The sequence below is a fragment of the Molossus molossus genome, unplaced genomic scaffold, assembly GCF_014108415.1.
Source record: "Molossus molossus isolate mMolMol1 unplaced genomic scaffold, mMolMol1.p scaffold_m16_p_1, whole genome shotgun sequence".
Classification (NCBI taxonomy): Eukaryota; Metazoa; Chordata; class Mammalia; order Chiroptera; family Molossidae; genus Molossus; species Molossus molossus.
The window spans coordinates 212,776,850-213,065,207 of record NW_023425344.1 but is presented as its reverse complement, the minus strand read 5'-3'; the positions used below and the strand labels follow the sequence as shown (position 1 = coordinate 213,065,207).

At 42.2% G+C, this 288,358-nt stretch overlaps 1 protein-coding gene across 2 annotated transcripts; it reads left to right on the top strand.

The window, feature by feature from the left end:
* Positions 1-70,969: 70,969 nt before the first annotated feature.
* SLC35F4 (solute carrier family 35 member F4) lies at positions 70,970-279,062 on the top strand. 2 transcript variants are annotated; one of them, XM_036275796.1, is made up of 8 exons: positions 70,970-71,343; positions 251,773-251,958; positions 257,708-258,005; positions 263,402-263,621; positions 272,301-272,426; positions 274,438-274,630; positions 276,411-276,500; positions 278,606-279,062. In XM_036275796.1, exons 1-8 carry the CDS (start codon positions 71,241-71,243, stop codon positions 278,845-278,847), a joined length of 1,458 nt encoding a protein of 485 aa, XP_036131689.1. In that variant the 5' UTR covers positions 70,970-71,240; the 3' UTR covers positions 278,848-279,062. The 2 variants fall into 2 exon arrangements, with proteins under 2 accessions (XP_036131689.1, XP_036131698.1); XM_036275805.1 differs by having other exon boundaries at positions 71,112-71,343; positions 272,305-272,426.
* The last annotated feature ends 9,296 nt before the right edge of the window (positions 279,063-288,358 follow it).

Below are 288,358 nucleotides of genomic sequence, written 5' to 3'. Positions count from 1 at the left end.
ATGGCTGGATGGGAGCCCTTTGTCATGCAGCCTCCGGGTGAGCCCCAAGGCTGCTGCTCCTCGGGCCCTGTGGTCGTGGCTGACCAGGGCCAGCTGTGCCACACAAACACCATGGAGGTCCTCTGGCACTGAGTCTTGGTCCAGTGCCAGTGTCTTTTACACGGACACCACTGCCACAAACACCAGCTTCCTCAGAAAGAAGGGGATGTAGTGAAAATAGCGTACACTTATAGAACCCTTATCATGTGTCATGTGTCATAATATATCTAGTCCTACGAAGTAACTTTGTTATTGCTCCCATTTCACAGATGCGGAAACTGAGGCACGGAGGTTAAATGACTCGTCCTAGGCAGACTGTCTCCTGGGCTTGGCCACGCTCTCCTGCCTCTGGGTCGTACCTGAAGTGTTCCCCGTCAGGTCCTGCTGTTCCCGGCCGCAGCCGGCAGGAGTCCCGGAGGCCCCCTTCCAGGGTGGAGTCTCAGCCCAGCTCATTGCCGAGCCTGGCCTGACCGGGAGTGTTCACAGTCTAAACCACTGGAAGAGTCTTATTAGTATTAGTAACACTAACCATCGTAATCGACATTTACGGAGCACTCTGTGTGCGCCAATCCCCACCACAGATGTGTCAGGTAGATAAGGAGAATGAGGCCTAGTACTTGTCCACGGGCAGGTGGGTGGTGGGGCGGACGGAAGCCGACGTGTCCTCACGCAGGGCTGCCGGTGGCCTGGGCCACGGAGGCGGTCACGTCCCCGTGCTGGCCGAGGTCCTGGGCGGCGGGGTCTCCGAACAAGGCCATCCGTTTTGCAGCTGCACAGGCCCGAGAGCAGATTCTGACTGGAGCAGTACCTGTGTGACTTGAGAGCGCCCCTTAACCTCTTGGAACCTCCGTGTTCTCTTTTGTAACCTGGGTCTAATCCCGCCTTTCTCACCCTGGGTTATTTTGAGGTCGAGAGAGATAATGCCGGACTTCCTCAATGCTAGCCATTCAGGCACTGCCTTTATGATTTTTGTGATAAGCATTCTTAAGTATATTTATTTAAGATTTTTCCATAAATTTGTTAATTTATAGGGATAAATGTAGTGGTCAAATGTAGCCAAATATTTGTTTTGGCTGCTCAGCCCATTCAAACTTTGGGAGAAGCCGTGCAGCAGTCCCGGTGAGCCTGCAATGGGCAAAGCACGTGGCTGGCTGTGCCGGCAGGTTGGCACAGCGGCTGTGCCCGGAGCCTGGGGGTGAGGCCCAGCTCTGTCGTTTATCAGCCCTGAACATCTGGATAATGGGCTTCACTTATCTGAGCCCTGGTCTTTTTATAAGGGCAGTGATGACAGCAGCTGCCTCTTAATCATTGTTTTGTGTCACAATGGGAATTCATTTCCACTTGGGCAGCAACTTCTTTTTTTGCTTAGCTCCAGGCAGAAATAGGAGCTTTAAGGCTCCGGGCGCTGGGCTGTCTGATAATTCACGGACTCGTGGTCTATTTGCAGACACACGCTTTCAGCAAATGGCCACCGCAGCCGGGTAGTGTGTCGCAGGGCCGCAGAAAGCACAATTGTGAGGAGCTATTAGTGAATATAGGTGAGAAGTGGGCAGCCCTGATCTAGAGAATGATGAGGAAAATGCAGGCAGTGGTGTGGGGGCGTGGGAAAAGGGTGGACACGCTTTAAAAATTTTTTTATTTTTCAAGTACAGTTTACATTCAACTCTATTTTGTGTTAGTTTCTGGTGTACGGCACAGTGGTTAGACGATCGTATACTTTACACGGTAATCCCCCCTATATATTTCAAGCACTCAGCTGGCACCAATCATGGTTACTACAATATTACCGACTATGCTCCCTCTGCTGTACTTTACATCCCCGGGGCTATTTTGTACCTACCGATTAGTACTTCTTAATCAAAGGGTGGATATTCTTAATCAGGAAACAAGAATATATAAAAGGTTATTTGTCACGTGGGGGAGAGCTCGGTAGGACTCTTCAGGAGGAAAAGCTATGTTTTCAACGTGGGAGAAATCATTCGGTTAACTCAATTGTAAGCGGAGGGTCACTTATAAGAGGTTTAGTCCGTGGTGACGGATACCTGGGAATATGCGTGTGTGGAAACTGTGAGTTGGGTCAGTAGACGAAGAGAGCCTGTTTCGGTCAGCCTGGTACTTGGTGATGCAGGGGTGACTTGGGAATTGCAAGAACAGCGTTGACTTCTCTGCAGCCACGGGAGGGAGACAGAAACTGGTGCAGGGCTTGGGGGCAGTGGCAAAGACAGTGCCTGCGCCGTCTTGGAGGGGTTGAGTTGTGGTGAAAGGGACATGTGCCGAGGGGTGTCCTGGAGACTTCCTGGGCATGGTGTCCTGCTGGCGTGGTCCAGGAGGGCAGAGACGAGCCAAGTGTTTGCACACCTGCTGGCTCTCTGCCCTGTCAGTTCTCTCCCAGCAGAAAGAAGGCCCAGAGGGAGAAAGCAAGGCACAGATGCCAAGTGACCCATGAAAGAACACCTTCTGGGGATGTTCACCAAATATCTCCAGTAGCCTTCACCAAATATGTCCAGTATCCTTCACCAAACGTGGGATCTCCTGAGATTTGGAATCGGAACCAGCACTGGCAGGTAAACAGATCATGTTAGGAAAGTCCAGCAGTGTCCATGTGTGATTCATCCGACGTCAGGGCTGGGGAGGTCCAGGCTGGGGCGGGCAGAGGCCTGGGGAAGCAGGAGGAGAGAGGGATCAGGATGGGGAAGGGCCCTGTGACCTCGTGGCCACCTGCAGTGACCCAGTGAGCCAGGCTATGCAGAGGAAACTCCCTGGAGGACACACTGCACCTTGCCAGGCAAAAGCCCCCTGTAGGGAAACGACCAGCGACAGGAGAGAAAGAGAATAAATCCAGGGGCTAGGAGCGTCCCAGCCAGCACAGCCAGCGAGTGCTCACAGCCATCAAGCCTCTCTGCTTCTGGAAAGGGTATGAACATGTGTAGAGGAGAAAGGTGCTTAATGAGAAGAGGTTGAGGACTAGCAGAAAATTACAAGTCACATCAGGAATAGGGTAAGAATCCCAGGCTCTCTGCCAGAGCCTTCCGTAAGCAGCCTCTGCGTAGATGATGGATGGATAACTCGAAAAAGGAATTTAGCTCTGACCCCTGCGTCTTTAACATCGCCAGTTACATGCAAAAACTGTTGGGGGCTGCAGCTAGACCTGGAGGCACAGGAGCTCTTTCTGGAAGACAAAAAGTGGCAATGCAAGCCAGCTTGCCGCAGCAAAACTCTGAAGTGTTTTGGTGGTTTAAGCCTGTTCGTGAGGGGCAGGGATTAGAAGCAGCGGTATAGAAGCAAGAGGCTCTAGTTCCGGCTTTCAATAGACTGGACCCACGCCTTGTCTGTGCTTTTACTAAATATGTGACCTGGAGCCACGATAGAGAACTGTCCCACCCATCTCATTGGTAGCTGGAAATATCAAATCAGATAAGGTATGTGGAATTGCTTGGCACACTGAAAAAAATCCTGTCTGCAATTTTATTGCAAGAGCGATAACCACGGTTATCAAGAGCCAGTGTAAGCAGTGGCTTCTGAGAGCTCAGTGACTGTCCTTGAGTATTTGTCTTGTTCAAATTCTGCTTCCAATAGCATATCTGGCTTTGGCAAACCGAGCTGTATTAGTTGGTTGGTAAACTTGCACTGAGATTCTGAAAATGCCACATCATTGAAACAAAAGGCGAAAACTCACTGGAGCTGAAACCAGTGTGAGCCTGACCGAAAGACCAAGCTTGTGCTCGTTGTGCCCCGGAAACCAGGTAGAGAGCAGGGAGTTCATCTACAAGCCTTATGGCAAAGGGACTGCATTCAGGAAGGTCCGGGGTGCAGGGGGAAACCTGGGGGGCCAGGTGTTGCTCATCTCTCAGCTGATGGTTCTCAATCAGGGGCTCTTTCATTTGCTGTTGCAGCTCCTCTGGGGTGACCGTGTCCAGCTTTGGGTGAGCCAGATTGGGGATCCATTGCTTGTAGTGTCAGTGGGGCTGTTCCCCTTCTTAGTCGGGCACCTCAGTGGCTGGTGGGGCATGGCAGCCGTGCCTGTGGAAAGTTACAAATTGAAAAATAGCTGTCCCCCCACTGAAAGGGGTCTCCACGAGTCCCCCAAATCCATTAGCAACTGCAAATAAGTATTCCAAGAGTTGCCTTCTTTCTCTTCAGTTATGTTTGAACATTTATGATTCTTCCTTTTAAACAAAAAGCTGTATCCTAACTTCAGTGTGTGTGTGTATGTCTGTGTGTATGGCTGTGTAGGGGGTGCGTGAGGTGCGGGGATATGGAGGAGGAACAGTGGGATGACATGATGACCAGGAATCCTAACATAAGTCATGCAAGAGGGTTTTCATCTATATATATTTGTAGACATGGGCAAAGTATCATTAAATTGATTTCCCCATGCAAATCTTTAAAGTCAAATCTCCATATTTTGGGTGAACTATATGGTGTCTAATTAGTATCTCAATTGAACTGTTCATAATCTCAAAACAACAACAAAATGCCTCATTGGAACCTGTCTTCACCCCATATTTGGTTTGGAGATGATGCTTACAATTATTATATAATACATCAAACTCAAAATGTGTTTGTAAGTTATCTCACGTTTAGACAGGTTGGGCAATAAAGAAAGCAACTCCAGGACTTGAGAAGCCAAATGAGTTACAAAACAAATTTAGGCCAGAATCAAGGCCTGAGATTTGACTTATCTGAGGAAATTCAACTCTGTTTCAGGGCTTGAGTGAGTTAGCCACCTGTATTGCAACCGAGTTCTCTCCCTCGCAGTTAGTTACAACCCTGCATTTTAAGGGGCTTAACACGAAATTGGAACACCCTCTGAAAGAACATGCAAGCTTTGCAGTGAGGAAAATTTTGATAATGAGATGCTGACATCACCCACTTTTGAGGCAGGATATTTCAGTCAGTGGCATCTCTCTAACCAGGATAGCAAAATGTGCAATTTTAAATCGAGAAGGAGAATGGCACAGATTCCTTAGTAAGTTTCAAAGTGTTGAGACACAGGAAAGCTTTCTCCAGCTCCCACTTGCCTTGCAGCCCCTCGATGGACTAATCACCTGCTGAGATGCAGAACCCGCAGCTGTCCTTGGGGGCTCGGATGGTCGCCATCTGCCACAAATACTTCACCCAGTACTAGAAATGCACTCGCCCATTCATTCATTCGACAATATTTATTAAGTACCTATATACCAGACACTTCACTAGCCTCTGTAAGGGACATAAATTTTTATGAGATATGAACTCTACTCTCGAGATATTTATGGGCCATGTATTCTAGCTCCAGGTTCCTTTTTCATAGTCTTAAGCAGACATAAATATTTTTAAAGAAACTGAGGTGAAATTTGCTACCATAAAGTGAACCATTTTAACATGAACAATTCAGTGACATTTAGTACATTCACAATAATGTGCAACCACTACCTCTGTCAAGTTCCAAAACATTTTTATCGCTCCCCAATAAATCCTCATACCTATTAAGCAGTTACTCCTCATCCCCACCTCCTCCCCGTCCTCGGCAAGCCCTGAGATGCTTTCTGAGTCTATTGATTTACCTGTCCTGAATGTCTCAGAGACATGGAATCATACAATACGTGACCTTTTATGTCTGGCTTCGTTAACTTAGCATAATGTTTTCAGGTTCATCCATGTTGTAGCATGTTTCAGAGCTTCATTCCTTTATGCAGCTCAACAATATTCCACTGTATGTATGTAACACAGTCTGTTTGTCCAGTCATTCATTGATGGGCATTTGGGTGTTTCTGCCTTTTGGCTCTCTTGAATCGTGTTACTATGACATCTGTGTACAAGAATTTGTTTGAGTACCTGTTTTCAGTTTGTTGGATATGTATCTAGGAGTGGAACAGCTGAATCTGTTAATTCTATGTTTAAAATTTTGAGGCACCACCGTTTTCATCAGCAGCATCCCCAGCAGCAATGACAAGGGTTCTAATTTTGTTTCTTTTTTAAATCTTTAATGTTGAAAGTATTACAGATGCCCCCCCCTACATCTTCCCCCATTGACTCCCTCCTTCCCTCTCCCACCCCCTCTTGCTTTCCCTAAACTATTGTCTGAGTCCAGTGGTTATGCATATATGCAGATAAGTTCTGTGGTTTATCTCTTCCCAAGCCCCTACCCCCTTCTCTCTGAGGTTTGTCAGTCTGTTCCCTAAGGGGTTCTAATTTCTTCACTTCCTCGCCAACACTTGTTATTCTTGTTATTTTCTACATTTTTTTTATTACAGTTAGCGGAGTGGGTGTGAGGTAGTATCTCACCGTGGTTTGATTTGCATTTCCCCAACAACCAATGAATGATGTTCAGCATCTTCTCATGTGGCATTAAGTATTTTTACCAGGTAACAGATACCTATAAGTAATGATGTCAGGTCACCTGAAAGACATTATCACCTTTGGCACTGGGAGGGAATGGAGCCTGAGATCCCAGAACAGAGGACTAGCAAACTTTGCTAGGAGGAGGTGGAGGAGGAGGGCGGTAAGGGCAGGCCTGGGCCACTGTAAGAGCACTGGGAGAGGAGACACCTCGGTAACCAGGGCGGGGACTGAGTGCTTTGTGTACCGTATTTGTGAGATTGGAAAGCTGGCCAAATTAGCTTTTGTGGTCCCAGAGAGAACGTGTGGATGGTCAGGACCAGCCTCCCTATTTGACAGTTTCTCTAAGAGGGACTACTCTGCTGATGAGTAAATGGTTACACTGCTCAGGGAGAAGAAGCAGAGCCGTGCGCTGGTCTCCACCTGGGAGCAGAGAGAAGCAGCCTTCACCTGAGACAAGAGAGGAGGTGGCGGCGTTGAGAACATCAGGGGTCCTCTCCAGGCTGAGACGGTGCAGGCCTCATCGTTAAAACCACGATTTCGAAGTGCATAGAACAAACTAATTGTTTAAGGATTGTTTTTAAATGAAGAATTCTTGACTATAACTTTGGAATGTATAATGTTTTTCATATTTATGTCCCATCTCACACTTAGCAAAAAAAACCCATCCTCATCAAGAGAATTGCTTCAGTCAAATTCCAGAAACAGTATTTAAACGCCTCTCAGGGATATTTCCATTCAATGGATGATAACACTGAGCCTTTGCTTGAGAGGTTCGGACCTCACCTGCACTCTCTTCACACCCCTTCCTGCCTCTACATAAAATGAGAGCCGTGCTGAGAATTATAGCACGTTGGTCTACAGTGACTTTCACAATTAGGCTGAACCTCCTTGGTGGCTAGTTTCCATCCCTATCATTTGCTGAAGGTGCTCTCCCTAAACAGAATGACATCTTCTTAATTGCTGAATCCAGTGGCCTTTTCTTGGTTCCCTCACCTATGTAACCTAGTTACCATGTATCAATCACTTTCTAGATGGCAGGCATGTTGCTAAGTACTTTATCGATTTGTTGTGTGATTGCAAATTTAACTTGCTGCGTAACTTGGATGTTTAGAGGAAAATGTAATATCTTCACTTCGTCTATAAAATATTTGACCTTCTTCTCAAGCCCCAACCCCAACTGGGGAAAATTATTGAACTGTCCAGTCCAATTCCAAATGCAGTCCTATCCCATAAATTAAATAGCTCCCTTAGGTAGCATTGAGTCTCTCTAAGATAAAAATGCTCAGCTTCTCAGAGATTCTCCCTCCCTCCCTCTGCTACTTCTTTTCTAGAATGTTGTTTAGGGCTATGCAGAGAGGGGGTGACTTTCCATAACCCTAGGGCAACATGGAAGAACCAGTCTCCTTAGGGCTGATGTCCTTTTCTCTTCTGGTCTCCTGGCCAATATCCCTTGTCTACCCGGGTGCTGCTTGCTTTGCCGACAAAGATGGCTGAGGTTGGTTCTGTTCTCTCTAGCCCTGAGCAGGCTGCGGCTGTGCCCCTGGGCAGCTTAGCCTCCCTTCCACTACAGCTGATGGAGGGACTTCTTCGAGATCTAGCTGTAACCCTCATCTGGCCCCAGCTCTGGAGGTCTGCTTTGGGGTCCTTCACCACTGCCACAGAGATTCTCTCTGAATAGCTTCCATGTCAGAAGCTCAGCTATTAGGGAAACCTACCAAACCCCATTCTTTCCCTAAGTCACTCTGAGTTACACTGGCCTTCTCTGTGTTCCTCGAACATTCCCACCTCATGGCCTTTGGAAACTCTGCCCCCAGCTCTTCTCATGACTGGCTTCTTCTGGTCACAAGGGTCTCAGCTCAAATGGCTGGGAAAGTAATGGTTTTAAAGTCAATTCCGAACATCAAAACTAGATTTAGAAACAAGTTGGTATTAAATTAGCAGTATGTGGCCCTGGCTGGTTTGGCTCAGCAGTTAGAGCATCGGTCTGCAGACCAATGAGTCTCGGGTTCGATTCCGGTCAAGGGCACGTACCTCGGTTGCGGTTCGTCCCCGGCCCTGGTTGGGTCATACAGGAGGCAACCAGTCAATGTGTCTCTCTCACATGGATGTTTCTCTCTCTCTCCCTCCCTCCCAGTCTATTTGATGATAAGTAGAAAAATATCCTTGGGTGAGGATTAAAACAAAATAGTAGTATGTGTGCTTGGAACAAATGTTGGGAACTATGAAAACATCTCTGCAAAGATCTATATATTAAGTTTCAGTTTTGTTCTTACACGGATTTCTGAATAACAGACATGCTGAATGCAGACCTAGATTTAAACGTTCTCATTTTTGTTTTTCAAAAATTCCGTACCAAGTAGATATTCTCCAAGGGATGCTCAGCATATGACTCTTTTCAAAAGGCGACCTTTGGGCAGCTTGAGCCACTTCATAGGCAGGTGCAAGAGCTGGGAATGCTGGGAGTTTGTGTCCACATGACCTCCTCCGGCCGGCCCTGCCCAGTGACGGACTCGCTCAGGAAGCCCGGATCCTTTGCAATGAGTCCAGACAAACTTCCAGTCCCAGTTGACTCCAGAGCTCCGGAGGGATCAAGCTGAGGCCGGACTCCGCCTCAATTCACACCACTGCTTGGCTTATTCTAAAGTCTCATGCCGGGTCCTTTACTCTCTTAAAATTTTTGCCAGGCGATGTGTCCTTAGTAAATCACCTGCCCGAGAATCCTCGTCTCAGGCTCATGTCCGGGAAACTTCACCCAAGAAGTAGAGATTGCTTGTTTAGTTTGGTGAGCAGGCCCTGGCCGGTTTGGCTCAGCGGTTAGAGCGTCGGCCTGCGGTCCGGAGAGAGCCGGGTTCGGTTCCCGCTAAGGGCATGTGCCTCGGTTGCGGTTTGTCCCCGGCCCTGGTTGGTCGTGTGGGTGGCAGCCACTCGATGTGTTCCTTTCATATCGATGTTTCTTTCTCTCTCTCTGTTCCTCTCTCTCCCTCTCACTCTACCTGAACAAAAAATAGAAAAATGTCCTCAGGTGAGGATAAAAAAAAAAAAAAAAGATTAGTTTGGTGAGCAGGAAAGGCTTCCTGAGAAGATGCCATTTGAGCTGATACCCATATGACCAGAAGAAGCCAGTCATGAGAAGATCTGGGGGCAGAGCAGGCCACGAGGTGGGAATGAGCTTCGGGTGTTCTCGGAACAGAAAGGAGGCCTGTGCACCTTCAGAGTGACTGAGGGAGAGATTGGGGGAAGAAAAACCCCGGCAGCTCCCCTTCGGTGCTGGAGGCCAGTCTGCAGTTTGCAGTCTTTTCACCTCCATGAGGCAGAGTCAAGTGTTAGAGGACATGTGGTAGCCTTTCCTCCCCCAATACTCTAGCACAATCTATGGAGGGAGGTCTATAAATGGGAAGTGCCCATCTGAAAGACTGCGGACCCTAAAGAAAATTGAGACTAGCTTGTGTTTTTCTGCTCTGGTGCTTGAACAGCATCTTTGTTGTGTAAGAGTCACTTGCAATGAGCAAATATATCCGACAATTAGAGTGCAATGGAAATCCTGGGAGAATGTGGCTCAGTTTCTGTGAGTACTTTGTACTTTCATCAAAGAAAGACCTCATTGCAGTGCCTGGTAAGAGATTGATACAATAATCATTTCCATGTCTTGGGAATCCTCTCATTTCAAGCGTAATCATGTGCCAAGATACTTCACAAGGTAAATGAATGTGACGCTGGCCAGGGCGGTAAAAGAGCAGGTGAGAGTCTGAATAGCCCTGTTAGGAACACCTTGCTGGGCAGGTGGACCAACCTGTAACATTGGGATTCAGACAACTCTACTACGTGTCTTGGATGGAAGAGAAAGGTCTTCCTAAATGAAAAGGAGGAAAGAAGGAGGCTCTTTTGCTTGAGGCTCACTGGGAATTTGTTAATAAAAACACTCATGGCACCCTGGCCGGTTTGGCTCAGTGGTTGGAGGATCGACCTGCGGAACAGAGAGTCCTGGGTTCAGTTCCTGCTAGGAGTATGTACAAAAAAAAAAAAGAACACTCATGGCATGGAACGCACCTCATTTGGCCATGGACTTGGCCATAAAGACCCTCACCTATTACATTCATCTTCTTTGTTGATTCTTTGCCATAATAAATCATTATGCAGTTGGACTTCAACTTAAATTTATACAAATAAAAAATGATGTAGATGGAGACTGAGGAGAAACCCCTAGTACAAATATCACGAATAGGAAAAAATCACGTTCTTTAAGGAAACCTATCCTGCTCAAATTGTTAAGGTGTTTTAATTATATCTTCATGCCAAGATTTTATTTCTTGCTTCAGGTGTATTCAATGAGCAATAATTGGTGCAATTTCTTCTTGATTCATGTTTTATGCTTTGTACTTAATGAAAATTTAAAAGGAAGATTTTAATAGAGTATTGATTATCTTGGCCTAAAACCCCTTAAGATTTTTTTCCCATTTGGTTCCATTTCGTTTTGTCAATATTTGTGTTAAGCAATTTGCATTGATTTTAATGAGGAGATGTTATCCAGTGACCTTTCATGGATAAATGGCCATGTGAGAGAGCAAAAAGGAATCTTTTGCCAAACTCTTCTTGGCTGACTCACCCACTCAACCAACCGACTGGCATCAGCGTTGTTCTCTTTTCAATAAGAGAAGCGGCAGCACACAGAGGGAAGGGACCTCGCTGATAAACCAGGGGACCAAGGAATTTGCTTTAGTCACCCCAGAGCCGAGGGGCTCTGTGTTGTAAGTAATGTGCTACCCAACAATTTGTGGGGTCTTTGGATGAGATACCCAATGTATGACGCTAAACCCCAGAAGTAAATGAAAGAACTTTGATACCCAATGTATGACGCTAAACCCCAGAAGTAAATGAAAGAACTTTGATTCATTGGCTGAGATTAATATCAGTAGAAAAATAGCAGAAGGTCATTTTCCCAAGGTAGAGAAGATAAAATAGATGTTGCATCTGAGGTGCAGAGTTTCTCTTTAATCTATACCCATGATTTTCAATGTAGCTGTGAGTTTCATACATTTTATTATGTGCTGCCCATAAGTGTAGCCAGAGGACAGTCAAGCTGTGTGTGTCTTGCGGGGTGAAGAAGGCAGGAAGAGAGGAGGAAGACGGGCCATGGTGGCTAGCTGGCAGAGGACCTACCCCAGTACCCTGAGGATGTTTGTTTCCCAGAAACCTGGCTCAACCCACCCCTGTCACCATTCTCTAGATTCACCAGTGAACTTTCTTCTCTTTCTTTTATCTCCCTTATTTTTCTCTCTTGCTCACATAAGAAGAGAAGAAAGAGGCCAAGAATGAGGGTCAGGGTGGGAAGAGGTAGTTCTGAATTACACATTTCGTGGTATTGGCTGCGGCTACATATTTTTTAGTCGTTGCTATTTTATTTATTTTTAATTTTAAATTTTTTTTTTAATCTTTACCCAAGTACATTTTTTGCATGTATCTTCAGATAGAGCAGGAGGGAGAGAGGGGGGAAGAGAGAGAGAGAAACATCAATGAGAGAGAGACACATCGACTGGCTGCCACCCACACGACCCCAACCAGGGCCGAGGACGAACTGCAACCGAGGTACGTGCCCTTAGCGGGAACTGAACCCGAGCCTCTCTGGTCCACGGGCCGACGCTCTAACCGCTGAGCCAAACCGGCCAGGGCAGTTATTGCTATTTTTAAGACATGTAAACAATAAATAATAACTGTGGTAATAAAACTTGGCAGCCCTTTTGTATCTTAGAAATTTTAAACCTTTAGTCCTATAGATCATGCTTTTATTATTATGAAATAAAATTATGCTAATTGTAAAAATATAAAATAGACTGACAAAGTAAAAACTACAACAAAAACATATCCTCCTTATCACCCCTTCCTCAACTGCCATTTCCTTAAAGTCATAGTTGCAAAGTTTCTTTCAGAAATTTTCTACATGCATATGTTCAAGCACACATATTTGAACTTTGAATAGACATGGGATTGTACTTTACACATGATTAATGACTTGATTTTTTTCATCATCATAGTTTTGACATCTTTCCACATTCATGTATACAAAAATATAGGTAGGATGACCATATACTTTATCCAGCAAAGACACTTGTTGAGTGACGGGGAGTGCTGTTACTAATTTAATGACACAACAGGTATGAACTGCAAGTGTTCTGGTGAATTGGAACATTTGGTCACACTATCTATAGATCATAGTTTGAAGCTGATGAAATCTCAGTTTCTTCGAGGGGATAGAGAGGTGGGGAATCCATCAGAGAACACGAACTAGAGATACACTTCCGGTCAAGATGGCGGGTAGGTAAACGCGGCATCGCCTCCTTCCACAATCACATCAGAATTACAACTGAACTACATCAAAACCATCATTCAGAACCGCCTGACATCGAGCTGAATGGAAGTCCTACAACTACGGAATTAAAGCAGCAGCCACATCTAGACTGGTAGGAGGGACGGAGGCGGATGGGCTGGTCCCACACCCATGTGTGGCGGATAAAAATCAGGAGGACACCTCAGCTGGGAAGGTCCTTCCTGAGGACTGAGGGGTCCCCGTCCCACACCAGGTGCCCTGCTCAGGGTTCCAGTGCCAGGAAGAGAATCCCCATAACTTCTGGCTGGAAAACCAGCGGGAACTGAGGCCGAGGGAGGCTGAGGCTTCTAGAGCCCCAGGCAGCTCCTCTTAAAGGGCCCGCACACAAACTTACTTGGACTTGCTCCCTTTAAGCTCGGAGGGGAGGCAGCTTGAAGGGCACCAGAGACATACAGGGAAGAGCTGAGCTGTTTGGCTTCAGGATGAGGGATGGAGAGGCGGCTTTCTCCTGGACAGACATGCTGGCAGAGGCTGATATTCCTTTGGTGAGCCCTTGCCTGGGGCGGCAGACAGCCATCATATCTGGGACTCCAGTAACCTGGCTCACACTGTTTGTCCCGCCCTGGTGATTCCCTAAGGCCCTGCCCCACCCAACTTTCAGGCCCACCCAAGCTGTTTCCAAAGGCTTTACCATAGGATTGGCCTGTCTTGGATCCTGCTTCAGAGTTTCCTAAAATCTCTTAAACAAGCAGCATCTAGTCTCAGTGAGCCACATACCTCTTGTTAAGTGGCCCCAGGCCTGGCACTGGAAGCAAGCAGCCTTGGTTCACATCCTGGCTTTTCCTGGGCATCTCCAAGCCCAGCACAAGAAACAGGCATCTACAGATCACTTTGTAGCTTATCCTGGGTGGCCCTGGGTAGAACACAGGCAGTGGCTGACCTTGCCCCAGAGCCAGCACACCCAGTGGACAGCTTCAGACCACATCGAAACACCACCACCCAACCACCTCCACAAGTGACACACTCAGTGAGTGGACTCAGTGGGTACCGGAGCCCTGATGAAGTAAGTCTTGCTCTGTGTGATGGGCCCCTACACAGCTGATCCTCCAAGGGAGTCAGAGGCCAGTGGTCAGTGGACATAGCCAGTCCTTGCAGCTGATCAACCTGAATAAATCCCTTCCATTAGTATGCTAAAAGCAATCAAGACTCAATTACAACAGAAGAGTATACAGTCCACACTAGGGGTGCATCTCGAGGGCCCAGTTGGGGTGATCAGGGAGGCTGTGCCACTGGATCCTACAACAATAGGCCACCTTGCAAAGCCTAGGAGACATAGCAACTCTACCTAATACATAGAAACAATCATAGGGAAACAGCCAAAATGGGGAGACAAAGAAACATGTCCCAAATGAAAGAAAAAAACAAAACTCCAGGAAAAGAATTAAACAAAATGGAGATAAGCAATCAATCAGATGCAGAGTTCAAAATAGTGGTTATAAGGTTGCTCAAGGAACTTGGTTAGACATTCAAGGACCTTAGTGAGACTTTCAAGGAACTTAAGGAGACCTCCAAGGAACTTAGTGAGAATATCAACAACATTAAAAAGGACCAGTCAGAAATGAAGGATGCACTAACTGAAATAAAGAATAATTTACAGGGAATCAATAGTAGAGTAGGTAAAGCCAGGAAGCACACCATTGATTTGGAACATAAGGAAACAAAAACACCCAATCAGAACAGCAAAGAGAAAATGGAATTAAAAAAAATGAGGATAATGTAAGAAGCCTCTGGGATGACTTCAAATGTGCCAACATTCACGTCATGGGGGTGCCAGATGGAGAAAAGGGAGAACAAGAAATTGAAAACCTATTTGAAACAATAATGACAGAAAACTTCCCTAACTTGGTGAAAAAACAGAAATACAAGTCCAGGAAGCACAAAGAGTCTCAAACAAGAGAAACCCAAAGAGGTCCACACCAAGACACATCATCATCAAAATGCCAAAGGTTAAATACAAAAAGAAAATCTTAAAAGCAGCAAGAGAAAAGCAGTTAGTTACCCACAAAGGAGCCCATAGACTGTTAGCTGATTTCTCAAAAGAAACTTTTCAGGTCAGAAAGGAGTGGCAAGAGATATTCAAGGTGATGAAAAGCAATGACATACAACCAAGATTACTCTGTCCTGCAAAGCTATCATTTAGAATCGGTGGACATATCAAGAGTTTCCCAGACAAGAAAAAGCTGAAGGAGTTCATCACCACCAAACCAATATTATATGAAATGTTGAAGGGTCTTCTTGAAGGAGAAGATGAACAAAAATATGAACAATAAAATGACAACTTATCTATCAAGAATTGAATTTACAAACAAAATGAGGAAGCAGAACAGGAACAGACTCATAGACAGAGAACTTTTTGTTGCTTGCCAGATGGGTGGGGGCTAGGGGGATGGGTGAAAAAGATGAAGGAATTAAGAAGTACAAATTTGTTAGACTGATGAACCTCAAAGGGAAGGGCGGGTAGGATGAGATAAACCAAATAATTTCTATGCATATATGCATAACCAATGGACACCAACAATAGTGTGGGGAAGGCAGGAGGGGGGCAGGATTGGGAAAGAGGGCTCAATGGGGAAAAAGGGGGGGAACATCTGTAATACATTCAACAATAAAGATGAGTTAAAAAAAAAAGAACTAGAGATATTCTCATTATAACAGACTGTGGAAAGCTTTGGCTAAACAAACAAATTAACACTGCTAAATCTAGCAAGTTGACATGACAGTCTTTATCTCTGAATTACCTGAATGGGAATTTGTTATAAAGAGGATACACTGACCATAAAAGATGCGAATGTTTTAACAATGTCAGATCCTTCGAGGACACAGGGGACTGGCAAGAGTAGATGAGTGGATGTGGGGCTTTGCTGATTCTATTCCTATGTCACTTTAAGTCTGTCCTGCAGATGATGGTTTACTTCCCATATTTCACATGAAGAGTTTTGCATACATTGTGGGGCTAGGGGCAGCCATTGGGAAGATTAATACTGGCTCTTTTACTCAAGCTTGAATGCTTTCCTTAGGCAAAATTTGGTTCTCTATTGAATTATGCTTTGTGGTTCATTTAAAGACACAGTGGGCTTGGGGTGTTTCCTTTGATAGAGAAGCAACTGGAGATAAGTGGTGACCAGAGGTCAGAGGAGCCACAGATCTCTAGCGGTTGGAGCTCCCACCGTCAGGACGACATGATATAATGTGCAAAGAGGAGGATGGGTGTGACCAATCTCTGTTTGATGCAGCAGATTGTCGTTCCCTCCCCCAACCCCCTGCTACGTCGTAGAAAGGACTAATTTCATTTTTATGTGACTTGTTATAGTTTCTCATTTCTAATGGGATATTTTTCAAATCCACATTAGCAAGCCAGCTGGCTGTCACATCTGCACATCCTTTTTATAGAATCTACCTAGCCCTGCGCTCTTTTTAGTTTGATCTTTGTCAGACAATAATTTGTCCACGTCTACTAGCGATCCTCTTTTAACTCTATAAATAGAAGGGATGCATTGAATTATAACAAATTCAAAATTTAAGCATGATGATGTAAGAAGTACAGATAAAAGCAGTGGAGAGTTATTTTCCTCATCTCTAGGTATCTAACCAGATACAGGTGTCAAGTGACTGTCCCTGAAGTTGGACACCACCAAGGAGGTGCACTAGCTAGAAGGAGCACTGGACTGGAAACACGTAGACCTAAATTCTGATTCTGGTTCTGATGCCGATTCACTGTGTCATCTGAAACAAGTCTCTGGGCTTCAGTTTCCTCCTTTGTAGAATGAGACAGGTGGAAACATTTGATTTCTAGGATTCCCTTTGGGTGTAACATTCTCTATGATTTGATACTTTGTTTTCTTACAAAGTAAAAAAATAATCACAAAAATTTTTCACATTTAATTTTTTCCCTACTTCCCCCCTCTAATTACCACTTCAGTTTCCCTGAAGGAGGTACCACTTTGGGTTCATTACTCTTCCTTTGTCATGGTTTTGCCAAGTAACTTTAGAGTTGGGGCACGAATCGATTAGGGGATTGCCTTTAAAATGTCAGTTGAAGGCTATATGTGAGTGTTTCTCACATCGGCCTGACTCTGAAATATGAAACTCCAACCTCAGGACTTTGTTTCCTGCAGATAGGGCACCTGCACTTGGTTAATATGCATACGCCCTGGGAGAGGCAAGGCATTGAGCTTGTTTCAGCTTAATTAGAATACATTTATCTCAGTTTTCCCAATGAGCTGGTTAACTGACCGCAGCAGCTTGGAGGAAGCGAGAGACAATGGGACATATTTTTTAGAGGGCAGAGGTGTGAGTGATACATAAAAAATCAGGACAATGGCTGGCTGTTGCTACCTGGTGGGAGTCAGAGTCAGAGACAGTGAGGAGCTGGGAGGGGAGTCGAAGGGGGGCTAGTGGACACTGGATTGCAGGAAGTCCGGAGCAGCAGTGAACAAGGAAGTCAGCCGACACAAGGACCCCGGTCCCAAGAATAAATTTGCCTTACGGTTTTCCTTAGCCTGGGTCTGTCCATGTTAATCTGTGTGATGCTCCGGCAGTTCCTCCTTGCTCAGTGAGCACTCAAGAACAAGAAGGCAGGGAAGGTAATCACACTATATTAACCTGTGACTCTACTCTTTCCCGTGGCTTCTCCAGAATCTCTTTGTTTTCATTCTGCCTGAATTTCAGATCTATAATTAGAGTTGAGAAGAAACTGTTCTGCACAGGGAGTTCTGTTAACACCACTGTTTTTTTTTTGGAGAGGAAGTTTTTTTTAGAGGTGAAGAATACCGTAAATCTTCCCTCATCCCTTTATAAAACACTCTCTCTTTTAAGAATCTCAGATCAGTAGATTGCTGCAGTTTGTTTCTAAAAGAACTCATTTCTCTTTAGGGAGTAAAAAAAACCCACTGAGACTCTCCATCAGTGTTGCTAGTGGCTACCCTGAAGCTTCCATGAGAGTTCAGGGTGGGAGGTGCATGCTGGGAAATTCACTTTTCTTTAGTGCTATGCTGGCTGGAGGGAGATTTCATTTATTTGAAGTGTGTCTTTGTTTCATGCTGTTCTGACATTTTATAATGTGGCTTTCTTCTGGCAAAGTAGATTATATAGTGTCTTCTCACTTCAATAATTCATGTTTTTAACCTTATAAGCAACTCTGGATGTTACAGTGATGGAGTGGTTAAGGAAGTTGGGTAAAGGTGTTATACATCAAGTCTGTGGGTCCTAAAGAAGCGGTAGCTGTGAGAGGATTTTGAAAAGGTCGATGCAAAAGTGAGGAACGCTCCTCAACAGTTCCAGATTTTAGAGTTAATATCTCCTACGTGCCAATGATTCTTTTCTTCTTGTCGATCCCAGCAAACTCAGAGGCCATATTCAAAATGAAAAGTTTCCATTTCTGCTCTATTTTGCTTTGTTCACCCCCATCTCATGAATTCTTTCACCTTGTCTACCGGACAAAGAGAGGCCAAGGGACTAGGCCAATCTGTTTGGCCAATCAGTGGGAGATCGTAGCAGACGGAGAGTATAAGCTCATCTTCTATACCTATAGTCACTAGATGGCCGTCAGTCCAGGCCCACTGCCCTCACAATCTCTTACACCTTAGATTTACTTACGTTTGGGTCCTTTTACCCCTTCAGGTTTGAAGCTGTTGATTTGTTCCCGCATCTTTTTTCTTCCTTATTGTTCAGATTTGTTTCTTTCTATTGCTCAATCTTTCAGTTCATTGAGTCTTTCCTCTGTCTCCTCCATTCTGCTGTTGAACCTGTCCAGTGAACTTTTTAATTCGGTTATTTATATTCAGTTATTCAATAACTGAAATAAGAAAGGAGAATGGAGGAGACAGAGGAAAGAATCAGTGAACTGGAAGATAGAACAATAGAAATTTTCAGTCCTAAATGTACATTTGGTTTTTCTACTTTTTTTTGCTGTGATTTTCCATTTTTTTCATTGTTTCAAGAGTATTCATAATTGCTCATTGAAGCTTTTTTTTTTTTTAGCTGCTTCAAAATCTTTGTCAGATAATCCTAAAACCTCAGTTGTCTTAGTGTTGGCATATTTTAATTGTTTTCTTTTTCATTCAGTTTGAGATCTTCCTAGTTCTCGATATGCTAAGTGATTTTCTGTTGAAACTGGGCACTTTAGATTATGTTATGAGACTCTGGATCTTAGCTAAACTTTCTGTTTTAACTGGATTTATCTGACACCACTCCAGCAGGGAAGGGAATGCCTTCCTTGTTACTGCCGACTACAGGCAGAGGTCCAGGTTTCCCACCCAGCCTCAGTTGACACCTGAGGGAGGGAGTGTCTCATTACTGTTGGATGGAAGTTCCAGCTCCCTATGTGGTCTCTACTGACACTGAATTGGGGGTGACCTTGTTACCACTGGTGATGGTGAAAATCCTGGCGCTACTCCAGGCCTCCTCTGACAACACCGCAGTGGGGAGGAGGAGGAGAGGTGCCTCCTTCCTGCCTGACGGAGGTAGAAGTACAGGCTCCCATATGGTACTTACTAACACAGTGAGGGTGGGTAGAGGAGACTCGTTACTGGCAAGGATAAATTTCCTGAAACCACTCTGGCAGGGGTATTGGGGTGTCTCATTAGAGCCTAGTGAGGATGGAAATTAAAGCTCCCCACTTAACTTTTGCTGGTATGGGTGAGGTGAGTACACAGTTTTTTCTGTTTTGTTTATGTTGGAGTAGACCAGTTATTATCTAAAAATCTTCTGTCTTAGATCATGAATTTAAATGTAAAACCTAAAATTTAGAAATCTTTTAGATAAAATGTAGGAGAACACTTTGGGTATACAGGGCTAGACAAAAAGTTCTTAGACTTGACACCATAATAAATGATCCATAATAAGAAAAGTTGATAAATTGGACTCCATAAAATTAAAAAACTTTGATCCGTGATTCTGTTAAGAGGATAAAAAGACAAGCTGTAGGCTGAAGGAAAATATTTGCAAAGCACGCATTCACCAAAGGAATAGTATCTGGAATACATTTTTAAAAGCTCTCAAAGTTCAACAGTAAAAGAAGCCCCAAGTGCCCTGGCCGGTTTGGCTCAGCGGTTGGAGCGTTGGCCTGTGGACCAGAGAGTCCTGGGTTCAGTTCCCGCTAGGGGCACATACCAAAAAAAACAAAAAAAACCCAAAACCCCAAGCAATTCAATTTGAAAGTGAGCAATAGACATGAGGAGACAATTTCACCAAACAATATATACAAATGACAGAGAAACACACAAAAAGATGTTCAACACAGTCATCAAGAAAATTAAAATTAAAACCTCAATAAAATAGCACTCATACCTACTTGAATTGCTAAAATAAAATAAAAAAAATACCAACAACACCAAATGCTGAGAAAGCTGAGTGGAAAAACTGAACCACTCATTGGTAGGAATATAAAATGGTACAACTACTCTGGAAAACAGTTTGGCAGTTTCTTAAGAAAAATAAAAACTCAACATGTAACAACCATCCAACCCAGCTGGGTACTTACCCGCGAGAACTGAAGAGTTATGCTCACACAAACAGCTTACACAGATGTTTACAGCAGCTTTGTTTTTTTTTGGTATGTGCCCCTAGTGGGAACCGAACCCGGGACTCTCTGGTCCGCAGGCCAACGCTCCAACCACTGAGCCAAACCGGCCAGGGCTACATCAGCTTTATTTATAATAACCCCAAACTGGAAACAACCCAGTCCTTCTAATACTTATAATAACCTGGTTATTAAATAACAGAAAAAGAGTAATGAAAAGACCAGACAATATAGGCATGCCATTTATACAGCTTTGCCAGGAAGTTGCAGTCAATACTCTCCTGGTTTACTCCCTGCAGATTGATGGGAGAAGGGACTAGACAAAGGTAGTTTAGATACATGCCCAGTAAGGTCTGGATGACATGGAACATGCTTGCCTGTTAATCACACCTGAAAACAGATAATGTTCAATAGGTCACTGCAAGGATACAAAATGTGACATATTTAAACTCCTGAACAAAGAAAGTTCTCTCTCTCTCTCTCGGTTCTCTCGCTTGTTTGCCCGTACTCCTGGCTCTCTTATTACAAGGGGAACATTACCCTGAATTCACACACACAATGGACTGATGGACTGAATCTAGCCTGATGCTACATCGAACCCAGCTCCACCGTAGACCAGAAACTGTGGACATTAGCCCTACTTCTAGCTCTGTTGAAACCCCAGCTGCATGTCTTCCAGGACTGGCTTAAGGGAACTGCGACTTTAGAACCCAAGGAATGTAACTCCAGGCGAATAAAGCTTTTTTACCGCATTCTCCCAGGGGGGGCTCCAGAAATGCTTATTCCAAGTGACACCTCAAGAACCCCACTCCCACTAGTGGTGGAGAAATTGGACCCACTCGATTCTCTGGCAACACTTTAGTGGGTGAATGATTAAACAAACTGTGGTATATCCATGTCACAGAATACAACTCAGCACCCCCTCCCCCCCAAAAGAAAAGACACTATTGCTACGTACAACTTGGAAATTTCTCTGGAGCATTATGATAAAAGCCAACCCCAACAGTGTACATGTAGTAAGATTCCATTTATATAACATTCTTGAAATGACAAAGTTATAGAAATGGAGACTAGATGAGTGGCTGTCAAGGGTTAAGGAGGACACAGAGGAGGGAAAAGTGCTGTAGGTATAAAAGGGCACCAAGTGAAAAATCCTTGGAGTAAGGAACTGTGAATATGAGAGTCTTTTTATAACTGCGGGCATTCTTATAATCAAGTGCTGATAGCTACCACTCCTCCAGGGCATTTGTGCATTTCAACATAAACAGGGCAGCTTGCAGAATGGCAAAGCCCCAGTCCACAGACAGGGCTCACTTAGCCAGACCTTCCGTGTCCTGCTGATGGGTGCCGCCTGGAAGGCCCACCTCTGGAGCGTGTAACGCTAGCTGCACCTTTCAGGGAGGTCAAAGCCAGTGGCTTTGGGGATGCTGCCTTCAGTCTCAAGTCTGGTCACTTGGTGGTATTGTTTTTATTCTGAGTTTGTGGCAAATTTCAGCATTGCTTCTTCTTTACTCAGCAGGACAACAGAGAGGCCAGAGGGCAGCTGCAGGATCTCAGCAGGACTTAAACAGTCTCTGCTGGAGGTGAGAGGAGGATGCAGATTGAACACATCTTTGCCCTCTTGTCTTCTCCTTCTCATCTCATCACTGTGCCTTTTGCTGCATATCTCCATCCCCCTCCCACTTCATTGTTATATTTCTTTTTCTTTCTCCCAAAGAAATGGTTAAGGATATCTTTTCTTTTAGAGATAAAGAGGGTTATTATTTAATTAAAATAAGTTATCAGGAAGCAATAATAATCCTGAATCATACACAACTAACAATATAGCCTCTCTCTCTCTCTCTCTCTCTCTATATATATATATATATATACACACACACACAATGTAAATGTAATTTCTACTTAAAAATTATACCAATCCTACTACTGTGTGACTGGCCGAAACCCTATTGCTACCTTGTCAAAATGGAATTAAGTGTTAGCACCACAAACACTCTAGTCTGAAGTAAGCTTTTACATTTTTTTCTGTTGTAAGTAAACTCTGTGATTGCAATATAAATACTTTTTTAAATCCTTACAAAAATAACATTTGGGCTGTTTCTAGATCTTAGCTATTGTAAATATGCTGCTATGAACATGGGGGTACATATATTCTTTCTGATTGGTGTTTCAGGCATCTTAGGGTATATTCCTAGAAGTGGGATCACTAGGTCAAATGGAAGTTCAATTTTTAATTTTTTGAGGTAACACCATATTGTTTTCAATAGTGGTTGCACCAGTCTGCATTCCCACCAGCTGTGAATTAGAGTCCCCTTTTCTCCACACATTCGCCAACACTTTTTTGATGATTTGTTGATGGTGGCCATTCTGACAGGTGTGAGGTAATACCTCATTGTCATTTTAATTTGCATCTCTCTGATGATTAGTGATGTTGAGCATGTCTTCATATGTCTCTTAGCCATTTGTATGTCCTGTTTGGAGAGGTGTCTATTTAGTTCCTCTGCCCATTTTTTAATTAGGTTCTTTGTCTTCCTTTTGTGGAGTTGTATGAGCACTCTATATGTATTGGAAATTAACCCCTTATCTGATATATCATTAGCAATTATGCTCTCCCATAGAGTGGGTTGCCTTTTCATTTTGGTGGTTGTTTCTTTTGCTGTGCAGAAGCTTTTTAGTTTGATGTAGTCCCATGTGTTCATTTTTTCCTTTGTTTCTGTTGCCTTAGGTGATGTGTCAGTGAAAGTTCTGCTGCATATGATGTCTGAAATTTTGTTGCCTACATTTTCTTCTAGGATTTTTATGGATTCACGAATCACATTTAAGTCCTTTATCCCTTTTGAGTTCATTCTTGTGTATGGTGTAAGTTGATGGTCTAGTTTCAGTTTTTTGCATGTAGGTGTCCAATTTTCCCAACACCATTTATTAAAGAGGCTGTCTTTACTCCATTGTATGCTCTTGCCACCTTTGTCAAATATTAATTGAGCATATTGCCTTGGGTCAATTTCTGGGTTCTCTGTTCTATTCCATTGATCTATGTGCCTGTTCTTGTGTCAGTACCAGGTTGTTTTGATTACAGTAGTTTTGTAGTATAACCTGATATCCAGTATTGTGATCCCTGCTACTTTGTTCTTCTTTTTCAAAATTGCTGTGGCTATTTGGGGTCTTTTTTGGTTCCATATGAACTTTTGAAGTGTTTTTTCTAGTTCTGTGAAGTATGTCGTTGGTATTTTAATGGGGAGTGCATTGAATCTATAGATTGCTTTGGGTAGTATGGACATTTTAATGATGTTAATTCTTCCAATCCATGAACAAGGTATGTGCTTCCACTTGTTTATATCTTCCTCTATTTCTTTTTTCAATGTCCTATAGTTTTCTGTGAACAGGTCCTTTATTTCTTTGGTTATGTTTATTCCTAGGCATCTTAATTTTTTTGCTGCGATAATAAATGGGATTGTTTTTTTTTTAGTTTCTCTTTCTGTGAGTTCATCATTGGTGTATAAGAATGCCGTCGGTTTCTTGATGTTAATTTTGTATTCTGCTACTTTGTCAAATTCACTATTAAGTCTAGTATATTTTTTATTAAGTCTAGTAGATTTTTGATGGTGTCTTTGGGGTTTTCTATGTATAATATCATGTCATCTGTGAATAATGACAGTTTCACTTCCTCTTTTCCAATTTGAGTCCCTTTTATTTTTTCTTTCTGTCTGATTGATGTGGCTAAGACTTCCAATACTATGTTAAATAAGAGTGGCGAAAGTGGGCATCCCTGTCTTGTTTCTGTTCTTAAGGGAAATGCTTTTAGTTTATGCCCATTGAGTGTGATGTTGGCTGTAGGTCTTTCATATATGGCCTTTACTATGTCGAGATATTATCCCTCTATTCCCAGATTGCTGAGCGTTTTTATCAGAAATGGGTGCTAGATTTTGTCGAATGCTTTTTCAGCGTCTATTGATATGATCATATGATTTTTATCTTTCATTTTGTTTATGTGGTGTATCACATTTATTGATTTTCAAATATTGTACCAGCCTTTCATCCCTGGGATGAATCTCACTTGGTCATGGTGAATAATTTTTTTGATGTATTGCTGGATCCGATTTGCTAGTATTTTGTTCAGATTTTTGGTGTCTATGTTCATCAGGGATATTGGCCTGTAGTTTTCTTTCTTTGTAGTTTCTTTTTCTATTTTGGAATTAGAATTTTGCTGGCCTCATAAAATGAGTTTGGAAGTCTTCCTTCTTCTTGAATATTCTGAAATAGTTTGAGGAGAATGGGTATTAGTTCTTCTTTGAATGACAGGTAAAACTCCCCTGTGAAGCCATCCGGGCCTGGGCTTTTGTTTGCTGGGAGAGTCTTGATTACCTCTTCAATTTCTTTTGTTGTTATTGGTCTATTCAAATTTTCTATTTCTTCTTGGTTCAGTTTTGGGAGACTATGTGTTTCTAGAAATTTGTGCATTTTGCTTAGATTGTCGAATTTATTGCCATATAATTGTTCATAATATTTATTCACAATCTGTTGTATTTCTGTGGTGTCAGTTATTATTTCTTATCTTTCATTTCTGATTTTGTGTATTTGGGTTCTCTCTCTTTGTTTCTTGGTGAGTCTTGCTAATGGTCCATCAATCTTGTTTAACTTTTCAAAAAAACAGCTCTTTGTTTCATTGATCCTTTGAATTATTTTCTTTTGTCTTCATGTCATTTATTTCTGCTCTGATCTTTACTATTTCCTTCCTTCTACTTGCGCTGGGGTTTTCTTTTTGTTTGCTTTCTAGTTCTTTGAGTTATGAGGTTAGATAGTCTATTAGAGATTTTTCTTGTTTCTTGAGGTAGGCTTGTAGTGTTATGAACTTCCCTCTCAGAACTGCTTTCGCTGCATCCCATAGATTTTGTGTTGTTATATGTTCATTTTCATTGGTTTTGAGGAAGTTTTTAACTTCTTCCTTGATCTCCATAGTAACCCATTCATTGTTCAATAACATGCTATTTAGCCTCCATGTTTTCAAATGTTTTTGCATGTTCTTGTTGCAATTGACTTTTAGTTTTATGCCATTGTGATCTGAGAAGATGCTTGATATAGTTTCAATCTTCTTGAACTTGTAGAGACTTAGTTTGTGCCCTAACATGTGGTCTATCTTTGAGAATGTCCCATATGCACTTGAGAAGAATGTGAATTCTGCAGTTTTGGAGTGTAATTCTCTGTAGATATCTATTAAATCCATTTGATCTAGTGCATCATTTAGAGTCTCTGTTTCCTTGTTAATTTCTTGTCTAGATGATCTATCCAGTGATGTCAGCGCGGTTTTGTAGTCCCCTGCTATGATTGTATTACTGTTGATTTCTCTTTGAAGTCCCCCAGAAGACTTTTAATATATGTTGGTGCTCCTATATTGGGTGAATATATGTTTACCAAGGTTATATCTTCCTGTTGGATAGATCCTTTCAATATTATGTAGAGGCCTTCTTTGTCTCTAGTTATGGCCTTCATTTTGAAATCTACTTTATCAGATATGAGTATTGCTACCCCAACTTTTTTTTTTGCTTTCTGTTTGCTTGAAAGATTTTTTTCCATCCCTTCACTTTCAACCTATGTGAGTCTTTTGTTGTGAGGTGGGTCTCTTGTAAACAACATATATGTGAGTCATGCTTTCTTATCCAATGAGCTACTCTGTGTCTTTTTATTGGAGCATTCAATCCATTTACATTTAAGGTGATTATTGATATGTACTTATTTATTGCCATTTTTATGTAGTGTGATTATATTTTTCTTCTTATTTCTTCTACTAATTACAGCAGTCCTTTTAGTATATCTTGCAGTGCTGGTTTGGTATTAATATATTCCCTTAGCCTTTTTTTTGGTCTGGGAAGCTCTTCATTTGACCTTCTATTTTCAATGATAGCCTTGCTCTATAGAGTAGTCTTGGATTCAGATCCTTGTTTTTCATGACCTTGATTACTTCATGCCACTCCCTTCTGGCCTGTAGTGTTTCTGTTGAGAAGTCAGTTGATAGCCTTATGGTGGTTCCTTTCTAGGTAATCTGTTGCTTATCTCTTGCTGCCTTTAGGATTCTCTCTTTGTCTTTAATTTTTGGCATTTTAATTACTATGTGTCTTGGTGTGGGCCTGTTTGGGTTCTTCTTACTTGGGGCTCTCTGTGCTTCTTGAACTTGAATGCCTTCTTCCTTCACCAAGTTAGGAAAGTTTTCTGTCACTACTTCTTCAAATATATTCTCTAACCCTTGCCCATTTCCTTCCTCTTCAGGGACTCCTATGATGCAAAAGTTATTACGTTTCCTGTTGTCCCACAGTTCCCTTAAACTGTCTTCCTGTTTGTTTGTTTGTTTGTTTTTTTTATTGTTTTTCCATTTGCTTTTCTGATTGGATTTTTTCTACCCTGTCTTTTAATTCCCTGATCTGGTCCTCAGCTTCCTCTACTCTGCTGGTTAGTCCTTCCAATGTGTTCTTAATTTCTGCTATGTCATTCTTCATTTCCATTTGGTTGGTTTTCATTGTTTCTATATCTTTACTCATGGTGCTGATGTCCTTCCTCATGCTGTTGAGGTTCCTCAAGATCATGGCTCTGAACTCTACCTGTGATAATTTGCTTAACTGCATTTCATTGATCTCATCTTTAATAGAGTTCTCTTGTTCTTTCATTTGGGATTTGTTTCTTTGTTTCACCATTATGGCTATCTCAGTGGGTTTTGGAGCTTTCCAAATTTTCCCTGTGGGTGTTGTGTCTCCCTCTACTGGGTTTGGATGAGCCTGGGTGGGCCCACGTTAAACACCACTGTCAAGTCTTACTTTCCTGGGTATATTTGCAAGGAAAGGTCCAGTTATCCTCCATCTTTTTCCTGGTGGCTAGTAGTCTCAGTTTCTCAGGGCCTTAGGATGTAGCCCTGGTGTTCTGCGTAAGAGGATTTCCAGCGGCTGGGACAGATGCTGGTTGTTAATGAGCCTCAATTTGCATTTCTTTGCCTCACCTGGAAAAGGCTGAATTTCCAAGGGAATGGGGGGCTGCTGCTTTTTGCCACATCTCTGGAAAGGAGCAAATTGGCCACTGTCTTTTGTGGTGGCGACTCAGCAAAAACTCTGAGTGCCTTCCAAATCCTGGGTGTCCCCACAGAGTTCCAGTCCAGTCTGTCCTCCCTCTGCCATAGCCCCAGGCAAGTGGCTGTAGCCAAACCAGTGCTCTGTTTCGGCCCTCTGTGCTGTGGAGCACGCTTAGAATTTTAACCTCGAGAGCACTGCTCACAGCTAAGACCACTGCTGTTCATGGGCTCCCAGCCCACCACCCTCTCACACTTCTACAGATTCTACCAGTGTTCCTGATTATATGATCCTGCCCTGCTGGTTTTCTGTTGCTTTTTTTCTATGAGTTGTCTTTATTTTAGTTGTAATTCCCGTTTGGTCATGGAAGATCGTCTGTGTAGCTTTCATTCACTCCCCTGCCATTTTCCTCTCCCTATCCTACCATTTTTATTAAAAAGAAATAAAAAGTCCTTCAAGCTTGTCTCAGAGCTTTCCACTTAAGAGAGTGTTTCTCTATTCTATTTATTCCAGGACACTCCTGCCTGTCTTCTGCGGTCCTTCCCATTTCCCAGGAGAATCTGTTCTTGCCCAACATTTGTCTTTGAAGTTAGCCAGTCCTCCAAAATGCAGAAATACATATTGAGTATGAAAATAAACTAATGATAAATCACTATTCAAGGAAACTCTTCTTTCTTTGAGACTTCAAATAGGCTCAGGAGAATGTATGAGAAAAACAAACAACAGACTGACCCGAGGCTTGTTTACAGAACAGAAATGATTAACATGGGAGTGTTCAAACAGCCCACCTCCTTCCAACTCTCTAAGACTCCTCCAGTTATGAGCTCAGGTCCTCTCTTCTCCCAGCTGAAGAGGGGTGATCCTTTCTTGCCTCCAGAGAAGAAAAGCCAACCAAGTAAATAAAAAAATGAGGCGCAGGGGAGAAGGGAGGGGAAAATAAAAGGGTCAGAGGGAAGCTGTGGAGAGGATGTGGAATGGGAAAGCAGAGAGGTTTGGTGGGATTACGTGCCTGGATCTTCGTCCACATTTTAAGTAAGCTGAGACAGGTGCTTTAGTAATTTTGTGATTACTTCAGGTTGTTGGTAGATAGACTTTCTGCATTCTCAGGGGCCAGAGCCACTTCTGAATGATGCATCAAACTCACTACATTTCAGGATTTAGAGACCAGCAAGGATCAGCTCACCTGGTGCTATGGTTGATTGGAGGGAGGTGGATGAGCAAAGTAAATCAACTCAAGAACAGGTAATGTACAAGGATTACCTGTGAGTAAACTAGTAGGTTAAACTTTTGAAACTGTCATATTTAGTAGAAAAAAATGTTGAATATTGTCAGTTTCATACAACTTAATCTCATTCTCCTCATCTTAAATCCATATCTAGAATATTTTAAAAGAAGTTTGACACTGAACATGTTGGAAGGAGTGGACTTTGATACCAAAAGATATTTGCATTCTAGAGCTTTTTCTTATTAGATGTATGATGTTGGGTGAGTTAGCTCAACCCCTGGGAGCCCCAGCTCAGATATAACAACACAGATATAACAACATACCCATGGAGATGAAATGAGAGATTATAAAGCACATAGAGCTTTAAGACACATCGTCAGCATTCAAATGTTAATTTTTCCTCTGCACGCACCTCATTGAAGTCTTGAGCTTTTATTTGCTTGACATTTGGATGACAGAGTTAATCTTCCTGGATTTTCACTAACCCCAGCACCCAGAATCAATTGTGTTAGAGGAATAAGGAACCTGATTGCTCATCCAGCCTAATGCTACATTTTACAAATGTGGAAATCAAAGCCTGGAGACATTTTCCTAAGTCACAATATTAGTCAGTGTCAAGATCGCTTCTGCCCAGGTCCACGATGCCAGTTTCAGAGTGTTAAGTTGCTCAAGGTAGTTGGTCTGACCTTACAGTTTCACTATCCTTTTATCCATCCAACAGAAACTCAGTATGGAGAGGAGAGGGACAAAGAGAACCCCAAATGTGCCCCAAGGTCAGCTTTCCTTTCAGGCTATATTTTTTAAAAAAAGAATTGAGATATAACTGACAGATAACATTATATTAGTTTCAGGTATACCACATAATGATTTCATATTTATATATCTATATCTGTATCTATATCTGTATCTGTATCTATATCTATATCTGTATTTATATCTATATCTGTATCTGTATCTGTATCTATGTCTATGTCTATGTCTATATCTATATCTGTATTTATATCTATATCTGTATCTGTATCTGTATCTATATCTATATCTATATCTGTCTATATCATCTATATCTATATCCAGAGAGAGAGTGCGTAACTCCCAGGAGGCTCAGTGCTGCCCTTAGTCTTAGGCAGGGATGGCAGGTTGAGCTCATCTCACAGTTAATTCTTAGTAGTTTCTAGGGAAGTTGTGTTGAGGATTCTGTGACCATTTTCAGATTTATCAAGAAGAGTTCTATGATTGATTAATGGTATCATCCTTGGGAGTGGAAGGGGAAAGTAGTAGCATGAATTCCTGGCTCAATGAGATGAATAATCTCCTGAAATAAACATAACAACTAAAGACATGAAAAAAGTACAAAGTATGCTATTAAGATGGTCTTTGCTTAAAATATTAGAACATGTGAAAATAAAATCACCTTTATTTTTTTCCTTTCAGTAATATCATTGCTTATATTACTATAAAAAAAAGAGTTTGTAATCCAGATAATTGTTGTAAAAAGGTTTACAGAGTCCTTAGCTACTGTTTCCCCCCCTCAAGTTTTCTTAATGTTGATGGGATCTTTCAAAGGCTCAAGTGATTTGAAGAGAAGGTGTCCCATAAGGGTTATAACCCTGATTATAATACAATGTTCTATTCATTTTTATCGACCCATGCATATTGCAATTGTTAGTATATGACCTAAGAGCCAAGACTGCTCCTTGGGGAGGGGAAATGGTGACTAGATTAATTGGACGTTGTCTTCCAAAGACTTCCAACCTCATGGGAAGTATGGTCTGATTTGTATACATATTCATTAGTGTTTTATATCTGATTCAGGAAATATAAAATCAGAAGAATTTATAAAAAAAGGCAAACGTAGAATGAGCCTGTTGGTAGTAATTCATTTAAGCTAACGGTTAAATAATATAATTGGCTTTTTGAAGACATACATTTTGTAGAGTAAGGAATGTGAATTTTTAATTGAAAGATAAGAAAACAACATGCAAGCATCATGCTTCTACTACAGATTTTACATGGCAGGCTGAACAGGGAGGCTCACTTCCCAGGGTGTGAGCAAACAGGACAAAAGCTGAGGACTGTGAAAGCAATCAAAGTGAGTGCAGCGGTTTATAGAGGCAAAGAATGGTCATTCGCAGAAGAATCACCATTTTCTCACCGGGCCTTTTTTTCACATGAAAACCATTTGTGAAATGATGCTCTGGCCTCAGAATGAATCCCAAATGCCTTCCTCTCCTCAGCCTTCCAGATCCTCCAAGGGGCTGCGACATCTTTCCCTTGGAGTCCCCCACTGGCCCTCACGGGACATCTGGCATCTCACTCCGCCCGGTATTGCAGTTACTTGGGCATGCTCTCTGATCAGTCTCGACACGCAGGTTCTGCAGGCGACAGCTCCTTGATCCAGTGGCCTTAGTTAGGGAATCTAAAGTCTGCTCCTCAGATTAGCCTGCAGAAGGGTCCAGTTTTCTCTTTGCTGCTCCCTGACCACACCTCGCCTACAGAACTCAAGCGTGATGGGAAACCAGGGGAGCAGAGGAGAACATTTACTAGGAGGCACGAGTCTGTTCACACTCACCCTGACATGTGTTAACTACTTGCTAAAATCTTTTCCCTAACTACTTTTCCCTTCTAGGTGTTGAGTTGGAAAACTTCCAAATGTTTTTTCCTTATAAGCAGAGTACAGGGAGTAGATTCTTACCTCTTATTCCGCAAGTGTAGTTCTCTCTATTAGGGTAAAACTAGCTGCTATAATACATAAACCTCAAAAATTTTAGTGGCTCCAAACAAGTAAATTTGTTTCTCTAGCATGTAGCATTCTGACTGTGTAATCCCACTCAGCACGGAGCTTTCTTACTTCTGGGCGTTCAGACATCCAGTTTCCTTCTATCTTGCAGACCTGCCTCTGCTCCCAGCTAATGACAAAGTCTGAAAATGGCACATACCATTTCTGCTCACCTCCCACTGGTGGAAACTGGTCATATGGTCGAACCTGGATGTGAGGCATACTGGGAGATACATCTATGGTTGGACATTTACCTCCTAGTAACACATTCACGCTACAGAATAGGGAGCATACATTTGGGGGTTAGCTAGAGTCTCTGCCACACTAGACTGTGCTAGTGTGGGTGAGAGTCATGGTGTGAACACCCCTATTCCCTTCCCAATTGCCTCACTCCAGCCCAGCAAGCAGCACTTCCAAAGCTGTCCTTGAGTTGGGCTGGACCCCAGGCCTGTTTAACCCCCACCCTAAGGCCAAGCCAAGCCCTCGGGTGCTTTGGCAGATTGGGGAATGGGCTGTTGAAGAGGGTCAGCAGCAAGTGTGGGCCAGGGTCCTGAACCACTGCTTGCAACTCTACTGGCCCTTCCCTATTCTGTAATTTTACTCCAGATAATTACAAGCTTAGACATGGATATACGTATTTCTTACCCTGTTGGCTTTACTAAATAAATGTATTTTTAAAGGACCATGTCTGGTCATGCTTGTCTCTCTTTCAGCACTTAGGACGGTTTCTACAGCAGCCCCGACACCGTGCCTTGCTCACACAGGTTCTCATAAATACGTGTTGAATGACTAGACAAATAATCGTTAATGGTTTAACAATGCCTAAGGGAAGTTGTATATCAGGGTCCAAAGCATTTTATACACCAACTAACCTATGTCCCCCCAATAAGAAGAATACAGCTTAGTGTTTACATAAAATGGGTACCACCCACATAAGGGAGCCACCTCAACTCATGTTCTCTGACTTCAGTGCTCATGAAATAATGCTTTGGATGGGTCTGTACTGGTCATTATTTGCCAAGAAGAGAATTCCCCCCCTTGGCCACTAAAGTGGATAGTTACTTAGGATTGCAACTAAGTATATTGATTTGGCAAATTGGGCTAGGGACAGTGTGAATCACTCTACAAAAATCTTAGTTACTCTGCCCCTGAGCACCTTGGCCAGCCAGACCCCTGTCCTGCAGCCAGCTCTCACCATTAAAGGTGGAGGGGTGGGGACATGCTTGTCAGCCAGGGAGCTAGCGGGCTGGGTTTGAGGGGAGGGAAATACGCAGTGGTTAAGAGGGAGACAAATGAATACTGAACGGGAGATTGAATGTCTACCTGGAATTCAGTTACCACAAGTTACGACCAGATAGAGAAATGAGTGAGCCAGAAGTACAGAAAGTATTTGTGAGAAGAAAGCAACACTGTGAGGAGCATTCCAATTATCCTGAAGATTGGCCTATAGGAAATGTGCACCTATTTACTAGTCCTCGGATCTGAGGAAAGTAGAGCCGCTTTTCATGTCTTTTAAGCCATGAAGGCAGCTGGGAGGTGACTTGCAGTGAAGTCCCTGGAGCATCAGTGCACCTAGAGAGCCGTTTCCATGGCTTCAGGAGGGGGTGTGGGTGGGACGGGCTGGGGCCCTGTAGCTCTGCTTCTCTGCCTGTGGTCAAGCCTAGAGAAGGGGCGGATGGAGGGGGCACAGCAAGGCAGGAAAAAGGAGGAGGTTGGCTGGTAGTAACTCTATTAGAGATCTACCAGGGAAATGGAACATATTTAATAATAGATGCCAAGTTGAAAATATTTAATAATAGATGCCAATCTACTGATTGGGACCACAAACTTATGCGACCGGACACAACCAAGAGTGAATAGCGACGCATCCATTCATTGACTAAAAGTAGTTTCTAGGCAAGTGTTGTCGTTCATGACTTTCATCTCTCTTTCTATTTGTTCAAATCTCCTTTAACACTTTCAACAGAAACACCACCATTATAAATTCATGTCTCTGCACTCAGTTCTAAAATGCAAATACTCCCTAGAAGGGTCACAAATAAGGGACGATACACACTACCATGACCCTGGCCCATTAGGTGCTTTTTCTTGACCAAGGCATTCCTGAAGAGTTTTGGGAATTGGGAAGTGGAGACGCTGTGGTTTCTGGACTGGAGCCATACAATAGCTGGGAAGCCTTTAATGCTCGAACCTGTGGAGACACGGACAGAATTATAATGGGTAAGTATAATGCCTGGTTCACCTGACATGTTTTACCCAACAACATCATGACTCTTTCCAAAGGCTTGGAATTCTCACCATAGCATACTGGGCTTAGAACTATTTGACAACATCTTATTGACATTATGAATAAACGGATAGCTTTTGAGTTGGCCTAGAAGTGAAGATAATCATAAATATCTTATGTAAAATACATGGAAGCAAATTGGTACAATCTTTGGGGGAGGCAGTAGCTATTAAATATTTGAATGTGTATAGTACTTGATCCAGCAACCCTGCTTCTGGGATTTTCTTCCACAGAAATGTTCCCACAGTTATGGAAAGAGATTACATAGAAGGATATAAAGCATGTTTATAGCAGTGAATAATTGGAAACAATTCAAACATCCTTTTGTAGGAGATTGGTTAAATAAGCCATGTAACAATCATAAAACCGAATACCAAGACATTTAAAAAGAATGAGGTGTTTCTGTAGTTACCGATACAGAAGGATGTCAAAGCTATGATATTGAATAACATGGGAAGCACACTACGGCACACACAGGGCGATCGTGTGTATTTCTCTAGAAGGCTGTACAGTCTCGAGAAAGGTCTGCAAGGACACACACCAAACTGTAAGCGGTAGACGTCTTTAGAAAATGGGAGAATTCTGCTTTCTGTTTTTATTATTTTTGTACTGTTGGAGTTGTCAACAATATGTATTACTTTTGCAATCCTATTTTTGGAAAAAACACCCTGCTGAGGTGTGAGCTTAGTTTTGGCCACAAGCCCTCCTTATCAGGGAATGCTCTCTTCTCGTGCCTGCGGTGCTGGTGTGTGTCCAGTTCTGCATCCTCTTTCTGATCTCTCGCCCTCGTGCCGTGTGGGTGCTCTGGGTACAAGGTCTCCTTCACTCTGACTCACTGTCAGTGCCTGGGTCTCTTGTAATTGGACACCTTTGCTTCAAATCCCTTTACATTTGCTTTCCTTTCATCGGGTGCCCTGTCCCTGCTCATCAAGTTTCATCGCCCCTCCTGTAGTTTCCAGTTCTCTATGTTCCATTCTCCACTGTCTTCTTCACATTGACTTTCTTTCCTTCTGAAAAGTCCATCTGGCGAAAGCCATCTTTCTCTAACTGCTGTGTTTACTGCCATCCACTCTGAACATCGTAGAAAACGTTCACCTACCGTAGCTGAGCTCACCCACTTGCAGCTGCTGGGATGCATCCCAGCAGTTTTGTAGCAATTTCCTAACTCTGCATGAGACCATTGACACACTGCCACCTGCGCAGTGTGATCTGCTAACTGCCAGAGGCACAGCAGGGGGACTGAGGTGATGAGCCTCCAAGGTGACCGCCAGGGATCCTCACCTCCTGGTAGTCACACACCCTGTGTACCCCCTCTTACAGTAAATCAAGGTTGACCTGTGTGGTTAACAGAGTACTGTGGAAGTCACCGTGGATGACTTCTGAGGACAAATTATAGACATTGCAGTTTCTCCCTTGGTTTCATGGATGGCTAGTTCTGGGGGAAGCCAGCCATCAAGCTGTGAGGACACTGAAGCAGCATCATGGAGAGGCCCACACGGGGAGAAACTGAGGCCTCCTCCAACAGTACCACCTTGGCAGCCTATGTGGGTGAGATGTCCTGGGAGGGAATCCTCCAACTCCAGTTAAGGATGCAGATGGCTGAAGTCAGAGCAGACATCTAACCATCCATGAGAGACTCAAGTCTGAACCATTCAGCCAGACCACTGCCAAGTTCTTGACCCACATATTATATGGAGTTATGAGATAACAAATACTTATTGTTATAAACTACTAATTTGGGGAGTGATTGGTTTCACAGTATTAGATGAATAATACAAGAACCAAGTCCCAAAGACACAAAATAGCTTTTCTCTCTATGGTCTTTCTATGTTTACTTTTTGTAAAGTCAAGGCTGTATCAAGAAGAAATTAAGAACATAGGCTTTGGTGAAATATCCAGTTCATACGTATTCCAGCATCATCACTTCCTAGTTTTGTGCCCTTGAAATACACTATTTAACCTCTCTGAGCCTCAGTTTCTTCACCTTTAAAATGGGGGAGAATGATGGTATCCACTTAACAGAGCTGCGGATTAAAGATGATATATGTAAAATAAAAACTCAGATGATGATTCAAAGAAAATGTTGAATAAATGTCATCTTTAAAAAAGGCAAAGAGATCTAACAACAAAGGCAGAACCCCACAGTGTTCTTCCGATTAACTCTTTTCTCCACAAATGTACATGAAGTTAACAATTTGAATTCAGTTCAACTTTGCTTTGCTATTAAATTCATTGTTCACTGTCTTGCTTTCGTGTGAGTGAAAATATCCTAAGCATAGAACATAATACTGGAGTCCATGAGGTTGCTTTGAACAGTCTATTAAATTAAGAGAACCTGAGAACAGTCTGTTTTCCTTTATGGACATAGCAACACTGTTCATATCTCTATCTCTATCTCTATCTCTATCTCTATCTCTATCTCTATCTCTATCTCTATCTCTATCTCTATCTCTATCTCTATCTCTATCATCTATATCTATATCTGGGTATGTGTGTGTGTATTTAATCCTCACCTGAGGAAACTCTTTCATGGATTTTTTTAGATAGAGTATATGGGAGGGAGGGCGAGAGAGAAAGAGGCACATTAACTGGCTAACTCCAGCACAACCCTGATGTGGGTGGGGGAGATCAAACCTGCAACCCAAGTATGTGTCCTTGACCAGGAAATGAACCCGTGACCCCTAGGTCTGAGGGCTGACATTCTAACTGCTGAACCAAATCAGCCAGGGCAACACTGTTCATATTTTAATTATGAAAATGAGCACTCTCTGTATAGACTTCAAATTTCTGATTCAGAACATGAGAGACACATTGTTTTGCCTATTCCTACAAATGCACATTAGTGGAACTTTATTGCCAACAGATACATCTTCCAGAGATGCTGCTAGATTTATGGTAGAATAAATAATTCAGAGCTTATGCAGACCCAAAATTCCAGGCTAAATTTTTAATGAATTTATCAGTGTGATAGATTGATACAGAGTTGCATCAGAATATAAAACTACTAAATATTTATAGTAATTCTTTATTCAAAAGCTGAGTGATTCCAATTTTTCAAGCTAATAACTTGAAGTGTAAAGGCAGCACTATTTTTTCTTTGCAAGAATGTTTTTCAATCTCCTAACCAGTTAAGCAAGTTGTTTAAGAGAACTTACAAAATTCATGTCAAATGGCAGAATCAAAGAGTTATTGAATAGGATGATATGCTCAGGAAAATCTATTACTGGGTCACAAAGAGGTCTGTGGGAATTAGTTTTAAACAACCCAGTTGGATAGATCTCCAGCATTACTGATTAAGCATTACTTTTATTCAGAGTAAATAATTTGAGAAGTTTCTACACAATTACCTTTCTTGTCAGGAATTCCTGTCATCACACTTTAGACTTTTGCCTGTAAACCTTGTCTTTTGGGAGTAGACTAATACTTAAACTGGGCGGGAATTAAATTATATTATGTTTTCATGATGTGCAGGCTTTTAATGTTTTATGGGTTTTTTGAGATATAAGTAACCCAAAAGTAGAATTTAGCAGGCAAGCTCTTGCATATCGATTTACTTTGTGTCAATCAGGGTTCAATTAGAAAAATAGAACCACTAGGATATAAATATCTCCATAATTTGTATATTTATGATTTTTAAAATGGGGATTTCGCCCTGGCCGGTTTGGTTCAGCGGTTAGAGCATTGGCCTGCGGTCTAGAGAGACCGGGGTTCGGTTCCCGCTAAGGGCATGTACTTCGGTTGCAGTTTGTCCCCAGCCCTGGCTGGGTTGTGTGGGTGGCAGCCACTCGATGTGTCCCTTTCACGTCGATGTTTCTCTCTCTCTCTCTCCTTCCCGCTCTATCTGAACAAAAAAATGGAAAAATGTCCTCGGGTGAGGATTAAAAAAAAATAAATAAAAAAAAATAAAATGGGGATTTCACAGGATCCAGTTGTGGGAGCTGGTCAAACAGCCTCTGTAAGGGTGTCATCTCATACCTGATATAGATCCTGAAGTCTGCAGGATGGGAAGATGGATAGAAATGAGGAGATGAATGACCAACTGGAATCCATGAGCATGAGCTAGAAACGAGGTCAGTTTTCACTGCCTCCCACCTTGATGCCATGGTTGTCTGCAGGTCGGTAGCCTTTGCCATAATAAAGCTTAACATGCACCTGATCCAGAAGTGGGAGAAGATGCAGAAGGATCCAGGGCAGATGGAGTTACCCTGGAATGACCTTATCCAAGGGTAAGTTGTAGGCCGAGTCACTGCCTCACATTGAGGTGAGCCTGCAGATACACCACAACACGTGTGAGCCATAAAAATCCTGCCTCCACCTTCTGAGCATAAAAAATAAAAATGGCCACTGCTCCACTTTCACCCTCCAAATCTTTCATGAAGTGTATTTGTTTGGCTTCCCAGACTGGAAACTTAGATGGATGGGAATTCTGAGTTGTACAGTTCAGTCTGGCCAAGTCACCACATTACAAAGCCACCACGTCCCTGGACCCTCTATGGCATTTGTCTTCATGCCTCGCCTCCCTCCCTGGTCTCAGAGGCTTCAGCCTCTATCAGCCGACACCTGCAGTTCTTCTTCTGGAGAGATGAGTGTGGGCACCCGGAGTTGCTTTCCCTGGCAATTCCTGGGAGTTTATTTCCCTGTAGGACAGACCTTGACTCATGACTGACCAGTGTCTCATCCTCAGTAACTGGGGTCTCTGCTTTGAATTTCAGTTGCTCAATAATAAAATTCTTCTCTGGCACCGCATATGGCCCAGTGGCTAAAATTTTTTTCCAGAAACTTAATCTTCCTATGGTAAGATCCCTGAAAATACACTCCTCTGTACCTCTCTGAGGCTGATGGACCTATACCTGATTTAATAGACCCCTAAGTCCTAGATTCCCCATCATTCTCCTCTGACCTGGTTATCCAGGTCTGGACTCACCATAGGATGTGTCCTTCTCACAAGTCCTTCCCAAGAACATCAACTCTGGACTGTGCTTGTACGTTCAGATCTTGGCCCTTTAATGCCCCAGCAGGCCTTCTGGATCTGCCTGGCAGAACCTCCCAGACCAATCCACCTTGCCTCTTCCAGAGCCCTGTTTCTGACCAAACAAGGAGTTTTCAAAATGAACATTTTTTTTCTTAAGTAATTTATTTATTTTTGTTACAGATATTTCTCCTTTCCCCCCCACTGATTCTTCCCTCCCCCTTCCTTTCCACCCTCTCCCCAGCTTTGTTGTCCTGTCCATTGTTCATGCATACATGCATATAAGTTCTGTAGTTTATCTCTCCTCCCCACCCCCTCTTCTAGGCCTAGTCAGTCTGTACCCCACTTCCACGTCTCTGGGACTACCCCATTCCTCAGACTGCTATGTTCATTATATTCCACTAATAAGTGAGATCATATGATACTTGTCTTTCTCTGTTTGGCTTGTTTTGCTTAGGATGACACTTTCCAGGTCCCACCATGTCTTCTCAAAGGATAAGAGATCTTTCTTTCTTACAGCTGCATAGTACTCCATTGTGTATATGTACCACCACTTTTTTATCCATTCGTCTACTGATGGACACTTGGGCTGTTTCCAGATCTTAGCTATTGTAAATAGTGCTGCTACAAACATGGGGGTACATATATTCTTTCTGATTGGTGTTTTAGGCTTCTTAGGGTATATTCCTAAAAGTGGGATCACTGGGTCAAATGGAAGTTCAATTTTAAATTTTTTGAGGTAACACCGTATTGTTTTCCACAGTGGCTGCACCAGTCTGCATTCCCACCAGCAGTGCACTAGAGTCCTCTTTTCTCCACACCCTCGCCAACACTTAGTGTTTGATGATTTGTTGATGGCGGCCATTCTGACAGGTGTGAGGTGATACCTCATTGTTGTTTGAATTTGCATCTCCCTGATGATTAGTGATGTTGAGCATGTCTTCATATGTCTCTTAGCCATTTATATGTCCTGTTTGGAGAGGTGTCTGTTTAGTTCCTCTGCCCATTTTTGAATTGGGTTTTTTGTCTTCCTTTTGTTGAGTTGTATGAGCACTCTATATATATTGAAAATTAGCCCCTTATCTGATATATCATTGGCAATTATGCTCTCCCATACAGTGGGTTGCCTTTCCATTTTGATGATTGTTTCTTTTGCTGTACAGAAGCTTTTGAGTTTGATGTAGTCCCATGTGTTCATTTTCTCCTTTGTTTCTGTTGCCTTAGATGATGTGTCAGTGAAAATTCTGCTGCGTACGATGTCTAAAATTTTGTTGCCTACATTTTCTTTTAGGATTTTTAGGATTCATGAGTCACATTTAAGTCTTTATCCATTTTGAGTTTATTTTTGTGTAGGGTGTAAGTTGATGGTCTTGTTTCATTTTTTTTTTTTTTGCATGTAGCTGTCCAATTTTCCCAACATCATTTATTAAAGAGGCTGTCTTTACTCCACTGTATGCTTTTGCCACCTTTGTCAAATATTAATTGAGCATATTGCCTTGGGTCCATTTCTGGGTTCTCTGTTCTGTTCCACTGGTCTATCTGCCTGTTCTTGTGCCAGTACCAGGCTGTTTGGATTACGGTGGCTTTGTAGTATTACCTGAAATCTGGTAATGTGATCCCTTCTACTTTGTTCTTCTTTTTCAAGATTGCTGTGGCTATTTGAGGTCTTTTTTGGTTCCATGTGAACTTTTGAAGTATTTGTTCTAGTTCTGTGAGGTATGTTGTTGGTATTTTTATGGGGAGTGCATTGAATCTATAGATTGCTTTGGGTAGTATGGACATTTTAATGATGTTAATTCTTCCAATCCATGAGCAAGGTATGTGCTTCCACTTGTTTATATCTTCCTCTATTTCTTTTTTCAATGGCTTGTAGTTTTCTGTGAATAGGTCTTTTATTTCTTTGGTTAAGTTTATTCCTAGGTGTCTTAATTTTTTTTGCTGTAATGGTAAATGGGATTGTTTTCTTAGTTTCTCTTTCTGTGAGTTCATCATTGGTGTACAAGGGTGCCATCAATTTCTTGACGTTAATTTTGTATCCTGCTACTTTTCCAAATTCATTTATTAAGTCTAGTAAACTTTTGATGGAGTCTTTGGGATTTTCTATGTATAGTATCATGTCATCTGCAAATGACAGTTTCACTTCCTCTTTTCCAATTTGGATCCCTTTTATTTTTTCTTCCTGTCTGATTGCTGTGGTTAAGACTTCCAATACTATGTTAAATAAGAGTGGTGAAAGTGGGCATCCCTGTCTTGTTCCTGTTCTTAAGGGAAATGCTTTTAGTTTCTGCCCATTGAGTATGATGTTGGCTGTAGGTCTTTCATATATGGCCTTTATTATGTCTAGATATGATCCCTCTATTCCCACACTACTGAGCATTTTTATCAGAAATGGATGCTGGATTTTGTCGAAGGCTTTTTCGGCACCTATTGATATGATCATGTGGTTTTTATTCTTCATTTTGTTTATGTGGTGTATCACATTTATTGATTTACAAATATTGTACCAGCCTTGCATCCCTGGGATGAATCTCACTTGGTCATGGTGAATAATTTTTTTGATGTGTTGCTGGATTCGATTTGCTAGTATTTTGTTCAGGATTTTGACATCTATGTTCATCAGGGATATTGTCCTGTAGTTTACTTTCTTTGTAAACTAGAATTAGAATTATGCTGGCCTCATAAAATGAGTTTGGAAGTCTTCCTTCTTCTTGAATTTTTTGAAATAGTTTGAGGAGAATGGGTGTTAGTTCTTTTTTGAATGTTCGGTAAAACTCCCCCGTGAAGCCATCCAGGCCCGGGCTTTTGTTTGCTGGGAGAGTCTTGATTGCATCTTCAATTTTTTCTGTTGTTATTGGTCTGTTCAAGTTTTCTATTTCTTCCCGGTCCAGTTTTGGGAGACTATGTGTTTCTAGAAAGTTGTCCATTTTGCTTAGATTGTCGAATTTGTACCATATAATTGTTCATAGTAGTTGTTGATGATCTTTTGTATTTTTGTGGTGTCAGTTGTTACTTCTCTTTCATTTCTATTTTTGTGTATTTGGGTTCTCTCTCTTTGTTTCTTGGTGAGTCTAGCTAATGGTCCATCAATCTTGTTTATCTTTTCGAAAAACCAGCTCTTTGTTTCATTGATCCTTTGAATTGTTTTTTTGGTCTTTATGTCATTTATTTCTGCTCTGATCTTTACTATTTCCTTCCTTCTACTTGCTCTAGGGTTTTCTTTTTGTTTGCTTTCTAGTTCTTTAAGTTGTGAGGTTAGGTAGTCTATTAGAGATTTTTTTTTGCTTCTTGAGGTAGGCCTGTAGTGCTATGACCTTCCCTCTCAGAACTGCTTTCGCTGTATTCCATAGGTTTTGTCAAAATAAAAATTTTTAATAAGTGAAAAAAATATGGAAGCCAAGGGTTGAGGAATAAAGACAGGAGAAATATTTATATTCAGCATTATTCCAGATATTGTTCTAGATGATGTACACATTACAATGAACTAATCAAAGTCCCCGCCTTCATGGAGCTTATCTTCTCAGGAGGAAGAGGAAGACAATAACAAAAACCAAATCAATACATAACATTTGAGATAGAAATAAGTACTAAAGGAAATAAAGCACAGTTATGAGATAAAACAAAGAATAGTGAGAATGTGCTATTTCAAGAGGGTGGTTTGGAAAGTCCTCTGTGGTAGGATCCCATTTGGGCAGACTTGACAGAAAGGAAGCAATGAGTCAAAGGTATCTGGGGAAAGCCGTCCATACAGATGAAACAAATGTGAAGGCCCATTAGCTTGAGAGAATAAGTGGGGATTTGTTGCAGCCTATGTTAATTGATTAGGAGGCATCATGTTAAGCACTTTACATATATTATCTCTGAATTCTTAAATGATGATGTTGTTATTAATACTGCTAGAATGTTTTTATACATATGCATTTTTATTCATCTATTTTGATCATTTTCACAGGATAAATTCCTAGGAGTAGACCTGGAAGTCAAAGGATATGGACATTTTTAAAGCTCTTTATATTTTATTACCAAATTGTCTTCCCAAAAGACTGGATCAACAACTTACATGACCACCAGGAATGTCCAATATAATAAAGAAGTGTTAGAATGGCATGCTTTGCAAATGTCCACACTCAAAGGACAGTTTAATGTTTCCCCAAAGTATAGGATGTTAAGGTGTTTTTCAAACTTTTTGTTGTTGGTAATCCTCTTTAAGACAATTGTGCTTCCAGGGCACAATTAATCCAAATCCACTGTATTACACCCACACCAGCTTCTCAGAGTAGAAAACTGGGACAAGAAGAGGTTCAAGTCTGGCACTGCCTCTTGTCTAGGTGGCTTTGGGTAAATCTCTTAACTATGCAAAGACTCAGTTTGCTCATTTGTAAAATGGTGATTGTACTTGGTAAGGAGATAGTGAGACTAGAATGATATATTGTGTATGGAAGCACTTTCTACTTCTGGAGCATTTTGCACATATCATTTAGCTAATATTATTTACTAGGCATTCTTTGTCATCGTTTTACAAACAAATAAGAAGCACAATGTTTGTAAGTAAAATATTCTAGTGGATGATTTTCCGTGTGGCTTTCTCTTCTGGTAAGAGAGCTGCAGTTTGCTTGGAGCATCCCCACTGGCAGCCCCACTCCCAGGCAGAGTCCACGTGGTATGTGGGAAGCTGATTTGGCTCTAGGCTCTTGGAGTGAACACATGACCCAGAGTTAAACCAATCAGTGTATCACTCCACCCATGACCCCAGTGATTTGTTGCGGGATGACAAAACGGAAGTAATCCTGGACTATTTGCTGCAGCACCTAGGACAGCGCCCTGCTCCTCCTGCCCTGAGAAGAGGTTGCGTGTTTTAACTTCACAGAGGAAGAGCCTGCATGATGATGCAGCCAATGCAGAAGAAAATCTAGACAGGAAATGCAAGGAGAAAATTCTGACAGCATTGTCTGAGATCCCAAGTTTAGTCCTGCTTATCTTGGATTTGCCAGTTAAATGGGCCAATATATTCTTTTTTTCTTACCCTCACCCGAGGACATTCTTCCATTCTTTGTTCAGATAGAGTGGGATGGAAAGAGAGGAAGAAAGAGAGAGAGAGAAACATTGATGTGAAAGGGACACATTGAGTGGCCGCCACCCGCACGACCAACCAGGGCCGGAGACAAACCGCAACTGAGGTACATGCCCTTAGCAGGAACCGAACCCAGGTCTCTCTGGACCGCAGGCCGACGCTCTAACCGCTGAGCCAAACTGGCCAGGGCCCAATATATTCTTTTTGCTTAATCCAGTTTCAGATGAGTGTTCTGCAATTTGAAGCCCAAAGATTAAGTATTATACAAGCTTATACATTTGTGTAGCACGCTTAATTTCTCAAAGTGTTCCACATATTATATGTTTACCACTGGTTTCTCCCAGCATCCTTGAGATGTAGCATGGAAAAAGCTATTATGCAATTTTTATTTTTATTAATTAATTAATAATTAATTAATTTTTTATCCTCACCTGAGGACATTTTTCCATTTTTTTGTTCGGATAGAGTGGGAGGGAGAGAGAGAGAGAGAGAAACATCGATGTGAAAGGGACACATTGAGTAGTTGCCACCCACACAACCCAACCATGGCCGGAGACAAACTGAAACCTAGGTACATGCCCTTAGCTGGAACCGAGCCCGGGTCTCTCTGGACCGCAGGCCAATACACTAACTGCTGAGCCAAACCAACCAGGGCCTGTTATGCAATTTTTAAATTGAAATACCTGGAGCAGTGTGTGCGGTGGTCATGAGCACCAGGTTTAGACCTGCTACTGCCTTCCTGTGGGACTTGAGGCAAGTTACCACCTTCTCTGAACCTCACATTTTTTGTCTTAAGAGCTGGGGAACTAATGCTGGCCACGGGGAGTTTTCAGTGGATTAGAATGAGATGGTGACATGAAGTGCTTGTGGTAGTACCTGTGGTCATCTAGTAAAAAAAATAAAATAAAATACTGGTATTATAATTTCTGCGAAACCTGAGAGCTGGTGAATATTAGTGCTGTGACCCAAACCAGACCACGGCCACCTGTTTCTCATACCTCACAGCACTCTCTTATCCTTTCATGTGCTGTGCACCCAGGAACCACCACAAACTTTTCTGAGTGCTTGATTTCGGGGGGCTTTGGAGTATAGAGAAGTGCTTTGATGGCTATTAGGAGCAAAAGAGGAACAAAATTCACCCAGGAGGCGTGGGCTTGTTCTTCTGGAGTCCTCTAGCCTTTTCCCAAAGCAGTTTTAAGCCATGAATTCTGACTTGTAGAAATTGAAGGATATTCCTAGAAAACCTATTAAGAAAATTCATAACAAAGATTAACTGAATCAATAAGGCAAGAGGGCAAAAAGCAGCAGGGCTCTTACTGAATTTGCTGACCTCATTTCTCGTTCCTTTAACATAATGCAAATGTTAACATGCAAATTGAGAAGTGGAACAACTGCCAGATATTTTAAGTGTGTGTTGCCTCATTTGAAATAGATAGACAGTCTGGCCGGTGTGGCTCAGTGGTTGAGCATCGACCCATGCACCAAGAGGTCACTGGTTCGATTCCCAGTCAGGACAAATGCCCAGGTTGGGGGGTATGCAGCCAATCGATGTTCTCTCTTATCAATGTTTCTGTCTCTCCCTCCCTCTCACTTTCTCTCTAACATCAATAAAAGAGCTTTTTAAAAATAAAATAGATGGGTAATTGCATCATATGCCTACATAGTAGAAGAGAAGGAGATGTTTTCATGGGTCTTTTTCCTGTATCTCTGTTTTATTCTGGTTTTGTTCAAGAAACTTATTAAGGTTTGTGGTTAATGATCTGATTGAAGCACCCATATACCCAACTGGTTAACTTAGTTATTAACTTTCCATTTCCAAGACAATAAAATACTCCAACCACATGTATTTTAAGCCCAGAAGAAAAATCACTGCATGTTCTAAACCTAAGGCATTCAATGAATAGTGTTTAGCTTGATGCATTCAAGCATTTTGATGTGGTGATCCAGCATATACACAGAAAATGCAGACAAGACAACATTATTATAAATCTGGTACACTTGGTCTTGTTATTGAGATCACTGCATTTTTACTCTGCCATTACTAATCTTGTTTTACTCGTTTTGGTTAAAGTATGAGGAAAACCCAAGATGATAAAAATGCTAATTGTTACTCGGTGTTTATAAATCTCCAGGAATGCTTCTGGCAACATTTTATGCATGGAGATTATTCACGATTCTGCTACCCTGGTCCCTTTGCTATTTGGAAAAGGCATATTCCAACCCACGTTAATCTCTTAGTACTTCAAGAGTCACTTCTTAGCATCCATAGAGTCAATATCACTTTTAATATTGACATTATTACTTGGTGACTTTAAATGAGACTCCTTGGAATTCATTCCAAAACCCGAATATTCAGAAACTGATTGCCTATGCTCCGTTTACAGAAGATGCCATTGGTGGGGTTAAATTTAGAAGTAGGGCTGCAATGCCCTGAGTGACTGCTCTCTTGAGATGATTTTTAATTGAAGAGAAGTAACCAAATTATTTTCCATTTCAGAGATTTTTTTCTTTCTTTTTCTTTCCTTCTCTCTCTCTCTCTCTTCCTTTTCTCATTCATTCATTCATTCATTCATTCATTCATTCATTCATGTAAGCAAAGGGGTCTCAGAGTAACCAGCTATCTAAATACTATCTCCTTGCACACAGTGGACAAGGTGTGGTTCAGTGAGCCCCAGGAGACCTGGTTGCAAGCAGAGATGAAACAGCTGAAGTGTGTATCACTGATCTGTGATCACACATCAGGGCTGATGGATGACCCATTGTTTTCCTGCCTTGGGTTTGGACCCAGGAGTTACAGTGCAGTCTCTTTGTTCCCTCCTTGCAAGTGAAAATTTTATTGTAAAGGATGGTTTGTGTACTTGCCCTACATCCTTTTGGGTTCTTCTTGTTTTATGACCACAGTGTTTCACTGTAGATTTTCTCTTGTTCTAATGCTTTCTCTTTGTCATTTATCATGCTGACAGTTTAATAGAATTGCAGGCCTGGCAGATGGTGCTGGGATGTCCTTTCCCACACAATGCTAAGGAGCTTTAACCCTATCAGGGAGTCTCTTGACACACTATTGCAAGAATGGCGCTAACAATCCCGATATGACAAAGCAGCAGCCAGGAGAGTGAAAACATACATGCATCAATTTCTCATGCTTTTATCTTCAGTGCTTCTCATGAAGGGCCAATATGTAGGCAGCTGTGGTAGTGCATTAAGTTAATAAAACCCAGGAGAGGAGATAAAGTGATTTTTGTGAAAATACCTTAGTAGGATTCAGGTTATCTTCCAGAAAATAGCAAGAAGAGCAGGGCTAGCAAGGCAGGAAGCATATGAAACCAGTTACAGCCTAATCAACTAAAGACAAAAAGTTGCCACTTGTTGAGAATTTACTATATCTCAGACAAGAATCTAAGTGCTTTACATACATTATTTAATTTAACAGCTCACAAAGCTTTTCAGGCAATTGTTATTACATAGACATTTGCTGATCTTGACTATATACCAGGCAGTGTGCTAAACACTACAGACATTGGCTTGTTTTTCTTCTCAATGGCTTTGCCTCTTAAGTATCTCTCCAATATCTATCTATTCATTCCTGAAATCTGTACTGCCATCACCCTAGGCCAGGCCACCAACAATATTTGAGAACTGTTTTTACATACAATAAAGAGTTTATGGGAAATATCACAATACAGTAGGAACCTGCGTTTCAGATACACATACATACACATCCGTAGGGAACCGCCCTGATGAAGATAGGGAATATTTCTAGTGGTTTCCTTCTTGACCTTCACAGTTATTACTCTCCCAAAGGAAACCATTATTCTGAGCACTGTCACCATAAACTGATTTTTCCTGTTCTTAAAGTTTATGTAAATGGGCTCATACTGTATGTATGGAGGGTCTGGCTTCTTTCATGCAACGTTATGTCTATGAGATTCATTTATGTTGTTGCATACATCAATAGTTTGTTCTTTTTCACTATTCTGTAGTTTTCCATTATATGAATGTACAACAATTACTTATCCATTCATAATTGTTTCTTGCCTAAATTACCTATTAGCTCTTTAATTGGTCTTCTGGCAATTCAACTTGCCTGCCATATTTTTCCCTACTCCCTAGCCAGAATGATTTACTCTGTAATTTCTAACGGATATATGCATATTGAATCTGGCAAATGCTAGTACTCTGACCAATCTGGGTTATATTTTTGGATAAAGAGAGTCCAATTTAATAATTTCAATAAAAAATATATTCATTGGGTAGCTAAGGCATGACTTCCCTTTAAGAGTACACAGGGAGTTCATAGGAAGACAAGTGCATAAATTAATACATTTCACTCAGTGTGATTGGTTGTACAATAGTGGTAGACTACCAGGTAGGGGGCTCACGAAGTGAAGAAACTCTTCTCAAATTCCCATCGTCGACTTCGAGTCCACACTCACTGAAAAACCTGCTGACAACTGATTGGCTTCCAAGATACCTGGGTATCGGCAGTAGGTCCTAAATAGAAAGCAGAAGCCATCAGTCAAGAATATCATTGTTAAAACAAACATTGGGCTCTGGTTCACAGATAGGTTGGCTTTACCGCCATGGCATGTGCTTGGCTAGTGCCACCCTTCCTTGAGAAACTGGGCAATTCCGTGTATATGTTTTGTTATTATTCTTGTTCTGCTCCCCCCCCCCCCCCCACTTAATGTTATTTTAGATATCTGGGCACTAATAGAGTCTAGATCTCTCTTTCAAAATGTATCTTGTTTTTATATATATGGACAGGAGTGAGTTTCTGTTCCGAAATGCTGAGAATCTGACACCACAAATGTGTTACTGCCAGGTGACAGAGCTTGGGTACCAGGTAAGCTCCTTTTTTGACACCTGCAGTTCTATAGCATTCACCTGTGTTCAGTTCAGTGCCCTGCACAACTTAGGCACGGAATGCATGATTTGCAGCTTGACGTGACAGTAAGTATAATAAAAGGCATATGTGCTTACATTAGAATAGATGCCAAAGAGAAGACGAATGGTCAGTTCCTTGTTTACATAATAATATATTTTTCTTTAGTTGATGATGACAGATAAGTCTATCTCTGAAACTCTCCAGTAGTTCCTTGTGAATTTTTAGGTTCTGTGAAGAAGTTGAGGCTCAACTTCATGATTAGATTCAGTTTTCCAAGTGGAACCATATAAAAATTGAAATGATTGGTTAGTTTTATTTATCATTCGTTTTGGGGCAGGAAAACGTCAATTTTTTTTTACTTCCATGAATGTAAATAGTGTTGCTCTGAATTTTAAAAATTCAACAATACATTTTAGAAGCTTGTTTGTTGAAGTATTTACAAAAAAATACACAAATTATATATAGCTCAACAAATCAGCGTAAGGAGAATGTGCCAGTGCAAAGTTGAGCAATTATTCATATTTGACATAACTTTTTGTTACTATTCTTGTTCTGCCTTTTTTCCCCCCACTTAATGTTATTTTAGATATCTGGGCACTAATAGAGTCTAGATCTCTCTTTCAAAATTTATCTTGTTTTTATATATAATAGCTTGCAGAGTATTTCTTCTCTTGTTTGCTACTTAAGTTTTTATCCATTTGCTGTTTAAATAGCACTTCTAAAGAGACTCTTTGTACAATTGACTTCTTTCTTTCTTCTGAGCTATTTTTCTGGAACATGAAATTACCTCTTAAAAGTCGTGAATTATTTTATATAACCCATAATTATAAATATTCATGGGATTTCCTTTTCTACAAGTCGAATTGTAGAAAGCCATGTTGTCCCCACGGCTTTGCAAGCCGCCAAAACCTTAAAGGCATGCCCACGGAGAAGTTTTTGCTGCCTGTGGAAAAAAGATGGCTTTCCACACGGTATTCACTGGATGGATGTGACTGGTTCTATGACTTTTGTGAAAAATACCAATTGTGGGTGCTACCTGTAACACCGAGGTGCTAAGCCACGTCATTTTGTGTTGCGGATATGAAGCAAAAATTGCAATTCATGCTTAATCCCTCACCAGAGGCAGGGTATTGGGTATTGATATAATCGGTGTTGAAACTTCAAACAAATTGTTCCTGTAACACCTGCCAGGCAGGTTTCGCTCCTGCCAAGCGGTTCTGGGAGCTACAGATGGCAGAGTGGAATTATTTTTGGCACACCTTTTAGCTGCCTGTAATGTGTTAATGGACTGGGTGGATAGGCAGCCTACCCTCTGCGTGCTGGGCTCGGCTGTGCAGCCAGAGTGCCACTCCTGGAGTCCCCGGAGAGACCTGTGGGGAGGGTGCGAAGATGCTCTTCTCAGGGGGCCAGAAGTGACACCTGACTAATGTGTCTAGACACAGACCTTCGCAGAAGAGTGGCCCGGATCCGGCCTGCAGTACGGCGAGTGGAGTGCCACAGGCTGCTCGGCCACCTTTCCCTGACCTCTCTCCTCACTGATTAGACGCAAAAAGAGGAAGGAAGATGCACCGAGACAAGGACACGAACGGCGCCTCCCCAATTAGCTCCATCTTAAAGTGTTAAAATGTGAATAACAAATGAACACGTGGATTTCTGGAAAAGGATCCTCGTATTCATATTCTCGTTTATTTAAACTCTTGGAGTTCTTTTCAGAACTCTGGGAATTATTTGTCTTTATTATAATATGTTAAGAAATCATACATTCATAGACCTTTCCTATAATAATCCAAGCACTATAGGTCCAGAAAGAGTCTTAAAGCATTCAGTCCAATTTACTTTATTTATGTTATTATTTCTACTCTAAATTAGCCTCACTTGTAATAGAATATAATCTCCATGAGGGCAGGCAATTTGTCTAGTGTACTGCAGTCTTTAAACTGCATAAAAACTGTCAGGCACACAGTGGATGCTTAATGGAATTTTGTTAAATGGATGAATGAATATCTATTTTTAAAATAAAAGATACCGTCTTAGTGGGGGCATGTCAGTTTTCCCATTAGATCCTTTGAGTTGTTGTTTTTTTTTAAAATCTTTTTTAATGCCCACAGGAGTCAATAGGGATGTGGTCTGTGGGGTTTTTCCACTATATCAAAAAGATCCACAATCTGGAAATATACTGGAGAAACTGATTGGATACATTCCCCTGATGCTGATCCGGCCCCAACATCCCTTGCTGTTTCCATGTTAAACAAATTCACCGGAGAAGCTGTCAAGCCTTCCCTAGAAAAGGGTTTCAATTGATATTCTGCTCTCCTGTTTCTAACCTAGAACAGTCCTGCTAAAAACAGCTTACTTGTTTTTGTGTTCTTTAGTGCAGGAGAAAAAAGAATTTGTCAATATATTTCACATTTCTATTTTTGAAAAAATCGTTCTCTTGTTCCTTCCATTTTTCTCTTCTAACATTAATTAATAACAGTTACAGAGTCTCTGTTACAAGCCTAGCACTCTGCTTCCACGCCTTGTTTACAGGACCTTTGATAACGTTTCTCATTCTTTTCTAAATCTCCAATTTGTTCACAACTTGCTTAGAATGTGACTCCGTTAAACTAGGCATCCAACGGTGAGTGCATTGGGAAAAGCAGCTTGCGTGTGGGTTTTTCAGGGAGACCGACTCGCTTTTATTCATATCCAGAAATGGGGATATTGATGAATGAAGCCCCTATACAGTTGTGGCAGGGGGAGGGGGTTACGACCATAGAGACAGGGTAAGAAACTTGATGTTTTCCAAAGTATCTCAGCTGGAATATATATTTTTTCATAGAAAATAAATAGCACCTTATAATCAAACTTTCAAAATTTGGGACATTTTCTTGCTTTTTTTTTTTTTGGCTCTGCATTAAAGAGTTACTGCCACAATGACATGTGTAACAAACTATCTCTAAACTCAGAAGCTTACAAAAACAAGCATTTACTCCCATGCTCGTGGGTCTGCAGGTCAACTACAGTCAGTTGACTCAGCTGATCTAAGCTGGCACCACCTAGGCAACCGGGCTATTGGTCCCTCCAGAGTGGGTGGGTTTCTGTCTATCCCTCCTGTCCTCTCGTCCTCCTCGGGCCAGTGGCCACCCAAAGCATGTTCTTAGGAAGAACAGGAGTGCAAGAGGCGAGTGTGCTGAAGGCTACTGTGTATCATCTGCTAATGTCCTTTTGGATAAAGTGAGTCACACGTCCAAGTCCATTATCAATGGGGGCAGAGAAGGATACTGCACCCATGATAAGAGGAGGAACGGATGAATATTTGCTGAACTGTAGTAATCTAAATAATCACCCAGCCCATTTGACTGTAAAATTTACCAAGGCAGGACTTCTATTTTGCTCGCTACTATATCCCCAGGGCCCTGCACATGTAGTGGATCCATGACCATTTGTCAAATGTATGAATGAATGAATGGATGAATGAATGAATTAATGAAGAAGTCAATAATACAGATTCAGCAATAGCAGACTAAGAATAGTATTAATGACAACAGAGTAGGATAGTCTCCTTAAGATATGTATTTTAATAAAATATATTTTGAAATGTGTGACACACTTTGTACTAAGGTAACTGTAATGTGCACCCAGATATACTCCTGTGTCCTTGGTATTTGTCCTACCACCACACAGTGTAAGAGGCACGATTCTGACCAGGATGCCCTTCCACGCTGGATAAGCATGAGGACCGCCTCCTGAGCCTGCCTGGAGCTGCCCTGCCCGGCCAGGATGCCTGCTGAACACGAATCAACCTGGAGATCACTGCAGGCCACTTCCCAGGTGACTGTGGCCCTGGCCAGCTGGCTCACAGGGTTTGAAGCTGTGTTGCAGGATTACTTCAAGTGTCCCTGCTGTCCCCAGTTGGAGTCAGCCAAGATAACTCATGCCCCCTGACCTCCCTGCTGTTGTTAACCCTGACACCTGGTAGGGAGAGTCAGCCCGACCACTGCTGCATCCCTGGGCAATGCTCGTGATCCTGCCTGGACCACACGGTGACTGTCGTTTCCCGCAGCCACCGATGAGCTGCCTGGGAAGCCCAAGAGTTTATCTAGGCAGATCCAAGTCTGGCTGCTCAATAAAAGTTTGAACCATCTTAAATTTGGTCTAGATTGAAACTTCATGCAGGGAAAAGGCAGGGTGACTGGCGATTTCAGACTTCTCAATGGAATGCAAATTTGGGGCAGGCAACTTGTCTGTCTTGTTCAGCATTATCATCCCAGTGACCAGCTCCAGGGCTGGCTCATGACATATACAGAGTGGGGGAAAAGTAGGTTTACAGTTGTTTGTATGAAAAATAATACAGTAATTAATGAAGAATAATACAAGAATAAAATGTGTTTTGCATACTCACAACTGTAAACCTACTTTTGCCCCACCTTGTTTTCAGTTACTGGTCTGTGGAGGTATGAAGCAAGAGCTATGCATTCTCCAAATGATTTGTATTTGGCTTTACAATAGAGTATGTAATATGATGTTATCAAATTAGTGATACTTTACCAAAAGAGATCCAGAATCATGGAAGTAGGGAACAGACTGACCAATCTCAGAGGGATGCTGGATAGGGGTGGGAGTGGAGATAAACCAAAGAATTTATATGCATATATCCACAACCAATCCCCATGGACACTAGGCTGGGGAAGGCAGGAGGGGGCTGGGAGCAGGAAGGAGGGGTCATTGGGGGAAAAGGGGGGACATCTGTAATACTTTCAAAAAAATAAATAAAATTAAATAAATTTTGATTCAAGAGTCCTAGGTTTAGAGCAGTAACTGCCACGTAGTAAGCACCTGCGACAAAGCAAAATAAGTTCAAAACAAGAAAAAAGTGACTTTCTTGTTTGTGTTTTTCCAATTTGGACAAAGTACAAAGAGTCTCACTTTGTGTCATGACTCCCTATTCTCCTCTCAGAGAGATCCTATCACTAATACGATGAAACTAATGATAGCAACAATAATGTGATAATGACAGCTAGTATTTATTGAGCATCTATTAAGCACCAGGCACTGTCCTAAGTGTGTTGCATGCATTATATCATTTAGTTCTTAAAACAGGTGAATGAGGTGGAGCATATTATTATTACCTTTTAGCAAAGGAACCCTTGGCTCTCTCAGATAGAAAATGATGAAAAAGTGTTTCAGATTTTACTGTCTGTACCTTTTAATGCTGTTTCCAACCTGGAAGGGGGTGGTAGGTGGAAGTACTCTTCGCGTCCCTGTTGAGGCTGTTGATATCAAGTGCTAGCAGGAAGAGGTGCATGGGTTTTATAAAGTGCCTCTGAAACTCATCTTGCCTCTCTTGAGGGAAAGTAATCGAGATCTATGGCTTTTAAGTATGTTTATTAGTAGTTTGGCCTAAACTCCAGAAAGAACCCAAATGTCCTTTCCTCTGAGATCCTGGCTCAGACTGTCTTAAGCAAGTATAAAGAGATTCTAATAATGTTCGCAGTGAAGTTGATTACCCAGAGTGGGTCTTCCACAACTAAGAATCCTCTGAAGGACTTTTCAGAGAGTTTTACTGAGATGCCAGAGGCTACCATGTCTCTTGGGTCAAGGAATCCACACCTTCAGCAGCTCTGTGGGGCAGTAGAAGACACTTGCCATGGTTCACTGCAGGGAAATGATCTTGAGCAGGGTGTGTGTGTTTGTGTGAGCGCGCGCGCATGTGCATGCCTGTGAGTGTGTGTTGCTGTCAGCTGACACCAAGAGGCAGGCAACTACAAACTTTGTGTGGTTAGCTGTGACTTTGTATTGCTCTGGGGCAGGGGTGTGTTGAGGTTCCCTCCCGAGACTAGTGCCCAGAAGAGGCCGTGCACAGGCTGGCAGGAGCTCCGTTAGTCCTCCCTTGCCTCGGACACTTCCCAGGATGGGTTCCGTTGCTGGGGCTCCGTAAGCAGCAGCTCCCTTGACAGCAGGAGAGAAAAAGGGGCCCGAGCTGATAGCTCTCTGATCTCTGTGTGACTCCTCATGAGGTGATGGGATGCTCATCCTTCAGCATGACACCTGTGAAAGGTACATTCGTCACTCACAGAGACTCTGTCCAGTCAGAGGGCAATGAGGGGCTCTGTTTTCCCTTTTCAGGCTCAGCAGACAGCACAGTTCCCAAGGTGATGTAACAGCACCCTGTTTATCATCTTCAATGGGGCAGTTGAGAGAACACTGTGTATCACCTGTCGAACAGTTGACCTGGCAAGACTCTACCACAGGAAGTGTGGGGAAAGCATCCTGGACCCAGAGAACCTGAATGCAGCCCCAAAGTCTTGCCTCCCTCCCTTCAAGGGTCACCTTCCTCGACTGTACTTGATGAAAGGCGTTGTCAGTTCTGCTGGGTGGCTACCTGGCCCGTAATCATCTTATCCAGCTCTACCCTGGTTTCTGCTCAAAACGACAGGCCTGTGTGCCTCCCTCCATGTGGCCCTGCTCTGCAGTGCTGGTCCCACAGGGAAATGATAATTTCCTTTACTACTTTATCCTTAAATTACCCACAGAGCTTCTAAGTGAAAGCTGCTCTGTGTACATGCTTTTAGCAATGGTTTTTGGGCAACAGAGGTTTTGTGTCCCACAGCACAGCATGAAACAGTAACGCTGGAAATGGAAAAACAGGCAGCTGCTGAAGAACACTGCTACTCTTAAGTGTCTTGACTGTTTATCACAGGGAATAATTTTCTGACTTCATCACCTTGTTAGGGGTCTGCTCTCCCGTCTTCTCTTCACTTCCAGATAAACCTGCAATACCCAGTTCACTCTGTCTTTATTGTGCCTACTAATTTAGCTTTCACATCTCCCTTCTTCACTCCAAAATAGTTCCTGACCTGCTTTGGTGTGATCAAAAGCTTAACAAGGAGCTTTGCTAGAAACAGGCCTCTACTCGGAGCTATATAAAGAATTAGCAGGAACTTGCAAATTACATTTTTTCCCTTAATAGGGAAAGGGTCAGATTCTTTGGGAGGACTCATTTATCAGTTTTGGTAAGAGAAAGAAAAATAATTTCCACTTTCTTTCTATGTCTTTCCTGCAATCTAGAACAAGGCCCCCAGGGATAAAATTGTTTCTCCTAACTCTGAGTTACATTAAGATGCTGACTTTTAAAAATCCCTACTCAAGCTTAGGGTAGAGATAAACCTTATTAAAATGTTTCCTACTCTAACTAGTTTTGGAAAGAAATGCCATCAACAGCAATACTGGCTATTGTGTAGCATTTACCTGTGCCTGGCACTGTTCTAAGCATCTTCCAAACTTATTTATACCACACAACAAACCATTATCAGTGTTACCTGTAATGCATTATCTGTGTTACCTGTAATGCATTGCCCACATTATCTGTGTTACCTGTAATGCATTGCCTGCATTATTTATCTGTGTTACCTGTAATGCTTTACCTGCATTACAAAGGTAGGGTGTGGTTCAGCTAACGTGTCCATGGTGACACAGCTGATGATTAGTTGAGTTGGGCAGCCTGGATCCAAAATCTGTGCTTTAACTTTAACTTCTGCATGATATTGATGTTCATACAAACAGAAAAGAATTGTAAGGTGTGTTTGGGACAGGGGACTCTTCAGTTCTCTTAGATCACTGTCCTTGTATATATTGTAGAAATGAAATACTTCCTGATGGAAAAGAAATATTGCAAAGTAACAAAAACCAATGTGCATATCGAATAGCTATTTTTGAGAAAACGTGATTATGCACAGTTGTATGCCTGGAAAATCTCCGGCATTCCTACTGTTTGTGATACCCTTACCAAAGCATAGAGGGAGAAGAGTTTTCCAACAGGGAAATTAATAGAGTCTTTGATTTGCTGTAACTTGATTGATCATTTAATAATTGTTTCCATGAACCTGGAGAGTCAATGGCACAGGGCACCGTATTATTTGTTGTCATATACTATTCACAACAACAAAGCTCTCTTTGTACAAAAACCTCAAAACTTGAAGAACTGCGTTCCCGATGTGCCCAGGTAAACAACAGGTGATGGTTAAGGAGGTTCTCTCTTTTCATCGACATGATGCACGTAATGCATTAGGATCTATGAAAAGAAGTGGTTCCTGTTATGAATGTTTTGAAACCTGTAACACTAAACTGTCCCCGTTGGAGATCTGGTTTAGTGTTAGTATCTCCTGAGTGAAAGGAAACCAAACATTAAGGAGATCCCAATCCATTTTGAGTATTTTCACTAAATTGCAAACTTGGTGGAGATTGGGAAATTATATCACCAGAGGGAGTGGGATCACATTTTTTAAAAATGTAATCCCATCACCAACCATACTTATTGATTTTGTACTACAGTTACAGGTGATTTTGTACAATGTTACAAGCCACAATCTGTTGAGGAAGAACAGATACTCGATTAACTTTTTACTTTGTATAATTGGATTCCTGAAAATAAGAAGTACCTGGAAGAGTTATTGTCAATGCCCTGATATGAAAGCGTTCAGGATCTGTCAATATTATCAAAATGTCAAGGAAGTACTATCGTGGGAGCTAAATTTAGAACACTAAGAACAGCAGCTTCATAGTAAAAGAAACTGGAACTATAATTGGGAAGTTATTTTTATCTACTTCTATTGTTAGCGCTATCACCTGACTTGTTAGATGGAGAAATTTCCTTTCTCCTTATATTTGTAATTTCAAAGTTCAAAATGAATTAGAGCTTGTAAATAACACAGACAACCAAATAAAATTCTTCCTAAAAATTCAGAAAGAAATATTGATTTAGAAAATAGATGATCCTAGATAGACTAAAAGGAAAATAATGGAAATGAAAGTATATTAGTTTATTCAGTGGGGTCTAGGAAAGAAAATGGTCAAATTAATATAAACCTGATCTTCATTTTTGCTGTCTCAACCCTAGTTACATTAAATCACTGGAGAAAAAATTTAAAATACCAATGATAAGCCCCCAACCAGGACAATTAAATAAAAATTGTGCGGATGGAGATTCAGTCAAAACAGAGAACCTATTGACAATTCATCTAAATTACTAAGTGTCCTTAAATTATGTGGCTGTTTGTGCCCTGTGCATGAGTTAGTTTACTTTTTTCTCTATTTTATTTCCAGACTTCAACTCATCCTTCTTCTCCTCAATTAGAAGTTCCTTCCCAATTCCAGAGGTTAAAAGCCTAAAATGATGATAATACTTCATTTATAGAGGTTAAATGCTACAATGACAATGGCATTTTAAGATTATGTTTTTTTATGGTGCTGTAACTTTCAAATGATCAGCCTACTGAAGAGTGGCCACACTACATGTAGTTAGTGATAAAGTCAGGATGGACTCTGGGTCTCCTGACTTACTCTACTGTTGCATGATGAGATGAGATTCTCAAATCAATATTTTCTTGAGAACTACAATGTCAAATACCTTGCAAAACTCCTTGGAATGTAAGCTTGGCAATACCTGCTTTAAAGATTTTCCTACACTAAAGTTATGATAATGTCTGAAGGGCATAAAGGTCAGGGTTTCAATTGCCCATATGTCCTTGTTTAGAAGAAAATCATGACTTGTTTAGTGAGGAAAATGTTGACCCTGCCTGGATGCAGGCAACAGAGACGGTAAGTTCTTCAATATTCATTAGACAATGTCAAAAATATCTTTACATTTATTACTCATTAAAGAAGGTAAATGGATCTTCCTTTCAGGAGTAACAGAATATTTGGCTCCAAGGACTTGTCTGTAATATCCAGTATCAATCAATTGATCAATTATGCAAATATTTATTGAACACTTACCCTGCGCCTAGCACGCTGCCATCCATTGGGAATACAACGGTGAGCAAAAGCAGAGCCGGGAGCTGTCCTTGCGAAGCTCACCATCTAGTGAGGGAGATAGACACAGGGCTCTCCTGAAGAAGCTGCTTCTGCCTTAAGATGTGAAGAAAAAGACCCAGACAAAAGCAGAGGGCAAAGAACTGAGAGATGAAAGGAACAATACAGCCCTGGCCGGTTTGGCTCAGCGGTTAGAGCGTCGGCCTGCGGTCTGGAGAGACCCGGGTTCGGTTCCCGCTAAGGGCACGTACCTCGGTTGCAGTTTGTCCCCGGCCCTGGTTGGTCGTGCGGGTGGCAGCCACTCGATGTGTTCCTTTCGCATCGATGTTTCTCTCTCTCTCTGTTCCTCTCTCTCCCTCCCACTCTACCTGAACAAAAAATGGAAAAATGTCCTCGGGTGAGGATTAAAAAAAAAAAAAAAAAAAAAAAGGAACAATACATTTAAAGATCCGGAGGGGAGAGAGAGCATGACTCTTTCAGCAATCTCCAAGTTCATTTGACACAACTGGAATGAAGGGAACAGAGTTGCTGGAGATGGAGATGGAGACCAAAGTCGGTATCAACAGTTAGGGGTCTGGAAGTGGAATTCACTGTGAGAACCCTGTGGAGCCAGGCTGGCATTTTTAAAACCTTTTTTTTCTTATTATTTATTTTTATTGTTTATTTTGTTTATACTGTTACAGATGTCCCCGTTTACCCCCCACTTGGCCCCCTTCCACCCAGCCCTTGCGCCAACTTCCCTCTGGCCAACAAATATCACACTGTGGTCTGTGTCTGCGGGTTATATGTGTTGGCCAATCCCTTCACCTTCTTTCATCCAGGCTCCTCTCCTACCTCCCCTTTGACAGCTGTCAATCTGTTCCAAGCCTCTGTTTCTGTTTTGTTCTTTAGATTTCACATAAAAGTGAGATCATGAAAAACAATTCAGGCATTTAAAGCAGAGCTTTGTTTTAGAGAAAGCAGACTGGCTGTGGTTTGGAGAATGGAGTGAAGCCGGTCAAATCAGTTAGAAGGCTGTGTGGTAATCCAGGCTATCAGGCGGGTGGCCCGACCCTGAATATTGGCCTTGAAGAATTAGAGAACAAGACCAACTGGGAGCTACTACCACAGGATTTGGTGATGTTTACCAGTTTCTCATCGGAGAGAAGAAATATTTACGGAAACTCCCCCGAAGGATGGGATAGCCTTTGGTCTGGGACTGGTTGAGGATTATCAGAGTGTGCTGTATTTGAAGTGTGTTTCAGTGTGATTCTACTCAGCAGGGCTTTAACCAGGTGCCACCAGGCTGTATGTTTCTGAATCTCCCTGTGGGTGTGTTTCAGGCTGTTGTTTAGAACATTACGTGGACTCCTCTTTAGGAACATCCCGAAAAAATGTACTTCCAAGGTGCACACCAAATGACTTGTGCTTCCCCTGGCTGTTTTGAGCTCCGACTGTGATAAGCAGTGTTAGTGACCAGAGGTTTCTTTTTGGTTGGTGTCTGGGAAACCCCAAGTCAAGTTATTGCTGCTTCTACAAAGTGTATTAGCCCTTGTAGCATTTATTGACCTCATTCTGGCTTCATTTTCTGGTTTCTATTTTTAATTCGACTTTCTCCCCACTTCTGTGCTTGCTTATTATTATTATTATTTTGCATCATGCAACGTAGTATCTTAATGAGCCACTTCAATTTCTTTTCGGAATGAGATTGAGTGTAACTAATTATAATAATATGAAAACTTCTTGGAACTTTGTGCCAATTAAGAAGTTAATATTGGAAATATACTTTTAAATGTTTAATTGTGAATTTGAAATTAGAATCCAGTTTCTGAAAATCTAACTTGCAGGGGTGGGCCTTTTGGATATTTAGAACATCATTTGAGGGCCAATTATCAACTTACAAATTAGCCCGCTATATTGTTCAGGCTAATTTGGTGAGGCGTGTGATGTTAGCTGGTACTGATCTCCAGGGCCTTATACAGCCCAGGGGCTGGACATTCTCCACCCCTGAAAGGTTTCTCTGCACTTATGAAGCAAAATTATGCATTTCTTGATCCTCTTTCCTCTGGATATAACTTGAGCAACTTTTCCTTCTGAGTGGAGCTGAATAGTAGTGTTTTCTGTATTTGTAGAGAGTAACTTATTTTCATTGGTACTTCTATAATTTTTCCTATGGGAGAATCTTTCAGTATTTGCAAATAGTCATTAAAAAATATTAATGTGGTTATATTAGGTTACTGTTTTTCAGAGTCACAGAAATAACTCCCTCTCTCCTTTTCTTCAACAGTCAGACTCTGAATTATATACTAGAAATATGGATTTAAAAGATGTATGCAGTCCCAGAGAAACTAGAAAGTAGTGTATGGGAGAGGTAGTCACGGTATCTTCCAATACAGTGTGATAAGTGCCCCTACACGGGGCAAGCACAGTGAGTGCCTTAACTTTCCAGGTCCCCACTTTTAGTCTTGGTTGTGAAAGCAGCCCTGCTGAGTCAAACTCACTGCCTTTCCTTGTTCTATGTCTCACTGTACCAGTGTTATGCAGTCCCAGCCTGTGTGTGTCTGACTTCTTACTCCTCATTTTGAAGTCAGAAGGTTTGGAATTATGTGTCATGCTGCAGCTTCTATTCAGACAAAATCTCATCAATGCAGACAACCTTTTAATGCCAGATTTTGCTTGATGAAGCAACTTCCACATGGCCTCTGTTAACCTATGGCTGGAAGATTGCATTGCTGATCTGGATTCAGGAGATTCTGTCAAAGGATACCTTCTGCAGAAAGGACTTTCTCATCCAGTCTCTGATAAATCTAGTTTGCAACACTAGCATTGATTTACATTGGTGGATGTGGTAGAATCCAAAAATGGCAACCGTTTTTTTTGCAGCAATCCCATCAAAAGGCAGATTCTATTTTTCCACCCCTTGAATCTTGTAATGTGTTTTGGCCAAGAAACTATGGCAGAAGCAATAGCATATCAGTTCTGAGTCTAGGCCTCAATAGGACTTGCAAGCTTGCCTCTCATTCTTGGGACTTTTCTTGGGACATCAGCCTGCTGGATGATGAGACATGTGACCCAGGCATCCCTGTCTCCCTATGCACTAGATATCTGAGAGAGACAATCTTAAACTATTCAGTACCCAGCTGATTTGTCTGTTGACCACAGTTGGATGAGCCCAGCCAAGATCAGCCAAGCCTGCATAGGTCAGTAGAAACACCCAGCTGACCAGAGGCCATGAAAAGCAATAAATGGTTATTTCTTTAAGCCACGAAGACTTGGGGGTACTTGGCATGCTGTAAAAGCTAGATAGTAAGGGGGCAATTTTGGCGTTACTGTAGTGGAACGCAGATGCCTGTGGACTGCAGAACAGAGTAGAATGAAGGAAGGAAGGGAGTTAAAGAAAGAGGAAAAAGAGTAACATGCACTCACCACCTTCCATATGCCCAGTTGATGATTCTTTTTACCAGAACCAATAAAAAAACGAGTAAACACATCTCTTGAACATTATAGTAGGAGATTACACATAAGAGAGGAGATTCAAACCTCCTAATTAATTATGATTCCTGAAAGATTTTCAAAATGAGCCCATGTTATTTATGGCAGTGAATTTTAAAAATATTAACCCCATAATAACAAAATATATAATTCTATTTATCTACTCATAGCTAAGGAGAATAGACACCATTTGTTTATTTATTGTCCCCTACTCCTTATCCAAAAGATGAAGGGTAATGTTTCAACTCAGCTGGATACCAAATTGGATAAGTTATTAGGTCCTAATTATACCAGAAATATAAGTCACATAATCTCCAGAAAACAGACATCTTTTTGGATTTCAATTTAACTTAACAGAGCCCTTGATGGGCATCCTTTCTGTCTGCTGAGCACAGGGTTCAGCTAGGGAAAGAGAAAGGGGAGGAAGAAGAAAGCGCATGATCTGATGGGGAACAGTGGGGTGAGGTATGGGGACACTGGATACATTTGATCTGATTTCAGAAAGCCATGCAGGAGCCGGTGGCATTGTACAGTGTCAGGGAAAGGGTGATGTACCGAGAATGTGAAGGGCTGCCACCAGCTCACCAAGGGACCTTTGAACCATTGACTTAGGCTCTCTTGCCTTAGTTTCCTAGTTTACACTGGGCAAGTTGTTACCTTTTTGTTCTAGGGACAAGACAGTCTATTCTGAGTGAGTGAGTGTGCCTCATCCCTTCAAAAAACTGGCCCCAGTTCCTGATGAAAGATTGTGTTTATTACAATGATTCCTTCAGCCCTTCACGTGGTTTGATTGCCTGGTGTGTCAGGCACTCTGACATGCACTGGTCACATGGTGATGAACAAAATGCCATCCCTGCCATTGAAGGCCCTAAGTATACAGTGCGGAAAAGACCACGCGGTGTGGAAAGATGGTGTAAATACCTGGCCCTCCAGGAAAGGGAGGGGGCTCAGAGAAGGGTACCTGGAGGAGAATTCCCTTCAGAAATAGCTTTAGGGTCAGCGGCATAGCCAGAAGAAGAGGCGTTTGTTGGTTTGCAAACTGCCCCCTTTACACGGATGGCGAGAAGAAACTGAAGAAACAGCGGAGAACTCCAGATCGGTAGGTGGCGCGTTTAACAAGCAAGGGAACTTTTTTTTATCCTCACCCGAGGACACTTTTGCATTCATCTTCAGATAGAGTGAGAGGGGGAGAGGGAGGGAGAAACAGAGATATGAGAAAGACACATCGACTGGCTGCCACTCACATGACCCCACCGGGCCGGGGACAAACCACAACTGAGGTGCGTGCCCTTAGCGGGAACCAAACCTGGGTCTCTCTGGTCTGCAGGCCGACGCTCTAACCGCTGAGCCAAACCGGCCAGGGCTAGGGAACTTTCTTAGTAGGCTTGATTTGGGTGACCACAGGACAAGTAGACCTGTGCACCCACCCGCCAGAATCTTAAAAGTTTATGTGGAGGCCGTAACTGGGTTTCGGCCATTTATATCCTACAGATGGTCTCAACAACACATTGTCCTCTCAAGACTATGTCCTTGCAGACGGCTCCAGTGGGCAGACCTACATTCCAAAGACAGGGGAAGGGGAGGGGCCTGTGATCGCCCAGGCCCAGCACTCAGGTCAACCAGCGGCCACCGCCTCCAACAGCCTTGTAACAACTACCACGGCTAGATGGTCTTCTCACTCCACTGCGTAGAGCCAAGTGCTCCTTATGCCCTGATACTGCGTACTCAGTACTTTATTAGCTTAAGAAGTTGAAGATTTTAGGACTACTTTGAAATGTTACAAAATATTTATGCATTTGTTGTCATGGAGACCTGCTTTATTATTTATGAGAACATGGAGAGCCAGAAGAGTTAGAAACCTTTAGTCAGACTTTGTCACAGTCACGCGAAAGGAGCTCGTTGGAATTACGGAAGAGACAGGTGCGAGCAGGCAGCCCTCTCCAGTACATCGCACATTAACCCTAACCTCACTGGAGAACAAAGAGCTAGAATAAGTTTCAGGGTTTGGGGTATGTGTGTGTGTATGTTCATCTTAAGATTAGTAAAACCGTATCTCAGGAAGTTTGGAAAGTGAAAAATTACTCATAATCCTATAACTCTAACAATTGGTTTTGAATTTTGAATATCTTAACAATCTTTTCCTTAACAATACAAAGGCATGTTACTGAGCTGACCACCCTTTGGCATCCAGACAGACTGAACCGAGCAACTGCTCCGTCTTGTGGGGGAGAGGCGGCACGAGTGGCAGCTTTTCAGGGTGGTCTGTTCAGCTCCTTTCTCCCGTGATCACATGTGTGCCTGCATTACGCCTGTCCCTTGCACATTCAGGTTGCACATGCTCGATCCAAGCAGATGTACTTTCATGTCTCAGCATCAAGAGGGAAGCCCTGGGGCAGGAGGCTGGAGGTGCATGGCTTTGGCAGGAGGAGAGTCGCTGCCAAGCTGTGTCTGTGGAGGTCGACGGGAAAGCACAGAGTTGGTCACTGCAAAGGGGGAACTAGAGGAAGTGAATTGGAGCATAAGAGGTATTTGCTACAATCTTTTAGCTTCTTTCTTGAGAGATGTACTTTTTTCTGATAATTTAGGAGCCTCCTCTAAATCACCTGGAGAGCCTGCCCAGCTGGTGTGGCTCAGTGGTTGAGCATCGACCCATGCACCAAGAGGTCGCTGGTTAGATTCCCAGTCAGGGCACATGCCCAGGTTGTGGGCCCGATCCTCAGTGAGGGGCATGTAGGAGGCGGCCAGTCAATGTTCTCTCTCATGGATGTTTCTATCTCTCCTTCTCCCTTCCTCTCTCTCTTAAATCAATAAAATAAAATAAAAGAAAAGGAAGAGAAATATCCACGTTAGTACTGATGGTCTGCATTATCTCAGGGTATTTGAAGAGCAAGTTCTATTAAAGGGTATCACTGACTGAAAATAATGATGAAATAAAACTATGTGAACATATTTCTTGCAAATTAATAGTTCTTGAGGCTAAAGGCAAAGTCATTCTTGAGATTGCTTTTGGAAATAGTTATTCAAGATGTAAATGTATTGAACATATATTCTAGGTTCTCTGTCTTACTGATGAGTTTTATATTTTCTCTCCTCTTTGATCCTATTTTATACCACCCATAATGGTTCTGTCCAACAATTTATTTTCTCTTTAGTGTTTTTTATTGATAAATTGCCTCAGGAACTGCTGAATGCATAGTATAGCCTTGGAAAACAAAGAATAAAGAGAATAAGATTTGAAAATTAAATGTAGGGCTTCTGAAAGAAATTCAAATTCCTTTTGATTTTTATTTTTCAGTAACTTCACTTTTTATGTGTCAAAGTCATCTTGCATATTAATGGTCACCCTACCAGAGGGAAAGAGAGAATTCTGAGTGGCATGTATTAGCTGGGGCCCGGATATGATCACGGTCCCTCTTGTTCAGCACTGGAATCAGTCACATAGCCCTCACCTCACCACAAGGGGGCAGGCAGTGCAACCCTGTGGTCTGCTTAAACAAGGGGAGATTCCTAAATGCAGGTAGCCCTGAGGGCAGGTTTAGCGGTTTTAACAGGTAATGTTACAGAAGCCTTGTATGATAATAATGAGCAGTAGGTTTGAGGTTGTGCATACAGGGCATTGTTAGATGTTTAAATTACAGAAAGTCTTATTTGTAAAATGAATATACAGCAGATTTGAATGTATAACCACCAACATAGCTGTTTAAAAAGGTTACAAAAATCTTTATTAGCTTTATATTACTATAAATCTTACTCTGAGTCCCCATCCCTCATAGGAATAGTGGAAAATTTTATTATCGGGACCCCCTGCTGCAGGGTTATGTAGTCAGGGGAGAGCTTTGGCTAAGCTCAAGCATCAGGGAGACACTCTGGTCTTCAGTCTTCTGGTCACCACTGAGATGTATGCTGGTCAAGCCCAGGTTCCATCCCTCTGGGGCTGGTGGCTCTGCTGCCTTTGGGCCAACCTGGAGGCACCAGAATCTCTGCTGAGGTTGGGAAGTCCAGGGCTAATGGCTCAGCCTCCCTCGGGCACCATGCTGTGATCACCCCCCCACCCCCAGGCCACTTCACTTCTCTGGGATGTTATCATCTAGCAGGACCTAAGTCCTTGCCATGCCTGGGGACCACCAACCTTTGTTCCATTCTCAGTTTGAAGCAATCTCTGTATGTCCTCAGGTCTCTGTGTCCTTTATGTCCTCAGGTCTCTATGTCCTCATGTCCTCAGGTCTCTATGCCCTCATGTCCTCAAGTCTCTATGTCCTCATGTCCTCAGGTCTGCTGACCCGGGGCGCCACTCTTCCCTCAAAGCACTTACATGCTGTGGCCCACTTGTCGCTCTGGCCAGCCCTTGAGGTTCCGAGATCTGCCTCACGTGATTATTGCCGTGGCTGAGAGGATGAACGGAGACTTGTGAGAGCAATTGCCACAGAGAAAGTCCCCCTGATGTGAATGAAGTGCTCACGTGTGGATTAACGTCAGTAGTAAGTGGTGGTCAGGGCAGGGGTGGAGTGGGAGAAGAAAATGAGTAGTATGTACCAGCTGTGTGCCAGACCTCGGTAAGATATTTTCATACGTTATCTCACTTAACTATCACAGCAACACTATTAAGAAGAGAGTATGAGTCCATTTTACAGAGGCAAAAACTAAGGCTAGAGGATTCTATGCATGCATGAAACAAAATAATAATGATGGCTAGCACTTGTGATACTTACCGTATGCCAACCAGGGTTATAAGCTCTTTATGCATATGAACTCATTTAGTCTTCTCAATAGCTATAATATTCTTATTTTGCAGATGAGAAAACTGAATCATAGAAAGTTTAAGAGACTTATCCAAGATCATACCACTAGAAAACGGTGAGATTTGACCCCAGACAGGCTGGCTCTAATGTTTATGAACTAAACCACTGTGTCTTATGACTGAGGGAGAGGGAGGAGGAGAGGAAATGGGAGGAAGAGAGATACAGAGGGAGGGAGGCAAGAATGGAGAGAGACAGAGAGAGAGGGTCAGTAGTGAGAGAGGGTCAGGGAAAGAGAGAGAGAGAGAGATTGATTGATTGAGGTTATAAACAAGTTTGATTTTATTTGTTGAAATTAAGACTTTCTCCAAAAACTTCAGTGCATTTCCAGAGTTGGGCCTCAGAAACAGTACTCTGATGAAGTCTGACTCCTGAGGTTAGTGAAGAGTGGACCCTGCCTTGACTTCTCAGATACTGAGGGCTGGGTTCCCAACCCCTTTCAGTCTTATCATGAGCTGAAAGGTAAATGAATAACAACACTTGCCATCGCCTAAGATTGGAATCAAAGGCAGTGTCAGCATTCCAGATGGGCAGCTGATTACTTGGGTTAAATACTCAAAATGGCTTTGCTGAAGATGGAATATGAAGACCATGTTTTTTTTTCTTCCAAGATGTCAGCACTTATCACCTGGTTGGCTAGAGGCCAGAAGCTTTCAAACACCAACTGTGCAAACGACGTGCGGTCAACTCTTTGTAAATGGTGCTGACTATTGTACAAGGCAACACTGGCCCTTTGATATTAAAGGTTAAACATTGCTGGCTTTCCAAACAGCCAAATCCTCTCGGTTCAAGGAGGAAGGTACATTATATTAGCTTCCCAGAGGGGGGAAAATGATGATATTCTCTTCTTTCAGTATCTTTCATTGGCCACTCCAAATAGGTGGTCAAAAAGATTAAATGACTTGTTTCTGCCATGAAAAAAGGCTTAATCTCCAGATTATTTTGCCCCTAGCTGCTAATCAAATTAAGGAAGACTAGATTACATGGATCTTATTTTAAAAACCATTCCAAAGTATAAAGGCTGATATGGTATTTTTAAACCATTTTATGACACACTATATATCTTTGAATAGAATTTATACCTAGTGATCACATTTAGTTTCTGATGCTATTACTTCGTATAGTTATTTCAGCATCAGACACAGACTATCCCATGAACTATTTTGCAAATGATATGGCACATTTTACAACACAAATAGCTAAATTCTGTATAGTCAATTACTATAAATATCTAATCTGACTAGAACAGATTATCCAAATAAATATGGTCCAGATATCAAAACTCCCTAACCAAAGAGCTTTTATGCATATATGCATAACACATGGACACAGACAATAGTGCTCTGGAGACCTGGGGGGATGGGAGCACGGAGGAGGGGGTATGTGTAATAATTTCAACAATAAAGATAAATTAAAAAACAAACAAACCTCCCTTGGAGTCATAGTCAGATGCCAGTGCTTAATGCATTAGAAATATTCCTGTAAAATTGCATACAAACTGAATTTTTGTAGGTCAAGTTATGATTTACTTGGAAAATTGATTTCGGGGGAAATTGGCTATGTGAATCTGGCTACCATGAGGAACCATTTTGTTAATCAAATAACTACCTTCAATCTTCATTTGTCTAATTATATCTTTCCTCATTTTTTTTTAGAATAGATTTGAGGCACACTGATAATTTACATTTTGTAAATTGGAATTTTTGTATTTGTGTTTGTCAAAATGGGTAGACTAAGCAGGCAAACATATAAAAATGTTTTAAAAAACTCTCCTTTCAAAACAGTTTCTATAATTTTTAATTGTCTAAAATGACATTTGAAAGGTTAAAAAAAATTTTATCAAAGGTTCCAAAGAGTGTTTATCACTAGCAGAAATTCACTTTCCAATGTATAATTGTAGAATTTCTATTTCATTATAAAAAAGAAGTGTGCCCTACATTTGTCAGAGGGGAGGGTGTCGGGGGCTAGGTGAGAAGGGTGAAGGGATTAAGCAAAGAAAAAAGACTCAGGGACATAGACAACAGTATGGTGATTGCCAGAGGGAAGGGGTGTGTGTGTGTGGGGGGTAAAGAGGGTAAGGGAGAGATAAGTGGTGATGGAAGGAGACTTGACTTGGGGTGGTAAACACACAACACAATATACAGATGATGTTTTATAGAATGATTTACCTGAAACCTATATAATTTTATTAACCAGTGTCACCCCAATAAATTCAATTAAAAATAAATAAATAAATATGAAAAAAAGTGTCCTAGATTATAGCGTCTGCTTGAATTTACTGTTTTAGTCACCCTCTTATAGAAGATAACAGTGACATTAGTAAATGCTCTGCCATTTTAAAATTAATTTCTAGGTCGGTCTGACAATTTTTATAATTTCTTTTAAAAACAGACTCTTGTGGGTAAAATATTTACATTACTTAAATATATGTCGAATTTGCTGTTTGTATGCCTGAGATCTAGTTAAATACATTTCTACCTACTTCTCTGGAAATTTCTGAAAACAAAGCAAAATTAGGAACCAGGCAACAACTTACACAATAAGTAAAACTTAGAATTTAAATACCTTAATTATGGAAAGATAAGCTACAACTATTAGGACAAAACAACGTATCTTTAAAGTCTGTGTATATTCATATTCCTGTTACATTCCAAGGATTTTGCTTGAGTTATTTTTTAATTTCTCTCTTATTAAATTTATATATTAACATGCTACTGATTATGATATTATTAAACACATATTAGATGTAATATAGCAAAATTTGTATTATAGAAACTAAATAAAAGGGACATCTTAAATGAATGAGATCAACCCATTTTACTATGTGCAATGCATGCATTTTATATAATGTTTGCCACAGAAATAAAAATAATAAAAGTTTGCTGAAAATTGCTTCAGGTGTGTGGGGGTGCGGGGGGCAGTGGAAATGCAGAAGCATTACCCTTTCATTTTTGCTTTAAATGTTCAGCTCTCCACCATTGCACAGAATTGCTTTTTCCTCAAGTTCATTTTGACCTTTTACTTCCTTCCACCCTTCCATCTTTTCCAGCCCAGAAAGCAGGTGTGGGAGGAAATTGGTTTCTTTATGAACTTTCTCCCGGGCACAGTCATCTCAGATTCACTCCACTCTCAAGATCCTGTGCTAGGCTTTGTGTCTGGATGAAAACCCTCAACACATTGTGAAATTTAATACTGAATTTTAATATGCTTAAACTTATTCACCTTTTTAAAAAGTTTGCATATTTCTTCCCTCTGAAGGACCCACACACAACATGGAAAATGCTTGAAGGCAGAACGGTGTGCTAGATTCATAGGAGGTTTCTGAGGGGGCACTGAAGTCCACCTGTTTTTGCCCCCCCCCCCACCATCGCCTTCTAAAATGTACAAATGTGAAATCAGGCAGGGATGTCTTAAACTGACTCTGGATAGAAAGTGGACATTGTGACCTCTAAGCTGATGAGCTGACACCCTACCCACACCCTCACATACCCTTCAGTTTCTGAGACGAAACTTTGAAAATTATTTCTCAGGAGGCTGTGTCTACAAACTATGAATACGGGAATCATCCCCTCTGCTCACTCACTAGCCAGGTGGGTCTCTTGCCAAAGCGGTCTTACCAGAGGAGAGGGAGTTCACTGAACACACAGCCTCAAGGACTTTCTAGACTCATCTTGACAGTAGCTAAAACTTTCACAGGTTCAAATATTTACAATTTGAAGGGCTTCCCCCTGGTTTTTCGGCAATAAGGAAGAAAATCGTTTCTCCTCAGGGCATTTGGAATGGCAAAATAAACATGCTGCGCGCAGCTGCGCCTCCCAAGCCTTTGATGTTTTCATTGGGAGCACGGAGGGCCGGTGACCTGGACTGTCAGACTTGGTGGCTTGATCTCTTCAAGTCTTTGTGTCCATAATACCTGGATAATCACTCCATGTGCCACCTGTTGGGGCGTCATTTTCTTAAAAAAAAAAAAAAAAAAAAGACTCTCTGTCTTTTAGGCAAGTTGCAAGAATGATTAACGCCTGGGGACAATTGCACAGCAGCCAAAGCCAAGGTGGTGTAGACGCCAAATGTGGCCCAAGTCCCGGGGGCGCCCCCCCGCCAGAGGTCATCTCCTTGAGCGGTAGTGTGCATCACTTGCATTAACAGCCCCTTTGCCACTTGGGTCTCTCTCGCGCCTGCGATCCCACTCCTCCTCCCCGCGGCCCTGCCACCGTGTCACCTTCTCTTCTCCCACGCCCCCGGACCAAACACCCCTTCAGTCAGGTGGGTCAGGGGATGTCTACTCTTCCCGGAAGGGACGCAAAGGGGTTAATGAAGAGAGTAGGCGGCCAGGTGGGGCGCCCACACCCGCCCCGGCCCTGGTGGGCGTCGGAGGTGAGGGGGCGCTGTGCGGGCAGCAGTGCGCCGGTGGCGGCGGGAGAGCTGCCAGGCTGACGGAGAGGCCGGCCCGAGTGGGGGCCGCTCCGCCGCCGCCGCCGCCGCCGCCGCCGCCGCTGTGATGCGGAGCCGGAGCTGCGCCGGGCGGTGGAGTCAGAGCCCGGGCGCGGGAGCACCAGCTGCAACATCAGCACCGGAGGCGGCGGCGGCACCAAAACCAGCTCCCGGGCCCCGCGCTGCCCTCTCCGCCCCGCCGCGCCCGGGGCGGCCGCCCGGCGCTCTCTATGGATGTCAAGGCGGCCCCCAACGGGGTGGCCACCATCGAGGACCGGATCTTGCGAATCACCGGCTACTATGGCTATTACCCCGGTTACTCCAGCCAGAAAAGTAAGATGCCGCGGGGCTGCCCTGCTCGAGGCTCCCGAGACGGGTGGGATGTGGGAGGGAGCGCCGTCCGGACACCTGCAGCCTTGCTCGTGCGGCTAATGCCACCCTCTGGCTCTGGGGCCACCGGGTGCAAAGTATGTATGCTGTCCTCGGTGCTGAACCCGGGGAGAGAAAAGGGGCCCCGGTAGTTAGCTCCTAGGAGTTTGGAAACCGTCGCAGCCTTCGGGACGGAGGCGCAGAGGGGACCCGGTGAGCACTCTAGACGGCGTGGGCCCCGCTCCCGCCTGGCTTATTTACGACCGAGGAGGTTAACATGGCTGTTTACTTAACGGAAAGTCAGCCCTTGGGGCTGCAGTCTCCGAAAGCCCCCACAGGTGCCGAGCTGCGGGCGGGGTGCTGGGGACGCCCGGATGGGCTCGGGTGGGGCCAGCCCGGGCGGCCGGTCCAGACTTGGGTCCCGGCTCCCGCTGGGCCAGCCCGCTCTGCCGGGCTGCGGAGACCTTGCCAGCGCGGGAATTACTCCTGTTACAACGTCTTTGGGAGGTTCTCTATCACAGGCAGAGAAAGAACCTGCTCAGGTCTCCGAATCCGAGTCCCGGAGCTTGGAGCTAGAGACCCTTGCACACGCCGGGGGTGGGGGTGGGGGTGGGGAGGTGGAACCGGACAGGGCCACCCGCCCGCGCTGCTCGCCGCACGTCGCGGCTTCCTCTGAGCCCCAGCAGGCTGTTCTGGTCTGTACCCGCTTTCTTCTGTCTAAATGAGGTCCTGCGGCACCGATGCTTTCACGGTTCCTGAGCGGTTCTAAGGGGAGGGAGATGAGGTGCGCTCTACTGTGGCCCCTCCCCCAACTCACAAACCCACTGGCCATATTTACTGGGATTAGTTCTGCCAAGTGACCCAAGCGGAGCTCTTTTTTCTGTTTCTATTGCGGGAGTAAGCTGCGGCTTAATTCCCATGCAGTGGGGTTTCACTTTTTCTCTATCAGTATATTTCTGTCGCAATGGATGAAGCTTAATTGATGTTCTTGCTGTTATTTTTAACCAGAAGGCTTGGAAGCTCCTAGAAGCATTTCTGATATGTCTTTTTCTGTGACATTTTGGGGTACAATCAACACTGCAGTTTCTCTGAAGCAGACAAACTCTGACACATAACCAGAAAACACTTCTTTTCCATGTAACTTTCTCCCCCACTATACACCATCTCTATTGAATAATAATTCAAGAGTTTCCTTACATGGGCTGTCTTTACACAGATATTTTCTATTTTAATATTTCATTTGGCTTCAGGAAAGGCCTACAGGATTTGGATGGTATCTGTCTAGCTGTTTTTAGCATTAGAGGCTTACATTATTCATTTTCCACACAAAAGTAATTATATAGTGTTAGAATTTTCTGGAAAGAAAATAACATGCTGTGGAGTGCCATTTGAAGTCTTTGTACTATAGACTCAAAAACTCCGTTTTTCCTCATGTGTTGGCAAAGGAATTCTTTTTAACCCTAGAAACTTAAGTGAAGGCACTAGCATACCATATGGAGGTTTCGTGGATTTCACCTATGAATATTTTAACTACGAACCATGCATTTTGGCTGCTTAGAGAATGTAGAAGCTGTCTGTGAAATTACAAGACTCTGGGTAGTATATTGTTATATTTTCATGCAACAGAACTTTGGTTAATGAAGAACAAACCAAAAAGAATACTGGAAACGTGACATTTTAAATAAAGCCATGTTCATATCACCTGTTCGTATTTGCTGAAATAGGTGCATGTTTCGTTTGCCCTACAGTAACAAGACAAAAAGAGGGATGAGCATTGGCCAAGACAGTAACTGAAGCTAAAAGGGACAAAGATGCATTTGGCATAGTTATTTGTGATGGGCACTTACCTAACTTCGGGCCATGGAGTTCAAACAGTGAAGGCAGAGAAACTCACAAGGACAGAGAATTACGTGACAGTCAAATAACTTGCAGGGTTCTTGTACTTTCAGAGGCAGAAAGAGATTGCCATTTTGCACAGTGGAACACTAGGAAAGAAGAGAGCTGGAAGGGAGCCAGGCAGCCTAGCACCATGAAATAATCCTGCCCTTAATTCAGGCTTCAACTAGTAAATAAACACATTGAAGCAAACCAGTACAATATGGTCAATTGATTTAGCTGTTACCAGGAATGAACAACAGCTTGGAGGAAGTCTGTAGGGATATATTTCTGAAAATGCTGTGGTGAGGAATATATAACATGTAAAGGCAAGGTGACTTTCCCATTTCTGACTGCTCATGTATGAGGCCTTAAAGATGGGATGATCTCTTGATATCTATGCTGTTTACCTTTTTAGAGGTAGGTGGGAACTCACCTAAGATTATGCATCAATGATAGGCCTCGTGTTAGTGCTTCCTGATACTCCTGCCAATCAGGAAAATGAGTAACTTGTCCAGAATAATATCCAGTAGTCAGGCTGATATAAAATACATATACTTTATTCTGATACATATATATGGCCCAGAGATGATTAAAGTCTTTGTCTAGCCTGGAATTAATTATCATCTCTTAGGGAAAATAGATCTATTCATTCAACAGGTGTTAATTGAACACCTCCTTATGTGTCAGAAATATATCAGTGAACAAAACAGATAAAAGTATTTTCCTTTTTTAAAGCTTAAGTTATAGTGGGAGGAGACTGACAAATAATAAAACAAATAAATTACGTGGTATATTTCAAGGTAGTAGCTGCTTTAAAAACATTCAACAGGGTAAAAAGGATAAAAAAATTCTGAAGGGGTAGTGATTGCGGCAATTTTATTTATTTATTTTTAATATGTTTTTATTGATTTTTTTTTAGAGAGTGGAAGGGAGAGAGAGAGAGACAGAAACATTGATGCGAGAGAGAAACATCGATCGGCTGCCTCCCGCACATCCCCCACTAGGGATGGAGCCTGTAGCCCACAACCTGGGCATGTGCCCTGATGGGGAATTGAACTGGGACCTCTCAGTCCATTGGACGATGCTCAAACCACTGAGCCACACCGGTGGGGTGATTGTGGCAATTTTAAATAAGGTATTAAGATAAGGTCCCATTGAGGAGTCACAACTGAGCAAGGACCTGAGGATGTGAGGGAGTTAGCCATGTGGGCATCAAGAGGATGACATTTTAGGCAGAGGGGATGGCCAGTGCAAAGCTCCAAGGTGGGTGGAGCATACCTGGAATGTTAGAGAAAGAGCCAGGAGGCCAGCATGGGCGAAATGGGGTGAACAATTGGGAGAGTGGTTGGAGATGGGTCACTGTGGATACAGAGACTCAGATGAAGTAGAACCTTATAAGCCATTGTAAGTCATTTGGCTTATATTGTGAATAAAATGGGGAGTCTATGCAGGTTTTTGACAGAAGAGTGATGTGACTTAACTTACCTTTCAAAAGAATCAATTTGACTGCGCTTTTGGGGCAAGGGTGGAAGCAGATTAGTTAGCATGTTATTGTAATGACCAGGGTGAAAGATGATGGTAGTTTGAATCAGAGTGGTAAGCAGCAGAGGTGGTGAAAAGTAGCCAGATTCTGGATGTATTAGAAATTAGAGCCCATAGCGTTTCCTGATGGATTGGGTATGGTATCTGCAAGAATGAGAAGAGTAAAAAGTGAACCCATCTTTTCTGATTGGACCAAGTTTGAGTTGCTAGTGGCTAAGTGTGGAAGGCTTCAAGGTAGAGGCATGTAGGGGGTCAGAGGATAATGATAGCACTTCGGAAAGGTTAAATGTGGTTGAGATGTTGAATAAGCCTGGAGATGTCTGATTGGAGATATAAAGTAGAGATTTCCCTGCATTTGGATGTTATCTAAAGCCTGAGACTGATGAGAGCTCCAAGAAATAAATGTATACAGAGAAGAGAAGAGAAACAAAGACTGATCTGTGGGGCACTCAGACATTGAGAGATTGGGAAGGAGAGGGGGCAACCATTAAAAGAGACCAAGAAGGAGCTCCCAGGGAGGTAGGAAGAAAACCAGGAGCTGTGATACCCTGAAAGCCAATCAAGAGTTTGAGGGAAGGGATTAGCTGAGTCCAGGGCTGCTGAAAGGTCAAGTAAAATGAAGAGTGATAACTGACCATGACTTTGGCAATGGGGTGTCATTGATGACCTTGCTAAGAGCAGGTAAGTAGCATAAAATGGATTATAATGTATTTTGAGAGAATTAGAGGAAGGATGGAGATGGGAGCATAGGATTTTTGTGCAAAGGGGAACAAGAAGACATGGGGATAGTAGTGCTAAGAATGTCTCTAGATGGCACTTCCATCTATGTCATAAAGACCATATTCATTGAATACAGTGCCAATGCCCCATTTTTATCCCCATGACTCAACAAAGGTCTTTCCAGTTTATAGAAGCAGTTTGGGATTTGTATTTACGACCTTTGATGGTTACCTGCACGTCCATTGCTGGCAACGGACTTTGTTATTAAAACCTGACTCCTAGGCTAAGGGAGCTACACTGTGGTTTATTCTTTACTTACTTGGATAAACTAACTTGTAATAGAAATATACTTTGGTAATTCTGAAATGTGTGCTTTTTAAACAAAATAATCTTAAAAGCAATACGGAAGTATGATTTATTAATTTTAAATTAAAATGTTTAGATCTTGTTGAAAGAAAAATGGGAGAAATAACAGCATGTTTGCATGCTCATGAGAAGGATTCAACAGAGAAAGAAAATTAGTGATGTTGGAGAGAGAGGTATCAAATTTAGTGCCCAAGGGAAGGGACATCGCTGTAGTCTAGACAGAAGCACGGATATAGTACAGACGTGTGGGTGCAGGTTCTAAAGGTGGATGATCGAGAGGGTGAGTGTCTGTTGAGGCTTTCTTCTGGTTGCTTTACTGTTCTTCAAATAGAAAGTAAGGTCATCTACTGAGAGTGAAGATTCGGGAAGAGGTGGTAGCGGTTGGAGGAGAGAAAACGTGTGAGTAGTTAAATAAGGGGTAAGCTTGTCTGGCTGCCTTGAAGAGCCCATTTAAAGTTTCTGGTCATACATTTAAAGTGAAACCAGCCACTAGGTTGTATTCATTGACACAATGGAGACATAGAGCAGGTGCAGAGAAAGATTTAACTAGAGTTGCAGATTATCCAATGGGTATAATAAATAGTAGGAGGAAGAGAGTGGTGAATGCATGCTATAAAGGTATTATTATAATGGTTGACCACAGAATTTTAAGCTGGTAAGTAGAGAAGAGAGGAAATCAAGATGATTGGGGGGAGTGAAAAGTAGTGGGATCAGTAGCTTGGAAATCTTTGGATTAAATTCTCGTGGAAGTGAGCTGAAAGATAAGGGGTGGTGGTCAAAAACATAAGCGGGTTATAGACTGTAAGAAGTCATTTCCAGCCCTGACAGGTTTGGCTCAGCGGTTAGAGGATCAGCCCATGGACCAAAGAGTCTTGGATTTGATCCCAGTCAAGGGCACGTTCCTCAGTTGCAGTTCAGTCTCCGGCCCTGGTGTGTGAGAGGCAACCAATCAGTGTGTCTCTCTTGCATCAATGTTTCTCTTTCTCTCTCCCTCCCACTCTACCTGAAGACAAATGGAAAAATATCCTCTGATGAGGATTTTTTAAAAAAGCCATTTTCATGACTCAGATCAAAGGATAAATCCATTTTATTTCATTGATTCCATTATTGATATTTTTTGGGGTGAGCCTTCTTTTTGTGTTTGTATAGGAGGTGGTATGTTGATGGGTAGTGAACTAAACCACAGTGGTTTGGAAGTTGATTCTAGTCTTAAACCTTTCAGCAGCTGGCTCTGAGACCTGGGACATTTCCCTGTGTAGATGTCAGTTTCCTTGCTTGTAAAAAAGAAGGTAGACGTCCCTGTCTCAGAACAGCCATGCAGTAGGCCAGCCTTCACAGCCTTCAAAACATCTCACCTTGTGGGGAAGAATCTCACTCAGTAAACTCTAGTAGTATGTTATCTCTGCTCATTTTATCTTCTATCTCAGATGGTAGCCTTCTGTTTTTTTTTTTCTATTCCCTGTAAGTGACGAGGTTCTGTGGTTGTTTTCTATGGATAGCTGCATAGTTGTGATAAAACTTTTCCCCCTTGCACTGACCCTATCTCTGACTATCCCATGTCCAAAGAGAACTCTACTAACTTCTGGCTCCTCTGGCTCTCTGATGTCTCCAGCTGCTGCTATGACTTAGCATTTCCCGAGGTACCAGCCTCAGCTATCTCTTCTCACTCTTGACTTTCCTTGAGTGAGCTCATTCAATCCCATGGCTGTACCATCTTCTGTGTGTCTGTGTTTCTAGGTCCATTTTTTCTGAACCCAGACCCATATTTCACACTTCCTACAATTCCTACCTGGATGTCCTCCAGGCATGTCACACATAAAACAAAATTCATCATCCTATCCTTAAACTTGCTTTTTACTTCTTATTATGTTTTTTAGCTTCTAATATCTGTATCTAAACAATTGTCCAGAAACCTGGAGTTATCCTCAAACTCTGCCCTTTCCCTGTACCCAATATTCAGTTCACTGTCCTATCTCTCCTACCCCAAATATATACTTTCCATCCCTACTGTGACTCCTTAGTTCTATCCATCACATCTTTCGCCCAACCTCAAATCCTTCTAATCCAGTATGCACACCTTAACAACATTTAATTCCCTAAAACACACACTTGCTCACCTCATTTCCCTGATCGATTGCCTGAAATAAATCTTCATTTTCTGTGGAATACAGTCCAAACTTTTTAGCATGCCACAATCTGAGCCCATCTTACATTGTTCTATTTTAGTACACAGCTCCCCACTAATTGCCAAAGGAATGCATGCTTAATGCAGAAAATCTGGAAGGCTGGGAAGCAAAAAGAGATTAAAACAAAATTACACATAATTTCACCACCCAGAGGTGATTAGTGTGAACATTTTCGTTAATGCTATCCTTTTGGTCTTTTTTATAACCATATGGACACATGCAAATGCCTTTTATTTCATACTGAACATTTAAAAAAATTATCTTTATTGCTGAAAGTATTACAGATGTCTCCCCCTTTTCCCCATTAACTTCTACTCCCTTCCCACTTCCACTCCCTTCCTGCCTTACCCACAGCATTGTCTGTGTCCATTGGTTATGCATATATGTATATAAGTTCTTTGGTTTATCTCTTCCTGCACACCCCCTTTCCTCTGAGGTTCATCTGTCTAACAATCAATTTGTACTTCTTAATACCTCACCTTTATTACTCATCCTCACCACCCCCAATCTGGCAACCAACAAAAATTCTCTGTATCCAGAGTCTGTTTCTGTTCTGCTTGTTCATTTGGTTTGTAGATTCAATTGTTGATAGACATGTATGTACTGCCATTTTATTGTTCATATATATATATATTTTTTTAATCCTCACCCGAGGACACCCTTCCATTTTTTGCACAGATAGAGTGGGAGGGAGGGAGAGAGAGAGAGAGAGAGAAACATCGACGTGAAAGGGACACATCGAGTGGCTGCCACCCAAACGACCAACCAGGGCCCGGGACAAACTGCAACCGAGGTACATGCCCTTAGCGGGAACCGAACCTGGGTCTCTCCAGACCGCAGGCCGATGCTCTAACCGCTGAGCCAAGCCGGCCAGGGCTATTGTTCATATTTTTTATCTTCCTTTTCTTCAAGAAGACTCTTCAACATTTTATGTAATACTGGTTTGGTGGTAATGAACTCCTTTAGCCTTTTCTTATCTGGGAAACTATTTATATGTCCATCATTTCTAAATGATAGCCTTGCAGGATAGAGTAATTTTGGTTGTAGCTCCTTGCTTTTCATCACTTTGAATATTTCTTGCCACTTGAAACTTTGAAACTTTCTAGCCTGCAAAGTTTCTTTTGAGAAATCAACTGACAGTCTTATGGGAGCTCCCTTGTAGGTAACTAACTGCTTTTCTCTTGCTGCTTTTAAGATTCTCTCTTTGTCTTTAACCTATTGCATTTTGATGGTAATGTGTCTTGGTTTGGGTCTCTTTGGGTTCCTTTTGTTTGGGACTCTCTGTGCTTCCTGGACTTGTATGTCTGTTTCCTTCTCCAAGTTACGGAAGTTTTCTGTCATTTTTTTAAAACAGGTTTTCAATTTCTTGTTCTCTTTCTGGCACCACCATGATGCAAATGTTGGCATGCTTGAAGTTGTCCCAGAGGCTCCTTACACTATCCTAATTTTCTTTTTTTGAATTCTTTCTTCTTTTTGCAATTCTGATTGGGTGTTTTTTGCTTCCTTATATTCCAAACCGATGGTCTGATTCTCAGCTTCACCTACTCTACTATTGATTTCCTGTAAATTATTCTTTATTTCAGTTAGTGCAGCCTTCATTTCTGATTAGTCCTTTTTTATGCTGTTGAGGTCCTCACTAAGTTCCTTGAGCATCCTTATAACCAGTGTTTTGAACTCTGCATCTGATTGATTGCTTATCTCCATTTTGTTTAGTTCTTTTCCTAGAGTTTTGTTCTGTTCTTTTATTTGAGACATATTTCTTTGACTCCTCATTTTGGCTGCCTCTTTGTGTTTGTTTCTATGTATTAGGTAGAATAGCTACATCTCTTAGGCTTGGTAGGGTGGTTTATTGTAGTAGATGTCCTGTAGGGTCCAATGGCATAGCCTCCCAGCTGGGCACTCGAGGTGCACCCCATGTGAACTATACACCCTTCAGTTGTATTTAAGTCTTGATTGCTGATGGCATGTCAATGGGAGGGATTTACTCAAGTTGATCAACTTCAAGGACTGGCTATGCTTACTGACCACTGACCTCTGACCACCTTGGAGGATCAGCTGTGCAGGAGCACACCACATAGAGCAAGACTTATTTCAGGAGGGCTCTGGTACACACTGAACCCACTCCTTAAGTGTGTTGCTTGTGGAGGTGGTTGGGTCATGGTGCTTTGGCATGGTCTGAATCTGTCCACTGGGTGTGCTGGCTCTGGGGCCTCTCAGGAGATTCAGGCCAAGGTCAGCCAATGCCTGTGTTCTATGTGGGGCCACCAGGCATAAGCTACACGTGTACTTCTTGTACTGGGCTTGGAGATGCCCAGGAGAGTCAAGCTGTGAAACAAGGCCAGCTGCAGCTAGTGCTGGGCCTGGGGCCACTTAGTGAGAGGTATGGGGCTTGCTGAGGCCAGATGCTGCCTGTTTGAGAGATTTTAGGAAAATCTGAAGAATGAGCACAGATAGGCTATTCCTATGGCAAAGTCATTGGAAACAACTTAGATGGGCCCAAAGTTGGGTCAGCAGGGCCTCAGGGAATCACCAGGGTTGGGCAAACAGTATGAGCCAGGTTGCTCGAGTCCCAGATATAGAGCCCATCTGCAGGCCCTGTGGGGGAAGGGCTCACTAAAAGAACAACTGCCTCCCACAGCATGACAGCAGGTCTGTTTGAGAGAAAGCTGCCCCTCCAGCTATTGCCCCTGATGCCAAACAATGCAATTCTTCCCCCTATGTCTCTGGTGCCTTTCAAGCTCCCTCCCCTGCACTGGAGCACAGAAGGAGCAAGTCCCGAGCATGGGCCCTTTAAGAGGAACTGCCTGGGGCTCCAGAAACCTTGGCCTCCTTCAGCCTCAGTTCCCACTGGTTTTATAGCCAGAAGTTATGAGACTGGAACCTGAGCTGGGCGCCTGGTGTGGGACAGGAACCCCTTGCTCCTCCAGGAGGCTCTTGACAACTGAGGTACCCCTCCTGATTTTTATTCGTCACAGTGGGTGTAGGACCAGCCAGTCCATGCCTCTGCCCCTCCTACTAGTCTCAATGTGGCTTCTTTAATTTCGTAGTTGTAGGACTTCCATTCAGCTGGATTTCAGAAGCTTCTGAATGATGGTTGTTCTCTAGTTTAGTTGCAATTTTGATGTGATTGTGGGAGGAGGTGAGTACCGTGTTTACCTGCTTCGTCATCTTGACTGGAAGTCCGGTATGTTATTCCTCATGCTGAGCATTTGTCTCACTGGTCTATATATTAGTAATAACTTAATGTGTGCCTAGTCTCCCATATCTTTAAGCACCTTAATCAACTTAAGTTGTTGGATTTTTAGTCCAATTTTTTTTAAATTTCACATCCCTACAAGGCCTCCGCAAACCCTGGTCATAGTCTCATTAAGCAGCTCAATGTTTTCAGACCCTCATTGTCCCCATTGCACTATGGCCCTGAATGGCTGCCTCTCCTGTCCCTTCATCATACTCTGGAAAGCTCCCATTTATCTTTAAAGGCTGAATTGAAACGCTCTGTCCTCTGTAAGGCTCCTGATTGCTTCGGGCTTATTCTCCCTCCATGCTTCTGTAATACTGTGTCCTCACCTGGCTCCAGCATTTAGCACATTATTCCGGACATGGGGAGGGCGGGGACTTATCTTTATTTACTTATTTTCCTCTTAGGCAAAATGACTAGTACATTTTGAGTGCTCAGTCAAGTTTACTGTACTAGTGCCTGAATGATTACAGTTGATTATTTTCACACAGAAAGAAAGAGTGCACGAAGGCGGTGACTGGAGGGAAATAAGGAAAATTTGCTAGCTATGACGGACTCAAGCAGATGTGCTTATTCAGAGAAGGAGACTACATCGAATGGTGTTTGATGATCACTTTACCTTTGTGGTGGTAACTTCTGCATTTGTGTCTTTCCTGTTTCCTTCATGATGTTTTCTGAACTTGAATGAGGGAAAAGGCGATATTAAAAAATACAGAGTAGTATAGAGTTACCAGAATTATACAAAGAAAATGAATCCCCTCCCGCCCTCGAAGTGGTTACTATTGGTCTTCATGGTACAGTATTGATATAACCCTTAAGCACTCTAACTGGGGTAAGTCATAAAGCTGTCTCTTAGGGTGAAATTAATGCACCGAACATTTCTCCCACCTCATATTCTGTTTACACTCTGATAATAAGCTTTATGCTTCTTTGTACATGATAAATAGTATTTTGTAAACAGTTATAATACCATTGGTATGTAGTATTGAGAAGTCTTTGTAACAAAGTTTTAAACTATGACATATAAGGACTATGTTAACCCTGAATATCATTGTACATGCTATTGATGTTGGATAATGTGGTAGTTTCTACACTGTTGATTTTGATGCATATTTTTCATTTAAAATGTAAATTTACATATAAACTGGATATCCACATTATAAAATACTACTTCTAGTAGCTAATAAGTGGGTTTAACATTAAGTTCAAATATACTTTCTTTAGAAAGCCTATATAAGACTTGTTTAAGGCCATACGGTCTGTTGCAAAGACCACCAGATCCTGCTCTGCCACTTGTTAGCCTTTTAAATTTGTGTAAGTTGACCTCCCAGATCAACAATTTTGTTCCTGGAAAATGGAAATAATAATAGTTGCTTCACAGGTCACTGGGAAGATTATGTAAGATAATGTACAGCTTAATATGGAAGCTATTATGATTATGGAAGAAACCAATAGAATCAGTTTCATAATTTCAGAGAGCCTAGCTCACTTCAAAAAAAAAAAATCCAATGTTGTTCTTGGAACTGCTGCTGAAAATTGTGTTACAATAGTGGTAAAGGTAGTTAACTAGTTATTCAAGTTTACAATGGCTTTTATTTTTTAACGTTGCCTTCCATTCCTTACTCTTTTCTGGCTTGCTTAATGCTGTAACCAGAAGGGTTAATCCAAAAGAGAGAGGATAAATCTAGGGCCTATGGATGACAGATGAGTCTGTATGTCTGGAGATGAATATATCCAGACATCAAAATAGAGGGGAGTGTGGGGGTGGGGAGGGTGGGGAAATGGGGGCGAAGTGGGGGAGTGAAAGAAGGGAAGGCTGGAATCCCAGCAGAAGATGGGCAGCATGGGACGGGGTGGGTGGGGTTAGATAGGATTAAGAGGACAAAAAAGGTGGAAAGTGAAGGCTGAGAATTCATTCCGGATCCTTCTGTTGGAAATTGCATTGTTCCTTTTATATGTAGAGTCTTAAAGGAGAAGTTCCTTTTTTGGCTATTTATATAGCAGGAGACATAAGATATTTTATGTTCTACTTTAAAAAATATATCATTGTGTCATAAATATATTTGCATATTTCTTCATAGTCTTAATTAAGTATAATAGTTATAATTTTTAAGTTATATTTTTCTAACAGATACAGAGGAATATAGATAAAAAGGAAAATAATCCTGTGATCTCAACACAGCTACTGTTACTTTAATTAATTTCCTTCTACTCTTCCTAATGCATATAGGGCTTCACTTCTTGATTTACTAACAAATATAAACTACAGTGTAGCCATAATTCTCATATGTATACCATTTTGTGCCCTGCTTTGTTTCCACTTAACATTTTAGGATAAGCCATTGTCATGTTTTTGCACTTATCTGCTCTGAGAGGTTGGAATTAGATTCTCTTTCCAGAGGTCCTGGCTTCAAAAATGTGGGCAAGCTGGTTCTCAGTTATTTGAGACTAAAAAAAAAAAAATGGAGAGACCTGGAGGGCTAGGGAGGACTTGTTTAGTTTCTAGTCACAGGATGGCACTTGAACTAGCTCCAGCAAACATGGCAGCCATTGGAAGGATAGGGGGGTGGGGGTGCGCTCCTGTGGATTCTAAGGGTTACAGATAAAGTGGGATGAACTCGCATAAGTTCCTGAAGGGCTGCGGTGAAAATGCGAAGCCCTCTTTCTGGCCTCTTATCTCTTTCTCGGGCACGTGCTCTCCATTCTTCTCTCTTGCTGCAGGCTGGCTTTCTGTTTCCTTGTCCAAGTGGTTGAAAATAGCCTCTGCCAGCAGCTCTAGTGCTTATATGTTCTGTATTAAAGAGAGCAGACAGATTGAACAAGAACCTCTTATTTCCAAATCCAGATTCCTGGGGATAGGAACCTGGTCCAGTTTGTGCCAAGTGAACACTCTTGATCCTACTGACTGGTGGTTTGGGGCCGGGTCACGTTATGCAATCGTGGCTGCCAAGGGCGCTCTCCTGTAACCCTACTGACGGTGGGGGAACAGGAAGTTTACAGAGAAGAAAAGCCATTGGCCGGATACAACAGTCAACTTAATAGCTCTTTGGCTCACAAAGTTTTGTGTGAAAAGTTTTCCATATCAAATTGTAGGTTTCATTCAAGATTGATCTTTTCTTTTTTCTGGTCCTGATAGCCCGTAGAGTGTATCTAATATGTATTTAAGTTATAGATAGTGTGTTCCTACAAACTGAGAAAATCCAAGTGTCTATTTAGGGTACACATCTCAAGGGAGTTCTGTCTAAAAATTACCCAGCCAGTACTGCTGACTGCTTATTAAGTTTTATTGAAGTGCTACTGGTTACATTAAGTTTGGAAGAAATATTTCTTTTACTAGGTCAGATAGGGCAACACATCCAGTTCTTCAGACTATTGAGGATGACATTTAACAATGTATATTTTAACTAGGGACTGAATGTACACTCCTCTGTAGTCTGAGATTTTCTATATTTTGTCCTGGCCTAATACCAAGATGGCACTAGTGAGGTGTCAATAATGGTTTTGTGATCCTGAAAACCAGACATACTAAGAATTCTTTATCCCCCGAGAAAGCTAAGATTCCTAAGGGTGCGAGAACCTGCACATTTTTGCTTCTGACACCTTGCTAAGCCCCAGGTCCTGTGATTTTGCTGTCTCTGTTATGCTCTTGTCCTTTCCCACATTTAATCGTAGCCATTCCAGAGGCAAGGTCCGGATTGAATGAGTTGGGAGCTATGTGGAGCACCGTCTGCCCTGCAGGAGTTATGGTGGCAATTCTAAAGATTCCGTAAAATATCCACATCCTAAGGGCTTTTCAGAACAAAAGTACTAGGAGTTGAGGACTTTTAATTTCTCCTTTTTTAATTTATTGATTTTTTTTTGAGAGAGAGAAACATGAATTTGCTGTTCCACCCATTCATGCATTCATTAGTTGCTTCTGGTACGTGCCTCAACCAGAGATTGAACCTGCAACCTTGGCGTATCAGAATGATGCTCTTACCAACTGACCTACCTGGCCTGGGTGAGAACTTCTCATTTCTCCTTCATTTTTATAAAAATTGTGAGCACCTGAAGTGGGAGCTTCTTGTCTTGCCCTTTCTAGTCCTCATCCATGTAGCAGCCTTTGTGATCTTTAAAAAGCATTAACTGAATCATGCCATTCCTCTTGGTTAAAGACCTTAGTGACTTCCTATATCTCTTTTAAAAAACCATAGCCCTGGCCAGTTTGGCTCAGCAGTTAGAGCGTTGGCCCACGGACCAGAGAGGCCTGGGTTTGATTCTGGCTAAGGGCATGTACCTCGGTTGCAGTTTGTCCCCAGCCCCGGTTAGGGTCATGGGGGTGGCAACCAGGTGATGTGTCTGTCACATCGATGTTTCTCTCTCTCTCTTCCCCCTCTCTCCCTCCCGCTCTATCTGAAGATAAATGCAAAAATGTCCTTGGGTGAGGATAAAAAACAACAACAACAACTCTAAAACCCTAAACCCAGCCTAAAAGGCCTAGTAGGGTGGGGTTCTCCAGGTGGTACCACTCTTCAGTGCCCTCATTATGCTTTTCTCATACTGGCAAGTGCTCCACTCCCTTTCCTTTCTCTGGGCTGGTGAACAAGCCCCCCTCGTCCTGGTGTTACCTGGCTGGTGCCAGCCATCTCGCAGGTCTCATATTAAGTGCCACTGCCTCAGAGAGGCCTTCCCGGCTTTACACCTCTCTCATCTCACGCACGTTTTCTTTATAGCACTTACAACAAACTGTAGTTACCGTTAATGTTGCTTTTTGTGACTGTTTAACATCTTTCCTGTTCATTGGTCTCTTAGCTCCCTAAATGAAGGGATGGATCTATTTTGTTCAGCACTATGTACCAAGAACACAGAACAGTGTCTATGCACTCCATCGATGTTTGTTGCATGACTAAACTTTGTTAAAGATTGAGTAGACTTTTTTTTGTTTAATCAACATTTTATTTGGAATATTTTTAGACTTACAGAAACTGCAAGGATAATAGAGAGTTCCTGTATACCTCTCACCCGGTTTCCCCCATTATTATCACTTTACATTTCCAATGTATGTCAGAACTAAGGAGCTAATATCGACACATTACCATTAAATAAAATCTAGGCTTTATTTGGATTTCACTCATTTTTCCATTAAGGTTCTCTTTCTGTTCCAGCATCCAGTCCAGGATTCTGTATTACACTTAGTTGTACTGTCTCTTAAATAGGCTTTTAACACATTAAACTTGAAAGAATAGTTTCAATTTATAGGAACTTCCTGGCCGACTTTTTAGGGCTTGGGTCAGATCACATTTGAAAATTTAACCACTAGTGTTCAAGGTGACGTTGGATTAAATTCATGTTTGAAATGACCTATGACTTAACATGGTAATTACATAGTAACTTAGAGGACTATTATATAGTATAGAACAATACTTTTTAGCATTTCTGCTTTTTTACATTTTGGGAGACACAGAAATCTTCTAAATCTAAATAAAAGTATAAATTACTGCCCCCCCCCCAAATGCACACATACACCAAACACTTTCATGCGGTTTATTTTATTATACTAGAAACGTATTACTTCACAGGAATAGGCTATAGAAATAAAAATTCCAACCAATTGTATGTGTTTATTTTATTTTATGAGAATGTGTGCAAAATTTAATGGCAATGCCTGAAAAAATGGGAACAACTCAACTTTGTTAACTACAATAAATATGAAACTTACAAGGATATGAGGTAGCAAATAAGGTTAGAGACCCCATAACTTACTTTGCAGGAAGAGGGTGAATTTGTATCAAGATACACCAGAATTCTCACAGATGCTTGAAGGTGAGTTAACGTCACATCCCTTCATTTGTACTCAAGCGAGGTGAGATCTACATCATCTATGCTGTCCTTGTCAGCAGAGAAAGGAAGATGAAATCATGCTTCGATGTTAAGGTTGTCTAAGCAGAATTAACCTTCAAATGTATCCTGTAGTGAGATCGTTTGTCTGCACAGATGTTTTATGACATGTTGTCATTCTGGATCCTTATTTTCCTGAAGATCTGTGTTTCCAAAAAACTCATGGTTTTCAGCTGCATAATAATAGTGACTTTAAAGCTTCCAGTGAGAAAAATGTATCATGTTATTATCTATAAAGTAAACAGAGTAAAGAATCAACTTCTCCTCGCTGAACTGACTGTTCTAAGGATGGGCTTCCCTTTTCTCTCTGTTAAAAATGCAAAATTCAGCTGAGTAAATTTGAAGATCTAATTGGCTTTATTTAGTGATTCATGAATCAGGCAACATCCCACATAGCAACTAGAAGGGTACACCGAGGGGTTGGACTCTATAGAAGGTTTTTATAGTAAGAAGGGTAGGACAAGGGTGCTACTCACAAAAGAAAATAGTTATTTTTAGACCAGGACATCTTTTAGGGAATGGCAAGGGTTTTTTTTTGTTTGTTTGTTTGTTTGTTTTTTTGGTATGTGCCCCTAGCGGGAACCGAACTCGGGACTCTCTGGTCCGCAGGCTGACACTCCAACTGCTGAGCCAAACTGGCCAGGGCGGCAAGGGTTATTATCATCTAGATTACCTCTTCTTTCTATGGAGGATGGAGAGGGCCCACATGACAGATCACTTTACTGGTGCCTGACCAGAAAATTTCAGACTGATTGATTAGGGTTACCTTTCTGGGAGAGGTTGAAACTGCAATCAGATCATATGCTAAATTTAGGTTTGGTGTCATGGGGTTTTAGCATGAGTGATGCTATTTTGGGCCTGCGATTTTCTCTTTAACACCTCAAAGGTAATACAAGTGTTTTCCCAAATGCCATTCAAAGGTTTCAAGTCATGGTTTCTGGAAAGATATTAGCTTCCAGGTAGTCAAAAAGAATGCCACATTCTCCTCACTGGCTCTGATGGAGTTGATTTATTAAGGCAATTGCAAACGTTTCTTGTAGGATCGTTGACAGTATTTTGGATGTTTCTACATACTAATGTACTAGGCAGCAGGTTACACTGATATGCAAAGCTATTTTCATCACTAAAGCAGCACAACATCCTTTTCTCTCCAGCTACAGCTTGTTAGACATTGCAACCTTTCATGCTTCTCATAAGAGAGCCCTTCTCTGTAGATGATATTCACCCACATGACAGAAAATCGGGAGTTGGAAGCAGCATGAGATATAGTTATTTGCTAACAGAAAATAGCAGAGTTACTGGAATCTCCAGTGCTTTTATCAAAATTATGGCAAATGAGCAAGTTTGGGGAAAGGACTTTATTTTATAAAGGCATTGATTCCATTTTTATCTCTTGCTGCAGACCACAATCCAGTTTATCCTTTTCTGAGGCATACTGGTTCCCAAAGTTTTTCCGGGATGAATCTGTCCTCAGGTAAAGAAGCCTGAACTTACATAGGCTTAAGCAATGAGGAAATCCATTCTCTTTTATAACAGGGAGTTGAGAGGTGGGGTGGCTGCCTTAAATGGCTTATGCTGTAACAAGTTACAGATTCTAATCTTTTCTTTCCTGTTTTTCATCTCTTTGTGCATTGTACTTTGTACGATATTTTCTCGACTTTATTTCCAAACTCTTCTATTAAGTTTTTCACTTAGAGTTTCATTTAAGATTGTAGTAGCTTTCTTGTTTTCTTAATATTTTTAAAAATTATGACATCTTGTTTTTGTTTTATGCATAGAATAGCTTCTTTTATTCCCTGAGAATATTACCAACATGATTTTTGGAGTTTTCTTCTTTTGAATGGGTTGTTTCTTCCCAATTACTTTTATACATTTTTTTTTTCAATTTTTAGAGATCAATATAGTTTTTTTTTAAATCTTTATTGTTGGATGTAAAATGTATTACAGATGTTCCACATTTTTCCCCCATTGTCCCCCTCCTCCCCACTCCCGCCCCCCTCCCACCTTTTCCCATACTATTGTCTGTGTCCATTGGTTATGCATATAAGTTCTTTTGTTATTTCTCCCCCCCCCCAACCCCTTTCCCTTTGAGGTTTGTCAGTCTAGCAATGATTTGTGCTTCTTTTTATTTATTTATTTATTTATTTTTTTATTAATTAATTTTTGTTACAGATGTTTCTCCTTTTCCCCCCACTGATTCACCCTTCCCTGCCTCCCTGCCCTTTCCCCAGTTTGTTGTCCATGTCCACTGTTCATGCATACATGCATATAAGTTCTGTGGTTTATCTCTTCCCCACCACCTCTCTATTTAGGGGATTGTAAGTCTGTATCCCACTTCCGCGTCTCTGGGACTACCCCCTTCCTCAGACTGTTATGTTCATTATATTCCACAAATAAGTGAGATCATATGAAACTTGTCTTTCTCTGTTTGGCTTGTTTCAGTTAGGATGATACTTTCCAGGTCCCTCCATGTAGTCTCAAAGGATAAGAGGTCTTTCTTTCTTATAGCTGCGTAGTACTCCATTGTGTATATGTACTACTGCTTTTTTATCCATTCATCTACTGATGGACACTTGGGCTGTTTCCAGATCTTAGCTATTGTAAATAGTGCTGCTACAAACATGGGGGTACATATATTTTTGCTGATTGGTGTTTTAGGCTTCTTAGGGTATATTCCTAGAAGTGGGATCACTGGGTCAAATGGAAGTTCAATTTTTAATTTTTTGAGGTGACACCATATTGTTTTCAATAGTGGCTACACCAGTCTGCATTCCCACCAGCAGTGTACTAGAGTCCCCTTTTCTCCACACCCTCGCCAACACTTGTTGTTTGATGATTTGTTGATGGCGGCCATTCTGACCGGTGTGAGGTGATACCTCATTGTTGTTTTAATTTGCATCTCTCTGATGATTAGTGATGATGAGCATTTCTTCATATGTTTCTTAGCCATTTGTATGTCCTGTTTGGAGAGGTGTCTATTCATCTCCTCTGCCCATATTTTCATTGGATTCTTTGTCTTCCTTTTGTGGAGTTGTATGAGCACTCTATATGTATTGGAAATTAACCCCTTATCTGATATATCATTGGCAATTATGCTCTCCCATACAGTGGGTAGCCTTTCCATTTTGATGATTGTATCTTTCGCTGTGCAGAAGCTTTTGAGTTTGATGTAGTCCCATGTGTTCATTTTCTCCTTTGTTTCTATTGCCTTAGGTGATGTGTCAGTAAAAATTCTGCTGCGTATGATGTCTGAAATTTTGTTGCCCAGTCTCTTCTAGGATTTTTATGGATTCATGAGTTACATTTAAGTCTTTTATCCATTTTGCGTTTATTCTCGTGTAGGGTGTAAGTTGCTGGTCTAGTTTCATTTTTCTCCAGTAGCTGTCCAATTTCCCCAGCACCATTTATTAAAGAGGCTGTCTTTACTCCACTGTATGCTCTTGCCACTTTTGTCAAATATTAATTGAGCATATTGCCTTGGGTCCATTTCTGTATTCTCTGTTCTGTTCCACTGGTCTATATGCCTGTTCTTGTGCCAGTACCAGGCTGTTTTGATTACAGTGGCTTTGTAGTATAACCTGAAATCTGGTATTGTGATCCCTCCAACTTTGTTCTTCCTTTTCAAGGTTGCTGTGGTTATTGGAGGCCTTTTTTGGTTCCATATGAACTTTTGAAATAATTGTTCTAATTCTGTAAAGTATGCCATTGGTATTTTGATGGGGATTGTGTTGAATCTATAGATTTGGATAATATGGACATTTTAATGATGTTAATTCTTCCAATCCATGAATAGGGTATGTGCTTCCACTTTTTTATATCTTCCTCTATTTCTTTTTTCAATGACCTGTAGTTTTCTGCAAATAGGTCCTTTATTTCTTTGGTTAAGTTTATTCCTAGGTATCTTAATTTTTTTGCCGCAATGGTAAATGGGATTTTTTGCTTAGTTTCTCTTTCAGTGAGTTCATCATTGGTGTATAAGAATGCCATCGAGCCCTGGCCGGTTTGGCTCAGCGGTTGGAGCCAACCGCTCAGCGGTTGGAGCGGTTGGAGACCGCCTGCGGTCTGGAGAGACCCGGGTTCGGTTCCCACTAAGGGCACGTACCTTGGTTGCAGTTTGTCCCCGGCCCTGGTTGGTCGTGCGGGTGGCAGCCACTCGATGTGTTCCTTTCACGTCGATGTTTCCCTCTCTCTCTCTTCCTTTCTCTCCCTCCCACTCTGTCTGTACAAAAAATGGAAAAATGTTCTCGGATGAGGATTAAAAAAAAAAGAATGCCATCGATTTTTTGACATTAATTTTGTATCCTGCTACTTTGCCAAATTCATTTATTAAGTCTAGTAAACTTTTGATGGAGTCTTTGGGGTTTTCTATGTATAGTATCATGTCATCTGCAAATAATGACAATTTCACTTCCTCCTTTCCGATTTGGATCCCTTTTATTTTTTCTTCATGTCTGATTGCTGTGGTTAAGACTTCCAGTACTATGTTAAATAGGAGTGGCGAAAGTGGGCATCCTTGCCTTGTTCCTGTTCTTAAAGGAAATGCTTTTAGTTTTTGCCCATTGAGTATGATGTTGGCTGTAGGTCTTTCATATATGGCCTTTATTATGTCTAGATATGATCCCTCTATTCCCACACTGCTGAGTGTTTTTATCAGAAATGGATGCTGGATTTTGTCGAAGGCTTTTTCAGCATCTATTGATATGATCGTGTGGTTTTTCATCTTCATTTTATTTATGTAGTGTATCACATTTATGGATTTGCGAATATTGTACCAGCCTTGCATCCCTGGGATGAATCCCACTTGGTCATAGTGGATAATTTTTTTGATGTATTGCTGGATCCGATTTGCTAGTATTTTGTTCAGGATTTTGGCATCTATGTTCATCAGGGATATTGGCCTGTAGTTTTCTTTCTTTGTTGTGTCTTTTTATGGTTTTGGAATTAGAATTATGCTGGCTTAATAAAATGAGTTTGGAAGGCTTCCTTCTTCTTGAATTTTTTGAAATAATTTGAGGAGAATGGGTATTAGTTCTTCTTTGAATGTTCGGTAAAACTCCCCTGTGAAGCCATCGGGCCTGGGCTTTTGTTTGCTAGGAGAGTCTTGATTACATCTTCAATTTCTTCTGTTGTTATTGGTCTGTTCAAGTTTTCTATCTCTTCCTGATCTAGTTTTGGGAGACTATGTGTTTCTAGAAATTTGAATTTGTGCTTCTTAGTCCCTTCACCTTTTTCACCCATTCCCCCAACCCTCCTCCCAACTGGCAACCAACAAAATGTTCTCTGTATCTATGAGAATGTTTTGTTCTACCTGTTCATTTTGTTTGTAGATTCCATTGTTGATAGATATGTATTCATTGCCATTTTGTTTGTTCATATATTTTATCTTTTTCTTCAGAAAGACCCTTCATCATTTCATATAATAACGGTTTGGTGGTGATGAACTCCTTTAACTTTTTCTTGTCTGGGAAAGTTTTTATATGTCCATTGATTCTAAATGACAGCTTTGTAGGATAGAGTAATTTTGGTTGTAGGTTCTTGCTTTTCATCACTCTGAATATTTCTTGCCACTCCCTCTGGCCTGCAAAGTTTCTTTTGAGAAATCAGCTGACAGCCTAATGGGAACTCCCTTGTAGGTAACTAGCTGCCTTTCTCTTGCTGCTTTTAAGATTCTCTCTTTGTCTTGAACCTTTTGCATTTTGATGATGATGTGTCTTGGTGTGGGGTTTTGGGGTTCATCTTGTTTGAGACTCTCTGTGCTTCCTGGACTTGTATGTCTGTTTCCTTCACCAAGTTAGGAAAGTTTTCTGCCATTATTGTTTCAAACAGGCTTTTGATTTCTTGTTCTCGCTCTTCTCCTTCTGGCACCCCCAAGATACGAATGTTGGCACGCTTGAAGTTGTCCCAGAGGCTCCTTACACTATCCTCATTTTTTTTGGATTCCTTTTTCTTTTTGCTGTTCTGATTGGGCATTTTTTGCTTCCTTATATTCCAAATCGATGGTTTGCTCCTTGGATTTACGTATTCTACTATTGAAGCTGTGTAAATTATTCTTTATTTCAGTTAATGCCTCCTTCAATTCTAACTGTGTATCCATGATTTCTAACTGGTCCTTTTTTATGCTCTTGAGGCCCTCTCTAAGTTCACTGAGGTTCTCACTAAGTTCATTGAGCATCGTTATAAGCAGTATTTTGAACTCAGTATCTGTTAGGTTGCTTATCTCCATTTCGCTTAGTTCTTTTATTGGGGTTTTGTTCTGTTCTTTCATTTGGGACCTGTTTCTTTGTCTCCTCATTTTGGCTGCCTCCCTGTGTTTGTTTCAGTGTATTTCTTAATGAGAGATATGGGGCTCGCTGAGGCCAGATGCTACTCATTTGAAAGAATTTAGGAAAACCCTGAAGCAGGATCCAAGACAGGCCAATCCTATGGTTAAGCAAGTGGCAACAGCTTGGGTGGGCTTGAAAGTTGTGTGGGGTGGGGCCTCAGGGAATTACCAGGGCGGGGCTACCAGTGTGAGCCATGTTGCTGGAGTCCCAGATATGGAGTCTGTCTGCCACCCCAGGGAAGGGCTCGCCAAAGGAACAAAGGCTCTGACAGCACATTTGTTATGGAGAAAGCCCCCTCTCCAGCCATCGCTCCAGTGCTAAACAGCTCAGTTCTTCCCTGTATGTCTCTGGTGCCCCTCGAGCTGCCTCCCCTCCAAGCTTAGAGGGAGAGAGTTCGATAAGTCCATGCACGGGCCCTTTAGGGAGCTGCCTGGGGCTCCAGCCGCTTCAGCCTCCCTGAGCCTCAGTTCCTGCTGGTTTTTCCAGCCAGAAGTTATGGGGATTCTCTGCCTGGCACTGAAACCCTGAGCGGCGCACCTGGTATGGGACGGGGACCCCTCAGTCCTCAGGAAGGACCTTCCCAGCTGGGGGAGCCTCCTGATTTTTATCCTCCACACTTGGGTGTGGGACCAGCCTGTCACACCGGCGCCACCGCTCCTCCTACCAGTCTGGACGTGGCTGCTGCTTTAATTCGGTAGTTGTAGGACTTCCATTCAGCTTGATTTCAGGTGGTTTTGAATGATGGTTGTTCTGTAGCTTAGTTGTAACTTTGATGTGGTTGTATGAGGACGCGATACCGCGTTTACCTACCTGCCATCTTGGCTGGAAATCCACTTTTATACATTTTTAAACTCTTGTTGGCCAATATTCTTGGATGATTTGTCATTTTTGTTTATCTGCTTATATTCTAGAGTATAGAACTCTAAAACTATTTGAAAGCGATCAAAATGGTTGAGGAGGTCAAGAACTATGAAGGGTCTTACCCCACTTTCAAGTCAGCCTGCTACAGTTCATGGATGCTGGCAGAAGACATGAGCTCCCTGGGTCAGATACAAAGGACTTGATTACTCACAGTTAAGCAAGTAGCATGAGCTTCATGCTTACATCACCCCCTTCCCACACACCCCCCCCCCTTGCTCCTCAGCTTCCACAGGGACTTCCTCACTATGTAATGGTTTTGAGTCACAGCTGAGGAACCCTGAGTTTAGGGAATCCCAATTATTTATAATGGCCTACAGCAAAACTACCCAACCTTTGTTCCAGACATTAGCAGAAAAACCTGCCTTCTGTTCTAGAGGGAGACATTATCTCTACCTTCCAAACTGTTCATTATACGAGGCCTTGAACGAGCAGTCCAGAAAGCAGCTCTCAGATCCTGCACAAGATGTTCAGAAAGGGAAGAGAGGCGAATTGTCTCCCAATAAGGGCTTGTCAAACAGCTGCGCTTGTTTCCTGGGGAACCTTCAAGATAATTATCTTAACATTTGGTTTCTAATATCTCCTGACTAGCTACTAAGCATTCTGGGAACCAAGTAGGAAAGAAGCCTGGGCACCTCAGTGAGCAGTGTGCATAGATTTCACGTAGCTCGTCTATAATTTGGTATGGTACCCCAGTATTCAACCATGCCTGGTGTCCCTGTAGACTCTTGCTTGGGTCTCTCCAGAGAATACGGCTCTGGCCTTTGCAGAGTGAAGGGAAGCACAGTTAAATGCTATACGGAGTGAGGCTGGAGATGAAGAAGCCTTTAGCCTCTTAAACAGACTCCACCAAGGCTACTGATTCTAGCTCCACTGCCCCCCTCTCATGGTGGTAGCTGGTGACTTTGGGAAATTCCATGTCGTAAATTGGACTAGTATTCATTCTCTCCACCCTTAGGTTTCAGTTCCCTTCGGCCTGGCAGGTCTTTTACTACTTTCCAGCTTCTAAACTTCTGTTGTCGTCTTCCCTCCCGATTCCTGTGGATTTACGCCTTTAAAAAACGCGCTAATTGTCATGTTAGTGGAATTTTCCCAATGAACGAATAAATATGTATGTGTTCAATCTGCCATCTTTACCAGGAGAATCACTGCACCTTTTATGTCCCTTGAAATCTTCCAACGCAAACTGGATCTACTATAAACCAAGACAAGTGTCTTATTCATAGTGACAGAGCAAGTTATCTGTATTTCCTCCCAGTGGGAAGCGATTTTAGACGTCATAACCTGGGGGCAAATAACACTGTGCATTCTCTGTTTTTTTTTTATCTGAATTCTGGTTTCACAGATGCATTTACAGTAGTTTACGAAGATATCAACCAGTGAACTTAATTATGATCTATGTACTTTTTCGTATGCATGTTATATTGCGATAAAAATTTCACATTAAAAATGATATATAGGGCGGAGTGAACGGAGCTACACAGACCATCTCCCAGAACCAAACTGGAATTACAACTATAACACAGACAAATCGATGGGAAAAACCAACAGAAAAGCAGCTTGGAGGACCATATAACGAGGGACACTGACTCGATCCTGGTAGGCTTGCGAAGGCGCGAGACAGGGGCCGGGAGCCCACGGTCCGCAGCTCGGCAGGGGCCTTAGCTGGGAGCGGCGCCCTCGGGTCACACTCCCAGGCGGCTCCACAGCGCAGAGTCGGAACAGAGGCTAAAACAGCCACAGCCACTCGCCTTGGGCTCCGGCAGAGGTAGGGCAGACTGGACTGGAGCTGTGTCAGGACACTCGGGATCTGGAGGGCGCTCAGAGCTTTGGCTGAGTGCAGCCACTCAGGACGGTGGCCACATTGCTCCTTCCCAGGGCTCTGAGGAGAGGCAGCAGCCCCTCCCTCGGAGATCCAACCCCACCCTGAGGGCCATTGAAGTGCTAATTGAGGCTCACTAACGACCAGCATCTGCCCCACCCTTGGGAAATCCCCTTGTGCTAAGCACCTGAGGGAGCTTTTCAATCAACTGACAACCCAAAAATCATCAAGTAACCTAGACTGCTAGCCTCCAGGCAAAAAGCTAGAGGATAACAGTACCTTTCCTGGGCTGGTAACTTTAACCAGGAAAGTAAGACTTGACAGTGGTGTTCAACGTGGGTCCTCCCTCGCTCATCTAAACACAGGAGAGGGAGCCACAAACAGCAGAACACCAACACCCACAGGGAAAACTTGACAGGCTCCAAAGCCCAGAGTGATAGCCAAAATGGCGAAACACAGAAACAGAAGCCAAATGAAAGAGCAAGAGACCTCCACCGAAGATGAGATCAATGGGGAGCAATTAGGCATGTTAACAGAGCTAGAATTCAGAGCCATGATCTTGAGGAAGCTGAACAGCATGAGTAAGGAAATAGAGACACTGAAAATAAGCCAATTGGAAATTAAAAACCAACAAGAAGAGATAAAAAATGACATATCAGAAATGAAAAACACATTGGAAGGTTTAAAAAGCAGAGTAGAGGAAGCTGAGGACCGGATCAGTGAATTAGAAGACAGGGTAGAAAAAATCAACCAATCAGAAAAACAAAAGGAAAAAACTATTAAAAAACAGGAAGACAGCTTAAGAGAACTATGGGACAACTGGAAACGTAATAATATTCGCATCATAGGAGTCCCCGAAGAAGAAGAAAATGAGCAAGGGATAGAGAATATATTCAAAAAAATAGTGAGAGAAAACTTCCCTAATTTGGTGAAGGAAGAAGGCATTCAAGTTCAAGAAGCACAGAGAGCCCCAAGTAAGAAAAACCCAAACAGGCCCACACCAAGACACATAGTAATTAAAATGCCACAAATTAAAGACAAAGAGAGAATCCTAAGAGCAGCAAGAGATAAGCAACAGGTTACCTACAAAGGGAACCCCATAAGGCTCTCAGCTGACTTCTCACAAGAAACACTACAGGCCAGAAGAGAATGGCATGAAGTAATCAAAGTCATGAAAAACAAGAATCTGAATCCAAGACTACTCTACCCAGCAAGGCTATCATTCAAAATAGAAGATCAAATAAAGAGCTTCCCAGACAAAAAAAAGGCTAAGGGAATACATTAGCACCAAACCAGCACTGCAAGAAATGTTAAAAGGACTGCTGTAATTAGCAGTAGAAATGGGAAGAAAAATAGAACCACACTAAACAAAAATGGCAATAAATAAGTACATATCAATAATCACCTTAAACGTAAATGGATTGAATGCTCCCATAAAAAGACACAGAGTAGCTGATTGGATAAGAAAGCATGACTCATCTATATGTTGTTTACAAGAGACCCACCTCTCAACAAAAGACTCACATAGGTTGAAAGTGAAGGGATGGAAAAAATTTTTCCAAGCAAATGGAAAGCAAAAAAAAGCTGGGGTAGCAATACTCATATCTGATAAAATAGATTTCAAAATGAAGACCATAACTAGAGACAAAGACGGCCACTACATAATATTGAAAGGATCTATCCAACAGGAAGATATAACCTTGATAAACATATATGCACCCAATATAGGAGCACCAAAATATATTAAAAATCTTCTGGAGGACTTCCAAGGAGAAATTGACAACAATACAGTCATAGCAGGGGACTTCAACACCCTGTTGACAGCACAGAATAGATCCTCTAGGCAAAAAATTAGCAAGGAAACAGAGACTCTAAATGAAGCACTAGACCAAATGGATTTAATAGATATCTACAGAGAATTACACCCCAAAACTACAGAATACACATTCTTCTCAAGTGCACATGGGACATTCTCAAAGATAGACCACTTGATATGACACAAACTAAATCTCTACAAGTTCAAGAAGATTAAAATCATATCAAGCGTCTTCTCAGATCACAATGGCATGAAACTAGAAATCAATTGCAACAAGAACATGCAAAGACATTTCAACACATGGAGGCTAAATAGCATGTTGTTAAACAATGAATGGGTCACCGAGGAGATCAAGGAAAAAATTAAAAACTTCCTGGAAACCAATGAAAATGAACACACAACAACACAAAATCTGTGGGATGCAGCGAAAGCAGTTCTGAGAGGGAAGTTCATAGCACTACAGGCCTACCTCAAAAAACAAGAAAAATTTCTAATTGACTGTCTAACCTCACAACTTAAAGAATTAGAAAGCAAACAAAAAGAAAACCCCAGAGCAAGTAGAAGGAAGGAAATAGTAAAGATCAGAGCAGAAATAAATGACATAGAGACCAAAAAAACAATTCAAAGGATCAATGAAACAAAGAGCTGGTTTTTCGAAAAGATAAACAAGACTGATGGACCCTTAGCTAGACTCACCAAGAAACAAAGAGAGAGAACCCAAATACACAAAATCAGAAATGAAAGAGGAGAAGTAACAACCAACACCACAGAGATACAAAAGATCATTAACAACTACTATGAACAACTATATGGCAACAAATTCGAAAATCTAAGCAAAATGGACAAATTTCTAGAAACACACAGTCTCCCAAAACTATTCCCGGAAGAGATAGAAAACTTGAACAGACCAATAACAACTAAGGAAATTGAAGAGGTAATCAAGACTCTCCCAGCAAACAAAAGCCCAGGCCCAGATGGCTTCACAGGGGAGTTTTACCGAACATTCAAAAAAGAACTAACACCCATTCTCCTCAAACTATTTAAAAAAATTCAAGAAGAAGGAAGACTTCCAAACACGTTCTATGAGGCCAGCATAATTCTAATTCCAAAACCAGAAAAAGACACTACGAAGAAAGAAAACTACAGGCCAATATCCCTGATGAATATAGAAGCCAAAATCCTGAACAAAATATTAGCAAATCGGATCCAGAAATACATCAAAAAAATTATTCACCATGACCAAGTGAGATTCATTCCAGGGATGCAAGTCTGGTACAATATTCGCAAATCAATAAACGTGATACACCACATAAACAAAATGAAGAATAAAAACCACATGATCATATCAATTGATGCTGAAAAAGCATTAGACAAAATCCAGCATCCATTTCTGATAAAAACGCTCAGCAATGTAGAAATAGAGGGATCATATCTCGACATAATAAAGGCCATATATGAAAGACCTACAGCCAACATCATACTCAATGGACAGAAACTAAAAACATTTCCATTAAGAACAGGAACAAGACAGGGATGTCCACTTTCGCCACTCTTATTTAACATTGTACTGGAAGTCTTAGCCACAGCAATCAGACAGGAAGAAAAAATAAAAGGGATCCAAATTGGAAAGGAGGAAGTGAAACTGTCATTATTTGCAGATGACATGATATTATACATAGAAAACCCTAAAGACTCCATCAAAAATCTAGTAGACTTAATAAATGAATTTGGCAAAGTAGCAGGATACAACATTAACATCAAGAAATCGACGGCATTCTTGTACACCAATGATGAACTCACAGAAAGAGAAACTGAAAAAACAATCCCATTTACCATCGCGCCAAAATAATTACGATACCTAGGAATAAACTTAACCAAAGAAATAGCAGGATACAACAGTAACGTCAAGAAATCGACGGCATTCTTGTACACCAATGATGAACTCACAGAAAGAGAAACTGAAAAAACAATCCCATTTACCATCGCGGCAAAAAAATTACGATACCTAGGAATAAACTTAACCAAAGAAATAAAGGACCTATTCGCAGAAAACTACAGGTCATTGAAAAAAGAAATAGAGGAAGATATAAAAAAGTGGAAGCACATACCCTGTTCATGAATTGGAAGAATTAACGTCATTAAAATGTCCATACTACCCAAAGCAATCTATAGATTCAATGCAATCCCCATCAAAATACCAATGACATATTTCACAGAACTAGAACAAATACTTCAAAAGTTCATATGGAACCAAAAAAGACCCCGAATAGCCACATCAATCTTGAAAAAAAAGAACAAAGTAGGTGGGATCACAATACCAGATATCAGGTTATACTACAAAGCGACTGTAACCAAAACAGCCTGGTACTGGCACAAGAACAGGCATATAGACCAGTGGAACAGAACTGAAAACCCAGAAATGGACCCAAGGCAATACACTCAATTAATATTTGACAAAGGTGGCAAGAGCATACAGTGGAGTAAAGACAGCCTCTTTAATAAATGGTGTTGGGAAAATTGGACAGCTACATGCAAAAAAATGAAACTAGACCATCAACTTACACCATACACAAAAATAAACTCAAAATGGATAAAAGACTTAAATGTGACCCGTCAATCCATAAAAATTCTAGACGAAAATGTAGGCAACAAAATTTCGGACATCATACGGAGCAGAATTTTCACTGATACATCACCTAAGGCAACAGAAATAAAGGAGAAAATGAACACATGGGACTACATCAAACTAAAAAGCTTCTGCACAGCAAAAGAAACAATCATCAAAATGGAAAGGCAACCCACTGTATGGGAGAACATCATTGCCAATGATGTATCAGATAAGGGGTTAATTTCCAATATATATAGAGTGCTCCTACAACTCAACAAAAGGAAGACAAAGAACCCAATTAAAAAATGGGCAGAGGAGCTGAATAGACACCTCTCCAAACAGGACATACAAATGGCCAAAAGACATATGAAGAAATGCTCAACATCACTAATCGTCAGAGAGATGCAAATTAAAACAACAATGAGGTATCACCACACACCTGTCAGAATGGCCGCCATCAACAAATCATCAAACAACAAGTGTTGGCGAGGGTGTGGAGAAAAGGGGACTCTAGTACACTGCTGGTGGGAATGCAGACTGGTGCAGCCACTATGGTAAACAATATGGTGCTACCTCAAAAAATTAAAAATTGACCTTCCATTGGACCCAGTGATCCCACTGCTGGGAATATACCCTAAGAAGCCTGAAACACCAATCAGAAAGAATATATGTACCCCCATGTTCATAGCAGCACTATTTACAATAGCTAAGATCTGGAAACAGCCCAAGTGTCCACCAGTAGACTGAATGGATAAAAAAGCTGTGGTACATATACACAATGGAGTACTATGCAGCGGTAAGAAAGAAAGATCTCTTATCCTTTGAGACGACATGACCTGGAAAGTATTATCCTAAGTGAAAGAAGCCAAGCAGAAAAAGACAAATACCACATGATCTCATTTATATACGGAATATAATGAACATAACAGTCTGAGGAATACAGTAGACCCAGAAACATGGAAGTAGGGCACAGACTGACATCCCTCAGAAGAGGGGGTGGGGGGGTGGGGGGTGGGAAGAGATAAACCACAGAACCTATATGCATGTATGCATGACCAATGGACATGGACAACTAAGCCGGGGCTGGGGCGGAGGTGGGGTGGGGTGGGGGGTGCCAATGGGGTAAAAAGGTAAAATATCTGTAAGAAAAAAATAAATAATTCATAAAAAAAAAGATATATAACATGACTACATAGTATAGCATTCAGTCAATTTACCCTTGATTTTAATAAAACACTGAATTATAACTTTAAAATATTTTTCAAAGTTTCAAAGTAACATCGAATAAATAATTACTTTTGTGTGTTCCCAGTTCACTGACTTCTAAGTGCATCCCCTAATCCCTTACCACTATGAGGAAAGTGGTTCTCAACTACTTTGCTGCATATTAGAAACTCTGGGGAGTTTTACAAAAAATACCCCAAAGCCTGGGCTGCATTCCATTCTAATTAAAACCAATTCTCTACGATTGAGACCCAGGCATCAGTACTTTTTTTTTCTTTTTGCATCAGTATGTTTTAAAGCTCCCCAAGAGTATCTAATGAAAAGCCAAGACTGTGGCCTTGGCCATTATGGCTCATCGGTTACAGCATTGTCCCTTGGGCCAGTCTCAGGTTTGATTTCAGTCAAGGGCATGTACCTTGGTTGCGGTTTGGTCCCTGGCCCTGGTTGGGGTCACGCAGGTGGCAACCAGTCGATGTGTCTCTCTCCCTCACACTCTATCTGAAGATAAATGGAAAAATATCCTTGGGTGAGGATTTAAAAAAAAGAGAAAAGAAAAGAAAAGCCAAGACTATGAACACAGGTCTAGGGCAATACTTCTCAAACCATCTGTGGTGAAGAACCAGTTTCTCTTTTAAAATTTTCCACTAGTTATAGATCAAAACTCTTGCAAAAATCAATACAAATGAACTGATAGAAAAAATAATCATGCTCTGAAATATCACAGCAATGCCAACTTGCTATAAAGCTTATTCCGAGCATGCTCTCAATTTCTGTATTTATCTTGCTACAGGTTGCTAGTAGTTCCTGGCCAGTACCAGTCTGCAGAGCACACTCTGAGTAGCACTGACTAGTCAAAACACTGGGAGACTCTGTTTCCTAGTACAGGCTGAATATCCCTATCTCCTGACTGTGGGAAGAATCTCTCTGGAGACTGAGGAGGACTTGGGCGGGGCCTGTTGTGTGGTTCCTACCCATTTTCTACAGCCCCACGGACACAGTGGGTCTACTCCGATGTGTTTCTGGGCCCTGAAAGCATGGGGTAAAACCATTGTTGTAACTCACGTGCTTGCTTGAGATTTTCCAACTACTGTTTTCCCTCAGCTATATTAATTCAGGAGAAACTCTTGACTGCTAAAATCTTAGCAAGTGATCTCATGTATATTTATAATGGATCTAATCTGTGAGTTGTAGGTACAAGTGAATTTCAGAGAAGAATCCACTAAAGACGCCCAGGAACAAAATATCACTTCACTCTCAGTGATTTTGTACCTTGGGATAGAATTCAATGAAAACTCCGTTACTTGGGCTGGAATCTCCCAAGGACAAGCGGAGCTTCACTCAGCCCGTGGGGGCTGCCTGTGGTGTTTGAGGGCCGAACGAGAGGAAGCGAGTGGCTGTAATCTGCTACCCCGGGACACTTGGCTCAATGGTCTGGCAACAGGGAAATTCACCCAGGTGGAAGGGCTCCCATTAGGGTTATGAAGCATGGAACGGAGCTCAGGGTTTGGAGTTGGTGGGACATTCGTCCCAGGGAGGAGTGCAGAGTGACTCAGGTGCATTTTCAGATGAGGACATCTTCTCCTCTTCTCTTTGGGAGATTATTTTGATGGTGACGTGATTGAATTCTAGTTGAAGCAGATTATCTGATTAAACATGTCTTTTCTCTCTCTCAATACTGGCTCACCTGTTTCAGAGAAGATGACACAATAATGTGTATTAGTAACCAAAGGCCACTCCATATGTGGTTAATGTCACTCTGTCTCTTGTGTGGTCTTTAATAAGCTGTCTTCAATGGCCTTCTTTCTCCTCTTGACTTCTGTTACTTTCCAGTTACATTTGCTGGGAGTGTAGAATTTCACAGCAGCTCCCCTAGGTGTGCCTCGGGTCTGTCTCCCAGAAAGGAAACAGAAAGGAGAGAGTGGATATACTCTGACTTTGGACTTGAAGCCTTTCCCAACTCAGGTTTGGTTAGTTGATAAGGGAGGAATAATGGAGGCCAAGTGTTTGACATACTTGTTTATGGAGTTCTTTACTCCTTTGAGTCTTACACTCCATATCAAGCTCGTGCATGTAAAACCCTGGGCACACATAACATCTGGCTCATGAAAACTTATTAGGGAAGAAAACCAGGAACGGGAATCTCAGTGTATGCTATTATTTAAGAAGAAGTTAGTTATCCTGTGGGTTTAATAGTAAATTATACCCAATTACGTATTCTGTTCAGCCTTGGCAGGACTGTAACAAACGTAAGGCTGAAGTATGTGCAGAATAATCTTTGAGGGTTGCGTAAAGATGACATATTTATGAGACTTAAACACTGGAGCCTTAGCTTATTATAGCACAAAGGATTCTGGCTGTGAATTCTGAATAATGCTCTACCACTGGTATACCACTCACATAGCATTAAAGTGTAGCATATAGCGTAGTATTTTTACACACTACAAGGCAATAGCTTACATGATTTCATGAAAACTCACAGCCTGTCTGTGAAGTGGGTATTATTATCATTGTGTTAAAGATGAGCGAATTGAGCCTGGCCAATGTGGCTCAGTGGTTGAGCATCGACCCATGCAGTAAGAGGTCGCGGGTTCAATTTCTGGTTCAAGCCCAAGTTGCAGGCTTGATCCCCAGTAGGGGGCGTGCAGGAGGCAGCCAATCAATGTTTCTCTCTCACACCGAGGTTTCTATCTCTCTTTCCCTGTCCCTTCTTCTCTAAAATCAATAAATAAAGAAAGAAAAAGATGAGTGAATTGAGGCTCAGAGAGATTACCTTGCTCAAGGGCACAGCTACCAGGTGTCAGGGCTAGAGTTTGAACCTAGAGCTGCCTGCGTCCCAAACCCATACTCTCCACTGAGAGTAACAAGAAGTCAAGACTGTGAAATCCAGATCCCCCCACAGTGCAGCTCCTCCGCCTCCTCCCGAAGCTGTGGAAGAAGATAAACTGCTGCTTCATTTTTAGCAGTGCCCTTAACTTGCAATGAACGTATGGCTCTGACCAAGGCTTAGCCTCAGGATCTCTGCAGGGCCTCTCGCTCTCTCCAAGTCTGAATTTTACCTCCGCGGACGCTGTGCCTGAAGGCTCTTTTCAGAACGAAGAAGAGAGATTGAACAAGATGGCCTTGAGAATCAGGCTCTGTGGTTGTGTGTGCATGCATGTGTGTGTGTGTGCGTGCATGCGGTGTGCGTGCGTGCGTGTGTGAAAGAGAGAGAGAACTAGAGCTGGAATCTCACCCCTGTTTTAGGGCAGGAAGAAGGAAGGGCAGTGAAGAGACAGGAAGAGACTGCCCCCGTCTTGAGCCCACCTGGCTCAAGATTTTACCTGCATAGATGAGGAGCTATCTTTTTGGTGCCACTGAGGAAGGCTTGCTTCTAGAAGGGAGCTTTTCCTCCTGAGAAGGATCCTCTGTTTTCTGCATCCATAGATTAAAAAGGAAATAAGCCCAATAAAGGGACATAAGGAAAAGAATGTGTCTCTTCCTGTGGTGAAGGACAAAAGTCTGTGGTTTTCAGTCCTTTGTACCTGGCATGGTACCTGATAACAGTATCTATGGACTTTCAATCATATATCATTCTTAGCTGTCAATGCTTGCTCCAATATCTAATAATATTTCCCTAGTTACAACTTAAATCATTGGCACGTTGACACTGGTGTTGCTGTTGTCCTTTTCAGAAAAAGTGTTCGATATCGTGTGAATATTGACTCTCTGGGTCTTATAGTCTCACCCTTCGTCATTACCGAGGTTTCTCCAAGACTCAATGCAGACCTCTGTCAGTGGCCTTGGAAATGCAAGTGTGGTTGTAGTGGCACCTCGTTCCAGCTGAGATCTGAGCATCGTTAGATGCACCTGTTGTAGGCAAACCATGCTTGTTTCCTACATTTCTGGATGAATGTCTTTAGATGGACCTTTCCGAGTTTCTCAGCTGTGGCATTAATAAGATCCATGGGTTTTTAAAATGTTCAATCAATCTTACTTATGCTTAATGGGTAACCATTTACCTTTTAAGATAAATTATTCCTACCTCTTCCTATCTTCAGTAAGAGTTGAACATAAAAATCTCTGACTACTTGAGTGTGTTGCAGGAATATCATATTCTAATTATCTTGAGAATCTGACAAGTGAAGAGTGCAAATTCAATTTTTAATTTTTTTTTATTACACAACTGAGAGAAATATTCTAAGTGCTTGAGAAAAAAGCCCAAATTGGGAGAAACCAAGCTTCAGACCCTTTCTACTGCAGCTTCCTCGATCTTCCTCTTGGTTGCTCTATTTTGAAGAGTTGCTGTTGGCTTAGGTAAGATGACTTTTGTTCCTCACAATACCCAGAAACCCAAACCTGTCGCCTCACTGAGCTGATTTAGGGAATGGTGAGATTTGACTCTGCCCTCAAGATGCTGGCCAGGTAGAAATAACAGACCCCCTTCCCTTACGCCCAGGACTGAAACTTTTTGACACTGACCCAAACAGCACTGCAGTGGAGGTCACATCCACTGGAGGGGTGACTGTGGAATGGCGGTATCCAGTCCAGGTACTGGCAGGAAACACACAGACACTCCTATTGGGTAATTAGAGGAGGGGTGGTCAGGGTGTAGGGAAACCAAAAGGTTTAGAAGCCTTATGGCTGGTAGAGTGGATTGTGAGAGTTCAAGGGCAGGGGACAATTTCTGAAACATGGGAAGCAGGGAGGGCTGTGTGGAGGGGACCGCCTGACAGGACCTGTGTTGCATGGAGTGACCCTGTAACCTGCGGTGGTGACCTTTCAGAGAGGGAGCTGGGGCACAAATATCTTGATATCATTCTCCCCCTCCCTCCCATCTCTTTCTGGTGGGTACTCTCCATTGGCTGAACATGATGGACTCCCAGGAGCAAGGGGTCTCACAGTGGGAGAGCACATAGCTCAGCCTCTGGGCCTCAGAGCAGGGTGGAGAGGCAACTTAGTATCTCCAGCCCTCCAGCAAGGGACATCTCTTGTCCTGCTCCTTTTAGTTGAGCTGGTAGACTCTGCTCTGTTTCAGAATGCCCTTCTGGAGGAGAAATTACAGTGTTCTCCATTCGACTGCTGTGAACTCATATATGGAAGGGATATGTGGACAAAAAAAAGTTTTGTGATTTTTTAAATGACACACCATCAGCCATGGTTTTGCTTGGTTATTTCCACACTCTCAGAATAAACAATATATAACCCAACATTTCTGTTATAGAGAAAGGAATGAGAGAAATACTACAAGACATAGAAGTACCTATTGTGGATAATTTGCTGTATCCAGAAAACAGATCATTATTACTGTCAATATCCAATAGGGGCACAAAAACAACTTGGTATTCCTAATATCTTCTTTATGGAATTTTTAAATATCAAGATGCCTAACATTCAGTAGTCAAAAATTTCTGAATAACTTTCTGAAATTTTTATGCTAATTTTCCATCCTTTTTGTTTTTGTAGAATCACATTCTAGAATTTTTTTTTTAATTCTTTTTTTCTTAATTGATTTTAGAGAGAGAGGAAATAAGAGGGAGAGATAGAAACATCGATGAGAGAGAACATCGATTGGCCGCCTCCTGCACGCCCCCCACTGGGGATCAAGCCCACAACCTGGGCATGTGCCTGGACCAGGAATCAAACCAGCGACCTCTTGGTGCATGGGTCGATGCTCAACCACTGAGCTGCACTGGCTAGACACATCCCAGAATTTCAAGATAATGAGAGGTACCTTGTGAAATATGGTTAGTACTTTTAATGCTCTTTTTGGCCCCTAGACCCTGTAGATTTATAACCCCACAGCTGAAATGAATCATTTTACCCTCTTCTGTCAATTTGCCTTCCCCATGGCCTCTGGCGCCAGTTCTCTATCTTTCGGAGATGGGACTGGATGGAGCGGGGAAGCAGTAGGCCAGCGGCTCCCACGTTCAGTGCCCGGTGAGTATCATGCTGATTTTGGGCCCATTCCAAGTATGAAATCTTGCCTGTTTTCATTTGAGCCAATCCCAGTGTGAGGGAGTGGGTTTGGGTCCCTAAGGCCCTGTTGCCTCAATCCCTGTTTTGATTTTCTGGACTCTAGAGACTGGTGCTTTGCTTTAAACCTTAACCAATGTGTTCTTAGAGACTAGAGGTCTGCCAGCTAAGCCAGCTTCTTTGCCTGCTTCCCACTACCTATTGCCAGATCTTCCAGACTACGAACTGCTAACCTTCTTGGATCACCTTCCATCGCCTAGAGGTTCAAACATCCCTTGATCTCCTGTTCAGCCCTGTGTTCAAATGGGTGTTGAGGTATTAGCCATACTGTACAGCTAGTCATTCATGTGCTACTGTTAATTGATAATATAGTTTCTTATATAATGGGTGCCCCCAAAATGTATACAGGGTGTCTGTACATTCTATTACATTTTTGTTGTCGTTGTTAATCCTCACTCGAGGATATTTTTCCATTGATTTTTTAGAGAGAATAGAAGAGAGAGAAACATCAGTGTGAGAGAGACACATCAATTAGTTGCCTCCCCCAGGACCCCAACAGGGGCCAGGGATTAAACCTGCAACTGAGGTACTTTATATGCCCTTGACCAGGGATCAAACCCATGATCCTTTGGTCCACGGGTGGATGCTCTAACTACTGAGCCAAACTGGCCATGGCTCTATTAGATTTTGAAAATGAAATGTATTTTAATAAACACTGACTTTATAATTATTCAAAGTATGTATACATTTTGGGGGGGACACCCTATATTTTGTTTTTCAAAACCTAGTAATAAATAAGATTGTTAGACTATAGATGAGTTCCACTGGGATAAGAAGCATTTCTCTCTCCTGTTTATTAAGGTACCCCCAGTGTCTGAAATAACACAACTTTTTAAATTAAATAGATTAAGAATATAAATGAGCCGATTTTGCTCAGTGGTTAGAGCATTGGCCTGTGGTCCAGAGAGACCAGGGTTCGGTTCCTGCTAAGGGCACGTACCTTGGTTGCAGTTTGTCCCTGGCCCTGGTTGGGGTTGTGCAGGAGGCAGCCACTCGATGTGTCCCTTTCACCTCGATGTTTCTCTCTCTTTCTCTCTTCCTCTCTCTCCCTCCTTCTCTATCTGAACAAAAATGGAAAAATGTCCTCGGGTGAAGATAAAAAAAAAGAATATAAATGAAATAGTTGCTTAAATGAGAGAATCTTAATCTAACGACATATATGTTTTTAAAAAGCCTTTATAAGATTTTTTAGCTACTCAGTGGTACTTGTGGCCCCCCAAATATTGAAATAATCACAGGCTTAAACTGTACAGGTAAGAAAAGGACACATAACTTACTCTTTTGAAAACATGCATTCTTTCAGGGCTACATTCTGTAGCAGCCTATTGATAAATAGCAACACCAAATGATGCTCGGGCCATCTTAAATAATGTGTATAGGATTAACCTTTAGCTCCTGAAAATGAATGAGGATAAGTAGAACTCAGATTTTGAGAGTCTAGACCCGTGGGAGTCAAAATCAAAGTCCATTTCCTCAAAGCCTCATTTATGTGTTTTCATAACCATAGCTTATATATTTTATCCTCCCTTCAGAAAAACCTTATTTTCTGATAGGAAAATCTTTACTTAATTAAGTTGCTAGGTAGCAAAGCTTGTTGCACATTCTATTTTCAGCCTATTTGCTAGAGTCTTCATGGCAAATTTTATCCATTGGAAATTGAGTAAATATACTGTTATTTTGGAGTGCGTGAGTATTGATTTATTCTGTATGTAACTGAAGACACAGTACTTAGCATTCAGATGGCACTTGATCAGATAGATATTCAGTGAACAAATGAATATCATTAGTTTTGGGGGGAAATGTAGCTAAGCGGCTAAAAAGAGCATTTATTTTACATCAATGCACTCTTGAGTATGAGTTCCAGCTCTCCCATCTAGCTTTATGACTTTGGAAATATGGAATATTAAAAGTTCTTTCCTCTATGGATTTTTTGAGAATTAAATCAGATAATATGTGTAAAAATAGTTAGCTCAGTGCCTAGGGGCAGAGTAAGCACTAAAAAAGGTAGCTGTTAATGTTATTATTATCATTGGCGTTATTAGATATTGTCTGGGTTGCTTATACGAGAACAGAATGAAGTGTACATGTGTGTACATGAAGTGTTCCTTTAGATCTTAAGTAATCAATTTTGGGGCATGTTTTAGATTACAGAGTATTTATCAAGGGCTGGCTGTGCATCAGTATCTCCTTGGAATGTTTAAAAAATACAGCCCTGGCCGGTTTGGCTCAGCGGTTGGAGCATTGGCCTGCGGTCCTGAGAGACCCGGGTTCAGTTCCCGCTAAGGGCACGTACCTTGGTTGCAGTTTGTCCCCGGCCCTGGTCGGTTGTGCGGGTGGCAGCCACTCAATGTGTCCCTTTCACATCGATGTTTCTCTCTCTCTCTTTGTTCCTCTCTCTCCCTCCCACTCTACCTGAACAAAAAATGGAAAAATGTCCTCGAGTGAGGATAAAAAAAAAAAAAAAAAAAATTACTGCAGAGATGTTGTGTACCTAGCTCAAAATAAACATTAAAAAAAAAAAAATACAGATGCCTGCCTTCAATTCAGGTCTTTGGGGCTGGGTCCAGGGCCTGCCCTTGGGAGTTCAGGTTATGAATTCAACTCATCTACTTAAGAGCTCTGAGGATGCTAGACTGTCAGCCCTGGAGGTCAGGAGCCACAGTTGTCTTTTACATCTGGATATTCCCAGACTGACCTTGAAGAAATGAAACTCCCTGTGCTCCTGTGTTCTTATCTGAGAGTTAATTTACATAACTTATGGATACCTGAATAGTCTATGAGTAATAGTTATTCGACAGATAGTTACTGTCCCGTGTATGTGTGTGTGTGTGTGTGTGTGTGTGTGTACACACTGCATTCTCAAAAGTGACCTCTTCTTGGAGGTCAACAAGAGGATATTTTACAGGTTGACCTGTAAGCTAAACCTGGGCAATTGGGCAACCAGAGGCTCCCTACCCCTTCCCTGTCCTTGAAATGCACATTCTGGCCACTGTCCCCACAGCCAGAGCCATTTTCAAGAAAGAGCATAGACTAGAGAGAGTAAGGTGTTGTTGAGACCATCTGGACTGAATATGTGACTGAACCCCATTAAGCTTTCTATGTAAACTTTTAACATTTGGTGGGTGGATACGGAGATCTACTCACCTTGTGGTCACACAAGCCTTGTAAGTCAATTCCCTTGTTTATTAAACCTGCCGGCTACCAATCTGGATGGTCTGCCTCTTTCTTCCGTCTCTTCCTGCCCTTCGTGTTTGGGGGCCAGTTTCAGATTTCACCACAGAAGCTCCTGGGTTTGTGAACCAAGACCCGTATTTATTTTTCTAGTTTCTTTATTTATGCTATTCTCCCACTCAAATTCTCTATTCCAGCCAGATTTATTTATAAATCCCCGAACTGGTCCTATATTTTTCTGCCTTTCACTTAGCACCTGCATAGACCTATATCTCCATAAAGTTCCCCCTGCCCCACATGATGTAAAGTGGTCACTCTTTACAAGAATTCTCATGGTTGCATTAATGTTGGCACCTGGTCATGTGTTAGTTGGGTCTTTTTTTTATTTTAATTTTTCTATTATTAGACTGAACTGTCAAGTTTTCGATTGTTGCTTAACTCTGCTTGCTTCTATAGATAGAACTCAGCTAGTCTGCATTTTAACAAGCATTGGACCTTGAAGGCAGGGACAGTATTAAATTATATTTCCACATAGCACGAGTTGAGTGATGATGCATTGGTTTGGGGAAAAAATGTTTGCCTTATTTTCTCCCGATTCCTTCATTTTCTTGTATGAGTTTTGATCAAGAATTTTCTGTTGAACCTCCCAGACATGCATATTGCTGGCCCCCAACTGGAAGATACTTTGAGCACTTAGAATGTGGGGGGAACAAGCTAAGTTTGGGGCATCCTAGGGGTATAAGAAGTAGGAGGCATTCTCCTTCTCCTCTGTTTGCTGCCTAGTGAATTCCCATGGGCGCCTGCAGCCTCACTCTGTCCTCTCCGCCTCCCGGAGCCCACCCGGGGAGATCAAGTTCTTCCTCCACCTGAACTCAGAGCACCTCCATCATGGATCATGGCTTCGTATCCCTTTGTTTATCATTTCTTTCTTCCATTGGCCTGTGAGTGACTGAGGACATAGGCTTTGGCTCAGTCATCTTGATATCACTGGCATTAAGCACAGTACTTCACCCCTACAATGAATTCATTAACTACTGAATCAGTAGTTATCACTGAAAACACAGACACTCATATTCAAGATGTAGAAATGGAATGTGGCAAAAAACGGTAGCTACCAAAGAAAAGCACAAATCTCCTTTCCAATGAGTGATCAAAACAATGAGCTGCACACATTGGGGAAGAGTGTTTGAGGAAACTTAGGGAAGAAACCCTGGACACGGCAGAACTTGCTGATGGGCAGATTTGGCCTCAGGTGGGCTGAGGAGGCCATTCCCAGCCAAGGAAATGAGCTAAGTTAAGGAACGGGCAGGGCACGTGCCTGACTGGGAAGCAAACTGCACTTTTCCGTGTATGGGATGACCCTCAACCCACTGAGCCACATCAGCCAGGGCAGTGATATACACTTTTAACATTCTGGACATTAGATGATATTTAGGAGCTATTGTTATTTATGTTGGGTGTGATGATGGTATTGTAGTTATGTTTTTAAAAAAGTCCTTATCATATACATATAAAAATGACATAGTATCTGTATCTGCTTATCCCAGATGAGATAATTCGGCTGTGTGTGTGCTGGGGCAGATGGTGGGGGAGGGGGACTGCAGAGGAACCGGATCAGACATGGGTTGATATTTGTTGTGTTGTGCATATGTAGGTTTATTTTACTATTGTCACTACTTTTGTGTATATTTGAAACATTTCCATAAAATGTTTTAAAGCAAAAAGAAAATCTCAATGTTAAGTAAATGGATTCATATAGAAAAACAAGTATTTATAGAAAAACTAAAGCAAATAATAACTATAAACAGGGCCTGCATAAGGCATTAATCCAATTCCTGAAGTCTACAGAATCCTCCCTGCCGGAAGGAGCTCAAGCTCTTCACCGGGGAGTCTGAAGTCCTTCTCCCTCAAGCCCTTCTCAGCTCCTTTCTTGCCACTGCAGACAGCACAGACGCGGGTCCCCAGGAGTGTCCTCGTGTGCCACGCTCTCACACTCCTCGTGTCGTGATGCAGACTGTTCTGTGTCTCGGAGTGTCTTCCAAACATGTTTGCTTGGAACATTCCTGCTCATTCTTTACCTCTCAGCCCAAACAAAGGAAATGAAAAGAAAGGAAGATTCTGAGCGATCCTAAGGAAGAGTTGAAATCACTTGGGGCTTTGGTTCCAGCATCGGAAAGAGCCGCGGGTAACCCCGAGGTTTGAACGGTGGAACGCTGCCGACTTCGACCGTGGAGGGGGACTGCGAGGCAGCCCCTGGCCGGTCGCTGGGGAACGAGGGTGCAGGCACGTTGAATTGGTGTGTCCTCCAGGACTGCAGGATGCTGATAGCAACAGACACCCGCAGAGGCCATTTCTCTCCAGCCAGCTTTTGAGTATTCAGTAGATAATTCCATAGCAGAAATATCTAGAATCTTTGTGCTCCCTCTCTCTTTCCTGTCAGTGGTGTGTTGAGTATTAGTCTGCTGACAGGTAATGAGGCAGAGCCAAAGAAAGGAGAGGGTGTGAAATGTAAATCAGTCACCTGTTGTTTTTAGGGGTGTTGAGAAAGGCTGGGGGGAAGGGAGAGTTAGAAACTATTGATTTATGTAAACTTTTTCATTAATGCTGCATCATGATTATATTCCCCATCTATTATTTGATCTGACGTCAGATTACTGAGGGAAGCTATAGTTAATGTGGCTTCACCATGGCTTGTGAGCTGTGGGGGTTAACTGGAGACATCCTACACGACCTGGGTGAAAGTATTTCCCTTTTGTTGGACTTTATGGCCTTTTAAATAACTTGGTCTTTAATGAGGAGCAACCAGGTGATTACAGCATCTGAGGGGAAATGGGGTGGGCCTTTACTCCACGCAGGGGTACCCCATGGGGATAGTGAATAACATTGGTTCTGTTTTCAAGTTTCTGCAGCAAAGAACATTTGTTTTGGTCTGTTAACACTTCCACAAATCTATTTTGGTTCTTTGATAGGCAGTTCGCTGTACTGACATGCTGGACGAGAAGGACTTGGTCCAATTTTAGCTGCAGTAAATACGATGTTGCCCTTCCGTTGTATGTGGACTTTCCATGAACAGAAGGATGGTTCGGTCACGCACTGTCCGACTCGTCGTCTCATTCCCCCCTTCACTGGTGGCAGAAACCAGGGATCCGCCCCCTGAGATGTTTCTGTGACTGTCATCATTTTACACTGTAGGCCAGAGTGTTTTTCTGTGTATTTAAAACTGAAAAATACACGATTGCCACTTTGGGCCTCTTTGTGGGCACAGGATTTGACACTATTTGCATTCTATAACTTATGACTTTTTGACAGCTCACTGTTGGGGCTTGCACAAAGCAGAGAGAGTGGATCTGTGGAGGAAGAGGAAAAAGGAAAACACAAATATACCTACGGGCCGCAGTTACGTAGTGAGGTGCAAAATCGTGTCATAGTTTGGTTGGAAACAGACTTTACTTCTCAGGACCCATTTGTTCTCAATTTTCACCAACTCAGTCCTTTTGGTGTTGACGTTTTATATTCTGAACATTTAAGATGTCATGGCTGGTGACTGGTTCTCTGGAAAAGTGTTTCTTAAAATGTCAGGTTGCTCTGGCCTTAGATGAATTTCGGAGTCCGTCTCGGATGTTATTTTAACTTATAAACGTTTAATGATCTGTGCTATTTTGTTGTTGTTGTTTTAAACCAGCACAAGATTTTATAAACAGGTTCAAATCTACTTTAACATATGAAAAGAGAGGGAATAAAACGATTCTTATAATAAAATTAAACACTTTTTCAAATTGAGGCTTTTGCTTGGTTTGTGTTCTTAATGGGCATTTTTATTATTTGGTGTGAAGCCAGTGCTCATAAAGGTGATTTGTGAATGTATGAAAACATACTAAGAAATGCCTCAGAGTTGTGCACGAAATCTCCATGGTGTATTTAAATACACTCAACAGCTGCCCTGAGGAGCACATTTAGCATTTATCCAAATTGGAAAGCCAGTGAGAGGTTAGCTGTGGGAATGGTAGAGTCTGTCTGTATCTGAATTTTCTTTTAACATAGATTGTTGCTCCAGTGTATCCTCATGGTGGTGTGGACAGATTTATGGCTGTAGGCGAAAGCATTTCCCCTTCCTTGGTATGCAGCAGGATCAACGTAGGGGAGCCTTTCACAATACAGGTCCCCCAGGCCTTGACCCTGGAGATTCTTAGTCAGTTTTTCTCGGACGGAGCCCAGGCACCTGTGTTTTGATTCGTCAGAATCACCTGGGGAGCTTTGACAGCACACTGGTGCCTGGGCTGCGTCCCAGAACACTGACTCAGAAGCTCTGGAGGTACAAGGCTTGGGAAATCGGTTTTGATGTTCACTAAAGAGTGAATGAAAAAAACCCTGACTTGTCTAGCAGGGATGAGCCTTGATAAATATCCTTCAGGGATAATGCTGAGTACTCATGAGAGACCATGAAAGAAGATGAGAATTCTGTGTCTCCAGTGAGGCTGGATGGTGATGATGATGATGATGATAACCAAGTTCAGTAAGTTTTGCATCAATCTTGCTTCTATTAGCTCTAAGTAGAGAACTTCTGTGCTTGTACTTTTTCATGCTTTTGTGATTTTTGTCTGCTTAATTAACATCATTCAATAGAGAACTTGCTCTCATGTTCTTAAAATATTTATCATTAACTAAATGAACAAATTCTCCAACAATTATGAGGACTTGGAAAAAAATAAAAATCCACTGGGTTTGTGTTGGCTATGCTGCTAGAAACCAGCACCTAACATTACATGATATTTTCCAAAGAATGAATTTGCTATGAAATGTGAAATTACCTTATTGATGGGTGCAATGTTATGGATTAATTGCAGTTTTAGTATGCTATTGTCAATGGCCTTAACAGTATGCTTATTACCATCAGAGATGTATAGAGAATGTGAGTTCCCTTTCCCCTCATTCCATTCATTTACAGAACCAGACCATATAAAAATTAAAGTTGGTAAAACATTGGGCTAAGAAGATCAGGACTTGAGTTCTGGTATTTTCTCTTTCTATTTATCAGTCCTGTGACCTTGGACAAGCCACTTGAAGTCTCTGGTTTCATGTTCCTCATGTATAAAATGATAATAATATGCCTGCAGGCAGGGGACTAGACCAGTTAAACTCCTGAGGACCATTCCAGCTTCAAATTCCTGTACTGAGTCTGCAGAGGAACGAGGAGTAGCCAAGGCAAGGTCAAGTCGAGTTGGGTGGGCTGGGAGGGGGCAGGCTTCCGATCAGACTCTGCGTCCCTTCTAGATTGTCCTTCAAACACTGGCTGCCTCCTTAGTCTTGTTGCTGGTTGCCATGGTTTTCTACTCTCCCGGATTTGTTGATTCATGGATTTACTAAATAATGTGTGATAAAGCCTCAGGGGAACTTTAAAGTAGTTTTGAGGGATTAAAGACAATCTTCCAGAATTGTTTGCTGGCTTGGAGAGTTGCAGTGCTAAAAACATGTACTTGTTAAGGCATGGATATACATTTATGATTAGGAGGAGTCTTAATGAAACATTCATGACTATTTGCTCCATTTCTCTGGAAAAATAAATTCAATCACAGTAGGGTTTTTTCACTCAATTGCTCATTAGAATGCATTCCTCTGCCTGGGGAATTTAAAGATATCATTAATGTTTCTTCTGCTTTGCAAGGATATTATTGGACCCACAAATATCCTCTGTTCTCTGGAGAAGAAAAAAGGTTTAGATTTTCACTCTTTAAATTACTAAAGTAAAGGAAAATGATTACATCATAATATTCCCACTTGCTGCTTAAGAATTCCACAGACAACACTAACAGTGGATGGGTTATTTACGTGGTGGTTTGTGAAACATAGGTTGCTACCACCCTGAAAATCTGCTCGTCTCTTACTAGCTGTTTGTGGATGGCTTCATGTTCGCCCCTCCAGACGCACTGTCCGCCCTCTCCACCCCACTCTGTGACCTCAAAGGCTGAGCTGTACCACTGCATCCACTAGTGGCTTAGTGTGCTCAGGCCGCTACAGCAAAACACCACAGACATTTCTCTGTTCTGGAGGCTGGACATCCAAGATCGAGGTACCAGCCACTTCTGTTTCTGGTGAGGAATCTTCCTCCTTGCAGACTCTGCCTCCTTGCTGTGTCCTCACTTGGTGGAGAGAGAGGACTCTGATTTCTTCCTCTTCTTTAAAGGCACTAATCTCATCATGGGGGCTCTACCCTCATGACCTCATCTAAACCTAAGTCCCTCCCAAAGGTCTCACCTTTTAATACCCTCATACTGAGGGTTAGGGCTTATAACATGAATTTTGGGGGGCACAAGCATTTAGTGCACAGTGACCAGGTTGCATTGCCCTGCCCTCTGGAACGAAGCTCTGTGGTTTAGTGGAAGACACTGGTAGGGAGGCCGGAGGAGAGCAAAGTCAGGGTACCTTCTGGTTCTCACCTCTTGGGCGGCACCTACTGTTAGGCGTCCTTTCCTCCCTCCAGTGGTTGGTCCTGCTCCGTCCCTTCCCCTTTAGACCTAAGGGTGGTCAAGCTCCTCTGTGCTGTCCCGCTGTCCTCCTGAAGTCTCCACTCTGCCTCACTCTTTTGTAAACACTCACTTATTAAATGCCCCTCAACTGCCCATCGTAGAATACAGTCTGCTTCCTGCTGGAACTTGACGAATTCACCATCTGAAGAGTTGATTACAAAAGATCACCTAAGTACCTGCTTGCAACATCAGTACTCTGTTCGTTGCACTTAGTGTTATTACAATATTTACTTCTTGATTTACTCAGGGGAATGGCTACTGGAGTGATTCAGCCGAGAAACCACAAACATCTTTGGTTCAAAAATACATCTTCCTCTATTTTCTTGTTTTAAAAATAGCAGTCACTGCATAGTGGGGGTCTGACAAGATGAACACATTGTATTTTGTGGTGGGATGATACATTGCTGTAAACTTGATGGAAAGAAATACGGCAGTTTATAATAAGGGACCTTGAAATATTTAACTTGATGACCTAGTAATCTTATTTCTGTCAGTCCCCCCAAAGGAAGTAACTGGAATTGTAGTGACATGTGCACAAATTATCACATAATATTGTTATTTATAATAATTCATAATAATATAAATAACAATTTGTTCAGCAATGTGAAGATGGTTTCATGAAGTAAAGTACCTCTATATAGTATACCATGCAGTCACTAAAATTAAGTTTATAAAGAATGTTACATAGCATGATTAAAAAATATCATACCATAAAATTTTAAACACAAAATGAAACCAACTATTATATGTATGTAAGATATAAATATATGTGTGTGTATAAATACACACACACACACACACACACACACGTAAGGTATATGATTGTCTAGCCACTTTGCCATATACCTGAAATGAAACAAAATAATATTGAATGTAAACTCTAAGTGAGAAAAGATTCTCCAGCAGTTTATTCATTGGAAAAAAATATGGATAACTTGAATTTTTCTTCATGTTATTTTCTATATTCTACAACTATACATTCCTTTATATTAAATATTACTTTTCTGTATTTAAACACATACATTATTATAAATGAGAAAGTATTTTTTTAAAACCTGATACATTCAAAAAAACAAAGGATATTTTTAGAGAGTGTAGTATAATCATGATGCTATTGGGGAACCTTCTTTGGTAGCTAAATGAAGGAACAGAGAGACCAAGTCCAAGCCCTCAGGACCAGGGAAGGGCTCTGACCCTGCTGATGTATTTCACACCCAGAGGAGTTCCTTTTTGGTGGCTGCCTTTCCCAGCCTTCTTTCTCTCCTTGGTTGGATGGACCTGGTTGTGTATTGCACTTGCCTACTTAATTTTATTCTACTTATTTTTAAAGAAGGAAATTTGGTCTGCTCTCACATCTATCCACCTGATATGTTAGTTTTACTTCTGCTTCTCTTTAGTGAATATTTTTTTCTAATGACACAATCTTTTTTTTTCTTGCCAGGCATGGGTTTTAAAATATTCTTTTAGATCAAGTTATGGAAAATTTATTTTACTGCTCATTTTCTCTCAAAATTATGCAAAGCCTGGTCTGACCTCTTGGTTTTCTGGGCCCTGTAGACTTTCAGACGTGGAGTTATAGAGCTGGATTTATCGGAGGCAGGGCCTTCCTTATGGTTTAGCATATAACTGGTGTGCCTGTGGGTCTCCTGTTAAGATGAAGGTATCTCAGTGAAGGGGAAAATAACACACTATCCAGTTTCAGCAGGCAATACTTGAGGAGACTAGTCCTTCAGGTAATTAGCTGTCACTTTGGGAAGCAGCGTGCAGTGTCCAAAGGGAGACACAGTTGACATTTAGGTGGAAAAGTCTTGGGTTACTTCCCCAAGCCTTACGTGAACATGAGGTTCCAACCAAGGAGGTGAAATCTGGGGGAGAGGCAGTTGAATGGGGGTGTGGTGGGATGTTGAAGACAAGTCCTGCTTATTTTGATACTGTCTAAGCACTGCCCAGTACCAGAAATCATGGTCAATGAGCCGCTAGAATTGGGTAATGTCTGGTTCAGTGAAAATGGCCCCAAATGGTGACAATCATCATAAGAACTTCCATGTACCGAGCATTTCCTACGTGCCAGGCACTGTGCTGAGCAGTTACTATGTACTATATCTTCTAATCTTCTAAACAACGCTGTGAAGTAGATTTTATCATTCTTATTTTACAGGTGAGGACATGGAGGGTTCGAGAAATAAAGAAACTTTCCCAGGGCATATGGTTAGTAAGTGGTCAAGCTGAGTGCTGAGCCCAGAGTGTGTCTTCTGCTGACTATAACATGGGCTTCCCTCGTAGCGGGGGTCCTGGGTCTGAGTTCTCGCTCTGACAGCCCAGTGTGATCAGATTTTTGTATCAGAATTCACAATTTTCATGTAATTTACATGGTCTTAGGTACATCAGGGTTTGCCAAGGGCTTTCTAACAAATCTTCTAATTTTATCCTCACATCAATTCTGAGCAATGTCAAACATAATACCTGTTCTATAAACTTGCTTTATTATTAGGCCTATAAAATTATTTTAATTTATGGGCTTTGTAACTGAGTTTCTAGTTACTTAACTCCCTAAGTATATTTTCATGCTAGACTGTAAGATTTCCTAGAGATATCTAGATATTTTTTAGGATTTCCATGGCATAACATGAAATTGGGTTGTAACCCTCATTTTGGGGGCATTTTGGAACTCATCCTTAGCCTGTAACAAATATTTTTCTTGCCCAAAGCCAAGGGGGGCCAAACCAAAAGTTTTTTTTTTTTTTCTAAGGAAGAGGTGATTTACTCCATTTTACAGATAATGAAACATGTTTACAGAGCTGAAATGTTATGAAGTTGGAATAAAGGGAAAATATATGAAGAAGACATTTTACTATGGATATATTTTGGGGCAATTTTTACTAGGTTTTACTTCCATTTCTTTCCTTTTTTTTTTTTTTTTTAGGTGGAAGAGAACGTATTCAAAATTTTGTTGCAAAGTAGAAAATTACATACCCTTTTCCTATCCTTTAGAAGAATGGGAATAAATTTTGTCCTTGCTTGTATGCTCTCTCCTCCCTGCATTCCAACTTGCATTTTAACAGCAAGATTATTCCTTCTACCATGTTCTTTGCAGGAAGTCACTCTCCTGTTAAAGCCAGGGGGCCACGATGCACAGCCTCTGATCCGCTTGCTTATTCTGAAGATTCTCAACTTTTTACTTTTCTTTTTTTTTTATCCTCACTCAAGGCCATTTTTGCATTTATCTTCAGATATAGCGGGAGGGAGAGAGGGGAGAAGAGAGAGAGAGAAACATGGATGTGAGGGACATATCGAGTGGCCGCCACCCACATGACCCCAATCGAGGCTGGGGACAAGCTGCAACTGAGGTACGTGCCCTTAGCGGGAACCGAACCCGGAACTCTCTGGTCTGCTCTAACCGCTGAGCCAAACCGGCCAGGGCCCAACTTTTTTCTTTTCTATATTCACCTCATTCTTTGAGATACTAGCATTATGTACTGTATGCCTGAAGAGATTAAAAGACTTAAAATCACACATCCAGCCAACATGACGACATCACACCCCGCAGCCCGTGATCTCGTGGTAGTTGTCAAGGCAGCCACGGGAAGCGTGCCATCCTGTCCCTCGGTCGTTCTTTGGTGCTGTGTGGAGGCCGAGCACAACGCCAGGGCCCCGCTTTCCTGCTTTAGACATAACGTTCCGTTGGGCTGCAGAGTCACACCCCCTGCCTTGCTTGCTGACTTGGTCTGCCCCCTTCTTAGCTGCATAGACCTGTACCACCCTCTCGGCTTGGATTCTGCCATGAAAAGACATTGCTGTCCATGGCTGTCTTCAGTGGTGGCACAGCTCTAGTTTTCACATTCATAACTTTCAGCCGCACTGCCAGCTGGTGCCTGCAGCACACCTGCTGAGTCACCTCCAGGGCGCCGGCCTCCGCCCTCACCTGGAGGCACTCTGCTCCCGCAGGCGCTCTGGGCAGTCCCCACTGGGTCATCTTCTCCTGAGCTGCAACTACATTTCACGATCGATCCCGTCTAACTTTCATTTCTGCCCAGAAGCTTTTCTAGTGACTCCCGCCCCCAGGGGTCTCCTGTTTTGACCTCTGTCCCAGCTTTCCTCTGTACACCTCACTCGGTGCCTGCACATCCTAGCCTGCGTGTACCTTCCTGTTTCAGCCAAATCGCCATCGCCTTGAGGGCCAGGCCCATGGCTTGTATGCCCTATCCATCACAGGGCCTGCCATACCGCGTTAGTGAATAATAGGTACCCAGAAATTTAAGTCTGACGGCATTTTAAATCTATTCAAGATTGTATAGAGATATTTCCCTATATGAGGCATTACCAGGGCAGCTGCTTAAAAATAACCAATTGTGTAATACAGCCACAAGTGTCCTGTGGGCCATGGGGAAATTGTTGTTACATAACATTGTTCCCTTTTCGAGATACTCTTGTGGATCTCTGCTCAGCTTTGTTTTCTGACATGGAATTGCCGAATGCTACCCCGTGGCACACCTGGTGTGGCCAGGACCTTCCGCTGGTTTCTGGAATAACAGTCCTCCGTCTCCTGCCCATTCTCTGGATCCACAGCCACGTGGGGAAGGAGCTCGTTTGGGACAACATTGTGACGTAATAGATTCCTTGTGCATATTTAAGAATCTGGTAGAGAGCACAGGCTGCTTCTATGGGATTTAAAAGAAAATTGCTTTAAAGGGCTTCAGGGGGAATCTAAGGGAAGGATAGGTCTGCTATTTCCATAAATGGCAATCTTTCTAGAATTTAAATATGCCCATTGCCTGCATTTTCTAACCCCCTACCCACCCATTTTCCTATCACATGACCCACTGTGTCTATTGGATTACCAAGTATTATTATTATTTAGAATACATTCTTTCTGTTGGTGTTGAAATTCAAACAGGCTGTGCTCATAGCTTTTTCTAGTGTGATGGTCTCAGTCCTGGGTATATGTTATAATGCGTAGGGAGCTTTAAAAATTTCTCTACTCTTGCCCTGGCTGGTCTGGCTCAGCAGTTAGAGGATTGGCCTGTGGACTGATGAGTCACAGGTTTGATTCCGGTCAAGGGCGCGTAGGTCGGTTGCAGTTTGTCCCTGGCTCTGGTCAGGGTCATGTGGGAGACAACCAGTCAATGTGTCTCTCTCACGTCAATGTTTCTCTCTCTTCCTCCCACCCTATCTCAACAAAAATGGAGAAATGTCCTCATGTGAGGTTTAAAAAAAAAAATTCTCTACCCTTTCCCAGACCAATTAAATCAGAATCTCTGGCTTTGAGTCTAGGGCATGGATATTGAAACCACACACACACACACACACACATACACACAAACACGCTCTCACAAGATTCAAATGTGCATCTCAGGTTGAAAACCGCTGATCTGGAGCCTCCCTGTGATCTCAGCTGGAGATCGTTGGAAAGGGCCCGCTTGGTGGTGAGCAGCTATATTGATTTGTGCCTGACTCGGTAATTACTTCTGTATTTTCTTTTATACAGAAATTACATGAGAAGAGACTTGGGAGAAGAGATAATTAGAGGGGTTTGGAATTCATCGTAGCACTCCTTCCCGATGAAAACAAATAGAGACGCAGGTTATTCGTTGAAAGCCCAATAATGTCTTAAGCTGAGCTCCATGCTTCCTAAAAGCTGTCCATGCATTCAGAGAGACAGTTTGTCCAAGTACCTGTTAAACAAGCTGTTTATTTGCTGTTTTCTCCAAAAATGTAAGGGGTGAGAGGAGGGACTGCCTCATCATTATGCTTTAGACAAGGCAGTTAACAGAAACTCACCGAAGTGTGGGCTCTGTGGGGAGCTCCCGTAGGACTTCTCTCTCTGTCACATCCATGGACACTGGACACTACTTGTTGCAGAATTCTGTGCTCTCTTGTCTTTAGTTTTAACGGACATCTGGAGGAATATCTGGTGAGGATAGAAAATAACTTCCTCCAGAGAAAAATCTGCAGTTACTTTCTTGTTACTGAACATGCTCTAAAGCTTATAGAATTATGTTTTATTTCCTGGTGAATTGACTCTATGAAGATATTCTATGGGGTACGTAGGGAGTGTCAAGTTCCTCTGGTAGCTGCTTAGAGTCTCTTTTCTAAACACATCCAGTATCAGAACAGACCTAACTTATCCTATTTATTAATTTTACTAGCACTTAAACCCTCACACTTCTCTTCATTTATTTTTTACCCTGCTTCCTGCTTTCTCCCTTTAATGTGGCCAAAAAATTATTCTTCATACATTTTTTTTTATTGTGGTAGAATTGGTATACAAGATTATATATATTTCAAATGTACAGCATTATAGTGTGATATCTGTGTACACTGCATACTGATCACCACTGTAAGTCTAGTTATCATCCATCACCACACAGCGGATCCTTCTCACCTACTTCCCCTCTGGTAACCACCCATATGATCTCTATCTATGAGTTTGTTTTAGTTTTGTTTGTTTGAAAATTCCTCATATAAGTAAAATCATATGGTGTTTGTCTTTCTTGGTCTGACATTTCATTTAGCATAATACCTTCAAGGTCAGTCCATGTTATTGCAAATGATCAGATTTCTTTATTCATCCACTGATGGACACTTAGGTTGCTTCCATATCTTGGCTATTGTAAATAATGATGCAATGAGCATAGCAGTGCATATATCTTTTCAAATTTGTTTTTATATTCTTTAGATAAATATCCAGAAGTGAAATAGAAGAGTCATGTGTTAGTTCTAGTATTAAATTTGTGTGTGTGTGTGTTTATATATTCTTTTATTTATTTATTTATTTTTATTAATTAACTTTTGTTACAGATGTTTCTCCTTTTCCCCCCATTGATTTCCCCCTCCCCCTCCCTCCCTGCCCTGTCCCCAGCTTTGTTGTCCATGTCCACTGTTCATGTATACATGCATATAAGTTCTGTGGTTTATCTCTCCCCCACCACCCCCTCTTCTGCGGATTGTTAATTTTTTTTTTTTTTTAGAAATCTATATACTGTTTTCCATAGTGCCTGTGTCAGTTTACATGCCCACCATCAGTGTATGTGGGTTCTCTTTCCTCTCCAACAATTGTTATTTCTTGTCCTTTTGATAGTAGCCACTCTAATAGGTGTGAGGTGATATCTCTTTGTGGTTTTGATTTGCATTTTCCTGATAATTAGTGATGTTGGGCATTATTTCATGTTCCTGTTGGTTATCTGTATGTCTTCTTTAAAAAAATGTCTATATAGATCTTCTGCCCATTAAATTTTTTTTTCTTTATTGTTTAGAGAGAGAGGAAGGGAGAGGGAGAAAGAGATAGAAACATTGATGAGAGAGAACAAGAATTGGCCACCTCCTGCATGCCCCTCATTGGGAATTTGGCCCACAACCTGGGCATGTGCCCTGACCGGGAATTGAAATGGCGACCTCTTGGTGCATGGGTCGATGCTCAACCACTGAGCCACACTGGCCAGGCTTCTGCCCATTTTAAAATCAGGTTGTTTGCCCTGGCCAGTGTGGCTCAGCGGTTAGAGCGTCGGCCTGCGGTCTGGAGAGACCCGGGTTCGGTTCCCGCTAAGGGCACGTACTTCGGTTGCAGTTTGTCCCCGGCCCTGGTTGGTCGTGCAGGTGGTGGCCACTCGATGTGTCCCTTCATGTCAATGTTTCTCTCTCTCTCTCTCCCTTCCTCTCTCTCCCTCCCACTCTATCTGTACAAAAAATGGAAAAATATCCTCGGGTGAGGATAAAAAAATAAAATAAAATAAAATAAAATCAGGTTGTTTGTTTTTATGTTGTTGACTTGTGTGAGTTCTTTATATATTTTGGATATTAACCCCTTATCAGATGTATGATTAGCAAATATCTTTTCTCATTCAGTATGTTGGCTTTTAGTTTTATTGATGGTTTCCTTTGCTGCGCAGAAACTTTTTAGTTTTATGTACTCACATTTGTTTAGTTTTGCTTATGTTTCCCTTGCCTTTGCAGTTATACCCCCCCCCCCCCCCCCCCGCGACACACACACACAGAATCACTAAGACCGATGTCAAGGAGCTTACTGCCTATGTAACTTCTCTGATTCCCCAAGAACTTGCTCTGGCTCTCCCTCTTTGCTCTAGGAAGTTGAGGAGAAATCATAGACACACTCAATCCAAAAAGAGAACATAAAATGGGCTCCACGGGGCTGAACGTCTCTGGCCTTGCGCTGGTGTATGACGACTTCCTAGATGGAAGATGCTTGGGAGCAGTGGGACAAAGATGGCCCAAAACTCTCTGACACTCTTCCCATCAAAACATGGGGTCTGTGGCCTTTCCCTTGAAACTGCATGGGCTCTGTGGCTGCATTGGCAAAAGACAGCAGATGTGTGGAAGTGGTGTTGGGCCAGATTCCAGTCCTGGCCTTGAGAGATTGGCACCTTCTGCTTCCTGGCTCTTAGAACACTTGCATTTGGAGCCCTGGATGGCCATGTAAGAAGTCTGACTACCCTGTAGGGGAGACCACATGGAGAGACCCTAAGACTACATAGAGGACAAGAGGAGCCCAGTGGAGCCCAGCGTTCTAGCCTGTGAATGAAACAATCTCATGTTCTTCGGACCAGTCCAGATGTTAGCGGAATACCATGGGATGACCCCATTTAATGTTCATGGGGCAGATTTCCTAACCGAGAAAATAAAAAGAGGCTTGTTGTTCTGAGCCACAGAATTTTAGGGTAGGTATTTATGCAGCAATATATATGTAGAACCCTAGGAGACCCCGTGGGCATTCAGCTCAATTGCCCTTGGCAGAACACAAGAACAACATGATTTCTTTGTTGGCATTTGAATTACCTATTTGTATTTGGAGCTAGAAACATGTTGACTTATTTTAGCATATAAGAGACCAAAAACAAAAATCCTTCAAGAAACTGTCAAATGGTTAATAAACAGAATTTTTAAGTGACTGTAGAGAATAGCCTAGTTTACCTGGTCTTCTTCCCATAGGTCTGCTATTGTCTGCTAACTCCTTACACCTGCAGTACAATCACAGCTGTTCATATGCTGACCTTGATTTCCTGGACTTTGATTTTGAATCTTATTTGAGTGTTAAGTGTTGCACAGGTGATACTGTAGGAGGGCAATGATGTAATTGATGGAAAAGTGCCAAGAAACGTGGTTAAAGGATGAAAAGCTTATTTAATTGCAAAGGACGCAAAAATGTATCTCAAGGCAGGTAACCACAAAAATCAGACAATGCAACATGCTTCTAGACAGAGGTGCAGGCCTTCCAGACCCCCAAGTTTCCCATGGGGACTTCAGTGTTAGAGAAAGTTCAATTTGGCCTGAGGACGTTACTGGGTTGACAGTTAGGTTTTTTTGTTTTTGTTTTGCCTCTTTATTTGTGTCCTCTAGCTCAGGGCTAGGAGTAGGGTGAGGGAATGAGGGGCCCCAGGGCACAAAATTTAAAGAGGCACTCACTCTCAGGGGTGTGCAAATGCAGAGATGATGCCTGAGCACTAGCACCTCCATAAATTTTGTACCAGGTCATTTCGCTCACCTCACCAAAATCAGGCGCCTAGTCCAGCCTTTCCCAACTCTCTGGATTTTTTTTTTTTTTTTTATCCTCACCTGAGGATATTTTTCCATTTTTTGTACAGATAGAGTGGGAGGGAGAGAGAGGAAGGGAGAGAGAGAGAGAAACATCGACGTGAAAGGACACATCGAGTGGCTGCCACCCGCACGACCAACCAGGGCCGGGGACAAACTGCAACCGAAGCACGTGCCCTTAGCGGGAACCGAACCTGGGTCTCTCCGGATCGCAGGTCGACGCTTTAACCGCTGAGCCAAACTGGCCAGGGCTCTGGATTTCTTGTATGACAGCCTCCTCATCAGGTTTGCTATCTGATGCAGAACAACTCTGGCATCTTTCTGGGTGGAATGGAAGTTGACTTTCCGAGCATACCTGGAGACTGAGAGCAGAATGAGGCTTTAGGTTTGCTGCAAGTCCATTGCTGCACATTCATTTTCTAATACAGTTGAAAATGTGATTTAATCAACCTTTTCCAACCATGGTGCAAGACAAAGAATTGACTATACTTGAGATGCTCGTGGTTGTTCACAGATCAACTTTACTTGAATGGACAAGTTATTAAGTTAACTTCCCTACTGAGTTTGTTGCTCCAAGGCCCTTGTAGTCTTGCTTTAGTTTTCAAAAATGCCCTGCCTGGCATCAGCAGTGTGGCTCAGTGGAATGAGTGTTGTCTCAGGGACTGAGAGGTCCTGGTTTGATTTTCTCTCAGGGCACATGCCTGGGGTTTCGGGATCAATCCTCAGTGAGGGGCATGCAGGAGGTAGCCGACTGATGTTTCTATCGCTCTCTCCCTTCCTCTCTCTCTAAAAAGTTCAATAAAAATATGTTTTAAAAAAATGCCCTTATTGCCATGGCCAGGTAGCTCAGTTGGTTGGAGTGTCATACCGTACACCAAAAGGTTGCAAGTTTATTCCTGGTCAGGGCACACACCTGGGTTGTGGGTCCAGTCTCTGGTCAGGGCGCATATAGGAGGCAAGTGATCAACGTTTCTCTCCCATATCCATGTTTCTCTCTCTCTCACTCTCTCCCTAAAATCAATGAACATGTTCTCAGCTGAGGATAAAAAAAAAAAAGCCCTTCTTACTGGCTGTTGCAGTTTATATGGTACATGGATACACCATCATCTTACCACTAGAAACCTATTGGTTAGTTAAAATTGGCTCTTTCCCAGTTGTAAAGTGACTTTTTCCCAGTTGTAAAAGACTATGCTGTAAAGTGAACTTCTATACTTCTATAAAATATGATCGCTGTTTGCTAGAAGAGCCACCTTTAGGGTCTGGAGTCTAGTATAATTCGATGTGCTAGCACAAAAATCTGAAATCCAGGGAAGATGTTGAATGTGTGACTTTAAAAATGTGGTGAAATAGCATTGTTGTAGCTCTGACTTGTTTTTATAAGGAGCAAACCAGGTGTATGACTGACCAGAAAACAATGGCAACTGAGTCCTAAAAAATGTGAAATAAAAGTATATGAAAAAATGAAATAGAATTAATACCTGACATAGTAAATCAAGCTGAAAATATGAGATCACATTAAAAATATGGTGTTTTGCCTAGCCGGCATGGCTGAGTGGATTGAGTGTTGTCCCATGGACCAAGAGGTCCCTGTTTGATTCCCTGTCTGGGAACATGCCCGGGTTGCAGGCTCCATCCCCACCCAGTAGGGGGCGTGCAGGAGGCAGCTGATCAATGTTTCTCTCTCACATGGATGTTTCTCTCTCTTTCCTTTCCTCTCTCTCTAAAATGTCAATAAAAAATATTTTTAAAAATGGTGTTTCATAAGCCTTATGGGAGAGCAAGCTTTCTCTTTTTGTTAGTCCTTTCTCTACTTTAGATTTACATCTTTACCAGTTTTTTTTATTACTTCAATCAATTTAAATTTGTGAGACTGATAATCCTTACAGAAGCCAGTGCCTTGTCATGAGATCTGACACTAACAATAACATCCTCAGGGGCTTACTCATTTCATATTCTAAAACTCAAGCAGTTTTATGTGCTACCAAAAAGGAAGTTTTCTCTCTTTTCTATTCATACTTACTTGGCAAATACTTTCAAAGGGGAAAAAAAATATGAAGTAATGTAGGCTGCTGGGTTGTAGATACTCTGAAGAGGGCAATTAATTTAAGTTCAGAATAAAACATTAATTATTGAGAAGTCTGTAGCCGTTGAGTCACCTCCTAGCGTTGGTGAGAAATACACCTTACGTTGGCTTGTAATTTGTCTCGTCTATGGCTTGCTTTCTGTGCCATAAAGAATGAATTAATTACAACTCCTACATAAGTATACCATTTTCCTCTCACCCACTATCACATTTTGCCTTCAAACCTACTCTGGGTTATCTGAATGTATTTACAATGAAGTGGCACGGACGATGTGAAGACCCGTGTAATCATGAGTAATGACGGCACGTATTGAAAGAAACGCCATGCTAGTCTTTTTCCTTTTATGGTCTTTTTGTGTATGTGAGTGGGGAGATTACAGAAATCATTTCCTAGCTAAAGGTTATAAAAATTCTGTATTTTCTTTTAAACGGTTCAAGTTTTGTTTTTCATATGTAGGTCATTAATATACCTGGAATTAATTTTATGGATGATGTGGTATAGGCATCCAGGTTTATTATTTTTTCCCCATAGATAACCAGTTGTCCCAGTATATTCACTGAATCATTCATCCATATATTTATTAAGTTATTTGAAGTTCACAGCACTCCTAGGTATCCATATAGACATTGGTCTATTTCTGAGTTCTCTATTCTGTTGGACAAGTTGGACAATTTATTTTTTATTAAAATTTTTTTTTTATTGGTTTTAAAGAGAGAGGGAGAGAAATAGAAACAGCAAAGCAAGAGAACATTGATTGGCCACCTCCTGCATGCCCCCCACTGAAGATTGGGCCCACATGTGGGCATGTGCCCTGACTGGGAAATGACCTATGACCTCTTGGTGCATGGGTCGACGCTCAACCACTGAGCCACACCAGCCGGGCCAAGTTGGACAATTTAGAATGTGGATCTTGTATTTCACAACTTGGCCAATCTTTTTATCAGTTCTCTATTCACAGATTTTCTCTACTGACAATCATATCATGTACAACAAAGGGCAACTTTATCTCTTCCTCTCCAGTTCTTCTTCCTGTCAATATTTTTCTTGACTTAATGTAACGCCTAGGATCTCTTCAGGATATTAATTAGCTGCCTTAAAAGCAGAGATCCTTGTCTTGAAATTGAATTTAAAGGGGATGTTTCTAAAGTTGTATCATTAAATGTGATGGTTGTCATAGGTTTTTGGTAAAAATATTATAGGTTACCAGCAAAATTGCTGCAGCCCTATGGAGGTGTAAGACAGTAGGGGCATTTCAACAAGCTCCAGTCCTCGTTCTGCAGCTACGGTGAGGTGTGACTGATGTTTATTAGCATATTCCTCTCTAACCCATTCTAACGTTCATTCATGCTTAGACAGTATTTAAGCAGGTCTAAGTTGCTTGCCTGGTCAATGACCCAGATCTTTATCCCTTAGAGATCCAAGCCTTTGTCTATTTTTATTTTTAACACCTGTGGGTCACAGTTGCTGAGATTTTAAAATTTAACATAGTCAAGGGGCACAGAGATACCCCCAGAGAATTCCCCAGTTTTTCTCTCCTCTCATCCCTATTATATAGCATCAATCCCAGACCTTTATTTATCATAATTAAGGTCAATAACTCCCACCTTAACAGTGATCCTTTTTTTTTTTTACTTTAAAATTTTTTATTTATTAATTTGTTTTTGTTACAGATGTTTCTCATTTTTCCCCCATTGACACCCCACTCCCATCCCCAGCTTTTTTGTCTATGTTCATTGGTCATACATACATTTATGCAAGTTCTGTGGTTTATCTTTTTCCCCACAAAGCCCCCTTCCTCTGAAGCTTGTCAGTCTATACCCTACCTCTATGTCTCTGGGTTAATTTTGTTAAGCAGTTTGTTTAGTTTATTATATTCCACAAATAAATGAGATTATGTGATATTTGTCTTTCTCTGCTTGGCTTGTTTCACTTAGCATAATACTCTCCAGGTCCTTCCATGCCATCTCAAAGGATAAGAGATCTTTCTTTCTTACCGCTGCATAGTATTCCATTGTGTACATGTACCACAGCTTTTTAATCCACTCATCTACTGATGGACACTTGGGCTGTTTCTAGATCTTAGCTATTGTAAATAGTGCTGCTATGAACATGGGGGTACATATATTCTTTCTGACTGGTGTTTCAGGCTTGTTAGGGTATATTCCTAGAAGTGGGAGTTCAATTTTTAACTTTTTGAAGTAACACCATAGTGTTTTCCACAGTGGTTGCACCAGTCTGCATTCCCACCAGCAGTGGATTAGAGTCCCCTTTTCTCCACACTCTCACCAACACTTGTTATTTAATGATTTGTTGATGGCGGCCATTCTGACATTCTGACAGGTGTGAGGTGATACCTCATAGTTGTTTTAATTTGCATCTTTCTGATGATTAGTGATGTTGAGCATTTCTTCATATGTCTCTTGGCCATTTGTATGTCCTTTATGGAGAGGTGTCTATTTAGAACAAAGTAGGAAGGATCACATTACCAAATTTCAGGTTATACTACAAAGCCACTGTAATCAAAACAGCCTGGTACTGGCACAAGAACAGGCAGAGAGATCAATGGAACAGAATAGAGGACCCAGAAATTGACCCAAGACAATATGCTCAATTAATATTTGACAGAGGTGGCAAGAGCATACAGTGAAGTCATGACAGTCTCTTCAATAAATGGTGTTGGAAAATTAGACAGCTACTTGCAAAAAAACAAAGCTAGAACATCAACTTACACCATACATGATAATAAACTAAAAATGGATAAAAGACTTAAATGTAACTCATGAATCCATAAAAATTCTAGAAGAAAATGTAGGCAACAAAATCTCAGACATCATATGCAGCAGAATTTTCACTGATACAACACCTAAGGCAACAGAAACAAAGGAAAAAATGAACACGTGGGACTACATCAAACTAAAAAGCTTCTGCACAGCAAAAGAAACAACCATTGAAACAAAAAGGGATCCCACTATATGGGAGACCATAATCACCAATGATGCATCAGATAAGGGGTTAATTTCCAAAATATATAGAGTGCTCATACATCTCAACAAAAGGAAGCAAAGAACCCAATTAAAAAGTGGGTAGAGGACAGTGATCTTTTTTTGGCTATTAGTCTACTGGAATGAGGAGCCCATATAACTACCTGGTTGTCATAGCTTCAGGTCCACACTGCTTCCTCTGATAGAAGCTTCCCCCTCTCTGTGAACCAGGAGGTTCACAAGCAGGTGCTAAGGTTGTGGAGAGAAAAAACACACATCGAGCTAGGTCACTGAGAGAACTGATAACAGAGCCCAATTCTACCTGTTGGTTCCACACCCATGAATTCTAATTATCGGTGACAAAGCCCCTGATTGCCACTCCAGCCTTGATGCCATGAGGGTAATTATTTCTGCATCATCTCTGATGATTAAGAGCCACCACTTGGCCTCTGCCATCCCCAAATCTTGACACCACAGATACAGTGATGTTAAAGTCAGGGGCACAGTTCCACGCAGTATCTCCTACTGTCCATTTGAAACTAGAGGACAGCCATTGCTGCTCTTTGAGGCTGACTTCTCATCTGAGCATTCTACCTTTGCACTTTTCTGGAGAACACATTCAGGTAGTGAATTCTCCAACTTAAATACATGCTAGTATTCTCTCCTTTCAGGGCCTTCTGACTCCAACTTCAATACTTCACTAGGACAAATTTATATTTCCACTTCATTACTGTAGGTCATTGTCATGTTCAATCTTCAAGGGGCTATTCCAGGCACATTTTTGGTCAAATCTCAGGTGATTTTGCCAAAATATTAAGCTTCTAAATAATAGGAAAATGTTAGTATATCAATAAATTCTTTTTTTTCTGTGGTCAGTTCATATTATTTTATATTCGAATTTATTTTATTTTATTGTCTTATTTATATTGGATTTATTGGGGTGACATTGATTCACAAAGCCATACAAGTTTCAAGTGTACAAGTCAATAAAACATCATCCGTACACTGCATCACGCACCCATTGCCCCAAGTAGTGTCTTTTGTCCCCATTTATCACCCTTTCCCCACCTCCTCCTACCCCTTCCCCCCTTTCCCTCTGGCTAACACCACAGTTGTCTGTGTCTATGTGTTATGTATACATGAGTGGTTTTTCTTTTGCTTAACCCCTTCACCTCTTTCATCCAGACCCCCACCCCCCGACAGCTGTCAGTCTGTTCCATGTAGCCTCTGTTTCTATTTTGTTCATCAGTTTACTTTGTTCTCCATTCCAGCTATATTTTGTGTCATCTAGTCCAAAACCTTGAAGATCCATTCTCCTATGTATTCTTCATTCTCCACATTGATAGGTCCTGTGAGTAGGTATCATTCCTACTGGATCAGGGACTTGATATTTCCCTGGAACTGTGGCTTTACCTAGTATGGAGACAGTAAGGGCAAGTGGGAGAGCTCTTGTCATGGAAGCACCTGTGTCAGGTGAGGTCTTTGCAGATCTCTAGGTGAGAGGAGACTGCTCTCTAGAAAGAGGGAGGGTGCTGCTTCTTTCTTTAATCTGAGATATCTTGGAAGATGCCTAGTGGCTCCATTTAAGTAGACCCTGAAAGGGAGGAGGGGGAGGGTACAGTTTGGGCTCCAGTGGGACCCCAGTTTTATCTGTACCGCAGATTTGTACTTGATTTGAATCTTGACATGTGAAAGGGTCCAGCAAACATTCCACCACAGAAGCTATATTTAGGAGGTTTTAATAGCACGGCTCCCTGTGTCCTAGGGCCCCACCAGGGAATACAGGTCAGTCTTAGCCAAGCTGAACACCACTGTGGCTCCCCTTGCCGGCGATTGGAACAGCAATACTTCTCTCTTCTCAAAAATTAATTTCTGGGTCAAGTTCACAATAGACTCAGATGCTTGACTTACTGTTCTTTTAATTTACTGCCCATTCAACTTGCTGTCAATTGCCTGTTTCGTGGAAGCCTCTGATAGTCCCATACCTCATCCCTGCGTTTGATGAGACAGCAGGCTTTGCTTTTGTTTTGCGGTGTCTTTCTGCATAGTTCCCTCTTTTATGTATTTCTTTTCTTTGCACCCCCCCCCCCCACTTCTTGTTCCAGGAAAGCGAAGTGCAAAAAGAGCTGTGAAGGTGCTTTAAAAGTTCAAGTGCTCGACAACCTCAGTTGCCTGCGGAGCCTCGGGCCTTCCATGTTTGTGCTGGTCCTCGATGCCAGGAGGGAAGACTTGCTCAGTGCCTGTTAAATGGCAGGCATTGCATGAGGCCTCTTGGTATATATTTATTTAATTCTCTTGGTGACCTTGCAGGCTTAATATTCTCATACTTATTCTAAAGATGAGACAGTTCAGTCTTTGTGTAACTTGCCCCAAGTCCCATGGCCAGTAAGGAGAGAATCCGAAAGTGAACCACACTTTGAAGTCTTTGTTCTTTCCACTTACTTTCGCCCACTTTCCCAAGCTGCGGTGCTCACTTATGGTGGGAAGCGAGGGAGAACTACCCCGTTCAAGTGATAAGTCACGCAAATTTGAATTTGGAGAGGCTGCTGCTTCTGTTGTAATTTCAGGTCCCCAAGCAAACTTCGCTGAGTTCTCTCTCCAGCTTAGCTCTGCCAGGGCCTCTGCTACCCACACTGCCCTGTACTTTGAAGTCAGGAGGTTTCTGGGAAATACTTGTTTTTGTTTATTGTCTCTAAAACTGGGATTTAGAACAGAGTTTCTCTTCATAAGTCAATTTATCACCTGACAGTATTAGTATTGCCTGATACTATGCAAATTTATGTAAAGCATCCATCTGCCTTCGAGGAGTTAAAAAGTAAGATGAGGTCACAACTTCCAGGGTAGTCTGAATGGTCACTTTTACTTCTTTATGGGGTATGATGAGCCCTTTTCATTGAGCCTTCCTGAGACTTGTGCATCTCAAATCTGAGGAGGATACTTCCACCAGACACACAGGAAGCTTAAATGTGACCCTGTAGGTAGAGGGGCTTGGTAGACTGGTGTCTGTCACCCAAACCCCTATCCCCGTGGAGACACCAAAGGGCCTGAGAGAGGGGATGGTAAGCTGTGCCACCTCTGAATGATCACACTGCCCTCTGATGGAATGTGGATCCTGGGTACCAGATGTGGAACCAATAGCCTGGAATAATTCTAATGGGGTTCAGCCAGTGTGAGGAGACCATGACCATCAGAGGCTGTGAGGTTACACTGGTGGTGGCCGGGGGTGGAGCATAGGGGACAGAAGCTGAGGGTGTTGGAAATGGGCAGCCCAATGAGAAGCATTGATGAGTCAAAAGGGTTGCAGTTTGAGGGACCCAGAAGGGAGTGTCCAGGGGACCCATAAAGACACATACAATAGAAAATGCCAGCTTAAAATGTCCACCAACACTAAAAGGAACAGCATTGTCTTACTATAGCACTCAAGTAGGAATTTTCCGGTCCTTTTACTTCTTTCCCCTCGAACTTCCCTCCTGGGTAGGACACAGGTCAGAAATAGCAGTGGGTAGGTCGGGGAGGAAGAATTTGATACAGAAGATATTAACCAGACCCAGGATCAGGGAGGGGGCATATGGAAGGGAGAAGCCTCTACTTTGAATAATGATTGGTTTGTTGATTACTATATCCAACTTAATGCTTTTATTTATTTATTTGAACTCATCTTTATTGTTGAATGTATTACAGATGTTCCCCCTTTTTTTCCCCATTGAACCCGTCCTCCTCAATCCCGCCCCTCTCCTTCCTTTCCCACAATATTGTTGGTGTTCATTGGTTATGCATATATGCATAGAAGTTCTTTGGTTTATCTCCTCTTGCCCTCCCTCCCCCCTTCCCTTTGAGGTTCAACAGTCTAACAACCAATTTGTACTTCTTAATTCCTTCATTTTTTTCACCCATCCTCCAGCCCCCGCCCATCTGGCAAGCAACAAAAAGTTCTCTGTATCTATGAGTCTGTTTCTGTTCTGTTGCTCATTTGTTTTGTAGATTCAATTGTTGATAGCTGTGTATTAATTGCCATTTTATTGTTCATATTTTTGTTCTTCTTCTCTTTCAAGAAGACCCTTCAACATTTCATATAATACTGGTTTGGTGGTGATGAACTCCTTTAGCTTTTTCTGATCTGGGAAATTCTCGATATGTCCATTGATTTTTAATGATAGCTTTGCAGAATAGAGTAATCTTGGTTTAGGTCGTTGCTTTTCATCACCTTAAATATCTCATTTTAAAAAATTAATTAATTTATTTTTGTTACAGATGTTTCTCCTTTTCCCTCCACTGATTCCCCCCTCTCCCTCCCTCCCTGCCCTGTCCCCAGCTTTGTTGTCCATGTCCATTGTTCATGCACACATGCATTTAAGTTCTGTGGTTTATCTCTCCCCCACCATCCCCTCTTCTGGGGATTGTCAGTTTGTACCCCACTTCCACGTCTCTGGGACTACCCCATTCCTCAGACTGTTATGTTCATTATATCCCACAAATAAGTGAGATCATATGATACTTGTCTTTCTCTGTTTGGCTTGTTTTGCTTAGCATAATACTCTCCAGGTCCTTCCATGCCATCTCAAAGGATAAGAGATCTTTCTTTCTTACAGCTGCATAGTATTCCATTGTGTACATGTACCACAGCTTTTTAATCCACTCATCTACTGATGGACACTTGGGCTGTTTCCAGATCTTAGCTACTGTAAATACTGCTGCTATGAACATGGGGGTACATATAGTCTTTCCGATTGGTGTTTCAGGCTTGTTAGGATATATTCCTAGAAGTGGGAGTTCAATTTTTAACTTTTTGAAGTAACACCATAGTGTTTTCCACAGTGGTTGCACCAGTCTGCATTCCCACCAGCAGTTCACTAGAGTCCCCTTTTCTCCACACTCTCACCAACACTTGTTGTTTGATGATTTGTTGATGGCGGCCATTCTGACAGGTGTGAGGTGATACCTCATAGTTGTTTTAATTTGCATCTCTCTGATGATTAGTGATGTTGAGCATTTCTTCATATGTCTCTTGGCCATTTGTATGTCCTTTATAGAGAGGTGTCTATTTAGTTCCTCTGCCCATTTTTTAATTGTGTTCTTTGTTTTCCTTTTGTTGAGTTGTATGAGCACTCTTTATATATTGGAAATTAACCCCTTATCTGACATATCATTGGCAGTTATGCTCTCCCATACAGTGGGTTGCCTTTCCATTTTGATGATTGTATCTTTTGCTGTGCAGAAGCTTTTGGGTTTGATGTAGTCCCATGTGTTCATTTTCTCCTTTGTTTCTGTTGCCTTAGGTGATGTCATTTGTTTTAAATTATTTTTCTTTATGGATATTAGAGAGAGAGAGGAAGGGAGAGGGAGAGAGAGTTAGAAACATTGATGGGAGAGAACATTGATTGGCTGCCTCCTACATGCCCCCCACTGGGGATTTGGCCCACAGCCTGGGCATGTGCCCTGACCAGGAATCGAACCAGCGATCTCTTGCTGCATGGGTCAATGCTCAACCACTGAGCCATACTGGCCAAGCTTGAATATTTCTTGCCACTCCTTTCTGGCCTGCAAAGTTTCTTTGAGAAATCAGCTAACAGTCTTATGGGAGCTCCTTTGTAGGTTACAAGCTGCTTTTCTCTTGCTGCTTTTAAGATTTTCTCTTTGTCTTTAACCTTTGGCATTTTGATGATGATGTGTCTTGGTGTGGACCTCTTCGGGTTCATCTTGTTTGGGATTCTCTGTGCTTCCTGGACTTGTATGTCTGTTTCCTACACCAAGTTAGGGAAGTTTTCTGTCATTATTGTTTCAAATAAATTTTCAATATCTTGTTCTCTTTTTTCTCCTTCTGGCACCCCATGATGCAAATTTTGGCACACTTGAAGTTGTCCCAGAGGCTCCTTACACTATCCTCATTTTTTGGATTCTTTTTTTCTTTTTGCTGTTCTGATTGGGTGTTTTTTGCTTCCTTATATTCCAAATCGATGGTCTGCTTCTTGGCTTTACCTACTCCACTATTAATTCCCTGTAAATTATTCTTTATTTCAATTAGTGCATCCTTCATTTCTGACTAGTCCTTTTTGATGTTGTTGATGTTATCACGAAGTTCCTTGAAGATCTTCTTAAGTTCCTTGAAGGTCTCACTAAGTCCCTTAAATGTCTCACCAAGTTCCTTGAGCAACCTTATAACCAGTGTTTTGAACACTGGTTGATTGCTTATCTCCATTTTGTTTAATTATTTTCCTGGAGTTTTGTTTTTTTCTTTCATTTGGCATATGTTTCTTTGTTTCCTCATTTAGTCTGCTTCCCTGTGATTATTTCTATGTATTAGGTAGAGTTGCTATGTCTCCTGGGCTTCGTAGGGTGGCCTATTGTTGTAGGCGTCCTGTAGGATCCAGTGGCACAGCCTCCCTGATCACCCCAGCTGGGCCATTGAGGTACACCCCTAGTGTGGACTGTACACCCTTATGTTGTAATTGAATCTTGATTGCTTTTAGCACACCAGTGGAAGGGATTTACTCAGGTTGATCAGTTGCAAGGACTGGCTGTGCCCACTGACCACTGGTTTCTGACTACATTGGAGGATCAGCTGTGCAGGGGCCCATACATAGCAAGACTTACTTTATCAGGGCTCTGGTATCCACTGAGTTCGCTCATTGAGTGTCTTGCTTGTGGAGGTGGTTGGGTATAGTGTTTCAATGTGGTCTGAAGCTGTCCACTGGGTGTGCTGGCTCTGGGGCAAGGTCAGCCACTGCCTGTGTTCTACCCAGGGGCACCTGGCATAAGCTACAATGTGATCTGCAGATGCTGCATCTTGTGCTGGGCTTGGAGGTGCCCAGGAAAAGCCAAATTGTGATCCAAGGCTGGTTGCTTCTAGTGCCAGGCCTGGGACCACTTAATGAGAGGTATGGGGCTCACTGAGACCAGATGCTGCTTGTTTGACAGATTTTAGGAAACTCTGAAACAGGATCCAAGATAGGCCAATCCTATGGTAAAGCCTTTGGAAACAGCTTGGGTGGGCTTGAAATCTGGGTGGGGTGGGGCCTTGGGGAATCACCAGGGCAGGATATACAGTGTGAGCCAGGTTATTGGAGTCCCAGATATGATGGCTGTCTGCCGCCCCAGGGAAGGGCTCACCAAAGGAATATCAGCCTCTGCTAGCATGTCTGTCCAGGAGAAAGCCACCTCTCCATCCCTCATCCTGAGGCCAAACAGCTCAGTTCTTCCTTGTATGTCTCTAGTGTCCCTCAAGCTGCCTAGCTTCCAAGTTCAGAGGGAGCAAGTCTGAGTAAGTCTCTGTGTGGGCTCTTTAAGAGGAGCTGCCTGGGGCTCTGGCAGCCTCAGCCTCCCTCAGCCTCAGTTCCCACTGGTTTTCCAGCCAGAAGTTATGGGGACTTCTCTTCCTGGCACTGGAACCCTGAGAAGGCGGGGTATCTGGTGTGGGACAGGGACCCCTCAGTCCTCAGGGGGGACCTTCCCAGCCAAGGTGTCGTCCTGATTTTATCCACCACACATGGGCGTGGGACCAGCCCCTTCGCCTCTGCCCCTCCTACCAGTCTCGATGTGGCTGCTGCTTTAATTCCGTAGTTGTAGGACTTCCATTCAGCTTGATGTCAGGTGGCTGGGAAGGATGGTTGTTCTGGAGTTTAGCTGTAACTTTAGTGTGGTTGTGGGAGGAGCCGATACTGCGTTTACCTGCGCCGCCATCTTGACCGGAAGTCCCCAACTTGATGCTTTTAAACAGTGAACTGGGATTGCAATTGTGATTTAAAATGACAGCAGATTTAAAAAAAACAACCCCAGTGTGACTATAAAAATCAGGGTTAACAGAAGGAGCTGACCAGTTTTAAAAAGACAATGCAAAAATACAAGATTCTGTGATTAAAATGCACGAGTCCTAGTTACTCACTGTGCCGGTTACAGTGAGAGGTCATCCGAAAGAGAAACTCCAACAAGTCTAGAGCAGGGTTAGCCAGATGATGACTGGGTATGATGAACCTTTGATTATGTTTGTCAGAGTCTGGAAGCACGTTTTCTAGAAAATGACCCGGCTGTGTGGGTAGAGGCAGTGTCACATCGTTTGCCGAAGAGTGGTTGTTCTACAGGATACACAAAAAACCAATTTTCAAATACTAGTAAGTGGTAAGTGGTAAGCATTTGTTTTGTTTTTCTTTTTTGATATGAGAAAGAGAGAGGAAGGGAGAGGGAGAGAGAGTTAGAAATATCGATGAGAGAGAACATCGATTGACCGCCTCCTGCACGCCCCCACTGGGGATCAGGCCCACAGCCTGGGCATGTGCCCTGACCAGGAATCAACCGGTGACCTCTTGGTACATGGGTCGAAGCTCAATCACTGAGCCACACCAGCTGGGCACATTTGTTTTAATGTATTGTATTAATCAGGATAAACTAACTGCTGTCATAAATGATTTCAAGATCAAAGAGAGTCCAGCCAGCAAACCAACGTCGGCTTTGGTGGGGGTGGGTCCTCTGTTCCAGAGCCATTCAGGGACTATGAAAGCACATGCCTTCTATTCTGGGGCTTTCGGTTCTTCTGGGTCTTTTTGTTAGCTCCTCCCCACTGCAGACAGACAAAGAGAGGGCAACTCAGGATGACTGAAGATGCCAAGAGTCACTTCTACTCACATTCTATTGGCTGGAGTCAGTCATGTGCCCTCTATCTAACTGCAAGGGAGGCTGGGAAATGCAGAGTAACTGGGTGTCCTGCAGGAGAAGGGAAAAATGGGTGGGGGAGACTTAGCAGTGCCTCTCTTTGTGCATACTTTATAAAACCATAGCCCATCACATCCTTGACTTCACAGACACACTATTATTGCTTGGGTGAAGCTAACTTAGCAGAGACAAGAATTGTAATGTGCTTCCTGCCAACCCATGAGTCATTCAAGGCAGGTTCCTGTGGGGAAAGAGGAGGTGGGGAGCAGGAATGACTACTGAGAAGGACATTGAAAAACGTGGTGGGGAAAACGCCATTATGTAAACTCAGAGTGATTCAGAGCTATTCAGCCTCTATAGATTTCTGCTTAGGACATAGCAAAAGAGAAGCAGAAACAAATTAAAACACTCTTTCCCTTCAGGGCATTTCACTCTAATCTAAAAGTGAAGCCACTTAAAATGAAGCTTTTATTATTGAACTTATCATCAACAGTTATTTCTTGCACGAGAAAAATGTAATGTTGCGGATTGGACTTTTATAAGTCAATCAGTTATTATTCTTTGTATTTCCTTCTTATTTTAAAATAGAAAATGTTATTATCAACTGATTATTAACAGTTATTTCTAGGGCAAGAAAATTATAATTTTCAGGTGTGAATGTTTGCTAATCATTGGTTATTGTTGTTTTGTGTTTCATTTTCCTACTTATACTGTGAGATCATTGATTTCTTTTCACTGCCTTTGTAGTTACGGTCACTTCCTCTATTTGGGGTGGGCCAGAGCTGACCTTAGAGCCAGGACACCTGACACAGGTCCCCATCTGCCTCTCACTGGCTGCCTCAGTTGGAGCCTCAGTTTTTTCACTTAAAAATGTCAGCAATACTAGTACCTACTTTATAGGATTATTGTCAGAATTCTATGAGTTAATATTTATAAAGCATTAAAATGGCACAGACTAAGTGCTATGTATGTTTTTGGTGTTAATCTTTGATAAGTGGTGTTTACTTCCCTTTCACAGTGCTGATGTAGGTTCCTCTTGGCATTATGCTTTAACAAACACATTAATCCTTTTTAAAAGAGAAACATTAGCCCTGGACAGCTTGGCTCAGTGGTTAGAGCATCAGCCCGTGGACCAGAGAGGCCTGGGTTTGGTTCCCGCTAAAGGCACGTACCTCGTTTGCAGTTTGTCCTTGGCCCCTGTTGGGGTTGTGTGGGTGGCAGCCGCTCGATGTGTCTCTCTTACATCAATGTTTCTCTCTCTCTTCCTCCCTCTCTCCCTCTTGCTCTATCTCAAGATAAAAGCAAAAATGTCCTTTGGTGAGGATAAAAAATAATGAAAAATAAAAGAGAAACATTAGTAAAGAAGAGCACAAGTCATAGGGCCGGGATTGTGATATTGGAAAGCAGCTTCTTCTAGTATGGACTCACTGTCCCATGCGAAGGTGGATGCTTCTTTATAAGTCAGGCTATAGATCTGCCTTATTGTAGATCAGTCAACAATGAATGAATGCCCTTTTCTGAGAGTAAGTATAGTATTTTGCTAAGACACTATTGGAACAAAACCTGCCTAAAACTGGTACTCAAAGAAGCTTGGTTTCTGAAAAGGTTGAGATAAAAGCGTGGACCAAACATCACCTGTTGACTGCCAGAAGCCAGGAGGAAGGCGACGGCTTTGGATCTGCCAGCCATGTGGGCTGCTAACAGTCAAGCCTCTGTGTTGGGCAGAACTGCCCTACCACCCAGGTGCCCAGCTGGGGCAGAATTCCCGCAGAGGAGGCCTGCCACGGGAGGCTCTGGGCTGGGGGAGCAGAGCAACGTGTCTGTGTGAATAGGCGCCCTCTCTAGGGGAAGGAGGGTGAGCTGAGCAGGACACGTTCTTCCCATTCACCCCACTGTGGAGGCAGAAAAGCTGTTTCTCCCTAAGGAGGCTGCAAACGGACAGACTACTCATTGTTTGGCCTCCTTTGCAATCTTATGACTTATGATGTCTGCATTGCTCTTTCTAGTGTTAATTAGCTACATGCAAGCGAGCTCACTGCCGTGTGCTCCACAGGTTTGTCATCCTTCCGAGAGTCCTGGTGTAATTCTCCTTCTCCACCCAGACAACCAGGGGAAAGGGTAAGGCATTTTCTTGTGAGGAAGAAACAAATGTAGTGAAGCCCTTACTTAAAAAAAAATCAATTCATGGGTGATCTTAGTTGCTATGATGTAGTGTGTGTGTGTGTGTATGTGTGTGTGCAGATAGGAGGTAAATTTTGTATATCTTGGCCCTTACAAATCATAAGAGAAATCATACAGTAAGCAAACTCCCAAAATTGTTTCTGAGCCTTTCTAGAAATGTAGGTACATCTTTGAAGTGGGACATAGTAGTCATTCATTGTTATTTTATAAAGTGCCAATAATCAATCTTCCACGTCTTTTAAAGATATGCTTGTATTATTTATTATATAAGGCTATTAATTTTTAATGAATGTTTCTAGTTCTTAAGTGCACAAAATTATGAACTAGTAAAACATGTGTAATTTTCTGAAGCTGAAAAACAATAACATAGAGTTATTCATTATGCTTTGTTTGGCTAAACTTATTATTATTAGGCAATGAAATAACATGTCATATTTTTGCAAACTGTTTAACAATAATTATTAGTAGTAATTCCCCACAGAGCCAAGTGGAAAATAATTTTATTTTTTTCAAATATTTGCTTTGGAAATGAAAACACTAAATATTGCTATGCAAAATTACTTTTGCAACATTGAAATTTTTATTTAAAAAACACATTTTCTCTATGTAGCCCAGTGGTAACATATATTTTCAAGATTCTAAGGACACACTTATAATCAGTAAGTATCTAGCATAATAATATTTTACTCTGTGTGGCCTTTCTTTCTTCCTTTTTTTAAAAAGATTTTTTACTAATTTTTTTTTTTTAGAGAGAAACATAAATGATTGGCTACCTCCTCCATGTCCCCTATCAGGGATTGAGCCCGCAACCTGGGCATGTGCCCTGACCAGGAATCAAACTGGCAAATTTTGGGTGCATAGGACGACACCCGACCGACTGAGCCACACCAGCCAGGGCCGTATTTCTATTTTCTACTTGTCTTTGAAGAAATAGAAATCATGATATTTTTTTTTTTTTTTAAGTAGTGAAATCTTGCTTTATTTTAATTTTTTTTTTTTTTTTTTTTTTTTTATGAATTTTTATTTATTTTTTGTTACAGATATTTTACCTTTTTACCCCATTGGCACCCCCGACCCCACCCCACCCCACCACCGCCCCGTCCCCGGCTTAGTTGTCTATGTCCATTGGTCATGCATACATGCATATAAGTTCTGTGGTTTATCTCTTTCCACCCCCCCACCCCCCATCCCCTCTTCTGAGGGATGTCAGTCTGTGCCCTACTTCCATGTGTCTGGGTCTACTGTATTCCTCAGACTGTTATGTTCATTATATTCCGTATATAAGTGAGATCATGTGGTATTTGTCTTTTTCTGCTTGGCTTCTTTCACGTAGGATAATACTTTCCAGTCCCTCCATGTCATCTCAAAGGATAAGAGATCTTTCTTTCTTACAGCTGCATAGTACTCCATTGTGTATATGTACCACTGCTTTTTTATCCATTCGTCTACTGGTGGACACTTGGGCTGTTTCCAGATCTTAGCTATTGTAAATAGTGCTGCTATGAACATGGGGGTACATATATTCTTCCTGATTGGTGTTTCAGGCTTCTTAGGGTATATTCCCAGCAGTGGGATCACTGGGTCAAATGGAAGTTCAAGTTTTAATTTTTTGAGGTAGCACCATATTGTTTTCCATAGCGGCTGCACTAGTCTGCATTCCCACCAGCAGTGTATTAGAGTCCCCTTTTCTCCACAGCCTCGCCAACACTTGTTGTTTGATGATTTGTTGATGGCGGCCATTCTGACAGGTGTGAGGTGATACCTCATTGTTGTTTTGATTTGCATCTCTCTGATGATTAGTGATGTTGAGCATTTCTTCATATGTCTTTTGGCCATTTGTATGTCCTGTTTGGAGAGGTGTCTATTCAGCTCCTCTGCCCATTTTTTAATTGGGTTCTTTGTCTTCCTTTTGTGGAGTTGTAGGAGCACTCTATATATATTGAAAATTAACCCCTTATCTGATACATCATTGGCAATGATGTTCTCCCATACAGTGGGTTGCCTTTCCATTTTGATGATTGTTTCTTTTGCTGTGCAGAAGCTTTTTAGTTTGATGTAGTCCCAGGTGTTCATTTTCTCCTTTATTTCTGTTGCCTTAGGTGATGTATCAGTGAAAATTCTGCTCCGTATGATGTCCGAAATTTTGTTGCCTACATTTTCTTCTAGAATTTTTATGGATTCACGGGTCACATTTAAGTCTTTTATCCATTTTGAGTTTATTTTTGTGTATGGTGTAAGTTGATGGTCTAGTTTCATTTTTTTGCATGTAGCTGTCCAATTTTCCCAACACCATTTATTAAAGAGGCTGTCTTTACTCCACTGTATGCTCTTGCCAACTTTGTCAAATATTAATTGAGCGTATTGCCTTGGGTCCATTTCTGGGTTTTCAGTTCTGTTCCACTGGTCTATATGCCTGTTCTTGTGCCAGTACCAGGCTGTTTTGATTACAGTCGCTTTGTAGTATAACCTGATATCTGGTATTGTGATCCCACCTACTTTGTCCTTCTTTTTCAAGATTGCTGTGGCTATTCGGGGTCTTTTTTGGTTCCATATGAACTTTTGAAGTATTTGTTCTAGTTCTATGAAATATGCCGTTGGTATTTTGATGGGGATTGCATTGAATCTATAGATTGCTTTGGGTAGTATGGACATTTTAATGATGTTAATTCTTCCAATCCATGAACAGGGTATGTGCTTCCACTTTTTTATATCTTCCTCTATTTCTTTTTTCAATGACCTGTAGTTTTCTGCAAATAGGTCCTTTACTTCTTTGGTTAAGTTAATTCCTAGGTATCGTAATTTTTTTGGCGCGATGGTAAATGGGATTGTTTTTTCAGTTTCTCTTTCTGTGAGTTCATCATTGATGTAGAAGAATGCCGTCGATTTCTTGACGTTAATTTTGTATCCTGCTACTTTGCCAAATTCATTTATTAAGTCTAATAGATTTTTGATGGAGTCTTTAGGGTTTTCTATGTACAATATCATGTCATCTGCAAATAATGACAGTTTCACTTCCTCCTTTCCAATTTGGATCACTTTTATTTTTTCTTCATGTCTGATTGCTGTGGCTAAGACTTCCAGTACAGTGTTAAATAAAAGTGGCGAAAGTGGACATCCCTGTCTTGTTCCTGTTCTTAATGGAAATGTTTTTAGTTTCTGTCCATTGAGAATGATGTTGGCTGTAGGTCTTTCATATATGGCCTTTATTATGTCAAGATATGATCCCTCTATTCCTACATTGCTGAGCATTTTTATCAGAAATGGGTGCTGGATTTTGTTGAATGCTTTTTCAGCATCTATTGATATGATCATGTGGTTTTTATTCTTCATTTTGTTTATGTGGTGTATCACGTTTATTGATTTGCGAATATTGTACCAGCCTTGCATCCCTGGAATGAATCCCACTTGGTCATGGTGAATAATTTTTTTGATGTATTTCTGGATCCGATTTGCTAATATTTTGTTCAGGATTTTGGCGTCTATGTTCATCAGAGATATTGGCCTGTAGTTTTCTTTCTTCGTAGTGTCTTTATCTGGTTTTGGAATTAGAATTATGCTGGCCTCATAGAACGTGTTTGGAAGTCTTCCTTCTTCTTGAATTTTTTGAAATAGTTTGAGGAGAATGGGTGTTAGTTCTTTTTTGAATGTTCGGTAGAACTCCCCCATGAAGCCATCTGGGCCTGGGCTTTTGTTTGCTGGGAGAGCCTTGATTACCTCTTCAATTTCCTTAGTTGTTATTGGTCTGTTCAAGTTTTCTATCTCTTCCGGGAATAGTTTTGGGAGACTGTGTGTTTCTAGAAATTTGTCCATTTCGCTTAGAGTGTCGAATTTGTTGCCATATAGTTGTTCATAGTAGTTGTTAACTACCTTTTGTATTTCCATGGTTTGAAAAACCAGCTCTTTGTTTCATTGATCCTTTGAATTGTTTTTGTTTTTTTTTTTGTCTCTATGTCATTTATTTCTGCTCTGATCTTTACTATTTCCTTCCTTCTACTTGCTCTGGGGTTTTCTTTTTGTTTGCTTTCTAATTCTTTAAGTTGTGAGGTTAGACAGTCAATTAGAAATTTTTCTTGTTTTTTGAGGTAGGCCTGTAGTGCTATGAACTTCCCTCTCAGAACTGCTTTCGCATCCCATAGATTTTGTGTTGTTGTGTGTTCATTTTCATTGGTTTCCAGGAAGTTTTTAATTTTCTCCTTGATCTCTTCGGTGACCCATTCATTGTTTAATAACATGCTATTTTGCCTCCATGTGTTGAAATGTCTTTGCATGTTCTTGTTGCAATTGATTTCTAGTTTCATGCCATTGTGATCTGAGAAGATGCTTGATATGATTTCAATCTTCTTGAACTTGTAGAGGTTTAGTTTGTGTCCTATCACGTGGTCTATCTTTGAGAATGTCCCATGTGCACTTGAGAAGAATGTGTATTCTGTAGTTTTGGGGTGTAATTCTCTGTAGATATCTATTAAATCCATTTGGTCTAGTGCTTCATTTAGAGTCTCTGTTTCCTTGCTAATTTTTTGCCTAGAGGATCTATCCAGTGCTGTCAAGTGTTGAAGTCCCCTGCTATGATTGTATTGTTGTCGAATTCTCCTTGGAAGTCCTCCAGAAGATTTTTAATATATTTTGGTGCTCCTATATTGGGTGCATATATATTTATCAAGGTTATATCTTCCTGTTGGATAGATCCTTTCAATATTATATAGTGGCCTTCTTTGTCTCTAGTTATGGTCTTCATTTTGAAATCTATTTTATCAGATATGAGAATTGCTACCCCAGCTTTTTTTTGCTTTCCATTTGCTTGGAAGATTTTTTTCCATCCCTTCACTTTCAACCTATGTGAGTCTTTGTTGAGAGGTGGGTCTCTTGTAAACAACATATAGATGAGTCATGCTTTCTTATCCAATCAGCTACTCTGTGTCTCTTTATGGGAGGATTCAATCCATTTACGTTTAAGGTGATTATTGATATGTACTTATTTATTGCCATTTTTGTTTAGTGTGGTTCTATTTTTCTTCCCATTTCTACTGCTAATTACAGCAGTCCTTTTAACATTTCTTGCAGTGCTGGTTTGGTGCTAATGTATTCCCTTAGCCTTTTTTTTGTCTGGGAAGCTCTTTATTTGATCTTCTACTTTGAATGATAGCCTTGCTGGGTAGAGTAGTCTTGGATTCAGATTCTTGTTTTTCATGACTTTGATTACTTCATGCCATTCTCTTCTGGCCTGTAGTGTTTCTTGTGAGAAGTCAGCTGAGAGCCTTATGGGGTTCCCTTTGTAGGTAACCTGTTGCTTATCTCTTGCTGCTCTTAGGATTCTCTCTTTGTCTTTAATTTGTGGTATTTTAATTACTATGTGTCTTGGTGTGGGCCTGTTTGGGTTCTTTTTACTTGGGACTCTCTGTGCTTCTTGAACTTGAATGCCTTGTTCCTTCATCAAATTAGGGAAGTTTTCTCTCACTATTTTTTTGAATATATTCTCTATCCCTTGCTCATTTTCTTCTTCTTCGGGGACTCCTATGATGCGAATATTATTATGTTTCCAGTTGTCCCATAGTTCTCTTAAGCTGTCTTCCTGTTTTTTAATAGTTTTTTTGTTTTGTTTTTCTGATTGGTTGATTTTTTCTACCCTGTCTTCTAATTCACTGATCCGGTCCTCAGCTTCCTCTACTCTGCGTTTTAAACCTTCCAATGTGTTTTTCATTTCGGATATGTCATTTTTTATCTCTTCTTGTTGGTTTTTAATTTCCAATTGGCTTATTTTCAGTGTCTCTATGTCCTTACTCATGCTGTTCAGCTTCCTCAAGATCATGGCTCTGAATTCTAGCTCTGTTAACATGCCTAATTGCTCCACATTGATCTCATCTTCGGTGGAGGTCTCTTGCTCTTTCATTTGGCTTCTGTTTCTGTGTTTCACCATTTTGGCTATCTCTGTGGGCTTTGGAGCCTGTCAAGTTCTCCCTGTGGGTGTTGGTGTTCTGCTGTTTGTGGCTCCTTCTCCTGTGTTTAGATGAGTGAGGGAGGACCTACGTTGAACACCACTGTCAAGTCTTACTTTCCTGGTTAAAGTTGCCAGCCCAGGAAAGGTACTGTTATCTTCTAGCTTTTTGCCTCGAGGCTAGCAGTCTAGGTTACTTGATGATTTTTGGGTTGTCAGTTGATTGAAAAACTCCCTCTGGTGCTCAGCCAAGGGGCTTTCACGAGGGTGGGGCAGATGCTGGTCGTTAGTGAGCCTCAATTAACAGTTCAATGGCCCACAGGGTGGGGTTGGATCTCTGAGGGAGGGGCTGCTGCCTCTCCCCAGAGCCCTGGGAAGGAGCAATGTGGCCACCGTCCTGAGTGGCTGCACTCAGCCAAAGCTCTGAGCGCCCTCCAAACCCCGAGTGTCCCCACACAGTTCCAGTCCAGTCCGCCCTCCCTCTGCCGGAGCCCAAGGTGAGTGGCTGTGGCTGTTTCAGCCTCTGTCCCGGCTGCGCTGTGGGGCCGCCTGGGAGTGTGACCCGAGGGCGCCGCTCCCAGCTGAGGCCGCTGCCGAGCTGCCGACCATGGGCTCCCAGCCCCGTCTCGCACCTTCGCAAGCCTACAGGGATGGAGTCAGTGTCCCTCGTTGTATGGTCCTTGCTAGCTGCTTTTCTGTTGGTTTTTCCCGTCGATTTGTCTGTGTTATAGTTGTAATTCCAGTTTGGCTCTGGGAGACGGTCTGTGTAGCTCCGTTCACTCCGCCGCCATTTTTTTCTCCAAATCAGGATATTTTATTAAATATAATCTTGGAAGCTCTTTGGGATGAAAATTATGCTACTTGTTTATTGTTTTGTGATTATAATATCTGTAATTTATTAAATATAATTTTTGAGTTAGGCTAGTCCATTATGTAGAAATAATTAGAAATTTGGAGATATGATTGGTGTGTCTTTGGGACACAATATTTCATGTTCTTTGTAATGTCAAAATTTCCCTGATCTTGCAATAATAGGAGGGCATTTTTAATGACCAGGCTGTAAGGCTGTCAGCTCTTTTTCAGAGTTTATGTCATTACATTGTTCTTCTTAACATTCGGCTTTAAAAAATGCAGCTTAATTTTAGCTGTGAGACCAAACATTTGTGGTGTTGGTAATTAACAAAACTTTTGAAGATCAGATAGAAATACATAAATTCTATTGTAATATTAATTTGCTTTTCCATTTTTTTTGGTAAGATTGTGGAAAAAGACAGAACAAAGTATACCAAAGAAAAAAGCGACATTTTGAAAAAAATAAAGTTGTAATTTAGGAGAAGTAATTTTAAATATTTTATTAGAGTAATGCATAGTCGATATGGAAAATATGGATAATGCCAAAAAATAGAAAGAAAAATGTAATCACTGAATTGTTTTACCACTCAAAGACAATGTGTTAACAATTCTATAAATATTTCAAACCTTATTTTCCAGAGCCCTTTCTTTTTACATTGTTGTGATATTACTCTAATACTATCTGGCTGATTTTTTTCTTTCCATTTGATAACAGCATATGCAATTTAAAGAATATCACAACCTTTCCCCCTGCCATTGGCTACATCATCTATCATTAAGTAGTAAAATAACAGATATTTTATTGTTATAAGTGTGACTGATACTCTGATATTGATTGAGTCTTGAGAGTTTATTCTCTCTGTCTAGTTTATTCTCTGATCTCTGCTTAACCTGTTAAACAAAACTAAGACATTGGTACATTAACTATAAAATCTTCAAGTTGGCTGAGTAGGATTCCTCACTCCAATAGACAGGGCAGCATAAAAATCAAATGGTAACATGCTAATTATGTATTTAATTATGGGACAAATATGTGCACATTTCTCTGTAAAGTTGATTTGTTCAGATTCAGTAGTTTCTGGATCCTAGGAGAAACTGAAACATTGTCTCTTAAGAAGGTGTGTGCTTCAGGCAACAAAAACTAAAATCAATGAAATGAAACTATATTAAACCCAAGGGCAAAGGAAACAATCAATAAATTAAAAAGGCAGCCCACAGAATGGGAGAAAATTTTCACAAACTATATATCTAATAAACGGTTATTATACAAAATATATAAAGAACTCATATTACTCAATAGCAAAACAAACAAAAACCTACCAAAAATCACACCCAAGCAACCCAATTAAAAAATGGGCAGAGCACCTCAATAGACGTTTTTCCAGAGAAGATACACAGATGGCCAACAGCTATGTGAAAAGATGCCCATCTTCACTGTCATCAGGGAAACAGAGTCAAAACAATAAATAATAAGATACCACTTGACGTCTGTTAGGATGGCTATTATATAAAAGATGAGACAACAAATGCTGGTGAGGATGTGGAGAAAGGAACTGAGACACTGTTGGTGGGAATGTGAAGTGGTACAGCCATTGTATAACAGTTTCTCAAAAAATTAAAAATAGAATCATTATATGATCCAGCAATCCTACTACTGGGTATATATCTAAAGGAATCGAAATCAGTATCTTGAAGAGATATCTACATCCCATGTTTATTGTAGCATTATTCACAATAGGCAAGATACAGAAACAACCTAAGTGTGTGTTAACAGGTAAATGAATAAGATGTGAGATGTGTGTGTGTGTGTGTGTGTGTGTATAATATTATATTGTATTAGCCATGCGAAAGAAGGAAATCCTGCCATTTGTGACAACATGGATGAACGCTGAGGGCATTAAGTGAGATAAATCAGGCAGAGAAAGACAAATAGTGTATGATATCACTTAAATATGGACCAGTAGAAAGCTGGACTCATAAAAACAGAATAGAATGGTGATCATCAGGGTGAAGGAATTGAGGAGATGTTGTTTAAGGTACAAACTTGCAACTAGTAGATAAATACGTCCTGGAGAGTTAATGCACAGCATATTGATTATAGTCAACATTGTACTATAAACTTCAGAGTTGCTAAGAGGCTAGATCTTCATTGTTCCCACCACAAAAAAGTAATGCTAATTATGTGATATGATAGAGGTGTTAGCTAATACTTTGGTGGTAATCATATTGCAACATATAAATGTATCAAACCAACTGTATTGCATACTTTAAACTTACACAATGGTATATGTCTATTATATCTCAATTTAAAAAAATTAAAAAATAAAAGTTCATCTGCAAAGAATAGAAAAGGTATGTGTGTGCCAGCCCTGTGGCTTGTGGTGGCAAGCATCTGCAGTGTCCCTAGGCTGAGCACAATGTAAAAAGACAGTATATGGCCCTGGCCAGTTTGGCTCAGCGGTTGAGCGTCAGCCTGTGGACCAGAGAGTCCGGGGTTTGGTTCCTGCTAGGGGCACGTACCACAGGGAAAAAAAAAAAAAAAAGAAAGCATATGGTAGTTTGTGAAAACCGATGTTCTAAATGAAATTTCAGGAACTTTAGGCTTTAACCTCTTTCTCAATAAAGATCTAATGTTGTTGTCAAGCTAATCACTTATGGTCATTAATTACGTTAATTTTAAATTGAATGTATAAGTACCTGTTGTAATCTGTGTGCAGTTTTCAAATCAATGTCACTGTCATTTTGACACATTTGTGACCATGTTGAGTACGCTTCATTCTAAGTTGTGTGATACCTACATAAATAGTTAGGTGTTCCTTGCAGAGTTTATCAGGAGCTTTTCTTGTAATGTTGCTCTGTAACAACCTTAAGATTTCAGTGGCTACAACAAACATACTGTTTTCCTTGCTCATGGGCTGGTGGTGTTTACCTGCACTTGGCTGGCCTTCAGGATGTAGTCCCGAGTCAGGACTGCTCCATCGGTCTCTCCTATGACAATGGCAGAAGTTCAAGAGGACAACTCAAAGGCACAAACACATCTTAAGTCTCTGCATGTATGACTTCCCACTGACCAATAAATCACATGGCCAAGTCACAAGGTTGATGGGTGGGGCAGTACATTGCACACACTATCCGAACATGCCAAGGACGTATAATACTGGTACAGGGAAGTGACAACATGAGATCAGCACTTCTATTTACCCAACAGCACTTCACATGTTATGTTTGGGGCTTAGATATTTTGTCTCTCTTGGTTTCCATTTTTATAAAACAACTCGTCTTTTCTGTGCATTTAAAAATGTATTTTCATCACTCACTCTTTTTAAAAATAGCTTTACATAAGTTTTATGGATGTGGAATGCTTCACAACTAGGCCTCAGAGAATGTTTGAGTTGGAAGGTACCGTCGAGTTCCAGTTCTGTCGTTTTGCAGATACACAAACCAATGTCTACAGAGGCTCTGGCCAGTGCAAGAGCACAGCTGGTCTGAAACAGCACATTTTAATGTGCACGGTGGGGAGCAGGACTTTCCAGAGTTCTTTTCCCCTTTTGTCCTAAGAGTCCTACCTCATTCCACGCCAGTTCCCAATGCACTTCCCAGGAGGTCTCCCTGCCGGCCTACACTGGAAATTCTACAAACAGAAGAACAGGCCACCTGGGGCCGAGGGAGCATGAATGAGTCCCACCTGCAGGCAGCGAGTGTCTGTCCTCTGCTGGCACACGTGACGGAGCACAGGACTGCTGGGCTCTGGGTCAGAATCCCAGATCTTCTGAACGTCAGGTTACAACGTCATACTGAGGGTGCCTTTTACAAACAGTCCCACAGATCCTTACAGTCTGGGAGATTGAAGCAAGGTACTTTATGTGGAAATGTAGGCATGGCTCCGACAACCTTTCTGTGCGGGAAAGCGTCATGAAGTTAGAAAGAATGAGGCGATTGCACACGTGTGCATGCAAATGAATTAATTCCATATTTTAACTGAGCACGTTCGCCTTGTCAGTGTTTATGAAGGTGTTAATAATATCACTCATGTCACCTGTCATCTGAGACTCCCTATGGAGCTGAGTATTTCATCAACATCAGACAATATTTCTCGAGTCATGTGTGCACGTGTGTGAGCCCCTCAGCTTGATGTTTAATGGCTTCGTTGGTCTCCTTCCGTCTGCTGTGGCCAGGAGCCAGCTGCGTCTGCTCGTTTTATTCTGCACACATGGTGCTCGAGAATGACACTATTTAGATACATCTGATAAGGAGTAAAAATCCAAAATTTATGAAGAACTCATATTTTGAATAAACAAACAACCTGATTAAAAATGGGCAGAGGACCTGAATATACACTTCTCCAAAGAGGACATACAGATGGTAAATAGACATATGAAAAGATGCTCAATGTCAATAAATGTCAAAAAATGCAAATTAAAACCACGATGAGATATTGCCTCATACCTGTCAGAATGGCTATCAACCATAAATCCACAAACAACAAGTGTGGCGAAGATGTGGAGAAAAGGGAACCCTGGTGCACTCTTAGTGGGAATGCAGATTGGTGCAGCCACTGTGGAAAACAGTATGGAAGGTCCTCAAAAACTGAAAAATGAAACTGCCTCATGACCCAGCAATTCCACTTCTGTATATATATCTGAAGAACCCAAAACACCGATGTGAAAGAATACATGCACCCCTATGTTCATTTACAGTGTTGTTTACAATAGCCAATATATGGAAGCACCCAAGTCTCCGTCAGTAGACAAGTGGATACAAATGTGGTGGTACATGTGTACAATGGAATATTACTGGGCCATTAAAAAAATGAAATCTTACCATTGTGACAACATGAATGGACCTAGAGGGTGTTATGCTCAGTGAAATAAGTCTGTCAGAGGAAGACAAATACCACATGATTTTACTTATATTTTGAACCTAAAGAACAAAATAAAGGAAAAAACAAAATTGAAACAGACTCATAGACCCAGAGAACAGACTGATGGTTGCCAGAGAGGTGGGGGATTGAGGGACTGGGTAAAAAAAGTGAAGAGATTGAGAAGTACAGATTGGTAGTTACAAAAATAGTCACAGGATGAAAAGTACAGCATAGGGAATATAGTCAGTAATATTGTAATAATTATGTATGGTGCCAGGTGGGTATTGGATATAATGGAGGAGCATTTTGTAATACTTATGATTGTCCAACCACTATGCTGCACACCTGAAACCAATATAAAAAATATTGAATCTAAACTGATCGAAAAATAAAATTTAAATAAATAAAAATAATAAAACCAATTAAAAAACAATGACGCTCTTAACATAAAAATTTGAAAAGTAATTTTTGGAGGAAGAATCAAAATTCAGTTTTGTTTTGTTTTTTGCTGCCTGAGAAGTTTCTTCCATTACCTACTCTGTTGCTAATGCTTTTATTTATGAGGTTTACTATGTTCCATTGATGTCAATTTGAAAAAAGTTGTATAGATAGAAATGCATTGTCTTCACTTTACCTGATAATACTTTGGATTGTTTCTAACTTTGTAACAAAGTGGTATAAAAGTTAAAAATTTATAGATCAGAATTAGCGGTTTATTCTGTAGCTGAGGTGATCAAGGGAAATTTTTGAATCTGATGGAAATAACAAGCAATGGCTTATTTATCAGAAATGACAACCTACAGAGGGGGAGAGTTCTTACTCTGTAGAAAAGAAAATTAAAGGTTTTGATTATGAATTTTATATTACTAAATTTCATGGCAGAACTATTTTAATGCTATTATTTATGTGTCACTTTCATCCATTTAATTCTATTTAGAAATCCACAATGTTAAAAAATATTGAACAATTTTTTAGAGTGACAACCTATAACTTCAGGAAAACAATGGTGGCAGACTTATATGTATGGAACTGACTTCAGCCATCGTTTCCATGCTGAGAGGAAACGCCACCCCACCGGTTTCTCCACGCAGGTGCCCCCAGTATCTGTGCGGCTCCAGTGCAGCCTCATGGCACCCCTGGTCTGACGTGACGTGGGAGCGAGGAGGTGGATTTCCAGCCACTTATGGAAGGCAGAGGAATTTGGGACTGCACATTGTAAATCAGTTTCCAGGCTTATTAAGTGGAACCGTGGGGCATGAACACAAATGGAGGCCAAAGCAGGCGAAGTGAAATCTCCAGTCAGGTACATGTACAATGAATAAGTGCGGAGCCGGGGCGGGGTCTGACTGAGTAGACGGGGAGGTATTAAAACTAGGAGAAAAGCCGTTAGAAACATAGGAGGTCACATTATGCTCTCCGAAAGGATGCATCTCTGCTGGGAAAGTAGCCGGAGGCCATGCAGTAACACCAGAGTGGGCTGGGGGGCTCGGAGGCGACCGCGGGGCATCCGCCGGGGAAAGAGAGCCTGTTGGAAATGTGAAACTGGCCAGTGAAGTTGGGATCAGGTGACATGTTGAGCAAGCCTGTTTTTCACATTAAGAAATTTGACGTGAAGAAATGCTATAGGACAAAAGAAAGAGTTCAGGGTATCAGGCCTTCCCATGGTTTTAAATGCACCAAGAAAGACAAAACTGGCATCCGATGCTGTGACTTACGGGATAATAAATGACCCTGAAGGTTCCAAGCTTTTACTGAATCTCAGAACATACCAGAATGGAGAAAGGCACCTATAAGTTCACTTGCTGGTCCTTGCAAGACACACTGTGTGCGAATCCCCACCCCTCTGGCTCTGCCGTGCAGCCGAGCCCCGCCCACTGCTCCGGGCGCTTGCCCGTTCACAGGGGAGGAGGAAGTCAGGAGGGTGGGAAAATAACCCGAGAGGCTATGCCCTGCTCTTGATATGCCCTGCCCTTGCCATTCCCCACCCCTCAGAATGTTTGATTTTACACTTCGTTTTCCTGGGAACCTTGATCATTGGTTACGAGAAGGCCCTTGTCTCAATGATAACAACTAAATAGGAACCACAATGTCCCTGCTTCTTAATTGCAAAAGTGAAACAAGTCATGCCCAACGTCCCCACCCTCACCTCCACCGCACGCCTCCGACCCCTAAATGCTGCCAGTTGGCCCACGAGCAGGTCGCATAGCAATCTCACACACAGCTGTCCTGCCATTTAGCCTCTGCATTGCCACCAGTTCTCAGCTGGGAAGAGCCACCTGACCCCAGGGCCCTTCCCTTGAATGGCTCTCTGAAGTACCCTTCTGAGCCACCGACGAGAGGCCCTTTAACAGGCTGCTCGCTCGTAGTGCTGGCTTCCATCTCGTTGCTCCAAATGCATCACCTGGGACCTCACTCCGGTGTCTCCAGAATGTATCTCTGGGTTGGTGTTTTAACAGTTTAATTTTTGTTTCTGTGGGTTTTTGTTGTTGTTCTTGTTGTACTTTCTCTTCTAAATTCAGAACTGGGGCCCTTGATAAAGGAGGCAGATGGTGTTTTTAAATGATTAGGCAAAATATCAGTACAATATTGAAAATATGACTGCTCTTTTCCAAAAAAAGTCTCGCCCTCAGGCTATGGGAAATTGTTGTCAAAATCCATTTAAAACTTGTATTACGATGGTCTCATAAAGAAAGTGGCAGAAGCCCTGGACGGTTTGGCTCAGCGGTTTGAGCGTCGGCCTGCGGACCAGAGAGTCCCAGGTTCGGTTCCTGCTAAGGGCACATGCCTCGGTTGCAGTTTGTTCCTGGCCCTGGTTGGGGTCGTGTGGGTGGCAACCACTCGATGTGTCCCTCTCACATAGATGTTTCTCTCTCTCTTCCCCCCTCCCCCTCCCTCTCTATCTGAGATAAATGCAAAAATGTCCTTAGGTGAGATTAAAAAGGGGGGGGGCAGAAAACTTACCTTTAGCCCCCGAGCAGGTGATGGCGCAGCCCGTCCAGCGCCGACGTCATTTTTCTGGTTGGATGCCTGCCTTTGTGGTTCTGTGCAGCCTCGTTCAGAGATGGCATTTCTTACTAGAATCCACAAAATCCCCTTCCCCAATGAGAAAGGCAGGTTGCCATTCACTGCATGTTAAAAGTAAGAGGTCAGGTGGATTTGTGACACCGACATTATGGAGTTATTCTATGAAGTTTGGGCTGATTGCATCTGCACAGGTTCAGAGCCCAACCTTGCATTTCCGTGGAGCAGTGTTTCACATTCTGGCGTGGACTGCTCTGTGCCTTGCCTGCGGCTCCCTCTACTTGGAAGGTCATCTTTTTCTAAAGCACCTTGTGAATTTGGAGTGGCCCTGGGGGCCCCTTGTTTTTACTCCTCCCTGCTTAACAGCTGGCCTGCTTCAATATGGCTAGGAAAGCACTTACCCTGTATCCAGAGGGCTCTGGGCAGCCAGACCTCGGTTCAGCATTTAAGACCTTTGTTGGCTATAAATCCTCAAACTTTTAGAAACTATATTCAGCTTCCTGTCAAACACATTGGCACATACCCACATCCCACATCAATTTAATATTCACTGTATGAAAGGTTTTTTTTTTTAAGTTTAAGTTTTACATTTGGAAATTGCTTGACAACTCATTTAATTCATGATTGCGAATGACTTCTCAGCAATCATACATATTTGAGAATTCTTACAAAATGAGATAATCTGACCAGTTATTTCCAAATGTAAGGACATGTTAATGAATCTTAATTTTAACAATTAGTGCTGTTGACACAATGTTGCATTTTATAGACATTTAATTAAACATCTATTAATATTGATGTATCAGTTTTCTTATTTGGAAGCTAATAAATGCCCTGCACACCCAATTTTCAAACATTTTTACAGGCTGTTAAAATTCTTGTGTCTGTGGCTCCCGGTGCAGAATGGGCTTCGTGGGCAACGGGCTCAGAGCCCAGCTGGAGCAGGACCAGGCGAGGGTGCTCCTCACCTCCCCTGTGAGGCCTGCTTCTGAGTCCCTGTTTCCTGCCCCCGTTCAGCCCTTTTCTAGGACAACTGACAGCATGAACATCAGCTCCCTTCCAGGGCACCTGCACCCTTATCCACACGTATGTCTCGCCCTTTAGCCTTCCAAAGACATGATTACAATAGTGCAACATCCGTGCATTTCCCCAATTCTGGACTTTTCTGTCTTGAGTAAGACCAAAATAAGTGGCCTGGTCCGCTTCTAATTATAGTTCCACCGCATTACAAACTCCCTGAGGCCAAGGACACAGTCCATCACCAATGCGTGGAATAGTGCCCAGCACACAGTAGGCACTCGATACATATTTGTACATATTAAAATAATTTTATAATAAAAATAATTTAAAAGAGTACTGAGGATTTCTAATCACTTTTTTCCTCTGCAAATGGATTCAAGTTTGAGAATCACTGCTTTAAAGGTAATACCTACGCAGTTATGTAGCTCTGCACCCTGAGACAAACCTCTGCGTGGCTGAGCAGAGCGCTCAGCTCCCGGAACTGGCAGCCTCACCCCCTCCTGCGTTTAGAAAGGGGTCTTTGCAATCCTCTTGCATAACTGAAGGTCCTGTGGCTTTCCTTGCTCTGAATCAAAGGTTCAGCCCGGCCAGTGTGGCTCAGTGGTTGAGCATTGACCCATGCACTAAGAGGTTGCTGGTTCAGTTCCCGGTCAGGGCACATGCCCAGGTTGTGGGCCCGATCCCCAGTCGGGGGCATGCAGGAAGCGGCTGTTCGATGTTCTCTCTCATTGATGTTTCTCTCTCTCTCCCTCTCCCTTTCTCTCTCTCTAAAATCAACCAAGAAAAATAAATAAATTAATTAAATAAAATAAACCAAAGTTTCACCTGCCTCAAAGAAAAATCAAATGTGTACACTTTCCTAAAGTGGCATAAAAAATACCTGCTACTTTTAAATGGTATGTTTCCCAGCTTTTACCCATCCAGGGTTTTAAAAATTCGGGAACTCAGTAGCAGCCAGGGTTACTTTGATCAAACAGCAATTCCTGAAGGGAGGGAAGAGCTTATGTTAGGAAGGGCCTGGAAGACTTTGCATTACTTTCAAATACTTATGCTGGGAAGGACTGTTCTGTGAATAAGCTGTGGATGGGCAGCTTCTCCACATCACGTTCAAGAGAACTGCTGTTTGAAACAGCTAGAACTTTAGTTTGCTTTTGCGTGGAACACAGCACTTTAGGTAAATCAGCAGACAGATCACCCAAGATGGCACGTGTTCTCAGAACCCCAGGGTGGGGAGACAAAAGTGTGTGTCTTAGTTGTCCATTGCTCATGACAAAACATCCCCAACAGCATTCAAATCGAAGACCGCAGCTTTCATCTTTAAGCTAGCAGAAAAGAGAAAACGAGATCAAAATAAGCACAAAGAAGGAAAAAATAAAATCAGAGCAGAAATTGATGACAGAAGACAGAGCAGCTGCGCAGGAAAGTCGCCTACCCGTTGCGGGAGGAGGGTAAGCGGAGGGAGAAGGAGGAAGGCACCCACTGCGTTCACCACTTCTCCGCAGCCTGGTTGGAAGGTGCTGAGCAGGCGCGAACGGCGTGGGAGAAGGAGCTCTGGACACAGCGTCTGGCCTGGCTTCTGAGTCTGGTTCTGCCTCTGTGGCCCTATGACTTTGGACAAGTTGCTTGGCATCACGTCCCCTGTAAAGGACGGACAGTGGTATCTCTTCTACCTGCCTGCGGGTTATTGTGAGGTCAAATTAGGCAACACGTGTGAAAGCAACTGACATAAAACTGCTGAAGAAAATGTGAAGTATCGGCTGGGTAAGGAGAAATTTGGAATGACTAGACTGAAGCTTGGGGATTAATAGGTGGGTTTCATTTACACATGTCATCTGTGTTCTTTTAGAATGGAGAATTAAAGTTTTAATGTAGCACCTGCTACAACATAAAATGCAGTGGGGTTACGAGCTTACACGTGCAGAGGAAATGTAGCTCCATTATTTTTGTTTATAGTCATTCTGGTCTTCCTTTTCACTTGCAAGGGAGTGGAAAAAAATAATTGTGGACCCCACATTAAACTGATTGGACTGTCATTTAAAATAGGCCCTGTAGATCATGCCTGCCTCTCCTATTTCTGCCCCTTCTCTCTGACAAGCTCTCTGGGTTGTGGTGGGAGGGGCTTATAGGACCTGTCATGACAGGCTCAGGGTGGATTGGATGGTTGCTGAACTGGGGTCCACCGGAGGCTTTTCATTCTGCCCCTGGGGGGTGAGGGAACATCTGGTTTCACTCCACAGGGCACTGGAGCCAGACTGGCCAGGAGAGCTAAGCATGGAGGCCCCCTGCCCACCTTCACCATAGCACCAAGTTGACCTGGCTGGGCCAGCCTCTCTGGTAAGGCACAGGCTGAGTCTCCGGCCAGACCTCTGATCAGCACTGGGAGTTGAAGCCCCTTCCCTCTGGCTCCCCCACACTGCGAACACTCCTCTGGGCTTTGGTCCAGAGAAGGGGTCAAGGGGAGATCAAGATACACTGCTGACCACTTTGCTTCCCTATGTCCCCTGCCTCCTGCTTTTCCCTCTCATGGTTCGTCTGCAAACATTGGCTTTCCTTTTCTTCCATCGCTTCTGATCTTCAGGAGACTTGGAGGCCAGGGGTACGTGGGCTATGCTGATGCCAGCAGGATGGCCACAGAGTTTGCGTGGCCCATTGCCAGATGAAACCGCAGGGCCCCGTGTCCAAAGCTTATTAAGAATTTCAGGACGGCAACAGCGGAACATGAGGCCGACAAGCACGGGGCTCTGTGACCTCGCTGGTCCTAAGCCCAGGAAGCTGGCCCCGAGTGGGAGACGGAGGAACTCAGTTCATCTGGTTCCTCTGCCCTGCCTGGCGAATCATTAATGAAGCCCTGAATGTGAACTCTCTTCCTCCCTTGGGTGATAAACCACACAGCAGGAAGGGTGCAGGGGACTGAATCTACGTTAGGAACAATTAAAATGCATTGTTTTAATAATTGCCAAGCATCTTGTCTCTATGTAGAGGGTGTTTAGAGGGACTTTTCTAGTGTCCTGGACATCTCCCAAACCTGAGAGAGAAGGGAAGTCTTTGTTGCATACGTTCTATCGGTAGAGCTGCTCATGAGCTTGCCCTATTTGGGGACAGCTTCTTGCCAAGACCACCCTGAGATACCAATTACAGTGGACCGGGCACAGGCACTTCTGACCCCAGGCAATATAAGAACAGGGCCAAATGGAGGGAGTCTAACCTGGAGAGAGGCCTGTGTTCACAGGAAATAAAAGCTCTTCTCTCCCCTCCACCTAAGAGCAAGGGACAGCAGGCTAGCTGGCCAGACAATCACTGAGCTTAACGTCATTGTCCCTTCCTGGTGCTGCCCTCAGGGTGGTGTGTGTGGCACAGTTCTTTGGGCGGAAGTTGAGCCTGGTCTCCCTGAAGTCCGAGGGCATGTGGGGCAAGAGCGACGGGAGCCTGCACTTGGTCCGGAGATGATGAAGGCCCAGTGGCACAGCCATGCCCACGGGGTTTGAAAAGACCATGGCAGGAGGTATCTGGGGAAAAGAAGGGGCAAACCCCACCCCATATCCATCTCTTCAGCCCTCAGAGCGTGTGGAAGATGACCTCCGAGGCACCCGCAGTTTTCTGTAAGGTCATGGAAGTGGCGGAGAGTTGGGAACCCTTGGCTGGCCACATGCTGCTGGGCCAAGTGTTGGGGAGACCCAACCAGGAGAAAGAGGCCGTGGTTGTCCTGCAGGGGGAGCCCTCGGTGATAGCAGGGAAGGGGGCTTGGGTGTGGCTGTCCCGAGATGGTTGTACACACCACCTTGCAGACACCACCTCTCCATCAGGGGCTGCCAGTGCTCATCAGAAATAGTCCCAATCAGAGCGAGGCCACCGGCACGCAGCCCCACCGTGAACATGTGGCTCTGTCATAGAAGCACAATCTTTTTCTCCCCTGCTGTCCTCAATGGTAAAGCAAAACCCCTTAGGGTCCCAAAGTCTGAGGGAGTAGTGAATGTACAGTGCCCGATAGAGAGCCACGGGTTTATGACCACCCCTCGCCATGGGGCTTTACCTGCTTCTCAAGGTCGTGCACCGCTGCTCTCCTGCTTCTGCTATAGCTGCAGTAGGATCATAGGAACCTTCCTGCGGCATCAGGGTTTCTTCTTCTTTTTAAAGAGAGGGAGAGAGAGATAGAAACATCGATGAGAGAGAACATTGATTGGCCGCCTCCTGCATGCCCCCCACTGGGGATCAGGCTCACAACCTGGGCATGTGCCCTGACTAGTGCAGGGGTCAATGCTCAGCCACACCGCCGGACCATCAGTAATTCTTAAAATAGAAAATGGGTGTTTTGGATCCTGACAGGTAAAGGCCATGTTGGCTGAGTGTCCACCTGGTTGGAGCTGACGGCTGGACTCCAGGCACCTGTACCGTCTTCCACACAGCTGCAGCTGGAGCTGCAGCTGGAGCTAGGGGTGGTGGATGGGATTGTTAATAAGGTTGGGGACTCCTTTCTTGGTAGAGCAAGTTTGAGTTACACTTTTAGGCAAAGTCTTAAGTTAGCAAATTGTCATGAAAAAGGATTAGTTAGGGATTAGTCCATTAAAACCAAAACCATTAAAATGTAAGAAATTCTCTTAAGAATCCTCCACCTCCACCCGTCCCCAACAAACTTTCTCTCTCTTCCAAGAGTTGCTCTTTAGGGGTTGCACGGAGTGCTTGGGCCCCATCAGAAAAGCGGACGTGATTGAGGAGTGACGAGCTGTCCTGGGGCCGGAGCAGGGGCTGGCTAGCAATCTTACTGCCCTACCCTAGGAGCTGGCAAAAGCAATGGATTGCCTGGTGTGAAGGAAAAGATACGCCTGCACACAAACTCTGAGACAATGTTTTTAAGGGCTTATTTCTAGAATCTCAGTGTGTGGATTCAGTGCTCCATAACGACATATTAAAATTTTAATGAAGGCCAAATTCTATGCCTCAAATAAACCACCAATACCCACTTAAATGCTATATGATATTTTCATCGTGAGCATAGAATTTTTAATACGTCTTCCATCATTTTTGAGAACTAACATCCTTCTATTTTTATCCTATTCCTTGTAATTTAGGAATACCTCGGACATCTGTCTTTGCATTACAGCCTCATTCTGTATGCACCTGCAAGGAGCCCGGATTAAATATTAACCAAAATAAAAACACAGGCCAGCGCTCTAGGCATTCATAACGTTATTTTAAGTGAAGTGATTTGTTTTGCTGTTGCCTTTCTGAGATATTCAGCTCAAGTAAATCTCCATTTAGACAATACAAATGATGACTTTCAAACAGCAGAGGGGGACGTTTATGGACAGTAGTCACAAAAGGAAAAGCATGGTCTCCGGGTGAGCACTAGTCTGACGGTCATCGCTCTGAGCCACCAGAACTTACCTGCCTTGTCGCTGGGTATCTGACCCTCTGTGCGCCTCAGTTTTCTCATCTGTAAAGTGGAGGCATTTACTGCCAACTACCTGTAGATGTTAATAATGTTGAATAGTTATTTATCTACAGTGGTTAAGAACATTGAGTTTGAAATGAAATCTTTGCCCTGCCTCTTCTTAGCCATGCTACCCAGAGAAAATAATGTCAAGCTTTAGTTCTTTCTAAAAGAAAACATGGGGATAATTACATGTGCTGTATGTAGTTTTTATGAGCTAAATAAAATAATTGACATAAATCCTCTTGCACCATGCTTGACATTTAACATTTTAGTATATTATAGCTGCTGTAATCATGATGGTGTTGATTTTCTAAATCATGTATAATATGTAAAAGGAGACAGAGGGCAGCAGAGCAGGTGAGAAAAGGGCTGTCAGATTCCAAATCAAAAGGCTTCTGGACTAATCAGGAAAGCCGGCCAAAGGAGGGACCAACAGAACGACAGAAACTGCTCATCAACGAACCTCTGAGCCCCTGCACAACGGCACTGCATGTCGCACGTGGGGGACCTGGGATGAATGCTGTGTTCTGAGTCCTCCTCCTCTGGGTTCTCCAAGCAAACATGCTAAACACTGACGTTCCGAGAGAATGTGCCGTGAACTATAGTGGGTGTTGTGGTCAGGGTGGTCGGGGGAGACCTTGGTGTGTCAGCAAAGGAGACAGCTGCAGACTCTGTAAGGCTGGGGAGTTTCCGAGAGGCAGGTCAGCTTGTGTCCACCTTGTACCCTGGGAAAATGGGAGGCCAAGCGCATCTATTAGACCTTCAAATATTTCAATGCAAAAGCCAGTGCTTTCCAAGGACCAGTTCTTTGTTCCCAATCCATCATAAACCGGTACGTGGTCCTGTCGAATATGACCAGCAGGTGGCTTGAGTCACATGAGACTCATTATGTGAGTTTGGCATTCCGAACCGGCCTATATTCTCTTCAAGGATGCAAAATTCATGGATCACTTACTTGGGTGTCACAGCAATGTCAAATTGCTATGAAAGTTTCTAAATACTTACTTTCAATTCCTATACTGTACTTACTTTGTTGCAATCTGGTAACAGATACTTTTCATTGGTGCTGCCCTATCCTATCATAATCTTACTTCCAAACAGAAACAATAACCACAGCAGCAAAATTTAATGAAAATAAAATTTCAATCACAAAATAGGAAATTTAGAGGGTGTTCATATTAATCTAACTCAACTGCCCTCTGCTTTATATCTGACTCCTCTTGGCACTATGGAGAGTATGAATATTGATATTAGACTTAACCTGCATTTTAATCCCAGCTCAGCCGAGTACTAGCTGTGTAACTGGTGGACAAGTTATTTCTCTGAGCCTTTGTTTCATCTGTAAAATGCGGACCTCAGACCCACAGCATAGAATTAAGGTGAGGATTGAAGACCTCGTGTTGGTAAAGTACCCAGCACAATGCCCAGGTAGGAGCAAGCAAAGAGGTATGGTTTGTATTGCATATTTGAGACTGAATTTATAAGCTGAACTTTGCAACTTTTGTTTACTCTAGATCAGTTACATAAAGTACAGGCATTGCGTTTCTCCTCAAAATCTGGAATAACCTTTCCATGTGAGCTTGAGCTAGGTTCATTACATTTAGATGCAACAATTCTGATTGCACCTGGATTTAAAAGTTCTAGATTTCTTCAGGCTTAGTTTTAGGTAAAATATGTATATACTATAGCCAGAATACTGCAATATAAAAAAAATTCTCAAAATTTAATATAAATAAAAATTCCTATGGCAGCTTGTTACAATGCACACTCCCAGACCCAACCTGCAGCACTTCTGACTCAGCTGTTCTTGAGTGAGGCCCTGGAATTTATAAGCCACCCCTGGCCCCACCCCAAGGTGATTTTGATACAGGTGATTGCTGAATCACACTTTAAAGAACAATCAACACTGTATCACTGTATCTATAAAATGAAGGATCTTTATAATGAAACAATCCTATATCTCCACTGTGGTAGTGGTCATACAAGTCTACATGAGATAAAATGGTATAAAACTAACACACACACACACGATCTAGATTGTTAATGTACTGTAGAAGCAACCTCAACATTCAGGAGTATTTAGTAATTTGGGCTTCACTAGTTCACATTCCTGATCTTTCCAACCTACCAGTGAAAAACCTGACAGTTTTTCCCTAAAAAATCCAACAAGTTAGCCAAGTGCTGGTTCAGTCAAGCTGGCTTCATTAGATTTCTATATTTTTAAGAGTTCTACAACTTGAACCTAAAAATATCATGCTTTCACTTTTCCGTGTGCAGGCATTCCATCACTTTGAGTTTAGTGGGTGGATTCAACCTACTGTTTAAGTTCACTGGGGAAAGCAAATGCTCCTAAAAGTGGATCAATTTTCTTCGCTGAAATAGACTTTTTTCTCGAAGCTTATGCTAGACACAGGTCGCTATCAACAATCTAATTGTAACGAAGATTGTTCAGAGATGTGGGGTCTCCATGGCAGCTGTCATTTTCCTGTGGGTACTTTGACTTGTGTGTAATTAACTTGTGTATAATTATGCAAAGGGTAGTCAGAGTTGTATATTTACTATACATGTTATGTAGTAACTGTACATGTTTTTCAATGGCCTAATAGTATTGTGGTTAGGTATAAGAATAGAATTGTATTCGTTTAAAAATGCATGCTGAGATATGTATGGATGAAGTGGGATCATGATGTGGGATTTACTTCAAAATATTCCAGGGACAGGGGAAACACATAGGGGTGTAGTCAGAACAAGATTGGCCATAGATTGCTACTTGTTGAAACTGGGCGATGGGTACCTGAGGGTTCTTTATACTGTTTTCTTTAAATAGGTTTTTGTTTTGTTTTGTTTTGTTTTGTTTTCTTAGAGAGAGTAAGGGAGAGAGAGAGAAACATCTATCGGCTGCCTCCTGAACGCCCCCTACTGGGGATCGAGCCTGCAACCTGGGCATGTGCTCTGACAGGGAATTGAACCGGGACCTCTCAGTCCATGGGACGATGCTCAGTCCACTGGGCCACACCGGCCAGACTTCTTTACTTTTGTATCAATCTGAAATATGTGAAAGAAAAAGGTAGTCAAAATTAGAAGCAGCTTTAGTACCACATGTAAGACAAAGCCCAACCCTTTGGAGTGCTTGTTGGAAACGTGGGCTAAACCTGTGAGCACTTCACATTTTCCAGCCATATGACACTGCCAGGTTTCTCAGCGAGGAAGACTACACGGACCTCAGCAGGTCCCTGACGGTGCGGCGTCCGGCACGTCCTCGTGCGGTGCATTCGTCCTCTAAAGTTCTTGGCTTTACATCTTTAGTCTTTTGATTTAAGTACACCATAAAAGCAGGCTTTTGATCCGAGACAAACTTCAAGAGAGGAAGACATGTATTTTAGGGGGCATTTTTGCTCATGTGTTTATTTCCTTCTTGCTTGATTTTTAATTCCCCAGGACTCTAACTATCCCAATGGAATGGCTAAGTATTTAGTAAAGTGGATTATTTCAAATTCTTCCACACTGAGGATTTCCTCCAGGTTCCCATCCCTGTGGGGCAGGAGATGGTAAGAGGGCAGCCAGAGTGCCCATAACTGAGCTGCTGCAAAGCCTTTAGGAACAGGCTTGAGCTTAGACACTCCAGACTCTGCCCTTCACCCCTTCATAATAACCTTCCTACATTTTTGAAGCACATTTTCTCTATCCTTGCATTTCGGGATAATAAATGGTATTTGCATAATATCTGTGCCTTGAGTTATTCTGAAATGACACAAAACTTTGCAAGACAATACCCCACAAAACAAACAAACAGAACACTAGACTCTCTAAATCTTATTCTTCCAGCAACCATTCCTTGTGGATCTCCTGTGGATAGAATTTAGGCAGCTTAAGGGTTTCAGAATATTTGGAGACAAAATATGTATGCTATTGGAAAAAGGGAAAAACAGCAGTTAAGTGACTTACTCACAAGTCCTGAAATACATGGCCCAAATTATGTCAGTAAGTACTTGGAAAATGCAATAGGTAACTAATAATCATAGTGTTTGTTTGTTTGTTTTTTTACTTTTAAAAAAGAGTTTTGTGGCTTTTTATAAATTATTCCAAATAGGTATGAAAGTCTCACAGGAGATAGGTTATCATTGCCTTGCTTTTTACACGAACAATAACAAGAGCTACCAATTGCGAGAGCCTGCTCTGTGCTAGGAACCCCGCTTCGGTGATTTTTTTCCTGTTGCACTGGACCTGTCGGGTAGGAATTACTACCTCTGATTTTAGATGCGGAACTTTGGCCAGGTTGAGGAGATGATAAACGGCATAGGCACACTTCAAGCCTGGGGTTGGGCTGAGACTCCACACTGCTGCCCACCGAGTCTCACCCCTCAACCAGCCCTGCCAGCCCCATCGGCAACACCACCCCCAGGGGGCAGTTTGATCCAGAAAGGGAGCATCTTTGAATTCTGGTTTTTAGCCCAAAGTTGCTTGTAAATACATGTCCTTCCCAATCAGACCTAGGAATTGTGTGGTTAAAAACAAGTATCGCTCCAAGCCAATGCTGCATTATTTTCACTTCTACCACACAAGCAAGCCTTCCAATAGCAAAGGAAGGGAGAGAGGAAGTCACAGCAAAGTGCTAAACCTTGATGTGCTGTGGTCCTCTTTCTGCCTGGGTCCCTACGAGCTCTTGGCTGGAGCTTCTCAAATGCAGGACCCTCTGAGGGTGGTGGAATGTACTTGGAGATTTTCCAACACCTAGAAGTCTAGGTGGTTGCTAAATACCTGGAGGCACTCCGAGAGGTCTGCCCCGAAGGTGTCTGCGCCCCAGAAGCAGAAGCCCCACCTCCCACAGGGTGCAGAAGCCGTGAATGTCCCCAGAACAGTCTTTACATAAGAAGAGACACAATGTCACACACACAAAGCCTGGCCACCATCTGTGGACTGATTACAAAAGAAGCGTTGATTGTATTATTCTTATAAGTTGCAAAGTAAGAGCAAAAGTTGTTTCTTTGAGTTTCGCCTGGAGGAAAGCTGTCCAGAACACAGCTGAGATTTCTCCTGAATTACAGCATTGCCAGGAACTTTAAAAGAAAATTGGAAATGTAACATTTATGAAACTAAGCCTATGTACGTATACTAATGAATTTGGCATGGTAAATCTAGTGGAATTAGGCAGACTTCCAATAATATTGTTAAATAAACAAAACAACAGTTAATTTAGCTAAAAAGAAGATTAATTAAACCTGCCTGTTTTGTGGTTTTTTTTTTAAACATCTTTTCATGTAATGATCTACACTGGAATACAGGCAGCCACAAGGACACCAAAACAGTATGTGGCAGGACACAGCTGGGGAGGCAGATCAATCAGGTCCTGGGCTGACAACAATCCTCCTCTGGGAGGGAAATAGAATCAAAGGAAGAATCGAATGGAGGCCTAGGTTCGGGCTGTCAGGGTCCCAGAGGTCCAAGAGGGTGGGGGGTGGGGGGTAGCCAGGTAGACTTGCTTGGAGGAAAGGCTGTCTCAGCAGCAGTTGTATTGGTGACTTCTCTTCCTAGGGCAGAGGTCATTTACTTTCCGTCCAGATTTACACTCCCTGTGATATTGAGGTGAATATGGGTCGTGTCAATAGGTCAACAAGAAACGCGTGGAATCAGTAAGTTACTGCAGGTGAGGCAGTACCTACCCCTTAGGAGTCTAGTAGATCCAATGTCCTCCAAGATAGGGAGAGACTGTGGCATTTCTGAACTGGGACATTAACTTCATGGATTACTGAACCTTCACTTGCAGACATAGGTAGAGCACCTCAGAATTTTTTATGTGCAAATGAGTTATCTATGTTTTTCCCTTGCTCAAAGTTTCATTCAGTGTATGTAAATCTTGGCCCCAATAGAATTTCTTTCTTCTAGCCATTCTTAGTACTTGCTGATCTTTTCCCACTTAATGAGCATTGTGATCTAATAAACCTTATCTCTATTTCCTTTGGACTGGGAGTTTCAATTTGTTGCATTTGGGAAAGATGAATTCAACGGCTCTCTCCTTGCAGGAAGTGAGTGCCAAGCTTCTGCTCATCTGTGCTTTTGTTTCCATTGTTCCGCTACGTTCTGCCAAGCTGTTATCATTTCGCCACTCTTTGAGAAAGCCAAATGTAGCAGGGTTTACAGCAATGAAATGTGCATTGTAACAGTTCAGAGAGAGGATAATATGTCAGAATCAGAGGTCTGTACTTGAATATTCCCGAACCGGGAGCCTTCGGTCAGGTACTGTCATCTACACCACATGCATTTAACCCCTGGCAGCTAACTGGCAGCTCATTTTACCACGGCTGCAGCCTTGCTGTTTGCTCCTTTCCAGTGATCTGCTCACAGTTTTGGACGTTGCACATCCTTTAAGTGCCATAACTCACAGTCTAGAGTCAAGAGATAATGGCAGAATTTATGACCTTTCAAAATAATAAAATATGTCAACAGTTAACCCCAGTGAGGGAGAAAAAAAAGAAACTGAGGAATTGGTGCGGGTGCAGAATAGGAAATAAGTTGTAGGAACAGAGGTCTACAGTTATGATATATCATCCCGGGTATTTCTGATTACTGACTGTAACCAATTTTGAAGATCAATAACCAGTCATTATAAAAACCACCAAGCAAGCATTTGACACCTTGAAATAACTTTCATATACTCTGTTAAGAAGGAAAATATGAATCATTGGTTTATAGAAAAAATATGTGTAGTGTTTCTCACTATAATTTAGTATGATGCATATGGAACCAAATTTTGGCTGTCAAAGCTCTGTAACAACTTCATGATTCAATTTTTTCCAAATGAAATATTTTAAAACTTAAGGCAAGTTTATATTTGCATTGCAATCTCTTAAAATGTCCCACTGATTAGCAATAGTCAAAATTTGGGGGGGAAATCATACTCTGGCATTTTATCTATTTTTTTTTTATTTATCCGAAACATCTAAAATGCTTTCTGAATACCCTGTGGGCAAAGACACATAAGAGCCAGGCTCACAGTCAGATAACTCAAAAAAGTGGCAGTTGGAGAGGTCAGAGCTTCCGGTTTCTACACACCAGTCCAGGCATGATCCACCCACTTGTTGCTTTTGTTTGGGTGTGTTGAGTGTGGGAGCGGCTGCTGTGTAGTCATGACAGCATCATGAGGGTGCCATGATGGTCACTCTGCCACCTCAGTTACATTCTCCACCTGTGGACCTCAAAGATTTTCCTGTGTGGATCCTCCAAGCATGGCGATTGCTGGTATTGTACGTGATTGACTTTCTTCTACATTATTCTTTTTTTTGGGGAGGGGGAGAAATATATATATATATATATATATATATATAGAGAGAGAGAGAGAGAGAGAGAGAAAGAGAGAGAGAGAGAGAGAGAGAGTTACTGTGAACAAATAAACTATTTTTTCTTCCTTAAATTTCTACTTGCAGGTGAGGTTTTATTCTTTTATGGATTATTAATGCCGTCAGCACACTGAAAGGTGTGTTGCGATTCTAAGCAAAGGCTTAGATTTTGACTCTTAAGGAGAGCCCAGCCAGAGGCAGTGTACTGGGCTCGGGCTTTGGAGAAGCAAGCTTACTGCTGACAAAGGCAAGACACTTAATTTGGTAGCATTGTTTAGAACCCTCTATGGCTGATGTTAACGTTTCCTCCCCTACTTTTTTGCAATGTCACTTTGCTGTTTCTCTCATTAGGAGTTGGACTCTGATTGCCTATCTTTGAACATGGGCTGGTCTTTTGACATCAACAGAATGCAATGGCAATAATGTCATACAACTTCAAGGCCTTAAGAGGCCTTGTACTTTTTGCTTTAGACCGGTTCGGACCAGAACACTGCCCGGAGACAATCATGAAGGAACGCCAGTCTGGCCTACTGGAGAATAAGAGACAAAACGGAGAACCAAGGCATCCCGGCCAACAGGCGGTCCTGAACCTCTGCCCCCCACCTCTGCAGCTCAGTGCAGCTGTGAGTGAGCTCAGGTGAAACCAGCAGGGGGCCTGCCCCGCCACCCTGCAGAATCCCGAAACAAACAGAAAGCCCCCCGAGCAAAAACTAACAAATGAAGGAAAAATGTTGTTCGAGGCCAACAACTTTTGGGCTGCTTTGTTATGAGGTGTAGGCTGACTGAAACACTTTCAATAAATAATTTTAGGCTTCAAAACCAGAATGATTTTTTCCCCTTTGATGGCTATAGGACATAAAGAGGAAAAGCAGAGCATAATATTTGAGAAGAAAAAATCTGCAGCAAAGTCATCAAGCCCTAAGCACCCTGGATGAGAAATCAAATCCAGAGAGACTCTCAAATGCTCCAGCATGTTGTGCTGTATATTCACAGATGTCAGTACTTGTCATATGGCAGGTGCTTTTGGAAATGAGTCTGTGTTTTTTTTTGTTTTTAAGCAAACCTAAACAAAACATTGGTTTCATATAGAATAATAACAATACCTCATGTAGCTGTTAGAACTTTTCCACATCGGAAATGAGTATTGGAAGGTAGAGAGCGCCAGCCGTTCCTCGGAGAGATGCTGATTATGGGCACAAGGCTACATGAGAACTTATCTTATCCTGAAGGTTCACGGGCAGTGAAAGCGCCTGGGAGTCACTAGTTTGAAATATTATCCCACTGGCGCCGGGTGTTAAGCTAGTGAGAGAAAGGGTAATTAAGGATTTCTGTATTTTAGATTTTTCCCCATTTCCTTTTAATGGGGTTCTCTTCCTTGCTAGCAAAAACTTTTCTTTTTCCAAATCTGTTATTTTCTCTATAGCATAAGAATGTGACCAAAGAAAGAAAACTGATTTAGTTCTTATTGTATACATCTCCGGAGTGATTTTCCCTGTGTTGTTCCAGCTTAATATTCTGATATGAGAGCACTATATTCTCTGATCCTTTTTGCACATGGATTGTCTAGGGAGAAGTCTGGCCATGGGAAAAACTCTACTAATTTAATATTTCAGTAAATGTTATCCCATAATAAGACAGTGACTGAAAATTATATATGTATGTGACTTCATTTAGTAAAATATTTTTTATATCTGTGTGTGTTTTCTGTCATTATGTGCAGCTTGTTTTGGGAGTAAAGGGAATTGAAAGAAAGAGGTGTCTATTTAGTATCTCCTGTGTGCTAGACATTTTATTTACATTACCTCATCGGATCCTAATAGCAACCTTGTGAAGGAAGGGTTGAGACTCAGAGAGGAAGCACCACTACCAACTGGCAAAGCCAGGATTCAAACCCGGGTCTGTGTTTCCCCAGCACACTCTCCTCCCACTATTCCATGATACAGGCATACCTTGTTTTACTGTGCTCTGCTTTATTGCACTTTGAAGATATTGCAATTTTTACAAATCAAAAGCTTGCGGTAACCTGGTGTTGAGCACATCTATGCGTACAATTTTTTCAGCAGCATTTACTCACTTCATGTCTCTATGTTACATTTTGGTAATTCTCGCAAAATTTCCAACTTTTTCATTATTATATTTGTTAAGGTGATTTGTGATCAGTGCTCTTTGATGTTACTATTGTAATTACAACTTGCTGAAGGCTCACATGACGGTTAACATTTTTTAGCAATAAGTATTTTTAATTAAGGTATGCACATTGTTTTTTATTTTATTTTTAATTTTCTTTTCTTTATTGGTTTTAGAGAGAGGAAGGGAGAGGGAGAGAGAGAGAGAAACATTGATGAGAGAAAACATCAATTGGCTGCCTTCTGCATGCCCCCCACTGGGGATTGGGCCCACAACCTGGGAATCAAACTGGCGACCTCTTGGTGCGTGGGTTGATGCTCAATCACTGAGCCACACCAGCCAGGCCACATTGTTCTTTTAACAGACACAATGCTATTGCACACTTAGTAAAATATAGTATAGTGTAAATATAACTTTTATCTGCACTGGGAAACAAAACATTTTCACATGACTCACTTCGTTGAGATACTTGCTTTAATTGCAGTGGGCTGGAACTGAACGCGCAATATGCGCGAGGAATGCGTGTATCCGGTGTTTGCAGGACTCCAGCCTATGTCGCAGCCTTTCCAGGGATGGGTACCCACTGCTTCATAAGGCAGATTTCCTGAATTTTAAATAATTCCTATTGTTTCTAGGAAGACTTTCCTTACACTGTATGAGGATGTTAGGTAAGGTGATCTTGAACTAAATGGGGATATTGTTGATTAGATAATGATGTCTAAGTTCCTTCAAACTATTTTTTTAAATTATTTTTATTAATTTGTTTTTGTAACAGATGTTTCTCCTTTTCCCCCCATTAATATTCTCCTCTCCATCCCCCCACCCCTTCCCCAGCTCTGTTGTCCATGTCCATTGGTTATGCATACATGCATATAAGTTCTGTGGTTTATTTCCCCCCCCCCAAAACACTCCCTCTTCTGGGGTTTGTCAGTCTGTACCCTACCTCTATGTCTCTGGGTCAATTTTGTTCATCAATTTGTTTAGTTCATTATATTCCACAAATAAGTGAGATCGTGTGATATTTGTCTTTCTCTGCTTGGCTTGTTTCGCATAGCATACTACTCTCCAGGTCCCTCCATGTCGTCTTAAAGGATAAGAGATCTTTCTTTCTTACAACTGCATAGTACTCCATTGTGTCCATAATATTCCATTTATCCACTCATCTACTTATGGACACTTGGGTTGTTTCCAGATCTTAGCTATTGTAAATAGTGCTGCTATGAACATGGGGGTACATATATTCTTTCTGATTGGTGTTTCAGGCTTCTTAAGGTATATTCCTAGAAGTGGATTCAACTGTTTTTTGATTCTTAAAATGGCTAGTTTAAAAATTTGGTTGGTAGTCATGCAATAGAGTGAAACTAAACAATTCTGTTGGAAAATAAATTAATAATATTGTCCTTTATAATATACTGAGATTGCTGTCCACGCCTAGGCCCTGAATTGATAATCACTGAAGCTGGTCGAAGGGTACTTGGAACTTCATGATACTATCCTCTCTACTTTTATATATGCTTAAAAGTTCCCATAATTAAAAGGCTAAAAATGTTTAAAATTCAGTGTTTGTATTATAATATGTTACTAATATATCAATGGAAAAGTGTTTTAGTATTTTTTTTTTATTATCCTCACCCGAGGATACTTGCATTCATCTTCAGATAGAGAGGGAGAGAGGGAGGAAGAGAGAGAGAGAAACATTGATGTGAGAGACACATCAAGTGGCTGCCACCTGCAACCCCAACTGGGACCGGGGACAAACTGCAGCCGAGGTACGTGCCCTTAGTGGGAACCGAACCCGGGTCTCTCTGGACCATGGGCCGATGCTCTAACCTCTGAGCCAAACTGGCCAGGGCTGTTTTAGTATTTTTAAACACACATCTGTCTTGAAAATGTTAAGATGGTCGTTTTTTCCATCAACATATACCTTTAAGTTCAGTCTTGTTCCCTTTGTGTCTGCTGGACTACCCCAAAAGTTATTTGGATATTTCTAAATAAATGGGTTGATTGAAAAACCTCTCTACTTATCTTGACCATATTAGCTGATTTTAGTAGTCATGGATTATTGGGAAAAAAAAGGAAAATTGACACTCCCTTAAAAACTATAGTCCTATTTCTGTCTTGAGTTCTGAATAGAAAACTTTCCTTTTTAAAGTACGTAGTTTCCAAATCAGCCAGCTGAGAAGCTGGGGTGTTTGACATCACCTACAAACCTAGGGGATGGCTGGTGGCCCGAGGCCCGCCTGAACTGTAGCAAAGCCAGCAGCCCAGGTCCTGACGTTAGTGGTTCCTAGCGATAAGTCCCTTGTGTTCTTCGCATTGCAGGCTGGATTTTTTTCATACTTACATACTTACACATGAATCAGTGCCCTTCCTGTCACCTTTGGTCCTGAAGCTCACTTCATATGCTTTTCTTCAAGACCTTGATCACTTTTCCTACAAACAACAGATGGCTTGTTTTCAAAATACACTGTGAGTTTTAAAATAATTAAAAATTTTGCAGTCTGTGAAAATGATTGGTCTGTGCCAGAAATGCACATTGGCTTTTATTTGTGCACATGAATGTTCTGATGTATGATGTTCTGGGGGACTCTTTTTGCAGATAGATTTTCCTTTCAATACAGACAGAGGATCCTTATTGCATTCCCATAACCCAGTTTGACTCGATGGGTTTTCTTCTTCCCGACTTATAAAACCTACTGCTCTGAATGAAGCTCCTTAACTCTATTTGTAGGGCCATCTGCCTGGTTACTGCATTTGGAAGGCTCAGCTTCTGGTGCCCAAAGACTTGTTGGCTCAACATACTGACTTATAAATTTTAGGATGAAGAGCAATATGTGTGAATATTTAGCATATCTTAATTACCACCAACTATAATTTTTCACTTATACAACACTTGGAACTAAAAATTTTTTCCTATCAGATGAGTAAGTGTGTTTCTAGTTCAGATATAAAGCATGACTTTACTGCCTTTGTTTATTATACTTCAGGTTGTAAGTTCAGTCCGTCAAAGGGCTCATGAATCAGAGAAACGGAGTCTGCAGTTCGGGTCTGCCACCACGCAGCATCTCGCGTCACGGCCACACTAAGGGCAAAGCAGAGATAGAGATGATTTTATTTTATTTATTTATTTTTTTGCCCAAGGTAGATTTTTCTTCCCCCTTATTTTACCAGTTAGTCCACCCACTGTTGTTTTTCAAAAAATAAAACTCAACACCCTGGCCAGTTTGGCTCAGCGGTTAGAGCGTCGGCCTGCGGTCCGGAGAGACCCGGGTTCGGTTCCCGCTAAGGGCACGTACTTCGGTTGCAGTTTGTCCCCGGCCCTGGTTGGTCGTGCAGGTGGCAGCCACTCGATGTGTCCCTTCACGTCGATGTTTCTCTCTCTCTCTCCCTTCCTCTCTCTCCCTCCCACTCTATCTGTAAAAGAAAAAAAAAAAAGAAAACTCAAAACTGAAAAATTTAATGTTATGAAATTACCAAACACTGGATTTAAGTAAATATAAAGAAAGATTTTAAAAATGAACATCTAGACATAGACAATGCCTTTCACACTTACCTTGCTGCTGTCTCTCACATTTTAATCTAATCCTGCCTTTAGCCTCAGACCTGTGTGTGCTGGTTCTTTATAACTCACCTTGAATTTTATCTTGGAATGGAAACTTTCCCTATTCATTTAAAAGGCTCTACGCTCAATACTTTTAACCCCAAGATAATACCAGGTTGACATCAAAACTTCATCAGCTGCTTATGCCCAGACCTCAGCAGGCTCGTCGCTTTTGCCTGCTGTTACCACGTGTGGGGTAGTCCCTGTGCAGTGACTTGCGGAGATGTAGGAAGGCCCTGGGTAGAAGGCAGTGCTCCAAGCACAAACTTCGGAGAGAGGTATTAAGTCTCAGGAGCGGGAACTGACCACCTGTCGGTCTTGGCTGGGTCAACCGCTGGAATCCCTGGACCCGACCGTGCCTGCCCCTGGCTGCCGTAGGGTGGCAGCTAATGCCCCTGGCAAGAGACACTCCAGTCAGCTTTAGCTTCCAAGTGCAGGGACGGGTGCTTGGAGTGCCCTCCCACCAGGCCCGTCCTAGGAGGAGAGAGGTGATTCCACAAAGGAATCAGGGGCTTTAGGAAATAACGCTTGGTGGTCAAAAGGCAACAAGCGTTCATGAGAGTCAAGAAGTATTTAATGGAAACCCCGATGTGTCATCTCCAAACGATGAAGGCTTGGTACCCACTTCTTTTTCTATTTTTTATCCTCACCCAAGGACATTTTCCCATTTATCTTCAGATAGAGAGGGAGGGAAAGAGGGAGGAAGAGAGAGAAAGAAACATCGATGTCAGAGAGACACATCGACTGGTCGCCGCCAACATGACCCCAACCCAGGCCGGGGACAAACTGCAACTGAGGCACGCGCCCTTAGCAGGAATTGAACCCGGGACTCTCTGGTCCGGGGGTGACGCTCTAACCGCTGAGCCAAACCGGCCAGGGCGGTACCCTCTTCTTAAAGAAGAGGCTGTGAGAGGTGGAGCAGGGACCCCTGTTTTGAGGATTCTGGTTCACACCTGGGATCTGCCGGGGGTCTCTGAACAGACCCAAAGCCCTGGGCTGTCGCCCTTCCCTGAGTAAAATGAAGTTTTCTATGAATGACCTCCTCTGTCTTGTCAGTCTCTCCTATGAATCCAAGAGAGAAAATGGCCCCTTCCCAAGAGGCATCTCTCACTACTACTTTAATTTAAATATCATACTTTCCCTTAGGAACTCCACCCCTAACTGTCACCACTGCCCCTAACTTTTGACATTTTGATTCAAAAATCCTTTTGAAAGGGTACCGGTGTCTTATTTGTATCTCTTGGCTAAAGTCACAGTTGCAGCCGCAGGGATTTTTGACAGATATATGAGATAAATTTAGATACCTACTGCTGCAGAAGTGTGTGGATGTAAATAATGAAACAGGAAGAAATAAATAATGTACACCCATATTGCTACCATTTTTCACAGATCCCCTCGCTCAGACAGTGATATTTTGATTGTTGAGATTATTCACACAGAAGAGCTCCTCATAACCGAAATAAAAGTCACCTCCCATACTTCTGTACAACTGATGACCTCAGTTACAATTTTTCCATTATCTTGTTTGATATTTAGTCTGGGGTGAAAACACAGTAGACAGCGAATGCAATGAGCCTCCGGAGGCCTGGAACTGAGACCACAGTCCTAGTCTGCCCTTGAGAAGACAGAAGTACTTCAGTCGATACTGGATGGACAGGACATTTCTAGTCGAGAAACTGCCATGCGCTCAAGGACGTGTCTCAGGCCCACTGGAACTGGGACAGGGGTGGAAACGGGATCCGGGCGGGACCTCTTTCACCAGAATAGGTTTTGGGATGAACCTTTCTCCAACTCCTTGTCCAATCTCCCCTTTCCCTCCTGAGTCAGTAGGCCCAGAATTCTTCTTTGTTTGCTCTTTCCCCACCCCAAACTATGGTTTGAGGGCAGAAGAACCCAGACATTTTCAAATTACTCTACAACTATTGAATTCATGGAAATTCTTTTTGTTGAGTTGAACAATTGGAGTTTTACCTTCTTTGTATTCAGTTACGATAATTTAATTTGCAAGTTTAATGGGTAGTTTGAGACTATGTAACACATTTTCAGGGACTTCAAAACAACTTGTGGGTGGTGGTTCATTGAGGTCTGCCCCTGTTCTCCACACAAATGGGAAGAAACAAGTCGGGACCAGCTACCGTTCTCTCCCCAAACGACAGGAAAATTGCTGTTCCAGACACGTGTGGGAAGCGGAAGTGACTTAGTCGCCAGCCTTTTTCCTTAGCAACTGTTAAGTAATAACATCATTGACACACGAGCCCAGAGCGGGCTAACGCAGTGAACCGCCTTTGTTTCATTACACCATCTCTTCAAGGCACAGGATAGAATACAAGAAAACAATAAAGCTACATGAACAATTGTCTGGTACGCTCAAAATTCCTATTAAGGTTGGAGTTTGGTTTCTGCACCTTTTTTGACCTCAATGGGATTCACTTACCTAGAGATGAAGACCATGGCCTCTACCCTAATGGGACCTTTGTGCCCTCCTCAGATGGCTTGGAAACACTTGCACAGTGATGTTCTCCATTCCTCTCCTGGGGATACCCTTCTTCTGTAGCTCACAGTATAGTCTTTTCATTCTCCCATACCCCACGGACTACTGGCTCGCCCCTGACTGCTATCTGATTGTTACTCTTCCTCTTTTAAAAGCACATTTTTATATTGCATCACAGGCACACATCCATGCCATCTTGAGCCCGTCTTTACCTCTGTCTCTCCTCTTCTGGCCAACCCCCTACTGTCTGTAACACAGGAGCCTGATTTATAGCCTCTCTTCCCACTCCAACTCTGTCACATCCTCAAACACTTATTGAACATCTACTAAGTGCTAATGTCAGTGGCCATGAGAAAGACCCATCCGACCAATTAGCTTCATATTTCCGGGGCTACCTTAACTCTTAAGACTGTCATCTTTGCACCATCTTAGACACTCACTCCCAGGACCACACACACTCTCTTCTCATTATTAGAAACCCTTCCCTCCTTAAATCGTAATTGCTTCATCCCATTTTTTGGCCCTATCCCTTTAGCCTTATAGCTATTCATTAATTTCCTTATTATTTATTCCAGGCCATCATCAGGGGGACCATACAATTTATTGTCTCAAAGGGATCTTTTGCAGGTAAAAGCGGACACTGCAGTAATTGGCCCTGGGCAAGCAGGGATGTATGGTCACACTGATCATCACACGTGGCTGAGTAACCTTTCTTTCCTGTCCAACCTGTGGTGAGCCATCTGAACAGGTTTCTCACCAGGCCCTTCACTTCTTGTATTCTTCTGCCCTCTGGGTCTGTAACACCTATGTGTTCCTGTTTGCCCGACCTTCTCCTACATCCCTGCTGACCAGATGCAGGCCCCTAACTGAGCCCTCAGAGCCCCTCTTTAACAGTGACCTTCAGTCACCTCCCTTTCCTATTTCTCTCCAAAATGATCCCACACTTTCACGGCTCTTAGAAGAGATCCACTGAATCCTTGCGAATGAGCTAGAATCCTCTGCTAATGAGAGAACTGAGGTCAGTAGCTACAAATGCCCTCATTTCCCCATCTCTCACATCTCACTGCAGATTTGCTCCGAACTTGCTATTCTTGGTCCCTTAAGTCTCAAAAATGTGCGGCTGTTGTTCTGCTCAGCCTCCTGGGGGTTAGAGTCTCCTCTTTGGGGCCTACACCAAACCCTGTGTATGTTTCTATCACCAGTATCTCACATGGTTTCATAGTTACCTGATTAGGTGTCACATCCCCACGGGGCTGACAACCTTGAAGGATAGAACTGTGAATTGTTCATCTCGGGGGCCGCAGGGCCTCGCAAGGGCTTTCAGAGGTCACTGGTGTTTGATGAATGAGTGAATGAATACAGGACGGCAGTATCTTTTGTATTCTTTTTCGGTGGTCTCATTTATAAAGAGCAAGAAAAACAAACACTTCAGGGTAATTTGTAGCCATCATTAATTAAAGTAAATGGAGGCTGTATGCTTTCACTTGTAGGCAAAGTCAACAAATAAAATGGTTGAGAGGTGGGAAACTTTTTTTTTTTGGTACGTGCCCCTAGCGGACACCAAACCCGGGACTCTCTGGTCCACAGGCCAACGCTCCAACACCTGAGCCAAAGCGGCCAGGGCAGGAAACCTTTTTTCTGCCAAGGGCTATTTGGATATTTATAACATCATTCTCAAGCCATACGAAATTATCAACTTAAAAATTAGCCTGCTATATTTGGTCAGGCTAATTTGGTGAGGTGTGTGATGTGAGCTGGTATCGATTTCATGGGCTTCATACGGCCCGAGGCCGGACGCTCCCCACCCCTGCCAGGGGCTAAATCACAGAGTGCCTAAGTTTAAAGTTCAAGCACATTTCAGCTGGTCTGGCTGAACGTCTCAAAACAATGAATAATACATTAAAGCATTACTCAGGCCCTGGGTTTTTAATTTTCTGTTGTGTTTTTGATGTAAAACTCTTTTAATTTCTGGTTTAATTTGTGGATGCATTTTTGTCAGCTCTCTGACCTGAACAATTTCAGGGGAACCCCTTCTTTTGGGATAAGCCAAAGAATAATGAAGTTTTTAAAAATAATCTGATTTTGGTATACAAAAATGTTGTCAAGTTGCTTCTTAACTCTGAGTAGGCAATTCTTCTCTTAAACCTTAAATTTATATCCATAAATGCCATGCCTTATACATAAAGAGGTGGCTACTGTCCTTCAGTTAGGCGCATTATGTAAATTTTTTCCCTCTCTGGTGATACATATGTGCCTAGTCACCATTTGTAGACATATTTGTATGATTGGGATTCTGACATTGTCTATGGCTTTTGAGCCAAGAGAAGCAGACCCGTTGTGGGTAGGGGTGGGATGGGGCTAGGACAAAAAGTCAGTGAGTGTTGGACAACATTTTACAACTTATGTATTTGAAGAGTTTTTCTATGTTCATTTTTCTATGTTCAAAATAATGTTCATTAATTCAATTTTTTAAAAATTAAGCAAATGCTACTTAACACCATATCCATCCATTCATTGAGCATATATCATGGGTCAGATATCATGCTAGACATTGTCCGAGGTAGAATGAACAAGAAAATGCCCTGCCTTCCCTGTGCTCTACAAAGGAAGGCAGCCATGCAAACAGAATTATTGCACAGTGTGATCAACGCAAAAATAGAGATATCCACCAGTTTGGTGCTGACACAAAAGAGAAAACAATTACTTTGGCAGGAAAAGGTCCCATGTAGAGAGAATAAAACGTGTGATGGTATAATGATATGAGTGAGGATAGAGCATCTTCAGGAACCTACAAGTGATTGGTCATGACTGGTGCCGAGGGGGGGGGGGGGCAAGGAAGGGAAAACGAGGCTGGGAGAAGGCTTCGGCAGTTGTCCGAGTTACATATTACAAGGCTTCAATCAAGGTAGCAGCTTTGGAGATGGAGCAGATTAATGAAAGTAGAAAGATACTTAAGGGGGCGAACAGGCAGAATTTGGTGACTTGATTAAAACTGGGAAGAGAACTGGATGAAGGGAAAGAGAGAATTCAGGATATTTTGGGGGCTTCTGGCCCAGATAGTTGATGTGAAGATGTGTTTATGCCGTCCCTGAGAAGGCGGACATGGTAGGAAATACAAAATCAAACCCAAACCAGCAAAGTATAGAAAATCCCCAAAGGTGGTTAATTACTGCTTTAACCAGCTGCAACCAACTAGCCACAGACATATCTATAAAATTTTTTAAATCACCCAATAAGGGGATCATAAATAATATCCTATTTGACAGGCATTTTAGAAGCTCTTTTAAAATTATGAAATATAAATATGCAATTGTGTTCTTGAGAGAAACTAACAAATGTCATAGAAATTCAAAATAACCCCTTTGAACTTGAAAAAGTTAATCTAGTTGGTAAAGCAGTTCAGAAATAAAATAAGCAAAGAAGATAATAAAATATGTGATTAAATTCCCCTCTCTCCCTGCCCTGGAGTCTGGGGGAATAAAGAAAACAGGCAGGCACCATTACAAACCTCGTAATGAGACTTCACATGAAAATATTGTGTCTAAGAAATGATCTTGTCATCAATACCTTTAAAAACTCTTGGCTAATATTGCCTTAAGCTAGTAGCTAATGTATTAGATTTGAGTCTTTGAAATGTGCAATTTTGCCTTTTGTAGCAGTATATTTCTTGGATCCCTATTTAAGTATGGGTAATATACTAACACCAGATAAAAGTAAAGTGAACCCTAATTTGAAGTGACCTGCAGGATAAAGCTGTGCTCAGTGAAAACAATCTCATACTGTGTAGACACTTGATCCCGCCCCGTTAACAGTTGTGATTTTGCTTTAAGAGAAATACGCTCAGACCCTTGGAATGTAGAGTAGCAGAGGACACAGCCTGCAGAGGAGGCGTAGTCCTCTCAGGAATTGCAACGAGAAATGCTAGACCCTGGTTGACACCGCTTATTGTCCCTTATGGGCCTTTTTGCATGTGAGATGTTCAACATTCAATAGAGATAGACCATTGATGGTGATCTAAGAACTAGGATGGAACCTCCATAGGCTGTGCTGTGTACCTGTGTCTCTAACTGATCTCCAGAGCAAGAAACCTGGATTCTTGTTTAAAATTAGAAAACAAACACAGTACGTTTCTTGTCGGCTTTTCCCAGTATATGGTGAATAAGCATGAACCGGGTTTTAAACTCTGACAGTCCAATACTGACGATTTACTATGATTCCACCTGTCGTATAAGTCAGGGACTCTGAGCCACGTTTTCTTCCTCTCACCCAGTGGGCGGCGCTCTCACGCCCGCCCTGTCTTCAGCCCCTGCCTCAGGAATCAGCAGCAGCATCCATCCGCCGACACTAGCCAGACAACTGGGAGTCATCACAGCTTGACCTTTCCCTTCACTCTCCCCCTTCCACAAGTTCCCACGTCTTACTGACTCTTTTTCTCAATACCTTTTGAATTCATGATCATCATTCTCTTGGTTCAAACCAGTGTCATCCTTGGCCTGGACTGAGCGCACCAGCCTTCAAACCAATCCCCCCACATCCATTTCTGCCCTCATGGATAGAGCTTTTCTACTGCAGCTAGAGGGAGCTTTTTCGAATCTGAACATGACTGTCTCCTTCTTAGAGCCCTTCAGTAGCTTCCCACTGGCCTTAAGATAAAACCCACATTCTTTTTTTTTTTTTTATCCTCACCCGAGGACATTTTTCCATTTTTTGTTCAGGTAGAGTGGGAGGGAGAGAGAGGAACAGAGAGAGAGAGAGAAACATCAATGTGAAAGGGACACATCGAGTGGCTGCCACCTGCACAACCAACCAGGGCCGGGGACAAACTGCAACCGAGGTACATGCCCTTAGCGGGAACCAAACCCGGGTCTCTCAGGACCGCAGGCCGACGCTCCAACCGCTGAGCCAAACTGGCCAGGGCAAAACCCACATTCTTGATCTGGTTGTGAAGTCCTGAATTACCCGGCCCAATTCTACACTCATCTTTGCCCTTTCTATTAGCGCCACACTGGCCTATTTCAGCTTCTTGAACATGTGAGCTTCTTTCCCATCTCTTGGCCTTTGCACATTTTGTTCCATCTTTCTCACCCCTCCTCATCGAGCCGATGCCAATCTTCCAGGCCTCGGCTTAAACTTTGCTTCTTCCGAGAAGGCTTCCTTGATTACCCAGGGTAAATTGGGTTTCTTATCATATGCTCAACTAGCATCTGAATCTCTTTTTCATGACCTTCATTATTCTTATGAAATTCATCAGAATTGTTCTTACCAACACACTATAACTCTTTGAAAATAGAGGCCATTACTGATGTATTTACAGCGGTACCCTCTGTGCCTGGGACAGGGCCTGCCATGTGGCAGACTTCAACAAACGTGTACTAAATGAACACTTTCAGCTTTTGAAACAAGGTTGTTAGCTTTTCCCTATTAAATTCCCATTGCCTTATTGGCAATTCTGTCCCTTTTTCTCTCACTTTAAAGAAAAGACTAGAATTTAAGCTAGGACAGTGTTATTTTAGATAAAACTTGGATCTTTCCTAATTTTATTATAGCTAGACATAGACATAATATCTATAGCAGGCATATATAGTTGTTATTAGTAACTGATTATTGTGAAGAATTCACAGTTGATTCAGTGCTGTTGAGTCTGACACTAACACTGAGAAATATTGGTCTGATCTATCTGGAACAGACTCACTCAGCAGGCACGGCGAGTTTAGTTCATTTTGGGGACACATGGGATCTCTGGGGCACTAGGCACGTTGACCCTATGTTTGCGCCTTGAGCACTCTGCTTTTGCATTTCAGGTGGAAGAGGGGGGTGAGGTGGAAAAGAGGAAACATGAAAGAAACTGAAGGCAACTCTGCTAACTTCTAGTCGGGGAGAAAAGACTGATTTCAAGGAAACATCTAGATAAGAAAATAACAGTGTTTCAGTTAGTGTCCCAGTAGGAAAGAGATGCCGCAGTCAGAAGGATTTAACCAAAGGAAACGTAATAGACTATTTTCCGAAGTGTGGACAATGTTAGGGGACCAGCAAGGGATGGTGAGATTTCCAGTCTAGTCACAGTGGAAAACTGTTATAACCCCTTGGCCTGCGGGGGAAAAGAGGGAAGAGGTGTTACCCAAACCCTGAGAGAGCTGGGATCATGAGAGTGGGGCCACCCACTCAACAGGAGCGGTGGCTGCGGAGGGACGGGGACCTGGGGGACACAGGGACGGGGACCTGGGGAACACAGGGACGGGGACCTGGGGACACAGGGACGGGGAACTGGGGACACAGGGACGGGGACCTGGGGACACAGGGACGGGGAACTGGGGGACACAGGGATGCCTCTGCTTGTCTCCTGCCAGAGCTTCCCGTTGTCCAGATGCAGTGAGGATCAGTGAGGGAAGGAGCCCACGTGACAGAGGTCAGCTTTCTGGGGTACTGAGCAGATCAGAGAAAGGCAGCAAATGGATTTGTGGGGTCAGAGGGCCTCACAGGCAATATATAACTTAACTCGTGTTAGGTTTTATGAGAATAACTGTGAATGCATTAAATGAGCACTTCCTATTGTGCTAAATAAATGAATCAGGACTTACCATATCTTCTAGTTCCTGGCCTCCTTATCCAATTATTGGGTAAAAAAGATCTTTTGGATTCTATATGTAGTCCATACACATGTTGAATTGAATTCCAGTACTTTTTTCTTTTCTTTGTAAATTAATTATCATTATTATTATTATTATTTTGCACCAATAGCTAACATTTATCCGTGCTATCTCAGTGCCCGGCACTGTCCTTTACCGTTATTAATTCATTTACTTCTTAGAACAATTGTATGAGCTAGGTATAATATCGCCTGATTAGGAGGCAGTGCAGAACTATGCCTTACTTACCCTCTATGTGTATTCTATGTGCTGCAGAGGTGACTTTCTATTGCTGCTGCAGAGGTCACTGCTGCCTAGTCCACACTGGGACAAGGCTCTGGCCAAGGACTTTTCACTTCCATTCTGCTGCAAGAAGCCCTGCTGGGCAATTTGTATGCAGAGCGAGCTTCTGCTGTACTGTTTCTAGGTAGGACATGACTACAGGGCAGGTGTGCTCGCTCTCGCTCTCTTTCTCTCTCTCTCTCTCTCTCTCTCTCTCTCTCTCTGTCTCTGCCATGCATGTAACAGCAACAATAAATTAGACATTTTGGCTGACTTCCCATGTAAATGCACACAGTACCACAGCAGTGAGCTCTTTCTTTGCACAGAGATCTAAGTTTATGTTAAGGAGAGTATATCTAGCTAATGATCTAGTCATCACTTGTCACCTTGGCATTCTTATGCTTCTTTCTCCTTAATCCATCCTTGTCTCTTGCAACAAGAGAAACAGGAGCCAGTGAGGAGGAGACACCCCTTCTTGTCAGGATAATGAGAACAGTGGCCGTAGCGTCCTGGAGCGGGGAGGCCCATCCAGTGCTGTGGGCCAGGGCACCTCCTGGTATTTTGTACCAATCCTTGTGATTTTTTCCCATTTTTCTGGGACAACAGTCCAGCTTTCATCAGAATGACTTTTTTTTTTTTTAATAAATGGTAGAAGCTGAAGTTGTAGAAGTCAAGGTCCCACACAAATGTTATCAGAACTTGGGCGAGAACCAGGTCTCTCAACTCCTGTTTCAGAGGTTTCCATGCGCCAGACTGTCTTTCCTCACATGCAGCCAGGACTGGTGGTCAAGACACCAAACTTGCTACCAGCCCCGTGTAGTCTGGGAAGTCAGAACACTTGTTTAAGGTCATGTAACAAAATTTTAGATCATTACATATCTTCACATACAAGACATGGCTTTTACCTCTCTAGTTCACAGCCCTGTGTGCTGGAGAAAAGGTGAGGAGGAATACTTGGGATCCAGGTCCTGAAGTTTGGGCCTCTGACGACAGCAACGGAAAGTTCCAGCAGGAAACCCCCAAGGGCCCCTGGGCATCTGTGGTTCACTCCATCAGCCCCGCTGCCTCTCCCAGAAAACAACACAACCTGTGCTGCTGAGGAAGAAAATGGTCCCTTTGGGGCACTTGCTTTCCAACTGGCAAAGTATGACAATAAAGAGTTTTGAAACAGTATGAAAATGGTTTGAAAACTATCTTGCTAGTTTCAGCTTTTTAGAGTGATTCCCTTTGCCCTGGCCAGTTTGGCTCAGCAGTTAGAGCGTCAGCCTGTTGTCCAGAGAGACCCGGGTTCGGTTCCCGCTAAGGGCACGTACCTCGGTTGCAGTTTGTCCCCGGCCCTGGTTGGGTCGTGCGGGTGGCAGCCACTCGATGTGTCCCTTTCACATCGACATTTCTCTCTCTCTCCCTCCCACTCTATCTGAACAAAAAATGGAAAAATGTCCTGAAGTAAGGATAAAAAAAAAATAGAGGGATTCCCTTTAAAATGAATGGCCAAGAACTTCCTGAGTAGTCGTGGGGGCCAGTGCTGGTAAAGGAGAATGACAGCAGCTTTCCTGTGCTAAGTCTGACGTCTGTGGGACAGAGACGAGTTTACCGAGGGAGTTGTGCACAAAGTCAACACGTAGTTACGTAGAGAGGAGTCACCTGGTGCTGGATTAGTCCTGTCCCCAACAGCTCGCCTCTCCCGCTGCTGCTGTCAGCAGTGGCCACCACGATGAGCCCCGTGGACGGAGTCCGTAGTGACAGGCAAGGGGATTGCTCCATCTGTCTGTTTAGCTCCTTGTGAGCAGCTGATCTGAGGGCTGTGCGCATCCAACCTAGCCTTGTCCTGTGCTGTGTGCTGTTTCCGCTCGCAAACTTGCAAATTGTCACTTGTTCAGGGTAAGTAGTAAAGGACAAATGATTTAACTTAATTTGCCACCTACTGTATTCTCTAATAAGAAGGGAGCACACAGTGGAGCATCTACTACGTACCAATTACTATGCTCGCATTTGCTCTGTTATCTCATTACCTCTCTGTGAAGATGATGCTGTTAGCCCCACTTCATCAACGAGGAAAGGGGCGCTCCGAGAGGGTTAGATAGCTGGTAGGTGGCAAAGCCAAGATTTGAATTGACTTGACTCCAAAGTTCGTTTTTCTTTTACTCTGCTGTGCCACCTGCCTCCACACAATGGCTGGTGGTTGGCTTTATACCTATGTGTGCAAAGTCAATATAAACTGTATTTTTTTATATCAATATAAATTGATATAAAAGTGTGTGTGTGTGTGTGTGTGTGTGTGTGTGTGTGTTTAAAAAGTAAAGACAGTGTATCCCTAACAATCCACAGAAAAAGTAGGACCAGGTCTCAGAAAATCCTCTTCCTCATTGGTTGTGGTCAGTGTCCACTGCCTTCATTTTATAGCCACAACAGATTATTGTGGTCTCGTGGGCCCAAAGGTACTCATCCATAAAATGGGGACTAGACCGAACCAGCTCATGACCACTGCAGATAAAGTGATTAATAAGAGAAAAGCACTATAAAAATAGGAAGTGTTCTGTTGTCACTGTTCTTTGCTGGCCTGAAACTAATTAGTTTTGAAATCTGTCTTGGTCTTAAGATGTTTAAACTAGATGAGACATTGACACTTTTTTTTTTTTTTTGTGGCTATGAGTTTTTTTTTATTTTTTTAAAATTTATTTTATTAATTAATTTTTGTTACAGATGTTTCTCCTTTTCCCCCCACTGATTCCCCCCTCCCCCTCCCTCCCTGCCCTTTCCCCAGATTGTTGTCCATGTCCACTGTTCATGCATACATGCATATAAGTTCTGTGGTTTATCTCTCCCCCACCCCACCCCCTCTGTAGGGGATTGTCAGTCTGTACCCCACTTCCGCGTCTCTGGGACTACCCCATTCCTCAGACTGTTATGTTCATTATATTCCACAAATAAGTGAGATCATATGATACTTGTCTTTCTCTGTTTGGCTTGCTTCTCTTAGGATGATACTTTCAAGGTCCCTCCATGTAGTCTTAAAGGATAAGAGGTCTTTCTTTCTTACCGCTGCGTAGTACTCCATTGTGTATATGTACCACAGATTTTTGATCCATTCGTCTACTGATGGACACTTGGGCTGTTTCCAGATCTTAGCGATTGTAAATAGTGCTGCTACAAACATGGGGGTACATATATTCTTTCTGATTGGTGTTTCAGGCTTCTTAGGGTACATTCCTAGAAGTGGAATCACTGGGTCAAATGGAAGTTCAATTTTTAATTTTTTGAGGTAACACCATATTGTTTTCCATAGTGGCTGCACCAGTCTGCATTCCCACCAGCAGTGTACTAGAGTCCCCTTTTCTCCACACCCTCACCAACACTTGTTGTTTGATGGTTTGTTGATGGCGGCCATTCTGACAGGTGTGAGGTGATACCTCATAGTTGTTTTAATTTAATCTCTCTGATGATTAGTGATGATGAGCATTTCTTCATATGTTTCTTAGCCATTTGTATGTCCTGTCTGGAGAGGTGACAGGTTTTTTTTTACTGTTTCTGTTAATGCGCACTATTATGAAAGAGTCACAGAGCAAACATTTTGATAAATGATCATTACCAACTTGTGTTAATGAGATCTTTTATTCAGCTAAATTGAAGATGTCAAAAAGTTACATGGATTTTTCACATGAAGACCTGTCGTGTGGGAAGACATAAATAGTCAAGACTGGAAGCAGAACATGATTTAAAATAGAAGGAAGTAAAATGAATAGAAAAGGCTCAGGTTTGATACCAGTTTTCTGCTGAGCATCCCGGTTTCCAAACAGACCACTCTCTAGTGAAGCCCGTAGTTTGTCTGTCCTAGAGAGCAGTTCTCCTTCGCTTCCCGGGCATACTTGAGGTACAGCAAATTAGTTCATCTGTGCAACTGAACCTTAATTTTACAGACTGGAGCTACAGAAAAGTGAACCTTGGGGTATATATTACATTTTAGAAGATTTGTAATTCTTTTTAAAGAGAGCTTTTTTTTTTTTTAATGAAAAAACTTTGTGCTCCTCCTTTTCCTAGTTCTCTGGGTCTATGTGTCCTCAAAGTAGATCAGCTCGTTCTCTCTCAGCTGGTTTGTTTACTGCACAAAAATAGAGTTTCTTCAATTCTTTCCCCCTAATAGCGCGGCCCTTTTGTTCTGCTTGTGTTGCTGAGGCAAGATAGCTTTCCTGGAGTGGCCTCTCCTCTAGTGTGATTACATCTAGCCTCCGGCAAATCTTCCTTTGTGAGAAGGGCCCAGCTGTTTACCTTTAAGGCCTGGTTAAATCTGTAAGAATGTTTGGCCTGGTTTCACCAGCCACACTTTCTAGCTGAGATTACGGGAGTCTTGGATTTGGTCTTACTTACTTGCTGACAGAGTTTTCTCAAACACTTGCTATTCTCATTGGGAAGTGGAATCTGATGTAGAAGTTTGTTAAGATGAAACTTTGAGGGCCCCTTCGGGCCATATTCCTCACTTCTCTAAACACTACCCTTTAGGATTTCAGCGCTAAAACATAAAAGAACGTGTCCCCAAATCTTCCATTTATTGTTCTTGTAAAACAAGTGTATTTTTCATCAATTCAGGAAGCTAAGTATTCATGGTTACAAGCATCCCTCTTTATGTATTTATATGACAGGAACACCTCTCAATTCATTATATATTGTATATTTAGATATCTTATGGTATCTATATATTTTATAAATTATATGTATATTACATGTACATTTACGTAGAGAAATTTCTATTTCAAGGCACTCTACATGCTGTTAAACATTTTCCTTTCCTAAAAGGTCTATACTCTATACTTACAGAAGGTGAATTTGCATCTGACTTAAAAAAGCTATAAATGCCTAAAAGAAAAATTTTCTCAATCAGCTCATTGATGTTTCCAGGTTTAATTAATACAGTTTAAAAACTTGTCCAATGAAGCAGCACATTCTCCTTTGTATATTTGGTTGGCATCTGCCGCCATCCTTCTGGGACTCATTTATAAAAGTAATGTTCGTGCTCTGAGCCCCTGGAATGAAATGCTTTCTTTGGGGAGCTCTTTGAAGCCTAACCTAGTGAGTTGTGTTCTAATGCTGTTATCTACTGAAGCCTCAACAAGAATTACTTTAGAAGAGTTTGGAAAATACTTCCTAAAATGACACATTTGCACACTTTGTTACATAACGATGGGTTTGTAAATAAATCAAAGCAAACCATTAACAAAAATAAACCTTGGGACTTGGGCAAAAGCATTGAAAACTTTAAAAAATATGTTCATCCTTCAAAATAGCAAATGTACTTCTGTGAATTCATCTTAAGAAAAAAAATAATCATGAATATGCCCTACCTGTGAACTTTATCACAGTAAGTTTGTACTGTTGAATATTGAAAATATCCAAATGCCTGTTACTAAGGTACGAGCTAAATAAACCATCGTGCATCCTTACACTAAAACCATGACAGAGAGAAGCAATAATAGAAAACAGTAAGTACTTACATAATGTTGAAAAGATGCCAATGTTATTAGTGGGCAGAGGTCCTCGTCCCCGCCAGTTGCTCGAGGGAGTGGGCTTCTTGCGATACCCCAGGAAAAGGAATTTTCTGAGACTCACATGGGAAAACAAATGATTTTTATTTGTGTGGAATTAAACCCTGCATTTCCAAGATCCCATTTCTCTTTGTCCTGCCAAGGAAGAAGTCCCATTTTGCCTTTAGCAGGGCTAATATCAGAGCCAGTGCCCAAAGTTTCCATTCCATGTTAGGGCATAGTCCAATCCAGCATTAGGCTGGCTTACTTTGTGTTTTACGCTGTAGTCCATTAGTCTATTGATGTGGGGTCCACCTGGGTGTAGACCATTTGGCTATGGAGGGAATATGGGCAAATACAAAGAAGCAGGAGCAAAACCAAAGGATCCAGGGAGCCAAAAGAGTCAGGCGTCAAGAGAGAGAATTCCTTTGTTTGCAGGATTATGTATCCTCAAATTTTCACAAGCTTTCATTGGCTCCACTTCTCTGGCTAATAATCTCTGTTCCCAGTTTTGACTGACAGACACCTTCCCTAGTCACCCCAACTTCACTGAGCACGCATTTATCTCCCCTTTGTTGGACCCCTTCCCCCAGTGTTTTACAGGAAATGAGCCGGAGCTTTTCTGGGGAGAGTAAAGTTGCAGTTTCATGGTGAAGCTGCCCAAATGACATGCCTATAATGTCTGGCCTTTCCTTTGTTCCTTTTCTATTATTAATAACTAGCTAATTACAATGGTGTCAAAAGGTACTATTCTATGTAGTTAATTTGTATTAATTCAAATACTTAACAATCCCTATGAGGTTAATGCTATTATTATCATCCCCATTTTACATGTAAAGAACTAAAGCACAGAGAATCTAAGGACCTCACCAAAGGTCACATAGCTAGTGAATGTGAAACCTGGATTTGGATTCAAGCATATGGTTTAAGAGCTCCTGTCTTAACCATTATTTATGCTGCTTTACATAGATAAAGTATCTATATGTCATAATTCTACATTTATAAATGTGTGTATGTCTATATATAACACACATACATACATATAACATATACACATGCATATATATACATATACATGTATATGTATATATATGTGTGTGTGTATATATATATATGTGGTATAATAAAAGAAATTAAACAATACATATCAAACTGTTAACTATCTCTACACAGTAAATTTTTTAAATGTTATTTTTGTTCATATAAATTTTCTAAATGTTCTATAATGATCATGGTCTGGGCCAGTAAACAAACCTTAAGAACACTTTTAAAAAAAATTGAAATCATGCTAAGCATATTCTTTGAACATAAACTAATTAAGAAATATATTTGAAAAATACCTAAATATTTGGAATTAAACAACACACTTCTAAATGATCAATGGGTCAAAGAGAAAGTCACAAGGGGAATTAGAAATATTTTGAATTGAATGAAAATAAAATCACAACATATCAAAATTGGTGGGATGAATCTATAATGATGTTTGTGGCCATTGATATTAAATACCTGTACTAGAAAATAATAAAAGTCTCAAATCAGTGATCTAAGTTTCTACCTTAACAAACTTTAAAAAAAGACAAAAAGCAAATTAAACTCAAACAAGCATTAACAAGTAATAATAAAAATAAGAAATGGGCTTGAAAACAACAAAACAGTAGAGGAAATCAATGAAACCAAAAGCTGGTTCTCTGGAAAGATCAATAAAACTGATAAACTTCTAGCCAGACTTACCAAGAAAAAAGAAAGAAAACACAAATTATCAGTTTCAGTAATGGAAAAGGAGATATTGGTATCGACCTATGAGATGTTAAATAAGTAATAAAGGAATATTATAAACATGTTTATGCCCATAAATCTGATTTGATGAAATGGACACGTTCTTGGAAAGACACAGAATATCAAAGCTCACAGAGAAAGAAATAGAAAATGTGAATTGCCTTATATATAGTAAAGAAATTAAATTTTTAGTTAAAAACTTTCAAGGCCCACATGGCTTCACTGGTGAAATCTATCAATCATCTAAGGAATAAACAGTACTAATCATACATAATTTATTCCAGAAAACAGAAGAGGAAGGAACATTTCCCAATTCTTTCTATAAAGCCAGCATCATACTGGCACCAAAATAAAAACCATTAAAAGAAAAGAAAACTATAAACCAATATCATTAGTCATTAAGGAAATACAAATTAAAACAACAATGAAGTATCACTATATACCTATTAAAGTGGTTTAAGAAAAAAGAAATGACAATACCAAATATTGAGGAGGATATGGAGCAACTGGAATTCTCATATATTGTTTATAGGAATACAAATGATGCACTCACTTTTGAAAATATGTTGTCAGCTGTCCCACCTCTAAATTTATCTAAGAGATATGAAAATTATGTTTACTCAAAAACTTGTATCTGAATGCTTATAACAGCTTTAGTCATAACTGCAAAAATCTAGAAACGTTCTAGGGTCATCATATAGTACCTCATACAGTGGAATACTACTTAGTAATAAAAATAAATGAACTACTAACTCATGCAACAACATGGACGAGTTTTAAATACATTATGTTAAGTGAAAGAAGTGAGAATCAAAAGAATAAATACTATGTGATTTTATTTGTATGACTTTTTGAAAAATGCAAAAATTATAGGGACAGAAAACAACTCAATGGTTTCTAAGAACTAAGAGTAAGAGGAGGAGTTAACTACAAAGGGGCACAAGAAAATTTTGGAGGGTCATGGAATTATTCTATATTTTTATTGTGTCAGAATGGCATTAGATTTTATACTTTAATCATGTAACAAGACACTTTACTTAATTCTCATTAATTTTAATTGTTTGTAGATTCTTTGGGACATTTTATGGCACTCACAAATAAGGGCATTTTATTTTTTTATTTCCAATTCTTGTTCTTCTCATTTATTTTCTTTATCTTATTTCATTGGATAGATCTGACAGCATAATGTTAAAGAGTAAGAATAATAGACACCATCCTTCATTTCTGACTTTAATGGGAATGCTTCTAAAGTTTCCCGATTAACAGATCCAGAAATACATCAAAAAAATTATTCACCACGACCAAGTGGGATTCATTCCAGGGATGCAAGGCTGGTACAATATTCTCAAATCAATAAATGTGATACACCACATAAACAAAATGAAGAATAAAAACCACATGATCATATCAATAGATGCTGAAAAAGCATTCGACAAAAACCAGCATCCATTTCTGATAAAAACGCTCAGCAGTGTGGGAATAGAGGGATCATATCTCGACATAATAAAGGCCATATATGAAAGACCTACAGCCAACATCATACTCAATGGACAGAAACTAAAAACATTTCCATTAAGAACAGGAACAAGACAGGGATGTCCACTTTCGTCACTCTTATTTAACATTGTACTGGAAGTCTTAGCCACAGCAATCAGACATGAAGAAAAAATAAAAGGGATCCAAATTGGAAAGGAGGAAGTGAAACTGTCATTATTTGCAGATGACATGATATTATACATAGAAAACCCTAAAGACTCCATCAAAAATCTACTAGACTTAATAAATGAATTTGGCAAAGTAGCAGGATACAAAATTAACGTCAAGAAATCGACGGCATTCTTGTACACCAATGATGAACTCACAGAAAGAGAAACTGAAAAAACAATCCCATTTACCATTGCACCAAAAAAATTAAGATACCTAGGAATAAACCTAACCAAAGAAGTAAAAGACCTATTTGCAGAAAACTACAGGTCATTGAAAAAAGAATAGAGGAAGATATAAAAAAGTGGAAGCACATACCCTGTTCATGGATTGGAAGAATTAACATCATTAAAATGTCTATATTATCCAAATCTATAGATTCAACGCAATCCCCATCAAAATACCAACGGCATATTTCATAGAACTAGAACAAATACTTCAAAAGTTCATATGGAACCAAAAAAGACCCCGAATAGCCACAGCAATCTTGAAAAAGAAGGACAAAGTAGGTGGGATCACAATACCAGATATCAGGTTATACTACAAAGCGACTGTAATCAAAACAGCCTGGTACTGGCACAAGAACAGGCATATAGACCAGTGGAACAGAACTGAAAACCCAGAAATGGACCCAAGGCAATACGCTCAATTAATATTTGACAAAGGTGGCAAGAGCATACAGTGGAGTAAAGACAGCCTCTTTAATAAATGGTGTTGGGAAAATTGGACAGCTACATGCAAAAAAATGAAACTAGACCATAAACTTACACCATACACAAGAATAAACTCAAAATGGATAAAAGACTTAAATGTGACCCGTGAATCCATAAAAATCCTAGAAGAAAATGTAGGCAACAAAGTTTCGGACATCATACGGAGCAGAATTTTCACTGATACATCACCTAAGGCAACAGAAACAAAGGAAAAAATGAACACATGGGACTACATCAAACTAAAAAGCTTCTGCACAGCAAAAGAAACAATCATCAAAATGGAAAGGCAACCCACTGTATGGGAGAACATCATTGCCAATGATGTATCAGATAAGGGGTTAATTTCCAATATATATAGAGTGCTCCTACAACTCCACAAAAGGAAGACAAAGAACCCAATTAAAAAATGGGCAGAGGAGCTGAATAGACACCTCTCCAAACAGGACATACAAATGGCCAAGAGACATATGAAGACATGCTCAACGTCACTAATCATCAGAGAGATGCAAATTAAAACAACAACGAGGTATCACCTCACACCTGTCAGAATGGCCGCCATCAACAAATCATCAAACAACAAGTGTTGGCGAGGGTGTGGAGAAAAGGGGACTCTAATACACTGCTGGTGGGAATGCAGACTGGTGCAGCGACTATGGAAAACAATATGGTGTTACCTCAAAAAATTAAAAATTGAACTTCCATTTGACCCAGTGATACCACTTCTAGGAATATACCCTAAGAAGCCTGAAACACCAATCAGGAAGAATATATGTACCCCCATGTTCATAGCAGCACTATTTACAATAGCTAAGATCTGGAAACAGCCCAAGTGTCCATCAGTAGACGAATGGATAAGAAAGCTGTGGTACATATACACAATGGAGTACTATGCAGCGGTAAGAAAGAAAGATCTCTTATCCTTTGAGACGACATGGAGGGACCTGGAATGTATTATCCTGAGTGAAATAAGCCAAGCAGAAAAAGACAAATACCACATGATCTCACTTATATATGGAATATAATGAACATAACAGTCTGAGGAATACGGTAGACCCAGAAACATGGAAGTAGGGCACAGACTGACATCCCTCGGAAGAGGGGGTTGGGGGGGGTGGGAAGAGATAAACCACAGAACCTATATGCATGTATGCATGACCAATAGACATGGACAACTAAGCCAGGGACGGGGCGGGGGTGGGGTGGGGGGGTGCCAGTGGGGTAAAAAAGGAGAAACATCTGTAACAAAAAAATAAATAAAAAATTTAAAAAATAATAATAATAAAAATAAATAAATAAATAAATAAAGTTTCCCGATTAAGCTTGTAATTGTTATTAGTTTTTGATACATACCCTTATGAAATTAAACAAGTTCCTTTTGTTCCTTGTTGGTTAAGAATTTCTAATAAATATTACAAATGAGAAATTAATTTTAATGAATAATTTTTCTGTGTCTATTGAGAAGATCATTATTACATAGATTATAAATTCAATTCTTTAAGTAATGAATTGTCGAGATTATATTCAGAATTTTTTCATACACATTTAAAAGTGATATTGGGAGATATAACAAGAAAAGAAACAAAGAAAATAACTGCAAGAAATCATCAAATAACAAAAGAATACAGCAAAAGACAAAGAGAGGAACAAAACAACAGCAAAACATAAAAACAATTAATAAAGTGGAAATAGTGAGTCCTCACCTATCAATAATTACTTTTAAATATATGGATTGAACTCCTCAATCAAGAGGCATAAACTGGTTGAATGCATAAATAAACAAGATCCACCTATATGCTGTCTATTAAAGACTCACTTTAAATGTAAGGACACATATAGGCTAAAAGTGAAGGGATAAACGAATATATTCCATGCAAATAATAACCAAAAGAAACCATGGGTGGTTATACTTTTGTCAGAAAAAGTAGAGTTTACGTGAAAAACTGTCTCTAGAGACAAAAAATGTTATTACATAATAATAAGAGAGTCAATCCAACAGAAAGATATAACAGTTATAAATAGATATACACCAAATATCAGAACACCTAAATATATAAAGCAAATATTGAAAGATCCAAAGGGAGAAATATATAGCAATAAATACATAATAGTAAGAAACTTCAATACTCCACTTTAAATAATGGATAGACCATCTACCCAAAAAATCAATTAGGAAACACAAGAAATCAATTAGGAAACACATCAACCATATAGACAAATGGACCTAACAGACACATTAAGAACATCCTACCAAACAGCAGAAGAATACATAATCTTCTCAGGTGCACATGGAACATTTTCTAGCATAGATCACATATTAAGTCACAAAACAAATCTTAACAAATTTAAGAAGATCAAAATCACCCCAAGTATCTTTTCTGACCACAAATCAATCACTAGAAATCAATAGCTGTAAGAAAATGGGAAAACTGACAAACATGTGGAAACCAAACAACACACTCTTGAACAATCATTAAATGAGAGGAAATCAAATGGGAATTTCAAAAAGTATCTCGAGACAAATAAAAATAAAAGCATGACGTATAAAACTATAGGATGCGGCAAAAGCAGTACTAGGAGGAATGTTTATAGTAATAAATGTCTCCATTAAAAAAAAGAGTAAAAATCTCAAATGAACAACCTAGTTTAGACTTCAAAGAATGAGAAAAAGAAGAACAGACCTACGCCCAAATTTAGCAGAAGGCAGTGAAAAAAAATAAATATTACAGCTGAAATAAGTTAGAGCATAGGAAAGTCAAAACTAAGACTTTTTTGCAAAAAAAAATTAATCTTTCACTAGACTATCTATGAAAAAATAGAGATGATTAATAAATAGAATCAGAAATAAAAGAGAAGACATTACAATAAATACCGCAAAAATAAAAAGAACCATAAGGGACCATTATGAACAATTATATGCTGAACAATTGGATAACCTAGTAGAAATAGACAGATTCCTAGAAAAATACAATGTACCAAAATGGTCTCAAGAAGAAATGGAAAGCCTCAACCAATAAAAATTAAGAGATTGAATCAGGAATAAAAGACTTGCCTACAAAGAAAAGCCCAGGACCAGATGGCTTCTGGGTAAATGTCACCATTTATAGAAGAATAAATACCAATTCTTCTTAAACTCTTTCAAAAATAGAATAAGAAGGAACATTTCCAAATATATTTTATATACTCAGTAGTGTAAAGATGTCAGTTTTTCCCAAACTGATGGATAGATTCTCTGCAATTTCTTTTTTTTTATTATTATTTTTTCTTTATTGGTTTTTAAAGAGAGAGGAAAAGAGAAGGGGAGAGAGAGAGAAACATCAATGAGAGAGAACATTGAATGGCTACCTACTGCATGACCCCCACTGGGGATTTGGCCTACAACCTGGACGTGTGCCCTGACCGGGAATTGAACCAGTGACCTCTTGGTGCATGGGTCAACACTCAACCACTGAGCCACACTGGCCAGGTGATTCTCTGCAATTTCTATTAAACTGCTACCGTTATTTGTAATAGTTCCAAATGAGAAGAAACTAAATGTCTATTAATATTAGAATGGATAATTAGCTGTGGTATATTCATGCAATGGAATGCTATTCTGTGATGAAAATGAATACACTACAGTTTTACAAAATGTTTGTATGAATCTCACAAACATTGCATAAGATGAAAGACGCAAGACCAAAAATACCCAAAACGCTGCCTGATCACATTTATATAAAGTTTAAAAAACAATGAGGCAAAACTAAACAATAAAATGTAGAGGTGCATACTTAAGTAGCCAAACTACGAAGAAAACCAAGGGTGTGGTTTGGAGTGTGAAGATAGTGTGTGGGCGGGGATATGAAGGTGCTCTCACTGTCCTTTTCCTGACCTTAGAAGTGACTATATGATGTTTACTTGGTTATAAATTATTGAGTTTTACATCTTTAGTTTATGCACTTTTGTAAATCTATATTATAGTCCATAGTTTTTGTAAAGAAATTTTTAAAAATAAAGGAGTTCAACTGGATACATTTTTTTATTTCTAAAATTTGACTCTGGTTCCTAGCATCATAAATACATCAAATTTAAAGTATGATCCATGCTCAGATCCTGATTGAGATTGTAACCAACTCTACTAAGTGGCCATAACATTTTTACAGATTGAAAAAAAAAAAGTCAGGGAACAATATTGTTGGAAAACACTTCCCTTACTTAAACCTGGTCTTAATGCCCAACTCATTTGATAAGTTCAGCTCTTTGCAGAGAATTATACATATTTTTTAATAGAGTCAAACACAAAGAGAAAACATTGTGGAATTGCCTGTGTTTATTTCCCCTGCATGGTCTGGTCTTTGAGAATCAAAACCAGCTATTGTACACATTGCTGAAAAGCTTTTAAACTCGTAAAGAAGCCTTTGGAATAATAAAACATATAGTACTTTCTTATTTTATAATGTTTGGAAAACTGCTATAGGTAGTTAGCAAAAATCGTGTGATGTAGTTGTGTAGATGATAGGTCTTTCTGGAAGCATTTGCCTCAAGTCCTGTGGACATTTCCAGTGACTTCCTGGAACACTGGCTCCACCTGGAGGTGGAGATTTGCACACACGTAATATGAAAAATGAGTCTGCAGTCTACTACTGCAGGCCAGTTTGGGGTTATAGGTGGAGGTTTTACAGTTAGGTTGCGTCTCCTTGTTCATGTCCAGGTATGAGGAAAGAGAAACCCTGATCCTTCTCCAGCAGTCAGGGCCAGGGAAGCTCTTGAAATAGGGAGTAAATGTAACTTAACACCCCAGAGTAGGGAAATTTGCCAGTAAGTGGTGAATCAAGATGGATTATTGACAGACAAACCATATTTTTCAAACAATAAGTGAGAAGCTGTGTCAAAATCTTTCTTAGAAGATATAAACTAAAAATTGAAAAACAACCAGATATAGGCAATAAATGTATGGGAATTTTTAAGTGGTTCTACCATCCATATATAGCACAATTGATGGCAATTTAATCTTGAGACTAAAGCCCTGGATGGCAGTTACTCAGGAAAAACTAACCACATATGAGCCGGACTTTAGGAATCCTTTCGTGTTGGGACTTTGTTGGACTGGGGGCTTTGGTTGGAACTAAGAAGACCTAGTAGACACAGTATAGAGAATTCCAAATGCAACTCTTCTGGAAATTGATAAGGAAGTGGACAAAATGTAAACTTCTACTTGGCCATCATGGTCCCATCTCAATCCACTTTTCCATTCTTACCTCCTATTCCACCCCTTTACATACCTTCCTTTTCTGTCAGACTGGAGTCTTCGTAGTTTCCTGGACACACCACGAAGTCCCACTTCTGCACTTTGTTCACGTTAGAATACCCTTTACTCCATGTTTTCTTTTATTATTGTATAAGATTTTCATTTTCCAGATTTACTGAGATATAATTAACATATAATATTGTACAAGTTTAAGATGTAAATATGATGATTTAATATACATGCTGTGAAATGATTACCACAATAAAGTTGGATAATACATCCATTACCTCCATAGTTACCTCTGAGTGTGTGTGTGTGTGTGTGTGTGTGTGTGTGGTGAGAACATTTACGATGAACTCTCTTAGCAACTTTCAAGTATACAGTGCAGCATTGTTAACTATAGTCACCATGCTGTACATTAGTTCTCCAGAACTTATTCATCTTGCAAAACTGAAATTTTGTACCCTTTAACCAATATCTGCCCATCGCCTCTGTGCCCAACTCCTGGCAACCATTCTACTCTGTGAAATCAGGAAGTGTGATACTTCTAGGTTTATTATTGTTCAAGATTATTGGCTAGTCAGGGTCTTTTGTGGTTTCATGCAAATTTTAGAATTGTTTTTTCTGTTTCTGTGAAAAATTACACTGGAATTTTGGTAAGGATTGAATCTATAATGGCTTTGAGTAACATGGACATTTTAACAACATTAACTTTTTTGATGAGTGAACATGGAATATCTTTCCATTAATTTGCATCTTATTTAATGTCTTTCATCAATGTCTTGTAGTTTTTGGTGTATAAATCTTTTACCTTCTCAGTTAAATTTATTTCTAAGTATTTTATTGCTGTTGATGCTAATGAAATGGAGTTGTTTTGTTTCTTTGTCAGGTAGTTCATTGTTAGTGGGTAGAAACAAAACCGATTTTTGTATGTTGATTTTGTATCCTGCAACTTGACTAAATTTGTTGGTTACTTATAATGTGTTTTTTTTAAATAGAGTTTTTAGGATATTCTCAATATAAGATTGTGTCACCTGCAAAGAAATACAGTTTTTACTTCTCCCATTATCTCCATCTGACCAAATCCTACCACATCCTTCAAGACTAATCTCTGATGGGACCTCCTTTGTATGGCCTGCCACCCCTGTAGCACCGACTATCTCTTGTAAAGAATCTGTCACAGCCCAGCTGGTGTGGCTCAGTGGTTGAGCATCGACCTATGCACCAAGAGGTTTCTGGTTTGGTTCCTGGTCAGGGCTCATGCCCAGGTTGTGGGCCAAATCCCCAGTGGGGGCATGCAGGAGGTGACCAATCGATGCTCTCGCTCATTGATGTTTCTATCTCTCTCTCTCTCCCTCTTTCTTGAATCAATCAATCAATCAATCAATCAATCAATCAATCTGTCACATTTGACATCATATTTCTCCCCTATTTTACTGTAACTCCTTAAGGGAAGGGCCCTGTTCTCTAAACTTTTGAATATTCCCTAAAAGAGCCCAGCTAAATGTCTTTAATATGGCAGGCACTAGATCGATATTCATTTGATAAGGTAGTAAACAAAGGTAATCTTAAAAATGTAATCTTTTGTGAGTGAAAATTATCATTGTGCTGCCAGATAAACATAAATGGTCAGTAGATCACATAAATGACTACAATTAATGTTACCTTTACAGAGCCAACATAAGCTTCTGCTTTTCTGTTGATTTGTCATGCTCTAGTGTTATAATTAACACCCATGTTCTCAGTTTTCCTAAATAGCATGTCTATTATTATACATGCCCCCATTCTAGCTCTGAGCGCTCACACCATGCCATCTATAACATCCTTTGCTGCCTCTCAACTCCCACCCTGGCTGTGGACGGCTGTTCCCTCTGACCTTCAAGGTGTAAGAAGAAGTCAGGTCTCAGTCCATCACAGAGTGCATGGTCTGCTAGCTTCAGCATTTAGGCTTTCTGCCTTCAGTTTGGATGCTAACTAAGAGCTGGTGTGGCAGAAACCCAGTGTGAGGTTTCATCTTCGTGTTCTCTTTCTTTTCTTCTTCCTTCCTCCCTTCTTTTTTTGTCCAAGATGTATTGATTGCTTATTACAAACCAGACACTCTGCTGTGACCTCATTTACATCAATAAATAAGATGCCACTGCTCTTCTGTGGGTCACAGGCTAGAGAACAAGGGAGACATGCAAATAAATAAAATCCAAAAATGTGCTAAGTTGTCTCTACTTTCTCATCTCCTATTCTGTCCTCAATCTGTCCCAGTTAGACTTTTGTCCCTATGTCACTAAAGATACTGTGCTTTTTGTTTAAAAAAAAAAAAAAAAAAAGCGCATCTGTCTCTCCCCAGTAGAATACTAGTTACATGAGAACTAGTATTTCTTTTTTGCTCCTGTGTGCCTAGCATCTAGCACACAGTAGGTGCTTAGTGGTTATTGTCCAATGAATAACTTACAGTGAGAATTTGTATAGTGTTTGGGCTGTTGATAGGATCAACTAATTCATTCTAAGAGATGCTGGCTTGGCTAGGTGTAACATTTCATTTTAAGTTTAAAAGCTGAGATAGAGAAGAAGTTTAGGATTAGTGAGCGAGAGGGCTAAAGGATATTCTAGAAGGAGGGAGTGGATTGAGAGATGGAGAGGTGGGGGACAGCATGGCTTATCTAAGTAAATAGAACATCAGTGTGGGCAGGGATGAAGTGGTCAAAATGCTAAGAAATTTGACTATATCTTTAAAGTATTGAAAGGTCTTAAGCAAAGAAATAATATACCCAATTTTTATTTTCAAAGATACCTTTGGGAGCAGTAGGGAAAACGGCTTGGCGGGGGTTGGCTGGGAGGTGGGCAGAGCTGAGGAAGTGAGACCAGGCACAGGGAGTGTTTTGTTGTATTAATAGCTACATGATTCCTAAAAGTATGTGAGCATTTGAGATGGCTTAGCGCTCCTCCAGGCAAGTAGTGATGTAGATCCAGCAGTAGTGGACTAACGAATGGGGGCATAGACTCTGGAAATTATTAGAACATAGAACTGGGTACTGTGAATGAGGGAGAGGGAGAGAGAGGAGGTGATCATAGTGTGGAGGTTACAAATTTGATTGGAGGGTGCTGTTAACTGAGGTCAAGAATTTAGAAAGTGAGCCCAGCTGGTGTGGCTCAGTGGTTGAGCGTCGACCCATGCACCAAGAGGTCACCTGTTCGATTCCCGGTCAGGACACATGCCTGGGTTGTGGGCCCAATTTCCAGTGGGGGGCATGCAGGAGGTGGCCAATCGATGTTCTCTCTCGTCGATGTTTCTATCTCTCTCCCTCTCCCTTTCTCTCTCTCTAAAATAAATTAAGAAAAAAAAAGAATTTAGGAAGTGAGAGGAAATTAGTTCATTTTGAAGGGTGCTGAATTTGAAACACAGCTTATGCAGATGAAGAAAGAGGAGACACAGAAAAAAATAGTTTTCCAATAATTCAAAAAATATATACACCCCTATATTCACTGCAGCATTATTTACAATAGTCAATATATGGAAGCAACTCAAGTGCCCATTAATAGACAAGTGGATAAAAAAGCTGTGGTATAATGAAATATTACTTGCTCATAAAAAAGAATGAAATCTTATTATTTGCTATAGCATGGATGGACAAAGAGGGTATTATGCCATGTGAAATTAATCATACAGAGAAAGACAAATACCATATGATTACACTTATCTGTGAAATTTAAAGAGCAAAATAAATAAACAAAATAGAAACAAACTCAATAGACACAGAGGTTGCTAGAGGGGAGTGGGACTGGGTGAACATGGTGAAAGGATCAATAAGTACAAATTGGTAGTCACAAATAGTCGCAGGGATATAAAGTACAGCATAAGGAATATAGTCAATAATATTGTAATAACTATGTATGGTGTCTGGTGGGTACTTGAAATATTGAGGGGACCACTTTGTAAAGTATATGGCTGTCTAACCACTATTTTGTACACCTGAAACTAATACAAAATAATATTGAAAGCAAAATAACTAAAAAATAAAATGTCTCAAGTAAATGGTAAATAATCATTTTCTTAATGCTGTGTTTTTATTTAGTATCTTTATAAAATATTCTTTAAAGTAATTAGCTAACAAATAAAATGTACATAGTAACTTTGACTTCATCTCAGCCAACTTCACTATGTGTGGTTACTTTCCCTGGTACTAAACATCATATTGCCATAGAACTATTAGAACCAGATTTTAAACTTGTTGTCTATTAGATTTGAGAGTGAGAAAAAATTTAAATATTACCCAGTAGGAGAATAGCAGGAAAACAGGGTTGCAGTTAGATAGCTGATCACTGATTACATCTAGATGGAATCTTGACCACCTTGACATCTAAATATGGTTGCTCAGATTAAGAGGTGATACCAACTTCATTATAAAGAAAACACACCTTGGAGAGACAATCATCATTAATTTCACCCTGGTCATCTTTAAGGACTTTTTCAATAGAAACTGTAAACATGGTTGTATTCTGCTATTATCCCTGTCTGAGTAAGCAAAATAAAGAACCCACATTCTCATCAAAATAGTGTGCTGTGCCCTGTAATTTATAAAGCTGTCTCACGGTGATGCCACAGTTAAAGATAACATCCATTCTGCAATACAACAATTTGAGTTGTTTCTCTAGGTCTTAATATGATGCACTTAGCTGCAATGAAACCGAATTTATCCTGAATCTTGCTTGCAAAGGAAACCCTGGGCCCTGCATAGTAGTTGGACCAGAAAATAAACCAATCCCTTTCCTCATATACTTCTCAATCTCCCTCTTTCTCATTATTTTTGTCTCCTTTTTACTATCTTTCCTCTCTTTCTACCTCTCTCTCTCTTTCCTTCATTAATTATCCTTCCTTGAAATTCCTGATATATTTTTGAAATACTGATGAATGGGCCCTACCCCAGACCAGTTAAGTCAGGATCTCTGTGAATGAGACCTATGAGAATTTCCTAAACTTTCCTCAGGAAAACCAGCCGTCCCTAGGAGCAAGTCCTATGGATGACTCCACAGACTTCAGTGTGGCAATTCATTTCATCTCTGCAATTTTCATCTAAATGCACACTACTTCAGCCTTCATATATTACCAAAATATTATTTTTGGTCTCAAGTTATGTTTAAGTTCTTCAGAAATAATATTCTAGTACATTGATTTGGGGGAGGAGCAAGTAAAGATGGACTCTATTACTAATTGCTGATTAATTTCTGGAGACGTAGTTAAGGCCAGTAAGGGAGGTAACTACAAGGTCTTGAAAATCAGCACCTGCCTATGAGTGTGTCTCGTAGGAGGGTCTCCCCTTCTGGTTGGAGAAGAAAGGGATACAGGAGATGGTGGGAGAGAGGTCAACTAACAGTGGGAAGGGAGGGCATTAGCTCAGCTGACACACAAACCCTAGAGGAGGGACAGAGGCACAGAGCTCTAGAGGATGAGACAAGTGTTTAGAGTGAGGACCATCTTTCATGTTTGGAATAGGACAAAGAACACCTTTGTTCAAAGTAACTATTTCCTGAGGACTGATCATGGGTGGTGCCAATTCTGTCCATAACTGATGTCTAAACAAGGCCCCTTAGAGCAAAAGGTACTTAAATTGTAACTCAAATGCTATCCTTGGTACCGCTGCTACTATATGTGGTTATGAGCTTTCTTGTACATTTTTGGTTTATGGTGTAGATTTTTAACCAGTGAAGCCTTGTACTAGTTTGCTAGGGCTACCATAACAAAGACTGTCTTAAATGACAGAAATTTATTTTCCCACCGTTCTGAATGTTGGAAGTCCAAGATCAAGGTGTCAGCAGAATTGGCTCCTTCTGAGGCCTCTCTCCTTGACTTGTAGATGGCAGTGTTCTTCCTGTCCTCCCTCTGTGTCTTTCCTAATCTCTTCTATACGAAAACGAGTCATACTGGATTAGGGTCCATGTTAATGACCTCATTTTAACATAATTACCCATTTGAAGTCCCTATCCCTAAGTACAGACACGTTCTGAGATACTGGCGTTAGGACTTCAACATATAAATTTCGAGGTGGGGTGTACAATTCAATCCACAGCAAACCTAGACAGAAAATAATTCTTACTATATCTGAAAATGTAATTGATAAAGACTTTAGGGCTCACTTTTTATTATCCAGGGGCCCACGTTTTAACATTAATAGGAGGTTATCAAAGGCCCTGAAAAATGAGTGAATATCCTTGACACAGGTCAGAGCAGAACGGGTCTAGTGCCAAAATGGAACTCTCCCTTTGACTTTGGGAGTCAAGATCAACATCGTCACACAGTTTTGATCCTGAGTGAGCTTCTAACTGCACACTTGCCCGCCCGCAGCTGGTGTCAAAAGCAATTTAGTGAAAAAGGCTCCCGCACTGAACACCCGTGGTTCCGAGGCAGGAAGAGTGCAGGCGAGTGGGGAGCTGTTAAAGAGGCAACCAGAGTCTTCTAATGGCTTTTGGTAATCGCCCAATCTACTAATTTGATTTTTTTTGAACTGAAAACCCCAGGATACTGCCCTGAATGAGTGAGCTCATGCTGGAAATAGCATCCTTTAAAGTGTGGCTGCAAGGGACAGTCTGCGTATTATAAATAGCTTTAGGAATTAATTTCAAGATACGGGCCAGGTAAGTAAGAAACTGACTCCTTGGTAACATTAAGACATTTTCACAGATGCACTGACTGTCTTCATCTCTTGATAGATTTTTAATTGAAATAATGGCCCAGTGATAGAAGAATTAATGCTTCCTCACGATGCATAATTTCTATCTAGAAACTATGGTTCAACATTACTTATTTGAAACTCAGGTATCTGGTAACCTCATCCAGCCCAAACACAGCCAAGAACCAAGAAATAACCACAAATGGTCCCTGAACAGCAAACCTGTGTCACATGGAGAGAAGATAATGCACTTTGTTTCTTGGGGGGTCTGCTCAGATCCACTCTTATCACTTCCTTGCTTTTGGGTTTCTCAAATGGCCACGGTTGTCTAGCTTCCAAGCCCCCAGATCAGGCCCCTCAGACGGTAAGGACTTCTAATGTGCAGTGTGCAGCCGTTAGAAGTCATTGGACTGATCATAGGGAAATTTTCAGAAAAATCTGTAATGAACAAATAACTCAAAAAGCAGTGAGTTGGGGGGTGTTCAGTGTATGAGGCAAAGAGCCTACTCACATCAAAGGGCTTTTGTATTATACCCTAGGACACCACCTGCGATTTGTAATAATGACCTCGGATAAGTAAGGAGAGAGTGATGTGATCAATATACTCTGTTTAGAACTGTAAAGCAATATACGAGGGCTTTAGAAAGACTCCATCCAAATAAAGTAAAGTAAAAGAGCTACTATTAATGCTGGAAAAGGTAATACATTTGCTGCTTGAGGAAAGTTACCCATTTGCCAAAGATGCTTGAAGTGAAAGACTTACTACGATTATTCATTTCTAACCAAAGGACATTCTCTGCTCTCTTCTTCAAATCTCCTCAGAGTCACCAAAATCAGTTTGGGCCTAATGTCTAGAAGATGGTCAGGTCAAGTGAGGGCTTTAGTCTTTCTCAAAGGCCATGCCGGTCTGTACTTGATTTCTCATATGATGGTGAGAAATCCATCGATAGATGCTACCGGAGACCCACCAGTGGGAGGCCTAGGGGTCTCATTCAATGTCTTTGTCTTTGCTCAAAGTGAGTAACACTACTGCTTATCCTTACTTGCAATTACAATATAACCCACCTTGTTTATAGCATTTTTAAAGTCTGGTACTTGTTGCATGGATAATCCATACTTATTTATTTATTTATTCATTTTTATTTATTATCTTCACCTGAGAACTTTTTTGCATTTATCCTCAGATAGAGCAGGAGGAAAAGGAGGAAGAGAGAGAGAGAAATATTGATGCGAGAGAGACACATCGTTGCCACCCACACGACCCCTGCCAGTGCCAGGGACAAACTGCAATCGAGGTACGTGCCCCTAGTGGCAACTGAACCTGGGTCTCTCTGGTCCGCAGGCCGACGCTCTAACCACTGAGCCAAACCAGCCAGGGCTATCCTGAGTCCTTTATACACATCTAAATTCTTACAAGAAATAGACATGTCACAGTAATATCAAGTGGGCATTTTCACATTGTTCTTATTTACAGTTCAGTCCTGAAGCTCAAAACTAAAGGTGCTAAGTGTCCCATGGGCCACCACGACGGGGCTGGACATTCCCAGTGCCACCCCATCCACACCCCCCCCCCAATCAGCCCACTAAGGAGCCACAGAATCTGCCCACAGGCCCCGAGGAGATCCCTGAGAGAGAACAGAGAGGGTGTTCTCTTCAAGTGAGTCAGGCAAGGTGAGGGCTCCCAGAGAAGAAAGCCCCCGCAGAGCCTGAGTGCCTTCCAGAAGGGGGACTGGCATGTGCTTTGGCGCCCAACTCGCACACCCACCCTGGTGTCTCTGCCAGGACAGTGGCTGGGAAGAGCTCTTCAGGTCCAGCTTGGGGATGGGGACTCGGGGGAGTGAGGCAGGGGGTGTAAGCTCAGAGACTGTCTTGCATCTGTTCTGGAGGGGCTCACCGAACAGCCTGTGCCAGCAGGGGTGTGAGCTGCCAAGGAGAAGATGGTGCCAGCCACCCCTTACCCCATCCATCTCCACGACTCTGGGAGGCTGTGGAAGAGAGATGCCGGGATTTTCCCGGCGGCCCTAGGAGTGCAAGAAACCATAGAGGGGGGAGTTGTAGGGACACGCAGGTACCCCTTGAAGCGGAGAGGCTTCTCTGCTGAAGGAACCTGGGGAGAACATGAACGCCATCCAGAGAAAACCACGTCCATCCAAACCCAGATCCTCCAGGGTCGGGGTAGGAAGTGAACGGATGGGGCAGAAATCTTAGAAAGGGCCGGTGGTTGACACGGGGAGTTGTCTCTGGTCTCTGTTCTGGTTCACTTGGGTGCCATCAGATGCTGGTGGGAGGAGAGGAATCTCGGAGGCAGGCCGTCCCCCTCCCTGCACGAATCCCCGTGAGCCAGTCTAGGGAGTTTAGTCTCTGAGCGGGGAGGGCTGTAGAATCAAACTTAGACTGACATTTCTTAACTGGAGTGGACTGATTTTAAAAATCCAAAGTGACAAAAACTTATTTCATTAGGTTGTAGGAAAAAGGGCAAGTGTAGTCAAAAGCAACCTAGACATTTGCGGGGAAGGTAGACGATGTCTGTCATTCTAACCGGGAGCTGGGGTTTCCAGCCAGGTCTGTACGGAGCCCTGAGACCCGCAGGGAGAGGCAGCCTTCCGGGCCCAGGCATTGCGTGCCCAGAGCTGCATGACCACAAAGGGAAGGCTGATCCTGGAAATGGTCCCAGACTGCTCCAGGTCTCAGAGGTTGCTAAAAATTCTAAACCTGGCTTTTTTTTTTTTTTAATCCTGAGGACATTTTGCATTTATATTCAGACAGAGCAGAAGGGAGAGAGGGAGGAAGAGAGAGAGAGAAACATCAACATGAGAGAGATGCATCCAGTGGTTGCCACCCACATGACCCCAAATAGGGTCAGGGACAAACTGCAACCAATGTACATGCCCTTAGTGGGAACTGAACCCGGGACTCTCTGGTCCACGGGCTGACACTGTAACTGCTGAGCCAAACCGGCAAGGGCTTAAACCTGGCTTTTAAAGTGTCTTCTTATATTTCATTGTATTTTTTAAAACTTGCCACAATGATAGAAAATTCTTTTGCTGAAATGATTTTAATGATATTTGTTCTATGATGTTTACAAAAGGAAAAAAATTTTAAATGGGACTATGTGAAGATTTTCTAAAGATGCACATTCCTTCTGCTAGCTCCAGGAGATGTTTTACTTCTGGGAAAAGTAATAATGCAACAGTGTTACACTTGACCTCCTCAAACAAGTTAGCCATATATTTATCTGAAGAGTACCTGAGATATTTTTTCACCATATAACAGAATTCCTTCCACAGTGATTGAGTCCACTATTGGAACCCTGTTAGTCCTGTGCTCCGACCTTTCCAAAAATCTACATGCTGTTTTTTTTTTTTTGTTTTTTTTTTGTTTCAGATTTTTACCATATTCTCCATGCTCAGATACACTGTTGAAACACAATGTATTAACTTAATAGATACTATTATTTTTCCAACCTTATGGATGAAGACATTGGGACAGTGAGGTTAAGTACCTTGCCCAAGGTCACTCAGCTTGTTCCGTGGAGGAGCTGAGGGTCAAGCTCATGCAGTCTGGCCTGTTAGATCAGCCTCAAATCTGCACCAATACTATGTATGATCATTTAAAAGTTCTTTGCCAATTAATAGGCAAAAATAGCATCCTATTGATATTATAGTTTGCATCTCTTTGGTTACATTAAAAGAAAAGTGTGGTTTTCATTCTGAGTTCAATTAATCCATGATTCAGAGCTGGACTGTCCATCTTCTCAGCTCCATGCTACCTGTTGAATGGATGTCTCCACTGTTCCAGTGACTAAAGGGGAATGACACCCTGGGCCACAGTCATTCCTTAGCAATTATTAAGTCATAAATACAGACAGTCCTTGACTTACGATAGTTCAACTTACAACTTTTCAGCTTTACAAAGGTGCAAAAACGATATGTAGAAACTGTACGCGAATTTTGATCTTTTCCCTGGCCAGTGATATGCAGGACGTGATACTCTCTCGTGATGTTCGCAGTGGCCGGGACCACAGCTCCCAGCCCCCCACGCGGTCATGACGGTAAATACCCTACACTCTCCAGTGTGCTGTGTAGCCAGCATTTTCAGACATTGTGCTCTGAGCATGTTTAAGGTAGGTAGGGCTAAGCTATGATGTTCTCTAGGTTAGGTGTATTAAATGTACTTTCGACTTATGATATTTTCAGCTTATGATCGGGGTATCAGGATGTAACCCTATCAAAAGTCAAGGAGCATCTGTAACGTGCTTGCTAACCTAAATATATGCAGCAGCCCCCCCCCCCCCCATCTACGGTTCCCTTTCCACAGTTTCAGTTACCTGTGCTCAATCATGGTCCAAAATAGTAAATGTAAAATTCCAGAAATAAACAATGTACACGTTTTAAATTGCATTCCGTTCTGAGTAGTGTGATGGAAGTTCGCACCATCCCTCTCAGCCCCACCCAGGACACGACCCATCCCTTGGTCCAGTGTACCCGCCTGCCCTCGAGTCCATGAACAACCGCTCAGTTCTCAGGTCACTGTTGCGGTATCGCAGTGCTTGCGTTCAGGTGACCCTTGTTTGACTTGGCAATGTCCCCAAAGCGCAAAAGGAGTGAGTCTGGAACTTCAGACATGCCAAAGAGAAGCCATAAAGTGCTTCCTTGAAGTGAAAAGATTAACATGTGCAGGAAAAACAGTGCGGTTGACCCTTGAACGACACAGGTTTAAACTGTGTGGGTTCATTTATACATGGGTTTTTTCAATACATGCTCTACATGTATTTTTTCTTCCTTATGATTTTCCTAATAATATTTTCTTTTCTCTAGCTTACTTTATTGTAAGAATATAGTATATAGTACATATAACATACAAAATGTATGTTAACCAACTGTTTACGTTATCGGTAAGGCTTCCAGTCAGCAGTAGGCTATTTGCCGATTAGTTTTAGGGGAGTCAAAGAATATATGTGGATTTTTGACTGCATGGAGTGGGGGTGGGGGTTCCACACGCCTAACCCTGCCTTGCCCAAGGGCAGCTGTATATATAGGGTTGGTACTCTGTGGTTTCGGGCATGCACTGGGGGTCTTGGAAAGTATCCCCCACAGATAGTGGGCACTACTGTGTCCTCCGTCCATCTGTCTCCGAGCTGCCTTGCCATCTACAGATCCTGGATTATCAGTCTCTCCAAGGTCAGTGTTGGGCACTGAACCATCCCTGTTCTCTGATTAGTTTAGAGCCATTAATATTTCCATCAAGTTTTATCAAGTATGTATAGCATCATACAGCTGAGAACTTTTTTCAATAAAAACTAAAAATCCAAATTTTTATATGAAATCTCCCAAATGTTATACGTTGGCAGCACACTGGGAAAGACAAAGCGCTGTTCAGGCCACCGAAAGACGCCTGTGGACTGCGCAACGCCCGGCCGCCCACCTGCAGCCTCTCGCCTTGGCTTTGCCTCGTGGCCCAGGACACTTCCTTGCTTCTTGTCGTGGAGAAGCGATGCTGACCTGCCACTCCTGACGAGGGCCCGGCAGCCTGCTTTTACCAGCAGACCAATTTGTGGCAATTGTCAAGTTCTGTTTTTAGTTCCTGGTGGCACTTTCGTTGCTGAAACCCCATGGAACTGAAGGGTTGACGTTTGTCCCAAATGTGTCACTGACACACTGGAGAAATCAGAGCAATTGTGTTGAGACATTGGGTGCGTGCCGCTGTGCCCTGGTTCTGTGGTCTCTGCCCTGTAACGACAGTCACAGATACTGAATCAGAAGCTTTAGAGCGGGGCCAAGCAAACTGGTGTAACCAGCTCTCCGGGGCATTCTGATGCTCACAGAAGTTTGAGACTCGCTGCTCCAGAGTGAAGGGCCCTTACTGTCCTGTCACCCAGGAACAGTCACCTCTGGGGCCATAGCCTTCATATTCATTCACACACAGTGGCTACAAGCTGGATGTCCTGACTGAAGTCCTTTAGGAAGCTGACCTCTATTATCAGTAGTACTGGGACTGATTTTTACTGATTTATTACTGATTGGCTTAAGATCATGGCATTGCCAAGACCATGTTGAAAGGTCCTACCTTAAGTCTAAACTAAACCATAACCCAAAACTTAACCCTATTCCTAACCCTAGCCTTACCCTAATGGTAACTTGTGCCCTATTTTGAACCCAAACCCTAACCTCAAAGCTAACTCTAACCCTAAATTAACCCTTACTTGAGCCTCATGATTAGTTGTTTGTCCCCAGAGGCTCCTGATGAATTTGGAGGTGCCTAAAAGGGCAATGACATTATGACATTGACTGGGTGACCACGGACAAGTCATTTCACTTCTGTGGACCTGGATCTGTAAAAATAAAAATCCTGAAAAGGCCACTCCAATGTTCTGTAACTACGTACATGGTGACAGAATTGCTCTGCCCAGTTTAGCTGTCTGTGGAACTGCTGCCTGCGACCACCTACAGTGCAGAAGAAGCTGAGCCATTCAAACTGGCACATGTTGGCCAAGTGGATGCATTAGCTCTCCACGGCTGCATCACAACTAATCCCACAATGCACAGCAACAGGTATTTATTGTTTCGCACAGTCTCTTTGAGTCAGGAGTCTGGGAACTGGGCATGGCTTAACTGGGTGGTTCTGGTTCAGGTCTCTCATGAGCTTTCATGATACTGGATGAAACATTCGATGTCTGATCGAGCTGGCAGATCAGCTTCCAGACTGGCGTGGGCAGGAGGCTTCAGGGTCTCACTGTATGGGCCTCTTCCCAAAGCTGCTCTCAAAACGGCAGCTGCTTTCCCCCGGAGAGAACGATCCGATGCAGAGAAGGAGCAGTAAGGACGGTACCCCTTATCACCTCATCTCGAAAGTGACATGCCACCATTTCTGTCATATTCTGGTCACACAGACCAACCGTAGTTCACCGTGGGAGGGGACTGTGTGAGGGTGTGCACACCGGGAGACAGGACCACGGGGAACCACCTGAGAGGCTAGTTTCCACCGCGGCCCATGGTGCCACAGCCGGCCACGTGCTGTTGATGGATTGCTTCACTAGTAAGGAAGCAGCTGTGAACCGTCAAGGTAGACCCAGCAGGAACTGGTCAAGAGCCAAGCTGTTTTGCTAATTGTGATGCCTTTGGATCTAGTCCAGATACTGCTTTTGACGTTCTGTTTACAAACCCCTGCACCAGCACGGATCAGTTATGTGTGCACATACGTTTGCTGAGGGTGGTGGCCTGCAGACGTTCCTCCGCCGACACAGACGGTGCAAAGCGTGTTTCGTCAATGTTTTTTGGCCATGCTTGTGCCCTCTAATTGAGCCCCATTTTTCTAGGATGCTCGAACATATTTGTTTATCCCTCACAAACAGATATGCAAACCAAACCAAAAAATCTCTCCTGAGCATGTACATGTTAGCAAAGCTGAGTGGAGACACAGCTCCCTCACTGCCGGCCGGCCTGACGCTGGTGATTCGGGCTTGAGTCAGCAGGTACTAAATTTTGTAGCTGTGCTCACAACTAACTAGATCACCACATCATGCTTCTTCAGCAGGCTTCTTGGAATCACTTTTTTATTTTTATGGCACATCTACTCCATCATGAAAGTAATTTTTCATGATTATATTACCAAGACACTTTACTCTTATTTTGAGGAGAAAAAGTTCATTAAACTAAGACAAGAATTTTAATGCATCATTGCATTGTTTTTTTTCTCAGATTTAAGTAAATAATGAGGTTGAAGCTGAGGTCCATACCCTCAGCTATACACTCCTTAATTCACAGAGGAAGAATTCATGCGGTGGTTAACTGCCTGGGCTCCAGGAACAGATCACCCAGGATCGAATCCTGACTCTACCATTTACCAACAGTGAGACCATGGACAAGATACTTGACTCCTCTGTGCCTCAGTCTCCTCTTCTGTAAAATGGGGATAATAATAGTGCCTATTTCATAGATAGTGTGCGGTACCTAGGTTGTTACTTAATGCTGCTGCTCTCTTTAAGAATTCTGGTAGCAGGGGCAGCTCATTGTAGGAAAGTACACCCCTGGACTGCTGAGACCCAGGGACACTTACCTGGGTAGGGGGAGGCTTCCAATCCCAATCCCTTTGCTGTCCTGGAAGCCAGGGGCACTATTCCTCCTCATCTACGGGTTTCCAGGGAACCAGTCACATACATGGGAAAGGTAGACAGACAAAGACATCTCTCTGAATTCTTGTGACCGAAGATTCTGCTTCATAGGCTCTTGGTTTCCCTGATGATGGTATCCAGGAACTTTGTGGTCTCATCTTCTCTTTCTTAAGGATGAATGTTGAACCCTCTCCTCCTCATCTCCTCTTCTTTTTCTCTGGGTCTCGCTGACCCCTTCCTGCTTGAAGGCTCTCCTTCTACATCTACAGTCCTAAGATGTTCAAATAGGGAACAAAGGGTGGAGATTAACTCATTTGTTCACTAGAAACATATATTGCGTGTCCGTTGTGTGGTAGGCAATGTCCTGGAGTTTGTTTGCTTGTCTTTGCATTTGAGGTGACAGGAACAGGTGACATCCAGTTGCCTGTGAGTCCAGCTTTGTGACACGTAGCGTTACTCCAGAGAATCTTGGCAACCAGAGCCACATCGAGCTTTAACTGGATCTCAGTTTAGGAACTGGTGTTGGAACTGGAAATGCAAGATGTGTCCTCGAACAAAAGAATAAAAGGCAAACATGTTAGAAAGTCCCTTGGAACCTGACGGATAAGGGCTCCTCTTTTTCTCTCTGCTATTTTATTTTTACTAGAGGAGCTTCTTCCTCTCTGACTGTTGAGCATCTCAAATATATGCAGATGTGCAAAGAAATGTATTGCAAACCTGACAAATACCATTGTAACTGGGACAAGCACAGAATCAAAGTTGTTTCAACACAGATGTTTCTATTGGATTAAAAGGCACTTAAAATAATGAACTGGAACATTTAGAAGGCTTACATATTTGGCATCAGTTTTATTAATAAAGTATTAGGAGAGCAAATATTTCATATGAAATCATAGCTAACTGCTTCTCTGAAAAATAGGATAAATTATTCCTTTCATAGAGAGGCTTTCATCTGAGACTCTTGGTGCATTTAATGGATATTAAGTTATAGAACACTCTTGTCAGATGATTCTAAGTGACAACTACGATCTTTATTTTGAGGAGGGAAGAATGGAGGCACCAAGGAGGAAAGCAACTTGCCTGAGTTTTTATAATCATAATTGCTGCTTCTCATCTTGCCTTTACTATGTGTCAGGAATGCTGTTGACAAGCATTATGTTCATTCCCATTTGATTCTCACTCTGTGTGAATAGATATAATAATTAAGACTCAGAGAAGTTAAGTAACTCCCTTAAAGTGATATAGTCATTAACCCAAGTTCATACCATTGTGCTGTGTGTAGTAAACTAGTGGTAAACACAGAACTGAAACCTTTCTCTTTTGGTACCTCTCTAACCCTGTGTTCCTTTAGCTACCACTTTAGAATGTTTAAAAACCTTGAATTCCCCAGAACAATGGTTGCCTACCAGTTATTATGTTAAAGAAATCGCAGAGAGGGCGTGATTTCTGAGTCGAGGCTGCAGCCCAGGTGGAGAAGATCTATCCAGCCCCAGCTGGTGGTATGAACTTTCCACAGCTGCACAGACCCTCATGTGTAATGCTACTCGCGGCCCAGATGAGAAGAGCAAGAACCAGCACAAATCCCATGTTTTGGGGGAAATGATGTACGTGTGATATGGTGACAGTCTAGCCACCCTTAGCCTGAGGAGCAGAGTGCATTATATCACACCCCAAAGGCCCTCAGAAATCACTCATGGCAATATGTTGGGTTAATATAGAAAGTTCATGGAAAGAATTAACAGACCCATATAGCACAAGATGGCCCTCAGTTCCGACTTAGGGCTTCAGTCGCTAGATCAGAAGGATCAGTGCTGCAAAGTTGTGCTCAATGCATTCTACCAAAGATGGCATCCTAATCAGATCAAAGCCCAGGGAAGAACTAGCAAGCCAGTGCTGGGTCTTATAGCCCTCCCCCTCCACTACCCAAAAGGGCAAAGGCAGAGGGAAGAATACATACTTGGCAACCTGTTCTGGTGGAAAAGACCCAGGCAGAGGGGAAATCAAGGAAAGCAAGCCAAAGCCACTGGAGTCAAAGACCCAGATGATGCTTAAATTTGTGCCTTTTGATTCATCAATGGCTTTGAAATGAAACTTTGACTCAGCACCTGCCATGGAAGTCTCTGTGCTCAGTGCTTTGAGGAAACAGGCAGGTATATCCATTATAGAGCATGCTATCTAATGGCCAAGACAAGATGCACAAATAATGAAGCCATGATGCACTGTGGGAATTGTGTGAGTCATTCGCACTAGGAATGCCACAGAAGCACAGAACGGAGGGAAGATAAATGTTTATTGGGGAATTGCATGGGATCTGACATGTCATTGGGACAAGGAACATCAAGCAGAAAGAAGAGAAAATGAAGGCACAAACATGAAAAACGTGTTTAAATAGTTAAAAGAAACCAGCAGCCCATTTTGGCTAGAATGCAAATGTGAAGGGAGAGTAGTAGTGATGAAGCTGAGAAGGCAGGTAGGGAAGAGATGGAGCGGAGCCTGGGGTAACCTGTGCAGAAACATGATGCATTTATTCTGGAGGCAGGGAGGCTCTCGAAGACCCTTGAACAGGAGAGCGACAGGCTGCGCCCTGCGCCTTAGGAACGTGATCCTGGCAGCAGTGTGGAGCGATGCCCTCCTCCTTTATTCCTCGGGGATGCTCTTCGTGGGTGAGAGGACTAGGGGTCACATGCATTAGGAGTGACATTAAAGACATGACCACACTAATCTATGAAAATGATCATGTTTAAACCTTAGCAGATTATTACAGGTGGTAAATGAGAGGGGGCGCGTTGACAGCTGGCCATGACACACAGCACGAGGGAGCACTGTTGGTGTGGAGGGCAAATCTCCAGGTGTTGGCAAGTCTACAGGAACTGAGAACGGGTCACAGAAGCCTGTGGTGTGGGCATAGGCAGGAATACAGTGGCCCTGGTCCTTTCGATGGCTATGACAGAGTATCATAGACTATGTGGTTTACAAATGACAAAAATACTGTTTTTCTCATAGTTCTGGAGGCTGTAAATACAGTATCATGACACCGGCAGATTCAATGTTTGGTAAGGGCCCACATTCTTGTACATATGTGTTCTTGCTGTGTTCTCACATGGTAAAGGAGTGAAGGAGCTCTCTGGGATCTCTTCTAAGAGCACTAATCCATTGATGAGGGCTCTACCCTCAGGTCCTAATTACCTTCCAAAGGCCTCACCTTCACATACCGTCACACTGGGCATTAGGCTTTAACATATGCATTTGGGGGAGACATAAACATTTGGTCTATAGCAACCACTTGGGAGACGGTGGTAATACAAGGACTCAGAAAGTGGAGAGGAGAGGATGGGAGGCCAGGGACGCACATACGGGTGCACGTGGCCCAAGCTTTACAGGGTACCCTCAGAGTGGTACCTCACACACTCTACTGCAGCCCTAAGTGCCCACCCTCCTCACCACTGTGGGTCCCCAACACTTCTGGATCTAGAAGCCTAATTTAGTACCTGAGATCACTTTGATATAAAAATAGCCTGAGGTCTTGTTATGTTTCAGCCGTCTGCCCCACAGTGCACTCGATGAGGACAGACTCCTGCCTCTCGTATTTTCTTCCACAGCTCTTGGCCATGCTCCCAACCTCCCCAAACAGAGCAGGCAGTCAGCTATTGGTGCAGTGACATACATTTCTAGAAAGGGATTATATATAATTGTTTCTTTATCATTTATTTTATCTTTGTATAATAGGAGAATTAGAGAAGGGGGGTGGTTTGGTGTCAGCTCAACCTTTCTGACACAACCCTTTCTTACATCCCTCAAATATGCATATGTTGAAGTCCTAGCCCTCAGGACCCCAGAAGGTGACCATATTTGGAAACAGGGTCATTGCAGCTGTAATTAGTTAAGATGAGTTCAGACTGGAGGAGGGTGGGCCCTTAATCCAATATGACTGGTATCCTTGAGGAAGGGGACATTTGGACACAGACACACACACACAGGGAGAACGTTACGTGAAGACGAAAGCAGACATCAGGGTGATGCCTCTACGATTCAAAGAATGTCAGAGAAGCTCACAGACTCCCAGAGCTAGGGAGGAAGAGCGGAACCGATTCTTCCTCGCCATCCTCAGAAGGAACCGATTGTCGACACTGTGATCTCAGACTGTAGCCTCCAGAACCGTGAGACAATACATTTCAGCTGTTTAAGCCCCTCAGTGTGTGGCACTTTGTTCCAGCAGCCCTAGTAAACGCACACACCAGGCAAGCACGTCCCCAGCGCTGGCAAGGTGGTTGCCCCGAGAGGGGTCTCTGGCAGCAACCACCACCTGCTCCTTGACGTATACTACTTCGGAGCACCATTGGCAGGATGTAGCCATAGTCTTGGTTAGGAAGCAGATAAGGAAGCTAAATAAATTTGTGTTTCTAGCCATTCTGTTTTGTATCTAAATCTGTGGTGATGAAATTGAATCAAAGTCCCAGAGCTGAAATGCTCTCACTACAAGTTTGGACACGGAACCAGCAGCTCGGCCAGTGGTCCCTGGTGGCCTCGCTTGTGCTGACCAGCGATTCTGTCCACATTTGCCTCAGGTCCAAAGTGACTGGTGCTGGGCCCGCCTTGCTCTCTGTCACTCGACTCTTCAGCAGAGAGAATAGCCTTGGTTTTGCTGGGTCCTCTCTTTGAAAGTCTCCCTTGGGTATTTTTTTTTTCCCAGTGAGACTTGACTATTCTTGTAACAGTGAAATCAATGAAATACTCTTTCATGCCTTATTTTATTTGGCCTGGCAGGATATTGCAAACACTTCAAGGCAGGGATTCTACTTTTATCTCTTCTCTAAAGCTCCAGATTACTGACCATGTAATTTATTTAATAGTAGCCATAAAAAGCCTTTGAAAGTAATTCTTGTAAATGGCCTTGTGACTTCCGTGATATTGAACTTCCAAAGGAATATGTACTTGAGGATTTTTGATATCTCGAAGGCGAACACTTCTAATAGTCTGAAGGGATTGCCTACAATTTAAAGAAGTTACTCAGCGGAGGGGAAAATGCCTGGATAAGAGTCAAGCAGAATCTTCCATGAGGTAGCAAGAGTAAATAAGAAAGGAAATCAGTGCTTTAACTGTTCTGGATTCGAATTGTTTGCAAGATGGACTATCAGCTCTGGTTCAATATCACAAATAATTTTCCCTCTTCTCACACTCGTAATTATAGAACCCCAGCAGACAACAGATTTCAGTACATTTAGTGTAAATCGGACTCTCAAACTCTCAAAATGAGGTATTCAGAGTAGTCAGTTCTGTGTGATAAACTGGTTGGGAATTTTGTTATTTGCTTTCAAGTAGGGCAACAAAAAGGTATATTCATTCATTTCACTGACTTATTTTGAAGGGTATTTTTTGCTGTCTGGGATCATCCAGTCCAACAGGCTCATCTTACAATGAAGAAACAGGCCCCTATCTAGAGGTTAGGTTCACTTGGCAGTCCAGGTCCCTAGCATCTTGTTCTGTGGCCATCTCCGTTGACTTTGGTAAGATTTTCAGTAATATTGGGTGTATTGTTTATCACTATCTTATTTAAAGTATAATCTCTATTTTTAAACTGAGCATGTCCATCATCATCTTTCTTCTGAGTTAGTAATTAAGACAAAATAAGTGCTTCTGATATTAAACAGAAAAAGGCTTACATTACATAACTAATTACCATTGCTTCCTCTCTAAGCGTAGTTAATACTTTTTTATAGGACCTCTGTTTTTCAATAAAACTGTATTTGTTTTTACTTTAATGATAATGCCTTCTAGCAAGAAAAAATGGATTTTTTAAAAGGCCAGAAAACTATTATATTGGTGTATGGAATCAGCCCCCATTAACCAGTTAAGTCATAGCTCAAATAAACTTCTATTTTCTTTTTTTTTTTCTTTTTACAGATTTTATTTATTTTTTTGTTACAGATATTTTACCTTTTTTACCCCATTGGCACCCCCCTCCCAACCCCACCCCCACCCCGTCCCCGGCTTAGTTGTCCATGTCCATTGGTCATGCATACATGCATATATAAACTTCTATTTTCTATCATTTCATAAGTTCCACAGTGTATCAACTGTCTGTCTTCAGTTGAGTCTATGTAAGTCCTTTTTTATTTTTTTTTATTTATTTTATTTTTTTACATTTATCTTCAGATAGAGCAGGAAGGAGGTGGGGGGGGAGAGAGAGAAAGAAACATTAATGTGAGAGAGACACATTGAGTGGCTGCCACCCACACGACCTCAACCGGGGCCGGGACAAACTGCAACCAAGGTACATGTCCTTAGCAGGAACCGAACCCAGGACTCCAGTCCACGGGCCGATGCTCTAACTGCTGAGCCAAACCGCCAGGGCAGTAAGTCCTATTTTTATGTTACTATCATTTGTAAAACTTTACCCGATTCCTCTTGAGTCTCAAATGGATTTTTTAAGGACAGAACATAAAAATATGTATCTTTTTCTAAGTACTATTTTGAAAAAGGTAATCTATGTGAACCAAACTTATGAGAAATATTGTATCTAAAATGATATGTCAGGGCTCTGTGTGGTCATACTTTCTGGATAACCTTAGTTATTTTACTTGACTTCTCCGAGGCTCAATTTTTCCATCCATAAAATAGGGATAATGCCTCACTGAAAAAGAAGCCAATAAAATATCCTTTTAATGCTCTGAAACAGTATTTGTCACAGTCAAAAGAAGGTGTTATTGAAATTTGTTGGGTGTGAAGGACTAGTACCCAAATGAAACAAGAGCATCTACTCAGAGCCAGAATTTAAGAGGCAGAAAACACTCAGCTCTGTAATTGGTTCAAGCCCCATGTGTCCACAGTGTTCTCTTGGCTTGAAGCTTTTTGACATTTCTTAGCGCTCTTTAAGGTCTGGAGTCACTCTGTACTTCTTTTTGCTTAATGCTTTTTGTTACTAGGGTTTCAGTGGGAAGAGATAGATTTTTTCTTTCCCATATTTACTCAGTGGGATTCATGGAATTTGAATTGCCAAAATTTTGGGAACACCACGAAGTCAAGATATTGAAAACACATACTCCATCTGGAACATTTACAGTGCAAATCAGAAGATAAGGAGACCAGATTGGACTGTCGGAGTAACTTGAACCTTCCCTCCCCTCTTGTGCCTGCCTTTCCTGACTGGGGACTTGGTGATTTATTACAGGATGTGACTTGTCATTGTCAAAGGAAGGGTTGTATTGAGAGGAAAGGAAAAATAGTTTTAATATAGTAAAAGGGGCTGGACTTTGTCAGCTTTAGGGGAAAGTTTGTTCTTCAAGTTGGAGTTGAGATGATGCCTCATACAACCATGATGTCAGTAGTCACCATGAGTTGAAGAGAGTTTCTTAAGGTTCTTCTGGACAGATCGGCCTGTTTTTTCCCCTCATTACTGCAGAACATGTGGGAGGCCAAGTTTTCTAAGGCGGGAAGTTTGCTGGTAGAAAGAGTAGCAGTTGTACATACTGGTAGGTTCATGATGAGTAGACCTCGTAGACTAGTAGATTTAGACCATTGTTATTCATGCAATAATTTGGGGTCAGTGCCTTGTCCTCTGCTGCATCTCCTAATAAATCATCAGGCCTCTCACCAAGAAGGCAATAATGTTCCTGGAATTATTTTAATATGGAATTGCGAGAACCTCTATATGAGATCATATTTTAAGTTTTGTCTGACACTAATGATACAAATAAATATGTCCTTTATTTGGCTTGGGTTTTGGTGACGAGTAAATCAAACATAATCATGAACCAATATAAGATTTTATAGATCCAAGCAAATCTCAAGGAGAGGATACTATATTAACATGGGGGTAGAGAGATGGCGATTTCTCAATTAATCTTCTGTCTTTTTAATTTATACACATAGATAAAAGAAGATGAAAAAATGGTTTCATAAGAGAAAAATGAGGAATAGTATAGCTTGTGTCATTAATGAAGCAGAATACATCTTGGGTAGGAAACAGGCAGTGTGGTGATTCAGGGGCATCTCTCATTATCTCCTGTCAGGTCAAACTCTGAAACTGACTTGATCTTCAATGTAGCTAATGATGTTGTATTTCAAATTGTTTTCTAAGTACTGGCAGTAAGCTATTAGGTCAAATGTCATCAATGTTCCTTGCTTAAGGCCATTGAAATGATCCTGACCCTTTCACAAGTGACAGGTCCCTAACTCAAACTGTATTAAGAAAAAACAACAACAGAATTTATTGGCTTATGAAACTGAAAAGTCCAGGGTTGTATCAAGTTCAGGTGAATCCTGATTCAAATGCCAAAACAGTGATGACCCTGTCCCTCTACACTTTTTAATTTTTTATGGAAAAGATAATCCCAACAATTCTGGACTCACATTCTACCAATTTAAACAATTTCAACAATTAAAAGGTCTTGCCAGACCTTATGGGAAAGGTCTGGCAAGAATCCTGGGCCAGCCCTCATTGGTTTACCTTGAGTCTTGTGCAGCTGAGTTATGGAACAGATGCTTCGTCAGCAATGGGTCATGTGCCCATCCTTGACTCAGGAGTATGGGAGGGAGATCTAGCTTCACCTAAACTACACAGACCTAGAGTGGGACAGATGTAGTTCCTCGGGGAAGATCATAGGTGTCTCAGCCACCTGCCTTTCCTTGCAGCAACTTTTCTCATACTAGGATGGCTGACTCTTGCTTTTATCCCACTTGGCTCTGTAAAGCACTAAACCAGCTGGCTCCATGCCCTAGTCTCCTTGGGAAATATTTGTGATAATGTTTTTATTAAATTCTATTAAAATAGTAATTTAATATGTGTAAAATGGTATAGTCTAATGATGATAATTCCCTTTAGAGGTGTCTTTTAGCACTTCCATCATTTAGCTTGGAAGACTGAGTCTGCTTTTAGTACAGTAGTCCTGGCTGGAACCTTCTTTGGAAGGATCTCATTGTATATATTCATACATTTGCATGTGTTTCCATATAAAACTGCAGGCTTTTTTATGGATTAAAATTTTTATTATACCAAAACCCACTCCACCATTTATTTAACACTATTTCTGTAAATGATGACTGTTAACTAATATGTGACTGCAGATAAACAGCCTGTTTGCCTAAGAAATCTAGAAACTACCTTCAAAGGAAGCAGACACCAACCTTCAGACAGTCTGGCTCCAGGATATTTGCTGACCTTCAACCAGTTGTCTGGAGAGACTGTTGACTTGCATGTGGTCCCCTCAATAAGGAATTCTCAACCCACTCCTATTGATTCCTTTGTTCTGTTTTTTGTTTTTTTGTTTTTCCTTCCTTCTCCCTTCTTACAAAAACTCCTGCCTTTGTCCAGTTGTTACAATGGCCTTTGCAATACGGGTCCCCCATCTTCTCATGCTGCCGGCTCTTGAATTAAACCTGCTTCCCTTCCACCAGCCCTTATGTCTCAGTTATTGGCTTTTGAGCAGCAGGTAGCCAAACCTGGGTTCAGTATCAATACCAGTTAGGTCAGAATTCTACATTTCTTACTACCTATCTACTAACTGTGACAGAATAGCAGAAGCTTATAGCCAGAGATGGCACAGAAAGTTCAACATTTTTATGGCTCACTTTGTATTATTTTGTTTTCCATCATTTCTGCTATTTGTCAAATGAGCTCCAGAGCCTTTGGAAGCAGAAAATAGAAAGTATTGATTAAATGATTCCATAACTTGAAGTAAACATATATATCACGTCTTTTCTTTAGCATGTGGTGGTACTAAATCAAGAAAAGGAAAAGTTAGTTTTTTGATTCTCTATGACAATATCAGTCATTTCAGAAAAGCTTTCATTTCGTATCCTATTGACCCTAGCTGAATATAATCATAGAGCAATGATGGGGTTGTTTGAGAATTAAATTAAATAAGGACCTAAAAGAATCAGTAGAACTTAGCAGCCTATCTCTGGAATTAAGCTTCCTCAGTTTATAGTCCATCTTTATCACCTCAAGTGCCTCAGTATCACCTGTATGAACTTGAGTTGATAATTCAGCTACATATGCACTTGAGTTTTCTTATCTATAAGATGGGATAATAACAATACTTAGTTCATATAATTGTGATGACAATTAACAAGAATGAATGTATATAAATAAACTCAAAGTTCTAAGAAATTGCCTTTCCCACAAAAACTGGTTAATTAATAATGCCCCAACCCTTAGTTCTTGGGCTTCCCTTACTCTCACTCTGTCGGGGTCATATCACCTCTCTGGACAGTTATCTTGGACAGGTTCCGGTCTAAGACCACCAAGCCAGCTCCCTCGCTGGTCCCAGCACATGTCATTTTTTGCGGTGTTGGAAGAAGGACTACTTGCTCCCAGTGCTCTTCCACCTTTGAACTTCTCTTGGGGAGACTCAAGCTGCAGTGCTGATGAACCCCAGATCCCAGTGGACACAGCTCAAGTGCCTCAGTGATCTCCATGGTACCCCTTGGCCTAGAGTGAGGGAGAAGCTCCCCTCCACCATCACAGGGCCAGGGGGCAAGGCGGCCGCAGCACAGGCCTTCGGCAACTTTCTCCAGAGCATCTTTCATAGGTGGGCTTAGGTAAAGTGCGCTGGCTTTAGGATCTGGGGACACTTGACAGGTTTTTCTTATTGTTTTCTGCCTTGTGGCCTCATCCAAAACTGAAGAAGGAGAGTTCAATTTTAGAATTTTATTTCAGCAGTTACTATTTTCCTCAGTACCCAGAATCCTATAGAAAAGAAGCCCTTGAGCTGGACAGTCATTGACTGGTTTCAGAGCACCATGACTTACTATCCACTCAAGCAAGTCACGTGGCTTCTCTAAGCCTTGGTTTCCTCATCTGTAAATTGGCCTTAACATCACTTGCTCTGTGTAAGGTCCAATAAGATAATATGCAAAACTCTTTGTAAGCTAAAAAGAACTTTTATATATAATGAATTAAGGTATAAAATTTTCCTTGGCCAGAAAAATAATTTGTAGTTATTTGTGGTAATACCCCAAATTATCATTTTTGTCTGGTTATACTGTAGTTAATAAACATCTGCATTTTTTCATTTTGTTGGCAGATACAATTTTTCTGGAAACGAAAACATTTAGCATTACTTTGTATAATGTAAAAGCAATGAGGGCTCCTGTTGGCTTCACTGGTTATTAAAAAGTTTCTAATAACGTGTGGCATTGCCAGATTTTGCACATAAAAATATAGAACACCCAGTTAAATGTGAATCAGATAAACAATAATTTTAGTATAAGTCTATCCCACATATTATATAAGATTTTATCTGTTAACCCCACTAATAATGGACTACGAGTCATTACCTAATTCATTTTCATATTTCCAGATCCTAGCACAACGCCCGACTCATGGCAAGTGCTTAATACCTGATTCTAGAATAAAACAACCACTAGAATATTTATCTGGACAACTGTTGGCCATGTGATAAATCACTTTTAGCAACTGTTTTGAGCTTTGGTTTTCACATGGGTTAAGCAAAGATAATAGTAAGTGCCTCGCAGATTAATGGAAGGTAACATGAAATGGGATATACGAGCCATCTTTACAAGTTGCTAAAGCAATCTACAAATGTGCTCACAGCTGTTATAAATAGCATAAGGAGTAGAGCTGCTGAGAATGTTATTTTTTGTATAGCCTCTGCAATAAAGAGTAGAAAGCAAGTTTTCTAAATATTTCAGTAAGACCTATGTGTTCAGTGATTAAATCCAGCATCCAGAAAACAGTTCCTCTCAGGCTATTCTTATCCCCCCATCCCACACCCCACTCTTCGGAGGAGGCCGTGCCCAGTGTTTCAGTGTTTAGGCTTGGATGGGTTTCTGCAGGGAATGAAACCCTGCGTCTCTCCTGGTTTCCCGGGATCCCTACATGGCCATCACTGCTCCCTCATGTCTCGGGCTGTCTAATTCGGTGATTGTGAAGCAATTGTTAAGGTTTTGCTGTGTAAGTTCTGGGTAATTTTCTTGAAGCATCTGTTAAAATCATGCAAAGCCAACTTCAACAAACCCACAACAGAAGCTGGAAGTACAAGCTGTCTTTCTTCACCTGGTACAGCCAGGAAGCTGTGAGTTAGGACTCGATGCTCCCTCGCTTTGCCAACACATTCTCACGCCGTTGAAGTAGTGCGTGGTGTTTAGGTGCCATATGTGTTGGTGGAATTACATACACTGGCATAAGCTGTTTGATGCAACTTTTCAAACATATTTAAATTTGTGCTCAGAAATCACAACAGCTCATCAGTTTCCAAGAATACACTTGTAATTCCTGGGAAATAATTTCTTTTGGCATTTCAAATGGGGCATATTCAGCTACCATCCTTGAGGCCTTTCTGAATTTTAGTTTCTTTTACTGGCTCCATTCAACCTCATCCCTAAACACTGAAGGTCTTGGGGCTCAGTACTCTTTTCTTCTGTAGCTCTCTCTGTGTGTTAGCTGAACTCACTCAAACTTGTAGTGATTTTAAAAATCGCTCTCTCGCCGGATGATTCCCATATTTCTCCGGGTTAGTGTTATCTGCTGAGCAACAGAGTGTGCAATCCAGCAGCTTCTCTGACACCCCCACTTGGATGTCTCGTAGATTTCTCCAACTTGGCATACTTGGTCCCCTCCCAGCCCTCTCCACATTGCGAAGGTCCTCCCCTTTCCCATACTGGTTCTTTCTTCATTGCTCAGTAATATCCACCAGTTGCAAAAGCCAGAAACATGGGGGTTATTTTTAAGGCTTCTTCTCTCTCATCTCTTGCCTTCTATCCCTCTCTTGGCTTGGATTGGATAATCTATCTTCAAATCTTGAGAGATTTGTCTTCAGAATTGTCTTGCTCTAGCTACTTATTTTCATCTTCACTCCACCACTCGAGCCAAAGCCATCACCATCTTTCACCTGAACTCTCCACTCCATCCCAGTCCGCTCTCCACGCACTTACCCCACTGATCCTTCTAAGCCATAAGGAAGATCAGCTGGCTTCCCTGTTTAAAGCCACCTAAGAGCATTAAATTACACATAATTATATATATGTGTATATATATAATTTTTTTTCCTGCTTTATCTCAGACCTGTATATTTCTCACTCACTACATTCCAGCCACATGGGAGTCTCAGTTTCTCCAACGAGATGGTCCTGCCACAGGACCTTTGCATATGCTTCTCTTTCTGTGGAGTAGCTGTACTCCACCCACTTCACTACTTTTTATCATTCATATCTTTCAGCTCAAACCATCACTTGCATGCCCTACAATGTAAGCACAAGAACAGGAACTTGTCCACATTGTTTACTGATATATCCCTATTACCTTGCACAGAGTTGGCACATACTGGGCACTCAGTAAGTTTTCACAATGAATGAAAAAAAGATAACAGAAGAAAGAAATGAGTTAATAAACTGTTATACATTCTTGCAATATTCCCTTTCTTTCATCCACACGTATCACAACTTACATTTTATTACTGAGATTATTTGTGTGGTTTACTCTTCCCATCTAGACTCACAAGAGCAGGGACCATATCTATTTTGCTTTCCGTTTTATCTTCAGAGCCTAACACTTTCACAGCGCATGGTGGGTGTTCCTTGTTGGTTGTGGTTATTGCCGCTCACTGTTCTGCCTTTGTCTCGCCTGGCAGCGTGGACACAGCTGAGCACGCTCCTCCTTCACTTCTGGACTCCAGACCTCCTGCTTCCCCTTCCCCAGCCTCATTTTTCTCTCTCTCCCATGTGGGCTAGTTTTCTTCTCTCCAGCCCTTAAAAGGTAGTGTTCCTATCAGGGTAGATCCATGCTGTGGAATACTAGTCAGAAATAAAAAGGAACAAACCACTGATACACACAACAACCTTGGGCGGATCTGAAGGGCATTATGCTTTGGGAGGTCTGAGAAGTGATGAAGCTGGTGTGTAGTCCCACTGCGGTGGTGCTCGGACAAATCTATACATGTGATGGATGCCTGGTGAAGGGTTCACAGGCTGTCTCTGTACAATCTTTGCAACTTCTATGTAGGTTTAAAATGACTGCCAAATAAAAAGTATTTTTAAAGTATTTTTCAGGGCACTGCCGGAGACCTGCTCTTCCTTGCCCCCTGCAGGCCCACCCTGCGGTTTCTTAGCTCCTTCCATAATTGTGCTTTCTGCACTGATGCTCTCAAGCTCCATCTCTCTTTCCTGGGCTCCAGTCTTGGGCATCCAAGTGCATCGCAACAAAATAGATCTATCCATATTCATCATGAGTAAATCGATGCATAGATGGTGGTAATTTCTATGATCGCTAAATTAGAAAATTCTGTTTCTTTTTTATTTATGGAAACATTTTAATATTGAAGCCTCTATACAAATTAATCACCTTTCATCCACATCAGAATGCATCCCCTGGCGTTCAGTCCTATGTGATTTGCACAATGGACTCAACATTTTCCCATAGATTTCATTGCATTTGCTTCCTTCCGATCACACCGTGGAAACATTGTGCCTCTGTGACATTTACATGTATGTGTGCTATGTATTACACATGTGTAATATAAAGGCAATGCTTCAGTTCAGCAACCCTGCTCCACTTTAAGTGAAAATGATCTTAATTTCACCTTCCATTTTTCATAGTTTTCCACTGTGCCTAACAGTTGATTAAGGGGAAAATTTTAGTGGAGGTCAAACGTTGTTTGAATGTGTGGCAAATGGTTTCCCAGGGAAACAGCACCGGAGTGCGTGTAGCTTTCAGCAGCATCTCCAGCTCAACATCTAGACACAGCAGAGTGTTTGCTAGGGAACAGGAATTCAAATGGAACTCAGAGCAAACACTGTGAACAAGGCAAAGAATCCCAAAGGATGAAGAAGGAACACTCTGCACGCGCGGTGCCCTTAGCATCCTCCAGTGTCTCTGAAGGAAACTCTCCTCTCGCAGACGGTAAATGCTGTTTGATGGACAGGCCCTTCTCCACAGGGCTGGGTTTTGCTCTTTGTGGTCACTGTTCTCTTCACTGTGTTTGTCTTCTGTAGAAATTTTTGAAATATAACTGAAATGACCTGTTGCCTACATGTGGATTTTACTTATGTAACTGGCGATTTGGAGATGAAAATTGCCTTTGGGAAAATTTGTGAGATTCCTTCCCAAAAGAAAACTTTTAAAAGTTACTTAGATTTGACTTATTTAGTTTTCAGCTTACTTGGTGCCTGAACTCTCTTGTTATTGCATTCTCATTACAGAGGTCTCTGTCTTTGACTTCTCTAATATTTCAGTAATGTACTCAGCTGCTGTTCTTTTAACAATGCAGGTAAGGAAATATCTGGGGAGGTTCGAGGTGGAGGGATTAAGCAAAAAAAAAAAAAAAAAAAAGGAAGTCTTGGAGATGGACAACTGTGTGGTGATTGCACAGGTGGAGGGGGATGGGTGAAGGTGAATGAGAACATAAAGAGGTAAATGGTGTTGGAAAAAATTAAATTAAATTAAAAAAATAAAGTAAGATTTCTATATAGAGTCTAGCATTTGAAGAAGTAAAGAAATACTGAAGAAATGGAGTCAAGCATACATTTTCCGACATAGTGGAACTAATATGTCTATCAGCCTGACTGATACTGCGTATGCACTTGGGTTGGGACTAATGCTAAAAAGTGAAGGGGAAACAACATTGATTGTTGAAGATGAAACTGTCAGCATTTTTGACTCATACTTGTTAACTAATTTTGAATCTTATAGACTAATAAATTGAAAACTAGTTTGTTTTTTTAAGGAAAGAATTAAAATACTCTCTTTTTCAACATAATAGCCAAGACACCGGATTTTCAAGTTCTGGATTGGTAAATTGATCATGTCTTTCTTTAATTAGGGCATGTTTTGGAATTTTTTTTTTACCAAGAACTGCTTCATAAGTGATAGGGGAAAGGGCACATAATAAGAATAGGAACACAGCTGTTTAATTATTATTCACCTTACTAACTATAGATAAGAGGCTTTCTTACAGACCCTGTGAAACTAGAGGATATGTTGCAAAAAGACAAACAGGGCTGTAAAAAGATAAGATGCCTTGGAGCCTAGATGGGTTCATTACTCAGAAAATAAAATACATTTTGAGAACAGACCAAGGACAGGACACACTTTGACTTGGTTGCTGTGCCTGGACCCTCACCCCTTCCAGGGATTTGCCTCAGGAATGCTGACCATTCTCTGGTCCCAGGAATGGGCCGAGCTGTTTTTTAACATCATAGAAATTTAACTACCTTGTTATCAAACTTCAAGATCCTGGAAGGAGACACGTGGTCCACAGTCGCTGCAGCCCTTACACTGCCCTGCTGCCCCCTCGCACACAGCCCTCTCCCTTACCCCTGTGTAGTAAGCCAGCTGATAGGAGAGGCTAAAGCAGAATTTTCAGGATGACCTGCTGCTCTTTCCATATTTACCAGCATTATTGGAATAAATGCTCATATATGATTCAACCCTGTCTCTGCTTCATTTGGCTCAAGTAGTGACAGGCAGCCTCGGATCTATTTTGTCTGGTTTCTTAAACAATGTATTCAAGAATGAGTAGTAAGGCAATTTCTGTTGTATTACTTCTATATTACGTCTGAGAGACTACATATTTCATTCCTATTTCAGTGATGAATAACAACAGAAATTCAACTAATTAGGCAAAAAGCTCAGCTAAGCTATAAACGTAGTTTTAACTAAAAGTGCGTCTTTTTTTAAAAAAAGTAGTTAAATTATTTCAAGAAGATACAATTCCTAAACAACTAGCTAACAAAGTTTTGCCAAGACCTGATCTAAGGAATAAATGCTATTGCTAGGTAGCATATTAAGTGTTGAATTGGATGTGCAGATGAATACAGGCACAGAGGTCTGGTAGGTTAAACATTCTTCCTCAATCTTATTTCTCTACTCTAAGTGTATTCACTAGAAGCTTTTTGGAAACTACAGAACTAAACTCTAATCTGGCCCATGTCCAATTAATCACAAAATGTAAAATATCTGAATCCCAAATCATTGTGTTTTACGTTCATCCTAAAACAAGTTATGGGGTCTGAAGTCTTCCATTACTTCCAACTGGCAAAGATGGAAAAAAAACACACACTACTTTCCCAGCTGCTGACTTTCCATGCAAAAGTCAGGGTTTGAAAGTGTATGTTGCATTTGCCTCTGGATGGGGAAAGAGAGTGGGAACATTTGAGGACTACATTGTCACATTGTCTGTGCCCTCACTCCTAACCCGGAACTTCCCACCTTATATTTCTAGGGTTTTAACAACCTCATATTTTTCTTTAAATTTTCTTTCAAAAAGAAAAGTTCAAAGCTCCCTTTTAGAAATACCAGTCTACTGATTATCCGCCCTTACTGTGTGGAATTCCTCCCTTCAATTGGTTTTATGTTAACCAAAATCTTTACTGCCACATTTAGAGTTGATTTTCTTCTTGGACGACACAATCACTTTGAAGACGAATATAAAATTCTACCTCCATTTTTTTAATGCACAGATGGAATTAGTTATGTTTGAGAGTCTCCAAAGTTCCACCCAGCTCTCTTCATTCCTTCAGCACCTACTGCCACACCACAGAGTGGGATTCCTCAGCTTCGGGAGATGTGGGTCATTTTGGTCCCCGGACCGTGGGCTAAGAGTCCTTGATGGAGCACATACATCTTTTCATGTCTGAGTTCAGATGTGAGTTATAAAGAATAAAGGCATTGCTGGTACTTAACGCATGACTAGATTCTTCAAATAAAATATACAAAGTCTTTTAATATTTTATTTGACAATCTCAGCCATGTGATCAATCTGTTTTACCTGTGTATTAACAGTGAGCTCTAAATGTCAGATAAAACACCTACAGCTAGTTCTAAATCCTCCCTTGGATCTCACTTCATATGGTTTTATTACTGAAATGCAAAAAGAAAATAAATCTCATCCTAAGACATCGCTATTATTTACCCTAAGGACAAGCAGACTCAATTGCATTTAGATAGCATCATTACAGTCCTTTCTGTTGCCTACACATCAGTAAGAGTTTCTTTTCTGGATAACAGAAACATTTAATTTTTGAAAAATGAATGAAATTATTATGCTCTGTGAATGGCATGCAGTATGTCCCAGGTTACCTACTATACTACTTGGCTAACTCCTTTTCCGAGTTCCTGCTTCGATTTCACTTTGCAGGAAGGCTTGTCTGAGCCCCTAGCCCGGTTAGACACCCCCGCCATGGCTCACACAGACCCTCTCTTCCTTTCCTACCACACTGCGTATCTACACTATTGCAATTGCCCATTTTCTGGTCCTTATTTCCCTCCAGACTTTACTCTGTGCGAGGGCAGAGACAGTCTCATTTAGTTATTTTCCCAACACCTGTGATTGTGCCTAGTCCATGCACAATATTGGGTACATGTTTGTTGAGTGAATGGCTGAACAAATGTATAACCCATTGTATATAAAAGATATATCCAATTAGTGCAATTAGAATAAGCTCATTTTTCCAATATGGAATTTCCCTGCATGGATGTCTGGCCTATAAATGAGCATCAGAGAACTGAGGCTCAAATTATTGGATTTAATATTGACACTGTTTTCAGAAAATACAGAAGACCACGCTTTCATCACGTGCAGCGCGATGGCTGTGGCTTTGTTTAGAGGTGAAAGAGGCAGGAAAGAGAAGGTGGAAAGGGGTTAAAGCTTAGCCAGCTGTGGCCAGGGGACCGGTGGAGGAGACCCACCTCCAACAGCACGGCAGTAAGCAACAGGGAACCTTGTCCTTGTTCAAGATGGGGCTGAGGCTGCGGATGAGGGGTAGGGAGGCCTGGGATACATTGACAAGGAGAGGAAGAGAGAAACGATGGTCCAAAAAGGCAAGTAAAGGAAATAGGATTCAAACTAAGCATCACATAATGGAGAGTGACGGCAGAGCCTGCGTTGGCGCACAGGCGAGTCTCTCCTGGGAAGACGCAACCAGCCCACCTGGCTCAGGGGCTTCTCTGGAAGGTTCGTCTTTGGGAGGCGAACTGTGTCAGTCTTCTCAGGGAGTGCTTGTTCTTGTTTTCACTGAAAGGAGCACGAATCCTCTTCGTGTGCTTTTCAAGGGGTGGAGGTGGCGGAGGAGGATCTATATCACAGAGTCCAAATGTTCACACTTCTCGGTGTAACCTGGGGTGGGGCTTTGAATCATCACAACTTGATGCGTAAGCCTGTGGCACACGTGACATTACACTAGTGAGCTTGCAGTTTGCAATGTCCCCTTCATAACACTACAAAATTACTTTCTCATCAGCACACTAAGGGGTACACGGTATCAGAACTCTACATGATGCTCTGAGTGGATCAAGAGAAATGTTATTAAAACAAGAGAACAGACACAGAGCTACAGTTTGGGAAGGTAAAAAAAAGTGTTGGAGACGGACGGTAGTGATTAATGAACAACAGTATGAATGTGCTTGATGCCACTGAGCCGTACATTTAAAAACGGCTAACACGGTAAATTTCATATTATGCTGCAATACCACAATAAGCAATTATACAAGAATATCAAAGAGCTTGATATGAGGAAATGCAGTTATTTCTCATTTCCACGTGTAAAAAATCAACAGACAGAAAGATAAAAGGAACGTCCAAGGTCAGATGCTCAGTCAGGAGGTAACCTGGCCACTACGCCCTCAGAATCCTAATTTCTGGTACAATGGTCTTTCTTTTCAGACAAACCTCTAAATCTAAGCCTATCTCTTTTGTATGTATAACTGAGATTCTAAACTTCATAATGTTGTTTTGTGAAGATGATCTGTTTCACAATGTGAGCAGCGGATTTTTTAAATTATGTCCTTTGACAAAAGCCCTTAGTATAGAAGTTTAATAAACTTGTCATATATCCCATTGAATTTCTCTTGAAAATATAGTCTTTTAAAGCGGCATTTAACACTGCAGAAAATGGGAAGGTTTACATTTTAAAAGGAAGTCAGTTTCTGTTTCTTTTTCCTTTCTCACTTATATCTTTTTCTCCAGGGTAAGTTCCAGATGCACTGACATTTCCCCAGAAACATCTTGCCCTGTGTCTTGGTACAATTCTGAAAATCCCTTCTGTAGAAGAAACAGAAGTATTTCTCAGTTGTCATGACAGTGCTTAGGAAAGGCAACTTTTTAAGCAGGTGAAGGAGAAGGACCCTAATGAGTTTCATAAGCAAAGTCTATGATTTTAACTTGTATTTAGCTGGAAATAGAGGGCTAGTTAGTATGAAGTCACAAGTTCTTCATGAAATTTAGAAATTTCACATTGAAATCTCCCATAAAGTGTCTCGTCCCTCTTGCTCATTTTATAGGTAAGAACACCCAAATCTAGGAAGGTGAGTGGCTTCCCCAGGCCACCAGCCCCCTCCTTTCACACCGCCTGGCACTCCCTTCCCACGCACTTGCTAACAACAGGCACGGAGTTCCCCGATGGCTGGCATCCTGCCTGAGCCACTACGGGGAACTCTCTGCTCTGAAATCTTGACCAGCACTCAAATTGTCACTGAGGGAGGGAGGGAGGGAGGGAGAGAGAGAGAGAGAGAGAGAGAGAGAGAGAGAGAACTCACATTTGCCATTTTACTCTGCTGTGACAGCTCACTTCATTGAAATGATTGCCTGGGGTGGATTCTCACACACACACACACACACACTCCTAGTTTTAACTACATTTACTTCCAATTTCTTTTTCAACATATTCTTAGAATTATTATAAAAATTGTTCCATTTCTGTCTCATTCATTCCCTTTTTTAAAAATTTCCTATTCCTTGGGAAAAGAAAAACTGTACGCTTGAAATCCTATATGATAAGCAAGGAACTGATGCCAATGGGAGCCCGGTGTCGAGGACGCCAGCACTAAGGTTTGGTGGACATTACACAGTGAAGACACAGGGCAGTAATGCTGAGCCTTCGGGTAGTGCATAGTGTTTCCCTCCCAGTTCCTTTCAATAACTATCTGCAACTTTTTCCTCTTTCTTAGATTTAATCTACTTTTCTTCAACCGCACACTTTCAAGATAAATATAAAACTGTTTTTAGCCAATATTCCCTTGTTTTGCTTGATAATTGTGCTTCCCCACTGCAAATATGACGGATTTTAGCAGAATGATGCACTAAAGGAGATTTCAGTACCAATCTGTGGTCAAACCACAATTTACAGCTTTGTTTATACAGGAAAATGCAGAGTTGGGCAAAATTCCATTTTATAAGTGAGATTCTGCCTGTGATATATGCCTTGAGTTTGAGCAAAGTTCAATCAGTAAATATTTTTTTGAGAGCCTTCTAGGTGAAAGGCACCATTCCAGGCACTATAATATTCTGTAAATAAAATAACAATGAGATACATTATCTCATCTAATCCTTACAACATGCTTACTGGATACATATAACTTTCCTCCTGGGCAATTAATAAACTGATGTTTGGAGAGGAAAGATCACACAACACTGGTGGGAGGCAGAGCTGACATTTCATCCCGGGTTGTCTGACTCCCAGGTCTGGACTCTTCCAGCTGTGCTATGATGCAGAAACGATGCTCTAAGAAGACCGTGGCAGAAGCCATGCTGGACCTTACAAAATCCTTGGAAGCTATGCTGTCAGCAACTTCTGGGAAAAGATTAAAATTTGTGTTAACAATGGAATACTATGCAGCTGCAAAAAAGAAGGATCTCTTACTCTTTGAGACACCATGGAGGGACCTATAAATGATTATATTAAGCAAAATAAGCCAATCAGAGAAAGACAAATATCACATGATCTTGTTTATATATGGAATCTAATGAACACAATAAACTGATCAATAAAATAGAACCAGAGGCATGAAAACATAGAACGGACTGAAGAATCTCAGAGGGAAGGCGGGGGGTGGAAAGAGATTAACCAAAAACATATATGCATATATACAGTGTCCATGGACAATAAGGTGGTGAAGGCCTGAGGCTGGGTGGGGACCAGGTGGTGGGGGGCAAGGGAGAGAAAGGGGGTATATCTGTAATACTCTCAACAATAAAATTTTCTTTTTAATCTATGTGAAATCTCAGAAAAAGTCTCCTCCGACTATAGCTATATTAGAATTGTCTCTTAGTGAATGCTATTCCAAGTTACTGAGAGATCAAAAAGAATCATTGGAGCAACTGCGACTGGGGCGGATAGGGGCTTCTGGAGCTCGGGCTGTGCGGTCCACTGGAGCGGAGAGAAGAGGACGTAGGGGCACAAACTGCCATTTTCTCAGTCAAGCGTGGGACACACTCTGCTCCTGCCCCTCCAACAAGCCTTTGTAAATATCAAGCCTCAGATGTTTCACTTTGACCTAAACCCCTGATGGAGCCAGACACACAATAAATATGATAATTACTCTATTAAGATGTGCCAAAAAGCCTGGAAAATGGATTCTCTTACATTTCCCTGCGAATCAGACCGACTCAGCATTCAGAAGGCAGAAGCAGGAACACAAAGACAGCCCTGTCCTCGCCGTCAGATCGCAGCGTGGTCCCTCGGCGCCCGCGCGTCCGGTGTCCGCGAGAGAGCTACAAGTAGTAGTCAGGGCAGTTTCCAGGCCATGCTCACATGTAAAGGTGCAAATATGGAAATTCTCGATGCAGCTGGAGTTTATTGACTTTCCTGCTAGTCAGCTAATTTCACAAGTATTTATTGAACAGTGAGTAGGTACCCAACATCCTTTCATAGAGGCATAAGTGATTCAAAACAAGTAGAAACGGGTTCTTCTTAATTAAGGCATTTCTAATGTTGTCAATTTATTCGTTTAGTCATAAAATATTTTTTGAACATGCGTGAGCATAAGACATATACACATTAAATGTATTGAATATAGTAGAGCATAATTACACTTAGTTTCTCATTACGGGCCAGGCCACTCAATGAAAAGCCACTAAGTGCCAGGACTGAGGACACAGAAATGGCCCAAACAGAGCCCACACACTTAAGAAGCTAACAGCCCGGGAGACAAAGAAGTCAATCAGAAATTACAGTACAATGTGGTGTAATTAGGTGAGTGCAACAGGCACAGAGGGGGGCCAATGGTCAAGGAATGCCCTTGAAGGTGGGCAGCGCTTAAACTGAATCTTAAAACTTAAAGATGAGTTCACAGAATGCAGGCCCAAGGGCTGCATGGGGAGGAGTGGTCAATGGCGTGGCTGGGAAAAAAGGCAAATTGTGACTTGCTCGTAACAGCCTCAGAAGTCACAGCTCCCTCCTCTCCAACTGCCCCATCACTTCCAGCGACTTCAACTGCCCCACACTTTGAGGTCTGCCTCCTCTGCTCAGTGATATCAGAGCTGTACTCAGATTCAGCTTTCAGCACCACTGGGAGGACAGTGTCTCCAAGCTGGAGCTCAAGGAGCTGACCTTATGACCTTTCTTGGAGATTGCACTCTTGCGCCACCTGTTGGCCAATGCCTGAAAACAGCCACCTCAGACGGTTTGTCTAGTTTTGTTTTGTGGGCAGTGGGTGGGAGGACTAGTCCTCTGCAGTACTTCATCTCGGAGCTTTCCCAGTATATCTTGAACAACCTTTCACTGGACCCTGATGCTATCTACCTTCCAATTGCTCAAACATCTTCCCCCATTTCTATTCCTTCCACTTCCTTGACCTCCTTTCTAATGAAACTGCTTTCATAAGTCACCTGTGACGTCCTCATTGACCGCGTCAGTGGGGATTTCTTCCATCTTCGATCTCTGGGACCTCGCGGTAGTATGTGAAAAGGTTAACCAGTGTCTTCTTTTTGAAACTCTCTTCTCTCAGATTCTCACCTCTGTGACTCTGCTTCTTCCTCTGACTCCTCTCACTATGTTTTTGTTGCTGGTCTCAATTTCTCCAACTCCTGATAACAGATATTTCTAGGACTATTCACCAGGTTGCTCACCCTGGACTCTCTGGGGCATCTACTACTGTTTAGTCATAGGTTTAGATATTTAATTTCCCGTCATGCCTTCCACTGTCTCATTTATGCTAATGATCCCAACTTTGTGACCAATCCTGTCTCCATTCAAACCCTTGTTAGATTTAGCCAGTTGACTAATAGATACTTGTATCTGGATATCCCACGTCAAAGATCTGGCTTCTGTCTCCTTTTTTTTTTTTTGGTACGTGCCCCTAGCGGGAACTGAACCCAGGACTCTCTGGTCCGCAGGCCGAGCTCCAACCACTGAGCCAAACTGTCTCCTTTTTAGCCTCATCTTATACCTTTCTCTCTTTTGTCTATTATACTCCATCTACACTGACTTGTATTTAAAAACTCTTTTCCACCTCAGGGTCTTTGTACATGCTGTTCCTGCTTCCTGAGTCACTCTTCCTTCTGTTTTTGCATGCCTGTCTTCCCCTCATCCTAAGGTCTTCATTTCCCTTTAATCTCCGCAGACAGGCATCCCTTGACTACACAATCTACCTCAACACCACCCTGTCATTATCTGTCACTACTCCCTCTTGCTTCTTTCACAGTACTTACAGCTTGTCGTTATTTGTTGTGTACTTGCTTACCCGTGCTGCATTCGTATGTCTACGTGTTTTCCCTTATTCTGAGCTTCATAAGGATGAGACCCTATCTGCTTTATCAATTAAGCTCTGTTTGGCAGCTAGCCCAGGGCCTGGCACATAGTAGGTACTCAGTTAATATTTGTTAGATTTGCAAGTGAGTGCATAACCAGACTCATTATCATTTTCTTCTCTACAGAAAGATCCTCCACCCATTTCCGGTGCTGGGCACTGATGTTAAAGACACAAACATATAAAGCGTAGTCTTTCATACTTCTGCAGCCTTTTCTTTATCAGTTAATAAAAAATAATGAACTTTCTGAGATCAAGTGTACACTGAGTTGAGAGAAACCAAGGGGTCAGAGTCTGTGGGATGGGGCTTTGAGGAAAAGAGCTGATTACAGTTTTAAGGCTGAAACCACCGGTGGTCTGCCGGCCCAAATGGCACATCATTACAACTTAGCTTCACTATTGTTGAGTCCAGATGGTACAGTTGACCCCACAGACCACAGGATGTTTTCCTGTTGGGTTTGACTAGTTTCCCAAGAAGTGGTTTCCCTGTAAATGTTGATCCTACTTCTGGGGTTTTACAATTTCTCACACCCTCCAGGCTCAGATTCCTGCAGATCTTTATTTCCATTAAGCCCAAGATTTGCCAGTATATTAGTGCTTTCCGTGATGGGTTATACTTCACCTGTTTTCTAGAATCTTTGCCCCGATATACTGTGAACCAAGGCAGAGAGACTGAGTCTACGCCCTCTTGGTAGCTCCTATATCCTAGTTCAATGTTCAACACACAAGAGACCCCTCAGTAAATGTGCATGAATGCAAGAATCAAGTTTGCCAAGTCTTTTCTAACCAAGACGAACAGTGACCAGAAAGTAGTCTCTGGGCTATAGGTGTGTGGCCAAGGTTAAGCCTGCGTTTTCTCTTTGACATCAGATAACTTTTATTTTCACATGGTAGCTCCTCCCTGTGCAATCCTGGGGACTGGGAGCATGTGGCCGTCAGTTATGCAAAGAAAAAGCCAATGAAGACATAATGTAGGGAATTGGAGGGATAAAGATGGCAAGAGGAGATGGACTCAAGGATGTCATTCATGCCACAGGTCCTGCACAGTAAATTTAAGTCATCTTCCACACAGTGTGAACATCGGAAGTATCTTTCACTCCATCAGATAAAATTAGAATTCGAGAGGAGAGCATGCCTAGCAAATTGCAAGAGCTGCCTCTGTGGGAGAGTTTTTAAACATGTCATCCTCCGCTGTCAGGACGGCGCGTTAAGCGGGCTATCACTTGCGTAGCTGCTGTAATTTGCCTCACATGGGTGAATACAGTACTCCCAGGGGATAATTTGCTCTAATTTGCTCACCAAAGGAACAGAACTTTAATATATATTCCTCATCTTTGGCCAAGAAATGATGTCCATAGTGAAGATTTTGATTGAACTTTTGCAATAACCACGGGAGCAGGGAGGTAATTAACATGCTAAATGGGGCCTGCTGGATTCTGGGGAGGAAGATTTCAAGGGGCTTAAAGACACTTTTGCATCATCTCCTATTAAATTACAAAGCCATGCATGATTTTGATGGAAATTCTGCATGTGAATAAAGGGTTTGCTTCTAACAAGACTACCCTGAATTACCTGGCTCTGCTGTCTTTTCTTCCATCCACCATCCATCCTGCAGATCTTCATGAAGCCCAGGATTTGTTAGTATATTAGGGCTTTTCATGTTGGGTTCAAATTCACTTGTTTTCAGAATCTATGTAGAGAACAGTTCCTTTCCCTTTGTACGTGAGTGCTGTCTACACTTCCTGCGTGCTCTCTCACCTCCCACGCCCTCCTCCGTCCTCTGCCCTACTGCTCAACCCACAGTGCTCTTTCCAAGGCCAACAATGACTGTCACCTCACAGAAGGACACTTTGGGCCGTGGTCTTCTCTCTCGCTCGCTTTCTGGGACTTCCACATTGTTACACCCCACCCCCCACTCTTTGGCTGCGTTTTTATAGGTTCATATCCCTTCCATTATTGGTTTTGTTGAGTCTCAGCCCTAGTTATCTGCATTTCTGAGTCAGCCTTCTCCCTCTGGATGGTCTAATTCCCTCCTGTTTCCTCGGGCTACTGTCACAAAGTAAAACAAACCGGATGGCTTAAATGATAGGAATGTACTGTCTCACAGTTCTGGAGGTGAGAAGTCCAAGGTCAAGGTTATCAGCAGGGTTTCTTCCTTCTGCTGCCTGTGAGGAGGAACCTATTCCGTGCCTCCTGCCTCTTGCCTAGCTCCCGGTGATTTACTGACAATCTTTGGCATTCTTTGGCTTGTAGAAGTATCACCCCAATATCTGCCTTTATATTCACATGGTGTTTTCCCTGTGTGTGTCTGTCCAAATGTCTCCTTTTTATAAGGACATTGGTCATATGAGATTAAAGGTCACCCTAATGACATCATTTTAATTTGATTACTTCTGTAATGATCTTGTGTCCAAATAAGTTCATGTTCTGACATACAGCAGATTAGGACTTGAGCATGTGAATTTAGGGGAACACAGTTCAACCCATAACCTCTCCTATGGCTTCAGTGACTTGTCCATATGCTGGGACTCTCAAATCTGTGTCTCTATCCCAAACCTGTCTGTTCAACTCTAGACCTGTGTGCCCAACTGCCTGCTGCTCATGTTCTCTTAGATGACTTTTATGCACCTTAAACTCGACATGGCACCCTCCCCCTGCACCAGGCCCTCCTTCTAGCTCAGTGAACCATGTCTTATGTAAATGGAAGCAGACCCTGGACCCACACAGCTGGTTTTAGGCCGGGGGCTGGACACTAAGAGGGGAGTAGGATCTAGGTAAGTGAGAAAGAGGCCCGTACGACTGTGGAGCTGGGACTTACCCCTGTGGGTTTCAGTTCTCGGACTGTGTCAGCCCACCAACCTGGTAGGTGAGGACACCCATGACAATTGTGAAAATAACCTAATGCTGGTAGTTTGCTTCATATCTCTCTAGGCAAAAACTTGCAAATAGTTTTGTTATCAGTGGATGTGGAGTTCTTGGGGTGCCATGGGGAAAATACCTTCCTGAGGCCCCCATGGAAGGATGGGGTTTCATAGAAAGTTTTATTGATGATGTAAAATTAAGGGGGTTCCCCTCCAAGGTTCCATCTCTGTCCAATCTTATCTTCAGCGGGACTAGAATTAAGGCCACTGCCCAGAATTTCTGCTCCATATTAAAGCACAGTCCAGCCCAGCATCTGGCTAGGTTGGCTTGTGTTCCCATTTGTGTGTGGGGTCTGCATGGCCATGGGCTATGCAGCTGCTTAAGGCCACATGGCCATGGAGAGACAACAGGTGAGCACACAGGCATGTGTGGGTCACAGAGCGAGGGCGGGAGGAGAGAAAGAGAGAGAGCAAGAGCACAAGAGCCAGAGAGAGGGAACTCTGGGGTTTTTAGCCTCCCAAGATTCACACACTTGCAGTGGCTTCACCCTCCTGGCCAATGATCTTTCTCCCAGGTAGACTGACAGGCAAGCACCTTCCCTGCATCAGCCCAACTTCACTACACATGTGACTATCTCCCCCTTTGTTCGATCCCTTCCCCCAGTGATCTGCAGGGAATGGAATGCTGGTCCCTGGGGAGCATGAAGCTGTAGCTTCCAGATGACCATGCTTATAATGTCTGGCTTCCCTTTTGGCTCTCTTTTATTAATATCAATAACTAATTACAACAATAACCGTTTCATTTAGATCGTGGCTTGAGTCAGTAATCAGCTCCTCTGCCAGCTCTTGACTTGCATTCCCCATGAGTGACACATGGAAATGTTAACAGTATTAGCTGTACCATAGGCTAGTCCACTGCACATTGATTCTTTTCTGCTCATGAAAAAGGCATACATATTTTGTGAACTAATCCATAGGTTTCTGGCTTAAAAGCCAATTCCCAAGTGCGAAGACATTTGCGGACTGTTGGCAGCCGCAAGGGGTTGAGCAATCAGTTCTCCACCCTTTTGGCCTTAAACTCTCTTTATGGAAATTACTGTGCAACCGGCTGTTTTCCTATCTGACCATAAGAAAATGAGGGCAGTCATGATGCTTTCTTGTCTTCCTTGCACTTAGCTGAGGACAAGACACATAGTAGGCATCAATAACTTGTTAATTAATGAGTCATCACAGAATTAGGCCAGCTGCCACAGGCCTTTTGGTGTAACCTGAATGGGTTTTGACGATAATGAATTATGAATCTGTCTTATTAATGCTTTGTCGAATCCATCAATCAAGATACTCACCAGGGTCATTTGGAAGGGAATGTGTTTCGGGAGAGCCCTAACACAGAGGAATTTGCAAGCGAAGGGTTTCCACTGTCGGGAGGGAATATTTTCCAAGATCTGCGGGCCACAGTGACATTACAAGGGGGTGGCAGTGACGCTGCAAGGTGCATCTAGGGTCGGCGTGCCCCTGACACGCACCTGCATGTGGGCCAACACCCTGGTTCAGATGACAAAGACATCAATACTTTGGAGACAGAAGAGACAAAGTCTCAACTAGAAAAAAGTCAGTGTAAATGCTTCATGAGAAGCAAACGGGGTGATTCAAGGAAGCTGGCTCAACATATGAAATGCCAGAATTAGAAAACAAATTAGAATCAGTTACTTATTTTAACAAGAAGTTATTCTTTCTAAGCATACACACTCCCACTGCATCCAAAGTAGGATTTAAATACCGGTACATGGTGTGTGTGCTCTGGGAGTAGCGTATATGCTGCTACAAAACGCAAAACGGTTGTGTAGCCTTCGGGCCAGCATCTTACCACCGAAGAGAAAGGAGTCTGTGTTCAAAAGTTCAACCTCCAGAACCACATTCACTGCAGGTGTGCACCAGACCAGACCAGCACTTTCGGTTTCATTTTCTTCATCCAGCAAGCATTTTCTGATCCGTTTTGCTTCAACTTAGTGAGCTGATCTCTTTGGGAAATGTTCTAAAGTGAGTCCTACATTCCTTTGGGTTTTCTTGGGTTGAAGTGAATATTTCGGAACCACCAGGACAGGCCTTTCCCTGTCTGGCCAGCGAATCTCCGCTTGCTGCTGGCGGCAGGGGACAGGAGTGGGACGGGGAGCAGGAGGTTGGTGCAGCTTAGAGATCCCCATGCTCCACCTTCACCCGGGAACCAGCCAGCGATCTCCCAGGGGAGAACTTGTCCCCAGGGGTTCTGCAAAGGTGATCCGGCCTCCTACGCCCCCTTAAGAACGTACGCCATTGGGTTCTTATAGGGAAGCTGGTCAGAGTTCCAGAAAATCTTCCTACATGCTCTCAATGGGCCCTCTCTGAGCACAGAGTCTGACCTCCACAGGGGTGGCTAGAATCCAAAAAGAAGTGGTGAGGTTGCCAAATGGGAGGGGGTTGGGGTGTGCGGATAAAAAGGTGAAGCGATTAAGAAGCATAAATTCCAGCTATATAAACAGTCATGGGGATGTAAGGGAGCGCACAGGGAATAGAGTCAATAACATTGTAATAACTGTGTGTGGTGTCAGATGGGTACTGGAGTTATCGGGGTGATCACTTCGTAAGTCACATACATGCCTAATCACTCTGTGGTACACCTGAAACGAATATATCGTATGTCAGCTGTAATTGACAAATTCTACAAATTTAAGAACTGGCGAGTAAAGACATCAGAGAGAAAGGGGGCCGGACAGGTGAAGGGGGCTCGGGGTGGGTGCCTGTGAAAGCCCTGGAGCTGGGATCAGACAGGGCTCTTGATTGGACGCCTGCAAAGTCAGTTAACAAAAGGGAGGTTTACCGAGCAGATCTGGGAGGTGAGACTCCCAGAGCCTTGGAAAATGTGCAGGAACTGAGAGGACATCGCAGCTGAGCAGCGGGGACAATCTGCCAGGATGCTGCTACGCCGTGGCTACCTGACACCCTGCTGCTCACAAATAACAACCCGGCTTCCTTGAGATTCAAAGTTCTGATTGGAAGTCTGATTGGCTGAAACCAAGTCATGCCCGCACCCGAGTGCCAGGGGCAGGGCGAATTCTTCGGTTTCCTTTAGCTTCCATTGTGGGGTAGGGGACATTATTCCCCCAAAGGGGAAGGCGAGTGGGTGCTGGCAATTAAAATAGGACAGAGGACTGAGGTATCCACATTGAAACGTCCAGGGAGTTGTTGACTGGGCTTAGAGATTTTTTTAAATGTTATTTATTGTTTTGAAAAAACAGAAAAAAACACTTTCTATTATCTGGGAAATTATTTGAAATCAGGACTATCATAAAAATTTTTTGAAAGCAATTTTGTGGTATTTTTTCTGATTCCATCTATAGGATTATCCAAATAGATGAAAAATTCTCCCTTAGGTGCTTTGGAAATAATTAAAAATCTATTTCAGATTTATATGAGTGTTCAGCAAAAATCATCAAGGTTGACCCATAATTTAATTCTACTGATGACTGGTGTAACTGGCTCAGTAGTCAGAGGCTGAGTATGGGCAGGATCGGAGGTAGCTGGAATTAGAAACAAAAAGTGTAGACATACTAAAACATTGGTATGATTAGGGCCATAGTTGAGGGAAGGAGGCCGTCCTGAGGCTGTGATGAGGAAATAAAGCTTGATATTGGAGAGAGATTTAGGGCCAGAAATGATCTAAACAAGCAAGTATTAAGGATGATCATTTATTTGGGGGCAGGGAGCCAGAATACATGAATCTTGACCCCGATCTGATTTTTAGAATACAAATCCAGAATATGTGTTTGACAAGTATAAGGGTTGCCCAAGCAAGAATGTCTCTATGAGGGTGGGGGTGGGGGAGAGACCATCTGATGTGAGTAATGAGAGACTTCCAGCCCATCACTCCTAATACAGTATACTCTCAATATCTATTAAAGTCTGAATACTGCTCACTAACTGAATTCGCAATGCCCAGGCACTTACTGTGGCAGAGAAAAATAGATATGACTTATTTATGATCCTTGACTGCATCACAGGTGACATTCTGAATATGTATTTTTGCCAGGATGGGCTTTATATTAATTGAATGGTACAAGACCACACAGCATGGGGCAGTGTCTTCATTCACAGGATCGAAGGTGACTGTTCCATGGTCCAAGCCCTGAACATGCCTCTGGGCCTGCTCTGAAGTTTAAAGTTTGCCTTTTTTAGGACAATGATTTAAATATCTCCAGTGGCTCAACGACTCTTGGGTCTTTCCACAAATCAACCAGTGGGAGGCTGCTGGCAGCTGACGAGGGGCTTTGAGCTACGTTGCATAAGGAGGCCAGGAGCCGGGGCAGAGCACGGCAGTGAAAATGAAGACGACAGAAATGGCTGGTGTGGCTCACAAATCCAGCACCTGCCAGCTGCACACGATGTACCAACTTTTTAGTGACTATGGTCAGTGTTTTATCTCAACCCCATTTCAACTTGCTATTCAACCTGTTTGGGGACTTTTTCCTTTCCACCGACAAATGATCACAAAATGAATCCTGATATTCACCCAAGAAAACATTGGAAGGCACAACTCATGTAAAAATACATTTTAAAAGATACTTTAAAGAGCAATTAAAAATGACTTGGAGTATCTGGGCATGAATCCCTCTTGAAGAGCATGAATAAATGAGGGTTCCAGACAGCCTCTTTTCACTGGATTTGAAATATTCTATCAGAAACATAGTCGTAAAAGGTACAGTAAATATTTGGGATATGTAAAATAATAACCTTATGTATTTTGACACTTTGATAATAACAATATTAACATAGCATCAATTTAAGCATAGTAATCAGTATGTAATTCTTCTGTTGACTTTTTGAGTAGCTGTACATGTTTTATTGCTTTAATTCCAAGATTAAATGACAAATTTTAATCACGTCAACTTGAGACACTCCTGATAGATAATCAGCTAACTTCATTTTTAATACACCTCTACTGATTTTTTTCCCCCTGAGAATGAGAAAATACAAGAAAAGAACACAAGATATGCTTTTGTCGTAGATGGAGAGAATGGGACTAACATTCTCATCTAAGTCACACCGCTGTTCTGCTAGGTTCTTGTTGGAGATGGGTCAGGAACCCAAGCCTGTTTGGGACATCATTGCTTCTTGGGGTTCTGATTTGATTGCTTCAAGTGATTACTCACAGGGTACATGACACGATGTGTTCAGAGCCAAATTAAAACCAAGAAGTCGTTGCTATTTCAAGATTTTGCTTTCCATTGGACAGTTTCTACCTCCTTTCTGCCATCTCAGAAACACCACAACAAGACAGAACCTCCATAACCCAGAGAAAATGATAGCTTCTGTTCTCCACCTTATATCAGCAAGACTAAAGAGACTTCTAAATTACAAGGAAGAGCAAACACAAATGCCCCAGGGAGTGGTCAGAGCCGGCTTCCTATCTTGGAGCTGATGTCCATCACTGAACAAGTTGATTCTGAACCTCTACTTCTAATCATCCCTGTTGCTCCTCAGCAGGTATTTTTTTAGGTCAAGCTGTGTATAGAACATTTTACCTGGTTCTTAGAGATAATTTTAGAAGTCTAGGATGTATAGATAACATGAATAATTATGGGTATGCGGATAGACATGGGTTGATGTATGTACACCTATTTCCTAGCTCTGACAACTCAGAAGACCTACATTCAGGGACACCCTATTAACAGTAAACACACAGCCAGAAGTTGGTTTCTAAGTCCCATTCTCCAGTGAAAGGAAATTGGGACCCTTGGAGAGATGACTAATTCTAGGAGTCGGGCAGGGAAAGTAGAAAATGAGCCCAGAGCATTTTGTAATGCCAGGAAGTAAAGGAGCACTCCACAGATGAAGAATGGGAATACTCCGAAGGAACTCAGAAGTCCATCTCCCAACTGCGAAAGATGAAATAATTTGAGCAAAAGAATAAACAATCCAGGTTTGATCATAATCAAAAGTATAAAATAAATATACATGAGTCCATACTGATATAGATAAAGGATTGAATAAATAAAGGGAGGAAAAGAGAAAAATCTTCCTTTCAGAAGAATTCCAAATCATATGTGCAGACAGCCTCCCTCCAGAAGGTAAAGCTTAACAACACCCCATGCCCAAACCTGGAGTGTGGGCTGGATTTAGTGACCTGCTTCCAAAGATCAAAGTGTGAAAAAGAGAAACATCTGTAACAAAAATAAAATAAAATATTTAAAGGTAAAAAAAACAAACGAACAACAAAGTGTGAGAAGGGAAGAAAGACAGTGGAAAACCGGGCAAACACTGCTTTAACCGGGTGATCACGGTTAACGTCATCAATAATAAGTCATGTCAGTAGCATAAAATGGCTGATGTAACATGATGAGGACACTGCACCTCTGTGGCGGTCTTCCCCAAAACACATAACCCCAATATAACCAGGAGAAAAAACATCTGACAAACCCAGGTTTGAGGGACGTCCTACAAAATACTTCACCAGCACTTCTCAAAACTGTCAAGGTCACGAGAAACAAGAAAAGACTGCAACACTCACAGACCCTGGGCAGTTAAAGAGACATGATGACTACGTGGGATCCTGGAACAGAGGGGCCTTGGGACGCAACTGGTGTAATCCGAACGAGGTCTGCAGTGTGGTTAATCGTAACTGCTACCGTTAATATCTTGACTTTGACAAATGCCCAAGGGGTATATAAAATATTAACCCTAAAGGAAACTGGATGAAGAGCATATGGGAGCTCTGTGAATTCTTTTTTTTAACTTTTCTGTAAATATAAAATCATTCCAAACTTAAGAGTTTATTTAAAGAGAGAGAGAGAGAACACAGTCTCTGACATCAGGCGGCTTCTGCAGGTGGAGAGTCAAAGCATTCCCACGTGAGAACGTTAAGTATTAGGGCAACTGTGCATGGCTGCTGCTGACGAGCTTGGACAGTACAAGTTCAAGGACAGCGTAGATGCCTATGATCTACCAGCTAAGACAGCAGGAACCAATCAGAGTGCCCCAGATAGAGGAACAGCCCGTCACAGGCTTGAAAGCTGTCAGCACTAAGCGAAGGGCCAGAACAAGCGTCACTGAAATGGAGTACTCGGCTGGGGTAGGGCTGGCAATGGAATCTGAGGTCCCAGTGCAAAATGAAAATGTAGGGCCCCTTGGTCAAAAAGCGGAAAATATGGCTTTTTCCTTTCTTACGCTCTTTTTCTCTGTGTAGCTCTTTCTCCGTGTGTCTCTCTCTCCCTCTCCATACCACGGCATTTTTTGCTATTTAGTGCCTGCTCCCTTGGACTCGGAATACTTGCTGGGTGAATGCAGGTCCCCACAGACACTAGCAACCCCACCCTGAGACCCCAACCCCCCATTCCAGCACCCAGGACATGAGCCGCCTGTGCATGCTCCGTTATCTCATCAGAAGTCACTTACAAAGAAAAGTTTAAGAGATAAAAGCATTAAGAATTGCCAGGTGGTGCCTGTGTAACCCCCACCTTCGGTGTGCGTGGTGTGGTGACGGTGGTGGCGGGGTCCTTCTGAGCACAGTGCGCTGGTTGCGGGTCCGTGAAGCTGACCTGGGTTGCGGATTCATGGACAATAAATCAGGATAGGAAGGGACTTAGCCTGTGGAGAATCCTGAAGTTTTCATCTATAACAGTGGACAGAGGCCAGAGGTGACTGAGGAGACATAACAAAATTGGATTTTAGTGACTACTCTGATGGAAAGTGCATCGTGGATTTGGTAGGAGGCATTGTTGGCAGCTTTGCCGGTTAGGAATGCAACAGGCAGCCTTGGGGAGGAGAGGGAGGAAGTGAGCATAATATAACACTTTGCTTTCCTTGAGGCAAACTATTAGACAGTGTTAACAGCTCTAATTCAGAACAGATGTATCAACCCAAACACCATATTCTAATGTTCATTTCTAGTTAGTGGATTTGTCTAAAAGGACCCTTGTCAATATAGCATTTTCTTTTTAGGAGCCTCTTTTATAGAATTAGAAATGAGCTCAATGCGTGTTCCATATGCACTCTGATTGTTACTGCCAAGGCATTTAAAATCTGTTTCCAATTTTTTCCTCCAGGAAGTTCTCAAACTGGTGTGAACACTTTCTTCCCAGGTACCTCCAGGTCATCAGTCACTCGATGTAAACCAGGAGCCAACTGCCCCAGTTCACACAGTGGCATCAGTAGACAGCTGTCCCCTCTGTCTGTCACCGAAGATTCTTCTGCTCCTATTCTTGAACTTCAGAGCCGAGGATCCTCTGGAGTTTGTGGACGCAGAGTTGAGAGGCAGAACAGATCAGGTATGCTGGTGACCTGCTCTTAACTAACGTGCATCCAGGTAACCTCTAACCAGCCGCGGAAGATCTCACCATTGTCACAGAACATAGAGATGGTACACGGATGCTTAGGAGTGGGAAGGAGAAGGTTTATCAAGAAGGAGGAGAAGGAAGAAGGGAAATGTATAGATATAGATAGTTCCCAGCTTAGGATGATTTGACTTAGAATTTTTTTTTACTTTAAGATAGTGTAAAAGTAGCCCTAGCCGGTTTGGCACAGCAGTTAGAGCCTCTTCCTGCAGACCAAAGGATCGAGGGTTCAATTCCGGCCAAGGGCACGTACTTCAGTTGCAGTTCAGTCCCCGGCCCTGGTCTGGGTTGTGCAGGAGGCAACTGATCTATGTGTCTCTCTCACATCGATGTTTCTCTCTCCCTTCCACTCTATCTGAAAATCAATGGGAAAAACTAGCCTTGGGTGAGGATTTTTTAAAGAAAAGGATATTGTGAAAGCGATGTGCATTCAGTAGAAACTGTATTTCAAATTTTGATCTTTTCTGGGCTAGTGATATGTCGTGCGATACTCTTGTGATGCTAGACAGTGGCAGCAACCACAGCTCCCAGTCAGCCATGCGATCAGGAGGCTCAACAACCTACACTCGAGAGTGTAGTGCTAAATGCATTACAATATTTCAACTTACAATGAGTTTTTTGGGACATAACCCAATTGTAAGTCAAGGAGCATGATTTGGTCAGCCTCTTAGTGATGCACAGTGTAGCAGAGAAACTGAACACCAAACCTATTGTTGAAGGGCCCAACACATAGTTAAACGATGGCATCTAATGAATGGCATTTATACGGTAACTTGTTTTCTCATATTCAAGGTGTCAAAAACCAGGATATTTTATCTCAGCCCTGGGGTTCAGCAACAGTGTGCCCATTCTGAAAAGGATAGAAACACCAGTAAAGTCATAGAATCTGCTCTCGTCCTCGTCGGGACTGCCAGTCCGTGGAGTGCCTATAATTCCCCCAATTTTACACTTTCTTCAGCTTCTTCACTTGCCCGCCTAATGTGCATTTACTGACCAGTCAAGACCTTCAGCCTTTCCTCTCATCTACCTGACCACTCACCAACTCCTGGGTTACCTGAATTGCTAGATAAATCTCATAACTATATCTATGAGTTTCCCAATAAATGTATCATCTTTAATGCAGCTGACTCCACTAAGCTGCTGCCCAGTACTGTGAATTTGTTATGGTGGTCATCTTTTTGCCATCCCCAGGGAGTGCTCTCCAGCCCCGAGTCCGAACTGACGTCTTCTCGTCAGCTGACCACACTCCACCTTCCCCGAGGAGCGGAGGCCCTGTGTGCTAACCGATGCTTTCCTCTCGGCCTCCGGACCTCTGTCCTCTTGCTGCCCGTCACCATCCCTGTGGGGCCACCTTTGACTTGTGTTTCCTACCACTGGGACGTTGACTCTTTTCCGGTGTCCAGGATCACCTCCTCTCTGTCTCTGCCACTGGCGTTTTCCATTTCTCCTTCCACATTTGTTCTTTCAGCTCAGCTGGCAACACATCAAGATGTCCTGCAGCCTGAAAAACAATAACAGCAGCAAAATACTCCATCCAAAGTCACTGGGCAGTAAAAAAAAAAAAAAGGAAAAGAGAGAGAAAAAGAAAAAGAACAAAAGTGAAAAAACCCAGAACTTCGAGAAAACCAGCTTTAAAAAAAAAGCAGAGGCACGACAACGTGGGGATCACGGTTGGGAGGGTAACAGTGTAGAGGGGACATGAAAGCCTCTTCTGGGGTCCTACTAATTTGAGAAGAGGGTTTTTTTATATGAGGAAAGATATTTTTCAAAAAGTGACAATATTTTTAAATACTATAAACCCCAATACCAAAACTACTTTAAAAAGTGATAAAAATGACATCTTTAATCTTCAGAGACTTTTAATTGACTTTAATACATTTCAGTGATATCGCTATCACCCCACTCCTCTGCAGAGCAGAATGCCCAATTAATTAAGTATGCTGGTTAATAAAGACTCGCCATGTCTATCACATACAGATCGTAAGTTTCAAAGGCTCTAGCACTAGAGATCACCTGGGACATGTTACTCTTTCTGTGATGTTCATGAGGCCCTTGGGGATATTCCAGGGCACCAAAGAAAAACAAGAAAAGAAGAAGAATCCGAAGAGCAGCTCAGCAGACTTTCGTGAATGGTGTGGTACTTAGCCTCAAAATGAATCCATGATACAGATATTCCCACTGTTTGCCAGATAAAGAAGGTAGGCCTGGACTGGCCCTGGCCGGTTTGGCTCAGCGGTTAGACCGTCGGCCTGCGGTCCGGAGAGACCTGGGTTCGGTTCCCGCTAAGGGCACGTACCTTGGTTGCAGTTTGTCCCCGGCCCTGGTTGGGTCGTGTGGGTGGCAACCACTCGATGTGTCGCTTTCACGTTGATGTTTCTCTCTCTCTCTCCCTCTCACTCTATCTGAACAAAATATCGAAAAATGTCCTCGGGTGAGGATAAAAAAAAAAAAAAAGAAAGTAGGCCTGGACTAAACCATATTCGCGGGGCCATACAATGGCAAGGCCAGGACTTACATGCAGGTTTCCAAATTCCAGTGACTTCTACCTTCAATTTGTATTGCTCCAATCAAAGTTCATAAACATGGACGGAGTTCCTGGTAAATCAACCTTAGTGACATATATATCCACTATAAATCTAAGCAGGACTCTATAAAAATCATGTTTAAAATAGACAAATAAGTGAGCTCTGGACACTCTATCTTTCCACGGTACCTGCAGATGGTAACTCGGAAGAGTTGGCAACAATGAAATCTAGTTAGCAGAGAAGAATGGGCCAGTACGATGGCAGGATTGAGGTCACTGTTGTCAAGGCAGGTGACAGTGAGGCAGGTATCAGCTGAAAGGGATCCTTAGACTCTTTGAGAATTGTGTCTTCTTTAGGATAGTCCTTGAGAATAATGTGCTCTGAAGTGTGATCTCTTAAGTGTCACTTCTCTTAAACTTCACACAAGACTGTCATTCCCGCCAGGAAACAGAACTTTTCCTCCGACCCATTTCTGAAACTGCCAGTGCTCGAACAGAACACTCAGACCTGAGTCTCAGACAGAGTGAGTGTTCAGCATGGAAAGCCTGGACCCAAGGCCACACTGGCTTGGATTCAGCCTTGAACAACCTAAAACTGATTCTCAGGTTTTTCCTCTATAAGATGGGAATGACAACACCTACTTAATTGGGTAGGTTTTTGTTCCCTTCCCAGTCTCTCGCTACAGGAGTCTCCTATTCTACCCTCTTACTCATTTTAAGTTTTTCACCTCTACCCTCTGCATAAGCCACATGATCTGAGAGGGAATTTGAAGAATTGTTTTCAAGAGTAGGTGCTGACTGTACACGGTCAGGGCAGCTGGCTGACTCACACTTCCAGACTCAGCTCAGTGCCACTCAGCACGGAAACGTCTCCCGATCATCTCCCACTCCCCGTCACAAGTGCTGGTCCTCTGCCTCCATGTGTACTTGTGTCTGCTTTTCCCTATCACACGGTGCTGGATGTGTTTTCTGGTTTCCTACCAGGCCATGGACTCAGTCTTGCATCTCTGAACCCCTGGGACCCAACTAGCTAACCAGCTCCTGGTAGTCTCCACAGGATTTGGTTTCCATCTTCCGGAGGCCTGGGCCCTGAGAATCCGGTACTGTGTGTAAGGCGTGGAAGCCACGTGGCAGCTGCGGTGTTCGGTACTCGGTTTCTATTCCCCAATGAAGAATTTGCTTTCCAGGCTTGCCAACCTCTCTCTCCAAATGATGATATCAGAAAGCCTTCGCCGGGTGGAAGTTTTTATCCCAGTTGGGCAGTCACCCCTGGCTTATTAAGCCACAGGGACACATTCCACAGGACAGTCGGCAGGTTCTGGAGAGGTAAGGTGAGAAACCCATCCACTGCACCTGGACCACGCTCTGCGCCAGGATAAACCTTGTGCTTAAGGGAGGTGCCTGGAGACACAAGGGAATCTGGCAGGTAATTCTGCCTCCCTTCTCCCAGGATTCCACCACCGGAGAGCTCAGCACAGGGACTCGGGGGACCCCTTCTCCCATTTAACTTCCTAACAGGTACTTAAATTTATTGTGTTGTACTTGTTTTCCCTATCATGGAAGAAGGCTTTTATGATTGTCACTTTATGGAGCTTTGATTATGTTAGTGTGAAAAAATATGCTACTAAGTTTTTTTAATCCTCACCAGAGGGTATTTTCCCACTGATTTTCAGATAGAGTGGGAGAAAAGGAAGAAGGGAGGGAGGGAGGGAGGGAGAGAGAGAGAGAGAGAGAGAGAGAGAGAGGGAGAGAGAGATATCGATGTGAGAGACATATCGACTGGTTGCCTCCCGCATGACCCCGACCAGAACTGGGGATCAAACCTGCAACTGAGGTACATGCCCTTGGCTGGACTTGAACCTGAGACTCTGGTCCACAGGTTGATGCTCTAACCACTGGGAAAACTGGCCAGAGCTGCCACTAAATATTTTTAGTAAGTGTAAAAATATAAAGTAGAACTCACTGTACTCCCAGAACTAAATTAAAGAGTAATTTGTCCTGAGGTAGGGAATGACTTCGTGTGTGCAAGTCTTTTTTTTTTAATATGTTTGTATTGATTTTTGAGAGAGAGAAGAAGGGAGAGAGCGATAGAAACTTTGACATGAGAGAGAAACAGCTGCTTCCTGCACGCCCCCTACTTGGGATCAAGCCCCAAACCCAGGCATGTGCTCCAACCAGGAATTGAACTGGGACTTCTCAGTTCATGGGATGACACTCAATCCACGGAGCCACACTGTTTGGACTACTTAAGTCTTTTCTTTGTTCTTAGACACATTGCTTTTCAATGTAATAGTCATCTTTGTTGCAGTTGAAAAAAAAAACAAAAAACCTCAGTGGAATATAACAACAAATACTTTTTCTTGCTCACTTTTCACATCAACAGATACAAAGGTGCTTTGACTGGGTTCTGCTTGTTTTCCCACATAGGCCAAAGAGAAGCAACTATTGGGGATGTACCATTCTGGGGACAGAGAAAAAACGCGAGAGAGCTGGTGACGCCTCTTTTATTTATTTATTTATGTATTTATTTATTTATTTATTTATTTATTTTTTATCCTCACCCGAGGACACTTTTCCATTTTTTGTACAGATAGAGTGGGAGGGAGAGGAAGAGAGAGAGAGAGAAATATCGACGTGAAAGGGACACATTGAGTGGCTGCCACCCGCACGACCAACCAGGGCCGGGGACAAACTGCAACCGAGGTACGTGCCCTTCGCGGGAACCGAACCCGGGTCTCTCCGGACCGCAGGCCGACGCTCTAACCGCTGAGCCAAACCAGCCAGGGCTGGTGACGCCTCTTAAAGCTCCTCTGGGAGGTGTTACATCTTCTCATGTTTGATTAGACAAAGCAGGTCACGTGGCCAAGGCCGAAGTCCTAGGGCCTGAAAGGTGTAACACTCTTAACAAGGAAGTTGGTAGGGTTCACTGGGGAACAGCACAGCATCCACCAAGTTCAAGAACACTACCGTGGCCTGGATGGAAGTCCAGATACACGCTGCACCTTACAGACCACAGGTTCTAGACAGAATGCGGGCCAGCCTTCTTAGTCTCTTCAAATGACGGTAGAAAAGAAAACCACTGGTGATTCTGCTGCCTGCCTCTTTGAATGCTGTTTCATAACTCGACTCCCACACATTTGTATTCCTTTCCTGTTGCAGGGGATGACAGCACACAGACGCACCCTGAGAACAGCAGCCAAGAAAACAGAATCAAGGCTCGCTGCCTGTCCTGCACGTCCATGGTTCTGAAGGCCGTCTGGGGACTCTTGATCATCTTGTCAGTGTCATCGTCTTGGGTTGGAACCACACAGATTGTAAAAATTACTTATAAGAACTTCTACTGTCCATTTTTCATGACTTGGTTTTCAACAAACTGGAACATTATGTTTTTCCCAGTTTATTATTCTGGTCATCTGGCCACTGCTCAAGAAAAGCAATCACCAATGAAAAAATTCAGGTAGGTTTTATGTTAAAAGGCAATAGGAGGTATTCTAAAACTACTTCATGCAAATATGTATATTTTCTTCTCTTTGGAATGTGAGCTGAGTTGACTTGGGGTGTGTGGAAAGACAGGTTCTAAGGTCAGTAATGAACAGTAGGAAACAGAATAATTCCTCCCCTAAAAAAAAAAAAAATCATTGTGTGTCTACAACATGCCTGGCGCTGTATTAGTGCTTTTGTATTATCTTACCTTATTTAATTATCACTGGTGGTAACACCCACCTTTTACAGTGGTGTTATTATCCCCATTTTAACACAAGTGGAAACAGATTTAGAAAGGTTAAATGACTTGTCCAAGGTCACACACTTATAACTAGTGGAACCCAGATTTCTATCCAGACCTATTTATCTCTGAAACTCATGTTTTAAAAGAATTCCCAGTGTTTCAAGCCCAGAAAGATTTTTTTTTTTTTAACTGTATTAATAAGATTGTTACAAAAACATTTGCTCAATGTTCTGGACACTGTGGTGCCTGAGCAAATGAAATGACCCGATTCCGTGCAAAGGAAAGTTTGGCCCTGAAATACTTTGAAAGATACCATTCTTGGCTGGCTGGGAGCACGTCTGTTGGTTTGCAAGCTACGAACTTGATAGCACCAAGGTTCTAGTGGTTGCTCCGTGCTGAACCTGGCGTCTGCGGCCACACCTCGGAGAGCTCAGGAAGCTGGCAGACCACTGTCATCCAGCCTGCACACACTCAAGGAAGGCAGAAGCAGTTCAGGTCAAAGTTCCTTTGCTAAGGGACAGCTTCTCAGAAAGGAAAAGCCCAGAGCTAAGGAATAACTTCCAAGACAGTCACTCCGATCACCAAACAAAAGCAGTAGGCAGGCCCTCCACGGAAGGCAGTGGGGGGGGAGGGGCAGTTCCTTACACTAGCTTATTGCTCCTCTGCCGAGTGGCAGTCAGTGTGCCTTGCAGGGGCCCAAACAACCTTCCTTTCTTGCCCCTGCCCCTAATGAAAAGAAGGAATGGCTATTATAATCGGTGCATTAAAAGACTATTCTTGCCCTGGCTGGTTTGGCTCAGCAGTTGGAGCGTCGGCCTACGGATCAGAGAGTCCCAGGTTCAGTTCCTGCTAAGGGCACGTACCTCGGTTGCAGTTTGTCCCCGGCCCCTGTTGGGGTCGTGTGGGTGGCAGCCAGTTGATGTGTCTCTCTCTCTCTTCCTCCCTTTCTCCCTCCCGCTGTATCTGAAGATAAATGCAGAAATGTCCTTGGGTGAGGATTAAAAAAAAAAGGCTATTCTTAAAAACTTAACAATTGTAAAGGGTATATCTTCAACTTCTATTTTCTATCACCAGCTTAGAATTGCCTGGAAATGTGAAAGACACACAGTGAGCTCATTTCCCGTGTGTGCCCATGAAAATTCAATTATAATAAAAGAAAGAGAACAATTTAAAAAGAAATATGCTCTGGTTTGGAGGAAAGAAAAAAGCCTTATACCTATTTGTGATTATTAAAGAGATTCTATGTTTGATTCCCATTAAAATAAACATGATCTTGGGACAGAAGTTCTTTTATTTTCTTTATTGATTTTAAAGAGAGAGGAAGGGAGAAGGAGATAGAGGTAGAAACACTGATGAGAGAGAACATCGATTGGCCACCTCCTGACTCCCCCCGGCCCCCCACTGGGGACTGGGCCCACAACCGGGGCATGTGCCGTGACCAGGAATCAAACCAGCGACCTCTTGGTGCATGGGTCCACGCTCAACCACTGAACCACACTGGCCAGGCAGCAGTTCTTTTAACTATAATAATATTTAACTATAATAGCATCTGATAAACGATTGCAGAGGACATGATTATCAGACTAAAATTCTCCTTGCTGACAATACCTGCGTGCACCCATGGTGGGGACGCTGCTGGAGAAGACACGCTGCTGAGAGAGGGTGCCTCTCCACCCCAGAGCAAGCCTCGTGGGTTCACTTACCGTAACACATTTACAAGAGGCGTCTGCTGACAGAAAATGTTTTGGCAATAAGCTTCATCTTGACAACCTCTCTCATGTTGGACTAACTCTGAATTTAGCAAAATCTGTGATTTGACAAGACACTTCCACCTGCTTGTGTAAGTGGAGTGAAGTTGGCCATGTCTAAAACCAAATCAAAGCGCTTCTGTTGTCAAGCAGGGGAAATTGTTTTTAATGGGACTATTTTGCAGGGCCTCCTCCAGACGAGAGGTAAACACTGTCAGAAAATTTTGAGATCCTTGATCTCTTTTTCGCTTTACACTCGTTAACACTGTCTGCCAAGAAGCACTCCCAAAACTCTCAGGGCAGAAGAAGGGAAATAAAGTTAGTGTGTAAGACCGGGAACAGAATTGTCCCACAGCACCAGACCCCTGACTAGTTTCTTCTTTTCTCTTGAGTGGCATGAAAGCATTTCCAGGTGTTTTTCTTATCACTAACCTCGAAAGAAGTTTTAGTTGAGTATCAAATCTAGATGGTAACAACTGTTCATTTAGAAGTCGTTTTGATCTTTTAATCATTCCATTTATATACTATCATGAGAATTGAATCGCCTCAGGTGAATTTAAAATTTAGGAAGAAAAAAATTATATACTATATGGTTCGAACAGGGATATTTTCTTCAGGAGGAAAAAAAGTCTCTAGAAAGCGTGAAACTAGAGCCAGAGATCTATCTATCTGTCTGTCCAGCACCCATGAAATGACATCCAGAAGAGGGTCAATAGCTAGCAGCTGCTATGCCAGTGGTGACCATAACTAAATGACCAGTGCCCCCCAACTTCTAAGCTTCAGCCCATTTCCACCTGTCAATGCCACTTGTCTTGAGATTCTGATCCCATCCATCCCAAGGAGAGGCCCACTGTTATTCGCTTCTCTGTAGAAATAGACTGTTTTTTTAATTTCTTTTTTTTGTTGTTGTTAACTTTTTTTTTATTATTTATTTTTTTGTTACAGATATTTCTCCTTTTTTACCCCATTGGTATCCCCCTCCCCAACCCACCCCCGCCCCATCCCCGGCTTTGTTGTCCATGTCCATTGGTCATGCATACATGCATATAAGTTCTGTGGTTTAGCTCCTCCCACCCACCACCCCCTCTTCTGAGGGATGTCAGTCTGTACCCTACTTCCATGTTTCTGGGTCTACCGTATTCCTCAGACTGTTATGTTCATTATATTCCATATATAAGTGAGATCATGTGGTATTTGTCTTTTTCTGCTTGGTTTATTTCACTTAGGATAATACTTTCCAGGGCCCTCCATGTCGTCTCAAAGGATAAGAGATCTTTCTTTCTTACAGCTGCATAGTACTCCATTGTGTATATGTACCACTGCTTTTTTATCCATTCGTCTACTGATGGACACTTGGGCTGTTTCCAGATCTTAGCTATTGTAAATAGTGCTGCTACAAACATGGGGGTACATATATTCTTTCTGATTGGTGTTTCAGGCTTCTTAGGGTATATTCCTAGAAGCGGGATCACTGGGTCAAATGGAAGTTCAGGTTCTACACAGGTGACCTGGTGTCTGAAAGGAGAGCATTTAAATTCCCTCAGCAGTGCTTTGCATGGGGGGCTGCCCTGGACCACAGGCCTGTGCTGGTCTTCCCGGGGGGTTAGAACATCACGTGTGTGCGTACTGAGTCTCTGCTTGAGAGCACTCAACCCAGCCAGGCCTGGGCTCTGGGAAGGAAGCACCCGCACTGGATAGGGCCTGGGATCAGAAAAGAAAGTCTTCCATCAGAAATGGGTTTGTGTGGCTCTCCATGAATGTATATTTAAAAGGCACTGAGTAGTTGTAGATGTCAGGACTAACCTCTCACTCTGAACTCCAGCTCTGCCTGGCAGACTGCCACAGATCAGACCCCCTGGAAACCCAGAGCACGCGCCGTGTGCCAGGGCGCTCTGCGGGCAGCTGATCCCCAGCGTCTCCGCGGGCAGGGGTTTGAGTGAGGCCACCCATTTCCCTGTGTGTGAGCACGGGCCATTTCCGCTCCCTTTACGGAGGCTTTGCCTTTGGGTTGTTTAGTTCCTCCACTCAGGTTTTGTCTCTTTGAAGGTAAAGTTTACCTTTGGGAAATCACGTCTTCATTTTACGAAAAATCCTTCCCACATGAAAGTAAACCACTACACGGTTTCTATGTGTGCAAATTGCATTTTCAACCTTCCTGGAATCTCTGGCTTGCCATTCCCAGCACCCTCGGCACATTTTCGGAGACTTGATACTGAACACAGCGCCCTGTGCTCAGAGCCTCTGTCACTCGTCCTCCACCAGGTCCTCCCGCTTCATGCCTGTGAAGCAAACATGGCTAGAGGTTACCTTGGTTCACAGTACTTTGAGGCACTATTATTCTCCTCAGAAAACACTAGAAGAGAAACTAGTACTGGTACCACCTAGAACCATGTAAATGTATTTCATTATAAACGCGCAAACATTAGTAACTTATCGCTTTGAACAGATAGTTATAGTACTCTTGAAAATGCAATGCCTGGCAAATGATAGCTGCCCAATAAATGCTTGAATGTTCCTGAACAACGGGGTGAAAAACAAAAGCTGGATTCTCCCAGGGGCAAGCCTGTTCCAGTCTACAGTCAAATAGGCAATTACCTGGCACTGCCGTCATTGCCTGTCTGTATCACTGTGTTGAACATTTTGATTAAAATGGCCCCTTGGGTTAGCTCAATAATCGATTTAATCAGAAATCAAGCAAATAAAAGATTGAGTTGACTATTTTTACACACTGAATCCAGCTAATTCCTCCAAAATGGCCCGATGTTTGTATATAACAAAGCTGTAGCTTGTTGAGTTTTGTTTTTATTTTTGACTCCCTTTGTGTGTGTTTTGTTGGTGTTTTGGTTTTTCTTCTTCTCTGCTTTAAAATGCTAGAGAGAGAAGAAATCAGTCAACTGTGCAGACGTGTTGGAGGGAGGCACCGTGTCTCAGGAGTAGTAGACTCCCGGGCTGTGTCCTACAGGACCCGTGAGGCTGCGTGTTGTCTGTAGCTGTTCACACGGGAGCAGGCATCTTGGTCCCGCCACATTCGCCCATTCAGAAAGGATCTTCTCTCTTTCAATAGCTAGTCATTCCTGCAACCACCATTTCTGTATTTCTCTGGACTTCTCTGAGAGTGTTCAGCAATAGCAGCCTGGCTGCCCCGATAATCTTGAGAGCATATCTAAGCAGGAGAGGCCTGGCTCTGTGCCTGGGAGGGGTGGGCTCCTTTCCACGGAACCCTCGTGGCCCGTCGGTGGCAGGACTGGGTTCGGCCTGTTCCACAGATGACCGATGAGTCTTGAGTGCTTTGTACTCTTGCCTGGAAATGAGTGTCAGGAGTTAGACAACTCAATATGTGTCACAAACAATACCTAGTAACCTCTTTTTCTTTCCTAGGGAATGCAGTCGGATTTTCGGGGAAGATGGTCTGACGCTGAAGCTCTTTCTTAAAAGAACTGCTCCCTTTTCTATTCTGTGGACTTTGACTAACTACTTGTATTTACTGGCTTTGAAGAAGCTGACAGCCACGGATGTCTCCGCTCTGTTCTGCTGTAACAAAGCCTTTGTCTTCTTGCTGTCGTGGATCGTGCTGAAAGACAGGTTCATGGGCGTGAGGGTAATGGCAACTTGATTCAATGCGGGAGGCCACCCTTAGCCGTAAACCCTTGGCATCGGGAGAGCTGCTTGTTCCTGGAGTTTCCGTAAAGCTCTCCTATTGGTTCTGAGTACACACTGGAATTTGAAGATGGATTAGGATGCCTAGGCAGTTACAACATCAAGAAAGGATAAAGAGATTTCCATGGGGCAGTCCGCTGATTTCAACAGGAGGCACTAAAACAGACAGGGAAAACACGTTCTTTTTTTTTTTTTCTTTTTTTTTTTAAGAATTAATGGTGTGATCAAATCCTACTCTCCTCAGGAAAGAAGGGTCTGAGAAAATTAGCCACAGTAAAGATTATGATTTCTGTTTATTTTCTATCAATATATGTTGGGACAACTCCCTCATGTTTCTCCCCCCACTGAGATGGATTTAATTAATACTGCTTCTTATAAGCAGACAAGATAAACAAACAATAATTAAAGTCACTGGTAATGGCACAGTGCTGTGAAAAGTGGCTGTATATTCATGTGACTAATCTAGAAACGGAACTAAAAGCAGCAACCTGTACTTCTGTGTACAAATGAATGGAACTGCACTACACTTTAAAACCACTTCAGTTCTGAGTTTATTCCTTTCAGAAGTAACATGCATTTTTAGAAAGTGTTTTTTGTATGCTTAGTCTATGTTAGATTGATTGGAAGTCATGCAAATTTAAGGAGCTAGATCCCATCCATATAATCTGGCATGCCATGATTACAAAAATATTGGTGAAATAATTCTTTAGTAGGAGGTCTAAATGAACATCCTTTCCCCAGAAGATAAACATCACATAATTATTCTCTGAAAGAGATGTCCAAGTTCGCTATCAAAATGTTGCTCTTGTTGCAATGATTCCAGGGCCCTGGAATGCTGAAGTTAATGTCTGAAAGTTTATGACAGTCATAACCCTGAAAGCTTTTTTTTATCCTCATTCGAGGACATTTTTCCATTTTTTGTACAGACAGAGTGGGAGGGAGAGAGAGGAAGAGAGAGAGAGGGAAACATTGATGTGAAAGGGACACATCGAGTGGCTGTCACCGCACGACCAACCAGGGCCGGGGACAAACTGCAACCGAGGTACATGCCCTTAGCGGGAACCGAACCCGGGTCTCTCCGGACCGCAGGCGGACGCTCTAACCGCTGAGCCAAACTGGCCAGGGCTGAAAGCTTTTTTTAAATAGTCAGTTACCAAATTCCGTTTGCATCTTGGAACATGCTGCTCAGAAATTCAGGACTAAAGATTGACATGAACAAGAAGCAGAAAGCTATGGTAGAAGACTAGATGAGAAACTCGGAATCAGTCCATACTGCCGTTAGAATGTACCCACACTCTCCACTAGCTAACCTTAGATTTGACATCAAAAGGAAGCGTCATGTTTTATATGTGGAGCACGGTGCTGGCTGTTCACCATCCGGTACCCTGACAAGTCCTTGAGAGCAGGGACCTGCCCTCTGCTCACTGCTTTATTCAGGAGGAGCGACATAAATTGTGGGGCCCAGTGCAACATGAAAATGCAGGGCCCCCCGTTAAAAAAGTATTAATAATTTCAAGATGGCAACAGCAGAACATTAAACCAAGAATGGGGCCCTTCCAGGCACGGGGCCCTGTGCATCTGTACAGGTCATATGCCCGTGAAGCTGTCTCGGCCTCTATCTCTGATACCCAGAATAGATCAGGGGACAAAGCAGGGGCTCAATCGATATTTAAGGATAGAGTAAATGAACTCATGCTTATGTGAACTTTCTCTTTTCTGTCTGCCTCCACCATGGATGACCCATGAGGATTTGGAGGGCCTTGTCTGAAGAGGGGGAAATAGAGGAGAGTTGAGGCCTTTCTGCTCCTTCCGTGGCATCTGAATACCAAAAGGAAATCAATACATTGACTGTTGGATGTACCAGTGAGAAAATCAGTTGCATTAGAGTGAATGGATACGTCTAACTTAGGAACTTACTAATGCAAGAGGTCATATTGAAAGAGGTTCAATGTTTATTTGAGGTCTTTTCAGGAAAAAAACCCCCTCAACTGTATAATTTACATTTAAATCACAGATTTAGGAAATCTACCTAGAGGCTATAAACCATTGCCACTTTAAAATTGGTATCTGTAGTGGGTTGAATAGTGGTCCCCAAGAAGGTGTCCATGTCCTATTCCCAAGAACCTGTGAATATGACCTTATTTAAAAAGAATGATCTTTGCAGACATAATTAATTTAAGGATCTTGCAAAGAGGAGATCACCCTGGATTATCTGGATGGCCCCTAAATCCAACAGCAAGTATCCTTACAAGAGACACACAGAGGAGAGACACACAGAAGAGGAAGAGGCAATGTGACCACAGAGACAAAGATCAGAGTGATGTGGCCACAAGCCCAGGAAAACTGGGGAAGCCACCAAAACCTGGAAGACGCAGGGAATGTGTCTCTCCTGGAGCTGCCGCTCGGAGCAAGGCTCAGCTGGATTTAAACATCCGGCCTCCAGAACTGTGAGGCAATACATTTCTGTTGTTTCCAGTCACCAAGTTTGTGGTAATTTGTTACAGTAGCCTCAGGAAACTAATACAGCTTCTGTAACTAACAAGACCTGATAGAAAAAGTGTCGAGTAGCCAATGAGTAATTGTTATAGGTAGATCCATAAAGTAAGACATAGGTGAGCATCAATGTTAGGCACACGTGGAAGTCAGGTCCTTTTCCTTTTAAATGACAGGAGATGCTTCACTTCTCACTGTGAAACATTAGGAGGCGTTTAATGCCATGTTTCAGAAGAATGTCAAGGTGCAATTTTAACGATGCCCAGAACCAGGCCAGGGAATATGAGACGCCCCAGAGCACATTCAGCACTTTGCCTTTTGACAGTGTCAGCAATTCTTTTCCTCCTGAGACATATTGAGAACATGTATAATTAGGTCATTTGAGAAATTAAAGGAGGGCAAACAGAATACTGACAGCGTAAATGCAGCTTTCATTGGCTCCATCCATAGAGATTCTAAAGCACAGCCTATAAATGCTCCCTCCCTCCCTTGGAGTTCTCCTTTCTTAAGTAAAGGGTTGCTTTCAGTCGTCGGATTAAAATTAATATTTCTGACTGATTCTAAGACTTCAGTAGTTTAGAAACAAATCATCGTTGGATTATAATTCCATTTGCTTGACCCCAAGAATGATCACATGTAAGATGAAATATATGGCCTTCCCTACTTCTACTTTTTATGTCAAAATAACGGAATGAAGGGCGCCATAAGTTACAATATCAGTAACCTGGGTGTGCCTGGAGCACCGGTTGGCCAGAGTTATCAATGCTCATGTAAATACTAATTTTGTCTTATAAGTAACTTACTAGTTTGTTTCTTTTGACTAATGATTGAATTATAGACGAAAAGGTAATGTGTTATATGCATTTAGTTTTCTGTTATGAAACCATTTCAACCAATTTGCCGGTAAACTTTGGTGTGCTAGGAAACTCTTTCATGAACCGTTCCTTGCAGCTGATATATGATCATCCTGTGGAAATCAATCAACTTCTTTAACAGATCATCTTTTAATTGCAAAGATGTTGGTGAGAATCCAGTTGTTGCAGCTTTGAGAATGGGTGTTTTCCCACCTCCAAGATCTTGTCTGGGGAGCTAGAGTTCTTCAATTCATGAGAAGCAGAGAGTCCACCTTAATGAAAAAGGGTTTTCCTCAAAGAAAACGAGCCATTAGCTGGGGTTTTCTTCTCTGCCGCTGGTATCTATTTCACACCAATGAAAAGTACATGTCAGGCTAGAAAGTTGAAACCCTTTCTTTCAGATCTTGTCCTTCCCGTATTTTTTATATTATTAATTGAGTTTTTTCTTTCAGTTGTTAAATTTCCTTGAACATAGGAAGAAAAGTGACGGGTAGCGAAAGGTTCGGCAGACCCCAGTATTATGAGCAGCTTTAGGACATGAATTCATGTTCCTTTAGCTTGGCATCCACCTATTTTCTAGCTATAATTGGATCCCTATGCAGTTAACTTCCCAAACTGTGGCTCTTTTGGAGATTTTCCTACATCCACCAAGAACCAGCTGGAGAATGTCAGTTAAAGTGGATTTTTCATTGCTCAAACTGCACTTCTGGGCGTTCAAACTGGGCTCCAGAGTGCTCTAAATCAGGACACCGGAGCTAAGCTGCTACTGATTTGTGCCAATATTACTCTTTCAGATAAGATTCAAGATGACCTTTCGTTTTTATCTTGCCTTAGGTTGACATTTATGCAGTAACTTTTCATTCGGGTGTAGTACAGAATCCTCTCTCCAGACTTGATGGTTCCTGGAAGAGGCAGTGCAGGATGGGTAGCGAGACGCATCCTTTTCAGGGCCCTCCTGGCAGAAGAATGATTTATAAATACAGGGGGGGAGGAAGCTCAATGGTAATGGCTCCAATGTTATGCCCACAAAAAATCCATAACCCCTTCTTCAAGGTGTAGGCAATAGGTCCACCGTACACCCCCACACACTCTTCAGTCTTTCCTTCTGGCATTTCTTTCTCTCTTCTCTACCTTAGTCTCCCACTGTGATCATTCTCAGAAGGATTTACTCATATACAAATAGATGTGTATGTGCAGCAGGGGACAGGGCGGGGGGAATCTCGGTATGAAGCTCCGCACCCCTTGGTGTTGTCCAGTCCCACCCTCCACCTCTCACACACAGTACCGGGACAGCTAGAGAAGGCCCACCTCTTTCATTTCTCTCACTTCAAATCCTGACCAACTTCACTGGTGGTTCTTCTTCATGAAATCTTAAATGTAACATGTAAACAAGTTTTAGGATTCTGAACAGCCATGGTTCCTTGAAAAGAGACTCTGTATAAATCTGCTCAGAGAGAATAGGATGATCATCAGAGCGGTTCTCACTGGCTGAGCGTTATGAATATCCCACCTTCAGCTGCTGACCGTTAGTCTTGAACTTAAGGACAGCTACTGGCAGGGCCTTTGGAGGTCTTCCACTTTCGAGGCTGCTGTAGGCTTGGGACAAGGATCCACTGTGAGCCAGTAACGCTCCCAATGCTCCACCCAACTTCAGAAACAGAGTTGACCACATGGAAGATTAAGGAAAGATGTTGGGGATACAAACAGAAATAGAAGCAATTAAAGGTTGACCTCAATATCCTGAACCCTAGAAGAGCTGATACTGTTATGCGAATAATAATTCTGGAAACCATTTTTTCAAGGGGAAACACAGTGAATATAATGAGACCCAGAAGAGGGCCTGACCCTTGTGATTTTTGAGGGCCTCAGCCACAAAGGGAAAAGAAGAAAAAACAAAAATGGTGATACAAGAAGACAAAATCAGCCAAACAACAGATGCTTCTCTACCTTTTATCTGTTCAAACTAATTTCTTGAGAAGCAAAAGAAACTAGCTTTCCTGGAGGGTCACAGGTGGTCCACAGCACAGTGGAATAACCAAATGTTTACCTTTCTGGCCTTCCTTGGACTTCAGGAACGGGCTCGAACAGCCCCGTGGTCCCTGCCATTGGCCCCCAAAGTTGATGTGGAGGGTTTTGGGGGCTGAGCCTGCAAAAGAAGGTAGCTGTCTCGGGAGGTGATGTCGCTCACGTGGCATACTAGGATAGTGGGCTCGTCATGGTGTGAGAGGACCAAGGGGATCAGAAAGTTACGAATGAGGCATTGTCAGTTTTATGGTCACCAGTTACCAACCTTCTCACACCAAATAGATTCAGGTAATGGTAGTGGTGGGATTTCCATCTTAGTTAGTCACCTCTGGTTGGGGCTGGAACTGGAATCGGTCATGAGGAGAGCCGAGTTTTGGGGAAGTCGAGCAAGTGGCACCAGGAGACGGTTCCTTTTCTGCACAGGGTCCTTCATGTGCGGACTGACATGCTCAGAGCAGCACTTGGTTTCGCCGCATGGATGTGCGCGTAGGAGCACTTCTGACACCACGGTGAAGGCACTGCGGGCACATTTCCCATGTCCCGAGCCCAAGAAGACTCATTTTGTGCTTTTCTGTGAAGAAGAACAAACCATTAATTTTTCCTTAATGGCTGATTAATTCTGAAAATGCCTGTGACTCAGATCTGTGCTTGGGTTGTTTGTTCTCTGGAAATTTGAAGAGTATTTACTTTCAATGAACCAATGGAGCCCAGCAGTGCCACTCGGGGACCATCCAACGGCACTCCAAAGACTTCCACCCAGCACTTTCCTGCATTTCCTAGATAAGCTGAGATCCCTTCCCCTAGTTCCAACTCCACAGATAAGAAAAATATTGGCAATATCTTAAAACATGGCCTTAGAGAACTCATTTTATCAGATAGTTGTGAAATTTAAATAAAAATGTGGAAAATAATTTAACTTTCTCCCCAGGAAACCTATATAAGCTATACATTATTAACCTATAAACGACTGTTCATACCATAGAGAGGAGTTTTTCTAACATCTCACATATTCAGATTTTCATGTTTTTAGAACTGAACAGCGCTGTCTGACCCCCTGAAGTGAAAACTGCTTCTCTTCATGAAGGCAATTGAAAGAGACACTGCTGTAATTGGCCTGTCAATTTAAGTGGTCCAGGCTAATATTTTCACAAGCACTTGAATATAAAGTGTAATGGAGACTTTGAAGAGGTCACCATGGTTCTAACTTCGAATTGCTATAAAATTATATAATCTTTGTCCACACCTAATTCCCATCTTGAGAAAATTTATGACAGTAATGGTATGCATACATATTTTTACTAATGGATGACTCAGAAAAAGAATAGTTTCCAACCACAGTCAGATCCTGGGGATAATAGTATTAAATATTCATCCCTTTCTAGATAGTGATTTTTTTGCTTTTTGTTTGTTTGTTTGTATGGGCTGTTTGTTTTCATAATTCCCTAAACCCAGAATTATGTATCATAGAATACTTGTAATTATTTTAAATATGGAACAGCACATCATGTTAAAGTCCATTAGGATTAACACTGTGTTCTTTTAGCCCTGTTTTGTTTATTTGACAAAGAAAATACAACTGATGCCTAGCCAAGAAAAAACAAAAAACAAATATTAATTCAAATTCATTCTCCTATGAGTTCGGTCTTATGAGGGAGATGTAGGTGTGCACCTGAACTCTTTAACCCATGGACATTATTTAAACACAAGACAAATCAGAAAACACCGGTGTCTAATGTGCCTTTTCATTCTCTGAAATCAGACTGCCCAAAGAATTGTTTAAAATCCCTGGATGAACTGTAAATCCGCAAATCAGCAAAAATGATAGCCCTCACTGAATTTCCAGGCCTAAATAACCCCCTCACCATGTTTATTTATGAGTCTATTGCTTCTTGTTTGGAACATTTCCTTGACACCTCATGGTGTGTGTATTAAATTCTATTCCCTATAGTTTGAGGCACAGTCTAACTAGAACACATGCCTGGCAGCTTCAGAAACATGATATTCACTCAGCAAGAGAAACACCTCCCATCAGGCAACCTCCTGGATAACACTTGATGAAGACAGATTTTCACTGTTGGCATGTCAGCATCTATTCTCAAGTTCTCCCGCTGTTTTCCATAAAGGATGCTTTAGTACGGAGCTGGCTCTGATACCCACTGTGCACTTGCTTTTGGTGGTCATTAACAAAGGAATTGCTTCTCAGCATCTGAATGATGCGTGTCATTATAAATATACATTGTATTGGTCCTGAGCAAGTCTACAGTTACATGTTAAAGACCTACATTTTGTTGTAATAAATAATTCATTAATCATGTTCAAAAGGGGAAAAAAAAATCACATGTCAATAAGCTGTCCACAGAGGAATTGATTTCCTTGGGAATACTCAGAACTGAAGCTTAATAAAATTAATCGCCACGTGCTTAAATTTCTCACAAAGTTGCATATTGGTTGTAAAGTTGGTGAGACAACTTTGAAATGTCTGAATTGCTCAAGTTTAAGACAAGGAAAGAAACAGATGTAAATCAGCATTCCACAAAGGGGTGGACTCCTGTGTTAAATATACCAAGCATCATATCAATTTACAGTAAAGCATTATGATTGCAATCAAATTATAAACATTTCACTGTATGCAATTAATGCTCTAGAATAATTAAATAAAAGTATCTTTCTGTGGTTTAATTTGCATGAAAACAAAAGGAAGAACCGGCCTCCATTTGACATTCCAAGTGCCAGTGCAAGTTTGCTCCTTATAAATCATCATGATATGATTCACTTTCTTTTTTTCCCTTTGCCATATGTTACCTCTTAGCTGCATCAATATAATGTCTCCCTAATCAAGTTCTGGTTTTGTGGAGGTCTTCAGAAACATGCATCGATCCAAGGAGTGATTAAAATGTATGCTAAAATATTTGAAGAAAAATAATACAGTATTGATGAAAAGGCTTAGAACTGATTTCCTATTAACTTTATTTTACCAATATGGGTATAAATCTCCAGGAAGTTGAACTAAAAAAAAAAATTACACTAAAATCATTAGCCCTTAATTTGAAAGTGAGCAGCTTTTATAGTCTCTGCCTGGATGTCTCATGAGTATACTGATTTCTTGCTAATACTGACCCTTCTACAACTGATCAGCGATGTACAGAGGTCACTGGGTTTGAGAGAGCACTTAGCAGAAGTCTTCAGCTGCTCGCTCCGGGATATGGAGTCATCCGTTGTTTTTTATTTCTTTGCATTCTATTCGACAGATAGTTGCCACAATAATGGCGATTACGGGCATTGTCATGATGGCGTACGCGGATAATTTCCACGCTGACTCCATCATAGGAGTGGCATTTGCCGTGGGCTCAGCCTCTACATCTGCACTGTATAAGGTATGTGTGCACTTTCTTATGCAGCCAGTTGTCATTGGTAGCGTAGACTTCAATAATAAAGTAAGGAAGGACAAAGAAAATCTTGACTGGAAAAAAGTGAAGATGGTTTAATGGTAAGTACCACTTACTGAGTACTTGCTACATGCTGGGCACTGGCCAGAAAATGTCACCTGTGTTAATGCCCTAGGAGACAGAGGTGCTTTTCCCCAGCTTCAAAGGGGGCACTGGGTTTGAGGAAGCATTTAACAGCTTCCATGAAGTCTTCAATTGCTTTCTCTGGGATATGGAGACATCAAAAATTGTATTTCTTTACATTTGGTGTGTTAATATTGTTTGAATGACAGATGAGGAACCTGAGGCTTTGAAACACTAAGTTACTTGCCCAAGGCATACAACCAGGAAATGATAGAGCCAAGCTGAAAACTTGGACTGCCACTCGAAAGCCCTTTCTCCATGGCTCCACCCCTCCCAAACCATCCACCAGTTGTAGCAGGGGGCTTCGACCTCTCTTCTCTTTATGTTTCTTTAGTTGAACTACCTATTTGATTTTAACTCCAACTGAGGTGTTAAAAATAATAAGCCATCTTTTGAGAGGTTACCTTTTCTACATGTTAACTCCATGCCACAGAAGCTCATGTTATTAGCAAACTGAAGAGTCTCTTTTCCTCTCTGAAGGATGCTCTGGGTCGGCACTGTGTACTGAACATTCTCCCCTGGAGCTGCCTGGCATCGATGAAGATCCTATCCAGAGTCATTGCCCTTAACTTCAGAAGTGAGGACTAAGAGCAGATCTAAACGGTTATCCCCAGAAGCTCCTCATTTCAGAGCCAACTTTCTGGATGTAGCTAAAGGACTGTCTCACTTTCATCTCTCTTGGTGTTTCAATGAGAAAATTCTCTCTGAAAGGCAGAAAATGCCCTTTGCAACTCTCCTGGATGCCTGTTCTGATTTTTCACCAGCACCACGGCTCCGAGGACACCGCATCTATTTCCATACTGACATTTCCCGGCCCGTTGATTCTGTGTGACAAAGTTGACAAGTGTCCACTCAATTCCCATTAGTGTCTAAGTTGCCCCCAACTGAGATTCCACTGAGATGTCCGCTGTGACCAAAGGCTAGCACGTGATCAAGGTCTCTTGATTAAGTCTCTCGAAAGGAAAAAAAAGAAAAAGTTTAGTCGAAATTCAAAGCAAAGTCTGGCATTGCTATGTGACCAGGATGGCTGTCTGATCAATAGGTTTCTCCTGACCATGCTCCAGACGGAGTCATTCTGGGAGTGGTGGCATTTGCTGACATGCACAAAATTACATGTGCACCATAGAAAATATTTGCTCTACTCTTTGCTGTCTGAGGATTAAGAAAGGAAGCAGAAGGGTTAAAAAGCCCAGAAACATAGACTAGAGTCCTGGTTCCCAGCCTGATGTGTGACTTCAGTTAGCCATCTATGCTGCCTTGCCATCTTTCTCGGTACACAGATTTATAATCCAGGGGGAAAAAAAGAAATTTTAATCTGGAGAATAAATATAGTGTTTGTGAAAATACTTTAAGCTCTGAGAGAAAAGTACATATAAATCCAAAGCACCATTGCTTCTCTCAACACATAATGACAGGCTCTCTCTGTCCAATAGGGTTTTCAGTATCTGTCAAAATAAATGACATGAATCCCATGCTTGCAGGGAAGAATTGATGGCGACTCCATCAAGAAGATAGTTCTGGGTTTCTCTGCCTTCATTTGCTATTCATCTTACACCATCACTGATAGCAGCACGTAACTGTGGTTTCTAGCACCGCGAGGAACTTGTTTTATAACATTTGCTGTTTCCTATGAAGGCTCTGGAGCATTTTAATCCCTTTTCTCAGCAGCATGTTAGATGCCATGGAGATGGCGGGGAAGAAGGCACAGAGGGTGAACCCTGGGCCAGGTCGTGCCCTGTGTAGGTGAATAGAACTCGCCTTTCTGATGCAGCAAAGTCTCCGACTCCGTGGCTTAAGAGTTTCTTTTCCATTCCAGGTTTTGTTTAAGATGTTTCTCGGAAGTGCCAACTTTGGAGAAGGGGCACACTTTGTCTCCACGTTGGGTTTCTTCAATCTAGTCTTCATCTCCTTCACCCCAGTCGTCCTGTATTTCACCAAGGTGGAGCACTGGGCCTCCTTCGCAGCGCTGCCCTGGGGCTGTCTCTGCGGGATGGCGGGGATGTGGCTGGGTGAGTGGCCCCAGGCTTTTCATTCCCTTGGCACTTGACCTTTCCTTAGATAGTTCAATTAGCATATTAGATTAGTCCCTTGGGTACCTCTGTCCCAAACTTATCTAACACTGGTCTGGCTTATTGAATGTTTGGAAGGTTCTTTGCGGGCTATCCTTGATTAGATCAGAGTTCTCCGCCTGATGTGCCTCCTGTTAGCTAAAGTGTGGGCGGAGGTCCAGGCCACTCTGGTCACCACTGGTCTTCAAGCAGCCTCCTCGTCCTTCACGATGTACTGTGCATTGTGTTCCAAGGGCGCCACCATGGGTCAGGCAGGGGGAGAGCGGGACACTCATTCAGGGAACTCAAAGTGGTTCAAAATGGCCGGGGCAGCAGGCGCAGGGGGAATGGGGAGGGAGGGAGGGAGGAAGGAAAGGAAGGAGAGGACATGCAGGGGGGAAGCAGGTTATGGAGGACCTGGTACCCAGACAGGCTCAAATCTGCATTTTAAACAGCCCACCCTAGCTGCATGTAGAGAGTGACTGACAGAGCAGGTCCTCATGATGCAAGGCAAGAAGGCAGACTGGGCTTGGTGGCTCGGCCAAGTAGGCGGTACTTAGTCGATAAGGAAGAAAAAGTCACCTGGACTCTGTAATATTCTTTCTCCCAACTCCCTGTAACATGGAGGCTGTCTGCCTCACGGGGGCAAGCAGGTGGCTCCCACTTTCCAGCTGAGCTGCTGCTGGGAGTTGATACGAGAGGAGCCATAAACTTAACAGGCTTGCTCTTCTCTGGCCAAGCAGCTGAGCACCCCCCACCCAACGACTCGTGTCTCTTTACTCAGAATCAGATCATTTGCACTCTGCTCCTCTGTCCTCATGCCACCTAAGACAGCCCCTCTGCCCACTCGACATTTACCCACAAGACTTGACCTGAAGGACACCTGCCAACCCTCACTTGATTTTCTTTATCAAGGTGACATAATCCAAAGCAGTTTTGTAATTCTTAGGTGGGGAAGAAGGGGGAGCGTATTTTCTTCCCCCATAGGCATTGGGTCTTCTTTTTCTACCCCTAAGGGGAGGTCCCTAAGGGGAAGTCTTAAGCACGACAGGAAATGATTCAAGAAAATAATAAAACACTAATAGTTGGTCTTCTGAATTCTACTTTTGAAGGTCAACAGATGTGGTTATGACCTGTCATAACCTCTGCTAAGTTAGTAGAAATTAATAGTAGTGTTTCCATAAGACCAAACATCCTAATGAAAAGTGTCTAAATAATTTCCGGGCCAAAACCAGTCTAACTGGGAACAATAAAAACTTCACGGACTCGTGGCCCCATCTGTATGTACATGATCTCCAGCTGGCTGCAAAGTAGCCCTCCTCCAACCTGCAGCCCTAGACACGTCTAACACGCTCCTGAGCAAGCCTGCCCCGGCTGGGTGCCACCCTGCGGCTGGACACTGGTTCACCACGCACCTTGGTCTCCACACTCCACTGGGTGTAGTATCACAGCATAGTCATTGATTATTTCACCTCTTTGCATTTTCTCCATACACCTTTTGCCGGCCAATTGGCAAGAGATTGGGCAGCCAGAGTGGCAAAGGAGGGAAAAAAAAAAGATTTCTTCAGGTGAGATATGCATGCATCCATCTTCAAAATTAGAGGATTAATTGAGCAAAGGAGCAGACCATTTAAGAGGCATGTTTAGCAAGGCATTGATTCTTTTGTTAGGAAGGAAAGCACCCAGCATATCAATTTCCCTTCATCCTCCATTATCCTCAACATCCTCCTTTGTTTTACAGTCTTCAACATCCTGGTGAATGTCGGCGTGGTGCTGACATACCCAATCCTGATCTCCATCGGGACGTTGCTCAGCGTCCCTGGAAACGCAGGTACGGGTACGATTTGACATGCGCACAGTAAGTCTCCTGCTCGTGTTTGTTTCACACGCTGAGTTGTTTCTTTGAACAACTGTGAATTATGTCCCTTGCCTGGGAAGATGTTTTTAAATATCATGAAGTGGCAGACAACAGAATAACTGTGAGACAGATTTAAAATTTGCAGCTACAAACAGGGTGTTTCCTTGGTTGTGCTTTTAGAATTAAATACCAAATGTATCATTTGGATTTCATGTAATCTCCCTGACAACCTAATTTTGTGGTATTTTTAGAGGAAGTCCTATGGAAACAAAAGGCATCCCAGCATAGGGCTCCAAGCACACGTCACTAATGAAAGTGCAGGAAATGCACAGGGTGTTGGTTCCCCATCAGCCTATCCATGGGGAGCTGCAGAAGCTTCTCTGGGGGCACAGCAGATGGCCCTCTGGGAGAGATCTAGAAGAAAAGCAATTTGATTCTCTTTAGGGACAAGAGGAGAAGCTATTTTTCTAAGATAATCTTTCTAATGAAGTCTGTCAGTGGAACAAGTCATGGAAGTGGGTTATCTGGATGGCTGTACAGTTATCTAACGTTAAAACTCTGATTCCAAGCCTTGGTAGCCTTCTGTCTTTGTCTCGGGACAGTCAGGCAATGTTTACTGAGCACTTAGTGTGTGCCAGGGGAAAATGATATTGCTGGTCCCTTAAGAAGCTCACATCTATATTTGGAAAATAAGACCATCATACATGAAATAACTTAAGAACTCTACAAAGTAATTTATTATTAAATGTCAAATTGTGTAACATACTCCAAGGACTATAAGATAATCAGAGGAAAAGAATATCAGGGAGGAGTGGAGTTGCCAAGAAAGTTTATTCATTCATCCATGGAGTCATTCATTCAACAAATAATTTCTGAGCACTTAGTGTATGCCAGGAAGTGTGATAGCTTTGGTGATGGATCCTGAGTTAGGCACAGTCCCTGCTTTCGGGACTATAGAGAGGGAGACTAAAGGCACTGAGTAAATACAATGTAGAGAGAGAAGCGCTTTGATGGAGGTATGGACTGAATGCTGACAGCTCACAGAGGGACAACCAAGGTTTCCTGCAAGAAGCCTAAACAAAAAGATCTGAGGGAGGGTTTAGCTGGATGGAGTGGGTATGAGGAGGGAAAGGCATTCCACAGAGAAAGAACAACAATTATGTATGCCCAACAATTCCACTACTATGTCCATAACCCCCAAATTGAAAACAGAAACTCAAAAAGATTATTGTACATGAATGTAAATAGCAGTGCTATTCCCAATGGCCCGAGGTGGAAACACCCAAATGTCCATTAACAAGTGAATGGATAAACAAATCATGACACATACAATTGGATATTATTCAGCCATAAATAGGGGGGAAGCATGAATACATGCTACAACATGAATGAACCTCAAAAACATTGTGCTCAGTGAAAGAAGCCAGACACAAAAGGTCACACAGAGAGAGAGTGACTCCATTTATATGAAATATCCAGAATAAGTAAATCCATAGAAACAAGCAGTAGATTGGTGGTTGCCAGGCGCTGGGGGGTAGGGCAGGGGCTGCTTAAAGGATTCCAGGTTTTATTTTAAAGGGATAGAGATCTTTTGGAAGCAGACAGAGATGATGGTTGTACAACATGACGAATGTACTGAATGCCACTAAATTCACTTTAAAATGGTTAATTTACGTTATGTGAATTTTGCCTCAATTGAAAAAGTTTAAAAGAACAGCATGTGCAAAGACCTAGACATGGACAGGCTTGGCTCATTTGAAAACTCTTCAGGGGTCCAGTGAAACTGGGGGAGCGTGAGGGGTGCCGAGGAAAAGCCCTGAGAAGTGAGGCTGCTGAGGCAGTTAAACCGGATCACAGGGCCCTGGAAGGAGACGTATGATTCCGAGATAAGGACGCAAAGTGAATGAAAGGAATGTCACAGAGAGCGGTATAGAAAAAGGAAAGATGAACTTGAAACAGCAAGGAAGACCTTTGGAAATCTCTAGAAGTAGCATTGACTTTGGTCACTTGTTTACCAAAAAAAAAAAAAGCTATGTAAACAGTCGTAGATGGTGACTGACCCGCTGTTTCTTACTTAGCTGTGGATCTCCTGAAGCAGGAGGTGATATTCAACGTCGTGCGCCTGGCTGCTACCATCATCATCTGCATCGGGTTTCTGCTGATGCTCTTGCCGGAGGAGTGGGATGAAATTACCCTGAGGTTCATCAACAGCCTGAAGGAGAAGAAGAGTGAGGAGCATGTGGATGACATCACCGACTCCAGCGTGCACCTGCGAAGCAGAAGCCGGGTCAACGGGGCAGTGTCCATCCCGCTGGCTTAAGGAGGGACACAGTTCGAATGCACGTGTCTGTATATTCTGTGAATATAATACAATTTTCTCACTACCTGTATACTCACACAGCAGTATTAACTCTGAGTTTGGATAAGTCATATGTGAAATAATGCCAACAAGAAAAGTTTACATTTATATGCTTATCAAGGAACTGGTGTAAATAATCATAATAAATTTTTTAATTAAAACATATTTGTCCATGTTCTGTTTCTTCTGTTTTTTGGGGGTTTTTTTGGGGGGGGTGCGTTCTATCTCCCTAATTCACAAAATTTCCTGAAAGCATGAGATTCTATTAAATTATGGGCTTGTCATTACCTTTTTCCCACCTGGAACTAAGACCATTTTATTCAGAAAAAGTTGCATAAGAGGAGAGCACATGGAAAGACACACACTTTATATATATATTTAAGTCCAAGAAGAGCCTTAACTTTGAAAGTAAGTGACTTTGGCAAGTAATTAAACATATCCACCGAGCACTTTCTTCCTACAGGCAAGACCTGGTCCAGGAACTGACGTGTGGAGATGTAGGAGACCCCGTCTGCACTTTCATCGTGCTTAGAGCAGTACAGAGCATGAGAGCCCACAAATATCTCTGGCAGGAGGCAGACATTTGAAAGTGGCACAGTGGTGATAGAGAGGACATCTGTCACTCACCGCTTCTGAAATCCTTCACCACCAAGCTTTTTGAAAGAGACATTTATATTTGCTGTCGCTTCTTCAACTCCCAATCACCCCTCAACCCACGGCAATCCACCTTCTTCCCCATCATTCCCCAGGAAGTTCACTCACCAAAGTGAGCAATGACCTCTCTCTCGAAAAACCATATTGACACCGTTCAACCCTCACTTTATTGTCCTCTCTGCAGCATCTGACATGGCGACCACTCCTTTTTTTCCTGAAATAGCCTCTTCTCCCAGATCCCACTATAAACTCCTGGTTCTCTTTCTCCTTCTCTGGCTGCTTCTCTGGGCTCCTCTTTCTAGGCTGAGCTCATCACTGTCAGTGTTCAGTCCTTGGCCTTCTTAGCGTCTCGCTCCACATTTTCCCTTGGGGATCTCATCTGCTCCCATACTTCAAATGTCATCCAGGTGGTGGTGGCTCCCAAATCTTTTTCTCCAGCCCAGACTGGTCCCCGGAGCTTCAGAATAGACTACCCAAATGCCTTCTGCAGGCTCACTTGGTTGCCTCATAGTTCACCTGAGATGCAAGAACAAAGTTGGATTTATCGTCTCTCCTCCCCAGACATATTCCTCCCTCTCCCTTGTTTCCTGTCTGGGCGAATGGTACCATCAATCACCAGCTGACAGCCAGGGAGCACGCTCAGTTCTGCCTTCCTTGCCTTCCAGGTCTAAACCATAAGTCCTGTTGCTTCTCTTTCTCCATATTTCTTGAATCTATACTCTTCCTTGCTGTGTTACCTATTCTAGGCCCGATCATCTCCTTCCTGATGAATGAGAGACACTCTTTACATTGGTTTCTGACTCCCAGTCTTGCCTCTCTCATCCCTTTTGTGCCTTGCAGAGTGACTTTTCTAATATATAAATTTGATCATTCTACTCCCCTGGGTAAAATACTTCAGTGGCATCTCATTGTCCTCCGAATAAGGCCCAAACACCTTTGCATCTCATTCAAAATTCACTGAATGGCCCTGGCCGGTTTGGCTCAGCCATTAGAGCGTCAGCCCGGGGACCAAAGAGTCCTGGGTTTGATTCCAGTCAAGGGCACGTACCTCGGTTGCAGTTCATTCCCGGCCCTGGTCAGGGTTGTGCAGGAGGCAACTAGTTGATGTGTCTCTCTCACATCGATGTTTCTCTCTCTCTTCCTCTCTCCCAATCTATCTGAAGAGAAATAAAAAAAATATCCTCAGGTGAGGGGAAAAAAAAGTTTCAGAATTCACTGAATGGCCCCTGCCAGCCTCCAGAGAAGCACCACCCAAGAAAACCTTCTGTGATGGTGGAAATACTGTGTCTGCACTAATACAATACCACACGTGGCTACTGAGCTCTCTAGGTACAGCTAATCCAGTTAAGGCACTGTGTTTGTAATTTTATTTACTTCTAGTTAATTTGAAATTAAACTGCAATAGCCATATGTGGCTATTGGCTACCATCCGGGACAACAACTCCAGAGCCTCTTCCCTCCACCCCGTCTGTGGCCCTGGAATCGGCTTCAGTGCCTCTTCACTTGCCGTAGTTCTTCAATGAAGACGTGCTCGCTTTCTTGTACTCTCTTTTTCTCTCTTGAATTACCCTTACCTAGGCTTCATGACAGGATTTCAGTCTTGTTTTTCTGGGAAGCCTTTTCTTATCCCCCATGCTGAACAATGTGGTTTCTTTAGAAGCCGCTGTGTTCTGCCGTGGAGCACTGGTCGCCCTCCGCGTCATTGTCCGTCTACTCATCTGAGTTCCCGGGAGACCATGAGCTCCTTGCGAGCAGGGACTGTGGGGCATCGATCGCTGTGTTCCTAGCACAGTGCCTGACACTTATAGACATTGAAAGAAATGAATGAATGGGTTGTTTTTACACTGGAGCTATGTCCATTTCACAAACTATATTAGATCAGTCTTAGCTAAGCGCAGGCAGAGATGAGATTAAAGACCAAAAGGGAATAAATGTGCTGCAGCCCATTTGCTGTGTTTCCACAAAATACCAACTTACTAAACTGAAAAAGGGCATTTCTTCCCTAAGAGGCTGGTTGAGGCAGCTAGTGATTTAAGATAGTCTGTGCTTTCTGGGAAATTGGGTGCAAGAAGCCAAGCCTTTCTGGTATCTGTTTTTTTGTTGGTGGTGGTTTGTTTGTTTTTTTATCCTTACCTGAAGACATTTTTTCATTTATCTTGAGACAGAGCAGGAGGGAGAGAGGGAGGAAGAGAGAGAGAGAAACATCGATGTGAGAGAGACACATCGAGTGGCTGCCACCCACACGACCCCAACCAGGGCCGGGGACAAACCGCAGCCAAGGTACGTGCCCTTAGCGGGAACCGAACCCCGGCCTCTCTGGTCCGCAGGCCGACGCTCTAGCCGCTGAGCCAGACCGGCCAGGGCATCTGGTATCTGTTTTACTATTCTTTTTAATTCAAATGTCCCCCAAAATGTAGGCGAGACAATCTAAGGGCAGGCAGAAAGGTCTCAGGATACCACACGTGCTGGCTGGGCATCATGGGAAATTAAAACCACAACATTTTTTCATTTCTCTGTCATTTTATTTTTTGAAAAGGCAATGCAAGTCCCCTGACATAGATAGATAACATGATACTAACTAAAATAATCACCATGACACACTTTAAGCTTCATGAAAATTGAGACAAAATAAATGGTATATATTATTAATAAATATGAGTTAATTCATAATCTAAGTCTAGTTGGTTTTGACTATTTAAATGCCATATCGGTACAAACATCGCTCTTGCTTTGTCTTTAAATTACTGTTAAATAGCAGGAATCACTGACTAACCCACTCCAGTATCTTGCCATTACTTAGCATGACATTTAAAATTGCATTTTGACATGTTCAAGAAATGAGTTGTTTTGCTCTTTTTGATGATTCATTTTGAAAAATGGAGTCAGCTACCCCGGAACGCACTAATTCAACTTATGACTGATCACTGTAATTAGCTCCGTCTATATTAAGAAAACACTTCCATTGCGCTATTCCTTCATTTATTCACTCAAAAATTATTACATCCCACATCCGGCTCTGAAGTAGGGTATTAGGTTAGAGGCCCCCTAAGTGGCCGCTGCCTCCTCTGGAGCAGTGCTGTCCCGTGAACTTCCAGAACCCAGAGGAGTGTCCTCTGCGCCGTGAGGAGGGGATCCGGGTGTGATGAGCATGGTCCTTGCCTCTGGGAACTTCAGCCTTTCCAGCTAAGTTGTTGCCACAACAATGAAAACTACAACTCAGACATTTGTTTAAATCACTTTGGGAATGTGAGCGATTCCCTTTAATCCGGGTAATCATAAATAAAGATGCTACTGCCTTTCCCTGCCTCCGCTCCGGTCACTGGGAGAGCCCGATGGGATCCCGTGTTTTGGTCTCTGAATGAATATGGCTGTGCCCTGTTGTGCCCACGATGCACCTGCAGTGATCCAAGTTCGGCTGGGTTTGGAGGATGCTGACATAGTCCCTGGCCTCTTGGGTGGCAGTGTCTGGTGAGGTTGCTACTGTCCTGTCTCTTCATCGGCCGGGCTCTGCCCCCCAGCCCAGGAGGCCCTGCTCTGTGAGTGACGAGCCAGCAGCACGGCCCGGGGATTAGGAGCACCCATGTGGCCACCCCACTGCACCGCTGAGAAGTGTGACTTTGGCTAATTACTAACCTCTCTCTGCCCCTGGATTTCATCATTAGTAAAATGAGGATATCAATACCTATTATTGGAGGTTGTTCGTATATTAAAGAAAATCACATGTAAGAAGAGCTTAACACTTCACCAGTCAATCTAGAAGAATTAATTACTTCCTGTTCGGGTTTCCTCTCTGTTTACCTTCCTCCGAGTCCTTGTCCAGAGCACTTACCCACGTGACTCGCTCAGCAGTCGGAACCTGGTGCGGAGCAGTGAGTTTTACCCAAAATAAACCAGAGCGACAGAAGAAGCCTGGCATGAGAAACACTTGGAGAAAGCAACACGGGGCAGGCCATTTCCCTGCGCCCGGTCCCCTTGGCACTTCGCATCAGGGCATGCTGGCCCAGCCAGTGGAACTAATTGCCTGACAAAAAAACAGACGGCCGACTTGGGCTCTGAAATTAAAATCACTGCAACCACGTTCTGATTGCTTCACAGACAAATTACAGGCAAATGAGTTTTGCTCATCCAGGCTTTGCACTCCTGTTAATGTTGTGCAGGCACTTTGTCAACATGCACCAGAGGACAGATGATTTGGAGAAGGACAATGCACGGGACAAAAGCGTGAGCAGGATAACCGGCCAAGCATTAGAATGTTTCTGATACATATGTACAAATTGTCTTTCTCATCCATAAACCCTTGTTGCAAGTACAAAGAACACCTGGTACGGGAGATGCTGGTTTATCTGGCAGGCCAGAACAGAAGTCTCTATTAATTCTAACTCTTTATTTCTCCCCCAGCCCACCTGCAGCAATTGAAGGTGAAGTAAGAACAGAAGCCAGGAGCTGATGGTGTGGGGTGCTTGAGCCAAGAAACTAGGGACAGAAAGAGCAGAAGCCCTGTGTTTCAGAGGGTGCCCCCCACAGATCTGCCACAAAAGCAAGGGCACTTTGTCATTGTTTGCTGGAGACAGCAACACCTTTGGGAGCTCTGGGAAACTTAAGAGCAAGAATCCTAACCTGGGCTCCAGGAATGGGCTTGAGCAGTTGTTCCTAAAGCCCCTGACACAGTTTTCAAAATAATGTGAATGTAGCAGCTTTCTTCTGGAGGAATAAGTAGAAAATTCAGAGGCTCAAACACCACACTGTTCAATCCATCAGTCAGAAGCCACCCGAAGCTGCTGAAATGCAGCTATTCCAAGTCGAGGTGCATGGCATGAAATGCACCACATTCTGAAGATTTAGAATGAGAAAGAACGTAGGCTATTTCATCAATAGCTTTATCTTCACTACATTACTGACAGGGGAATATTTTGGATAGGTTGGATGAAATAAAAAACATCAACATCATTTCACCTGTTGTTTTTTTTACCTTTTTAATGTAGCTACTAGAAATGTTAAAGCTTTCAAATTTGCACGTGTGGCTCACATTATAGACTGCCCAGCAATCTGGTTTTAATAAGCCCTGCTTGAAATTAACCGAGTACATGCTCACGTGATGTAAGCGATTCCCGTGCATGTTCAGGTTTAAGAACCGCTAGCTTAATGAACACTAGACTATAAACAGAAAATGTATTCATTGATATCATAAATTGAACTGTCATGTGGACCAAACTCGCACATTAGTAAGGCTAGTGCAATCTTGCTCTAACAGACAAATCTACCTGGGAAGCTGAACATTAATAAACAGGTTGCTTGGTGAGCCTGAAATCAAATCAAAGCAAGGAGAGTCAGATGTATGACTCAAACCCTTCCCTTCTGTTTTTGATTTCCATTTCAACCCCCCCCCCCCCCCCCCCCCCGCCTTGTGATGATGAGCTCATCCTTGCTGGACTACAGCAGGTGGTAAAGAGAGGAATCTGAAAAACCAAGTGATACAATTGCTCCCATCCCAAGCCTTTGATACAGTCCACTTGCAGAATGTATTCTACCAAGTCCCAAATGGAAATTCCCTTCAATTAGTGATATTAACACATAGACATCATAGATTTGCCAATACTTGATGTATAGGCACTGTTTATGATCAAAGTAGTCCATATGGGTATAAATGGTCCCCAGAAGTGTTCAGCAGATAGATCTCTCTATGGGCTTATTCTTTGCTACACAAATTCCTTCTTAATTCCTTGTCTCTTAAGGGAAAAGCTAACAAGTCCAGAGTTAATCCTTCCCTGATTACTTCCCTTACATATGGATTTTCTTCTTATAATATAATCAGGGGTTCCTTTCCCCTAGGTAATTGTAGGTGACTCAGCAAAATGCAGTCTTTGTCAAGATCTTGGCTCTACTACATCAGCGTCCTCAGCTTAGCCCACTGTTCAGTCCCACGAAGGCAGAAGCAGGGCACTCTCCAGCTTGTGTTTCTTACTGGATATGTGATTGATCTGGACACAGTCACCAAAATTTCCTTCTTTTTTTTTTTTTTTTCTTTATTGATTTTAGAGGGAGAGGGAGAAAGAAAGATAGCAACATCAATGAGAGAGAAAATTGATTGGCTGCCTCCTGCGTGCCCCCCACAGGGGATCAGGCCCACAACCTGGGCACGTGCCCTGACCACGAGTCGAACCAGTGACGTCTTGGTGCGTGGGACAACGTTCAGCCACTGAGCCACACCGCTGGGTTAAATTTTCCATCCTGTTACATTTTTTTCTTTTTTAAATTTTCATCTTGTTATATTTTTTATTTGCATTGACTCATCTTAGTGTTTAAATATTTCTAGTTTTCATCTTCTTTTGTACAGCCTTCTATAAAACCCAACTTTTGACTTGTAATTTTAATTTTTTTCAATTTTTATTAATTTATTTTTGTTACAGGTGTTTCTTCTTTTTCCGCCCTAGACACCCTCCTCTCCATCCTGCCCCTCAACCCTCCCAGCATTGTTGTCTATGTCCATTGTTATGCATACATGCATATAAGTCCTTTGGTTCATCTCATCCATCTCCTCTACCCCCCAACTCCCTCCTCTGAGGTTTGTCAGTCTGAACCACACTCCTTTCTATGTCCCTGGGTCTATTTCATTCACCAGCCCACCTTATTCATTATATTCCACAAATAAGTGAGATCTTGTGATATTTGTCTTTCTCTGATTGGCTTGTTTCACTTAGCATAATACTCTCAAAGTCATCTCAAAGGATAAGAGATCTTTCTTTCTTACAGCTGCATAGTACTCCATTGTGTATATATGCCACAGCTTTTTTATCCACTCGTCTACTGATGGACACTTGGGCTGTTTCCAGATCTTAGCTATTGTCAATAGTGCTGCTATGAACATAGGGTACATATATTCTTTCTGATTGGTGTTTCAGGCTTCTTAGGGTATATTCCTAGAAGTGGGATCACTTGATCAAATGGCAGATCAATTTTTAATTTTTTGAGTTAACACCATAGTGTTTTCCATAGTGGCTGCACCAGTCTGCATTCCCACCAGCAGTGTACTAGAATCCCCTTTTCTCCACACCCTCATCAGGACTTGTTGTTTGATGATTTGTTGATGGCAGCCATTCTGACAGGTGTGAGGTGATACCTCATTGTTGTTTTAATTTGCATCTCTCTGATTATTAGTGACATTGAGCATTTCTTCATATGTCTCTTGGCCATTTGTAGGTCCTTTTTGGAGGGGTGTTTATTTAGGTCCTCTGCCCATTTTTTAATTGGGTTCTTTGTTTTCCTTTTGTTGAGTTGTATGAGCACTCTGTATATATTGGAATGTCCATACTACTCAAAGCAATCTATAGATTCAATGCAATGCCCATCAAAATACCACAAACATATTTCACAGAACTAGAACAAACACTTCAAAAGTCCATATGGAATGAAAAAAGACCCTGAATAGCTACAGCAGTCTTGAAAAAGAAGGACAAAGTAGGTGGGATCACAATACCAGATTTCAGGTTATACTACAAAGCCATTGTAACCCCTTATCTGATGTATCATTGGCAATTATGCTCTCCCACACAGTGGGTTCCCTTTCCATTTTGATGGTTGTTTCTTTTGCTGTGCAGAAGCTTTTTAGTTTGATGTTGTCCCATGTGTTCATTTTCTCCTTTGTTTATGTTGACTTAAGTGATGTATTGGTGAAAATTCTGCTGCGTATGATGTCTGAAATTTTGTTGCCTACATTTTCTTCTAGGATTTTTATGGATTCATGAGTCACATTTCAGCCTTTTATCCATTTTGAGTTTATTCTTGTGTAGGGTGTAAGTTGATGGTCTAATTTCATTTTTCTGCGTGTAGCTGTCCAATTTTCCCAGCACCATTTATTAAAGAGGCTGTCTTTACTCCACTGTATGCTCTAGCCACTTTGTCAAATATTAATTGAGCATATTGCCTTGGGTCCATTTCTGGGTTCTCTGTTCTGTTCCACTGGTCTATATGCCTGTTCTTGTGCCGTTATCAGGCTGTCTGGATCACAATGGCTTTGTAGTATAACCTGAAATCTGGTATTGTGATCCCACCTACTTTGTCCTTCTTTTTCAAGACTGCTGTAGCTATTCGGGGTCTTTTTTCATTCCATATGGACTTTTGAAGTGTTTGTTCTAGTTCTGTGAAATATGTTTGTGGTATTTTGATGGGCATTGCATTGAATCTATAGATTGCTTTGAGTAGTATGGACATTTTAATGATGTTAATTCTTCCAATCCATGAACAAGGTATGTGCTTTCACTTTTTTATATCTTCCTCTATTTCTTTTTTCAATGCCCTGTAGTTTTCTGAGCATAGGTCCCTTACTTCTTTGTTAAGTTTATTCCTAGCTATCTTAAATTTTTTTGCCACAATTGTTAATGGGATTTTTTTTTTTAGTTTCTCTTTCTGGAGTTCATTATTGGTGTATAAGAATGCCATTGATTTCTTGATGTTAATTTTGTATCCTATTTTGCCAAATTTTTAAATCTAGTAGATTTATTAAATCTAGTAGTTTATTAAATCTAGTAGATTTTTGATAAAGTGTTTAGGGTTTTCTATGTACAATATCGTGTCATCTGCGAATAATGACAGTTTCACTTCCTCCTTTTTAATTTGGATCCCTTTTATTTTTTTCTTCATGTCTGATTGCTGTGGCTAAGACTTCCAGTACTATGTTAAATAAGAGTAGCAAAAGTGGGCATCCCTGTCTTGTTCCTGCTCTTAAGGGAAATGCTTGTAGTTTTTGTCCACTGTATATAATGTTGGCTGTAGGTTTTTCATATATGGCCTTTTTATATCGAGATACAATCCCTCTGTTCCC

Excerpts from the sequence above, each read along its gene's own strand:
- SLC35F4 (XM_036275796.1), top strand. The coding sequence starts at position 71,241 with ATGGATGTCAAGGCGGCCCCCAACGGGGTGGCCACCATCGAGGACCGG. Across the intron at positions 258,006-263,401 it reads TCACCAATGAAAAAATTCAG|GGAATGCAGTCGGATTTTCG; the intron begins GTAGGTTTTATG and ends TTTCTTTCCTAG. Across the intron at positions 276,501-278,605 it reads CAGCGTCCCTGGAAACGCAG|CTGTGGATCTCCTGAAGCAG; the intron begins GTACGGGTACGA and ends TTTCTTACTTAG.